The following is a 240947-nucleotide window of genomic DNA, read 5'->3' as shown; positions in this document are numbered from 1 at the left end:
TTTTGTCTGTTCAGTGAGTTTCTGTTGGATAGATGTTTTGGATAAATGTGTGTTTTAGCAATGTTCAGTTCAGTCAGTGGGAATTAAAAGTTGTACATTGAGTGAGTGAGTGAGTGCGAGCCCTTCCTGTTCAGAAACAGAGCTGCTTGATGATGGGGAGCACACGGGGCCATGTGCATGCAGTCAGTGATGCCATGCACCTGCAGGAATCCAGCAATGCTGTTTCTAACTGCTTGTCAGCCTCGGTGGGGAAGCTACTGAAATGTTGACGCCTCGTAAACCGTGCACCAGTGACCTGCCGGATCGCCCTGTGCACAGAAGACTGACTGATGTTGCTGACGTCCCCAGACCAGTTTGGGAGGCACCAGAGGCATAAAGATTTAGAGCCACGGTGGCCTTCACTGCCACACCAGTGCAGTGCATGCCCTGGTTTTGGGCTCTAATTCTCGCTGTGACCGGTGGCACAAGTAAGTGACTGTCTGCCTGTTGAAACACTGCTCTACTGTGAGGTCCAGCCATGAAGACCGCATGCTGTAAGGCCTCCTGCACCCTGACCTCCTTTGGCCCTCTTCTTGCAACCTGTCCAGGTCTTTGCTGCCTTCCTTACTGCTCCTCCTCCTCATTTGGGAGCATTAAGGGCAAGGTCCAGCAGTATTCCCAGGTTCAGCAATTGTGAACCAGGAAATTCTGGGAAATAGTGTGGACCTCCACAAACTCTCTGCCAAAGTATTTAACAGTCAAACAGTATCCCAAACAGCCAAAAACTTGGCCCAAATGCACCCTGGCAACCTGAAATGACTAACCAGAGACTTGCCTTAAAGGAGGTGAGGATACCTTTAAATACCGCTTCTGCAAGCTGCTTCCCGACTGCTCCCGCCATGGTGTGCTGGGCAGGATAAGGAAGTGATGTTTGAGCCACGCACAGGCACCAAATTCTGGAAAGGGCCCTGATTCGGGTGCAGGATCCTGATTATAATTTAAATGATGCCTGTGTTTGCTGCAGGCGACCGCCAGGGAGTCCTATCGAGCACCCAGACCAATATGGCGTTGTGTGTACCTGGTGCTTTTCGTTGCGCTCCTGACTTGGATTCTCATGATCAAAGGCATAATTCAAGGATGATAATGTGATTGACAGCACTGTCATAAAAAGTATTAAAAATGTAGACTTCAGTAGTTTTGAGTATGGTATAAATGCACCAGATGCTGTGGGCTTTGGAACTTATATCTCGAAGAACTACAAAATAGAAAATCCGACTCTTTTTCCCCCAAAGGAGCTGTTGCTTACCAAGAGATTGTAAGAGGCGGCTTTCTGAAAAAAGCTATATTAACCCTTGTGGGCTGGTAATTTACTGAATGCATTATTGCCATTTTTTCTGCAGCTGTACATTCGATCTATAAATCAATCTGTAAGTTTTAGAAACATAGAAACATAGAAGATAGGAGCAGGAGTAGGCCATTCGGCCCCTCAAGCCTGCTCCGCCATTCAATGCGATCATAGCTGATCATCCAAATTCAGTACCCGGTCCCTGCTTTTTCCCCATACCCCTTGATCCCTTTAGCCTTAAGAAATATATCCAACTCCTTCTTGAATATATTTAATGAACTGGCCTCCACCACCTTCTGTGGTAGAGAGTTCCACAGGTTCACCACTCTCGGGATGAAGAAATTCCTCCTCATTTCTGTCCTAAATGGCCTACCCCTTATCCTTAGACTGTGACCCCTGGTTCTGGACTCCCCGACCATCGGGAACATCCTTCCTGCATCTAGTCTGTCCAATCCTGTCAGAATTTTATAAGTTTCAATGAGATCCCCTCTCATTCTTCTAAACTCCAGCGAGTACAAGCCCAATCGACCCAATCTCTCCCCATACGTCATTCCTGCCATCCCAGGTATCAGCCTGGTGAATTTTCACTGAACTCCTTCCATGGCAAGAACATCCTTCCTCAGATAAGGCGACCAAAACTGCACACAATACTCAAGATGTGGTCTCTGTTGCGTTTGCAAAGATAATCCAGAGGCCATATGTAGAACTCAAGTCATGTCACTTTTAATGGCTGATGCAACCACCCTCTTACAGGCAAAAGCAATCCAATACCTATATCCAATGTCAGACATGATATAACGATAACAGCACTATCAAACTTCATGTGCTCAGGCCAAGGCAATCGAGTACCTATCCCCAATGTCAGACATAACATTTCCTCCCCCCTCACAGAATTTCAAGCATGAAATGTAGTGACAAAGTCCTGTAGGTGGCCAGGGTGAGAACGTGTACGAACAGGCCGAGGTGCGGACTGGTGAAGAGCAGGCCGAGGTGGGGACTGGTGAGGTTGTGGCTGAGGCACAATATCTGCTTGAGGGTTGGCTGGCTGAGCCACATATGCATCCCACCACTCTGGGGGTAAGGCCTGGGGATTAGATCTGTGTAATCCCGCATCAGGGGGTGCTGGCATCTTCCAAAGGTGGCTGGCATGCCACTGAGAGCCGTCAGTGAGGCAGAAAGTGGCTGGTCCAAGTTGGCAGCTGATTTGGAGAAGGGAGGACCAGAATGAGGCCATCTTATTGTTGCAGTGAGGCCTGTGGACTCTGACCCAATCGGAGACTGAGATGTTGGGCGCCTTGGCCCTCTTCGACTGGTCGAAGTGGAGTTTCATCATCTCCTGCTGTCTAGCGACTGTGGCTTGAGCCCGTGGAGCAGGGCTCTGAGCTAGCGAGGGGCGGAGCCTGCCAAGGGGCAGCATAAGCTCACGGCCTAGCATGAGGGATGCGGGTGAGACCCCTGTAGTGGAATGCTGGGAGGCTCTGTAGTGCAGCAGTGTGTGGAGGTGGGCCTTGTCAAACGCACACCCCTGGGATAGGTGTGCTCTGAGGCCATTTTTCAGTTTCTGGTTAAAATGCTCCACTCCTCCCATTTGACTTGGGGTGGTAGTACGTATGTGATGGATGCCCTTGCTCTCAAGGTAAGAAGAGAGTTCCAAAGAGACCATTTGGGGGCCATTGTCTGTGGTGATGTCCTTTGGATGCCCCCAGCGGGAGAAGAGGGACTCAAGGATATCGATGATGACCCGAGAGGTGATGGAGCCCACGGCAGTGACCTCTGGCCATTTTGAGTGCAAGTCATAGGTCACCACTAGGAACCGTTGATGGTGGGGGACACCATGGATCTCCCCGCAGATGTCCAGCTGCAGGTGCTCCCAGGGCTGAGAGGGCCAGGCAAGGGGATGCAGGGGTGGAGGAGCTTGTTGGTCAGTCTTGCCACTTACAAGGCAGGCTACACAGTCCTTGACCAGGGCCTCGATTTCCCTGTCGATACCCGACCACCACACTAGGTCTCTGCATCGTTGTTTGAGCTTCACTATGCCCAAGTGGCCCTCGTGCGCCATGGATAAAACACGTGCACGAAGGGCACTTGGGACCACAGTGCATAGCCCACGTGCAACACAGGAGTCATTCCAGCAGGAGAGCTCCTCTTTAACTCTGGAGTAGGCAGACAGTTCCTCAGGCACCTTGTGAGGCCAGCCATCTCTGATGAAGGTGCACAACTGGGAGAGGGCCGGATCCTGTTCTTTGAGCTCCTGGAGAGAGACTGTGGCTTGGAGAGGCGTGTGCAGCATCTGGATGATATCCTGTTCCACATGTTCAAACCTGACGAGTGGGGCTGGGGCAGAGACAGTGTGGGAGAGCAGATCTGCAACAACATTGTCAAGTCCTGGTGTGAACTGGAGACTGAAATTGTATTGGTGGAGGCGGTCAGACCAGCGGTGTAGACGCAGTGGTCTGTGGCCCGTGCCGGATGTCGACGGCAGGGCAGTGAGAGCCTGGTGATCGGTTCGCAGGGTGAAGGCACGGTCATACGTGTACAGGTGCCACCACTCATGCCCAGATGCACGCCAACGCCTCACGCTCGCCTACTGAGTACTTCTGTTCAGTGGGGCTAAGGGCTCGGGAGGCAAAGGCGATTGGTTTCTCCACTCCATTCTGTATCTGCGATAACATTGCCCCCACAGCTGCAGCGGACGCGTCACAGGTGACGAGGGTGGGGCTGGCGACGTCAAAGTGAGCCAACACTGGAGGCGACGTGAGCTGCGATTTGAGGAGGCGAACAGCTTCCGTACAGGCTTGTGACCACACCCAGGGCTCATCCTTTCGCTGGAGCTGTGGGGCTGTGGTGGCTGAGTACTGGGGCAAAAACTTCAGGTAGTACCCAGTCATGCCAAGGAAGGAGGCAACCTGTGCTGCAGAGCTGGGTTCTAGGATGCTGTGAATGGCAGCCACGTTTGACTGGAGTGGGGATATACCATCAGCCGACAACCGAAACCCCACAAATTCGATCTCTGAAACAGCAAAGACACACTTTTCGCCATTCAGTGTGAGCTTGTGTTTTGCTAGAGCCGTGAAAACTCTGTGAAGGCGTTCATCGTGAGTGGAGGTCGAGGGCCAATGCACGACGATGTCATCCAGGTAGATGGCCACCCCAGGAATGCCCGCGAGCACAGAGGACATCACCTTTTGGAAGCAGCTGGGTGCAGAGCTAAGTCCAAATGGCATCCTGGTGTACTGAAAGACACCAGCATGTGTCACAAAAGCAGTGAGGTCCCTGCTGCTGGGGTGGAGGGGAACCTGTAGATAGCCCTGTCGAAGGTCCAATTTCGAGAACAGGATGGAACCATAGAACTGCGCTGTGAGTTCCTCTGACGTGGGCAGTGGATATTTGTCGGGGATTGCGGCCTTATTCACTGCTCGAAGATCGACACAGACGCGAAGACCACCTGACTTTTTCGTTGCGACCTCCAGGTTGGTGACCCATGGGGAGGCATCAACTGGTTTGATGATGCCAGCTTCCAGTAGCTGCTTTAGTTCAGCTGTGACCCCGTCACGGAGAGCAAGCGGGATGCGGCGCAGTGGCTGAATGACAGGGGTAACGGTGGAGTCAACCATGGGCTGGTGGGTGAAGGCAGTCAGGCAGCCCAGACCCTCAAAGAGTGCTGGCCATGTTTGGTGCCACAGTGGGGCGACGTGCAGAATCGCAGACCCGCCGGTGTCCAAGAGAGAAAAACCCAGGTCAGTGAAAAGGTCTAGTCCCATCAGGTTAGCTCCTTGGCGTGCCACATGAAAACAAAAATCTGGCAAAACTTTTGTTCCATAGCGTACAGTGAGGCTGACTGAGCCCACTAGTCCAATTTTCGAATTACCGTACCCGCAAAGGGCAGTGGAGGGCGCAGAGAGTGGCAGGGACCTGAAAAAACGTTTGAATGTGTCCACATTCAGCAGTGAGACGCTGGCACCGGTATCCAACAACAGAGGGATGCACACATCATTCAGGTTAATTGTGCATAACTTGAAAGCTACTACTGGCCCAGAGCTCACGACATGAATTATAGGCCAACTGCTTGAGGACTGAGAGTGTTCATTTGTAGCAAAAGGGGCAGAGTGGCAGACATTGACAAAGTGATTTTGTTTTCCACAATTGCGAGAGGCTTGGCTGCGCGCGGGGCAATTCTGCGCTCTGGTAGCATGTGAACGAGATCTGCAGTTTCCACACTGTTGCCGCGGTAGCGCGCATTTCTGCCGTCGCGCGAGCATTACAGTGTCAGAGCTGTTGGGGCCGAGGGCACTGTCACTGGGTGTGTGTGCTAGTTTCGCTGCACATTCGGCTGCAGACTCCACTTGGAAGGCAATGTTGACTGCCTGTGACAACGACAGATCATCGGACTCGAGTAACAGTCTTTCACGCACTCTCATGTTGTTGGTGTGCTCTATTAGTTGATCACGCACCATCTCGTCTTGTAGTGCACTGAACTTGTACGAGCTAGCTAACCTCAAATTAGCCACGTATTGATGCACAGACTCGCCGGGGAGTTGGTGACGCTGTCTAAAAATGAATCGCCGCAGGAGGGCACTTTGTGTGGCAGAGAAGTGTGCGCTTAAGAGCCACAGCCACATCATACGTTTGAATTGAGTTTGCTGTGCATAATGTCCCAAGAACACGCTGGCCCTCCGCTCCCAAGCAATGGGATAACAGTGCCTTTTTCCGTGCTGTACTCACATTTTCTAGTCCGAGAGCGATGAGGTAGGTTTCAAAGGACTGTAACCAGCGAACCCATGGGATCGGGGGCTCACTGGGTAGTGCAAGGAAGGGAGGAGGTAGTGGAAGAGAGATTTCAGCCATCCTCGTCGCCAAATGTTGCGTTTGCAAAAATAATCCAGAGGCCGCATGTCGCTTTTAATGGCTGATGCAACCACACTCTTACAGGCAAAAGCAATCAAATACTGATATCCAATGTCAGACATGATACAACGATAACAGCACCATCAAACGTCATGTGCTCAGGCCAAGGCAATCGAGTACCTATCCCCAATGTCAGACATAACAGTCTCACCAAGGCCCTGTATAACTGCAGCAAGACGTCCTTGTTCCTGTACTCAAACCCTCTCGCTACGAAGGCCAACGTGCCATTTGCCGCCTTAACCGCCTGCTGCACCTGCATGTTTACCTTCAGCGACTGGTGTACAAGGACACCCAGGTCTCGTTGCACTTCCCCCTTCTCCCAATCTATTGCTATTCAGATAATAATCTGCCTTCCTGTTTTTGCCACCAAAGTGGATAACCTCGCATTTATCCACGTTATATTGCATCTGCCATGCTTCTGCCCAATCACCTAACCTGTCCAAATCATCCTGGAGTTTCTCGGCATCCTCCTCACAGCACACACGCCCACCCAGCTTTGTGTCCAGTTCTCTATCCAAGTCAATACCTTGCCCCCAATCCCATGTGCCTTAACTTTACACGCTAATCTCTTATGCGGGACCTTATCGAAAGCCTTCTGAAAGTCCAAATACACCACATCCACTGGATGTACTAGTTTAATGGTGTGCTAGTTCTCCATCTGCTGAGATAACTATTATGAATGAGGACCAAACAAAAGGCATTAATTTCTAATTGAAAGACATGATGTTGTAACACCCCTGGTCACATTGCTTCCCTCTTGCACTAATTTGACATTTAATCTCAGTATTAGGTTCAGAGATGCACCACTGCTGTCCCAACGTAGAACTTCCTTTCAGTGTACTTTTACACCTGTACCTCATAAGCAGTGTAGAACCTGGCATTGTTTTTGAAGTAGAGCTCGCACTGAGCTGGGATAAGTTGGGATGCAGAGCTCGCACTGAGCTGGGATAAGTTGGGATGCAGAGCTCACACTGAGCTGGGATAAGTTGGGATCTAGAGCTCGTACTGAGCTGGGATAAGTTGGGATGCAGAGGTCGCACTGAGCTGGGATAAGTTGGGATGCAGAGCTCGCACTGAGCTGGGATAAGTTGGGATCTAGAGCTCGCACTGAGCTGGGATAAGGTGGGAGGTAGAGCTCGCACTGAGCTGGGATAAGTTGGGATGCAGAGCTCGCACTGAGCTGGGATAAGTTGGGATGCAGAGGTCGCACTGAGCTGGGATAAGTTGGGATGCAGAGGTCGCACTGAGCTGGGATAAGTTGGGATGCAGAGCTCGCACTGAGCTGGGATAAGTTGGGATGCAGAGCTCGCACTGAGCTGGGATAAGGTGGGAGGTAGAGCTCGCACTGAGCTGGGATAAGTTGGGATGCAGAGCTCGCACTGAGCTGGGATAAGTTGGGATGCAGAGGTCGCACTGAGCTGGGATAAGTTGGGATGCAGAGGTCGCACTGAGCTGGGATAAGATGGGATGTATAGCTCTCACTGAGCTAGGTATCAGTGTTCAGTTTTCTTGTGACTTTAAATCTTTAAACAGATGAAAATGCAGAACAAGAAAAGACCATTTTGCCCACCAAGCCTGGTCCATCCACAGTCCATATACAATAGTTCAAACATCTATTGATTCAGATTCCGCTTAAAGTTGTTAGTTGACCCAGAAACAACTGCCTTCACAAATAGCAAGATACTGCGGATGCTGGAAATCTGAAATAAAAATAAAAAATATACTGGAAATACTCAGCAGTCAGACAGCATCTGTGGAAAAAAAAAAAGTTAACATTTCAGATTGATGACCTTTTGTCAGAACTGGAAAAGATTAGAGATGTAACAGGTATTAAGCAAGTACAGAGGCAGGGAAAGGGGATGGGGAGGAAAGAACAAAAGGGAAGGTCTGTGATAGGGTGGAAGGGCAGGAGAGGATTAAATGACGAAAGGGATGATGGTGCAAGTCGAAAGGAGATGGTAGTAGGACAAGTAAAGATGGGTCTGGAGGTGTAAATGGGAATATCATAATCATCAGCAACAGCTGCCGTCCGAAAAATTGGGGGCAGAGGTTATGATGTAAAATTGTTGAACTCAATGTTTAGTCCAGAAGGCTGTAAAGTGCCTAATAGAAAGGTGAGATGCTGTTCCTCGAGCTTCCATTGAGCTTCACTGGAACAGCGTAGGAGGCTGAGGTCAGAGTGTTAGTGGTCTGGAGAATTAAAATAACAGGCGACCAGAAGCTTGGGGTCACGCTTGCGGACTGAATGGAAGTGTTCTGCAAAGCAGTCAACCAATCTGCGTTTGATCTCCCCAGTGTAGAGGAGACCACATTGTGAGCAGCAAATACAGTATACTAAATTGAAAAAAGTTCAAGTAAATTGCTGTTTCACCTGGAAGGAGTGTTTGGGGCCCTGGACGGTGGGAAGGGAGGAGGTAAAAGGGCAGGTGTTGCAACTCCTGCACTTGCACGGGAAGGTGCCATGGGAAGGGGAGTGGGTGTGGACCAGGGTGTCACAGAGGGAACAGTCCCTTTGGAATACTGAAAGGAGAGGGGAAGATTTGTTTAATGGTGGGATCATGCTGGAAATGGAGGATGATCTGTTGAATGTGGAGGCTGGTCGGGTGGAAGGTGAGGACAAGGGGAACCCTATCATGGTTCTGGGAGGGAGAGGAAGGGGGTGAGAGCAGCAGTGCAGGAAATGGAACGGACACCGCCGAGGGCCCAGTCAACCACAGTTGAAGGAAATCCTCGGTTGAGGAAAAAGGAAGATATATCAGAAGCACTAGTAATGGAAGGTGGCATCGTCGGAACAGATGCAATGGAGAAACTGGGAGGATGGAATAGAATCCTCACAGGAAGTGGGGTGGGAGGAAGCGTGGTCAAGGTAGCTGTGGGTCTCAATGGGCTTATAGTGGATATTGGTCAATAGCCTATCCCCAGAAACGGAGACAGAGAAAAGAGTCGGAGATGGACCATGTGAAGGTGAGGGGTGGAAATTGGAAGCAAAGTTGATGAAATTTTGCAGTTTGGGGTGAGAGCAGGAAACGGCACCGATACAGTCAGCAATGTACTGGAAAAATAGGTGAAGGAGGGGACCTGAGTAGGACTGGAATGTTCCATATATTCCACGAAATGGCAGGCATAGCTCAGACCCATGCGGGTTCCCATAATAACACCTTTTATTTGGAGGAAGTGAGTGGATTCAAAGGAGAAGTTGTTTAATGTGAGAACAAGTTCAGCCAGGCGGAGGAGGGGTGTGGTGGACTGGTTGGGCCTCTGTTCAAGGAAGAAGCGGAGGGCCCTCAGGCCATCTGATTGAGGTGTAGAGGGACTGGACGTCCATAGTGAAAAGGAGATCGATAGTGCCAGGAAACTGGAAACTGTTAAAAGTGGTGGAGGATGGCGGAAGATTCATGGATGTAGGTAGGAAGAGACTTGACAAGGACAATCTATAGAGTTGAGATAAAAAGAAATCAGTTCCGTGGGGCAAGAACAGGCTGAAATGATGGGTCTACCAGGGAAGTCCTGTTTGTGGATCTTGGGAAGGAGATAGAAGCGGGCTGTGTGGGGTTGGGGGACTATGAGGTTGGAGGCCGCAGAGGGAAGATCTCCAGAGGCGATTAGGTCAGTGACAGTCTTGGAAACGATGCCTTGATGTTCGGTGGTGGGGTTGTGGTCCAAGGGGAGGTAGGAGGAGATGTCAGAGAGTTGGGGAATCAGCCTCCACAAGGTAGAGGTTGGTTCGCCAAACAACAACTGTGCCACCCTTGTCAGCACGTTTAATGACAAGGTTAGGTTTGGATCTGAGAGAACGGAGTGTTGCAAGTTCAGAGGGAGGTAGTTTAGAGTGAGTGAGGGGAGCAGAGAAATTGAGACCGCTGATGTCACGCTGGCAGTTCCCAATGAAAAGATCTAAAGAAGGTAAGAGGCCAAGGGGACGGGTCCAGGTGGAATGAGAATTCTGAAGATGAGAGATGGGGTCTGCTGTCGAAGGGAAGACTCCTGGCCAAAGAAGTGAGTGCGAAGGCGATGGAATTAGAGCTCAGCATCTTGCTGAGCTCGAAATTCATTGAGGTGGGGGCATAAGGGGATGAAGCTGAAGCCTTTGCTGAGGACTGATTGTTCTGGGTCAAAGAGGGGAAGGTCAGAGGGGATAGTGGAAATGCGGCAAGGGTTGAGATTGGAAGGAGTGATGGGATTAGAGGAAAGTGAAGGGGAAGAATGATCCAGAGAGGTGTTGGTATGCAAGAATTGTTGAAGCTTGCGATCCTTGACACCTGAAAGGAAGAAAAAAAGTTTTTTGTTAAAGCGCCGGATGAGTCGAAGGATGAAATGGAACTGCAGACCAGGACAGTTTTGAGGTGGAGCGAGTCGGTGCTGTTGAAGAGAGAGGTCAAGAGCATGGCGTTGAGCGTGAATCTCCGGATGTGGCGAGAGCAGTGGTTCGAGGAACGCTGAATATCTTGGAGATATCTGTAATCATGGGTGTATCTGAAACATGGAAGGGTGGAATTTCAGTTGGAATCCACATGGAATAAGTCGGAGCCAGAGGCAGTTGCTGAGGAAAGAGCTGTAGCTATGAAAGCGAGTTTTCACAGATACCTGATCAAACACGAGAAGGGAAAGAAAGCAATGAAGATGAACAAGATAAAAGAGGCAAACGGAAATCCAGTCAGAGAGAAGGGCAGAACTTCTTCCAGCTGGGCATTTCTGGAAGAGAAGTGGCAGTGAATTAAATCTTAATACAAAAGCAAGGTAGTAAGGTACTGCGGATGCTAGAAATCTGAAATAAAAACAGAAAATGCTGGAAAAACTCCGCAGGTTAGGCAGCATCTGTGGAGAGAGAAACAGTTAACATTTCAGGTCAATGACCTTTCGTCAGAACTAGAAAAGCTTCAAGATGTAACAGGTTTTAAGCAAGTACCGAGGCAGGGAAAGTGGGAGGGAGAAAAGAACAAAAGGGAAGGTCTGTGATAGGATGGAAGGCAGGAGAGATTACAGGAAACTCGTTTAAACGGCACCTAAATATCCGGTTTTTCTCTATTAACCGGCAAAATTCATACTCCGAAAACAACACCTCAATAACTGGAAATGTTGCCGAGTCCGAGTCTTCCGCGGTGGCCGAGTTAGTCAGTGGGGGTAGTTCTCCAAACTGCCACTACTCGGCTTCTTGGCGCTGTTGGAAGTCCGAACACCTCAATAACAGGAGTCAGACTCTCCCGTGCTGCCGGTAGTCTCTTCCAATCCGCCATTTTTCTGTTTACTGTATAAGTTTTATTTTACTGTTAAGTAATTAAAGAGTTATGGATTACCCTCAACTGGCAGTACTGTACTTAATCAAGCATCTTCCACCATCCATTTAACACAACATTCTGTAGGTGAGTACCCAATTACTGTATACTGCACATTTCTTGATTTTTAAAATTTTTGTTTGTTAAAAATAGCCTCGGTAGATAACCCTCTCCCTCATCCGGAATTTTTAATCAACCGGCACCATCCCAGTCCTGTCGATGCCAGATACCAAAGAGTTTCCTGTAAGTGACGAAAGCAAGGTGAAAGGAGATGGTAATGGGACAATTAAGGAAACAAAAGATGTGAATGGGAATATCATAATCATCAGCAACAGCTGTTATCTGAAGAAATGGGGGCAGAGATTATGATGTGAAATTGTTGAACTCAATATTGAGTCCGGAAGGCTGTAAAATGCATAATCAAAAGATGAGGTGCTGTTCCTCGAGCTTCATTGGAACAGTGTAGGAGACCAAGGTCAGAGTGGGAGTAGTCACGAGAATTTTAATGACAGGCGATCAGAAGTTCGGGGTTACACTTGCGGACTGAACAGACGTATTCTGCAAAGTGGTCACCCAATCTGCATTTGGTCTCCCCAATGTAGAGGAGACTGCATTGTGAGCATCGAATACAGTATACTAAATTGAAAGAGGTACAAGTAAATCGCTGTTTCACCTGGAAGGTGTGGGGCCCTGGACGGTGGGAATGGAGGAGGTAAAAGGGCAGGTGTTGCATCTCCTGCGCTTGCATGGGAAGGTGCCGTGGGAAGGAGAGGGGGTGTTGGGGGATGATAGATGAGTGAACCAGGGTGTCACGGAGGGAATGGTCCCTTCAGAATGCTGAAAGGAGAGGGGAGGGGAAGATGTGTTTGGAAATGGTGGAGGATGATCTGTTGAATGTCGAGGCTGGTGGAGTAGAAGGTGAAGACAAGGGGAACCCTATTGTGGTTCTGGGAGGGAGGGGAAGGGGTGAGCCAGAAGTGCGGGATATGGAACGGACACGGTCGTGGGCCCTGTCAACCACGGTGGAGGGGAGTCCTCGGTTGAGGAAAAAGGAAAACATATCAGAAGCTCTGGTATGGAAGGTGGCATCGTCTGAAAGCAACTGCCTTCTGTGAATTCATTCCATACTTCAACTGTCCTGGTGGGGCAAAAAAAGCTTCCTTAGATCTGTGAATTTTGTACTTGTGTCTATGTTCATTGTTCAAAGTAAAATTTATCAATGAATTTCATTCAAAGGACCAGTATCCTCCCAGTCTTTTGTTTTCTCCAATATACATAAGTTTCGTCATTAAACTCTTTGGGGGAGAAATTCGGTATCGCCCCGTTTGGGGCGCAATTATCGGCCGGGTGCTAATTATCTCCTCCGACTGCAAACTTGGCTTCTATCGCCCCTGGAGGTGATTGGAGCGCTAAATCAGGCACTACACCTCTCTTAAGGCGCTAACGCCGAGGAGCGAGGCGCTACCTCAGAGCGCTGGCGAAGCTCATCTGATGTCTGTCAGCAATGGAACACAGACACACTGGCGCCGGCCAGTTCTTAAAGGGGAGGGTCAATCTTGCTCTCCATCCACACCCTGCTCATTGCAGCCTTGAATCTCGGCCTGGAGAGACCTGTACATCAAATCTGCTGGAAAGAACAATGGAGAGGCCCAGGGAAAGAGCTCAGAGTGCAGCCCCCATAGTTTCTTCTAAATCGATGTAAGGAAGATCAAATCAAAATGAACCTGCAAAGTGCTGCTCAGTACCCAAAACTCAACACAGCATTGAATCTCTCCAGAAGTCTCTCTCTCTCAGAATGCGTGGTGCAAAATAGTCGCCGACACAAAAAGGCAGGAAGCGGTAGCCCTTAAATAGCACTCCCCCAGTCAATTCCCGACTGCAAAACGCTCCCCTCAACCTGTCGTTGCTAGCAGCAGGCGGTAAGGCAGGGGGCGCCACTCAATATCTGGTCCGGGGCGCTACGGGGGCGTTGCACGTTTGACTGACCTCACGATCTGCGGGCGCAGGAGATCCTGGCGGTAGTGTTTAGTGCCGCCGCAAAATGTCTGGTCAATTTCGCGAGTGACGCAAACATCGCCTCGCCAGGGCACTAGTTGCTTTGCGCCCCATTAGCGCCCTCTTAAGGCGCTAATGGGAGGCGCAAACCAAACAAATTTTTCCCCCTTTCTTTATAACTTAGTCTCTTAAGGCCTGGAATCATCCTGGTTACTGTAGTCTGAACCCATGTTAATGCATCGATCTTCTTTTTCATGTGGAATGACTGAACTTCCGTGCCATGTTCCAGAACTATCCTCAACGTTGGAACGACGTCAGTACAATATATGGCCCAGATTTTGCGGGGTCGATGACGGTGTACGCACAACATACGCCATCATAAGCCCTCAGAATGGCCCCGTAAGTTCCTGGTTACCGCGTGCGCTGCGCATGCACGAAAACCCAGAACTCGCGATCTGTCAAGTTCCTGCTTGACGGATCGTCCGCATGCACCCCAGAAGCAGTTTAGCTGGCGCAATGTTGGGCTATTTGCCCAACTACTGCCCAGCGAATGCCCATTAATCCCTTACACCTGGAAAAAGCAAGAGTAGGGCCTGCTCTTACCAGCGTAAGGGTTAAAATAAATGCTAAATTAATATTTTAAAAATGACTAAAAAATACAAAATCATTTAAAATTAGCTCATGTAAATTTTGGGCTGGATTAAAATATTATTTTTCAAAAAATTAATTTTTTATTTTAAATGCTTACTCAAAGGGACTTTTAATTAATTTTGAGCATGGGAATATTTATTTTTATTATAATTGTGTTAATTATTTATTTATTTGCGGATTTCTCATAAGCTTATGGGGATTCTGTTCGTAAATGAAATCCCCATAAGCTTGTGAGGAATCCCCCTTTCTAATTGGTTGGCCTGGCCCACTTGACCCCAGGGACGCTTCCGAACCGCCAGCGTCCCTGGGATCTGTGGCCCTTTCCGCAGGCGTACGCCTGGAGGCCCAGGATCCGAAGTTCGGGAGCCACCAGGTACAGGTACTTTCGTATTTTGTTTCAGGTCAGAGGCGTACTCTGGAGGTACGCCTCCGACCGCAAATTTCGGCCCATAATGTTCCAACTTGTGGCCCAGTGCATTCCAAATGCTTCCCAGTATCTGATTTGCCTTATTACCAACTGACCCGATGCTTTCAAGGAATGATCAATGTTCTCTCCCAAATCTTTCCTTTTAATAATAATAATAATAATAATCAACTTTATTGTCATTGTTAGTGCACAAGTGCAGTACAACGAAATGTAGGCTTGCGGCTCCCGAGAGTGTACATTTAGATTAAGACATTTAAACATTCAACATTCATTTGACTTGTAATACATTAGCATAAACATAATAAAGTGCATTGGCAGATGCGCAGGCTTTAGAGTTTATTTGTGGAGTTCAGTAGGATGACAGCCCTGGGAAAGAAGCTGTTCCTAAATCTGGTCGTTCGGGTGCGAATGCATCTGTAGCATCTCCCAGATGGCAGGGGGGCGAACAGACTGTGGCTGGGGTGGGTAGGGTCTTTGATGATGGTCAGTGAACTCCGTAAACAGCGTTTCTGGTAGATGTTCTCTATGGTCAGTAGCCGGGTGCCGGTAATGCGTTGGGCAGTTTTGACTACCCGCTGCAGGGCTTTCCGGCCATAGGAGCTACAGCTGCCATACCATACTGTGATACAGTTCGTCAGGATGCTCTCTATTGTGCAGCGGTAAAAGTTAGAGAGGATCAGGGGTGACAGGTTACATCCCTTCAGCCTCCTTAGGAAATATAGGCGCTGCTGGGCCTTCTTCACCAAAGAGGAGGTATTGAGGGACCAGGAGAGGTCTTCCGTGATGTGGACTCTGAGGAACCTAAAGCTGTCCACCCTTTCCACCACAGCCCCATGGATGTGGATGGGGGTGTGACTTCCGCCTTTAGACTTCCTGAAGTCCACAATGATTTCCTTGGTTTTCTTGATGTTAAGGGCCAGGTTGTTATCGGCACACCACTTCACGAGATGCTGGACCTCCTCCCTGTAGGCTGACTCATCATTGTTGGTGATCTGGCCTACCACCGTGGTATCATCCGCAAACTTGATGATGGTGTTGGAACCATGAACAGCCACACAGTCGTGGGTGAAGAGGGAGTAGAGGAGGGGGCTCAGCACACATCCTTGTGGGGCCCCTGTGTTCAGGGTCAGGGGGGGGGGAGGTGTGGTTACCTAATTTGACAGACTGGGGTCTGTTTGTTAGGAAGTCCAGGGTCCAGTTGCAAAGGGAAGTGTTCAGGCCAAGAGTGTGGAGTTTGGTGGCCAGCTTGTTGGGGACGATAGTGTTGAATGCTGAGCTGTAGTCTATGAACAGCATTCTGATGTAGGTCTCTTTACCGTCTAAGTGATTCAATGCAGAGTGTAGAGCAGTTGTGATTGCATCCTCCGTTGATCTGTTTGCACGATAGGCAAACTGGTGTTGGTCAAGAGAGGTGGGAACACTGGCTTTGATGTGAGCCAGGACCAGTCTCTCGAAACACTTCATTATGATGGGTGTGAGTGCGACAGGTCGATAGTCGTTCAGACACGTCACAGCCATTTGCTTTGGCACAGGAATAATGGTAGCGGATTTTGCCAGTGGATTAACAAAATAGGACGTGCACTGGCGTTCACTGTGAAATACATGACCCGGAATTTATCCATGTTATATCTCCGTCATTGTGGAGGTTTTTAAGCCAGATATTTTCTCATGTTCAGTGTCACGGACTACTCCCCGAAGAATGCATTTTTCCTGCCCAATGCTTAAGTAAATGGTATTGAGACCTAGGGATCATAACAGAGAACCATTACTCAGTACGCCAGCTACTAAAATGTATCATGTGCCACTACATGGTTCTCTTTTCTTCAAAAAGTGGACTGAATGTACATTCTCTTAGACCAAGGGGATAGTTTTTGTCTTCAATATTTGGGTGGTAAATAGCAAGGTGGATTGCCTGCCCATTACAGAAAACCACTCGGTTTCCATTTCTATTGAAATCAATGGAATGAAAATCCGGCGGCTTGTATAATGGGTGGACAATCGGCTGACTTGTTTACTGTCCCAGTGATCAAGATGAAAATGACCCCCAAGACTTGAGCTCTGACCCAACAAGTGACTTTATTTGTAGAAGACAAGTGAATGAAGAGTAAACAGTACAAACAGAATCGTACAGTTCTCTTTCTCATCACTGGCTTTTTTTCTAAATGTTGACTTTAAAACATAAACACACTTGTTGCGCTGTGGAAGATATCACAATCTCAGAACTGATGCAGCTTTTCTGCTGATTGGCACAAAACTGGAAAGCTGAAGTCTGACTCTTGAACTCGACACGTGAAGTCCAATATACAGTAATCCTGTAGCAAGAGGCCCCTGGCCACTGAGCTGTCCAAACAATCAGAGACCCTACCTCCTTCTCAAAGGTCTGAGACACCGCTATCAGTCAAACCCATTATTCCAGATTGAGCCTGATTCATTCATCCACCGCTGAAGACATGCTCAGCCACAGAAATATGATCCAAACACCACAGAAGTTACATGAAATAATGGACAACTGCATCTGCCATAATTACATTAGATCAACAACCATGCACAAAATGCTGAATTTCTCATTTGACAAAGGCAAGGATATTTGTGATTAAATGCAATAGCTTCTGGTCAATTAAAATAGTAACACCTTAGACATCCCATTGTGTTTTTTTCTTCGTAAGGTTAAGCCAGCTTGTCTGATGGCTTTTCTGCTGAGAAATACTTTGTGTGCCTGTGGGTTGTTAACTCCTTACAGGTTGATTGTAAACCTCAAGGCCTAGAAATTCAGTTGCCTTAGCGCCGCTTTTGAGGCGCTAGAGGGACTAGCGCCAGAGTTATGGCCAGTTTAAAAATTCCCTGGGGCCCTAAATCGGCGTTGCACCGGTAGCGCTGCGCCGGCACCAATGACGTCATCGGTGTGCGCAGCGTCCCGGTTGCCGTGGTAACCCGCCCGAACTCCGAAATTGAGTTGCGGCCGCCTCGCCCGTGGCAGCCGCAAGCAACGTTCTGTCAGAGGTGCCTTACTCCAGTTTGCGCCGGCGCATTAAAGGCCCCGCGGCGGCCGGCCACTTTCCCGCCGGCCGCCTGCCCGCAGCTCCCTCCCCGGACTTCTCCCCGCCCCCCCCCCGGAACAGATGCAAGCCCGGCACTTGTCCGAGGTGCCGGGCTCATTTTTAAGCTGATTTGCGCGGGCCGCGGCCGGGTGCAGGCAGCTCCTCCTTAACGGGAGGAGGAGGCCTGCACGTCCCCAGCCTGCCGCACCGCATCGGGTGCCGCAGCGCCGGAACAGCGCCGCAATGGGGCAGTGAGCGCCCTTTGGGAGGCGCTGAAACCCTCCAGTAGCGCCGGCAGCCGTTTGGGCGCGGCGCTACTGAATTTTTGGCGCGCGCAGGGGGACTTAGCGCCGGCACTAACTTCCAGCGCTAAAGCCCTGGCTGCGCCAAAACTCAATTTCTAGGCCCAAGAATTCAAATTGAAAATTGAGTACAGGGTTTGCATCTTTAGGCACAGTTTTGTCACACTCAGATATATTCCTATTAAATCTGTCATATTTTAGCTCATGTACAAATGTTTCTCGGGATAATCACTTTGCTTTCTACTCATTACCTAGGCACATAGCTTTGTGTCATCAGCAAATTTAATAATACTACAAGCGCGATGATCCACATCATTTACCAACATTGCGAACAGCGGGGGTCCCTTCGGAACATCCCTGATCAGATTGTTTTCCCAGGCAGAACATTTTCTATTTATCATCACCCTCTGTTTTCTGTTGCTAAGCCAACTCTCAATCCACCTAGACAATTTGGCAACTATTCTGTGAGCCTTAACATTCTCTAATTGTCTCACATGAGGAGCTTTGCTGAATGCTGTTAGTAAATTCAAGTGAACTACAGCTACTGGAGTACCTTCAGCCACTAGCTTGGTTAACCCCTCAAAAAATTCCAGTAGATTTATAAGGCATGACCTATTACTTCGAAAACCATTCCATACCATACTTGTGCTCTTTAAATCTTTATTTATAGCATCCTGTAAAATGCTTTCAGGCATTTATCGCACTATGGATGTTAAGCTAACCAGCCAGTAATTACCAGGGTCGTGCCTTATTCCTTGTTTGAATATTGGAGCTACATTTGCTGTGCTGTAGCCCTTGGGTGCCTATCCAGTTATTTATGGAGCTCTGAAAAATGTTAACCGATGTATCACTAATTTCCTCCTTTAATTCTTTGAGGATTCTGGGATATGTCCCATCTGGTCCAAGAACCTGGTGAATAGTTATAATGTTTCTGATTTCTGCATTACATATTTGTACTAACTTCTATATGTGTTTTAGATCACTTAGCCCCAGTTACTATGACTACAATTTACCTAGTCTCCTTTTTGAAAACTGATGTAAAGAATCCAGAATATAAGAATATATATCTGCCAATTCCTGATCATCTGTAATAATTTTACCCAATTTGTCCTTTAATGTACTCGCCTATTTCAACTTGTAAAACTTTCTTTGAATCTCTGTGATTTCTTTCAGTATTTCTCTTCCTTCTGTGCTTTTGTGTGAATTTGAATTCTTCCTCCCTATTGCCTAAAAATGACTGCTGGTAATATTCTCAGGAGCATGCTAAATGTGTTTGTCTTTTTAGTGGTGGTATTAGTTAACACCTGTGTTAAAATAGTGGACAGAGGAATGTCATACAGATGTGTAAAGCATTTGCCTGTTGATATCACCAACAGTAATCTCTAGGCTTCCAATTCACGCCAACACTAAACTTGCAGTGTAAATCCGCAGCTACCGAGTGCAGAGTGCAGTGGAGTGAGACTGCCTACAACTCTCTTCTTCGCACTATCTAAACATTTACATTTCGAACTTTTCAAAGGAAGCTCTGCATTTGTATATGTCTGTGCAAGTGCACAGCCCCAACATGTGCAGGACGATTCGAGATCCAGGCAGGCAGGAGCCAGACAATGTAAACACCTGTCAGGAACCCAAACATCATCTATTGCTCGGAGTGTAATGTAAATGCATCCTAATATACCTTCCATTTTTCTTCTGCTGTTCTATTTTTAAGCATGATTTCCCATTAGTTCAAAATGTATTCTCCCAGAGTCTTGTACCACTACATTGCTGACTTTGACCACATCAAATTTAACAATGTCATGATCGCTAGATCTCTGACCTCACCACCTCCATGTTACAAACCAGCTCTGATGCTTTGTTGAATGCCAAGCCTAACACAGTCTCTCTTTAGGTACATGCCTCACATGTTGTGAGAGGAAGCCATCCATTTGTTTGGATTTGACTCTTCCCTTTACTTTGTCCTAATCTGTCCATTCAGTATCCAGGATGTTGAAATGCCCCATGATTATTACATTACCTTGTCAGACAATACTTCTTATTTGCCCAAACAGCTCCTCATTCACCTGCTCACCTTGTGCACAATGTCTGTAACAGTTACCAATTAATAATTTGTCACATTATCATTACTCAGTTCTATCCATGTTGTTTCAATCTTATCCCCTTCTGTCGCTCTATCTACCCTTTCTATCATTGCCATGTCGTTCCTTCACCGAGTCAGCCTCAGCTCAGTGGGTAGCACTCTTGCCTCTGAGTTAGAGGTTTGTGGATTCAAGTCCCAATCCAGAGACTTGAGCACAAATTCCAGTCTGACACTCCAGTGAGGGAGTGCTGCACTGTCGGAGGTGCCGTCTTTCAGATGAGATGTTAAACCAAGGCCCCGTCTCCCCTCTCAGGTGAACGTAAAAGATCTCATGGCACTATTTCAAAGAAGAGCAGGGGAGTTCTCCCCGGTGTCCTGACCAATATTTATCCCACAACCAACATCAATAAAACAGATTATCTGGTCATTATCTAATTGCTGCTTGTGGAACCTCGCTGTGTGCAAATTGGCTGCCACGTTTCCTACATTACAACAGTGACTACATTTCAAAGTACTTAATTGGATGTAAAGCGCTTTGGAATGTCCTGAAGTTGTGAACGGCACTATATAAATACAAATGCTTTCTTTTGCTGCTATCCCCTCCCTTTCTGTCACTACTATATCATTCCTTGTTCCCTTCTGTCCCTATATTTACTCTTTTTATTGCTGCTATATCATTCCTTATCAGTAAAGCAACTCCTCCACCACTTTTTGTAGGGTACTGTTGTGAAACATTTCTGACCCTCTCAACTCCAGCTCATGGCCATCCTCTGCCAGCAGCCATGTTTCTGAGATACCAGTAATATTAATATTATCATAGTTGCATCTTCCTTAACCCTATTACCTTATTCCTGATTTTCCTTGTGTTTGTATAAATGAACAAGCTTATCCCTCAAATGATTCCTGCTACTGTCATTACATTTTGGTCAGTTTTGTTCATCCCTCCCCCACCTTACTAGTTACACCCCTACCCCACCCTCCAGTGACCTATTTATCCTTTTTGCACATACAATGGTATCAGCCTTGGTGAAGTGAAGCCCATCCCATCTGAACAGTTCCTCCTGCCCCAACGTTCTAAGAAGCTGAAAGCCTCCCTTCTACACCATCTCTCTAACCATGTGCTTGCATATCTAATCTGTCTTTCCCTAACTGGTCTATCATATGCATTGGAGTAATCCATTGAAGTGTTCTCAGTATAGCATCGAAATTTGACAAAAGTGAAATTATGTTTTAAGTTGGCTCCTGTTGATTTAATTTTATAATGGCAATTTGTGTGACGAATAGACCTGTATCTTGAAGCCAGGACCAGCACCAGGCGTACCTAAAAATGAGGTGCCAACCTGGGGAAGCTGCATCACAGGACTACATGCATGCTAAACAGCAGAAGCAGCATGCTATAGACAGAGCTAAGTGATCCCATAATCAACGGATCAGATCAAAGCTCTGCAGTCCTGCCACATCCAGTCATGAATGGTGGTGGACAATTAAACAACTAATGGGAGGAGGAGTCTCCATGAATATCCCCATCCTCAATGATGGCGGAGTCCTGAACACGAGTGCAAAAGACAAGGCTGAAGCATTTGCAACCATCTTCAGCCAGAAGTGCCAAGTGGATGATCCATATCGGCCTCCTCCTGAGGTCCCCACCATCACAGAAGCCAATCTTCAGCCAATTCGATTCACTCCACATGATATCAAGAAACAGCTGAGCGCACTGGATACAGCAAAGGCTATGGGCCCTGACAATATACCGGCTGTCGTGCTGAAGACTTGTGCTTCTGAACTAGATGCGCCTCTAGCCAAGTTGTTCCAGTACAGCTACAACACTGGCATCTACCCCACAATGTGGAAAACTGCCCAGGTATGTCTTGTCCACAAAAAAAAGCAGGACAAATCCAATCCGGCCAATTACCGCCCCGTAAGTCTACTCTCAATTATCAGCAAAATAATGGAAGGTGTCATTGATAGTGCTATCAAGCAGCACTTACTCACCAATAACCTGCTCACTGATGCCCAGTTTGGGTTACGCCAGGTCCACTCGGCTCCAGACCTCATTACAGCCTTGGTCCAAACATGGACAAAGGAGCTGAATTCCAGAGGTGAGGTGAGAGTGACAGCCCTTAACATCAAGGAGCCCTAGTAAAATTGAAGTCAATGGGAATTAGGGGGAAAACTCTCCACTGGCTGAAGTCATACCTAGCACAAAGGAAGATGGTTGTCGTGGTTGAAGGTCAAGCATCACAGTTCCAGGACATCGCTGCAGGAATTCCTCAGGGCAGTGTCCTGGACCCAACCATCTTCAGCTGCTTCATCAATGACCTTCCCCCCATCATAAGGGCAGAAGTGGGGATGTTTGCTGATGATTGCACAGTGTTCAGTTCCATTTGCAACTCCTCAGTGTAATGTTATCTTAATAACGTAATTACGAGTCTCACAAGCAGTTGTAGCGGAGTGCCATTTATTCAGTCCTGACTCTGTGTCTCTAGTACAGTATATCAAGCATGGCCAAGATGGCATCGGATCCCGCCCCCGGATATGACATCAGCCATCAACCAGCTGTCAATCAAACCCTACTGTCTTTACGACAGCTACGGTTATCCGTACATCTTCCCCCTTCAATGAAGACATAACACAATAACAACATAACATAACACATAGAACACTTGTTAACATCATATAGAACACTTGTTAACATCATATAGAACCAATCAGTGTAACTACACCATTGAACTAATGGCAGGTAGGTATAAACCTTACCCACACCCAGGAGTCCATTAACTGTTTACAGTCTTATCAATCCCTGTCTACAGGTCAAGTTTAACTACAGGCTTTCTGGTGCGCTGTGACCTGCGTGGCTGAACGGGTGTTTGCTGAACCACCCCAGTTGTATCCCTTAAGTTCATGTCTGTACCACACAGGTCCCTTGTCACATTATCACTATTGTGTCCTTCATCACTTTGTGGCATTTCCCTCATCTTGTCTCTTTGTGGCATTTCCCTCATCTCGTCATCCTCTCTGTCCTCCTGAGGCTGAGAGGTCACTGTGGTTTTCAGTAGGTGCCTCCTGTTTCTGCAAAACACATTGCCGTTCTCTGTCATGACACTGTATGACCTGGAGGCAACCTGTTGTAGAACGGTGGCTCTTGTAGGCCATGACTCAGGCCCTTCAATGCAAACTATATCCTTCTCCTGTAGAGGCACTAGTGTAGTGGCTGTGCAGTCATGAAGTGTTTTTTGTTTCTGTTGTAGTTTCCGAGCCTTGCCTGCCCACACCTCATCTCTGTGGTCAGGTGTGACATAACTGGGAAGTCGTGTACGGATTTTCCAACCCAGTAAGAGCTCAGCTGGAGACTTGCCACTTGCTTGGGCCCGCCCTGTACGACATCAGGGCCAGATATGGGTCAGTGTTGCTGTGTGCTGCTTTCTTTAATAGTCCTTTCACAATCTGTACCCCCATTCTCCGCTTTTCCATTAGCCTGAGGATAGAGCAGACTGGAGGTTACATGATTAAACTCATACTCAGAAGCAAATGATTGAAACTCATGACTGGCATAGGGAGGGCCATTATCAGAGACCAGGGTTAGAGGGATGCCCTGCCTGGCAAAGATTGACTTCAGGTGAGTTATCACAGCTCTTGATGTGGTACTGGACAAGAGAGCCATCTCCGGATAATTGGAATAATAATCAATAACTAACAAATAGTCTTTTCCTTCATAGTGAAATATATCCGTTCCGACCTTTTCCCAAGGTTGTGATGGGAGCTCTGTGGTAATGAGGGGCTCTTTAGTTTGCTTGTAGTGATACTCCTGACATGTAGCACACTCGCTGATCAACTGGTCAATATCAGAGTTCATGTTTGGCCAGTAGAGTGCCTCACGTGCTCTCCTTTTTGACTTTTCTGCACCCAGGTGCCCTTCATGTAACCTGTTGAGCATTTCTCATCGCATAGAGGTTGGCACAACTATCCTGTCACACTTAAGCAGTAGTCCATTGACCACAGAGAGCTCAGACTGAATTTGATAATATTGTTTACATGACCCTTTCTTCCAGCCCTCTTGAAGATTTCTCATTACTTTACTCAGGACTGGGTCCTTTGATGTCTCTGTGACTATCACTCTGATAGTTGTTCCTGTGTGGCGGGCAATGCTGCGTAGACCATATCCACATGAAGAGCCACATCCTCTTCTGATTCACTGTTTTGTGTGGCGTAAGGCGCAGCCCTGGATAGTTTGTCTGCAATGAACATTTGTGTCCCTGGCACATATGTTAGCTCAAAATCGTAACGTTGAAGTCTCATCATTAGGCGTTGTATCCGTGGTGACATGTCACACAGATTCTTCTTTGCGATCCCTAGCAGTGGCTTATGGTCCGTTTCTAGGATAACCTTGGGAAGACCATAGATGTAGGTATGAAATTTTTCACACCCAAATGCCAAGCCAAGGCACTCCTTCTCGATTTGCGTGTACCGGCACTCTGTAGCCGTCATGGAGCGTGACGCATACGCCACTGGTTGCCATTCTCCTTCATCTTCCTGTAGAAGGACAGCCCCTAATCCATTCTTAGAGGTATCTGTGGACACTTTTGTCCTCTTTTTAGGGCAGAAGAACTTCAGTAGGGGTTCACTTGCTAGAATGTGTAGCCGCCCCTTCCATTCTCTCTCATGTTCATGTCCCCATTGGAACTCTGTCTCTTGGTGCAGCAGTTTTCTCAGATGAACAGTTTTCACTGCTAGATTTGGAATGAATTTTCCTCGGTAGTTAACCATGCCAAGGGCCCGCTGAACCCCTTTCTTGTCCTTTGGTTTCTCCATGTCATGTATAGCCTTTACCTTTGACTTGTCTGGCTGAATCCCCTCTGAAGAGATCTTGTCTCCGAGGAATGTGATTTCATTGACACTGAACTGACATTTGTCTTTATTTAGTTTGAGTCCATACTGCTGTATTCACAGAATCACAGAAACCCCACAGTGCAGATAGAGGCCATTTCGGCCACCCGATGCCCGTAACCCCTACACCAACACATATCCCACCCTATCCCCATAACCCCACGTATTTAATCCCCCTAACACTAAGGGTCAATTTATCATAGCCGATCAACCTAACCCGCACATCTTTGGACTGTGGGAGGAAACCGGAGCACCCGGAGGAAACCCACGCAAACACGGGGAGAATGTGCAAACTCCACACAGACAGTCACCCAAGGCCGGATTCGAACCCGGGTCCCTGGCGCTGTGAGGCAACAGTGCTAACCACTATGCCACCGTGCTCTGAAGTGTTTTCTCCAGTCTGGTGTCGTGCTCCCCGAGTGGAGCCCCATACTACCAGATCATCCACATACACCCGCACTCCCTCCAGGCCCTCGATAATTTGCTCCATTGCTCTGTGAAAGATTTCTGGGGCGGAGCTAATACCAAAGGGCAGACGCTGGTAGGAGTATCGACCAAACGGGGTGTTAAAAGTGCACAGCTTAGCACTTTCTTCATCAAGTTTCAACTGCCAGAAACCATGCGAGGCGTCCATCTTGGAGAAGACTTTCGCTTCTGTCGTTTCGCTGACTATTTCCTCTCTCTTTGGAATTTGGTAGTGCTCTCTTTTGATATTGGCATTAAGGTCCTTGGGATCCATGCAGACACGCAATTTATCAGTTTTCTTTGAATTGACGCAGACCATGGAATTTACCCAGTCGGTTCCTCAATCTTCTTTATGACAGCTAGTCCCTCCATGTGGTCTAGCTCTTTCCTCAGTTTTTCACGGAGAGCCACTGGAACTCTCCTGGGTGCGTGAATCACAGGTTGTGCATCCTCTCTCAGTTTGATGGAGTATGTAAAGGGCAGTGCTCTGAAACCCTGAAAGACATCTGCATATTTGTGTGCTATAGTCTCATGAGTCAGATTTGTACTATCTTGGGGGGCACTCTGCACACAGTTCTGTTCATTGATAGTATAGATTTGTTTTACCAAGCCCAAATCCACACAGGCCTTATCCCCCAACAGTGACTCATATCCTTCAGGCACTATAACAAAGGTCAAAGGGTGAATGTGATTTTTTACCTTAACATTCAGCCTACATGTTCCTTTTGTTTCAATGCTTTGTCCATTGTATGCCTTCAAAGACACTGTCTTGTTCAGTATTTTAGGTCGCACTTTGAGATTCCGTGCATCACTCCAACTTATGAGGTTTGCCTTAGCACCTGTATCTAGCTTAAAGGTAACAATGGTGCCATTTACCAGCAAGGGAGCTATCCAAACTTCAGTCTTTGGTCCTACAGTGTGCACTTCATTAGCATTTTTGCCCTGTTTTGACTCATTTTGCACCATTCCAACAAACAAAGTCTCTGCTCCTGTCTCTTCAGTCTCAATAGCATGCACTGTCTTTTTACCTTCAGTTTTCTCTTCCAAAAAACACATCTTGGCAAAGTGATTCCTGCCTTTACATTTTGCACAGTTCTTCCCATAAGCAGGGCACTGTCTGGCTACGTGTTTATTACCGTACCATCTGCATTCGTAAGGCGTCATCGTCTTGAACTCCGTGGGCCCTCTTGTGTCCCTTTTGTGTACCACATCCACCGGCAGGTTTTTCAGCCCCAGGGCGCTCCCTTCTGCTGTGCTGCTCCCTTCGAAAGTTTTCGTGTGCATGGCTAAGGGTTCACTAGTATGACATATTTTCACTGCTGCATCCAAATTTAGGTCATTGTCTCTAAGCATTCTCTCCCTCACCTTCTTGTCGAGTATTCCAAAAATGACTTGATCGCGTATCATCGATTCCTTCAGGTCCCTAAAGTTGCATGTTTGTGCTTTTATTTTCAAGTCCGTCAAAAAAAATCAAAGGATTCTCCTTGCTTTTGCACACGGGAGCGAAACACGAATCTCTCATACGTTTCATTCTTTTTTGGAGTGCAGTATTCGTCGAACCGTTCTATCACCTTGTCCAGATCATTTTTATCATCTTCGGCTGCAAACGTAAATGTATTAAACAGCTCAATTGCCTGCGAGCCAGCCACTGTTAGCAACAAAGCTACTTTACATGTTCCAGAGCTAGTCGAAGCGTCAATCGCTGTGAGGTAGAGAAGAAAGCGTTGCTTGAAGACACGCCAATTTTCATCCACATTTCCTTCTAGTTGCAGGCTAGCCGGAGGTTTTATTCCTTCCATTGTTGTAGTATGTCCTTATCGTGAGTTCTATAAATCCTGGTACCATGTAATGTTATCTTAATAACGTAATTACGAGTCTCACAAGCAGTTGTAGAGGAGTGCCATTTATTCAGTCCTGACTCTGTGTCTCTAGTACAGTATATCAAGCATGGCCAAGATGGCATCGGATCCCGCCCCCGATATGACATCAGCCGGCAACCAGCTTTCAATCAAACCCTGCTGTCTTTACAACAGCTACGGTTATCCGTACACTCAGATAATGAAGCAATCCATGCCTGCACGCAGCAACACCTAGACGACATTCAGGATTGGGCTGATAAGTAGCAAATAACATTCACGCCACACAAGTGCCAGGCAATGACTATCTCCAACAAGCGAGAGTCTAACCATCATCCCTTGACATTCAACAGCATTACCATTGCTGAATCCCCCACCACCAACATCCTGGGGGTCACCATTGACCAGAAACTTAACTGGACCAGCCACATAAGTACTGTGGCTAAAAGAGCAGGTCAGAGGCTAGGTATTCTGCGGCGAGTATTTCACCTCCTGACTCCCCAAAGCCTTTCCACCATCTACAAGGCACAAGTCAGGAGTGTGATGGAATACTCTCCACTTGCCTGGATGAGTGCAACTCCAACAACACTCAAGAAACTCGCTTGATTGGCACCCCATCCACCACCCTATACATTCACTCCCTCCACCACTGGCACAATGTGTCTGCAGTGTGCACCATCTACAAGATGCACTGTAGCAACTCGCCAAGGCTTCTTCGGCTGCACCTCCCAAACCCGCGACCTCTACCACCTAGAAGGACAAGGGCAGCAGTCGCATGGGAACACCACCCTCTCCAAGTTACATACCATCCTGACTTGGAAATATATTATCATTCCTTCATCGTCGCTGGGTCAAAATCCTGGAACTCCCTCCCTAACAGCACTGTGTGATTACCTTCACCACAAGGACTGCAGCGGTTCAAGAAGGAGGCTCACCACCACCTTCTCGAGGGCAATTAGGGATGGGCAATAAATGCTGGCCTTGCCATCGACACCCACATCCCAGGAATGAGTAAACAAACATTTTACTTAACCCCCAATGCCTCAGTCGGTAAATGTACCACTCTAGGTTACAAAACCATACAGACCAGGAGGATTCCAGATAATTCCCAGTTTACACTAAGTTAGTTGATCACAGTCAAGATGACAGTAGGGGCATTGTAATTGGTCTCAGTAACTCGGGGATAGGGAGGGAATAAGATGATCCGGGTTTGCACTGCTGATTGCTATCTTGTTGGACACTGTGCATGTCTGAATATCAGGTGAGGACAGGATTGAGTTCCTCTGTGTTACCCACAGTCTAGCCTCCCAACAGTTACTGTTTGGGCTCACAGCTTGATTAGTCAGCTAGTGTCTGTGGAGCTGTACTCCAACATAAGTTAGTTGAGGGAAAAATTGTGGCCAAGCTCACATATATCTTAAACCCCTTTTACTTTGGACCCATATCTTTCATCTTGAAACTTAAAATCCTTCACGAAGGGCTTATTTCTTTGTGGTTTTTTCTGCTCAACGAATCAGACAACAGATTTTCTTGATCGAATGAGAAAAGTTGCACTATTTAGATAATTCTGTTATACCATTGGAATAGAAGTTTCAACTGCCCAGTTACATAGGAACATAGTAACAGGAATAGGCCATTAAACCATTTGAGCCTTTTACACCAATCAATCATTTAGATCATGGCTGATCTGTATTTTACCTCCATTTATCTGCCTTAGTTCCGTAACTCTTAATACCCTTCCCTAACAAAACTCTATCAATCTCAGTTTTGAAATTTTCAACTGACCCCAGCATCATCAGGCTTTTGGGGGAGAGAGTTCCAGATTTCCACTACCCTTTGTGTGAAGAAGTGCTTCCTAACATCACCCCTGAACGGCCTGGCTCTAATTTTAATGTTATGCCCCCTTGTTCTGGACTCCCCCACTAGAGGAAATCATTTCTCACTATCTACCCTATCAAATCATTTAAGCACCTTAAACACCTCAATTAGATCACACCTTAATCAGCTCTGAGGAAGGACCTAATAGAGGTCTTTAAAATTATGAAAGGTTTTGAAAAAGTAGACACAGAGAGAATGTTTCCACTTGTGGGGAAGAGTGTAACTAGAGGCCATCAATATAAGATAGTTACCAAGAAATCAAATAGGGAATTCAGAAGAAACTTCTTTACCCAAAGAGTGGTGAGAATATGGAACGTTTTACCACATGGAGTGGTTGATGCATTTAAGGGGAAGCTAGATAAGTATAAGAGGGAGAAGGGAGAAGAGAATAGAGGGTTATGCTGATAGAGTTAGATGAGGAAGGGTGGGAGGAGGCTTGAGTGGAGCATAATCGCCGGCATGGACTGGTTGGGCTGAATGGCCCGTTCTGTACTGTATATGTATCTCTGGTACTTTATCCTCCTCCACTACTGTGAAGACTGATACAAAGTAATTATTTAGAAAGTCTGCAATTTCCTTACTTAAATTACAATATCACCTGTGTTTGTCTTTAAGGGTCCAAATTACCCTTAGCCACCCTCTTTCTCATAATATATTTGTAACAACCTTTAGCGTTGTCCTTGACTCTGTATCCTAACTTGTATTCCAAATATATTGACTTGCAGCCTAACTTGCGCCCTTTCACCCATCACCCCTTGTAGTGTATGTATCCGTCTACCTTTAAGAAAACCATTGTATGTAACCGTTCACCTTTAAGAGAACTATTTTAGGTGTGGCACTACTTTGTTGGCTTCTGTATACTGTAATACCGACGGTGACCACACCGGTATATAAGTGCTGTGTCAGGATTTATTTGGCAGATTCGCTCTGACCTTCGAATAGTAAAGTCCTGTTTTAAGTTACTCTGGTAGTCTGTGTATTAATTAACTAAACAACTCACAGACTTTACAGTGGCGACGAGTCCGATCGTACCCTGCGGCAACAATACTTCCGAAGCAGTTAACGAGCGTCGAGAAGAGGCAACCGCCCTCATCGTTCTGCTGGGAGAAAACTCGAGGCTGCAGAACTAGAAAGGAAGAAGAAGTTAGAGACAAAGACTTCCATCAGCAACAGGCACTGACTGTCCCTTCTGCCACGGTGAGGAGTGAGCCGATCAGCATGAGAAGCAAGGCGGCCACGGTGACTGTGAGTAAGGGAAAGTAAAAAGAATAACCGGAGGATAAGGGCGGTGCACTCGACCACGGTCGAGGGGGAAAGGAGCCGGACAGAAGTCGGGTCCAGAGGCGCTGAGACTGGGGCAGCGTGGAGCAAGGAAGCCGCGGTACAGACAGGCTGGGGGATGCAACGGCGTCGTGAGACAGCTAGACCGCGACCGGCGAAAAAGGCCAGGCAGCGACCGAAGCCACGAAGCGCTGCGACCGGGAGCGTAGGCGCGGGAAGAGATAAACTCAGCCGCAGCCGGGGAGGGAAGCACCGGACTGCGAGAAGGCTGGGAGGCGCGATTGGGAGCCGAGTGAGCGGGAGAGGCAGAGCCGACCAAGGGGGAACTGAGCGAGAGCCAGTCCAGCGGCTGAAACTGTTCTCCGTCAACGGGGTGTACCCAGCGCCGGTAGAGCCGAGCGAGCGGGAGAGAGACAGAGCCCAAGCAAGGGGAACCGAGCGAGAGCCAGCCCAGCGGCTGAAACTGTTCGCCGTCAACGGGGTGTACCCAGCGCCGGTTGCCCTGCCGAGAAAAGGGAAAGCCCTGAAGCCGACGCGCAGGCTGTGAACCTGAAAGCCAGCGGCCGTCGCCCGTGGGGAAAGTGTACCCCTCCCGCTAGGGAAGAAACACGGGAAGCCGCCATTAGGCGGGGAAGAAGACAGAAGCGGGAAACCACCATTGAAGTGGGCGGGGAGAGAAGATAAGCGCGGGAAACCGCCATTTTCGCGGGAACCGCCATCTTGGAAAAAAAAAAAGAAAATTTAAAGAAATAATTCGTGGTGTTATCAGGAAGAGAGGAAGATGCCTAAGCGTGGTAACATCAACGATTTTAATTCTGAGGTAGAAGACTGGGCCACGTATGTGGAACGCATTGAGATCTATTGTGAGGCCAATAAAATAGAAGAAGATGACAAAGCTATAACCTTGCTAAACTCGATGGGCGCGAAGACATACGGGCTCTTGAAGCATCTACTAGCACCAGCTAAACCGGCGGATCAGACTTTCGATGATATTGTGACTGTTCTGAAGGATCACTTGAACCCCACACCGTTGATGTTGGCGGAACGATTCAAATTCTATGCGAGAACGCAAAGGAAAGACAAAAGCAACGCAGAATACTTGGTCGAACTGCGTAGACTAGCGAAACACTGCCAGTTTGGAGGGAATCTGACAGAGGCATTGCGAGACAAGTTCGTGTGCGGGTTGTCAAAGGAAGGAACGCAAAAGCGACTACTCGAAGAGAACGACCTTACACTTGACAGGGCTGTCCTTATTGCAGCATCGCACGAAGCCGCAGCGAAGGGAACTGCGGAAATGCAGCTAAAGGCAGCGGCACTCAGTGTGGATCAAATTACCTCGAGTACAACAAAATGCTATCGTTGTGAGAAGACAACACACAACCAGAACCAATGCTGGTTTAAGAACCAGGAATGTAGGAAATGTGGCAAACTGGGTCACATAGCTAAGGTATGCCGGTCAGGGAAGAAGACCAACAACCAAAGGAAGCCATCACAGGAAAAGTACAACAAGGTACACAAGGTGGCTGAGAAGAGTTCAGACGAACAGAATTCGGACTCAGACCCAAACGGCCAGGAGCTGGGCAGTCTGAGAATTCACAATGTGAGTAAGGAAGCTGACCTACAAACTATCTGGGTCATGCTAAAAATAGCTGGAGTCCAAGTGAAAATGGAGTTGGACACTGGATCAGCTCTATCAGTCATAAATCGAAGGGATTACCACTGGCTATTCTCACATATACCCTTAAGAGATACCAAGTTCGTATTGCAGACATACACGGGGCATAAAGTATACCCCATGGGGAAGATAAGAGTCAAGGTGAGAGATGGGGGTAAAGAACACCCAAGAATGAACTTATACGTACTACCTGAGGAAGGACCACCACTTCTGGGATGGGAGTGGATCAAGAAAATAGACATGGAATGGCACTATCTAAAAGCCATAACGAGTGAGGACTCGGTGCAGACAATCAGCTCAGATTCTGAAACGGATGACGATAAGACCAACCCAAATATGAAAGACAAGGCTAAAATGGACTTGCCGACTAAGGTTGGAAGAACGAAGGCATGCATAAAGACTTATGCTCCAGAGAAGAACAAAGTTTCAGAACAGAACTCCACCGAACAGCGACAACATAGTTTGACAGAGAATTCTGAGTCTGTTCAGTTTACGGACATATCCATGACTGACGAACACCGAGCTCGGACTCAACTTTATTTCAAATTACGACAGCAAGTAGAACAAGTGAGTTACCGTCTCGAACAAGAGATGAAAACAATGAAAAAGTTCTATGACACCGAATGGGAGAATCTGGAAAGACAACAGAAGCAGCTAGCTCAAGCAGAGAGCGACCATAGAGCCATTGTGACCAATTACCGATCACATCTCCCTTATGCTGTTCAGGAGTTAGAATATTTGCAGGAAGGAGCAAATGAAGAGGGATCTTCAGGAAGCCAGGATTTTATTCCCGTTCTTCTCTACGACTCCGTACAAGCAGAGTTTGAGAAGTTGAAGGAACAGTATGAACAGGCCCAGGCTACAATCCTGGAGGGGATTAACTCGGCAACCTCCGAAAAGCTAGTTTCAGTAGAAGCATATGAGCAACTAAAGGTTGAACATGAGCAAGAAGTCCAAAGGCTGCAGGAAATTCTTGATGAGCTCAAGGCCAAGACAGACTCATCGGTAGAAGTTCCATCCATAGATGAGAAATTAGAGGTGAAAGACATGGCAGAACATGAAAGACAAGATGTCCAAGAACTTATAAAAATATTGAAGGAAACCCAAGACAAATATGAGGCGGCAATGACCGAGGTTCAACAACTTGAAGAACAGATTCAACTGGGAATCCTTTCAGTGGAAGAAAAGGAAACTGTAAGAAACACAGAGACTGTAAGAATGGCCCCTGAACATGAGCTAGAGAGCATCAAGGCGCAACTTCTCCGAGCGCTGAAAGCCAAAGTACAAGAGGAAAAGAAGGTGAAAGCATTGGAGGAAAAGGTGGATGAAATGGAGAAGACGCTGATCCACAGTGTTCCCGTGGAGGAGTTAACGGTCAGCCAACTCCTTCATATGCTGAGGGACAAGACTCTGCAATGGGAACAATCTGAACACGAGCTTCAATCTTCAAAGGGAAGGAGTTCGGAGCTCTCAAAAGTTATGGAAATAGCTGAGGTTGCAACACAGATTTTACTGGGATGCCAAAAGTACGCTGAATCACATCTATGGCAACAACAGAATGTTGAAACAGCTGCTCCAGTAGAAGGATTGAATAGCCCAATCAATCAATCCCCGATGGAAGGGGAAGTATTGAAATCACAAATGAGGTCATTAGTGAAGGATTTGCAGGAAACCCAGGAAGAGCGGGATGAATATGAACGCATGAAGAAGTCTCTTCAGGAAAGATGTCTAGGGAGGGAACAACAGTCGGCTAACGTCCAGTTGGGTAAGGAAGAAGTAGCAGGCCCTCTCGCTAGACTAGTTCAGGACGACACCGAATATTACCATGACCTGTTGAGTGACACGGAATATTACGAGGACTTGGTCTGCCCAGCTTGTGATGAAAACTCCCAAAGTGCAGAAATCAGGATGAAGCACTTAAAGTCTAAGGAACATAGGGAGATGGTGGCGCTACAGCTGGCAGCTGATAAGGGAGCCCCGAGAGTCTCCAAGAAGCAGAAAAGAAAAAGACGAAGCAGAAGGTGATAACCATCTAAATCATTATCACTTCTACCAGATCATGTACGTGGGCCCTACGAAGGGAGCTAAATCAGTTGGCAAGTAGGAAAAATTACCAAGGCAGTCCAGCTGTTTGTAAAAGTCAGCACTGCTGGTTCAGCAGGACGGAAGTTCAAGCTGTTAAGTCAAGGGAAAGACTATTGGATGAGTCACGCTAGCAATGTGAACCGGCTACACCACAGAGATGTTGTTCGGACCGAGTCAAGACCAGAGACTGAATCTGTGAACTGTTCCCGCAGAGACTGAATCTGTAAACTGTTTCCCGCATAGATTATACCTGTGAATTGTTTTACATGAAGTTGAATATATGTTATGTTTAATGGGGGACTAAGTATGTTGTAAGCTAAAAAGGGAGGATTGTAGTGTATGTATCCATCTACCTTTAAGAAAACCATTGTATGTAACCGTTCACCTTTAAGAGAACTATTTTAGGTGTGGCACTACTTTGTTGGCTTCTGTATACTGTAATACCGACGGTGACCACACCGGTATATAAGTGCTGTGTCAGGATTTATTTGGCAGATTCGCCCTGACCTTCGAATAGTAATGTCCTGTTTTAAGTTACTCTGGTAGTCTGTGTATTAATTAACTAAACAACTCACAGACTTTACACCCCTGTGCTCACTGACCTATATTAGCAATGCCTCGATTTTAAAATACTCATCCTTGTTTTCAAATCCCTCCATGGCCTCGCCCCTCCCTATCTCTGTAACCTCCTCCAGCCCTACAACCCTCCGAGATATCTGTTTCCCTCCAATTACGTCCTTTTGCACATTCCCGATTTTCACCGCCCCACCATTGGTGGCCGTGCCTTCAGCTGCCTCGGCCCTAAGCTCTGGAATTCTCTCCCTAAACCTCTCCGCCTCTCTACCTTACTCCTCCTTTAAGTTGCTTTTTAAAACCGAACTCTTTGACCAAGCTTTAGGTCATCTGCCCTAATAGCGCTTTATGTGGCTCGGTGTCAAATTTTGTCTTCTAACACTCCTGTGAAGCGCCTTGGGACATTTTTACTATGTTAAAGGCACTATATAAATACAAGTAGTTGTTGTTGACATCCCATGCAATTTTTTTCTCGTCTTCCCTTTTTGCAGCTCTTACTAGTTTCTTTTTATCCCTTTGCTGTTCTTTATATCTCTCCTTGTACCCGGTAGCCCCACTATTCTTTGCATTTGTATAAGTCCTTTTAGTTTTATACTATCTCTCACCTCATCTGTTGACCAAGGTGGTTTAATTACACAAGTAGAGCTTTTGCCCTTTAGGGTATGAACAGGTCTTGTACCAAATACTTCTCTGAACAACTCAGTTATCAAGAGGGAACGTTACTTATCAACATCTCCATATGGAAGGTGTTCACCTTATAATTTCTCATCAAATTCCTGTAATTCATTTAAAAAAGAAAGATTTGACAGCTTGTTTCCTTTTGGCTTAGTTTCAGCTCTCTAATAATATTTTTCACACAAAGCTAGCCAGCTCAGTGAAGGCAGAGAATGTGGGGAGGGATTTTAATTTTAGTGATAACAGTGTCTAATTATAAACTGCAAAAGAATGTAAAAACTTCCAAATCCTGCACAAGACTTGACCAGATTCTGACTCTGCTCAAATTTGAGAAAAATAATGTCACTGTTAGATCTTTACAAAGTCTACTGCAGATACATCCAGTGGAGTGGAAAGATGTTAGCGCAACTAAAATGTACCAGATGGCTACATTGGCAGCAAATCAACTATATCTAGATATACGCATGCAACAAACTCAATGCACTTTATTATAAGTTAGGAAACAATTCATCCAACTGTTCTAGACATCAGTGGTAAGGATCCCACATTGGGCTTCAATGACTGTTTTACCAGCTATGGAAGAAATAATTAGCCTGGAATTTCCTTGGAGTTGCTCCCATTCCGCCGTTGTAACTTAGAATCGTAGAATGATATAGCACAGAAGGAGGCCATTCATCCCATTGGGCCTGTGCCGGAAGTTTGGTACAGCTATCCAATTAGTCTCATTCCCCTGCTCTTTCCCCATAGCCCTGCAAATCTCTCCTTTTCAAATATATATCCAATTCCCTTTTGTAAGTTACTATTGAATCTGCTTCGACCAGCCTTTCAGCCAGTGCATTCCAGATCACAACAACTCACTGCGAAAAAAAATTCTCCTCATCTCCCCCCTGGATTTTTTGCCAATTATCTTAAATCTGTGTTCTCTGGTTAAGAACATAAGAACATAAGAAATAGGAGGTGGAGTAGGCCATATGGGACTTCAAGCCTACTCCGCCATTCAGTAAGATCATGGCTGATTTTTGACCTCAACTCTACTTTCCCGCCCGATCCCCATATCCCTTGATTCCATTTGAGTCCAAGAATCCATCGATCTTAGCCTTGAATATGCTCAACAACTGAGCATCCACAGCCCTCTGGGGTAGAGAATTCCAAAGATTCACAACCCTCAGAGTGAAGACATTTCTCCACATCTCAGTCCTAAATGGCCCCTTATCATGAGACTATGTCCCTATCCTGAGACTATGCCCCCTAGTTCTAGACACTCCAGCCAAGGGAAACAACATCTCAGCATGTACCCTGTCAAGCCCTCTCAAAATCGTATATGTTTCAATGAGATCACCTCTCATTCTTCTAAACTCCAGACAGTATAGGCTCATTCTACTCAATCTCTCCTCAAAGGACAACCGTCTCATCCCAGGGATCAATCTAGTGAACCTTTGTTGCACTGCCTCCAAGGCAAGCATATTCTTCTTTAGATAAGGAGACCAAAACTGTGCACAGTACTCCAGGTGTGGTCTCACCAAAGCCCTGTACAATTGCAGCAAGACTTCCTTACTCTTATACTCCAACCCCCTTGCAATAATGTCCGACATACCATTTGCCTTCCTAATTGCTTGCTGTACCTGCATGCTAACTTTCTATGTTTTGTGTACAAGGACACCCAAAGCTCTCTGAACACCAACATTTAATAGTTTCTACCATTTAAAAAATATTCTGTCTTTCTATTCTTCCTATCAAAGTGAATAACCTCATATTTCTTCACATTATATGCCATCTGCCACTTTCTTGCACACTCACTTAACTTGTCTATATCTCTTTGCAGCCTCTTTGTGTCCACCTCACAGGTTACTTTCCCACCTAGCTTTGTATTGTCATTAGACTCGGTCCCTTCATCTAAGTCATTAATATAAATTGTAAATAGCTGAGGCCCAAGCACTGATCCTTGCGGCACCCCGCTAGTTACAGCCTGCCAACCGCAAAATGACCCGTTTGTTCCTACTTTCTGTTTTCTGTCCTTTAACCAATCCTCTATCCATGCTAGTATATTACCCCCAACCCCATGAGCACATATCTTGTGTAACACTCTTTCGTGTGGCACCTCATCGAATGCCTTTTGAAAATCCAAACATACTACATCCACTGGTTCCCCTTTATTTACCCTGTTAATTACGTCCTCAAAAAACTCTAATAGGTTTATCAAACACGATTTCCTTTTCATAAAACCAGGTTGACTCTGCTTAATCATATTATGATTTTCTAAATGCCCTGTTACCACTTCCTTAATAATGGATTCCAGTATTTTCCTGACGACTGATGTCAGGCTAACTGGCCTGTAGCTCCGTGTTTTCTTTCCCCCTCCTTTCTTGAATAGCGGTGTTACATTTGTTATATTCCAATCTGCTGGGACTGTTCCAGAATCTAGGGAATTTTGGAAGATCACAACCAATGCATCCACTATCTCTGCAGCCATCTCTTTTAGAACCCTAGGATGTAGGCCATCAGGTTCAGGGGATTTGTCAGCTTTTAGTCCCATAAGTTTCTCGTTCTTTTTCTTTACGAATATTAATTACCTTAAGTTCTTCACTCTTATTAGCCCCTTGTTTCCCCACTATTCCTGTTATATTTTTTGTGTCTTCTACTAAACAAAATATTTGTTTAACGTCTCTGCCATTTCCTTATTCCCCATTATAATTTCACCTGTCTCAGCCTCTAAGGGAACCACGTTACATACTTGTAGAAGCTCTTAAAATCTGTTTTTATATTTCTTGCTAGTTAACTCTGATATTCTATTTTCTCCCCCTTTACCAATTTTTGGTCATTCTGCTGGTTTCTAATGCTCTCCCTTAGGCTTACTTCTATTCTTGGCAACATTATAAGCCTCTTCTTTTAATCTAATACTATCTCAACTTCTTTAGTTAGCCATGGATGGATCACTTTTTCCGTGGAGATTTTATTTCTCAATGGAATGCATATTCATTGAGATTTATGAAATATTTCTTTAAATGTTCACCAATGCTTATCTACCATCATACCTTTTAACCTAATTTCCCAATGTACCTTAGCCAACTCGCCCCTCGAACCTATATAATTGGCTTTATTTAAATTTAAGTACGTCACTCTCAAACTCAATGTGAAACTCTATCATATTATGATCACTCTTCAGCCAGAGGATCCCTTACTATGAGATTACTAATTATCCCTGTCTCATTACACAAGACAAGATCTAAAAAACCTCATCCCTGGTTGGTTCCACTGTAGGTATTCGGGTTCACCTATGTAGGTATTGGACGAATTCCTACTTAATAATTGAGTTCGACTTTAGGAGAAACAATCAAATAGTTCTTTAATGCAGGAACAGATGAATACAAGCAGGTTGCCGAGATCAGTACAGGAGAGCCATGCAGAAGGTCTTATCCGGACGGAGACGCCACGAGGACTGAGTAGACAGTCCCGTGGATTGCGTGATGACATCATCGCGTTCTTCCCACGCTTGGGTTGTCACGTGACTTGCGTGATGACGTCATCGCGTTTGCCTGCGCTTGGGACGGTCACGTGATGTGCAACGTGACGTCATCGCGTTAACCCACGTCATCGCGTTCGCCCGTGCTCCCAAAGGAGGAAAGCCCCGCACCGGCTACATCGTTACGTTAAAGGGAATTATGTATGGTAAGTAAGGGACACTCGGTGGTACAGCTACATGCGCCCCCCCAGAATTCACTTCAATGGACGTCGAACGGTGAGGTGGTCTGACGAGCCTGTCCGAACGACTCCTGTAGTCTCAAGACGGAGACTGCTGGGTGGCTGACGGTCTGGCAGGCGGTCATACTTGGGTTGGCGTAACGACAATGGGTGGTCGGTGATCTCGGCGGTCATGCTGTCTCGACTTGGCGGGCGAGGTCCAAATATGTGCTGGTCGTGAGCGGATCCTTGCGTGCGTCATGGCGGATAAAACGTATCCAGCCTTGCGAAGGACCGTGGCGTCATGGCAAATAAAACGTATTCAGCCATGCGAAGGACCGTGGAAGCGTGTGACCTCTGTAGCCCGTGATTCGAAGCGGGTGCCGGGGCGAAACAGCTGGCCGCGTCATAGTGACTGGCAGGTTGGGCAGACGCAGACCATGGCTCTGTCATTGTTGGGAAAAGGTCCTCAGTCTGATGAAATCTGCAGGAACGCCGAACGGGTGATCCAGGAGGAAACAAACGTGGGTCTGGGCAGGTCGGTGAACTCGCCGACAGGCGAGCGAACTCTCCGGCAGTCGGGAACGCATGGGACAGTGCGTGCCGTAGTGCTACTACGGTAACACAGAAGAGAGTGAACCGTTGCTGCGTTGATCAGTGATCGGTGATCGGTGATGACAGCAATTTTCGCGTGGCCGATCGTGGCCGCAGGATGCCCGTTGGACCCGTCCTCGATGGTCACAGCATCAGTAGATGTTTGCTTTTGTTGAGGGGAAAACTGTAGAGAGGGCGGCACGCTTCTAGTTGTTGTTGATTGCGGTAAGGGGAAAAACTGCCGGGAGGGCGGCAACGCTTCTAGTTGTTGTTGATTTCGGTAGGGGGAAAAACTGCCGGGAGGGCGGCAACGCTTTGCCGTCGCGCCGAAAAGTGTGGTAGAAAAGACAGACCAGCAGGCTGACGGGCTGGTGCGGCGTCGGCGGGGGATGGGTCCTCGTGGTTTGCGAGGGGCGAGTCCTCGTGGTTCGCGAGGGGTGAGTCCTCGTGGGTTGCGAGAGGCGAATCCTCGTGGATTGCGAGGGGCGAGTCCTCGTGGGTTGCGAGGGGTGGTTTGCGAGGACTGAGTCCTCGTGGCCTCTCCGCCGGGGCGCACTTCGATCCCGTAAACGTGCTGTACCCGCGCTGTGAGGGTGTTATACTTACGGTTCTGCCGTGGGGTTGTTGAAGAGGCTGACGCTCCGAAAGTCGGTAGAGCTGTCGAAAACGGAGACCGTATCCAGATACGTGGTCTGCGCCGTATCGATGTTGCACAAGGCGAACGGGGCTTCTACCAGGATAAAGCACGAGGGCTGTTGTTGCTCCCAGTGTTGCGGTAGCTGAGCGAAACGGCTGTAGCTTCCAGGCGTGCTTCTTTCGTGAAGGACGTTCACGAAAAATCGGGGTCCGGCTGCGCAGCTTTCGTGAAAAATGTTCACGAAAAATGGGGTCACCAATGTAGGTATTGATGAGCTCACGTCGTTGGTCACCAGTTGCAGGAATTGGTGTTCGTCGGTTGTTGTTTGTCGGTTGTTGTTCGTCGTGCCGTTCTTCTGTGAAAACGTTCACAGAGACAGGGTTCAGGCTGTGCGCTTCCTCCGTGAAAAACGTTCACGGAGACGGGGTCACCAATTGTAGGTATTCGGGTTCACCTATGTAGGTATTGGACGAATTCCTACCTAATAATTGAGTTCGACTTCAGGAGAAACAATCAAATAGTTCTTTAATGCAGGAACAGATGAATACAAGCAGGTTGCAGAGATCGGTACAGGAGAGCCATGCAGAAGGTCTTATCCAGACGGAGACGCCACGAGGACTGAGTAGGCAGTCCCGTGGATTGCGTGATAACGTCATCACGTTCTTCCCGCGCTTGGGTAGTCACGTGACTTGCGCGATGACATCATCGCGTTTGCCCGCGCTTGGGACGGTCACGTGATGTGCAACGTGACGTCATCGCGTTCACCCGCGCTCCCAAAGGAGGAAAGCCCCGCACCGGCTACATCGTTACGTTAAAGGGAATTATGTACGGTAAGTAAGGGACACTCGGGGGTACCACTACACCACAATGTATTGTTCTCGAAAACTGTCTCGAATGTATTCCTTGAACTCGTCCTCCAAACTACTTCTGCCAATTTGATTTGTCCAATCTATATGAAGCCTGAAGTACCCCACAATTATTGCATTACCCTTGTTACAAGCTCCTCTTACTTCTTGAATTCCCTTTTGAAAGTTACTAACACTACTGCCTACAGTGGACACAATTTCTTCCTTCCTACTCTATCAAAACCCTTCATAATTTTAAACACCTCTATTAAATCTCCCATTAACCTTTTCTGCTCTAAGGAGAATACCCCCAGTTTCTTTATTCTCTCCACATTACTGAAGTCTTTCATCCCTGGTATCATTCCAGTAAATCTCCTCTGTACCCTCTCCAATGCCTTGGCATCCTTCCTAAAGTGTGGTGCCCAGAATTGGTTCTGAGGCCGAACCAGTTGTTTATAAAGGTTTAGCATAACTTCCTTGCTTTTGTACTCTGTGCCACTATTTATAAAGCCCAGGATCCCATCTACTTTTTCAACAGCCTTCTTAACTTGTCCTGCCACCTTCAAAGATTTGTGTACGTGAACTCCCAGGTCTCTCTATACCTGCAACCCCTTTAAAATTGTACCACTGGACATACAACGGATATCCCACTTATGTGCATAAGTAAATAGAGGTTTCTGCTGCTCTTCCAGCAAAGTTAAAGTGGTGGCGCAGCAACAGCTCTGAGGAAATTCCAGGCCATAGTGTACATTTTATGAATGTTCGCTGACCTCTGCACCTGAACTCCTGATATGAATCCCCAGCATGCAAGCACCCATGCAGGAAACACAAATACATGCAGTCTACTCTTATGTTAACTACAGATTGCAGTATCAGAAACGGCAAGCTTCAGTGAGGATCAGCCAGAAAATGCCTTTCTTCTTCAATCCACATTGGTAACGCCTTTAGGGACAGTGTAACTGAGGTTTGCATATTTAGGCACAGTTTCAAGGGTTGCCAATCCTCCCAGATTGTCCTGGAGTCTCCTGGAATGTGGCATGAATCTCCCAGACACTGCTGCTAGCAGCCCAGGAGAACTCTGTGCTTTAACTTTCCCGCCGCAGCAGTGCCCTCCCCCACTCCCGTTCCGTTAAGTCACCGGCTGCCGCCATAAAGAAGCCTCTGGCTCGGTGATGAGTGCTGGCCCCCGCTTAGGGGTGACCAGAAACAGGACCGTCTGGTTGCCTAGAGTCTGAGAGAGAGATGGAGTGGGGAGAGGTGCGTGGCTAGGGTGAACAGGAGCTAGAGGACAAGGGACTGGGGCTTGGGGCAGGGCAAGAGAGTGAGAGACTAGGGGTTGGAGGAGAGGGAGATGGGTGAGTGGGAGTGGTACTGAGAGAGGAGCAGCCAGTAAAGGGGTGAGTGAAACATGGGGAACTTACTGTGGGTAAACAGTGAAACATTATTCCCACTGGTGGGCGAATGGGGAACAAGGGGATGGACACTGAGGATTCTCACTGGAAGAATAAAGGGGGAAGGCAGAAGGAAGGTTTTTAAACTGAGGGCTATTAGACCTTGGGATGCTTCAGCACAAGTGGCTATTGAGGTAGGCCGGAATTTTCTGGGGTCCCTGCGGGCGCGATTGGAGGCGGGTCGGGTGGGAAATTAAAAAAATCTTGCAGCAGGTTGGGAGCGCGCCGTCATCCTGCCCCCACGCGCCTTTCCCTCGGGCACATTTGCCAGCACAGCAGTGACCCGAACGGCAGAGGTGGGCCAGCTAATTTAAATCATTATTACGTACTTGTCAGACCTGTAAGAGTCTTTTTAACCCTAACTTTCAAATTTCACTGGATGACCACGGGAATCACGCAGCTCTGGAACCACGTCTGTCAACCTGAGGCGGAAGCCGACTAGTCATTGCTCCAGCTGATTAGTTGACAGCATTAAATGTGCTATAAAAGCTCTGACCTCACAGCTGATCACTTTCCTCAGGCAGAAGCTATTGCTGACTGCATTGCCAGCACAGATTTAGCTTTCTAGAGGCTGCAAGTGTTTCCAGCAAAGTTGACATCCAGTCTCACCTCATTGTTACAACCTATCACACCATTGACAGCTTGCATCTGTCATCTCTACTTGAACTTCCATCTATTCCATCAGCATGGGTGCCGTCTATACTGCCTCACCTTGGTCCTCAGAATCGGACCACGATGAGCCCAACACCAGCAGCACCAGGCACACCAACAGCACCAACAACAACACCATCAACCTTTTCCTCAACCACCTGATGCTGCACAGGACAGAGGGCATCAGCGCAGGACTGCACTGCGCCGGAGGCAATACCCCCAACACAGGGTATACAAGCAGAGGATGAGCTTCCTCAACATGATTGAGCAGCAGTGCCAAAGGAGGCTCAGGCTATCGTGCAAAGTTGTCGCAGACATTTGCACATTGCTCGAGCTGTTAATAAGGGATGAGATCTGTACGGTAGAGATAAAAGATCTTGGCTTGGCAGATTGTGATGTAGAACTGGAATCAGTTTGGGTGGAGCTAAGAAACAGCAAAGGGCGGAAAACATTGGTGGGAGTTGCGTATAGGCCACCAAACAGTAGTGGTAATGTAGGGCACCGTATCAATCAAGAGATTAGAAGTGCATGTAACAAGGGCAATACGGTAATCATGGGGGACTTTAATCTACATATTGACTGGGCAAATCAAATTACCACTAATGGTGTGGAGGACGAATTCTTGGAATGTATGCGAGATGGTTTCCTGGATCAGTATGTGGAGGAACCAACCAGGGAACAGGCTATTCTGGATCTGGTACTGTGTAATGAGAGAGGGCTAATCAATAATCTTGTGGTAAAGGGGCCTTTAGGAACAGGTGACCATAATATGATTGAATTTTATATTAAGTTTGAGAGTGATGTAGTAAAATCTGAAACTAAGGTCTTCAATCTAAACAGAAGAAACTACAAGGGTATGAGCGAAAAGTTGGTCATGGTAGATTGGGAGACTACACTAAAAGGTATGAAAGTGGACATACAATGGCTAACATTCAAGGAAATAATGCATAATTTGCAACAAACATATATTCCTCTACGGCATAAAAACCCAAAAGGAAAAGTGATCCAACAAAAGAACAAAAGAAATTAAATCTAGTACCTTTTCCTCAACCACCTGATGCTGCACAGGACAGAGGGCATCAGCGCAGGGCTGCACTGCGCCGGAGGCAATACCCCCAACATAGAGTATACAAGCAGAGGATGAGCTTCCTCAGCATGATTGAGCAGCAGTGCCAAAGGAGGCTCAGGCTATCGTGCCAGGTTGTCACAGACATTTGCACATTGCTCGAGCAATGTGCCAGAAAAAGTGGTCAGCCTGAGGATTGGGATCTTTTTAGAAATCAGCAAAGGGGGACCAAGAAGTTGATAAAGAAAGGGAAAATGGAATATGAGCACAAACTAGCGAAAAATATAAAAACGGATTGTAAAAGCTTCTATAGGTATGTGAAAATAAAAAGACTGGCAAAGGTGAATGTAGGTCCTTTACAGTCAGAGATGGGAGAATTTATAATGGGGAATGAGGAAATGGCAGAGAAATTAAATAAATACTTTGTTTCTGTCCTCACGGGGGAAGACACAAAAAACCTCCCAGAAATACGAGAAAACCAAGGGTGTAATGAGAATGAGGAACTTAAAGAAATTATTATTAGTAAAAAAACAGTACTAGCAAAATTAATGGGACTAAAACTCGATAACTCTCAAGGACCGGATGACCTACATCCTAGGGTTTTGAAAGAGGTGACCATTGGGATAGTGGACGCATTGGTTGACATCTTCCAAAATTCTGGAACGGTTCCTGCAGATTGGAGGATAGCAAATGTAACCCCGCTATTTAAGAAAGGAGGGAGAGAGAAAACAGGGAACTACAGACCTGTTAGCCTCACATCAGTAGTTGGGAAAATGCTGGAATCTATTATAAAGGATGCAATAACTGGGCACTTAGAAACTAATAGTAAGATTGGGCGGAGTCAACATGGATTTATGAAAGGGAAGTCCTGTTTGACAAACCTATTGGAGTTCTTTGAGGATGTAACTAGTGGAGTAGACAAAGGGGAACCGGTAGATGTGGTGTATTTGGATTTTCAGGAGGCCTTTATAAGGTCCCACACAAGAGGTTGGTGAACAAAATTAGGGCACATAGAATTGGGGGTAATATACTAGCATGGATTGAGAATTGGTTAACAGACAGAAAACAAAAGAGTAGGGATAAACGGGTCTTTTTCAGAATGGCAGGCTGTGACTAGTGGGATACCACAAGGATTGATGCTTGGGCCCCAGCTATTCACAATCTATATCAATGATTTGGATGAGGGGACTAAATGTAACATTTCTAAATTTGCTGATGACATAAAACTAGGTGGCAGTGTCAGTTGCGAAGAGGATGTGAAGAGGCTTCAAGGGGATCTCGGCAGGCTCAGTGAGTGGGCAAGAACATGGCAGATGGATTATAATGTGGATAAATGTGAAGTTATCCACTTTGGTAGAAAAAACAGAAAGGCAGAGTATTTCCTAAATGGTGAAAGATTGGGGAATGCAGATGCTCAAAGGGACCTGGGTGTCCTTGTACATGAGTCACTGAAAGTGAATGTGCAGGTGCAGCAAGCCATTAGGAAGGCAAATGGTATGCTGGCCTTCATTACAAGAGGATTTGAGTACAGGAGTAAATAAGTCTTACTCCAATTATATAGGGCCTTGGTGAGACCACACCTGGAGTACTGTGTACAATTTTGGTCTCCTTATCTAAGGAAGGATACACTTGCCATAGAGGGAGTGCAACGAAGGTTCACGAGATTGATTCCTGGGATGGCGGGACTATCGTATGAGAAGAGATTGAGTAAACTAGGCCTGTCTTCTCTTGAATTCAGAAGAATGAGAGGGAGCTCATTGAAGCATACAAAATTATTACAGGGCTTGATAGGGTGGATGCTGGGAGAATGTTTTCCTTGGCTGGGGAGTCTAGAACCAGGGGCCACAGCCTCAGGATAAAGGGTAGGCCATTCAGGACTGAGATGAGAAGAAATTTCTTCACACAGAGGGTGGTGAATCTTTGGAATTCTCTACCCCAGAGGGCGGTGGAGGCTCAGTCATTGGGTATATTCAAAACAGAAGTCGATAGATTTCTGACTGGTAAGGGCATCAAGGGATATGACGATAAGGCTGGTGAATGGAATTGAGGCAGAAGATCAGCCATGATCTCAATGAATGGCGGAGCAGGCTCGAAGGGCCGAATGGCCTACTCCTGCTCCTAATGCTTATGTTCTTATGCAAGACCTGCAGCCCAGAGAAGCGAGTGGACACTCCTTACCAGTGGCTGTCAAAGTCACCAGCGCCCTCAACTTCTTCCTTCAAAAGATCTGCAGCAGACATTTGTGGTAACTCAGTCGGCCACCCACAGATGCATCATACAGGTCACCTATGCTCTGTTTGACAAGTCAGCCAATTATATCAACTTTGCCACTGATGAAGCCAGTGTTACTGAGCGGGCGCTCGGTTTTGCCGCTCTGGCTAGCTTCCCACAAGTGCAGGGCATCATCGACTGCACACAGGTGACCATCAGGGCACCCCATCATCACCCAGGAGTCTTTGACACCCGCAAGGGCTTGCACTCCCTCAATGCGCAACTCGTCTGCAACCATAGGAAGATCATCATGCATGTGTGCGCCAAATTCCTTGGCAGCTGCCAAGACCCTTTTGCCCTGTGCCAGTCCACCCTCCCTCAGCTCTTCGCTCCTCCAAACAGACTTTCCGGCTGGCTTCTTAGAGACAAGGGCTATCCACTGAAGACGTGGGTCATGACACCCTTGAGGAGGGCAAGTACTGAGTTCCAGGAGAGATATAATGAAAGCTATATTTCCACCAGATGTGTCATAGAGCAAACAATAGGCATGCTGAAAATGCGCTTCAGATGCCTTTTACGGATCTGGAGGAGTCCTTCAGTACACACCAGCCAGGGTCTCCAGAATCGTCGTGGTCTGCTGCACCTGCAGAACATAATGCAGCAGTGAGGATTAGCACTGCATAAGGAGCAAGGCACTGAGTGCACAACCTCTTCAGAGGAGGAGGAGGAAGCTGCGGTCCAGATCCCACCAGCAGCCAAGCACATTGCTACCTGGGAGGCCAGGGATGGGCTCATCATGGCCAGATTTACTTAAATTCAGGCATTACACCCATGTGGCTGCCACATGCTGCGCCAGGTTGGCACCACCCCACAGCACCTGGAGAGCACCTTGCTAACAGCAGTCAGGCCATGAGGACCCATGTCTATGTTGACATCCCTCCTAGAGAGGAGGTCTATGAGCCTCTGCCATCAATTCTCCATGGATAGCCATCTATTCTCCATAGAGACCATGTGCTCCTGTGAGTGGCACATTAGCTGCTCCATGCAGATGGCCATCCTATCCATGGAAGAGCCTACAGTCACCATCACCTGCAACACAGTGGTGCTCATGTTGGAGATGGACTCCTCCATTCTCAGCACATTTGCAGACATCATGGTGGTAAAACCTGCCAAAGCCTCCTGCACTTCTTGCTGCACCTCCAGGATCGCCCTCTTTCTGGGTGGCCTCCGAGGCTCAGCGTCTGCATGCAGCTGAGCAGAGCTGGGAGCGTCCTGTGCCCTCCAGCGAGGATTCTCCACTGCTGTCCCTGTCTCCACCATCTGCTCTTGCTCATTTGTGAGTTATGAGACACCAGGTGACAACACTACTCTATCTCGCGTGGGACCCGCCCAGGTGTGCGTATCTGCGCTGGTACTGGGTGCGCTTATGTCTGGTGACGGTGCATCCTCAGAGGCTGGAGGTTCCTCTGAGGAGTTGTCTTCCTCTTCCTCCTGGACAGTGGCTGGGGTGGGGGGGGGAATACTCATGGGATTGTGGGTATTATACTAGCATGGAGTGAGGATTGGTTAACGGACAGAAAACAGAGAGTAGGAATAAACGGGTCATTTTAGGGTTGGCAGGCTGTAACTAGTGGGGTACCGGAGGATCAGTGCTTGGGCCTCAGCTATTCACAATCTACATCAATGATTTGGATGAGGGGACCAAATGTAATATATCCAAGTTTGCTGATGATATAAAGCTGGGTGGGAATGTAAGTTGTGAGGAGGATGCAAGGAGGCTTCAAGGAGATATAGACAGGCTAAGTGAGTAGGCAAGAATATGGCAAATGGAATATAATGTGGAGAAATGTGAAGTTATCCACTTTGGTAGGAAAAATAGAAAAGCAGAGTAATTTTTAAATGGTGAGAGATTGAGAAATGGTGGTGTTCAGAGGGACCTGGGTGTCCTTGTACACGAATCACTGAAAGTTAAAATGCAGGTACAGCAAGCAATTAGGAAAGCAAATGCTATGTTGGCCTTTATTACAAGAGGATTTGAGTATAAGAGTAAAGACGTCTTACTGCAATTATATAGGGCCCTGGTGAGACCACACCTGGAGTATTGTGTACAGCTTTGGTCTCCTTACCTAAGGAAGGATATACTTGCCACAGAGGGAGTGCAACGAAGGTTCACCAGACTGGTTCCTGGGCTTGACAGGGTAGATGCAGGGAGGATGTTTCCCCTGGCTGGGGAGTCTAGAACCAGGGGTCACAGTCTCTGAATAAGGGATTGGTCATTTAGGACTGAGATGAGAAGAAATGTCTTCACTCAGAGGGTGGTGAACCTTCGGAATTCTCTACCCCAGAGGGCTGTGGAGGCTCAGTCGTTGAGTATATTCAAGACAGATATTGATAGATTTTTGAATATTAAGGGAATCAAGGGATATGGGGATAATGCAGGAAAGTGGAGATGAGGTAGAAGGCCAGCCATGATCTTATTGAATGACAGAGGAGGCTCGAAGGGCCAAATGGCCAACTCCTGCTCCTATTTCTTATGGCATCAGACCCGCACCATTCAATTGGGCCGGGTAGCATGCAGGACGGCCCTAATAGGGCCCAATAATGCAAAGTCGCTCTGAGGAGCAGCATGGAATCAGGAATGGGGTCGCAACCCACCACACCGACTGCCCGCACCCAACTCACCCAGGTATGAAAAATTCCGGCCATAGAGTCTGGAACATAATTTTAAAAGGATTGGAATACATATTTGAAAAGGAAGAATATAAAAGGATCTTGGGGAATGAGGTTACAAGAGAGAGCGCCAGCTCCAGCTCCAGCACCAGCTCCAGCACCAGCTCCAGCTCCAGCACCAGCTCCAGCACCAGCTCCAGCTCCGTCTCCAGCTCCAGCTCCAGCTCCGTCTCCAGCTCCGTCTCCAGCTCCGTCTCCAGCTCCAGCTCCAGCTCCAGCTCCGTCTCCAGCTCCGTCTCCAGCTCCGTCTCCAGCTCCGTCTCCAGCTCCGTCTCCAGCTCCAGCTCCAGCTCCAGCTCCGTCTCCAGCTCCGTCTCCAGCTCCGTCTCCAGCTCCGTCTCCAGCTCCGTCTCCAGCTCCGTCTCAAGCTCCAGCTCCAGCTCCAGCTCCAACACCAGCTCCAACACCAGCTCCAGCACCAGCTCCATCTCCAGCTCCAGCACCAGCTCCAGCACCAGCTCCAGCACCAGCTCCAGCTCCAGCTCCGTCTCCGTCTCCAGCTCCAGCTCCAGCTCCGTCTCCAGCTCCGTCTCCAGCTCCGTCTCCAGCTCCAGCTCCGTCTCCAGCTCCAGCTCCAGCTCCGTCTCCAGCTCCGTCTCCAGCTCCGTCTCCAGCTCCAGCTCCAGCTCCGTCTCCAGCTCCGTCTCCAGCTCCGTCTCCAGCTCCGTCTCCAGCTCCAGCTCCAGCTCCGTCTCCAGCTCCAGCTCCAGCACCAGCTCCAGCTCCGGCTCCAGCTCCGTCTCCAGCTCCAGCTCCGTCTCCAGCTCCAGCTCCAGCACCAGCTCCAGCACCAGCTCCAGCACCAGCTCCAGCACCAGCTCCAGCTCCAGCACAGGCTCCAGCTCTGTCTCCAGCTCCGTCTCCAGCTCCGTCTCCAGCACCAGCTCCAGCTCCATCTCCAGCTCCATCTCCAGCACCAGCTCCAGCTCCGTCTCCAGCTCCGTCTCCAGCTCCAGCTCCAGCTCCGTCTCCGTCTCCAGCACCAGCTCCATCTCCAGCACCAGCTCCAGCTCTGTCTCCAGCTCCATCTCCAGCACCAGCTCCAGCTCCGTCTCCAGCTCCGTCTCCAGCTCCGTCTCCAGCTCCAGCTCCAGCTCCGTCTCCGTCTCCAGCTCCAGCTCCGTCTCCAGCTCCAGCTCCGTCTCCAGCTCCAGCTCCGTCTCCGTCTCCGTCTCCAGCTCCATCTCCAGCTCCAGCTCCAGCTCCAGCACCAGCTGTAGCACCAACTCCAGCACCAGCTCCAGCTCCAGCACCAGCACCAGCTCCAGCACCATCTCTATCTCCAGCTCCAGCACAGGCACCAGCACCAGCTCCAGCACCATCTCCAGCTCCAGCTCCATCTCCGGCACCAGCTCCAGCACCAGCTCCAGCTCCAGCACCAGCTCCAGCACCATCTCCAGCTCCAGCTCCAGCACCAGCACCAGCTCCAGCTCCATCTCCGGCACCAGCTCCAGCACCATCTCCATCTCCAGCTCCAGCTCCAGCACCAGCTCCAGCACCAGCTCCATTTCTGGCACCAGCTCCAGCATCAGCACCAGCTCCATCTCTGGCACCAGCACCAGCACCAGCACCAGCTCCATCTCTGGCACCAGCTCCAGCACCAGCACCAGCTCCATCTCTGGCACCAGCACCAGCACCAGCTCCAGCTCCATCTCCGGCACCAGCTCCAGCACCAGCTCCAGCTCCAGTATCAGCACCCGCACCGGCACCGGCTCCGGCACCAGCTCCATCTCCAGCTCCAGCACCAGCATCCGCACCGGCTCTGGCTCCGGCACCAGCTCCATCTCCAGCTCCAGCACCGGGGGCCGAATGGCCTCCTCCTGTGCTGTAATTTCTGTTATTCTATGAAACATCTCCTTTATTGTGTCCAAGCACAGGGAGTGGTTTAGAAATGTTGGTGCTGAGCTGAGGTTAGGACGACGTGCTATGTGAGACATGCCTCAGTGATAGTCTTTTTAGTGAGGTGAAGGCACCTCATACATTGCTCCTCAGTCAAGTTCATGTAGGAGAAGTGCTCCCTGAATACTTGCTGTGTGTATGGCCTCCTGCACAGTGCCCTCCTCCTCCTCTTATCACAACTGCTCCTGCTCTCTGCTGTCTTCCTTGATGCTCCCCTCCTCCTCCAGCCCCAAAGTCAGCCCTACCAGACCACTCATCACTGCAGTACTATTGTTTATAGGGCCAACAGTGCAACACCAACAAAATATAATTCTAAGCAGACAAACCAAACATTCCAGACACAGAAAACAGACCAACAGACACCCAGAGATTAACCAACAGCCTGACAGGACAAACCAACTCCAAGTACTGTATGATTCAATTAAATAGCGCTGGTGAGGGGTCCTTCCTGCCTGTTAGTGCCATGAGTTGCTGTGCGAGTTTAACACGTGGCAAGTCAGGTGCTTGGACAGAATAAATTTGGAAAAGGGTCCTCCAGGAAGTGCAGGACGCTAATTTGAATACGTTATTCATTAGGTTAAATAGTTCTGGCGTCCACTCTGCTTATGGAGAAGTCTGATCCAATATGTGGGGTGGGACCGAATAGGGACCAAAAAGGAGACCTATGCATGGAGGCAGAGGGTATGGCTGAGGTACTAAATGAGTACTTTGCATCTGTCTTAACCAAGGAAGAGGATGCTGCCATAGACACAGTGAAGGAGGAGGTAGTGGAGATACTTGATAAGACAAAAATTGATAAAGAAGAGGTATTAGAAAGGCTGGCTGTACTTAAAGTAGATAAATCACCAGGAGCGGAGGCAGTGGCAGTGCGGACCTGCGAGGAACGAGGGTTGAGAGGCGGGATAAAAGCACCAGAGTCCAGGTAGGCGCCACAGCAACAGCGGAGGCGGCGGCAGTGCGAACCTGCGAGGAACGAGGGTTGCGAGGCGGGATAAAAGCGCCAGAGTCCAGGTAGGCGCCACAGCAACAGCGGAGGCGGCGGCAGTGCGGACCTGCGAGGAACGAGGGTCGAGAGGCGGGATAAAAGCGCCAGAATCCAGGTAGGCCCCACAGCAGCAGCGGAGGAGGCGGCAGTGCGGACCTGCGAGGAACGAGGGTCGAGAGGTGGGATAAAAGCGCCAGAGTCCAGGTGAGGCTTACTAATCTCCAATCTCCGAGCTCAGAGGGAGGGAGAGAAGTAAAAAGTAATCGAAGTGTGATGTCACCAGAAAGCAGGTAAGTGATTGGTTGGTGAGTATTTCTCTCTTTTTAAACTTTAACTCTGTGGTTTATAGTTGCTAAGGTCTCTCTGGTGTAGCGGGGGCTGTTGGTAAACCATTTAACTGCAGTGTAATTGCTGGGATTGATTTGATTTAAATTAATTTCAATAATTAATTAAAGGGTAAGTCATGGCAAGACAGCCCGGCCACGTGGTATGCTCCTCCTGCGCTATGTGGGAACTCAGGGACACTTCCTGTGTCCCTGACAACTATGTGTGCAGGAAGTGTATCCAGCTGCAGCTACTGACAGACCGCATTGCGGCGCTGGAGCTGTGATTGAATGCATACTGGAGCGTTCACGATGCTGAGGACGTCGTGAATAGCACGTTTACGGAGTTGGACACACCGCAGGTAGAGGTTGGACAGGCAGAAAGGGAAGGGGTGACCAACAGGCAGAGTACTAGGCACAGGCAGGTAGTGCAGGGCTCCCCTGTGGACATCCCCCTCTCAAACAGATACACCAATTTGAGTACTGTTGGGGGGGATGGCTTATCAGAGGAAGGTAGCAGCAGCCAACTTCCTGGCACCAGGGGTGGCTCTGCTGCACAGGACGGGAGGAAAAAGAGGGGTAGAGCTATAGTAATAGGGGATTCTACTGTAAGGGGAATAGATAGGCATTACTGCGGCCGCAAACGAGACTCCAGGACGGTGTGTTGCCTCCCTGGTGCAAGGGTCAAGAATGTCTCAGAGCGGCTGCAGAACATTTTGGAAGGGGAGGGTGAACAGCCAGTTGTCGGGGTGCATATAGGTACCAACGATATAGGTAAAAATGGGATGAGGTCCTAAAAACTGAATATAGGGAGTTAGGAGGTAAATTAAAAAATAGGACCTCAAAGGTAGTAATCTCAGGATTGTTACCAGTGCCACGTGCTAGTCAGAGTAGAAATAGAAGGATATTTCAGATGAATACGTGGCTAGAGGAATGGTGCAACGGGGAGGGATTCAAGTTCCTGGGACATTGGAACCGGTTCTGGGGGAGGTAGGACCAGTTCAAACCGGACGGTTTGCACCTGGGCAGGGCTGGAACCGATGTCCTAGGGGGAGTGTTTGCTAATGCTCTGGGGGAGGGTTTAAACTAAGATGGCAGGGGGTTGGGAACCTGAGCAGGGGGACAGAGGAAAGGGAAACAAGGATAAAAGCAAAAGAAAGGAAGAAGAAAAACAAAAGTGGCAGTCAGAGAAATCAATGGTTTAAATCAAACATGGCTACAGTAAATAATAATTCTAATAGGTCTAAGAACGTTAAAAAAATAAGCCTGAAGGCTTTGTGTCTTAATGCGAGGAGCATTCGTAATAAGGTGGATGAATTGGCTGCGCAAATAGAGGTAAACGAATATGATTTGGTTGGGATTACGGAAACATGGCTCAAGGATGGCCAAGGCTGGGAACTCAACATCCAGGGGTATTCGATATTCAGGAAAGATAGGCAAAAAGGAAAGGGAGGTGGGGTAGCAATACTGGTTAAAGAAGGGATTAACACAATTGTAAGGAAGGATATTAGCTCTGATGATGTGGAATCTGTATGGGTAGAATTGAGAAATACCAAGGGGCAGAAAACGTTAGTGGGAGTGGTATATAGACCTCCAAACAGTAAGGGGGACATTGGGGATGGCATTAAAAGGGAAATTAAAGAAGCGTGCAATAAGGGCACAGCAGTCATCTTAAAGCAGACTTTAATCTACATATAGATTGGGCTAACCAAATTAGTAACAATACTGTGGAGGAGGAATTCCTGGTGTGTTTACGGGATGGTTTCCTGGACCAATATGTCAAGGATCCAACCAGAGATCAGGCCATCTTAGACTGGGTATTATGTAACGAGAAAGGATTAATTAGCAATCTTATTGTACGAGGTCCCTTGGGTCGGAGCGATCATAATATGATCGAATTCTTCATTAAGATGGAGAATGAAGTAGTTGACTCAGAGACTAGGGTCCTAAATTTAAATAAAGGAAACTACGATGGTCTGAGGTGCGAGTTGGGTAGGATTGATTGGGGAATGTCACTCAAAGGGTTGACGGTGGATAGGCAATGGCAAACATTCAAAGACTGCATGGATGAACTACAGAATTTGTTCATCCCAGTTTGGCATAAAAATAAAACAAAAAAAGTGACTCAACCGTGGCTAACAAGGGAAATTAGGGATAGCATAAGATCCAAGGAGAGGACATATAAATTGGCCAGAAAAGGCAATAATCCTGAGGGTTGGGAGCAGTTTAGGATTCAACAAAGGAGGACAAAGGGATTAATTAAGAAGGGGAAAATAGAATATGAGAGCAAGCTCACAGGGAACATAAAAACTGACTGTAAAAGCTTTTATAGATATGTGAAGAGAAAAAGATTGGTGAAGTCAAGCGTAGGTCCCTTGCAGTCAGAATCAGGGGAATTTATAATGGGGAGCAAAGAAATGGCAGACCAATTAAATACATATTTTGGTTCTGTCTTCACAAAGGAGGACACAAATAACCTCCCAGAGATGCCGGGGAACATAGCATCTGATGAAAGGGAGGAATTGAAAGAAATCAGTATTTGTAGGGAAATTGATGGGATTGAAGGCCGATAAATCCCCAGGGCCTGATAATCTACATCCTATGCTACTTAAGGAAGTGGCCCTAGAAATAGTAGATGCATTGCTGATCATCTTCCAACATTCGATGGAATCTGGAACAGTACCCATGGATTGGAGGGTAGCTAATGTTACCCCACTATTCAAAAAAGGTGGTAGAGAGAAAACGGGGAATTACAGACCAGTAAGCCTGACATCGGTAGTGGGGAAAATGCTAGAGTCCATTATAAAAGATGTAATAGCAGAGCACTTGCAAAACAGTGACAGGATCGGAGAAAATCAACATGGATTCACAAAAGGTAAATCGTGCTTGACTAATCTACTGGAATTTTTTGAGGATGTAACTGGTAAAATAGATAAGGGAGAACCAGTGGATGTGGTGTATCTGGACTTTCAGAAGGCCTTCGATAAGGTCCCGCATAAGAGTTTAGCGTGTAAAGTTAAGGCACACGGGATTGGGGGCAAGGTATTCACTTGGATAGAGAATTGGTTGGCAGACAGAAAGCAAAGAGTTGGAATAAACGGGTCTTTTTCCAAGTGGCAGGCCGTGACTAGTGGGGTACCGCAGGGATCGGTCCTTGTACCCCAGCTATTCACAATATATATTAATGATCTAGACAAGGGAACTAGATTTAATATCTCCAAATTTGCAGACGACACAAAGCTGGGTGGGCGTGTGTGCTGTGAGGAGGATGTCGAGAAACTCCAGGATGATTTGGACATGTTGGGTGATTGGGCAGAAACATGGCAGATGCAATATAACGTGGATAAATGTGAGGTTATCCACTTTGGTGGCAAAAACAGGAAGGCAGATTATTATCTAAATGGCAATAGATTGGGAGAAGGGGAAGTGCAATGAGACCTGGGTGTCCTTGTGCACCAGTCGCTGAAGGTAAGCATGCAGGTGCAGCAGGCGGTTAAGAAGGCAAATGGTATGTTGGCCTTCGTAGCGAGAGGGTTTGAGTACAGGAACAAGGATGTCTTGCTGCAGTTGTACAGGGCCTTGGTGAGACCACATCTTGAGTATTGTGTGCAGTTTTGGTCGCCTTATCTGAGGAAGGATTTTCTTGCCATGTGTAATGTATACAACATTGAAGGGACTACTTTGTCTTGCGGATGTACATCCTTAGTTGCGAGCGTATATAACAGACGCATATCGATTTGTATAGTCAGTGCCGAAGTTCCAGTTACCCAGTAAAGATCACTTGAAGTTACTCTCAGTCACTGCTGCTTTATTATTTTATGTAGTTGTGTATAGCGGTACAAACACAACAAATTGGCGACGAGAATTATGAACCTACGTCTTCCTATTCTGGCATCGCATCCAGGGGACACCGAAATTTGGAAGAAAGGAGCGAGAAGGTAGAGAAAATGGAGCACGCTTGCTAAGCTAGGCAGGGGATACGTAAGTCAAGTGAAAAGTGCACAGGACTTGCATGACACTAGCTAACTAGTAAAGAAAGAAAAACGGGTTTGGAAAAAAAAAATGGTGATGATTGGCACTATTACAGCATTTGATAGCAGCATTGAAGACTGGGCAACTTACATTGAAAGAGTGGAGTTGTACTGTGAGGCTAACGGAGTGGAGGTAGAAAAGAAAGCTCCTGTTTTGCTGAGTGTTATGGGCGCAAAGACATATGGGCTGCTACGTAGTTTATTAACCCCTGAAAAGCCAGCAAACAAAACATTCAAACAAATAGTGGACACACTCCAAGACCATTTAAGCCCCAAACCACTGCTCATAGCCGAAAGATTTAAATTCCATAAACGGATCCAGAGCAAAAATGAAAGCATTTCTGAATATTTGGCAAAGTTGCGCAAATTATCAGAACATTGCCAATTTGGGCTTATCAGACGCATTGAGGGACAGATTTGTGTGTGGCATGCAAAGTGAAAGCACACAAAAGAAGCTCCTGTCTGAAAAAGACCTCACATTGGAGAAGGCTCTAAGTATTGCAATATCAATGGAAGCAGCAGCACGTGGCGCTTTAGAAATTCAACAAAAATCCCTGGAATATTCAACTAATAAAATGTCACTGAAACAAGAAAAGAAGTGCTATCGCTGTGGCAAAATGTCACATGACCACAATGACTGTTGGTTTAAAGATAAAGGCCTATAAATTCGGTGACGCCCTGCCAGCACATTTGCGCCGGAAATTTAGCGCCCGCCGCCGAGCCAGTTGTGCCCGCCCCAAATTCACTTTCAGCGCCCCAAAGCGGAAGCGGGCGCTGGTACAGGGTGTGCCCGCCCCGCTTGGGGCGCTGAAAGTGAATTTCAGCGCTGCCAGTCCCGCTGCGCCACCCGATGCGGAGCGGCAGGCTGCTGTACTGCAGGCCTCCCCCTTCTCTTAAGGGGGAGGTGCCTGCAACGGCCGGAGCCCCGTTGAAAGTGCCGGCAAAAGAGCCCGGCACAACGGCGAAGTGCCGGGCTCCACGGAAACCAGCCAGCAATGCCGCGGGGGGTGGGGTGGAGGAGGCCGGGGAAGGAGGTGTGGGCAGGCGGCCGCCGAAAAAGCGGCCGGCCGCACCTCCGCTTTAAATAGCGCCTCTAAGGCTGCAGCACGGCCAGGTTTTCAAAACGTTGTTAGCGGCCGCCAGGGAAGAGGCGGCTGCTACTGAAGATGGGGATCGGCGTGGTTTCGGGCGGTACCGGGGCGCTGCGCACACCGATGACGTCATCGGTGCCGGCGCAGCGCTACCGGCTTACGCCGATTTAAAGGCCCACCTAATTTCAGCGGCGACGCAACTTCCGGCGCAACCCACTCTTGCGCCCCCAAATGGGCGCAAACCCAAGGGAATTTCTAGGCCAAAGACTGCAGACAATGTGGCAGACGAGGGCACATTGAAAGAGTCTGCAAAGCAAATAAGAAGCCGAAAACTGATACAAGACAGAGTAACAAAAAGGTACATCAAGTGACTGAAAACAAGAAACCTTTCAAAGATAGATACAAGAAGGTACACTACGTGACTGGAGACAGTTCAGATAAAGAAAAAAGTAACACAGACTCAGAGGAAGAGGATCTGGCTTGTCTAAAACGACACAGTGTGAAAGAGACAGGGGATCACAGAATAATATGGGTTACTCCAGAAGTGGCAGGAGTTAGGCTGAAAATGGAGTTGGACACAGGCTCAGCTTTAACAGTGATCTCTGTACATGACTACAAACGACTGTTTTCACACATACCGCTAAGGCCAACTAAAGTACTGTTAAAGACATACACAGGACAAAGAGTGTGCCCCAAAGGTAAAATAAAAGTGACAGTGACATACAAAGAAAAAAAATACTGCAATTGAACCTCTATGTAGTGGAAAATGGAGGACGCGAATGGCTCAGGAAAATACAGTTGGATTGGCACACCATCCAAGCACTGTTTGTGTCAGCAAAGGAGGACAGCAACGCCACTCCTGAGAGACTGTCACAAATACTCTCTGACTCTCAGGAAGTGTTCAAGAAGGGAATAGGAACACTTAAGGGCATGAAAGCAAAAATTAAGATTGAGGAGAACGCAAATCCAAAGTTCCACAAGGCCAGACCAGTGCCTTATGCAATTCGCCCTTCAGTAGAAGCAGAGCTGGAGAACTTGGAGCAGTTAGGGGTCCTGTCCAAGGTGGATTGGAGTGAATGGGCCACACCTATAGTTCCAGTGATGAAGAAAACCTCCAGCACAAAACCAGGAAAGCCAAGAAAAGTGCGCATCAGCGGAGACTTTAAAGTGACTGTTAACCCAGTCCTCCACACAGTACAGTACCCATTGCCTCGCATTGAGGACATCTTTGCTTCCCTATCAAGAGGGGAACGCTTCACAAAGATTGACTTGGCCCAGGCCTACCTCCAAATGGAAATTGATGATGCATCAAAGAAGTACCTGACAATAAATATGCACAAAGGCCTTTACCAGTACAATCGGCTGGTATTCGGAATAGCATCAGCTCCTGCAATCTGGCAAAGGGCAATGGACCAAGTCCTGCAGGGGATCCCAGGTACTCAGTGTTATCTTGATGACATCATCATTACTGGCAAGAATGACAACGACCACCTTTCCAACCTCAAACAGGTGCTCATCAGGTTACGGGAGTATGGGCTCCGAGCGAACCGAGACAAGTGTGAGTTTTTCAAAAAGGAAATCTCATACTGTGGACATGTGATTGACAAGGACGGTTTATACAAGTCTCCAGACAAGATTGAAGCTGTGATTAATGCACCAACACCTGAAAATGTGTCTCAGTTGAGATCATATCTTGGACTGGTGAACTACTATCACAAGTTCTTGCCCAACCTATCCACAGTGTTACATCCACTAAATGCACTGCTACAGACAGGGTCACAATGGAAGTGGAGTGACAGCGGTGAACAAGCTTTTCAAGAGAGTAAAAGACTCATTACTTCAGAAGAGGTGCTAGCTCACTTTGACCCATCCTTACCTATTCGACTGGCATGTGATGCTTCACCCCATGGCATTGGTGCCGTGTTGTCACATAAGTTCCCAGACGGCTCAGAAAGACCAATAGCCTTTGCCTCAAGATCACTGACTACAGCTGAACGCAATTATGCACAGATTGACCGAGAGGCCCTCAGCCTTGTGTGGGGAGTCAAGAAATTCAACCACTACTTGTATGGTCAACAGTTTACACTGTTAACTGACCACCAGCCTCTCGTTTCAATCTACAACCCAAGGAAGGGCGTTCCAGTGATGACGGCACAACGGCTACAGCGATGGTCACTCTTCCTAGGGGCTCACCTGTATGACATTGAATACAAGGGGACCAAGCAACATGGCAATGCCGATGGTTTGTCACGTTTACCACTGCCGACCTCAGAGAGAACTACAACAGTTGACTCAGCAGAGGTATTTCACACAACAATAGTTGAGCAGCTACCAGTGACAAACTCCCTCATTGAAAGAGAAACACGCAATGACCCTACATTGTCAAAAGTTTATGACATCACTGTGAAAGGATGGCCAGCGCATGGTGACTCATTGTTTTCAGCATTCTCAGCTAGGAGGGAGCAGTTATCAGTGTGTCGGGGAACACTGATGTGCGGCTCACGAGTTGTGATTCCTCCCAAGCTTCATAACCGAGTGCTAGATGAACTGCATGAAGGCTACTTAGGTATGGTAAAGATGAAAAGCCTTGCCCGTGGTTACGTGTGGTGGCCGGGAATTGACAAACAGATCGAGGACCTGACAAAGAGCTGCTCAGGATGTCAAAAGGTCCAGAACGCACCACCACAAGCCCCTCTCCACCAATGGGAATGGCCCTCATCACCATGGCAACGTGTGCACATCGACTTTGCTGGACCGTTCATGGACTCCATGTTCTTGATTGCAGTCGATGCACATTCCAAATGGCCCGAGGTCATTAAAATGAAATTAACCACATCTGAAAAGACCATTTCAGTTCTGAGGACCATGTTCGCTAGAAATGGCCGACCAGAACAAATCTGCACAGACAATGGATGACAATTTGTCTCTGACGAATTCCAAGGTTTCATGAGGAAAAATGGAATCAAGCACTACACATCTGCCCCGTACCATCCAGCTACAAATGGCTTGGCAGAAAGATTCGTACAGACTTTCAAGAAGGCCATCAAAGCAATGTACAGCGAGAATCTACCACTGCAACACAAGATAGACAATTTCCTCTTTGCTTATCGGAACGCAGTACACGCAGCCACTAATCAGACTCCAGCGATGATGTTTCTGAACAGGAACCTGAGAACTCGCATGGACCTTCATAAACTGAATGTACGTTGTGATGTAGAGAACAAACAGTTCAAACATTTGAATGCTAAGCCAACAAGAAGCTTCAGTGTGGGACAGTCAGTTCTTGCTCGTGATTTCCGGACGGAAAAGTGGCAACCAGGGACAATATCCACAAGAGAGGGACCACTGATGTATACTGTGGATGTGGGAGAGAACGTTTTGAGATGTCATGTGGACCAAATTCTGGATGTTCAGGTGGAAAACACCCCTATACCTCGCCCAGACTCATCTGACATGGAAACAGACACTCCTGATTCATCAGCATCAGCACCAGCCTCATCCGCAGCTGAGAGCTCTACCTGTGCTGATAGCTCATCTGATGCACCTGTACCTGTACAGTCTCATTCCCCAAAGCAAAAAAGAGTCTGGAGAGACGTTACCCAGAGAGGCAGAGGAGGCCTCCCCAGAGATTTGACTTGTAAAAGGGCTGTTGACAAAATAAAATGTTATGTTGGAATTTGAATTTTGTTACTTTTAAGAAAACAAAAAGGTTACTGTAAAGACAGGCTCTGTATGTTAATTATAGAAATTTTGCGTTAATATACTATTAAACTAAAGGGGGAGGAAGTGTAATGTATACAACATTAAAGGGACTACTTTGTCTTGCGGATGTACATCCTTAGTTGCGAGCATATATAACAGACGCGTATCGATTTGTATAGTCAGTGCCAAAGTTCCAGTTACCCAGTAAAGATCACTTGAAGTTACTCTCAGTCACTGCTGCTTTATTATTTTATGTAGTTGTGTATAGCGGTACAAACACAACACCATGGAAGGAGTTCAGCGAAGATTCACCAGGCTGATACCTGGGATGGCAGGAATGACGTATGAGGAGAGATTGGGTCGATTGGGCTTGTACTCGCTGGAGTTTAGAAGAATGAGAGGTGATCTCATTGAAACTTATAAAATTCTAACAGGACTGGACAGACTAGATGCAGGAAGAATGTTCCCGATGGTTGGGGAGTCCAGAACCAGGGGACATAGTCTAAGGATAAAGGGTAGGCCATTTAGGACAGAAATTAGGAGGAATTTCTTCACCCAGAGAGTGGTGAACCTGTGGAACTCTCTACCACAGAAGGCGGTGGAGGCCAGTTCATTAAATATATTCAAAAAGGAGTTGGATATATTTCTTAAGGCTAAAGGGATCAAGGGGTATGGGGAGAAAGCAGGGACCGGGTACTGAATTTGGATGATCAGCCATGATCACATTGAATGGCAGAGCAGGCTCGAGGGGCCGAATGGCCTACTCCTGCTCCTATCTTCTATGTTTCTATGTTTCTATAAGCGGTTGGGATGCATCCTAGGATGCTGAGGGAATTGAAGGAGAAAATCGCAGAGGTACTGGCTATAATATTCCAATCCTCCATAGATATGGGGGTGGTGCCAGAGGACTGGAGAATTACAAATATTACACCATTGTTCAAAAAAGGGTGTAAAGATAAACCCAGCAACTACAGGCCAATTAGTTTAACCTCGGTAGTGGGGAAGCTTTTAGGAACAGTAATCAGGGACAAAATTAACAGTCACTTGGATAGGTATGGATTAATTAAGGAAAGCCAGCACGGATTTGTTAAAGGCAAATCGTGTTTAACAAACTTGATCAAGTTTTTTGATGAGGTAACAGAGAGGGTTGATGAGGGTAATGCGTTGACGTAGTGTACATGGATTTCCAAAAGGCGTTCGACAAAACGCCACATAATAGGCTTGCCAGCAAAGTTGAAGCCCATGGAATAAAAGGGACAGTGTCAGCATGGATACGAAATTGGCTAAGTGACAGGAAACAGAGAGTAGTGGTGAACGGTTGTTTTTCAGACTGGAGGAAGGTATACAGTGGTGTTCCCCAGGGGTCGGTACTAGGACCACTGCTTTGCTTGATATATATTAATGACTTGGACATGGGTGTACAGGGCACAATATCAAAATTTGCAGATGACACAAAACTTGGAAGTATAGTGAACAGTGAGGAGGATAGTGATAGATTTCAAGAAGACATAGGCAGGCTGGTGAGATGGGCGGGCACGTGGCAGATGAAATTTAACGCAGAAAAGTGCGAAGTGATACGTTTTGGAAGAAAGGAGAGGGAATATACACTAAATGGTACAATCCTAAAGCGGGTACATGAACAGAGAGACCGAGGGGTATGTGTGCACAAATCGTTGAAGGTGGCAGGGCAGGTTGAGAAAGCAGTTAAAAAGGCTTACAGGATCCTGGGCTTCATAAATAGAGGTACAGAGTACAAAAGTGTGGAAATTATGATGAACCTGTATAAAACATTGGTTCGACCCCAACTGGAGTACTGTGTCCAATTCTGGGCACCACAATTTAGGAAGGGTGTGAAGGCCTTAGAGAAGGTGCAGGAGAGATTTTACGAGAATGATTCCATGAATGAGGGACTTCAGTTACGTTGATAGACTGGAGAAGCTGGGGTTGTTCTCCTTGGAGCAGAGAAGATTGAGAGGAGATTTGATCAAGGTGTTCAAAGTCATGAAATCATGGGTCTGGGCAGAGTAGATAGAGAGAAACTGTTCCCATTGGCAGAAGGGTCGAGAACCAGAGGACACAGATTTAAGGTAATTGGCAAAAGAACCAAAAGCGACGTAAGAAAAAACTTTCTTACGCAGTGATTGGTTAAGATCTGGAATGCACTGCCTGAAAGAGTGGTGGAGGCAGACTCAATCTTATCTTTCAAAAGGGAATTGGAGAAGTATCTGAAGGAAAAAAATTTGCTGGGCTACAGGGAAAGGGCAGGGGTGCGGGATTAGCTGAGAGTCAGCACGGGCTCGACGGGCCGAATGGCCTTCTTCTGTGCTGTAACCATTCTATGATTCTATGAATATGGAAATCGGCGCTCTTCCAGCTCGAAATGAGCCTGTGCTTTCTGCCCGCCACATTGGAGGCTTAGCCGGATTGTTCTCCTAGGCCAGTGTCTTCAAAAAACATATTTCTTAGAGTAAGAAAACGTAAGAAACCCATTTAGCATTTTTACAGCTTCCCTGCCTTGTTTCTGTGGCCACCTCAAGCCTGATTGCTGGCTGTGCTGTATCTGCAACTAGTAGCACGGGCACCCACAAGTGGTAGGCTAATTAAGGACCCCATCCCCACCTCAAACCTTGGAAAGTACACTGAGGTCAGCGGCTAAGGTTCCCACAGGACACAATTGTGGTACAATTACCCAGAATGCAGGCCAACAGATTTTTGGGAGTCAATGTGTTGAGCACTTTGGCTTTTTCACAACTAACCTCCCTCAGTATTCTGGGGAATCAAAGAATTAGAACTGATGACTTACTACCTTTAAGTTCTATTAACTCTTTTAATATTGTTTTCTTTTAATATATATATTGGGATAAATTTTCCCAGTTCTTTTTTTCATATTCATTCTCGGGATGTGGGCATCACTGGCAAGGCTAGCATTTATTGCCCATCCCTAATTGCCCTCGAGAAGGTGGTGGTGAGATGCCTTCTTGAACCACTGCAGTCCGTGTGGTGAAGGTACTCCCACAGTGCTGTGAGGAAGGGAGTTCCAAGATTTTGAACCAGTGACGATAAAGGAACAGCGATATATTTCCAAGTCAGGATGGTGTGTGACTAGGAGGGGAACTTGGGGGTGGTGGTGTTTCCATGCATCTGCTGCCCTTGTCCTTCTAGGTGGTGGTGGTCGCGAGTTTAGAAGGTGCTGCCGAAGAAGCCTTGGCGAGTTGTTGCAGTGAATCTTGTAGATGGTACACACTGCAGCAACAGTAAACGGTGGAGGGAGTGAATGTTTAGGATAGTCGAGGGGATGCCGATCAAGCAGACTGCTCTGTCTTGGATGATGTTGAGTTTCCTGAGGGTTGTTGCAGTTGCACTCATCCAAGCAAGTGGAGAGTGTTCTGTCACACTCCGATTTGTTCCTTGTAGCTGGTGGAGAGGCTTTGGGGAGTCAGAAGGTGAGACACTCGCCGCAGAATACCCAGCCTTTGACCTGCTCCAGCAGCCATGGCATTTTTGTGGCTGGTCCATTGGAGTTTTTGGTCAATGGTGATCCCAGGATGTTGATCGTGGGGGATTTGGTGATGGTAATACCATTGAATGGCAAGGTGAGTTGGTTAGTCTCTCTCTTGTTGGAGATAATCATTGCCAGGTACTTGTGTGGTGTGAATGTTACTTGCCAGTTATCACCCTAAGCCTCGATGTTGTCCATGTCTTGTTGCATGTGGGCACGGACTGCTTCATTATCTGAGGAGTTGCGATTGGAATTGAACACTGTGCAATCATCAGCGAACATCCCCACTTCTGCTCTTATGATGGAGGGAAGCTCATTGATGAATCAGCTGAAGATGGTTGGGCCTAGGACACTGCCCTGAGGAACTCCCACAGCGATGTCCTGGGGCTGTGATGCTTGACCTTCAACCACCACACCCATCTTCCTTTGTGCCAGGTGTGACTCCAGCCAGTGGAGACTTTTCCCCCTGATTCCCATTGACTTCAATTTTACTAGGGCTCTTTAGTGCCACACTTGGTCGAAAGCTGCCTTGATGTCACTCTCACTTCATCTCCGGAATTCGGCTCTTTTGTCCATGTTTGGACCAAGGTGGGAGGTCGGGAGCCGAGTGGTCTTGGCGGAACCCAAACTGAGCATCGATGAGCAGGTTATTGGTGAGTAATTGAACTTGATAGCACTGTTGACAACTCCCGCCATTACTTTGCTGATGATTGAGAGTAGGCTGATAACATGGTAATTGGCCGGATTGGATTTGTCCTGCTTTTTGTGGACAGGGCATACCTGGGTAATTTTTCACATTGTCGGATAGATGCCAGTGTTGTAGCTGTACTGGAACAGTTTTGCTAGATCTGGAGCACAGGTCTTCTGTACTACAGCCAGGATGTTGTTGGGACACATAACTTTTGCTGTGTTCAGTGCACTCAGCTGATTCTTGATATCATGTGGAGTAAATCGAATTGGCTGAAGACTGGCATCTGTGATTGTGGGGACCTCAGAAGGCGGCCGAGATGGATCATCCATTGTCTGAAGATGGCTGCGAATGCTTCAGCCTTGTCTTTTGCACTCACATTGCTGGGCTCCACTATCATTGAAGATGGGAATGTTCATGGACCCTCTTCTTCCCATTAGTTGCTTAATTATCCACCACCATTCGCAACTGGATGTGGCAGGACTGCAGAGCTTTGACCTAATCTGTTGGTTGTGGGATCGATAAGCTCTATCTGTAGCATGCTGCTTCTGATTTTTAGCATGCATGTAGTGCTGTGTTGTAGCTTCACCCAGTTAGCACCTCATTTTCAGGTATGCCTGGTGCTGCTCCTTGCCTGCTCTCTACACTTCCCATTGAATAAGGGTTGGTCACCTGGCTTGAAGGTGATGGAGGAGTTAGGGATATGCCGGGCTGTGAGGTTACAGATTGTGGTGGAATACAATTTTGCTGCTGATGGTGGCCCACAGCGCCGCATGGAAGCCCAGTTTTGTGCTGCTAGATCTGTTTTTCATTTATCCCACTTAGCACAGCGCCATATGACACAATAGAGGGTATCCTCAGTGGGAAGATGGAACTTCGTCTACACGAGGACTGTGCGGTAGTCACTGTTACCAATATCGTCATGGACAGACGCATCTGCGACAGGTAGATTGGTGAGGACGAGGTCAAGTAGGTTATTTCCTTGTATTGGTCCTCTCAGCTCTTGCCGCAAGGCCAGTCTGGAAGTTATGCCCCTTAGGGCATGGCCAGCTTGGTCAGTGGTGGTACTACTGAGCCACTCTTGGTGATGGACATTGAAGTATATTCTGTGCACTTGCTACCCTTAATGCTTCCTCCAAGTGGTGTTCGACAAGCAGGAGTACCGATTCACCAGCTGAGGGAGGGCAGTAGGTGGTAATCAGCAGAAAGTTTCCTTGTCCATGTTTGACCTGAAGACGTAAGACTTCATGGGGTCCAGAGTCAATGTTGAGGACTCCCAGCCGATTGTATATGACTGGTGAGTATGGCCTGTCCCATTGGGACAGGGATGATGATGGAGGAGTCTGGGACATTGGCTGAAAGGTATGATTCTGTGAGTATGACTATATCAGGCTATTGTTTGACTGTGGGACAGCTTTCCCAATTTTGGCACAAGACCCCAAATATTGGTGAGTAAAGCTTCATGCAGTGGTCAATGTGTCCAATTCATAGCCCACACAGTTCTATGGATATAGAAGCACTGGGGAAAGTGCACAAAAGATTTATAAGGATGATACCACAACAGAACCAGAGGGTACAACTATCGGGAAAGACTGAGCAGGCTAGGGCTCTTTTCTCTAGAAAAGAGAAGGCTGAGGGGTGACCCGATAGAGGTCTTTAAAATCATGAAGGGGTTCGAAAGGGTAGACGTAGAGAAAATATTTCCACTTGTGGGAGAGTCCAAAACTAGAGGTCATAAATAAAGAATTCAGCAGAAACTTCTTTACTCAGAGAGTGATGAGAATGCGGAACTCGCTATCACACGGAGTGGTTGAGGCGATTAGGATAGATGCATTTAAGGGGAAGCTAGATAAGTACATGAGGGAGAAAGGAATAGAAGGATATGTTGATGGGGTTAGATGAAGAGGGCTGGGAGGAGGCTCATGTGGAGCATAAACACCGGCATAGACCAGCTGGGCCAAATGGCCTGTTTCTGTGCTGTAGATTCTGTGTAATTCTATGTCATTTTCTATCCATTAATCTCATAGAATCTGCCACTTTTGTTAGTTGTTTTCAATGTTCCCCATAATTTTTTTTGTTGGGTGGGGGCCCCTTTAACAGGCTGCGCAGCCCATTCAAAGTTTCATGCATGCGCAAAATTTCACATTTGAAAAGCTAGTCCCAGGATGTGTGAGACAGGCAGCTTAGAGGGAATGTTGATTGTTTTTCTATGTCCTCATTCCTACAGGCCTCCTTCCACCCTCTCCTGTAAAGTATTCGTTAAACATTTTGTTTATGGTGGGATATTTGATTGACTTTCTTTGCAAGTCCCATAGATTGAAACTAAAGACAGTTAGTACAGTGTATGAGTGAATGTACACAGTATAGAAAACACCACTACACAGAATACACAGAATTCCCACAGTGCAGATAGAGGCCATTTCGGCCCATCGAGCCTGCACCGACACATATCCCACCCTATCCCTGTAACCCCACGTATTTAATCCCCTAACACTAAGGGTCAATTTAACATAGCCAAATCAACCTAACCCGCACATCTTTGGACTGTGGGAGGAAACCGGAGCACCCGGAGGAAACCCACGCAGACACAGGGAGAATGTGCAAACTCCACACAGACAGTCGCCCGAGGCCGGATTTGAACCCGGGTCCCTGGCGCTGTGAGGCAACAGTGCTAACCACTATGCCACCGTGCCCCCCTACAGTCTAAAGAGTTTTCCATCAATTGATGTAATGCTGGAGTGGAGCTAAGTACTAATCTATAACATATTAGAAGTCTTAAATTTAACACAGTTCTTGTAACACATTCCCTGTCACAATTTATTGACGTCAGGTTTCATATGTGTTGTGTATGTACCTTTAAGGGAATAACTGGTCTTAGACTGCAGTACCGGCAGTGACCACCCCTGTATAAAAGGCCCTAGCAGGCTTCTGTAGTTTCAGTTTCAAGCTGCCTCTTGTTCAGTAAAGTACCTGTTAAACTGTTCTCCCGAACTCTGTATTATTGAGGCGCGGACTTTACAGTGGCGACGAGTAAGTTCGAACTCACCTGCAGTGTGGCATCATCTCACGGGGATCTCGCCTGAAAGGAAGGTCCTGGAAGGTCATAGTCTGAGCAACGGGCGTCGACCGAGGGCAACCGCCCAAAGAATCCATCGGTGTTTGGAGAATTGCGGGAGAGACTGTGGTTCCAGCGAATCGTGCTGGTAGCAGGTAGCGCGCTGACCCTTCCGGACTGCGGCGGGCTCAAGCTCGATCGAGCGGCTCTACGAAACGGGCCGCGCAGCGTCGCCGGGATAAGAAAACAAGAGAGAGAGGGTGGAGCGCAAAGGGCGCGGTCGGTGCTCGAGAACAGGACAGCGGAGAGAAACCAAATGGGGGGGGAGAAGGAAAGCAAGACGTGCCGAAGCTGCGGGTCGCCGCCATTACCCCGTAGAACGCTAGGAGCAGCGTGGCAGTAAGGGGAAGAAGCAAAAGCACGGGAGGCGCCATTTTATCCCGTTGGGGAAGAAGGAAAAGCGTGGGAGGCGCCATTTTATTCCATTGGGGAAGAAGCAAATGCGCGGGAGGCGCCATTTTAAATCGCCCAAGATGCCGAAAAGTGGCAGTATCACTGCTTTCGACAACGAGGTAGAAGACTGGATCACGTATGTAGAAAGAATCGAAGTGTACTGCAAGGCAAATGAGGTGGCTGATGGAAAGAGGGCGTCGGTATTATTAAATCTGATGGGTGCGAGCACGTACGGCCTATTGCGGAATTTAATTACCCCAGCTAAACCAATGGAGAAAAGTTTTGAGGATATTGTTCATATCTTACATGAACACCTAAGCCCTACACCACTGCTGATAGCAGAAAGATTCAAGTTCCATAAAAGAAACCAACACAAAGATGAGAGCAATGCTGACTATCTTACAGAACTACGCAAGTTATCGAAGCACTGCCAGTTCGGAGCAGGACTGGCAGACACCTTACGGGATAAGTTTGTCTGCGGGCTCCAGAGTGAAGGAACCCAGAAACGACTACTTTCAAAAAAGGACCTGACGCTAGAACAGGCTTTCAGCGTGGCAGTATCCGACGAAGCAGCAGCACAGGGAGCTGTGGAAATACAACAGAAAGCACAAGAATACAGCGCTAACGAAATGGCGTATGGAGCCGAAAAGTGCTATCGCTGCGGCAGAATAACCCATGAGCAGAAGGACTGCTGGTTTAAAGACAAAATATGCAGGCAATGCGGGAAAATGGGACATATAGCAAGAGTCTGCAGGTCGGGAAAGAAGACCAACATGACAAGAACTAAGGAACAGTACAGGAAAGTAAAGAAACTGACAGATAGTAGTTCCGAAGATCAGGAGAGTGATAAGGACTCCGGGAGCAGGCGACTAAGTTGTTTAAAATTACACAACGTGATCGCAAAAGAAGATCACCGAACCATTTGGGTCACCCTCATGATAGCAGGGTCCCCAGTGAAGATGGAATTGGACACAGGATCAGCCCTAACTGTCATGAATCGACAAGACTATGAGCGGCTATTCTCACACATACCCTTAAAGGACACGTCCATTGTATTGAAGACATACATGGGGCAAAAGGTCTACCCCGAGGAAAAATAAGGGTGCCAGTTGAATATAACGGAAAGGAAACACAGAAACTATACATGTATATACTACGAGATGGAGGACCACCATTATTGGGACGTGAATGGATCCGAAGACTACAATTGGATTGGCATTCCATTCTGGCACTAACTGTGACTGACAAAAAAGATGATGACGTCGCACCTGGACGTCTGTCACAAATTCTATCTGACGCGGAAGAGGTGTTCCAACAAGGACTTGGGACTCTAAAAGGAGTAAAGGCAACCATAAAGATTGAGGATAACGCAACCCCAAAATTTTTCAAGGCCAGACCGGTGCCATACACGATACGCCCAGCTGTGGAAGCTGAACTGGAGAGTCTGGAGCGTTCGGGGGTGCTGTCTAAGGTGGACTGGAGCGAGTGGGCCACACCCATCGTTCCTGTAATGAAGAAAGCAGTGAGCAGCATGCCTGGGGAGCCAAGGAAGGTTCGCATCTGTGGGGACTTCAAGGTGACTGTGAACCCAGTCCTGCACACAGTACAGTATCCGCTTCCGCGGATAGAAGATATTTTCGCCTCACTATCTGGAGGGAAACGTTTTACAAAGATTGACCTGGCTCAAGCGTATCTACAAATGGAGGTGGAAGAAGCATCTAGGAAATACCTCACGATAAACACTCACAAAGGCCTTTACCAGTACAATCGACTGTTATTTGGGGTAGCATCGGCCCCGGCTATGTGGCAGAGGGCAATGGAACAAGTCCTACAAGGGATCCCGGGGACCCAGTGTTATTTGGACGACATCCTGGTCACGGGCGAAAATGACAATGAACACCTTGCCAACCTGGAACAGGTGCTCACATGATTGCAGGAATATGGGATACGAGCCAACTGTCCCAAATGCGAGTTCTTCAGGAGACAAATCTCGTATTGTGGCCACATGATTGATGAGGAAGGGTTGCATAAGTCGCCGGACAAGATTGAGGCTGTAGTCAAGGCTCCAGCACCAGAAAATGTGTCGCAACTGAGGTCGTTCCTTGGGTTGGTGAACTACTACCATAAGTTCTTGCCGAATTTATCTACAATTCTGCACCCACGGAACGCCCTCCTTCAAACTGGTGTAACATGGAAATGGAGTGATGAGTGTAAGCGTGCCTTTCAGGAATGTAAATGCCAAATCACTTCAAAAGAAGTACTGGCCCACTACAACCCAACACTACTGATTCGGTTGGCATGTGAGGCGTCACCTTACGGCATTGGAGCGGTGCTGTCACACAAATTCCGTGACGGTTCAGAGAGGCCAATAGCCTTTGCATCGCGCTCACTAACCTCAGCCGAGCGTAACTATGCCCAGATTGACAGGGAGACCCTCAGCCTGGTGTGGGGGGTGAAGAAGTTCAATCACTATCTGCACGGGCAGAAATTCACCCTACTGACTGATCATCAACCCCTGGTCTCAATTTTTAACCCAAAGAAGGGCGTTCCGGTGATGACGGCACAACGGCTGCAAAGATGGTCACTTTTTCTAGGGGCACATCAGTATGACATAGAGTACAAAGGTACGAAACAACATGGAAACGCTGATGGGCTGTCGCGCCTACCGTTGCCTACGGCGGAAGAAGCACCTGCAGTGGACCCAGTGGAGATATTCCATGCGACCATAGTCGAACGTTTGCCTGTTACAAACGCAAGTATTGAGAAGGAAACCCGAAATGACCCGACACTCTCTCAGGTCTATGATTTGACGGTGAAGGGATGGCCAGCATATGGCGACTCACTGTTGCCAGCATTCTCGCCAAGGAGGGAACAGCTGTCAGTGTGCCGGGGAACCTTGATGTGTGGATCCCGAGTGGTAATTCCACCCAAGTTGAGAGATAGAGTACTCAATGAGCTTCACGAGGGTCATCTGGGAGGGGTAAAAATGAAGAGCCTAGCCAGGGCATTTGTGTGGTGGCCGGGAATCGATAAAGAAATCTAGGATATGACCAAGAGATGCACAGGATGCCAGAAGGTCCAAAGCGCTCCACCACAGGCCCCGCTACATCCATGGGAGTGGCCCTCATCTCCATGGCAACGGGTACACATTGATTTTGCTGGTCCATTTATGGACTCAATGTTTCTAATCACTGTGGACGCCCATTCGAAATGGCCAGAGGTCATTAAAATGTCCTCCACCACCACGGAGAAAACTATTGCAGTCCTAAGGACCATCTTCGCCAGGAATGGTTTGCCAGAACAGATCTGTTCCGACAATGGCCCACAGTTTGTGTCTGAGGATTTCCGGAGGTGCCTGAAGAATAATGGGGTGAAACATTACACATCTGCCCCATATCATCCAGCCACAAATGGATTGGCTGAGAGGTTTGTTCAGACCTTTAAAAAGGCCATCAAGGCAATGTATAATGACGACATACCACTGCAACACAAGGTGGATAACTTCCTGTTTGCTTACCGGAATGCGACACATGCAGTAACCAACCAAACTCCAGCTGTACTGTTTTTCAACCGGAGACTAAGATGTCGCTTGGATTTGCTCAAACCAAACATAAGACAAGATGTTGAGGATAAGCAGTTCCAGCACATAAATGAGAAGCCAACCAGGAGCTTCAAGATAGGGCAACCAGTCTTGGCCCGCGATTACCGCACAGAAAAATGGCAGCCAGGCACGATATGCACACAGCAGGGACCACTAATGTACACAGTGGACGTTGGAGAGAGCATCGTGAGGCGCCATGCTGACCAGATTCTAGAGTCACAGGAACAAGCCAAACCTGTACCACAAGCATGTGCACCTGGTAATGAGCCCGAAGTACAGATTGCGTCTACCTCAGAAGCAGGGGTATTGGAAGCTGACGAACCAACCAATGACAATGAGCCAGAATTGACTCCACCGCCAGAACAGGATACTCGAGAAAGGCGCTATCCAGTTTGGATCAGGAAGCCTCCTCAAAGACTGAACTTATAAATGACTATTTCAGTTGATGTATATATTATTGAGAAAATTGTAATTGTAGTTATTATTTAGTTGTTAAATGAATGTTATGTACTGTTTATCTAAAAGGGGAGGAATTGTTGTGTATGTACCTTTAAGGGAATAACTGGTCTTAGACTGCAGTACCGGCAGTGACCACCCCTGTATAAAAGGCCCTAGCAGGCTTCTGTAGTTTCAGTTTCAAGCTGCCTCTTGTTCAGTAAAGTACCTGTTAAACTGTTCTCCCGAAGTCTGTGTATTATTGAGGCACGGACTTTACAATATGTACGCAGATGACACCCAGCTCTACCTCACCACCACCTCTCTCGACTCCTCCACTGTCTCTCAATTATCAGACTGCTTGTCCATCATCCAGTACTGGATGAGCAGAAATTTCCTCCAACTAAATATTGGGAAGACCAAAGCCATTGTCTTCTGTCCCCGCCACAAACTCCGTTCACTAGCCACTGACGCCATCCATCTCCCTGGCAACTGTCTGAGGCCGAACCAGACTGTTTGCAACCTTGGTGTCATAATTGACCAGAGATGAGCTTCCGACCACGTATCTGCACCATCACAAAGACCGCCTACTTCCACCTCCGTAACATAGCCCGACTCCGCCCCTGTCTCAGCTCATCTGTTGCTGAAACTCTCATCCATGCCTTTGTTACCTCTAGACTTGACTATTCCAATGCTCTCCTGGACGGTCTCCCATCTTCCACCCTCCATAAACTTAAGCTCATCCAAAACTATGCTGCCCGTTTCCTAACATGCACCAAGTCCCGTTCACCCATTACCCCTGTGCTCGCTGACCTACATTGTCTCTCAGTTAAGCAACGCCTCAATTTAAAAATTCCCTCTCTTGTTTTCAAATCCCTCCATGGCCTCGCCCCTCCCTATCTCTGTAATGTCCTCCAGCCCCACAACCCTCTGAGATTTCTGCGCTCCTTCAATTCAGGCCTTTTGCACATCCTCGATTTTAATCGCTCCACCATTGACAGCTGTGCCTTCAGCTGCCGAGTACCTAAACTCTGGAATTCCCTCCCTGAACCTCTCTACCTCTCTTTCCTCCTTTAAGACGCTCTGTAAAACCTACCTTTTTGACCAAGCTTTTGGTCACCTGCCCTAATATCTCATTATGCGGCTCGGTGTCAAATTTTGTTTGATAACGCTCCTGTGAAGCACCTTGGGACTTTTTACTATGTTAAAGGTGCTACATAAATGCAAGCTATTGTTGTTGTTGTTGACATCTCTATTGTTATATTACACCCTGACTAACTGCGAGCAACACCCTGGGTTATCTGCTGGTATTATAAATCCACGTTCTGTACAATGGCTCCATAAGCTAAAAAGCATTGCGAGCAAGAACGCAAATGTCAAAGAATGACCTTCATAGAATACTCCTTATTAACGTTGCTGTATCATATATTTTTTAACTGAGCTCTTCCAAAGAAACTGCTGATTTCAGTATTATTCTGCAAAGAAAGGATCTTATTGCTCAACAGACTGAAGTGCGATAACACTGCCACTGAGTCTGTGCTGGAGTGCCCTATCTTCGAAGGCAAGTTGCAATAATTCTTTAGGCAACTCTAAAGGTTCAATGAGAGGAATCACATCTGAGGGCTCACTTGAAACTATATGAAGAATGTGACCTCTGCAAGAATCAGTGGCCCAGAGTCCCTCGATTGGTGGTGGGGAAATTGGCTGTGTTTCCTGCTCCTTAATGCTATCCTAATACCTCTGCTGGAAGTGTGTATTTCGGGTGAGTAGAGATTTGGACCCAGTTGCGATATCTCCATGATCAAACAACTTACTAAAACTCACTTTCAAGGCTCACACCTGAGGAATGGCCTCTTGGGCGATGACCACCATCTCTGGAGCTATATCTCAGTAAGGAGCCAATCTCTTCAGGAAGCAAAAACAAAGGTAGAAAAATTGGCAGACAAAATTATCAAGGGAAAAAGAGGAGCTGCCAAAGTCTTAAAAATCTCTGGGAGCTTTGCTAATTATTTCTCGTGAATTTTTGTGCTCATCACATCAGTAGTGCCGGGAAATGAAACACGTTTCTATTTCAGGCACTTACTGTCAGCATTAAGTCCTTCCAGGTTAGTTATATCACAGTTGAGTGCAGAGTAAGCTTGCTCTATTCTGCCCAGCAATGAGTCTCAACTACAGCTACTACCCTATGCCCAGTGAGGGGCAGAGCCTACTTTAAATGCACAGTCGGAAACTGGACATTTGCTGTTGGTTTTCATCTCTCAAAATTACTGGTCAAACATTCAGAGAATCATAGAATGGTTACAGCGCAGAAGGAGGCCATTCGGCCCGTCGAGGCCGTGCCAGCTCTCTGCAAGAGCACTTCAGCTAGCCCCACTCCCCTGCCCTTTCCCCATACCCTGCAAATTATTTTCCTTCAGGTACTTCTCCAATTCCCTTTTGAAAGCCACGATTGAGCTGCCTCCACCACCCTTTCAGGCAGTACATTCCAGATCCTAACCACTCGCTGCGTAAAAAAGTTTTTCCTCATGTCGCCTGTGGTTCTTTTGCAAATCACCTTAAATCTGTGTCCTCTGGCTCTCGACCCTTCCGCCAATGGGAACAGTTTCTCTCTATGTACTCTGTCTAGACCCATCATGATTTTGAACACCTCTATCAGATCTCCTCTCAACCTTCTCTCTTCCAAGGAGAACAACCCCAGCTTCTTCAGTCTATCCACATAACTGAGGTTCCTCATCCCTGGAACCATTCTTGTAAATCTTTTCTGCACCCTCTCTAAGGCCTTCACATCCTTCCTAAAGTGCGGTGCCCAGAATTGGCCACAATACTCTAGTTGAGGCCAAACCAGTGTTTTATAAAGGTTTATCATAATTTCCTTGCTTTTGTACTCTAGGGGCTAGAATTTCCCAGGGCCATGGAGGCGTGTGGGGTGTTAAAATCGCAAAATTGGGGGGCATGAACCCATCCCGCCCCCAACCCACCTCCATGCCCGTTTCCCAGGAGGCGGGTACCTGACCTGTGCTGGGAGCCACCTCCCCGAGGCAGGAAGGGGATTAGTGCCAATTAACTGCCTGTTAACAGGTCGTTAACAGGCAGTTTTTAGCCTAATCCCTATTTTTATCCCTGAAGTGTGGGCTGCCCGATGGTTCCAAACCACGGCAAGTTAGTGAGGCGGACCGTCGGGCTGAAGGACTTGGAGGGTTCGAGATGTCCGGTGTTCAGGTGAGTGATGGGTGCATGAGTGCAGAGGTAAGTGTGTTTGGTGTGTGTAAAGTGTTTAAATAAGTTTTACTTACCTTTACTTACTAATGCAGGCTTCCTTCCTTCAGGTCTCAGGAGTCCCTCATCTCACCGGCACAGAAAGCAGAATGGCCGTGAGCTGTCAAAAGTTGCAGCCCCTGCTTTCTGTTCTGGAGAGATCTCTAAATCAGCCTGAGAGGAAGGAATTAACTTAGAGTACAGATTGTCAGTGTTTGACAGCTTCAAAGAGCTGTCAAACGCTGATATTTCATCTGTCAAAAGCTCTTGACAGATGAAATGTCAATCTGTGACATCACCTGTTGCCGGGTGGCCCTTAATTGGCCTGCTGAGCCCACTGGGCGGGCTCATCAAGGTAAATCAAGGGAAAATCTAGTGGGTTGGCCACAACTCGATGGAGGCAGGACTACAACCCCAAAAGTGGAAGTCCCGCCTCCTACTCGCCTCCATTGATAAAATCCAGCCCCATGTCTCTATATATGAAGCCCAGGATCCCGTATGCTATTTTAACCGCTTTCTCAACCTGTCCTGCCACCTTCAACGATTTGTGCACATGTACCCTAGGTCTCTCTGTTCATGCACCCACTTTAGAATTGTACCCTTTAGTTTATATTGCCTCTCCTCGTTCTTCCTACTAAAATGTATCATTTTGCACTTTTCGTGATGCTAGACTATCTCATTCCAAACCAGATGAAGTAGCTTCTCCCTCCATGCAGTTTCCGAGCCTGAATAATATACGGTTGGTGGTCTGTGGGTGGAAAATAAGCATCTCGTAACAGCCGTGGGCTCTAGGCCATCGTAATATTCAACGGCCCGGCCAGTCTCTGGACCTAGAAAAATGTAGTTCCAGGGGGGCGGGTGGTATTCTTTCTCGGTGTGGGGCGTTGGAGGGTGGGGGGAGGCCAGTGCAGCAGCGGCCCAGGTTTTTTTGTGCATGCAGGAGAGCCCCAGAAAAATAAAAACTTACCGGCTTGGAGGTTCCGCTCGGTTGCGCTGGTTTTATCAGCACAATTCACCTGAAAGCGGACAAACCAGAGCGAAAGATCGTGGAATTTCAAACGCAAATTATGTCCAGCGCAAATCGAGTTTCCGTGATCTTTTGCGCTGGTTTAAAAAACATCGCGCTGAGAGTCGGCCCTGTCCACAAATCTGGCCGCACCCCCAGAAAGAATTAATCACCATGGCAAGTTTCTGCTAATTGTGCCTGCTTACGGGCCTTTGAGGAGGCTCTTAAAATTAAGGGTTTTTTTTTTAGGTGCAAGGGCACTAATAGGTACTTTTTCAAAGCTTTTAAATATTAAAAAATATTTAATTTACTAAGTTCTTCTTAGAGCAGAGAAGGCTAAGAGAAGATTTGATAGAGCTGTTCAAAATCATGAACGGTTTTGATACAGTAAATAAGGAGAAACTGTTTCCAGTGGCATTTTCAGATGTATTAATACAACTGCACCAGGTTACCACTCTTTAACATATCAAGGAATGCTGTTTAATGCAAGAAAAAAAAGCTACATTCTTAAAGGCTGCCTGATTGGGCTAGTTCATGGACAATTTTACATATGTGATTATGCAAATTAGTTTGAGCAGAAACTTGAACCATAAAATCAATTTGGAAAACTAGTGCAAGTTTGAGCGCAACTTGCGCCCGGATTGCTGATTGCGCCCAAAGAGAAAACTCTACCTCACCTCTTGTGCTCCTCATTGGCTGGACCACCAGCTAAAACGTGTGCACAGCGCACACCCCACACAGTTGAGTCCTAAAATGGCAATCAGGGTCCTAAGTACGTCATAGGACCCCAATTGACATATTAAAAGGGCCTACCCCCTGACCTGGGCATGCTTCAGCCGCCCAGTGGTGGGCCCTTGGGGACTAAGTCAATCCCACCATATTCGGGGCATTACCACTCATTTCTGCCAGGCAAGAGATCTCAAAATCTCCCCCAATGGATGGACCCTCATTTCCAAAGAAGAGCACCCCATTCTCCACCAACGTGTTCTTTTTTCATTTCTAACTCTAGCCAATCAATGGACTCTTTGAATAATGTTACCAAATTAGGGACAGTTCTCTCCTGTAGGCCAAAGCTCATTGGAAATTGTTATGACACTGCTCAAAACTGTACGGTGGGGCCCTTGCAATCAGTAGGGTTGAATCTTTCATTCTATTGGTTTGGGGCTGATTGGACCATGTCTTGTGATCAGAAATTTCCACTGCAATGCTTGCCTAGGGGCAAGAACAGCTAAACATGTCTGGCTCATTAGTTTAAGGAAGTACTAAAGAGAACTAAATGCAAATTCATCACCATTCCCTTATAGTAGAATTGGCTGAAAATCCTTGTGACCAACAGCCTGGCAGACTAGTCTTACCCAAGGTTATGGGAACCAGTGTTGTATAACGATCTCTGCTGTGCAGATTTTCAGTCTGGTTGATGCTGGTTGAGTTAATGCTCCCACAGAAGTCTCTCAAGTACAATGTAAGAGGCTTCTCTGTTTGCCAAATGTTCTCATGTCAGCTGTGGCTCAGTGGGTAGCACCCTCGCTTCGGAGTCAGAAGTTTGTGGGTTCAAGTCGCACTCCAGAGACTTGAGCAAAAAATCTAGGCTGACATTCCCGTGCAGTACTGAGGGAGTGCTGCTCTATCAGATGTGCCGTCTTTCAGATGAGATGTTAAACTGAGGCCCCGTCTACTCGCTCAGGTGGACGTAAAAGATCCCATGGCACTATTTTGAAGAAGAGCAGGGGAGTTATCCCCGGTGTCCTGGCCAATATTTATCCCTCAATCAACATCACTAAAAACAGATTATCTGGTCATTATCACATTGCTGTTAGTGGGAGCTTGCTGTGCACAAATTGGCTGCTGCATTTCCTACATTACAACAATGACTACACTTCAAACAGTACTTCATTGGCTTTAAAATGCTTTGAGACGTCCGGTGGTCGTGAAAGGTGCTATATAAATGCAGGTCTTTCTTTCTTTTGTCCACTCCTCTCCTGAAAATGCTGCCTCTTGTAAGTGTACTGTTCCATGAATACTGGCAGCCCCCTCCTTCTGTCTTTCATCCAAGAGGGCATTTGCGACACAGGCAATGTGTTGGTGGGCTATCCCATTGTGGAAGCCATCACAACCAAGCCCAACCATCTCCTCACCTGATGTCCACACATACACACTTTCCAGCAGGGGTCACTTAATCAGTGATCAGGAATGGAGATCCCAGCTGATTTGTCCCCCGCCCCCAGCCCAGGGCACTGAGACCACTATAAACCTATCACTTCATGAGAAGGAGTGACTGGAAGGATTGATGAGATTGATGCTATTTCTAACACTGACATTGCCACTGAAGAAGGCAAATAAGGGATAACTTTCTGATTTCTGGCAGGAAGACTCGCCAGCCAGCTGTGCACACATCTGCGTTTGGAGCAATTGCAGGTGCACTTCTTGCAATGTGCATGGCCAGCAGCTGGGCCTTCCAGCAGTGGGCACTCGGGAAACTAGCCCTATAGCATCGAAAAGATGTACAATGGGAATAGAGGAACACTGTCAATAAAAGTAAAGTATTATTTATAACTTTTTTAGGCATCTGTGCCTGGAAATTCATAGACTGATACAGCACAGAAGGAGGCCATTCAACCCATCAGCCGGAATTTTCCGGGGCATCAGCAGCTGGGATTGGTGGCGAGTCGGGTGGGAAAGTGTTTTTTTTTGACAGCGGGTCAGGAACCTGCTGTCAACCCGCCACAACGCGCCTTTCCCAATGTCGGGTCTGTCAACGCTGAGTAGACCCGACAGGCAGTGGCAAGCAACCCAATTCAACTCATTATAATGTACTTACCAGACCCTTAACAGGCTCTTTTACTTTCCTTTTTAACTTCATGGCCACGGGAACCACGCTGATTGGGGACCACTTCTGAGGTGGGAGTTCAGTGGCCATTGCTCCAGCTGATTACTTGACAGCTTCAAATGTACAGTAAAAGGTCCCACCTGACAGAGATCACTTTCCTCAGCCACAAGCTGTTCCTCACTGCATTTCCACAACAGATTCACCATGCTGCAAGTCTTTCCACAAGTTTCCATCCAGTCTCACGTCATTACCTCTCTCACCATTGACAGATCACTTTAGTCATCTCTACTTCACCTGCCATCTATTCCATCAGCATGGGGACCATTTATACTGTCTCACCTTGGTCCTCAGAATCGGACCACGATGAGCCCCGACACCAGCAGCACCAACAACAACACCAACCTTCTCCGCAATCACCTGATGCTGCACAGGACGGAGGGCATCAGCACCCAAGCACATTACTGCCTGGGAGGCCAGGGATGGCCTCATCATGGCCAGATTTAGTTAACTTTACGCTGTACACTCAGGCTGCAACATGATGCACCAGGTTGGCACCACCCCACACCAACACCATAAAGTAACCCTACAATGACCAAGCCATTCCTTTCACACTCATCACCATAGCGGGGCTACTTTTATGTCTCACCATTCACTGCAACTCACTAAGCCACTTCCAAAGGTGCACACAAATCTGTCCAAGACCGGAAAGTGACGAAAATAAAGATTTTATGTTTGACACCACATTAATAGAAACTTTACATAAACATTGGATAAAACACCCAAGTGGCTACCCTTGTGTGTTGTTAGTTGGTATGATTGCACTAAGATGAGGGTGAGTATGAGGGGTGGCTAGAGAGATGGGGATCTGATAATGTAGATAGTGAGAGATGGGTGGAGGTGCAAAGTAAGTTGGTGTGAGTAAGGATGTGCAGGAGTAGGGTAGGGAAGGCAGAGTGATGGGGATGTGATGAGAGACACAGAAGAATGAGGTTGAGTGTGGCTTTGTACTAATGTTTCCTGATCTAATGAGATCATTGAAATGTTTGCGCCACTGCACGCCGGTCCTCCTGACCACATCCCTGCTTGTGCCCTCCTCTGCAATCTCCAACCAGGCTGTGTTGATCTCCCGGGGAGGTCTCTTCCGCCCATTTGAAGGGAAGAGAACCTCCCTGCATGCGTTGGCTCCCTCCATAAGCATATGGAGGGAGTCATGGGAGAACCTGGGTGCAGCTCTCTGCCTCTGTGCAGTCATTACCAGTGTTTGCAGCACTCCAATACTGTAGAACACTGACAGCGCAAACGTCAAAAGAAATGTGGCCATGGTCCTTTAAGGAAACCGGCTGATGACGCATCATGAATGATGTCACCAGACCCGCTTCCTTTAATTGGGCTGGGAAGTGCAGTGGGCGGGCTTAACAAGCCCTATTAACGTAAGTTCATTTTGGACAGCGGGATGGTGTCTTGTTTTGCACACTTTGTACAAAAATAATAAATTGCAGGACAATGGAGTATTACAGTTTAAACTCTTTTATGAAGCATTAGGTCTGTGATCTCAATCATACAGCACAGTGGGGAAAAGATGGAGTTAGGACCCCTAGCCTGGGTCTTCAAAACAGTAGTAGTCCTTACAGATGCCTGCAGGCCAATGACAACTCAGCATGTGATCACGTGAATATAATAGGTATTCCTTACAGATGCCTGCGGGCCAATGATAATTCAATATGCAAATATTACATCCCCTTTCTTTTAAAAGAAAAATGTTATGCATTACTTTTAAACCTTTCTTCTACATAATGTTCTCGGTAGCATAATCATATAAGTAAACTCAGCATTTAACTAGCACTGAAAACATCTCAACGTTTCAATAACGATGTACAGTGTTTTTTTTAGGGCAACGATCCGCCTACACCCTTTGACAGTTCACAAGTCAAGGATAACTCTAGGCTTGACCTCTCATCCCGACCTTATGTGGTATGGAACTGAGCATGCTCCTGAATCGGTCAACAAATCAGGTTCAGGTTTAGGTTCAGGTAAGTATGATGTGTTTTGTGTATTGCTGTTCATCACACTCTGTTGAACTGATCCTCTCATCGGAATGATGGTGTTGTTCCTTGGTGTTCAGGAGGTGCCTGCGATTGCGGCGGTACACCTGTCCTTCTGGGGTGCGGACGTGATACGATCGCTCAGTGTCAGCTGGCTGGATGACGACTGCTGGCTTCCAGTAGTCATGCTGCTGGATTCTGACGGATTCTCCATTGTGCAGCGGCGGCAGTAGTCTAGCTGACCTGTCATAATATCTCTTTTGGTGTTACTGTCTCTGTACACGTTTTGCATGCACTTGCTTGCAGCTGATGACCTCTGGCTGCAGCTGCTGGTTGGTGCTTGGAAGGATTGAGCGAAGTCTGCGGCTCATCAACAGCTGTGCTGGTGACTTGAAATTGTCAACCGGGGTGTTGCGGTACTCAAGGAGACTGATGTAGGGGTCTCTTTTGTCCGCTTTGGCTTTGTCCATGAGTGTTTTTCAATCGGGACAGTTTTTTCAGCAAGGCCATTACTTTGAGGGTAATGTGGGCTTGATGTGACATATGTGAAATCCCATGCCTTGGCAAACAACTCGAACTCTTTTGATTTGTATTGGGGGCCATTGTCTGAGACTAAAGTCTCTACAATGCCATGCCTGGCAAAGGCTGCCTTTAGCTTGTGGATCACAGCTGCAGATGTGGTGCTGTGAAGCTTGTCCAGTTCAAAAAATCTGCTGTCGTAATCAACAGTCACTATGTAGTCCTCGTTGTTCCATGTGAACAGATCCGTTGCCGCGACCTGCCAGGGCCTGTCTGGGATACGGTGAGGTATCATGGGCTCTTTGACATTTGATGGGCAGCGTTCTAGACAAATGGAACATTTTCCGACAATGTTCTCAATGTGTTTGCATATTCCAGGCCAAAACATAATGTCACGTGCTCTTTGTTCACATTTTTCCACGCCCATATGTCCAGCATGAATTTTTGTCAACATCTCTTCTCTGAGACTGGTAGGAATGATGATTTTCTCCCCTTTGAAGACGATTCCGTTGATTTGTGACAGTTCGTATCTGTGGTTCCAGAATTCAGATATGCTCTGAGGCAATTTCCTCCTTTCCTCAGGCCATCCTTCATGTATGACTTTGCTCAGCAGTGTGAGTTGTGCATCTTTCTCTGTTCCTGCTCGGATCTCCTTCAGTTTTGAGTCACTCACAGGTAAGCTGTTGTACACCATGTGCACCTGCACATCCATGCCTTCACTGAGGTTGCTGTCCTGGTAGCCAAGAGACTTTCTGGAGAGCGTGTCTGCGACAGGAATGTCTTTGCCTGGACGGTGAATGATTGTGAAGTCGTACTTCTGTAGCTGAAGGATCATTCTCTGTAGCCTTGGTGGGGCTGCGGCTAGTGGTTTCCTCATGATTGACTCGAGGGGCTTGTGGTCGGATTCAACAATGACTTGTCGGCCATAGATGTACTGGTGGAAACGCTTACATCCAAACAGAATTGCATATAGCTCTTTCTCGATTTGAGCATAGTTGATTTCACTGTCTGCGAGAGATCTGGAAGCGTAGCCGATGGGCTTTCCTTCTTGCAGTAATACTGCGCCTAGTCCGTATTTTGACACGTTCACTTGTAGTCTGAGCTCTTTGTTGGGGTCGAAGTAGGCAAGAACTGGTCCTGGTTCTCTGGTGATTAGGTCTTTCATTTTCTGAAATGCTGTGTCATGTTGTTTGTCCCACAGGAACTCATTGGATTGTTTGAGCAACTGACGCATGGGTGCGTTGATTTCGGAGAGGCTCGGGGCAAACTTGGCTAAATAGTTAACCATACCTAGTACTGTCTCTAGCTCTGCGCGGTTCTTCGGCGGCTCCATCTTCTTGATGGCGGAGATTTTCTCTGGATCTGGCTTAATGCCATCAGTTGAGAGGCGATGCCTGAAATAACTGATCTCGGTGGATCCGATTATGCTTTTCTCGGGGTTGAGCTGGATACCTTTCTCCCGTGATCTTTGTAGCATCGCACGGAGGTTCCTGTCATGTTCCTCTCTATTCCTGCCATAGATGAGGATGTCGTCTACGATTGCGACTACTCCGTCGAGGCCTTCATAGGTTTCGTCAATCTTCCACTGGAATTCATCCTGAGCAGAGATAAGACCAAATGGTAAACGCAGAAATCGGTAGCGTCCAAATGGTGTGTTGAACGTTGTTAGCTTAGATGACTCTTCCGTGAGCTTGATAGTCCAGTATCCTGATCGTGCGTCCATTACACTGAAGTAACGTGCTCCCACTAGCTTGGGTGTGATGTCATCTAGCGTTGGTAGAGGGTAGTGAGGGTGTTTGATAGCCTTGTTCAAACCTCTGGGGTCGAGACAGACTCTGAACTTGCCTGTACGTGGTTTCTCAACCACTACTAACGCGTTGACCCACTCTGTCGGTTCTGTTTCTCGGACGATGATTTCTGTATTCTCCATGCTCTGCAGCTCCTCCAGGTGACTCCATAGAGCAAGGGGTATCCTTCTCGGTGGGCAAACCACAGGGGTTGCTGCTGGGTCAAGGTGAATAGTGCATTCACCTGGAAATAGTCCGATTCCTTTGAAAACGTCAGCAAACTCCTCCATGACTGTCTGCTTCTCAACGGGAGCTGTCAATGATAGCACTAGCTTGATGAGGTCCATGTCTAAACATGCCTTTAGACCTAGCACTGGAGGTGCTTGAGTGTCAACAATGTAAAAACCCAACATCATGTCGCACTCTTTGTACTTGCATTTCATCACGCATGTGCCTTTTACAATGAGCTGCTCACCCCCATAGCTGGTCAGTCTGTGTGAGGTGGGCTGTAGCTCACACTCATCCTTCAAGCTGTGATACTCACTCAGAGGAATTACATTAACCTGAGCTCCAGTGTCTAGTTTAAACTTAAGCTCTTTGCCCTGTTTTCCTATCACAATATCGGCAAAGGCTTGCTCAGTCTCTGAAATCTGTTTTTTCTGTGACACAGAATCAATAAACAGCTCCTCTGCACTTGGCTCTCTATCTGGCATTTGGCTGTCACTCACTGTGTGTACTTTTTTTCCCGAAAACAGTCCTGCAAACTTTAGCAAAGTGGTTCCGTTTACCACATTGCCTTCCTTTGGCAGGGCAATGCTCCTTTTCCCCATGCACCTTATTTCCACAATATCCACAGTTTTTGAAGCGTTTTATGTCTGTGTCGCTCATTTTTAGAACTCTCTCTGTTCTGAAACATGCTCTCTGGGTGGTGTTCTTTGGTGTGTGTCTATTAACTGCATGCACTGTCTGTTCACACGAGCTGCGTGTGGCGCCGGTTATGGTTTTCAACTGTGCTTGGGCTATCTCGTGTGATCTAGCTATGTCCATAGCTTTGTCCAGCATTAGCCCGGACCCAACATTCAAAAGTTTCTTTCCCACTTTAGCTGAATGTATTCCAAACACGATGCGGTCTCTGACCATCTCATCTTTATCTGAATATTCACAGTCTTTTACCAGCAGTTTTAACTCAATCACGAACTGTTCAAACGACTCACTAGCTCCTTGTACTTTCTCCTGAAACTTGTACCTTGCGAATATCGTATTTGTCTTGGGCAGCACATATGATTCAAAACGGTCAAAATAAGTTTTCAGTACCTTTGCTTCATCTGCGGTGAGAGACCATGTGTTAAAAATGTCTCTCCCTTTTTCTCCGATCCACAGGAGTAGGTAGCTGCATCTTTCTTCCTCCCCTTTGCTTTTCAGCGGACCCGAAAACATCAACTGCACGTGTTGCTTGAACTTGCGCCATTCTCTATGTAAGTTCAAAGATTCCCAATTCATTCGAGGTAAGGGAGCTCCAACGATGTCCATTTCAAATCCCACTTCTGACACCATGTCTTGTTTTGCCCACTTTGTACAAAAATAATGGCCCAGTAATTCCGGGCACATCGCGTGAGTAAGAACGAGGTACTCACGCGTGTGCCCGGAGGAATTGCCGGTTTTCAGCATGCACAGTGCATGTGCTGAAAACCGGCATTTCCTGTCCTCTGACCCAAGGGGTTAAGAGGCTGAACGCGTGCGCGGTATCGGGCAGCGCGTGCGACTTGGATTTCCTCTATTTTTAGAGAGTTGCGCGTGTGTAAAGGCCTCCGGTATTTACGCATTGAAAAAACACACGTAAGTACTTAGTTTTACAGGTAAGTGGTCTATTATACAATTGAGAATTTTTTTTTCCACAGATTTGTTATTTTTAAAGAATTTACAGTAAGGTAAGTTTAGTTTTAGCCCCGATTTTTTATATAAATTTTTTTTTCAAATTTTAAAATTATTGTTTAAAATCGTTTTTCAGAGTTCTTTATGGTTCATTTAAGTAGTGCAGTGTTTTTTTAAATTTTCTTTCAGGTTTAAGTAGTGTTTTGGGGCCAGGAGTTTTCATGAGTTTGACAGCTCTTACTGTCAAACTCATGAATGAGCTTTTGCAACATCCCATTGGTTGCCCTGTGCTCACGTGATCCCAGCCGGCTCATCGCACTAAGTACGTCGCTGGGTCACGCACGCACAGCGCGGCAGGACCTCAAGCGGGCCAGTGAGAGGAAATGCAATGTGGGCCAGAATTAAAATGTCAGCGCGCCGGGTAAGTGAACATCGGGGCTTGCACGCGTGGCAAGCCCCCGATCCTAATTTCTGGCCCAACAAATTGCAGGACAACGGAGTATTACAGTTTAAACTCTTTTATGAAGCATTAGGTCTGTGATCTCAATCATACAGCACAGTGGGGAAAAGATGGAGTTAGGACCCCTAGCCTGGGTCTTCAAAACAATAGTAGTCCTTACAGATGCCTGCAGGCCAATGATAATTCAATATGCAAATGTTGCAGATGGAGCCAGCAGTGGGGCCACGACCCGCCACGGACACCGCCCGCACCTGACCCACCCAGGTAAGTAAAATCTCGGTCATCGTGTCTGTGGCGGCTCTTTGAAAGAGCTACCAGTTAGTGCCACTCTCCTGCTCTTTCCCCAAAGCCCTGCAAATTTTTCTTTTTCAGGTATATATCAATTCTCTTTTGAAAGTTACTATTGACTCTGCTTTGACCACCTTTTCAGGCAGTGCATTCCATAGAAACATAGAAGATAGGAGCAGGAGTAGGCCATTTGGCCCTCGAACCTGCTCCACCATTTAATGAGATCATGGCTGATCATCCAAATTCAGTACCCTGGCCCTGCTTTCTCCCCATATCCCTTGATCCCTTTAGCCTTAAGAAATATATCTAACTCCTTCTTGAATATATTTAATGAATTGGCCTCAACTGCCTTTTGTGGTAGAGAATTCCACAGGTTCACCACTCTCTGGGTGAAGAAATTCCTCCTCATCTCTGTCCTAAATGGCTTATCCCTTATCCTTAGACTGTGACCCCTGGTTCTGGACTACCCCGCCATTGGGAACATCCTTCCTGCATCTAGTCTGTCTAGTCCTGTTAGAAATCGTAACAACTTGCTGGGTAAAGAAAGTTCTCCTAATTTCCCTGCTGGAATTTTGGCCAATTACCTTAAATCTGTGTCATCTGGTTACTGACCCTCCTGCCACTGGAAACAATTTCTCCCCACCTACTCTATCAAAACCCCATATAATTTTGAACGCCTCAATCAAATCTCCCCTCAACCTTTTCAAGAGTTTTTCCCAATCTTCCACTGTAATTTCGACAGAAGATTGTAGAACCCTTGGTGAAATGTTGTAAATGGCCTTTTACACAGTTTCTCCAGGGGTTCTGCTGATCTATCACCGAAGTTAGCGCAGAAATCGCCCCCGAATCTTATACACACAAGGGGTTATTTCTGACTTTGTGCAATGTAAAACAGGTGACAGCAAATCGGCAGCCCGTTTTACATCTCTCCCGGTTTTTATTTCCATTGAAATCAATGATACTTCTGAGAAACCCTTAGAAACATAGAAACATAGAAGATAGGAGCAGGAGTAGGCCATTCGGCCCTTCGAGCCTGCTCCGCCATTCAATGAGATCATGGCTGATCATCCAAATTCAGTACCCTGTCCCTGCCTTCTCCCCATATCCCTTGATCCCTTTAGCCTTAAGAAATATATCCAACTCTTTCTTGAATATATTTAATGAACTGTCCTCTACTGCCTTCTGTGGCAGAGAATTCCACAGGTTCACCACTCTCTGGGTGAAGAAATTCCTCCTCATTTCAGTCCTAAATGGCTTACCCCTTATCCTTAGACTGTGACCCCTGGTTCTGGACTCCCCGGCCATCAAAAACATCCTTCCTGCATCTAGTCTGTCCAGGCCTGACAGAATTTTATAGGTTTCGATGAGATCCCCTCTCAATCTTCTGAACTCCAGTGAGTATAAGCCCAATCGACACAGTCTCTCCTCATACGTCATTCCTGCCATCCCAGGTATCAGCCTGGTGAATCTTCGCTGCACTCCCTCCATGGGAAGAACGTCCTTCCTCAGGTAAGGCGACCAAAACTGCACACAATACTCAAGGTGTGGTCTCACCAAGGCCCTGTACAACTGTAGCAAGACATCCTTGTTCCTGTACTCGAACCCTCTTGCTACGAAGGCCAACATACCATTTGCCTTCTTAACCGCCTGCTGCACCTGCATGCTTACCTTCAGCGACTTGTGCACAAGAACACCCAGGTCTCTTTGCACTTCCCCTTCTCCCAATCTATTGCCATTCAAATAATAATCTGCCTTCCTGTTTTTGCCACCAAAGTGGATAACCTCACATTTATCCACATTATAGTGCATTTGCCATGTTTCTGCCCAATCACCCAACCTGTCCAAATTGTACTGGAGTTTCACGACATCCTCCTCACAGCTTACCCCCCCACCCAGCTTTGTGTCGTCTGCAAATTTGGAGGTATTACATCCAATTCCCTCGTCTAGATCATTAATATATATTGTGAATAGCTGGGGTCCTAGGACCGATCCTTGCGGTACCCCACTAGTCACTGCCTGCCACTCGGAAAACGACCCGTTTATTCCAACTCTTTGCTTTCTGTCCGCCAACCAGTTCTCTATCCAAGTCAATACCTTGCCCCCAATCCCATGTGCCTTAATTTTGCACGCTAATCTCTTATGCGGGACCTTATCGAAAGCCTTCTGAAAGTCCAAATACACCACATCCACTGGTTCTCCCTTATCTATTTTACCAGTTACATCCTCAAAAAATTCCAGTAGATTAGTCAAGCACGATTTACTTTTCGTAAATCCATGTTGACTTTGTCCGATCCTGTCACTGCTTTCCAAGTGCTCTGCTATTACATCTTTTATAATGGACTCTAGCATTTTCCCCACTACCGATGTCTTGCATCTACCTCAGATTTTTGTACACGGTACAAAAGAGATACAAAAGACAATTTGTCATTTGGTAACAAGTCCTTCACTCACCTCTAGCCTCCAACCTCTCTCCTCTTTGTCTCTTCCTGTTTGGTTGATCATGCTGTAGTTAGTGCTCCTCTGAACTTTTCTATCTTATTCTTCATCTGCAAGTACACCATCCTATGTTGCTATATATTTGCCCTCCTCCATCCTCGCTGTATTGAGATCAAGAGGTAGCACACTATTTGCTTAACTCATTCTTTCTCAGGACCTCTAATGCATGGAACTGCTTAACTCCCTCAGTCTTTCTTTCTACAATGTACGAGTCTCTAAAACCCAAAGTTGACATCTAATTCACTGTGTCTTTTCTTCTATGGATTTTGGCCTTGGTGATGTGCTGTAATATGACCTTGGGTTTTCACCTGCATTTCTCACTAATAATAAAAAACACATAAAATGTACTTCTGGAAATTATTTAAAGCACATTATTTCTAAGTGGCTGCAAAACAGATGTTAAACAACCACTCATTAAAGAGCTATTAGCTTCTTGCCTTTCTGAAAAAGTGTTTGGTAAACATTCCTGTTTTGTTTCTTTTGTTTGTTTGGAAGGGAAAAGATCCAAAGATCCACATACACTTTTTTATTAGAATGCTTGCTCGATACCACGACGTTTTGCTGTGATTTATGCCATTCCGTTATATATTTGTAAAGATTTTTTTAATGTTTTGTCAAAAGTCTCTTTACCAAAAATATCAAAGGACTGAGACTGAATGGCAGCCTTGGCTGAGAGCTAGCACTCTGGGTCAGAAGGTTGTGGGTTCAAGCCTCGCTGACACTTCAGCACAGTACTGTAAGAAATAGCTGTTAGATTCATTAATGGGGTTTTAATTCTTAGAACAGAGACTGACAACAGACTGAAGGCCGGGAATAGATGGCAGGAATGTCAGCAAGGTCAAATAACAAGCACAAAAAGAAAAATGGCCAAGACCAGGGCATGAAAGTGATAAGGGAGTCATAAAATTCAAAACAACACAGGATGGTGGAATGAAAGTTAGACAATATGGAGCTAGAAAGTCATAAAATGTCCTTAAAGAAATATAACAAGACATTCCTCAGAAAGATAAGAGGAAGGCCTTGTCAGCCATGATTGACACCAGGTATCCACCAGCCCACAGAAATAACATTTAAAAATAAGGCACTGAGAAAGAAATGGTCAGACAGCTAGGAGTGAAGGCCTCCTCGAGGTGGAAATCAATGCTGGCTTACGCCTAACACCTTGATCAAGTTTAGCCTCTGAGGTGTAAATCAATACTGGCTTATGCCTAACACTTCCAACAGCTTGAGGGACGAACTAACAGAAGTGACTGTTGCTGTAGACTGCAGAAATCCGCCGACCCTAGACCTCCACGCTGTCTCATCGGGCATCTAACCGTCTATCCAATCGTGGCATTCCGCTTCAGGGGTCGTAGATCGCTCTCTACTATCACAGGTTGTATGTCTATTATACTTATCTTAACCACATGTAATATCTGATTATGCTTTAAAGTGTAGCTCTTTAATAAAAAGCCTTACAACTCCTAAGACCCTTTGGGTAATCTGTGTGTGACCTGTGATCCAAATCTTACAGTACTGAGAAGAGTGCTACACTGTTGGAGGTAATGGTCGCGATTTTACTAATGGAGGCGGGTTGGGTGCGGGCCAGGTGGTCGGCGGGTCCTGCTCCCGCCTCCGCTGTCAGATGGGATAAATTTGCGATTTTGCCCTAATTGGGCAATTGATTCCCTGCGTGTGCGCTCCCCTGGCCCAATTAGTCTTTTGGGTCTGAAACTCACCTCTGCTGACGTCATTTATCCAGCTGCTTTTAAGGGCTCCAAGCAGCCTTGGTTCATTTTCTACCTCTGTACTTCCAGAGTGAATACTTTGCTAATTGTTTGATACTCCTGAAATGTCTAGCTCAAGGCCCAAGGCTTCACCTCGCTTCGATGATGATTGCCTCCATGCTCTGCTGGAGGGAGCCAGAGCTCAAAAGGAGGTGCTCTTTCCTTCCTCTGGGAGGAAAAAATCTCCCCAGCAGACCAAAGCTGTGTGGCTGCAACTGGCACAGGAGGTAAGCTCCAGATCGTTGTGCAGCAGAACCTGACTGCAGTGCTGAAAGAGGTTCAATGACCTTGTCCGCACAGGAAAAGTGAGTATACCATCACCGTTACCCTCATTCTGCTCCCCATCTCCTCTCAGCATCAGCACTCTGCATTGTCAACCTACTCCTACATGTCCCACTTTACCCTTACATCCCTTGCACCCTTAACCATCCCTCTATCTCTATGTACACAATCACTTCACTATTCGACTATGCTGCCTTCACACTCCCTATCATTGTTATGCAATGACAACAACTAACAACACACAGGGAGGGCCCTTGGTATTGGGACCTCACTCCATCTTTGTCTCCTTCTAAGCATCTATTCTATGGATTCACGACACTCACTCCATCATTCTCATCAAACTCCACTTGTGTCCCTCATTGCAGGAAAAGAGAGCCCACAATAAGAGGAAAAGGGCGAAGACAGGAGGAGGGCCACCCTCAATAGCCCATCTCACCAGCGTGGAGGAGACGGCCCTAGAGATTGTTGGAGCCGAGGAGGATGTTGAAATGGGGTACGGACAGACGGGCACATCAGAGCAAGCTGGTGACAGAATAGTTTTGCATCTCTCTCATTTACATTGCATGAGTGACTGATATAGCTTCTGATGCTCATACCTATCGACTTATGATCATCTGCACAAGTCCATGTGCATGCTACGTTAATATCACGTCTAACTCATGGCTTTACTCCCCCACAGGACCATCAACAGCCCCCCTCTCCAATGTCCAGGAGGAAGATCCGGAGCCAGAAGACTCCTCAGAGGAAGCTGCAACCTCTGAGGGTGCAGCGTCAGCAGAATTAAACGCACCCAGCACCAGCGCAGAAACGCACACCTTGGTGGGACCTTCGGGAGATAGAGTAGTGTTGTCACCTGGTGTATCACAGCTCACAAGTAAGCATCTGGTGGCGGCAGGGACAGCAGTGGAGAGTCCTCATCGGAGGCCGCAGGGCGCTCCCAGCTCTGCTCAGCTGCATGTGGACCTTGTGCCTCCGGGTCCATCCAGAAAGAGAGCGGTGCTGGAACTCCTGGAACAAGTGCAGGAGTCTCTGGCAGGTTTTGTCTCCAGGGTTACTGTGAGAGTGGAGAGGATGGAGGAGTCCATCTCTAACATGAGCAGTGCCTTTGTGGAGGCGATGGCACATGAACGCACCACCACAGAAAGGATGGCAACCTCCGTGGAAAGGCTGGCTATGGCCATGGAGGAAAAAAGTCGCCAGAGTCAGGGAAACATGGTGAATGTTCAGAATAGACTGACATCTCTGGAGGAGTGATGGGCAGCTATTGAGTAGAGAAACCAGAGCTTCATGGAAGTCATTTTGAGTAGGACTGCCAGGTCCTTATGGCCCCGTTGATGTGCAGCAAGGTGCTGTCCAGCCACTTGCTGGCACTGAAACTGAAATGGGGCCGAACCATGAGAGGGATGTTGGTGGCAGCCAACAAGTGGGGGCTCCTTTCCAAGTGCTCACACTTCCATGTCACTGAGTAGCTCTCGGTCAGAGTCCCACCAGAGTCCTCACCCAACTGAGATGGGCGTCTCAGCCCCTGCACAGATGCAGGAGGAGCAGACTGTTGCCGAGCCCTCACAGGCTCGCAAACCCAGAGGATGCCTGCCAAAGATGTCGAAGCAGGAGCAGCATGAAAGTGAGCAAGGTGCCTCCACATCTGCTGAAGCCACAGGGGAGGCACCACGTAGAAGCACGCGTAAGAGGAAGATAAAGCACAATTAGTTACAAGGGTAATCACTTGGGTGTTCTGTTCTGTTGTCTTTTGTTTTTTTTTATATTTGACATTGTCATCCTTTTGTGAATGGATTAAACAGAAGTTCTGGCCTATGTGATCTCGGAAATGGAAGTTCCACATTGAGGGCTCAGGGTGACTTGCATTTGTAATGATGATGGTCAGAGTGATAGGAACCTACAGGTTCTTTACATTGTGTATGGTGTGTTAAGAAGGTGCCAGCCACATTTGTTTGATTCGTCTACTTAAGTGATTCTGGCAAAGATTAGTGCATCCCTTGCATCACGGGCAGCAATATGCTCGCGTGCTGCTGGAACTGGCGCATCTGCCTCCGCAAGGCCCTCCTCCTCATCTGAGGAGGCTATGCGTTGAGCCACTTGTTCCTCAGGCAGCTGCAAGCCACGATGCTGTGCGCTGTTGTGCAGTGCACAGCAGACCACAATGATTCTGGAGACCCTGGCTGCTGAATACTGTAGGGCTCTACCTGATCTATCAAGGCATCTGAATCGCATCTTCAGCAAGCCGATGGTTTGCTCGATAATGGATCTGGTGGAAATGTGGCTGGCATTGTAGCACTCCTCAGCTTCGTTGGATGGCCTCCTCAATGGCGTCATCAGCCACGTCTTCAGGGTATAGCCCTTGTTTCCAAGTAGCCACCCGGAAAGTTTATTTGGCGGATTGAAGAGCAGAGGCACACTAGACTGGTGCAGGATGAACGAGTCATGACAACTGCCAGGGTACTTCGCGTAAACATGCAAAATGTCCTTCCTGTGGTTACACACCAGCTGCACATTGAGGGAGTGGAAGCCCTTGCGGTTGACAAAAACAGCTGGGTTGTGATGGGATGCCCTAAGGGCCATACGTGTGCAGTCTACGACGACCTGCACCCTTGGCTAGCCTGCCATATTTGCAAAGTCAACTGCACGCGTGGTTACACTTGCTTGATCCGTGGATCTGTGCGCCCTGGTAAAGAGGGCATCAGTTACCTGTGTGATCCAAGTGTGTGTGGCCGACTGGGAGATGCCGCTGATGTCTACTGATGATCCCTGGAAGGACCCTGAAGCAAAAAAATTGAGGGCGGTGGTGACTTTGACAGTCACTGGTAAGGGGTGTCCACCCACTCCTCTGAGCTCCAGGTGTTGGTGCAGCATTGCGCAGATGTCACCGATTACCTCTCGCGAAAGACTCAGCCTCCTTTGGCACTGCTGCTCAGTCATGTTGAGGAAGGTCATCCTCGGCCTGTAAACCCTGTGTTGGGGGTATCTCCTGCGGCGAGGTGCAGCCCTGTGCTGATGCCTTCTGCCCTGTGCACCATCAGGTGGCTGAGCAGGAGGTTGGCGCTCCTGCTGTTGGTGCTGCTGTTGTTCCTGATTTTGCTGCAGCCGCGGCTGCTTGTCCTCCGAAACTGAGGACCAGGATGAAAGGAAATAAATGGTTCCCATGCTGCTAGTAGATATCTCCGCTGAAGAAGTGCTCAGTCAATGTGGGGAGAGGGTTTTCCCAGGAGGTAACAGTGGAGATGGATCTCAGCTTCACCACTTCCAAGATCAGTAGACCTGCAAAAAGTTTTCCAAGACCTGAAAAAACAAAATTCTGCCACCTGCAACTAATCCTTGTTGAGACTCCGTTTTTATGCTGGAGCTGCAGCTGTCAAGAAGGCAGTCACTTGTGAACCCGACACAATTAGCTGGCGTGGTTTGGGAACGATGTGGAATACGCTGAAAATGTGGTAAAATGTAAAAGGGCAGGCAAAATAGGATTACACAGGTAGTTAACAACCAGTTAAGTACCTTAAGGGCCTATGCCGCCGCTTGGTGGCGGGACCGAACGGGAGTCTGCAAGCTCGCCTTTGGAAAAGTTGCACAGAGGCGGATTGATGGTGGGATCGGAACCCGCCGCCATTTTTAGCCATTTTACCACCTGACCCGCCTCTAAACCCGCCTTCTCAGGGCTGGTAAAATCGAGCCCAATGTCTCTAGGATGCAATATTAACCTGTGGCCCTATCTCTCTGTTCAGGTGGATGTAAAATATCCCACTATTTGAAGAAGAACCAGAGGACACGGCCTGCGCTTGAAGGGAGTAAATTCAAAACTAATCCGCGAAAACAATATTTCAATGAGCGTGTAGTAAATCTATGGAACAGACTCCCTAGGGAGACAGTGGAAGCAGTTAGTGTTGATTCATTCAGATGCAAATTAGATCATTTATTTGCAGAAAATATTTTGGGATACAGTATATAAGTAGTGTGAGACATGACATGGGGTAAGTGTAGTGTGCTTGGGAGCAACAGGTGACTTTGGGTCGATGGTTCCCAAAGCTCTCCACCAATGGAGTTGTCCTTGCGTCATGTCTGGATCTGCTGTAGACTGATTGATAGTGATTGATTTCTATGATTAGTCAACAACCCTGTTATTCTATCATGCGACTACCAGGATGGTAGAAGGCCAACTAGATGGACCTTGGTCATTTTTGTCTAGCAATTCCTAGGTTCCTATGAAGAGTAGCAGAGGTATCTCGGCCAACATTTATCCCTCAACCAAGACAAACAAACACCAAAACATTTGAACTAGTCTTTATCTCATTGCTGTTAGTGGGAAAAGGGGCAGAGACTCAGCAATTCTCTGCCCCATTTGTACTGTTCTGTGATTATTTTTAGGGTTTTCACTGAGGAGTTGCAAAGTGCCAGCACTTAGAGCAGGAGCAAGCATTCAAATCATTTTTAAATAAGACAGAAGTAGAATAATGACGCCTCCCAACTCATTTGCTTCCCCTAATGTCCAGTGGGTATCTATCAGAATAAATAGGCGTTAGGCTCTGCACTCAGTCCTCTTCAGATCAGAGGGACTGGCAGCAAGGAGAAAAACAAAAGGTAAGAGGTCTATTTTTCAGGTTCCACCATTGGTCTTCAGAGCTTGAGACTTTCTGACTGCTCTTTAGACAGTAGTCGGAAGGCCATGTAGCCTACGGGCATTACTGCTGCTGCAGGTTGGAGTGACTTGCAGCAGCAGCTGGGTTTCTGCCCCTTTTTCCAGGCTGCTAAGAGCACAGTCCTGCATGCATGTGCGCTAGGGTGGCCACCTCAGGTTGGACATATACCTGAAGGTTTCATCACATAACCTCCCACCTCCAATCGTCATTCCCAGTCAAACAGCCTCCGCCCCCCCCCCCATTTCCAATATTATTAAACTAATAAACAAGTGTTAAAATAATTTTTTTTTAAAGCCCATTTTTTCACTCGGACTGCTCACAGTAGTGTCTGGAGATTAATCTTTAATCCAGGACAATCCTGGGAGAGTTGGTAGCCCCAATATGCGCTAGGCCTAGGAACATAACCTGAACCTGCCAATACGGGCAGGTTCAGGTGGAACATACTTTAGATGCACTCCACCTGACTAGCGCACAGGCATTGGACGGGGGAAGAACTGTGTTTAAAGTGGCCTGTTCTTTTATAGATCGCAAAGCCTAATTGCCTGACAGGCTGCCTATCATTTTATTACTGGGACCCTGCCAATTATTGAAGAAAGAAACGAAAACAGAAAATGCCGGAAGCACTTTTGCTTGGTCAGGCAGCACCTGTGGAAGGAACAGATGAGTTAAAGTCAAGGGTGTGGTCCTTTCATCAAAACTAGAGGATATTACAGATGAACGGTATTTAAAAAGGAACTGAACAAAGGAAATGGGGGGGAATAACACACTCACAAAAAGAAATAGAATGGCCTGTAAGGTGCTTGAGTGGAAAACGAGAGATGGTTCAATGGCAGCAGTAATATTAGCATGAGACAACATTGCTCCAGAATGTGTGGTGCTATTTGGCAGGCTTTTACTACCCATATGGGCCAATTCAAGAAATGGTATTCTTCAACTACTGCCAACAACACAAACCCTGCTGTCAGGTTCAACAGTTGATTGGTCAATTGGAAGAGGGGCGGGGTTTGTCAAATCCGTTATCTGATATGTTGACTGTTCTGCAAAGCTGCCATTCTGATTGGCCGATTAAACTAAGAGGGCTTGGAAAATTAGAACCAATGGGGAAAGCGGCTGAGGGTAGAGACGCTGATGATTGGCTGTGGGGCGGATCGTATTATAGTGGCACTGCTGATTGGCTGAGACTCGGTCCTCTCAGAATAATTACACTTTCTGATTGGCGGAGCGGCGGGTCGCAAGTAGATGTTTGTTGCTCCCGGACTAAGAGGCGAGATTGTGTTTTGTTTGCAGCCCAACGGGGAGGGGCGTGTTAATGACCAACTATCAGAGGAGTAGAGCAACAGTGTTCGTGCTTTACCTCTGTCTTACTCGTATCTCCAGATATATATATATTTATTATTATTTCTGTACATTTCCCCTCTCACTGTTTAAGTACTCTGGCTCTAGCAAAGTTTCATAACTTTCTCAGTTTTCACCTTGTTTCCTCATCCCTTTCCCTCTTTAAAATCTCTACACTTTATCTTAATTCATTGGTTGATTTGTAGCATCTGATTCTTTCTCCACTTACTCAAATGTTCTTTTGCACCCAATCTGTAGCGGATATTTTGTGCACACATCAATACTTCACATTTCTCCTGTAAGATGCCATCTCTGATTAGCTTTCTCCGCCACGCTTTCCTTCTCTCCTTTGGTCTGGTTTCCTCTCCTGCACTCTATCTCTCTTTTCCCCTCTTACTCTCAAACTTTCTCCCTCCTCTGAAGGAAGCTCCCCCCCACCTCCCCTTAGTGCGCAGAGCTGAAGAAGTTGAGTCAAGTGGAAAGTTTTTTTTTTAAGACAAAGAAAATGGCGAGAGATGGAAATAAACTCCGTTTCATACTTCATTCCAGCGAGCGCAGGCAAAGCAGCTTGAGGAGAGCGGCCGAGATGTCCAGCCCAGCCCGGTTCCAGTCTCCGTGGCCGAAGAGTGCGAGGCGGTTGCAGAGACCGTGCCTGGCCTCTCCTCCTGTCTTGCCGTCCAGACATCTCGGGGTAAGTCCTCACTCTCCTCCCTGTGCTGTTGGCGGGACCCGCCTGCTGCTAAAAAGGGGGCAATCTGACCACTGCAGAAAAAGTTTTCCCCACAGGGTTGCCGAGGAGTTATTTTTGTTGCCAGTGTGAGATTTATTTCTCCTTCTCCTCACCCGAAGGGTCCGAATGCACCTTAAACAACCCTCCTTTCACAAATCGACCATACTGGCCTCTCGTTATCTCTGGCCAATCGCAACTTCAGTGGGGAAACAACTGGATTTTTAATGTGATTTCCTTCCAAGTCGAGGAGAATTGTTGAAGTGAAACCAGTCGTTCAGGTTGTCGAGTTTTAGGATTTTAATTAGTTTTGTTTTGGACCGTGCCACTTTATTTTTAATATAATGTACATTTCTTTTAATTCTTCGAGGCAAAGTGCGATTTTAAAATGGGAGTTGAGCGCTTCAAGTCCGCTCCCAGTGTCGAAGCCGATGGCTTTTCCCTGGGAGGCGTCTGTCACATTGACGTGAAGGACGAGTTTTCCCCTTAAAAAAAAGGAGCGGACCCTCTAGGACACAGAGAGCTCGTACTGGGGAGGGGATGGTGCAATGCATGAAGAATAGCCTTCCACCAGACTTGCAATGGTTTAAATGATTTTTTTGAATTTTAAGTTTGTTTGTGTGTGTGGTTTTTTTTTGAAGTTCGCCAGAATCTGGAGAGGTGACCTTGACAGAGACCCCAAGTCCAGGGAGGAGGGGCATCTCTACAGGTGGCGGAGGAATAGGTGAGTGAGGAGCAGACTTTGCCTAGAACTTTCTCTGTATCCATTTCTTTAAATAAAAGTGTGTAGTTTTTAAAAAAATGAATTGATTCGCCTCGTTTTTATTCTATTCTCTGCGAGTCTCAAAATATGAAATTTTACTTTTTTGAAAAAAGTGTCACATAAATCATAAAGTGCATTAATACACTTGTATGACCATTGGCCCAAACCGTGAAGTGTATTAATATATGCTTACCATCATTGGTTTAAATCATGAAGTGTATTAATATATTCATCTGGTGATGGGTTCAAATCGCCAAGTGTCTTGCTATCTTCTGATCATGGGGTCACTCTGATTCTGCTTAATGACTGGTCGTCTTTAATGAAGGATTGCCAAATGAAGTATTACGTCTCAATAAAATTTTGGAAGATTTATCTAAAGTTAGCCTTTCAACTATGGGAGGTGAGGTGTTAAATTGGCCATCGATTTTACTTGCACTTTTCATTGAATTGCTGGCACTACTTGCCTAGTTATTGTGAAATATTGAAAATCCTTGGCTATAGGGGAAAAATGGAGCAGGAAGCAAGATAAACATAAGTATTTCCATTAAAAAAAAATATATGTATTTTAAAATTTGTAGTGAAGCCCTAGCTGAAACTAATAAACTTTCTCCTTCAGAGAAGTGCATGTGTTGGTTTTAAATTAAGATTTTTAATGTTTTCTCATCAATTTTGTTCTCTCCTCTCCTAAGATCAGTTCAGGGATTGGAGTTGGCCCTGAAATCTCAGGTATATTTTTAAGCAGTAGGTTCTAGTAAATATACCATCTGTTGAAATTGTACCTTTTTTTATAGACGGTTAAGGGGAGAGGTGTTCAAGATTATATGGGGTTTTGATAGAGTAGGTGGGGAGAAACTTCCCACTGGCAGGAGGGTGGGTAACTAGAGAACTCTGATTAAAATAATTGGCAAAAAAGCTAGGGGGATGATGAGTTGACTTTTTACTCAGCAAGTTATGATCTTGAATGCATTGCCTGACAGGTTGGTGGAAGCAGATTCAGTAGCAACTTTCAAAACTTTTTAGAATTGGATCTCTACTTAAAAAGGAAAAATTTGCTGGGCTATGGGGATAAAGCAGGGACTGATTGGTAGCTCTTTCAAAGAGGCAATGCTCTTGTCTATTTATTGTAAAATGTTGAACATCCTTGGCTAAGGAAAAAATAATGACACTGGCACGATGGGCCAAATGTGCTGTATGACGCTATGATTCTGTAGAAGCTGAACTAGCATAAGAAATAGGAGCCAGGAGTAGGCCATTTGGCTCCTCGAGCCTGCTCCGACATTCAGTAAGATCATGGCTGATCTGATCTTGGCCTCAACTCCACTTTCCCACCTGCTCCCCATAACTCTTGACTCCCCTGTAGCTCAGATATCTGTCCATCTCTGCCTTGAATATATTCACTGACTCTGCCTCCACAGCTCTCTGGGGTAGATAAGAAATTCTTCCTCATTCCCATTTTAAATGGGCGACCACTTATTCTGAAACTATGCCCACTAGTTCTAGATTCCCCCACGAGGGGCAACGTCCTCCCTGCATCTACCCTGTCAAGCCCCCTCAGAATCTTATGTTTCAATAAGAACACCTCTCATTCTTCTTAACTCCATTAAGTATAGGCCCAACCTGTTCAACCTTTCTTCATAAGATGATCCCTTCAACTCAGGAATCAACCTAGTGAACCTTCTCTGAACTGCCTCCAATGCAAGTATATCCCTCCTTAAATAAGGAGACCAAAACTGCACGCAGTACTCCAGGTGTGGTCTCACCAGCACCCTGTACAGTTGTAGCAAGACTTCCCTACTTTTATACTCCATTCCCCCTTGCACTCGGGCCAACATTCCATTTGCCTTCCTAATTACTTACTGTACTTGCATGCTAACTTTGTGTTTCCTGTACAAGGACCCCCAGATCCCTCTGTATACTGAGGGACCTACAGAAACATCAGACAGGACCTGCTTTTTAAATTTCAACGTCCAACTGTTGTGTACCGAGGTACTGTTAAATCTTAATGATCAATGCTGCAATGACACTTGCATGGAAACATGTACAAATTGCTGAAGTCTGCTGAGTGAACCTTTACATTTCAAAATATTTCATCTCTTTCCTGGATTTCTCATATCAAATAGGAAATATCTCAAGTTACTTTGGTGTGCCAACTAGCCTTCCCTGACCTGGTTTAATACTGGAGTAATATTTCCTTTTTTATTTCCTCCTCAAATTCCGTCCTCCTTTCCTGAAAGCCCAGGTTGATGTTGGGGTATGGTACTTTGCATATTATATGCTATATATTGTCCCATATCTTGCTGAAGTGAGCACTTTTCATGCCTAAGCCTAGACGGTGAGAGTTGATGGGCTATAATAACAGAAAACGCTGGAAAAGAACTCGGCAGGCCAGGCAACATCCGTGGAGAGAGAAACAGAGTTAATGTTTCAGGTCGAAACCCTTCTTCAGAACAACTTCTGAAGAAGGGTTTTGGCCTGAAACGTTAGCTCTGTTTCTTTCTCCACGGATGTTGCCTGGCCTGCTGAGTTTTTCCAGCGTTTTCTGTTGTTGTTGTTTCGGATTTCCAGCATCCGCAGTATTTTGCTATCGAGAGTTGATGGGCTGTTCAATTATGGGACACCATACCTAGTCTGGTACAGTCCACACTTTGATATCCAGTGACCTCTGCTGGAAAAAATCAGCTGCAAATATTCTGGTTCATTTTCCCCTTCCCTAGTTTGGAGGTGGACTGGTAAAGCCAATAATTTTCTCCAACTGCTTGTTATCTTGGCTCAGTTGGTAGCACCTTTTAAGTCAGAAAGGAAACAGATAGGGAGACACTTTCTGCTGGCTGGGGAGTCTAGGACTAGGGGGCATAGTCTAAAAATTAGAGCCAGACCTTTTCAGGAGTGAAATTAAGAAACACTTCTACACACACACGGTGGTAGAAGTTTGGAACTCTCTTCCACAAACAGCAATTGATGCTGGGTCAATTGTTAATTTTAAATCTGAGATTGATAGATTTTTGTTAACCAAAGGTATTAAGGGATATGGGGCAAAGGTAGGCATATGGAGTTAGGTCACAGATCAGCCATGATCTCATTGAATGGCGGAACAGGCTCGAGGAGCTAAATGGCCTACTCCTGTTTCTAAGTCTTGGGTTCGAGCCCATCTCCAGGACTTGTGCAATCTTGCATGACCTTTCAAGTACTGAGGGAGTCTTGGTTTGTTTCGTGTACTGTCTTTTGATTCAGATGTTAAACCGAGGCCCCTTCTGCCTGTTGAGGTGGGCATTAAAGATCCCATTGCATTATTCAAAAGAAAAACAGGAAATGACCTGGTCAAAAGCACTATTCAGAAAATTATCCATTAAAAGCCAACTTCATCTCACTGTTGCTAAATCATTAATGTTTCTGTTTTGTAGCTGGCACATGTGAATGAACTTGTAGTTTTGTATTCTAGTTACTGGGATAGTGGATAATGCATATACTAAGTGCATTTTGTAACTATAATAGCATGTTCTATGCAATCTTGCAGTAAACCCACATATCATTGCTGTCTGGTTCCTTGCCTTGTTATCTATAGGAGCAGTCTTCACGGGCACAGTAGAAAGTTTTTTAAAACCCAATACTAGATTAAAATTACTGGGGCGGGTCATATTTCTTTCCACTGGGGAAGAGGGTGTGGCATGACGTGACTTGCATGAGGATGAATAATGGATGGTCTACTGGAAAGAACTATTTCAAATTTCGCGAAGGCAACCATGCTACACTTAATCTTTGTGTTGCAATTTGTAGCCCCGAAGACAATTTTACCGTATTTGCAGCCATTTTTAAATGAATCTTTTTGCTGAGGTTGTAGCAACAAATCCCCAAAACTATAATCTGTGGTGCAGCCTGTAAAAGTCCAGCATTGATCTTTGGAGGGATGTCCAAACCATGGCTCATGGACCATACGTGGTCTTGTGAACCTGGGAATCTGACCCACTAGGCCCAAGCAACTCGCTTCTTTATGTGCTGATATTTCTTGCTTGCTGGTTTGTCCTTTTTTTTTTTTGCAAGCTTCCAGTCCCATGCAATTCAAAGGGCTGGCCTTAGCATTGCTGCCTCATTAGTGGATCGACCTTCAATCAGAACAGCTGCTGATGTAAATGGCAATTTACGGAACGTTTTTATTCGCAGTTTAGGTGTGAGCCGGAACGTTCCATGGTATGTATCTGATCTACACTCCCAACCTGCAGCTACACAGCTATTCCAGTGTGGATTTTCTGTGGTAGTAACGTGCTTTTTAATATTTAAAGCCTGGCTTTTAACTCTGCAACTTCCAGGCAGGTTCACACAAGGTGCTTTCTGAGATGGGAGATACTACAGGGTTGAGGTAGAACAGACGTTCTATGCATGGTTTGTAGGCTGTAACTAGAGTTTAACATGTCAGAAATTTGTGCAAACTTACTTATATTCATATAAACTGAGTTGATTGATCAAACAACTAAATGTTGCATATGCAAACTCGCAAAAGTTAGTCTGGTCAATGCTCATCAATGAACAAATACAGACTGTTTGGTTTTGAATGAGCAATTCGTTGCACAGTAATGATTGCTTAAAGCCCATTCAGTAATGGCATTTTTTTTCTCCATTTAAGAAAACTAGGAGAAGGGCCAACGCCCACTAGTGTAGGGCACCAGCAAGGTTGCAAACAGTAGAAAGGTAGGCAGAGTAAATCAAAAGGTAGTGATGAAGTGAAGGCTGGAAGTTTAAAAGCCTGTAGATTGTCAGAGGGAAGGAAGGTTGAAGGAGGAACACAGTCCTACAGTTTTGAGGTCCTGGGAAAGAATAAGTTGGCATTAGGAGACAGCGTGTTGGTTTTTACTGCAACATAGTGAGGATGTAGGACGATGTATTTATGGCTTAGAAAGAACAAGACAGGGAAGTTCAGAGGAACAATGGCTGTCGCCTTGGGCAGATATCTGTCAGGATTCCATGCGATAGTGAAGAATTCAAAGTGTCAATAATTAGATCTTGCAAGTTGAGTGGGAAGTGTGAACTTCAGGATCATACAAGTTGGGCAGCTCAGGATTTTGATGGTTAAAGGTGTAGATTATTTTGCAGATCAGACAGATGACAGTTAATTTAGCTCTTCGTACTACAGCTACAGAGTTACATTTGTGGGAAAGTTGTAGGTGAATTTCAGTAAACCATCGGTAAATGGCACTGATTTTTATATAATAGTCGTACTTTGGAGTACCTATCTCCTGGCCTCCCAAGTTATCCTGGGCTGTGGAGCTGACGCAAATATGTGATACAAAACATTTTAAAACTATATTTCTGCAAGAAAGAAAGAAATAATACTGTTGGTCATTTTGTGCTGTTTGGTGCATGAGTGGACTCTGGGCATCTCGCTTGTATGTGTGTTAGGCTGCTGGTTTCAGATTGATACATTCCACTGAGTTGAGTTCTTTAAATGCAGTGTTCCCTCTTCTCTCTTTGTTCCCTGCCTGAAATAAATGCCAAAATCGCTCCTGATAAGTACAACAGTAAAACTGTTGCTTATTTTGACATTCAAATATATACTTTTAATTAAAGAAGGAACTAGCATTTATATAAGCACATTTCACATGCTCAAGACATCCCAAAGCGCTTCACAGCCAATGATTATTTTTGAAGTGTAGTTGCTATTGCTATGTAGGCAAATGTGGCGGCCAATTTGCACGCAGCATGGTCCCACAGCAGCAAATGTGATAATTCACCAATTAATTGTGATATTGGTGGAGGGACAAATGTTTGTCAGGACACCGGGGGAACTCCCTGCTCCTTCTCGAATAGTGCCATGGATCTTTTATGTCCACCTGAGAGGGCAGATGGGGCCTCGGGTTTAATGTCTCATCCGAAAAATGGCACCTCTGATGATGTCGCCTCAGCACTGCATTTAAAGTGTCAGCCTAGATTTTTTTTTTTGTGCTCCAGTCCTGGAGTGGGGTTTGAATCCACAACCTTCAGACTCCGAGGCCAGAGTGCTGCCAACTGAGCCAAGCTAGCAATGAAGTTCGTACATTATTGTTGGAATCAAGTTTTCAGTTTAAAAATAAATCCACGATCCTAACCTCGCGAAAAGATGTCTGAAAGTAACAGGATTATGAAGTGGATTTGCTGGATTTAAAAAAAAAAAAAAAGACTCCGACATTGACGTGCAGTTCTTCAAAGTTTTGAGAGGAAGGAGATGGGGGAGAAAATAACCTTAAGTATGTTGACATTTCATTGACCTTTGAAAGTCTATTCTGTTAATCATACTCCAAAGTGGTGAAGATATGGTTGGCTGCCTCACTGTTTTTACACGCAGTCGTGCTCAGCATTTAAGTTCTTCAAAATAATTGCTGCCTACCTGTGTATAGTTTTATATTCACCCCCCCCATTGCAAAGTTAGGGAAGCCCCTTAGGCTGGTCATAGGCTGGAATTTGTTTTTTTTTCTCTGTTGAACAGAAATGAGTTCCTGTCATTAGAGGACCACAGGGTGTGGTTATTAACTGATTGGAGTGGAAAAACTTTCGACTCTGGTGCTCATGCTGCCTTTTTCCTTTGCAGATGACCTCTAATGAGCAAGGACTAATTTGTGCCAGCGGAAGGTTATTTGTGAAGGAGCTGATGACTGGTAACTACCCAGTTTGGTGAGACAACTTCTAACACCTGTACTAACAAGACCAGAATGCCCAGATGTGAATGGGGTTTTAAAACCGTAATTACATTTATTTTAATTCTCTCTCAATTTATCCTGCTTAACTTAGTTTGTGTAGAATGGCTGTTGTTTTGCATAAAACTGTTGGTACACCAGTATTTGATTATCTGTGTGATACTGAATACTACCTTCTAACCTAATCGGGGTCATCATTACAAACAGCAACATCGTAACTTAAGCAGTTTATCGATACGGAGTGATCGATTGTTTTTACTATAATCACGTATTCAAAAGAATACAGTGTGACATTATTTTGTGTTTTTGCATGCATTTTCAGGAGTGTCCCATAAGGATGCTCAAACAAAGGGTGTTGTGCCACTTTATGTTGCTATCATTGAATATCACCGTGAAGCTGTAGAGTGCCAGTAGGTATGACGTACATACTTGACCTTGTAATGCAGAAGTGTCATAACCTTCCTGTAATACTTCATTAACCAGTTGCAACATATGCTGTTTAGTACGTTCCAGCAATTGTCAGCTGATTGTTTCTTGATAAACTTATGGTTGTAATGTTGTGGATCTTCAGCTTGCACCTTGCGCATTCTTGATTTGAAATGATCTGTTGGGCACAAATAGATCCCAAACTTTGGGGGGGGGGGGGTGGGGAAATCCCAACAAATTTAAACTTAGTGTTAAAAGAAACTGGATAATTTAATGGCTGTTATTGTAATCTAGGATCTCAAATAATTGTGGTGTAGATTTCAGTCCTTTTAATGTGCAGTTCCTGGTGTTACTTGAAATAAAAATAGAAAAAACTGGAACGCTCATGATTGGTCTTTCCAGCATTTTCTGTTTTTATTTCCGATTTCCATTATCTACAGTATTTTTCTCGTATAAACTATTCTGCTCCTCCTTTACCTGCATTAGTAATGGCTTGGTATCTGAATTCTTGACTGAAGGCTCTGAACTTTTCTGCTTGTAATCTATCTTGCTTTCTGACAATTCTGTGCATTTGGCCCTTTTAAGCCTGATTTTCATGGGCCCAGAATTCCGACTGCAATTGTGTGTTCCCAGTTCTGGTGCAAGGGTCGGCATTTTTAAGACCAGTTTGGTTTTGTCCTTGTCATCCTATCGTTTGTATAACTAGAATTACACAAGTTACAACATGGAAACATGCTTTTTAGTCCAAGCTGTAGGTGTTGGTGTTAATTTTCTCCATGAACAGGGGTCTGACTCCCATGTGCCTGCCCTGTTGCCATATCCCTTTATCCCCCTTTCCTTTAACCATCCATGTAACCTATTCTTAAATAGGTTCTGTACTTCAAGCACTAACTCTGGTAGTACATGCCACAGCCTTGCAACTCTGCGTAAAACAAGAAGAAAAGTTTTCCTGCTGCACTCTGTCCTAAATCTCTTGTATTTAACCTTCTGAAAAGAAAGAACTTATGTAACACCTTTCCATGACCACAGAATGTCCCAAAGCACTTTACAGCCAATGAAGTACTTTTTGAAGTGTAGTCACTGTTGTAATGTAGGGAACTGCTTTGGCCAATTTGTGCACAGCAAGCTGTAACACAGCAATAAGATGATGACCAGATTATCTTTTTTTTAAAGTGATGTTGGTTGAGGATAAGTATTAGCCAGGATACGGGGGAGAAATCCCCTTCTCTTCTAATAGTGCCAATGGGATCCTTTGCACCCACCTGAGAGGGCAGATGGGGTTTAACGGCACTTCTGACAGTGCAACACTCCATCAGTACTGCACTGAAGTGCCAGCCTAGATTATGGGCTCAAGGCTCTGGCTTGGGACTACTTGTTTCTATGTTTGCAGGTCCAGATGGCAGCCGTGCAAACTCTGAACGGAAACATGTCTACTGCCTTAAACAGGATGACGGACAGATCAAATGTGGGCTTCCAAGGTGCCACTGATCTCCTCCAAGCTGCTCTCCCGCAGAGAAGCAGGAGTGATCTCACCTCATCGCATTTAAAAAGTATTTGGAAATGCACTTGAAGTGCTGTAATCTACAAGGCTCCGGACCAAGAGCTGGAAAGTGGGATTAGGCTGGACAGCTCTTTTTCAACCAGCACAGACATGATGGGCTGAATGGCCTCCTTCTGTGCTGTAAATTTCTATGATTCTTTCTATGACTCTACTGACTGAGGTGAGAGTGCTACCACTGAGACAAGACTGACGCCTAATATCCATCTGATATCTGTCTTGTCAATTTAGACCCTTCAATTAGTAGCAACAATCTGTTTCTATCTACCTTGTCCCATCCCTTAATATTTTTAAAAGACCTCTAAGATCATCTCACAATCTCCTCTGTCCTGATGAAAACAACTCCACTTTTTCAATCTTTCATCCTTTTTGTATTTTCTCATTCCAGACACATCCTAGTGAATCTACGCTATACCCTTTTGCCTCAACAGCCTTTCTATAGCGTGGAACCCAAAACTGTGGCCTTATTAAGATTTTATATAGGTTCACCATCTTCACTTCAATGTTCTTTCCCGCTTTCCTTAAAACCCAGTATTCCATTAGCTCTTTTTTGATATCCACTTGAGGTGCTGCTTTTAATATCGTGTGAACCTAAACTCCTAAATTCCTCTGTTCTCCCAAATCACCCAGCCTTCCCCCTCCCATTCAAAGTATAATTATTAATTTTTCATTAGCCACTTTCGAGGCAAGTGAATCTTCTGCCAGCAACCAACTCTATCAGAATCGAACGTGTATTTTTGAACAGGTGTAACTCTGGCATTTCTGGTCCCCTGTGCAAGAACTTTTGCCCCACAATATGTCAGTATTTTGGGCTCCATTTGTTTGCTGAATCCAGTGCACTGATTTAAGGGTTACTGCTTTGTACAGACTAGAGGACGCAGATTTAAGGTAATTGGCAAAAAAGCCGGAGGTAGATGACCGTTTTTTACGCAGCGAGTTGTGATCTGGAATCCACTGCCTGAAAGGGTGGTGGAAGCAGATTCAATAGTAACTTTCAAAAAGGAATTGGATCTTTAAGAAGGAAAAATTTGCAAGGCAATAGGGAAAGAGCGGGGCTAATTCTATAAGTCTTTCAGAGAGCCAGCACAGGCACGATTGGTCAAATGGCCTCCTTCTGTGCTGTATCATTCTACGATAAAGTAGAGCCTAATATAAAAAATTTGGTTGAATTCTGATTTTCCAGTGTTTTCATTTATGGGTCTCTGCCCTGTAGGATCTAATCAGAATTTTAAAATAAGATTTATTCGCAATCGTGTTTGTGAACTTGTCTAAAGCTGCTCTGTTGTAGCAGAAAATATTTTAAGTTGGGGAAATGCTTTAATTGTGAGCTGAATATTGAATTTAAATCTATTTTGATCATAGTACTTGACCTTCTACCAACAGTGAAGGGTTAAAGGCAAGGAGCTACCCATTAAATGACAAATAGAGGTAGTAGGACTGATATCTGATTAGGCAGGGTGGAGATTGCCCCTGGTATAAATCAATCAAAGCTAAGATTTTTTAAAATTCATTTATGGGATGTGGGTGTCGCTGGCAAGACCAGCATTTATTGCCCATCCTAATTGACCTTGAGAAGGTGGTGGTGAGCTGCTGCTTTGAACCTCTGCAGTCCGTGTGGTGAAGGTGCTCCCATAGTGCTGTTTGGGAGGGAGTTCCAGGATTTTGACCCAGCGACGATGAAGGAACAGCGAGATATTTCCAAGTCCGGATGGTGTTTGACATGGAGGGGAACTTGGAGGTGGTGGTGTTCCCATGCGCCTGCTGCCCTTGTCCTTCTAGGTGGAAGAGGTCGTGGGTTTGGGAGGTGCTGTCCAAGAAGCCTTGACGAGTTGCTGCAGTGCATCTTGTAGATGGTACACACTGCAGCCACGGTGTGCCAGTGGTGGAGGGAGTGCCAGTTAAGCGGGCTGCTTTGTCCTGGATGCTGTCGAACTTCTTGAGCTAAGTAGATAAATCATTCAATAGACTATAAATAATCAAAGATATTTGCTTAATGTTTCCTGTCTACAAATCTTACTTATCACCTTTCTGTAAGCATTTGTAAATCGCTGTGTCAACATTTCCCATTCAATTTTGCGCTCCACTGTAATAGTGTAATTGCAGATTTTGGCTATGTGGAGCAAGTTTCTGAAGTCTCCCAGCTTTGTCTCCATCTTGTATATTTAAAAAAAACTATGTTCATCAACTCTCTGTGGGCAATGCTACAGGCAATTTATCAGCACCATAAAGAAGGTGTCAGCTGTGGCTCACTCTCGCCTGAGTCAGAAGGTTGTGGGTTCAGTTCCCACTCCAGGGATTTGAACACACAATCCAGCTCGACACCCCTAGTGCAGTACCGGGGGAGTGCATCTTTCGGATGAGGTGTTAAACCGAGGCCCCCCTCTCCCCTCTCGGGTGGATGTAAAAAATCACATGGCATTATTTGAAGAAGAGCAGGGGAGTTTACCCCAGTGTCCTGGCCAATATTTATCCCTCAACAAGCATCACTGGAGAAAAAAAACTTATCTGGTCATTATCACATTGCTGTTTGTGGGATCTTGCTGTGTGCAAATTGGCTGCTGCGTTTCTTGCATTACTCAGATACTTCATTGGCTGTAGAGGGCTTTGGGATGTCCTGAGGTGGTGAAAGGCAATGCAAGTCTTTTTTAAGTTTGCATTTCTAATAATAGAACAGATCTCACGGGTAACCTCGAACTCCCAACTACCATCAATGAACTGAAAACACAAACTACAAACAGTGATGTTTCTCCAAACTGGAACGAACAAATACATGTTGTAATTAGAAATCTAGCATAGGAGTATCCCCTTATTCATCACCTCTAAACACTCTTTCTCCAACGCTCTCCCTCCTGACTTGGTTAATGGGTAGGGTAGACTAGTGGTTATGGCACTCGACAAGGTCATTTCAAATCGCACCATGGTAAGTTGTGACACTAAATTCAATAAATCTGGTAATTGTGGGCTGCCAGAAAAAAAAAACTGACCTCCAAGGTATCAATCAGATTTTTGTAAAAATCCAGCTGATTCACTGATGCCTGTCAGGGATGAGAACCTATCTGGTCTTGTGACTATGTGGTTGATTCTTGATTCCCTCTGGGGCAACTAGGGATGGGCAATAAATAGTCACCCACATCCCCAAAACAAATAATTTTTTTTAAAATCGCTTTCCTCCAAATCATCCCAAATTGAGCCCCACTTGCTCATCGCCTCCATCCTTGTTGCCCTATAGTAGCACCCTATCCCCAAAAGGGTTGTCCTTGTCCTCATCTACAAATTTCTCAATGGCTCTTCCAACCTTCCCATGCCTTACATGGCCTCCCATGTCCCCCAGTCCTCTGATTCCAGACTCTTCTGCTCCATCTTCAATGGCAGAACCTTCAATTGTCTCACTTCTTCCTTCCCAAGTCTCTCTGTCTCATTACCAGTCACCCCTACTTTTTAAAAGCTTTTGTAATACTGTGCCCATCTTTTTGAACAAGCTTTCAATCACCTCCCCCAAGACCTCCCAGATAGGTTCAGCAACTGCTCCTTTCCTCCAGTGTAAAGCGCACCATGACATTTTATTGCATTTAAGTCACTAAATAATTGCACATTGTAAGATTCGGTTCTTCTTGGGCACATTATTTGGTGACATTGAGCATCATGCACCTCCATAGTGTCTTCTCCAAGACCTGTCGAGGTCACCTTTTCATACATCTTGAAGGTGGACCTGAAGTGATGATCAAGGTACCATCAGAAACTACAACTGAGCCAGCATCCACCTCACCTGAAGACCTCCAAGGAGGCAACTGCAACTTCAGTAAGGTGAAGGAAAATTCTTCAGATGAGAAGACATCTGACTGGTAGTTGTGCCAGAGATGTCCGCTACGTGGATTGGTCTGCATCACAGACTGGCAGAAAGACTTTTGAAACAAAAACACAAAATACTGGAAATTCACAGAAGATTGATAGCAATTGAAAGAGAAAGAAAAGTTAATGCTTTGATTTGATCTTTTTTGTCAGAAAAGCAGAGATTGATCACTTTAGTTAAATACGTTGTGTTTTAAATTGATCACAGCTACATCTGTGCCACTATCAATCAGGAAGTTGGGCTTGGGCTGTGCTCATTACAGCGACTGTTGCATCACTGCAGTATGCTACAGATATAGTAAAAATAACTTACTGGCACAAAGTTTGTTGTGTTACTAAGATGAGATAAACAGTTCATTAATCACTCTTATCTCTGCAACAGTGCAATGATGAGAGATACTGGGTGATTTTGTTCGAGGTATTTAGTTGTTTTCGTGCAGGGCCATCATAACTGAAGAACCAGGACATTACTGAAGGTGATTTCCTCCAAGTGCAATTTTTAAGCCTACATTCTGACATGTACATAGAACATTTACAAATGTGATTCTGCAGTATTGTTTTTCAGATTGTAAATCGGCAAACTAGTAAGTGAAAATAAGTCTCTCTGCGTTGTGTAAAATCCATGTATTGTTGTAACATATGCTGAAAGCAGATCAGCAATAGGACTTTTGGCAAGTAAAGTTTGTGTTATCTCTCCAGTCTTTAACATCAAGAAGTCAGCTGCTGCATATTCCAAACAGGAAGATTTTATTTGCAACATCACTGCTTGCTATCTCTCAATGGCTGGTGGTATTGTATTTGTTCTCTTGTTGTGAGAGACGGCCTCCAGGCCACATTTATTGTCCACCTGAGTTAACACAAAAACATAAGAAATAGGAACAGGAGTAGACTATTCGACCCTGCTCTGCCATTCAATAAGATCATGGCTGACCTTCAACTTTAAACTCCACTTTCCTGCCCTATCCCCATAGGTCAAGAGCACAGGGGTGATGGGTGAACGGGACTTGGGGAAGCCAAGTTTTGGATGACCTCAAGTTTATGTAGGGTAGAATGTGGGAGTCCAGCCAGGAGTCCCTTGGAATAGTCAAGTCCAGAGGTAACAAAGGCATGGATGAGGGGAGGTAAGGGCGGAGACCGGCGATGTTACGGAGGTGGAAATAGTTATGGCGCAGAAATGTGGTGGAAAGCACCTTTCAGGGTCATATATAATGCCCAAGTTTGTGAACAATCTGGTTCAGCCTCAGATAGATGCTTGGGAGAGGGATGGAGTCGGTGGCTAGGGAACAGAGTTTGTGGTGGGGACTGAAGACAATGGCGCCGGTCTTCCCAATATTTAGTTGGAGGAAATTTATGCTCATCCAGTACTGGATGTTGGACAAGCAGTGTGGAAAATTTAGAGACAGTGGAGGGGTTGAGAGACGTGGTGGTGAGGTAGAGTTGGGTGTCGTCAGCGTACATGTGAAAACTGATCCTGTGTTTTCGGATGATGTTGCCAATACAACAGCTTTATTTATATAGTGCCTTTAACGTAGTAAAACGTCCCAAGGCGCATCACTGGAGTATTATAAAACACAAAATTTAACACCGAGCCACATGAGAGAAATTGGGACAGGTGACCAAAAGCTTGGTCAAAGTTAAAGGAGGAAAGAGTTAGAGAGACCGAGGTTTAGGCAGGGAATTCCAGAGCTTCGGGCCTAGGCAACAGAAGGTCATGATAGTGGGGAATTTGAAGGTGATGGCGTTCCCTCAGCATTTTTGCTTTTGTCCTTCTGGGTAGTAGAAGTTGCAGGGGTGGGAGATGCTGTCGAAGTACGTTTGGTAAGAAACTGCAGTGCCTCCTGTAGATAGTTCATACTGTGGCCACAGTGTGCATGTGTGGGGGATATTGAGTCTTGTGACAGGGGCAGTGATCAAGCAAATTGTCCTGTCCTGGATGGTGCTGTGCTTCTTGAGTACTGTGCGACTGCACCCATCCAGTAGAGCATTGAGCATCACTGACGAGCTTGTAGATGGTGGTAGGGGGGCTTTTGGAGGTCAGGAGGTGAGCATTGTAAGTACCTGTTGTAGTTGTCATGTTGTTTTGGCTGGTCCAGTTAAGTTTCTGGTTGATGGTGACCCCCAAGATGTGAAGGTGAAGGATCATTGGCTGTGCTTTCTCTTGTTTGATGTGGTAGTTACTTGGCAATTGTGTTGCATGAATGTTACTTGATACTTGTCATCCTAAACTATGTTATCAAAGTCCTGCTGTAGGCTGACATAGTCTGCTTCATTATCAGAGATAAAGTAATTGCTCTGACTGTAAACTACATAGTGTTGTTTTAGGAATATAGATCTAACTAGTTTAGTTATTAGCTGCTTCAGCATAGTAATTCATTTTGCTACATCCTTTTATATTAACCATTGTCCTTCAGAATGTCAGCATGGCTAAATAAAATCCCTTTGAGTTTTCTTATGTTTTTAAAGAATTATACGGCACAAAAGGAGGCCGTCGGGCCTGTGCCGGCTCCTTGAAAGAGCTGCCAATTACTCCCTTTCCCCATTGTAACATTTGCATACTGAATTATCATTGGCTTGCAGGCATCTGTAAGGACTGCTATTGTTTAGAAGACCCAGGGGGTCCTGACTCCATCTTGTCCATACGGTGCTGTATGTATGTTTGAGTTCACAGACCTGATGCTTCATTAAAAGAGTTTAAACTGTAATACTCTGTTGTCCTGCAATTTATTATTTTTGTACAAAGTGTGCAGAACAAGACATGGTGTCAGAACAGGGATTTGAAATGGACATCGTTGGAGCTCCCTTACCCTGAATGAATTGGGAATCTTTGAACTTACATAGAGAATGGTGTAAGTTCAAGCAACACATGGAGTTAATGTTTTAGGGTCCATTGGAAAGAAAAGGAGAGGAAGAAAAATGCAGCTACCTACTCCTGTGGATCGAAGAAAAAGGGAGAGACATTTTTAATACATGGTCTCACCGCGGATGAAGCAAAGGTACTGAAAAGTTATTTTGACCGTTTTGAAGCATATATGATGCCCAAGACAAATACGATATTCGCTAGGTACAAGTTTCAGGAGAAAGTACAAGGAGCTAGTGAGTCGTTTGAACAGTTCGTGACTGAGTTAAAACTGCTGGTAAAAGACTGAATATTCAGATAAAGATGAAGATGGTCAGAGACCGCATCGTGTTTGGAATACATTCAGCTAAAGTGAGAGAAACTTTTGAATGTTGGGTCCGGGCTAACGCTGGACAAAGCTATGGACATAGCTAGATCGCACGAGATAGCCCAAGCACAGTTGAAAACCATAACCGGCGCCACGAGCAGCTCAAGTGAACAGACAGTACACGCAGTTAATAGATACACACCAAAGAACACTGCCCAGAGAGCGTGTTTCAGAACAGAGAGTGTTCTGAAAATGGGCGACAGACATAAAACACTTCAAAAACTGTGGATATTGTGGAAACAACTGGCATGGAGAAAAGGAGTACTGCCTTGCCAAAGGAAGACGATGTACTAAATGTGGTAAACGGAACCACTTTGCTAAAGTTTGCAGGACTGTTTTCGGGGAAAAAAAGTACACAGTGAGTGAGAGCCAAATGCAGAGGAGCTGTTTATTGATTGTGTCACAGAAAAAACAGATTTCAGAGACCGAGCAAGCCTTTGCCGATTTTGAGATAGGAAAACAGGGCAAAGAGCTTAAGTTTAAACTAGACACTGGAGCTCGGGTTAATGTAATTCCTCTGAGTGAGTATCACAGCTTGAAGGATGAGTGTGAGCTACAGCCCACCTCACACAGACTGACCAGCTATGGGGGTGAGCAGCTCATTGTAAAAGGCACATGCGTGATGAAATGCAAGTACAAAGAAAGCGACATGATGTTGGATTTTTACATTGTTGACACTCAAGCACCTCCAGTGCTAGGTCTAAAGGCATGTTTAGACATGGACCTCATCAAGCTAGTGCTATCATTGACAGCACCAGTTGAGAAGCAGACAGTCATGTAAGAGTTTGCTGACGTTTTCAAAGGAATCGGACTATTCCCAGGTGAATGCACTATTCACCTTGACCCAGCAGCAACCCCTGTGGTTTGCCCACCGAGAAGGATACCCCTTGCTCTATGTAGTCGGCTGAAGGAGGAGCTGCAGAGCATGGAGAATACAGAAATCATCGTCTGGGAAACAGAACCGACAGAGTGGGTCAATGCATTAGTAGTGGTTGAGAAACCACGTACAGGCAAGCTCAGAGTCTGTCTCGACCCCAGAGATTTGAACAAGGCTATCAAACACCCTCACTACCCTCTACCAACGCTAGATGACATCACACCCAAGCTAGTGGGAGCACATTACTTCAGTGTAATGGACGCACGATCAGGATACTGGGCTATCAAGCTCACGGAAGAGTCATCTAAGCTAACAACATTCAACACACCATTTGGACGCTACCGATTTCTGCGTTTACCATTTGGTCTTCGCTCGGGATGAATTCCAGCGGAAGATCGACGAAACCTATGAAGGCCTCGACAGAGTAGTCGCAATCGTAGATGACATCCTCATCTATGGCAGGAATAGAGAGGAACATGACAGGAACCTCTGTGCGATGCTACAAAGATCACTGGAGAAAGGTATCCGGCTCAACCCCGAGAAAAGCATAATCGGATCCACCGAGATCAGTTATTTCGGGCATCGCCCCTCAACTGATGGCATTAAGCTGGATCCAGAGAAAATCTCCGCCATCAAGAAGATGGAGCCGCCGAAGAACCGCGCAGAGCTAGAGACAGTACTAGGCATGGTTAACTACTTAGCCAAGTTTGCCCCGAGCCCCTCCGAAATCAACACACCCATGCGTCAGTTGCTCAAACAATCCAATGAGTTCCTGTGGGACAAACATGACACAGCATTTCAGAAAATGAAAGACCGAATCACCAGAGAACCAGGACTAGTTCTTGCCTACTTCAACCCTAACAAAGCTCAGACTACAAGTGGACGTGTCAAAGTATGGACTAGGTGCAGTATTACTGCCAGAAGGAAAGCCCATTGGCTACGCTTCCAGATCTTCCTCAGACAGTGAAATCAACTATGCTCAAATCAAGAAAGCGCTATATGCAATTCTGTTTGGATGCAAGTGTTTCCACCAGTACGTCTATGGCTGACAAGTCATTGTGGAATCCGACCACAAGCCCCTCGAGTCAATCATAAGGAAACCACTAGCCGCAGCCCCACCAAGGCTACAGAGAATGATCCTTCAGCTACAGAAGTACGACTTCACAATCATTCACCGTCCAGGCAAAGACATTCCTGTCGCAGACACGCTCTCCAGAAAGTCTCTTAGCTACCAGGACAGCAGCTTCAGTGAAGGCATGGATGTGCAGGTGCACATGGTGTACAACAGCTTACCTGTGAGTGACTCAAAACTGAAGGAGATCCGAGCAGGAACAGAGAAAGATGTACAACTCGCACTGCTGAGCAAAGTCATACATAAAGGATGGCCTGAGGAAAGGAGGAAATGCCCTCGGAGCATATCTGAATTCTGGAACCACAGACGAACTGTCACGTAAACGGAATCGTCTTCAAAGGGGAGAAAATCATAATTCCTACCAATCTCGGAAGAGATGTTGACAAAAATTCATGCTGGACATATGGGCATGGAAAAATGCAAACAAAGAGCACGTGACATTATGTTTTGGCCCGAAATGTGCAAACACATTGAGGACATTGTCGGAAAATGTTCCATTTGGCTAGAACGCTGCCCATCAAATGTCAAAGAGCCCATGATACCTCACCGTATCCCTGGCAGGTCATCAGCTGCAAGCAAGTGCATGCAAAACGTGTACAGAGACAGCAACACCAAAAGAGATCCTATGACAGGTCAGCTAGACATAGAAACATAGAAGATAGGAGTAGGCCAGTCGGCCCTTCAAGCCTGCTCTGCCATTCAATGAGATCATGGCTGATCATCCAAATTCAGTACCCTGTCCCTGCCTTCTCCCCATATCCCTTGATCCCCTTTGCCTCAAGAAATATATCCAACTCTTTCTTGAATATATTTAATGAACTGGCCTGCACCGCCCTCTGTGGCAGAGAATTCCACAGGTTCACCACTCTCTGGGTGAAGAAATTCCTCCTCATTTCAGTCCTAAATGGCTTACCCCTTATCCTTAGACTATGACCCCTGGTTCTGGACTCCCCGGCCATCAGAAACATCCTTTCTGCATCTAGTCTGTCCAGACCTGACACAATTTTATAGGTTTCGATGAGATCCCCTCTCAATCTTCTAAACTCCAGCGAGTATAAGCCCAATCGACACAATCTCTCCTCATACGTCATTCCTGCCATCCCAGGTATCAGCCTGGTGAATCTTCGCTGCACTCCTTCCATGGCAAGAACGTCCTTCCTCAGGTAAGGCGACCAAAACTGCACACAATACTCAAGGTGCGGTCTCACCAAGGCCCTGTACAACTGTAGCAAGACATCCTTGTTCTTGTACTCGAACCCTCTTGCTACGAAGGCCAACATACCATTTGCCTTCTTAACCGCTTGCTGCACCTGCATGCTTACCTTCAGCGACTGGTGTACAAGAACACCCAGGTCTCTTTGCACTTCCCCTTCTCCCAATCTATTGCCATTCAAATAATAATCTGCCTTCCTGTTTTTGCCACCAAAGTGGATAACCTCACATTTATCCACATTATAGTGCATTTGCCATGTTTCTGCCCAATCACCCAACCTGTCCAAATCGTACTGGAGTTTCACGACATCCTCCTCACAAGCATGATTTACCTTTTGTAAATCCATGTTGACTTTGTCCGATCCTGTCACAGCTTTCCAAGTGCTCTGCTATTAACATCTTTTATAATGGACTCTAGCATTTTCCCCACTACCGATGTCAGGCTTACCGGTCTATAATTCCCTGCTTTTTCTCTGCCACCTTTTTTGAATAGTGGGGTAACATTAGCTACCCTCCAATCCATGGGTACTGTTCCAGAGTCTATCGAGTTCTGGAAGATGACCAGCAATGCATCTACTATTTCTCGGGCCACTTCCTTAAGTACCCTGGAATGTAGATTATCAGGCCCTGGGGATTTATTGGCCTTCAGTCCCATCAATTTTCCTAACACCATTTCCCTACAAATACTGATTTCTTTCAGTTCCACCCTTTCATCTGACCCTATGTTACGTGGTATTTCTGGGAGGTTATTTATGTCCTCCTTTGTGAAGACAGAACCAAAATATGTATTTAGTTGGTCTGCCATTTCTTTGCTCCCCATTATAAATTCCCCCGATTCTGACTGCAAGGGACCTACGCTTGACTTCACCAATCTTTTTCTCTTTACATATCTATAAAAGCTTTTACAGTCAGTTTTTATGCTCCCAGCAAGCTTACTCTCATTCTATTTTCCCTTTCTTAATTAATCCCTTTGTCCTCCTTTTGAATCCTAAACTGCTCCCAATCCTCAGGATTATTGCTTTTTCTGGCCAATTTGTATGTCCTCTCCTTGGATTTTATGCTATCCCTAATTTCCCTTGTTAGCCACGGTTGAGTCACCTTTTTTTGTTTTATTTTTATGCCAAACTGGGATGAACAACTTCTGTAGTTCATCCATTCGGTCTTTGAATGTTTGCCATAGCCTATCCACCGTCAACCCTTTGAGTGCCATTCCCCAATCAATCCTACCCAACTCACTCCTCAGGCCATCGTAGTTTCCTTTATTTAAATTGAGGACCCTAGTTTCTGAGTCAACTACTTCATTCTCCATCTTAATGAAGAAGTCGATCATATTATGATCGCTCCGACCCAAGGGGCCTCGTACAACAAGATTGCTAATTAATCCTTTCTCGTTACATAATACCCAGTCTAAGATGGCCTGATCTCTGGTTGGTTCCTCGACATATTGGTCCAGGAAACCATCCCGTAAACACTCCAGGAATTCCTCCTTCACAGTATTGTTACTAATTTGGTTAGCCCAATCTATATGTAGATTAAAGTCACCCATGATGACTGCTGTGCCCTTATTGCGCGCTTCTTTAATTTCCCTTTTAATGCCATCCCCAACCTCCGCCTTACTGTTTGGAGGTCTATATACCACTCCCACTAATGTTTTTTTCCCCTTAGTATTTCTCAATTCTACCCATACAGATTCCACATCATCATCAGAGCTAATATCCTTCCTTACAATTGTGTTAATCCCTTCTTTAACCAGTAATGCTACCCCTCCTCCCTTTCCTTTTTGCCTATCTTTCCTGAATATTGAATACCCCTGAATGTTGAGTTCCCAGTCTTGGCCGTCCTTGAGCCACGTTTCCGTAATCCCAACCAAATCATATTCGTTTACCTCTTTGTGCAGCCAATTCATCCACCTTATTACAAATGCTCCTCTCATTAAGACACACAGCCTTCAGGCTTGTTTTTTAACGCTCTTTGACCTATTAGAATTATTATTTACTGTGGCCATGTTTGATTTAAACCGTTGATTTCTCTGACTGCCACTTTTGTTTTTCTCCTTCCTATCTTTTGCTTTTATCCTTGTTTCCCTTTCCTCTGTCTCCCTGCTCAGGTTCCCAACCCCCTGCCATTTTAGTTTAAACCCTCCCCCACAGCACTAGCAAACACTCCCCCTAGGACATCGGTTCCAGCCCTGCCCAGGTGCAGACCGTCCGGTTTGAACTGGTCCCACCTCCCCCAGAACCGGTTCCAATGTCCCAGGAACTTGAATCCCTCCTCCTGGCACCATTCCTCTAGCCACGTATTCATCTGAAGTATCCTTCTATTTCTACTCTGACTAGCACGTGGCACTGGTAGCAATCCTGAGATTACTACCTTTTTGAGGTCCTGTTTTTTAATTTACCTCCTAACTCCCTATATTCCGCTTTTCGGACCTCATCCCGCTTTTTACCTGTATCGTTGGTGCCTATATGCACCACGACAACTGGCTGTTCGCCCTCCCCTTCCAAGATGTTCTGCAGCCACTCGGAGACATCCCTGACCCTTGCACCAGGGAGGCAACACACCATCCTGGAGTCTCGTTTGCGGCTGCAGAAACGCCTATCTATTCCCCTTCCAATTGAATCCCCTATTACTATAGCTCTACCACTCTTTTCCTTCCATTCTGTGCAGCAGAGCCACCCCTGGTGCCAGGAAGTTGGCGGCAGCGGCTGCTGCTGCCTTCCTCTGATAAGCCACCCCCCCCCCCCCCCCCACAGTACCCGGTGGTATATCTGTTGGAGAGGGGATGGCCACAGGGGACCCCTGCGCTACCTGCCTGCGCCTAGTTCTCTGCCTGTTGGTCACCCGTTCCCTTTCTTCCTGTCCAACCTCTACCTGCGGTGTGTCCAACTTCGTAAACGGATGGCCCGAGCATCGTGAACGCTCCAGTATGCATCCAATCGCAGCTCCAGCGCTGCAATGTGGTCTGTCAGTAGCTGCAGCTGGGTGCACTTCCTGCACACGTAGTTGTCAGGGACACAGGAAGTGTACCTGAGTTCCCACATCTCGCAGGAGGAGCAGATCACAGGGCTGGGCGGTCCTGCCATGACTTACGCTTTAATTAGTTGAGTTTAAATTAATCAATCCCACTAATTGCACTACAGTTAAATAGTTTACCAACAGTCCCCGCTACACCAGAGAGACCTTAGAAACTATAAAACAGTTAAAAAAATTTAAAAAGAGAGAAATACTCAATCACTTAACTGCTTCCTGCTGACGTCACACTTGGATTACTTTTTACCTCTTCCGGAACCTGGATTGGTATGCCTCTGGTGCTCCCTCGCAGGTCCGCTGCCACTCTGGGCTCTGCCGCTGCTGCACAATGGAGAATCCGTCAGAATCCAGGAGCATGACTACTGGAAGCCAGCAGTCGTCATCCAGCCAGCTGACACTGAGCGATCGTATCACGTACCCCAGAGGGCTGTGGAAGCTGCAACATTAAATAGATTTAAAACGGAGATAGACAGTTTGCTAGCAGATAAGGGAATTGGGGGTTACGGGGAGGAGGGCAGGGAAGTGGACGTGAGTCTAAGTTCGGATCAGCCATGATCCTATTGAATGGCGGAGCAGGCCAGAGGGGCCGTATGGTCTACTGCTGCTCCTACTACTTATGTCCGCACCCCAGAAGGACAGGTGTACCGCCGCATTCGCAGGCACCTCCTGAACACCAAGGAACAACACTGTCATTCCGACGCGAGGATCAGTTCCATACCACACAAGGTCGGGACGCGAGGTCAAGCCTAGAGTTATCCTTGACTTGTGAACTGCCAAAGGGTGTAGGCGGATCACTGCCCAAAAAAAACTGTACATCGTTATTGAAACGTTGAGATGTTTTCAGTGCTAGTTAAATGTTGAGTTTTTACTTATATGTTGATGCTACTGAGAACATTATGTAGAAAGGTTCAAAAGTAATGCGTAACATTTTTCTTTTATACTGAATTATCATTGGCCCGCAGGCATCTGTAAGGAATACCTATTATGTTCACGTGATCACATGCTGAGTTGTCATTGGCCTGCAGGCATTTGTAAGGACTGCTATTGTTTAGAAGACCCAGGGGGTCCTGACTCCATCTTGTCCACACGGTGCTGTATGTATGTTTGAGTTCACAGACATGATGCTTCATTAAAAGAGTTTAAACTGTAATACTCTTGTCCTGCAATTTATTATTTTTGTACAAAGTGTGCAAAACAAGACACCTATAGTCCTGCAAATTGTTCCTTTTCATGTCAATCGCAGATAAGGCCATCTCTGACCACTTCCTCATCGCTTTCCACCTACATCCTTATTCCCCCACCCCCACCCCACCATCTCTATTTCCTTCTGTGTCCGACCTGGAAAAAACTGTCTCCCAACTCTCTTACAACTGCACTTATGAAATCCCAACTGTCCAGCCTTTGGCCTTCCATTCACCATGACATTTCTGCAGCTACCGATCTGCTCCACCACACCCTCACCACCACCTTTGATGCCCTAGTCCCTATTAAAAGAATTGCTCTCTCTCTCTCTCTCTCACCCTGGCCATTCCCCCTGGTACGCCCCTCATCTTCGCTCCCTTAAGTCCAAGGGACGCAGACATGAACGGATATGGCGGACAACTGGTTTAGCCATTCACCGCCAGATCTGGCTGGACCACATAAATCACTATCGAGTCCTGCTCACTATTCCAGAATCATTCTGGAATGCAAAGATAAACCTCGGCTCCTATTCTCTACTGCTAACCATCTTCTTAAACCCCTATTCTCTGTCTCCTCCACCCTCACCTCCGACACCAAGTGTGAAGAACTCCTGGACTTCTTTCACTCTAAGATTGAGAACATCTGTTCATCTGCCTCTGCCACTTCCCTTCCTTCCCCTAGCCCACCGGGCCAAACTTCCTCTAAGGCTCCTCCAACTCTAGCTCTGTCCTAACTCTCACCAAGCCCCGTTCGCCCATTACCCCTGTGCTCGCTGACCTACATTGGCTCCCAGTTAAGCAACGCCTCGATTTCAGAATCCCTTCATGGTCCTGCCCCTCCCTATCACAGTAATCTCCTTCAGCCCCCCCCCCCTTCCCGGATATCTGCACTCCTCAAATCCTGCCCTCTTGAGAATCCCTGATTATAATCCCTCAGCCATCGGTTGCCGTGCCTTCAGCTGACTAGGCCCTAAGCTCTGGAATGTCTTCTCTAAATCTCTCTGCCTCTCTACCTCTCTTTCCTCCTTTAAGATGCTCCTGAAAACCTACCTCTTTGACCATCTGCCCTAATTTCTTATGTGGCTCGGTGTCAAATTTTATTTGATAATGTTCCTGCGAAGCGCCTTGGGGATGATTTACTACATTAAGGTGCTGTATGAATGCAAGTTTTTGTTGACGCCCTAAGTGTTCCCTTTGGGGGGATTATACATTTACAATTAGGTGAAGTAAAGAGAGGAAAAACAGCCGAGGTTGGAAACTGAGCCTTAATGCTGCTGAGTAGTGGAATCAGACCTTAAAAAGACATTGCAATGCAGCTTTTGTCAAAAATTTAAATGCAATCCTTAAATAGTGACTGACTTTTTTGCTTGATTCCAATTAATTTCCGATTTGGTGCAATGAGTTTAAATTGGGTTTCTGAATTATGCAATGAAAGATCCTGTTACTCAAACAATAAATTCACCCAGAAAAAAACCTGTCCTGAATAAGATCTATTTGATTACAATTTTGTTGGTGGTTTTGCACATTTCATCAAATGAGGTGTGAAAGACTTGTAGGTAATGCATGGTTTCAGATATTTGGTAAAATGGGCACGAATCATTGGTAGAGTAGAGCCAGGAAAGGAACAGCATGGCATAGGAAAATCAGATCTTCTCGCTGTAGCCCTATCCGTCTCTTCCCCGAGTGCCTGTACAGTGCCACACACTCCTGATCCCCGAGTGCCTGTACAGTGCCACATACTCCTGATCCCCGCGAGACTATACCGTGCAACATACGCCTGATTCCCCGAGTGCCTGTACAGTGCCACATACTCCTGATCCCCGCGAGACTATACAGTGCCACATACTCCTGATCCCCGCGAGACTATACCGTGCAACATACGCCTGATTCCCCGAGTGCCTGTACAGTGCCACATACTCCTGATCCCCGCGAGACTATACAGTGCCACACACTCCTGATCCCCGAGTGCCTGTACAGTGCCACATACTCCTGATCCCCGCGAGACTATACCGTGCAACATACGCCTGATTCCCCGAGTGCCTGTACAGTGCCACGTACTCCTGATCCCCGAGAGACTATACAGTGCCACATACTCCTGATCCCCGCGAGACTATACAGTGCCACATACTCCTGATCCCCGCGAGACTATAGTGCAACATACTCCTGATCCCCGAGTGCCTGTACAGTGCCACACACTCCTGATCCCCGAGTGCCTGTACAGTGCCACGTACTCCTGATCCCCGAGAGACTATACAGTGCCACATACTCCTGATCCCCCCGAGAGACTATACAGCGCCACATACTCCTGATCCCCGCGAGACTATACAGTGCCACACACTCCTGATCCCCGAGTGCCTGTATAGTGCCACATACTCCTGATCCCTGAGAGACTATACAGTGCCACACACTCCTGATCCCCGAGTGCCTGTATAGTGCCACATACTCCTGATCCCCGCGAGACTATACCGTGCAACATACGCCTGATCCCCGAGAGACTATAGTGCAACATACTCCTGATCCCCGAGAGACTATACAGCGCCACATACTCCTGATCCCTGAGACTATAGTGCAACATACTCCTGATCCCCGCGAGAGACTATACAGCGCCACGTACTCCTGATCCCCAAGAGACTATACAGCGCCACATACTCCTGATCCCCGAGAGACTATATAGTGCCACATACTCCTGATCCCCGAGAGACTATATAGTGCCACATACTCCTGATCCCCGAGAGACTATACAGCGCCACATACTCCTGATCCCTGAGACTATACAGTGCTACACACTCCTGATCCCCGAGTGCCTGTACAGTGCCACATACTCCTGATCCCCGCGAGACTATACCGTGCAACGTACGCCTGATCCCCGCGAGACTATACCGTGCCACACACTCCTGATCCCCGAGAGACTATACAGCGCCACATACTCCTGATCCCTGAGAGACTATACAGTGCCACACACTCCTGATCCCCGAGTGCCTGTACAGTGCCACATACTCCTGATCCCCGCGAGACTATACCGTGCAACATACGCCTGATCCCCGCGAGACTATACCGTGCCACACACTCCTGATCCCCGAGAGACTATACAGCGCCACATACTCCTGATCCCTGAGAGACTATACAGCGCCACATACTCCTGATCCCTGAGAGACTATACAGTGCCACATACTCCTGATCCCCGAGAGACTATACAGTACCACATACTCCTGATCCCCGAGAGACTATACAGTGCAACATACTCCTGATCCCCGAGTGCTTGTTATGTACTAAAATATTGTCATCTGTTTCATCTTTCATTGCCAGTTCCATATATAATGAATTCTTTTCAGGCCTGTGTGCAGTCCCCTGCCTTGATTTTCTCTAAGTCCTCTGATAGTTTTACCTGCTCCAAAGATGCAGGCTTCCGTTTCCTTGTTAGATTATTATCGTATGCTGCCTTTTTTTCTTTTAATTGCCACTGTTATTTGCTGCTTAAAGCTGTTATTTAAATCTCTTTACTGCAGCTGAGTGTCGGCAGTGATCAGCTTTCAATCTTTTAGCACAGCCTAACTTTTTTTTGCATTTGCCTCAGTTTGCTCCCAGTTCCATACAAGTTTAGTCCCTTTTTTCTATTCCTGACTTCACATAGCATCTCTCTGCCTCTGGCACCATGGTTGAATTCTTGCGCTCCTTTTATCATTAAGAAGCAGTCAGAAGCTGCAGTGAGAGACTTTTAGTTTACAGTATCGCCACTTTCTGCCTCACTGCTTCCAGCTCTCGCAATGAATGGGGGCACGCTACACATAAACATATCTACACAGCCTGTCCAGCAGATTGTTCTGTTCGTACTTGAACTCACTGCTGGCTGTTTCACCTTGCTGCAAAGTCCAGTATTAACTGAAAATCCTTGCATGAATAGGTGAGGCATTGCAGTGTCATTCTGCCCCAGGATTTGCATAGTGTTGTCATTTATGTTTTAGCTGTAAACGCGAGACACTGCTCCGAGCTAAATATCGTACAGCATTGTGCAGCAAGCGCAAACGGTTTTAAACTTGGTTTCTTTTTCCCTTTTTATTGATATTTTTATTCATTTATACATAAGAATTTGTGTAAAAGAAACCATCACTAGGCATTTAGGTCCAACCCAGACTAATACATCTTTGAAAGATTTGGTTCAGTTTTTGTCGTGACAAGAAAGAAAGACTTGCATTTATATAGCGCCTTTCACGACCTCCGGACATCCCAAAGTGCTTTACAGCCAATGAAGTACTTTTGAAGTGTAGTCACTGTTGTAATGTGGGAAATGTAACCCACACATTCATGCCTCCAAAACTTCTATCTACTTTGCGTGGGTTTTTCTCTAGTTTCCGCCGATATTACAACAGGAGATCGGGAGAACCCGTTATTGATTTCCGTGAAAATATAAAATGGGTGGGTGATCACTCTGCTCCCCCACTTTACCACCCAAGTGGTGAAGGTGAAAATTACCCGTAATGTCTAGGTTCCGGGTTGCGCCACTCTTGGGTTTGGTTGAGGTCCTGACCCATTGTGCGAAGTCCGCTCTTGGGAATGGTGCAATCATACCACCGTGGGAGGCTGCCAACTGGTGATGAGGCCAATAGTTTGATTTGGATAGGGCACTTTTGCTTGCTGGGCGAAGGTACTGTAGCCCAGGTCAATTGACATCCCATGGAGTTGGAAGTTGGTGAATGGAGGCCTGCGGTCAGAGGGAGCAGTGAATCTGCACAGGTGAAGGGGATCTGGACCACGTAAGAGTCAGTAGATTGTAAGCGCACAAGAAGTTGTATTAACATGATTGCTTTTAATGTGAAGTATACTGAATACTGGTAATAGCTTGTGATTTTTACAAATGGTCTGTCTAATTAAAGATGACATTTAGTGTGGGACTGTTGCATTTTCCTTGAATTGGCATACACTTGTACAAAAATGGAGGTCTATATTTGGATTATTCACACAGCTAATTTTAGGTGTTCTGTGGTACTGGAAAACTTTCCTTTTTCTGAAAGAACATGTTGGTCCTGCCAAACAGCAAATGTACAAGTATTACTCGTCACTAGACACGGTTCTGCTGTGCAGTGGTCATGGCTTTAAATGTAGCCAGAGACACGATGGCCAACGATTCTTTAAAATTTATACAAAACAGCTAATGTGATCTGGATGAAACATAGAAGATAAGAGCAGGAGTAGGCCCTTCGAGCCTGCTCCGCCATTCAATGAGATCATGGCTGATCATCCAAATTCAGTACCCGGTCCCTGCTTTCTCCCCATATCCCTTGATCCCTTTAGCCTTAACAAATATATCCAACTCTTTCTTGAATATATTTAATGAACTGGCCTCCACCGCCCTCTGTGGCAGAGAATTCCAAAGGTTCACCACTCTCTGGGTGAAGAAATTCCTCCTCATCTCTGTCCTAAATGGCTTACCCCTTATCCTTAAACTATGACCCCTGGTTCTGGACTCCCCGGCCATCAGAAACATCCTTCCTGCATCTAGTCTGTTCAGGCCTGACAGAATTTTATAGGCTTCGATGAGATCCCCTCTCAATCTTCTAAACTCCAGTGAGTATAAGCCCAATCGACACAATCTCTCCTCATACGTCATTCCTGCCATCCCAGGTATCAGTCTGGTGAATCTTCGCTGCACTCCCTCCATGGCAAGAACATCCTTCCTCAGATAAGGCGACCAAAACTGCACACAATACTCAAGGTGCGGTCTCACCAAGGCCCTGTACAACTGTAGCAAGACATCCTTGTTCCTGTACTCGAACCCTCTTCCTACGAAGGCCAACATACCATTTGCCTTCTTAACCGCCTGCTGCACCTGCATGCTTACCTTCAGCGACTGGTGCACAAGAACACCCAGGTCTCTCTGCACTTCCCCTTCTCCCAATCTATTGCCATTCAAATAATAATCTGCCTTCCTGTTTTTGCCACCAAAGTGGATAACCTCACATTTATCCACATTATAGTGCATTTGCCATGTTTCTGCCCAATCACCCAACCTGTCCAAATCGTACTGGAGTTTCACGACATCCTCCTCACAGCATACCCTCCCACCCAGCTTTGTGTCGTCTGCAAATTTGGAGATATTACATCCAATTCCCTCGTCCAGATCATTAATATATATTGTGAACAGCTGGGGTCCTAGGACCGATCCTTGCGGTACCCCACTAGTCACTGCCTGCCACTCGGAAAACGACCCGTTTATTCCAACTCTTGGCTTTCTGTCCGCCAACCAGTTCTCTATCCAAGTCAATACCTTGCCCCCAATCCCATGTGCCTTAATTTTGCACGCTAATCTCTTATGTGGGACTTTATCGAAAGCCTTCTGAAAGTCCAAATACACCACATCCGCTGGTTCTCCCTTATCTATTTTACCAGTTACATCCTCAAAAAAATTCCAGTAGATTAGTCAAGCACAATTTACCTTTTGTGAATCCATGTTGACTTTGTCCGATCCTGTCACTGCTTTCCAAGTGCTCTGCTATTACATCTTTTATAATGGACTCTAGCATTTTCCCCACTACCGATGTCAGGCTTACCGGTCTATAATTCCCCACTTTTTCTCTACCTCCTTTTTTGAATAGTGGGGTAACATTAGCTACCCTCCAATCCATAGGTACTGTTCCAGAGTGTATCGAGTTCTGGAAGATGACCAGCAATGCATCTACTATTTCTAGGGCCACTTCCTTAAGTACCCTGTGATGTAGATTATCAGGCCCTGGGGATTTATCGGCCTTCAGTCCTATCAATTTTCCTAACACCATTTTCCTACAAATACTGATTTCTTTCAGTGCCACCCTTTCATCAGACCCTATGTTCCCTGGCATCTCTGGGAGGTTATTTGTGTTCTCCTTTGTGAAGACAGAACCAAAATATGTATTTAGTTGGTCTGCCATTTCTTTGTTCCCCATTATAAATTCCCCTGATTCTGACCGCAAGGGACCTAACACTTGACTTCACCAATCTTTTTCTTTTCACATATCTATAAAAGCTTTCGCAGTCAGTGTTTATGTTCCCTGCAAGCTTACTCTCATATTCTATTTTCCCTTTCTTAATTAATCCCTTTGTCCTCCTTTGTTGAATCCTAAACTGCTCCCAATCCTCAGGATTATTGCTTTTTCTGGCCAATTTATATGTCCTCTCCTTGGATCTTGTTATCCCTAATTTCCATTGTTAGCTAAAGTTGAGTCACCTTTTTTGTTTTATTTTTATGCCAAACTGGGATGAACAAATTCTGTAGCTCATCCATTCAGTCTTTGAATGTTTGCCATTGCCTATCCACCGTCAACCCTTTGAGTGCCATTCCCCAATCAATCCTACCCAACTCACTCCTCAGGCCATCGTAGTTTCCTTTATTTAAATTGAGGACCCTAGTCTCTGAGTCAACTACTTCATTCTCCATCTTAATGAAGAATACGATCATGTTATTGCTCCGACCCAAGGGGCCTCGTACAACAAGATTGCTAATTAATCCTTTCTCGTTACATAATACCCAGTCTAAGATGGCCTGATCTCTGGTTGGTTCCTCGACATATTGGTCCAGGAAACCATCCCGTAAACACTCCAGGAATTCCTCCTTCACAGTATTGTTACTAATTTGGTTGGCCCAATCTATATGTAGATTAAAGTCACCCATGATGACTGCTGTGCCCTTATTGCGCGCTTCTTTAATTTCCCTTTTAATGCCGTTGATTTCTCTGACTGCCACTTTTGTTTTTCTCCTTCCTATCTTTTGCTTTTATCCTTGTTTCCCTTTCCTCTGTCTCCCTGCTCAGGTTCCCAACCCCCTGCCATTTTAGTTTAAACCCTCCCCCACAGCACTAGCAAACACTCCCCCTAGGACATCGGTTCCAGCCCTGCCCAGGTGCAAACCGTCCGGTTTGAACAGGCCCCACCTCCCCCAGAACCGGTTCCAATGTCCCAGAAACTTGAATCTCTCCCCCTGGCACCATTCCTCTAGCCACGTATTCATCTGAAGTATCCTTCTATTTCTACTCTGACTAGCACATGGCACTGGTAGCAATCCTGAGATTACTACCTTTTGAGGTCCTGTTTTTTAATTTATCTCCTAACTCCCTATATTCCGCTTTTAGGACCTCATCCCGTTTTTTACCTATATCGTTGGTGCCTATATGCACCACGACAACTGGCTGTTCACCCTCCCCTTCCAAGATGTTCTGTAGCCGCCTTGACTGGAGACATCCTTGACCCTTGCACCAGGGAGGCAACACACCATCCTGGAGTCTCGTTTGCGGCCGCAGAAACCCCCATCTATTCCCCTTACAATTGAATCCCCTATTACTATAGCTCTACCCCTCTTTTTCCTCCCATTCTGTGCAGCAGAGCCACACCTGGTGCCAGGAAGTTGGCGGCTGCTGCTGCCTTCCTCTGATAAGCCATCCCCCCCACAACAGTACTCAAAGTGGTGTATCTGTTGGAGAGGGGGATGGCCACAGGGGACCCCTGCACTACCTGCCTGCGCCTAGTACTCTGCCTGTTGGTCACCTGTTCCCTTTCTTCCTGTCCAACCTCTACCTGCAGTGTGTCCAACCCCGTAAACGTGCTATTCATGATGTCCTGAGCATCGTGAATGCTCCAGTATGCATCCAATCGCAGCTCCAGTGCCGCAATGCGGTCTGTCAGTAGCTGCAGCTGGATGCACTTCCTGCACATGTAGTTGCCAGGGACACAGGAAATGTCCCTGAGTTCCCACATATCGCAGGAGGAGCATATCACGTGGCCGGGCTGTCCTGCCATGACTTAACCTTTGTTTTAATTTAAATTCAATTAATTAATCAAGCCCACTAATTACACTACAGTTAACTGGTTTACCAACAGTCCCCGCTACACCAGAGAGACCTTATAGAAACTATAAACCAGAGTTAAAGTTTAAAAAGAGAGAAATACTCACCAACCAATCACTTAACCTGCTTCCTGGTGACGTCACACTTTGATTACTTTTTACCTCTCTTCCCCCGCTGTTGAATTGGTCGGGCCTCGCTGCTCGCACACAGGCCCGATGCTCTGGTCGGGCCTCGCTGCTCCTTTTATAGCTGCGCTCCTCGCTCCCCACACAGGTCAGCTCTGGTCGGGCCTCGCTGCTCCTTTTATCCTCCACCTCGCCTCGCTCCCCACACAGGTCCGATGCTCTGGTCGGGCCTCGCTGCTCCTTTTATCCTCCGCCTCGCCTCGCTGCTTCCACACATGTCTGATGCTCTGGCCGGGCCTCGCTGCTCCTTTTTATCCTCCGCCTCGCCTTGCTGCTCCCACACAGATCCGATGCTCTGGTCGGGCCTCGCTGCTCCTTTTATCCTCCACCTCGCTGCTCACACACAGGTCCGATGCTCTGGTCGGGCCTCGCTGCTCCTTTTATCCTCCGCCTCGCCTCGCTGCTCACACACGGGTCCGATGCTCTGGTCGGGCCTCGCTGCTCCTTTTATCCTCGCCTCGCTGCTCACGCACAGATCCGATGCTCTGGTCGGGCCTCGCTGCTCCTTTTATCCTCGCCTCGCTGCTCACACACTGGTCCGATGCTCTGGTCGGGCCTCGCTGCTCCTTTTATCCTCGCCTCGCTGCTCACACACTGGTCCGATGCTCTGGTCGGGCCTCGCTGCTCCTTTTATCCTCCACCTCGCTGCTCACACACAGGTCCGATGCTCTGGTCGGGCCTCGCTGCTCCTTTTATCCTCCACCTCGCTGCTCACACACAGGTCCGATGCTCTGGTCGGGCCTCGCTGCTCCTTTTATCCTCTGCCTCGCCTCGCTGCTCACACACAGGTCCGATGCTCTGGTCGGGCCTCGCTGCTCCTTTTATCCTCCGCCTCGCCTCGCTGCTCACACACAGGTCCAATGAGACTTAGTCAGATCTTACCTCAGAATCCCTTGCTTGCAGAAAGTGATAACTCTATTGTACCATTGCACAACCCCTTAAAATTGTATGGAAATTGTCGGAGGTGTCTCGCCAGTGGCCATTCTTCATGTGCAAGCCCAGAAAATGACACTCGCCAGGATATCCGTTCAGGGGAGCATTACAGCCAGTCCAGAACTTTTTTTGACTTGGCGTCAATATGATCTCAGTAGTGGGTCACTGGACTGCAAACAGTAATGGGGACGTAGCTGAATTTCTTTCCACCCTGGGATGCTGAGGTCAGTTGTAGAACAACTGTTTAGCACAGTTCAGGGATCAAGTCTGGAACCTTCCTGTTTTGGAAGACTTTGTTCTATTCTAGGTTCTTACCAATTCAGTCAGCAAGACCTTTAATTAATCTGTCGTTTTGGCAGCTGCCTTTTCAAGATCCAGTCACACTCAGTTCAGATGATCTCCTTCCTCTGGTCTTTTGTTTATGACCTGAACGTCCACACATTTTGCTACTTTACTGGCCAAGGGTCACATGACAACTTTAGTGTTTGTGTGAGGGAGTTTTGGCCTTGAATTGACATCAAACCTGCAACGTGTAAATAAGCTGTCCAGGCCCGAACTCTCCAAATCAAAGTGGAGAGAAACTTTCTCCACCAGTCGACTATCCGGCAGGTCTCTGTTGGTCTCTGTTTTACATCTCAGCAATCAGATGTAAGTAATTGCAAAAAGAGAGAACACCAGTTACAAGAAGGAAGGAAATTTTTAAATGATTAGCACCTTTTTCATACATACAATTAGATGATGAAAAAAGCAAACAGCATTGTTACTATTCATTATTGGAACACTTCACCTGTAATCTTAAACTGTCACCTTAGCACTAAGAGTTAAACATAAGAAAAATTACTTGTATTGATGATCCACTCTCCCGTCAACGATAGATGATCCTCTCTCCCCGCAGGGATAGATGATCCTCTCTCCCGTCAACGATAGATGATCCTCTCTCCCGTCAACGATAGATGATCCTCTCTCCCGTCAACGATAGATGATCCTCTCTCCCCTCAGTGATCGATGATCCACCCTCCCGTCAGTGATCGATGATCCACCCTCCCGTCAGTGATCGATGATCCACCCTCCCGTCAGTGATCGATGATCCACCCTCCCGTCAGTGATCGATGATCCACCCTCCCGTCAGTGATCGATGATCCACCCTCCCGTCAGTGATCGATGATCCACCCTCCCGTCAGTGATCGATGATCCACCCTCCCGTCAGTGATCGATGATCCACCCTCCCGGCAGTGATCGATGATCCACCCTCCCGTCAGTGATCGATGATCCACCCTCCCGTCAGTGATCGATGATCCACCCTCCCGTCAGTGATCGATGATCCACCCTCCCGTCAGTGATCGATGATCCACCCTCCCGGCAGCGATCGATGATCCACCCTCCCGTCAGTGATCGATGATCCACCCTCCCGTCAGTGATCGATGATCCACCCTCCCGTCAGTGATCGATGATCCACCCTCCCGTCAGTGATCGATGATCCACTCTCCCGGCAGCGATCGATGATCCACCCTCCCGGCAGCGATCGATGATCCACCCTCCCGGCAGCGATCGATGATCCACCCTCCCGGCAGCGATCGATGATCCACCCTCCCGGCAGCGATCGATGATCCACCCTCCCGGCAGCGATCGATGATCCACCCTCCCGGCAGCGATCGATGATCCACCCTCCCGGCAGCGATCGATGATCCACCCTCCCGGCAGCGATCGATGATCCACCCTCCCGGCAGCGATCGATGATCCACCCTCCCGGCAGCGATCGATGATCCACCCTCCCGGCAGCGATCGATGATCCACCCTCCCGGCAGCGATCGATGATCCACCCTCCCGGCAGCGATCGATGATCCACCCTCCCGGCAGCGATCGATGATCCACCCTCCCGGCAGCGATCGATGACCCACCCTCCCGGCAGCGATCGATGACCCACCCTCCCGGCAGCGATCGATGACCCACCCTCCCGGCAGCGATCGATGACCCACCCTCCCGGCAGCGATCGATGACCCACCCTCCCGGCAGCGATCGATGACCCACCCTCCCGGCAGCGATCGATGACCCACCCTCCCGGCAGCGATCGATGAGCCACCCTCCCGGCAGCGATCGATGAGCCACCCTCCCGGCAGCGATCGATGAGCCACCCTCCCGGCAGCGATAGATGAGCCACCCTCCCGGCAGCGATCGATGAGCCACCCTCCCGGCAGCGATCGATGAGCCACCCTCCCGGCAGCGATCGATGAGCCACCCTCCCGGCAGCGATCGATGAGCCACCCTCCCGGCAGCGATCGATGAGCCACCCTCCCGGCAGCGATCGATGAGCCACCCTCCCGGCAGCGATCGATGATCCACCCTCCCGGCAGCGATCGATGATCCACCCTCCCGGCAGCGATCGATGATCCACCCTCCCGGCAGCGATCGATGATCCACTTTTCCTGCAGTGACCGATGAGCCACTCTGCCCACAATGATAGGTCATAATATGATTGAATTTTACATTAAGTTTGAGAGTGATTGAGTCCAATCTGAAACTAAGGTCTTCAATCTAATCAGAGGAAACTACAAGGGTATGAAGAAGTTGGCCATGCCAGATTGGGAAACTACACTAAAAGGTATGAAGGTGGGCATACAATGGCTAACATTCCTGGTAATAATGCATTATTTGCAACAAACATATATTCCTCTAGGGCATAAAAACCCAAAAGGAAAGTTGATCCAACCATGGCGAACAAAAGAAATTAAAGCTAGTATTAAGGCATGGGAGCAAGCTTATAAAGTTGCCAGAAAAAGCGGTCAACCTGAGGATTGGGGTCTTTTTAGAAATCAGCAAAGGGGGACCAATAAATTGATAAAGGGAAAATGGAATATGAGCACAAACTAGCGAAAAATATAAAAACGGATTGTAGAAGCTTCTATAGGTATGTGAAAAGGAAAAGACTGGCAAAGGTAAATGTAGGTCCTTTACAGTCAGAGACAGGAGAATTTATAATGGAGAATGAGGAAATGACAGAGAAATTAAATAAGTACTTTGTTTCTGTCTTCACAGAGGAAGATACAAAAAACCTCCCAGAAATACGAGAAAACCAAGGGTGTGGCGCGAATGAGGAACTTGAAGAAATTATTATTAGTAAAAAAACAGTACTAGCAAAATTAATGGGACTAAAAGTTGATTAAATCCCAAGGACCGGATGACCTACATCCTAGGGTTTTGAAAGAGGTGGCCATTGGGATAGCGGACGCATTGGTTGTCATCTTCCAAAATTCTATAGATTCTGGAATGGTTCCTGCAGATTGGAGGTTAGCAAATGTAACCCCGCTATTTAAGAAAGGAGGGAGTGAGAAAATGGGGAACTACAGACATGTTATCCTCACATTAGTAATTGGGTAAATGCTGGAATCTATTATAAAGGATGCAATAACTGGGCACTTAGAAACTAATAGTAAGATTGGGCAGAGTCAACATGGATTTATGAAAGGGAAATACTGTTGGAGTTCTTTGAGGATGTAACTAGTGGCGTAGATAAAGGGGAACCCGTAAATGTGGTGTATCTGGATTTTCAGAAGGCCTTCGATAAGGTTCCACACAAGAGGTTGGTGAACAAAATTAGGGCACATGGAATTGGGGGTAATATACTAGCATGGATTGAGAATTGGTTAACAGACAGAAAACAAAGAGTAGGGGTAAACGGGTCTTTTTCAGGATGGCAGGCTGTGACTAGTGGGGTACCGTAAGATAAATCACAAATAACCTCCCAGAGATGTCGGGGAACATAGGGTTTGATGAAAGGGAGGAACTGTGACAAATCAGTATTTGTAGGGAAATGGTGTTAGGGAAATTGATGGGATTGAAGGTGGATAAATCCCCAGGGCCTGATAATCTACATCCTAGGGTACTTAAGGAAGTGGCCCTAGAAATAGTAGATGCATTGCTGATCATCTTCCAACATTCGATGGAATCTGGAACAGTACCCATGGATTGGAGGGTAGCTAATGTTAACCCCACTATTCACAAAAGGTGGTAGAGAGAAAACGGGGAATTGCAGACCGGTAAGCCTGACATCGGTAGTGGGGAAAATGCTAGAGTTCATTATAAAAGATGTAATAGCAGAGCACTTGGAAAACCGTGACAGGATCGGACAAAGTCAACATGGATTTACAAAAGGTAAATCGTGCTTGACCAATCTACTGGAATTTTTTGAGGATGTAACTGGTAAAATAGATAAGGGAGAACCAGTGGATGTGGTGTATTTGGACTTTCAGAAGGCTTTCGATAATGTCCCGCATAAGAGATTAGCATGTAAAGTTAAGGCACATGGGATTGGGGGCAAGGTATTGACTTGGATAGAGAACTGGTTGGCAGACAGAAAGCAAAGAGTTGGAATAAACTGGTCTTTTTCCGAGTGGCAGGCAGTGACTAGTGGGGTACTGCAGGAATCGGTCCTTGGACCCCAGCTATTCACAATATATATTAATGATCTAGACAAGGGAACTAGATGTAATATCTCCAAATTTGCAGACAACACAAAGCTGGGTGGGTGGGTGTGTGTGCTGTGAGGAGGATGCCGAGAAACTACAGGATGATTTGGACAGGTTGGGTGATTGGGCAAAAGTATGGCAGATGCACTATAATGTGGATAAATGTGAGGTTATCCACTTTGGTGTCAAAAACAGGAAGGCAGATTATTATCTGAATGGCAATAGATTGGGAGAAGGAGAAGTGCAACGAGACCTTGGTGTCCTTGTGCACCAGTTGCTGAAGGTAAGCATGCAGGTGCAGCAGGTGGTTAAGAAGGCAAATGGTATGTTGGCCTTCGTAGTGAGAGGGTTTGAGTACAGGAACAAGGATGTCTTGCTGCAGTTGTACAGGGCCTTGGTGAGACCACATCTTGAGTATTGTGTGCAGTTTTGGTCGCCTTATCTGAGGAAGGATGTTCTTGCCATGGAAGGAATTCAGCGAAGATTCACCAGGCTGATACCTGGGATGGCAGGAATGATGTATGAGGAGAGATTGGGACGATTGGGCTTGTACTCGCTGGAGTTTAGAAGAATGAGAGGAGATCTTATTGAAACTTATAAAATTCTGACAGGACTGGACAGACTAGATGCAGGAAGGATGTTCCCGATGGTCGGGGAGTCCAGTACCAGGGGTCACAGTCTAAGGATAAGGGGTAGGCCATTTAGGACAGAAATGAGAAGGAATTTCTTCACCCAGAGAGTGGTGAACCTGTGGAATTCTCTACCACAGAAGGCAGTAGAAGCCAATTCATATATTGAAGAAGGAGTTGGATATATTTCTTAAGGCTAAAGGGATCCAGGGGTATGGGGAGAAAGCAGGGACCAGGTACTGAAATTGGATGATCAGCCATGATCGCATTGAATGGCGGAGCAGGCTCGAGGGGCCGAATGGCATACTCCTGCTCCTATCTTCTATGTTTCTATGTAAGGATCGGTGCTTGAGTCCCAGCTATTCACAATCTATATCAATGATTTGGATGAGGGGACTAAATGTAACATTTCCAAATTTGTTGGTGATACAAAGCTAGGTGGCAGTGTTCGTTGCGAAGAGGATGTGAAGAGGCTTCAAGGGGATCTCGACAGGCCCAGTGAGTGGGCGAGAACATGGCAGATGGAATATAATGTGGATAAATGTGACGTTATCCACTTTGGTAGAAAAAACAGAAAGGCAGAGTATTTCCTAAATGGTGAAAGATTGGGGAATGCAGATGCTCAAAAGGGACTTGGGTGTCCTTGTACATGAGCAAGCCCTTAGGAAGGCAAATGGTATGCTGGCCTTCATTACAAGAGGATTTGAGTACAGGAGTAAATAAGTCTTACTCCAATTATATAGGGCCCTGGTGAGACCACACCTGGAGTACTGTCTACAATTTTGGTCTCCTTACCTAAGGAAGGATATACTTGTCATAGAGGGAGTGCAACGAAGGTTTACGAGATTGATTCCTGGGATGGCAGGACTGTCGTATGAGAAGAGACTGAGTAAACTAGGTCTGTATTCTCTTGATTTCAGAAGAATGAGAGGGGATCTCATTTGAAGCATACAAAATTATTACAGGGCTTGATAGGGTAGATGCTGGGAGAATATTTCCCTTGGCTGGGGAGTCTAGAACCAGGGGCCACAACCTCAAGGTAAAGGGTACGCCATTCAGGACTGAGATGAGAAGAAATTTCTTCACACAGAGGGTGGTGAATCTTTGGAATTCTCTACCCCAGAGGGCTGTGGAGGCTCAGTCATTGGGTATATACAAAACAGAAGTCGATAGATTTCTGACCAGTAAGGGCATCAAGGGATATGACGATATGGCCGGTGAATGGCGTTGAGGCAGAAAATCAGCCATGATCTCATTGAATGGCAGAGCAGGCTCGAAGGGCCGAGTGGCCTACTCCTATTCTTATTTCTTATATGTCCTTATGTAAGCATTGGGATGTCCTGAGGTCGTGCAAGGCGCTATATAAATGCAAGTCTTTTTACTGCTTTGTGACTTGGCATATTGGCACATTGGCACATTAAAATATTGTACCATCTGTGAAATTGCATCACCTATAAAATAAAAATGTCTAAATATCAACGAACTTGGTATAGATCCTGATGAATGAGGGTGGAGAATTGTTAGTCTTGTTATTTGAAGTAATTTTTAGCCCTCTATACTCAGTGAAACATTAGTCCTGGAATGTCAATTATAGAACAGAACAAAAGCACCAAAGATGTAAAATGCACCAAGATTAAATTGTTTACAGTGGAAAGGCGTGGATATGTGCCTTTAGGTGGTCACTGTACTTGCTGATAGAAACAATGGATGGGTCAGATGTTAAGATGGAGTTGCCATCAGGATGCCTATTAAAAATTCAGCTATTACAAAAAGTTGCATCTCTGCATTTTTACTGTTTGTCTTTTTTTTATAAAGTAATCTTGCTTAAATGACATCAGTAGGATAATGGAATGGGTGATTTTCCATTCTGGCAGTGTAAGGGAGCTGAAATAATACCAGTTTAAATGAACACAGCTGTATGAATGTTAATTGGTTTCTGCTGCATGGTTGGGCTCTGTCACTCCTTCAACCCAAAGATGATGTCATCAGCACATGCAACACAGAGTATTTTTTTTAATTGAGTAAAGATAATCAAAGCAATGTTAAAGTTAATCCCAATTCTTCTCGGCTGGCTGATTTTCTAGATTCAGTGAAAAAGCCACCTGAAGAGCGACTCCCTCTCTATCTTTGTCTTTAAAAAGGGGAATTTAGTCTGTTGAAGCATTCCTCGGATTTTAATTTTGGGCCCAAGAGCACATACTTTAGGGAGCAGGTGAGGCCAAAGTACCCATATTCAGAAGATATGGGAGGAAGTAAAACTGGGAGGGGAGGTGACCATCATATTGTCCAACAGTCTACGAAGTGTCTTGTTCCTGTTCTTGACTCACTCGTTCCAGGAAGCCCCCCACCAGTCTATGGAACACTTTACTTGGTGTTCCCTTCCTCCTCCCTTCTGCAATCTATAGACTTTGTGTCAGCCGACTACCACCATTCGTTTTATTTTACTGCATCTCCTGTTCGTTGCAACCTTCGTAGTCTCCTTCACCTTCCGTGGTCCAGGTCCATCATTCTTGGTTTCTCGATTAATAAAAATTAACAGCTCGGGCCATCGGAACACCATGAATGGCACTGTTGTCAGCCAGAAATAATAAGGAGTTTAACAATTTTGAAGATGTCTTTCTTGTTGGAAATGGACTGCAGTGTGGAAGGTGTGTGGTGGCAGTAGGTGTCTCACCTTAGTCAGCTCTTCCATAATTTAAGTACCAGAAAGAGAGGTGAAATGGTAGAAGACCTAGCTGGCAATTTTGAATGACTTTTATAAAAAAAAATGAAACCTACAATTCTGTTACCTAACTGTGTGCCTTTGAACTCTCTTTTAGGTTGCTGCCAGGTGTAGCGTTAGACATTAAATAATATGATCTTGCCTTTCTGATCAGAGATTGCCTTGATTTGTCTTTCGTAATGCTTGATCTATTTGATATGTTCCTCGTAATGAACTGGAGACTGAGTAAAGAAGGTAAGAAATCATGTGATATTCCAGCTACATTGTGCCAAATTTTCCTAAAATTTAGCGCTTCAACTAATTTGAGTCTTTTATGTCTTGTTGACCTGATGACTATTAATGAGAGAAACATTAATTTCTAATGTTTCTCAGTTGGGCACTGTCAGACATACTTGACAGAATAAAATCATCCTGGTGGGAAATTTGTAGTTTTATATATGTAGCTTAGAAAATATATTACCCTCCCCCACCCCCCCCCAACCTTGGATTAACGTGCCAAGTGTTAAGAATTCCTGGAATGCAGGGTTTCTTTGCTGCGATAAAGCTCTGCTTTGTTCTGCTACTGACTGGACCCAGTGAGACTATGCGGGTTGCCAGGAAGTTTTAATAGCACAAAGTCAATGGCGGTGAAGCCGACTGCTCCAGAATTATACATCTGTTTCACCTGTTGACTGTGAAATTAGTCTTTTACTCCCAGTGCTTAAGAAATACTGGTTGAGTGATGTGTAGGAAGGTCTTTAAAGGCTGGGAAGTTGATTCTCTTAGAATGGAACTGTTGCTAAACACCCTTGTTTGTGATTTGGGTGTCCAGAGTTTCTATGTCACACACTGGACAGCCAAGAGTTTGTTTATTTTACAAAATATCAACAACAAAAAATTCCAATTAGTTCTGTGTCTCCTGATGTTGGGGGCGGTGTTGATTTTTTTTCTATCGTTTGAGTTTTCATCGGCAAAAAAGCAAAACTCTCCACTCGAGCCTTCTGTCCGTCTTTGAACTTAGTAAAAGGTCATCTGAAAATGTCTGAGAAAGAAATCTTAAAATCTGGTCCTCAAACCAAAATATGTACACGGCTAAAGGGTTTATTTCATAAATGAAAAAAACATGATGCTTACCTACCAATACAATGTGAGGATACCAGTGCCTGCAAACAGCACTGCGGGCTGTGTCATTTGTACAGTACACTCTGTGATTTTGCTTTTCTGCCATTGGCCACATATATACTGTGTACCAAACATGAATATGTTAACAGAGCTGTCTCTAGTTAGGAGAGTAACTGGTCTGGAGTCGTGCCTAAAGAAGCTTTTCCTATGGTTTGTTGGGATGTCGATCATGTCAGTGGTCAGGTGGAACACACAGCTGCTGCTTGACACAAGTTTCCCTTCATTATTTGTTGGGCAGTTTTGGGGCTTTCCGAAGTTCCATTTAGTGTGCTGGGAGGGGCTCGGGAATCAACCATATTGGTTAATTTTTAGTAGAGCCAAGTTAATGTAAACATTTTTAACTGGGATCTTTGGAGGCGCAAGCTTTCAGTTGGGTGTTTTGTACAAACTTGCTAGATTCATTCTGTATGGTGAGTGAATTATCTTTCTATCTTTGGCATCTGATGAACCTTTTAAGGCTCTGTATCTGTTAAGAAAGCCAATAAATATTTTTGTTTCCACCTTGTAATATATGTAGCTGGTGACGTGCGGCTGTGGGTCGCTGTTCAGTCTTCTGTAACTTTTTTGCATGTTTGTCCAAGGATCTAATTGTGGCCCCAACAGTCTATACCCAATTGAACGATTTACTTTTGTAATTGTTTTTTCTTCTTCTGCTGTGATCAGGCCATGTTGGACTTCATGGACCTGCCCAGTTATTCCTGCTAACTAGTGTTAGATGGTACATTGGGACAGAGCAGCAGCTGTTCTAGTAGGTTGACAGTATGTGCTACTGTAAACATCCTCGACTGGAAGCTGTGACGCAGCAAATTGGGCTTTCAGTCGGATGTTTGCAGCTGCCAGCTGCCACACACCACAAAAAGAAAGTCAACTTTAGTCCCGTTCATGAACTGCTGAGTGCCCAAAGATGACTCGTGTGGTTCAAGCATCCATTGACCTCATGAATATTTATCATGTAACAACACTTAAAGGGAATCTTGCTTGGTTTCCTAGCAGCAGCAGCAACAAAAACAACTTGCACTTGTATAGCGCCTTTAACATGTCCCAAGGCGCTTCACAGGAGTGTTATCGAACAAAATTTGACACCGAGCCACATGAGATATTGGGACAGGTGGCGGTAGGTTTTAAGGAGCGTTTTAAAAGAGGAGAGAGGGGTGGAGGGGTTTAGGGAAATAATTCCAGAGCCCAGGGCCCAGGCCGCTGAAGGCATGGCCGCCACTGATGGAGCGATGAATATCGGGGATGCGCAGAGATCTCTGGGGGTTGTGGGGCTGGAGGAGTTTACAGAAATGGGGAGGGATTTGAAAACTAAAATGAGATAAAATACAAGGTGGTTTGAATAGCCTCCTAATTACATGGTTGGATCCAACTTTAGAAAACAATGAGTTACATTAGGTACGAGATTGCATTTAAATAAGCAAATTTAAGTTTTTAAGATTATGTAGGTGACCTAGGAAAAATTGCTTACTATGACAATGAGCTCAACTACAAGGGGACACAAATTAAAGTCAAGGTAGAAGATCAAAAAAACACAATGTAATAGGTCTGTGAATTGTGACTAGGGAAGGCCACTGAAATGAAATGTATAAATGGGTTCATTGAAAATTGTTTCTGGAGAACAGATTGAGGAACTTGGTGTGTTTATATCTTCTGTGAAAAATCAATTGGCTTGTTGGACCTAATGACATTTTCCAGTTCCTGATGGAGCATAACAGAGAGGCTCATTTCATTTGGACTGACCCTGTTACTGCATTATTTTTTTTAAAGCACTGGATGCCAAGATAATCTAGCTCCATGTTGAATTGTTTGTATATAACCATAGATCTGGATAATAAACAGAATTTTACAGGGGCTGTGTAAAACGGGCTGCCAATTCACTTTGAACCCGTTTCGCACTACTCGCATAGACCAATTTTACCCCCATCTGCTTTTCAGTAATACTGGTTTAAGTGTCAATATTGGCCAGGACGCTAGGGGAACTCCCATAATCCTTTGTGAACAGTGTCATAAGAGCATAAGCAATAGGAGCGGGAGTAGGCCCTTCGAGCCTGCTCTGCCATTCAATAAGGTCATGGCTAATCTTCTACCTCAACTCCACTCTCCTGTCCTATCCCCTTTACTATTCAAAATAAAAGAAAGCGTCTAACCTGCCAAAAGAACTCACAATGAGGGGAAAGAGAATGATAAATAGATATCAGGAAGGGGCAGGAAGATCAAATAATGTTTGAACCATAGAAGTTTACAGCAGAATCTATTTCCTTAGGAGAACAAGGGGGACATAATCCTCAAATTAGAACTAGGCGATTTAGGAGTAAGATCAGGAAGCACTTCTTCACACAAAATGTCATTAAAAAATCTGGCATGCACTCTCTCAAAATGCTGTGGATGCTGGATCAGTTGAAGCTTTAAAGACTAAGGTCAATAGGTTTTTGTTGGTTAAGGATATCAAGGGATATGAAGCAAAGGTGGATAAATGGAGTTGAGGTACAGGCCAGCCATGATCTAATTGAATGACTCGAGGCTGGCTCGCCTATCCTGCTCCTTGATTCATAGAGGAGGAAAGCTATTTGGTCTGTTGACTTTTTGTTAAAGCAATGCAAAACTAATCCCACAGCTTCACTCCATCCCCATATCTTGCTCTGCTTCAAATATTTATCCAATTTTCCCTTAAAAGATGCACTGGTGTCTCTGTCAACCATTCCCTGTGGCAGAACATTCCATGCACCCAGCAACCCACAGCATAAATGCATTTCTCCTAACCTCTCTCCTCACTCTCTTGGTGTCAATTATAAGTTGAGAACCCCTCATAACTGGATGCCTAACAAGAGGAAATAATCTCTTCGTATTTACTCTTATCCAAACCCCTCAAAATTTTGAAAGACTTTAATTTCCTCTTTGCCTTCTCTGTTCCAGTGGAAATAGTCCCAGTATCTCAAGTCTCTCATAAGAATCATTTCCCATTCCTGGCATCATCTTGGTGAATCAACACTGTACGTCCTCTCTCTAGCTTTAATGCCCTGTCCATAATGGGGCACCCAAAAACTGCACACAGTATGCTAACTATGGCCCAGGCAGTGATTTGTATAAATTTACCATTACTTCTTTACTCTTGTACTCTATGGCTTTACCTACCTGCACTTGCACTTGTGTAGTATGTACTTGAATCTATAGGTCTCTGTTCATTCACACCCTTCTGTGTCTTTTACATTTCATTGTGAATCCATGGGCAGAAATATTGCATAGAATTACATTGAATGTACAGAACAGAAGCAGGCCATTCAGCCCAAGTGGTCCAGGCCGGTGTTTATGCTCCACACAAGCCCCCTCCCACCCCTCTTCATCTAACACGATCAGCATATCCTTCTATTCCTTTCTCCCTCATGTGTTTATCTGGCTTCCCCTTAAATGCATAGTATTTCTCAACTACTCCCTTGTGGTAGCAAGTTTCACATTCTCGCCACTCTCTGGGTAAAGAAGTTTCTCCCGAATTCCCTATTGGATTTATTAGTGACGATCTTACATTTATGCTTCCAAAAAGGGAGCAACTGAGAAACTTGGACAGATAGCTGACTGCAACACCCAGATTAACTGGAAAGCTGCTATATGACTTGGCTGTGTTTATTCAACTCCCCAAAAGAATGTTTCTGGAACTTAAAACTTTGTAAGACTGTCTGAATCGAAGAATGAGAAGAGACACAATCCAGGGCTTGCTGATCCAAAGGGTTGCATAATGTAATGTAAGCAGGTTGCTTCATATAAGCTCCATAATGGGCGGGCATGAGTACAAAATTAATGAGCCTTCAGTAAAACAAGACATCAGAAAAAATACCTTCACCCTTTGCCCATCCCACGAAGTAGTGGATCATTGAAATAGACTTCATTCAAAAGCTTATAATGCTGCCATTTAGCCCCTTTACTTCTACAAGCAGCAGGATAAATATCTAGTTAGGAATGGAATCGAAGGTTAAGTACAGAAATAGATGATCAAATGTTCCCTAGCCTTTAGGGATGTGGTCGGTGGAATGCATCTGGGCAGGAATGAATGAAGTGAGTTCTATTGTTAGATTAATATTTTTGAATTTCAGCCAATTGCTTTCAGGGAGGCAAAATAAAAGCATTAGAGTTTCACATTGACATTTTTTCTTTCAATTCCCCCCCCCCCCCCGCCTCCAACTGCAGTTGCAGTCTCTTGCTAGGGTACAGTTTTGTGGGTTCCAACAACTCTCTGGTTTCTTAGCTGAGTGGCCATTCTTCAGATGGCACGGGGTTCAAAGTGGTAATATATCATGTCGGCTATTCACAACTACAAGGCCTTTGCTTTCCAGCTGCATTGTTTGAGGTCACTTGAGAAACGTCATATCACTGGCTCGCTATCATCATCAAGGAGGCTGCTCGTGGTGGTTTAGGTGAGATGCTGGCTTTGCAACAGTGGATGCCTGCCAAGTCGCAGTGGCAAATGGCTTCTCTGATTGGGTCAGGGCATTCAAAAGTATATTGCCAACTGTGAAGCCTGGGATCTGGTCTGTGAATTGCTCATAGTGTGGACTCACTGACTGAAGTTAGAGCTTGTTAGATAGAAGCAGATGATACTTGGAGCAATTGTATACTGGTGCAAAGGTAGCTCATGATGCAACATGAGTGCAAGATCAAGACTGACATTCGGCAGATGAAGTGGGATCTGTGAGTTTTGATTATACAAAAATACAAGCGCATGCAATTAGGTTGTGGTTGAATAGGTACCAATGATTGATGAGGCTAACAACTGCGTGATGGCATCCTTGGGTATGGAGAAAGCATTATTCCAGGTGCCAGCAGCCAATCGCCAGACTAAGGATATGACTGCAGCGAGATTGGAAAAGCCAATGGGTCTTTCCTGCACAGATGCCTTAAAGAACCTTTGTGCTAGGGGAAAGTGACTTCATGCTGTTGCTTTCTAATGCTAAGGTTCGGGCATGGACAGTATTCAGGCTGAATTGCTAAAAGCTCTTGGTGGTAATGATGGGGGAGGGGGGTGCGGGGCGAGAGAGGATGGAGAGCAGAAACAGCAATGGTCTTGGAGATGAGTGCTTGGTATTGTTAACTTGCCTGCGACCTGTCCTTCTGAGGCTAAGGATTTCCTTTGAGGCACGTATGCCTTTGGTGTTCCAAAGCACAGCTGTGGTTTCTATCCATAAGAAGGGGCTAATCCTTTTCAGCAAGAGAGAAGTCACGCAGATATTAGTGGCTGTTGTGGCGGATCCTCCTGTTGTGGCATGTGTATTGGACGCTTTGGGGACCCACTAAAGAATCAGAAATAAATGGTGTGGATTTCCCTCTCATAAGGGGGAATTGGATATATATTTGCCAAGGAGAAATTTGCAGGGCTATGGGGAAAGAGCAGGGGAATGGGCCGAATTGGATAGCTCTGTCCAAGAGCCGGCACAGACACGATGGGCTGAATGGTCTCCTATGCTGTATGATTCTATAATAAGGAATTTATAGGGCAGCTTGTGGTTCATGTATTTTCTTAAGACTGAAAGCAATGAGCGTGGATTTCCCAAGCTTTACGATGATTTTTGTTCAAGAAGCTGATGGCTATGTGAGTACTTGGATTTCATCTGGTGTGTCTCTTCTCATTCCATGGCCCCTGTAAGAGTAGATGGGAGCCCTCTTGAACATAAGAACATAAGAAATAGGAGCAGGAGTAGGCCAATCGGCCCCTCGAGCCTGCTCCGCCATTCAATAAGATCATGGCTGATCTGATCCTAACCTCAAATCTTCTATCACTCTGCATCCACCCGAACCCATGTGATCTCCCGGGAGAGGCGAAAAACCAGATAAAGACCCAATGGCCAATTTGGGAGAAAAAAATCTGGGAAATTCCTCTCCGACCCATCTAGGCGATCGAAATTCTTCCAGGAGATCACTCTGTCCCTATATTTTCTACAGTACTTACCTTCTGTAAAGGCGATCTCCACCCCAGCCAGGAACAGGAATAAAACCATCTCCTGAAATCTAACAGAATTAGAACACAGTAGGAGCAGAACAAGGCTACACGGCCCCTGGGCCCGCTCCACTACCCACAGGGCCATGACCATTCCGAACCCAGACTCATGTCCAATTTCCTGCCCGCTCCCCGTAACCCTTTATTCCCTTTACTTCTAGGAAACTATCTATTTCTGTTCTCAAAAGAAGAATATGAGGCAAGATTGTCCACAGTCACTAATCCCATTCAATATCTTCTTCAGTGATGTGTTGGATGACATCAAAAGGTTCAGTCTCGATGTCTGTACCATGTATTTCTAAAATAATTGTGGTCCTGCTTTATTTTTTTTTAGAGATTGTGTTGATGGTCTGCTCACCCAGTGCTCTAGTATGCTCTACTCACTATCTTAAACAAGGGTCGAACCAGTGGGACATCTGGTGGGTACTCCCAGTACAGGCTCAAATGACTGTCTTAAGGGAAATAATTAGAAAATGCAAAGATTTTCTGTCCCAATTGTTAATTCATATCATTACCTAGCGGTTCTGATGGATACTAATTTTAGTCTGGACTGTCGCTTGGACTGCGCTGAGAAGGCAGCTTGGCCTTTCTTTCTTCAATGACCGCAAAGTCCCAATGCAGATTAATCTTGCGAGGTATGTGTGTTAAAACATGGATCATAGCCTCTGAGGACGTACCAGAGGGGGTTTATGTATGAAAGTCAGGCCCAAGCTCTGATGTGAATTGGTGGCAAAAAGGGGAAAAGATTTTAGAGATGAGAGCTACTGCCTATCCCTTAACACACTGAAAGGGAAGACCACCTTAAACCAAGCACGTCTTTGTCAAAGCCCTACGTAGCAGGACCTAGATTAAGCAGCTGGTAATGAGAAGCCTGGCATGTGGCCTTGGACTTGGATTCTGGCAAGGTACTGGCAAATTACATATTACCCCATGTATATCCCTCCATCGTGCTAAAAGCCGATGTTATCGTATAGTTAATGAGGAAACTCGGACTCTTGAGAGCGCAGCTGTTGGAAGATGCTAGCTGGAGGTTGGGCTAGAGAACATGTGCTAATATCTAAATTGGGGGAAGGCTGATTTTAATATGATAAGGCAGGATCTGGCCAAAGTGGACTGGGATCAGCTACTTGTAGGAAAATCCACATCAGAGCTGTAGGAGTCTTTCAGAAAGGAAATAGAGAGAGTGCAACGCCAACATGTTCCCGTAAAGGTCAAGGGTGGGACCAACAAGCCCAGGGAACCCTGGATGTCAAGGGATATACAAGAATGGATTAGGGGAAAAAAAGGGAGGCTTTTGGCAGATACAAAGGACTAAACAGTGGAAGCCCTAGAGGAGTATAGAAAGTGCAGGGGGGTACTTAAAGAAATTAGGAGAGCGAACAGGGGACATGAAAAAACACTGGCGGGCAAAATAAAGGAAAATCCCAAGGTGTTTTATAAGTATATTAAGGGCAAGAGGATAACCAGGGAAAGAGTAGGGCCCATTAGGGACCAAAGTGGCAATCTGTATGTAGAGCCAGAAGATGTAGGTGAGGTTTTAAATGAATATTTTGCATCTGTGTTCACTGTGGAGAAGGACGATGTAGGCATAGAAATCAGGCAGGGGGATTGTGATATACTTGAACAAATTAGTATTGAGAGGGAAGAGGTACTAGCGGTTTTAGTGGGCTTAAAAGTGGATAAATCCCCAGGCCCAGACGAGATGTATCCTGGGCTGCTGTGTGAGGCAAGGGAGGAGATTGCAGAGGCTCTGACACAAATTTTCAGAACCTCTCTGGCCACAGGGGAAGTGCCAGAGGACTGGAGGACAGCTAATGTAGTACCATTGTTCAAGAAGGGTAGTAGGGATAAACCAGGGAATTATAGGCTAGTGAGCCTAACATCAGTGGTAGGGAAATTATTGGAAAAAATTCTGAGGGACAGAATTAGTCTCCACTTGGAGAGGCAAGGATTAATCAAGGATAGTCAGCATGGCTTTGACAGGGGGAGATCATGTCTAACCAATTTGATTGACTTTTTCGATGGGGTGACTAGGTGCGTGGATGCAAGTAGTGCAGTTGATGTAGTCTACATGGACTTCAGTAAGGCTTTTGACAAAGTCCCGCATGGGAGACTGGTCAAGAAGGTAAGAGCCCATGGGATCCAGCGCAATTTGGCACATTGGATCCAAAATTGGCTTAGTGGCAGGAGGCAGAGGGTGATGGTCGAAGGTTGTTTTAGTGACTGGAAGCCTGTGTCCAGTAGTGTACCGCAGGGATCGGTGCTGGGTCCCTTGCTGTTTTTAGTGCACATTAATGATTTAGATATGAATGTAGGAGGTATGATCAGTAAGTTCGCAGATGACACGAAAATTGGTGGAGTGGTAAATAGCGAGGAGGGAAGCCTCAGGCTACAGGATGATATAGACGGGTTGGTCAGATGGGCAGAACAGTGGCAAATGGAATTTAACCCTGAAAAGTGTGAGGTGATGTATTTTGGGAGGACTAACAAGGCAAGGGAATACACAATGAATGTTAGGACCCTAGGAAGGACAGAGGATCAGAGGGACCTTGGTGTGCATGTACATAGATCCCTGAAGGCAGCAGGACAGGTAGATAAGGTGGTTAAAAAGGCATATGGGATACTTGCCTTCATTAGCCGAGGCATAGCATATAAGAGCAGGGAGGTTATGATGGAGCTGTATAAAACGCTAGTTAGGCCACAGCTGGAATACTGTGTGCAGTTCTGGTCGCCACACTATAGGAAGGATGTGATTGCATTGGAGAGGGTGCAGAGGAGGTTCACCAGGATGTTACCTGGGCTGGAGTGCTTCAGCTATGAAGAGAGACTGGACAGGCTGGGGTTGCTTTCCTTAGAGCAGAGAAGGCTGAGGGGAGACCTGATTGAGGTGTGCAAAATTATGAGGGGCATAGATAGGGTAGATAGAAAGGAACATTTCCCCTTAGTAGAGGGGCCAATAACCAGGGAGCATAGTTTCAAGGTAAGGGGCAGGAGGTTTAGAGGGGATTTGAGGAAAAACTTTTTCACCCAGAGGGTGGTTGGAATCTTGAACTCACTGCCTGAAAGGGTGGTAGAGGCAGGAACCCTCACAACATTCAAGAAGCATTTAGATGAGCACTTGAAACGCCATAGCATACAAGGCTAGGGACCAAGTGCTGGAAAATGGGATTAGAATAGATAGGGCTTGTTGGCCGGCGTGGACACGATGGGCCGAAGGGCCTCTTTCTGTGCTGTATGATTCTATCTAGGGTTTGGTATCTACCATGGTTGGGTTTCAGATGGGCAATAAATGCCGGCCTTGCCAAGCGACACCAACCTCCCGACAATGAGTGAAAAAACAAATACAAAGACTGGCCGTCGCTGCTCTACACCTCCAGCTGGCATTCGCTGCATAGGCTCCTACATGTAGAATGGTCACCTGGCTGAGGCACTGAACAGCGGGCACTGCCTGTGGAACTATACACCAGGATAACTCATTGCCTCAGGGAAAGGAGAGGCACTGGTTTTTCTTCAAAAAAAATGTACAAGACAGTTACTTTGCTTCATAGGAGCTGGTTGCTCACTTGGTGTTGTGCAGGAGCTTCAGTGCAGCGGTTCTTACTCGAAGTATTTGATCATTGTCAGGCAGAGAGTGTATAAGATAATAAATTACTCTCCTGAATAAATGTTGAGATGACGGTACAGAATCTGCAGCAGTGTGTGGTTTGATTTTCCTGCCATTGCAGATGTTTATTGCCATTTATAGCCCAGATTTCATATCAGAACTAATTTTAACATACTAGTTAAGGAAAAAAGTTCCGGATGCTAGATTCCCATACTTGATGAATTCTTGATACCCCTCTCCCTTCCCCATTCCCATACTGCAATTTTGTTTTTAGAAGATGTGAATCAAAAACCAATCCTGAAAATACAAAATCTGTTCAAGCCAAGGCCCCTCTGTTGTGTCCCAATCATCTCCAGTACTTAACTCGTGTGTAAAATTGTGATGCGCCTGCACTTGACTGGGCTCTGTGTGCGGTTTGCAATATTTTCCTATTTCCTAAGCGGAAGTGTGAGGTCATCCACTTTGGATCCAAGAAAGACAAATTGGAATACAGGTAGACTATCCTTTATCCGAACTTCCGAAAACCTCTAAATACCGAAAGTTTTTTCATTCAGCGTAAGTCATGCGCACGACATGACCAGAGTGGCGCACGACTTACGCTGAGCAGGGCAGAGGGTCACAGGGTTCCCTCCTGGGTAGGAGATTGCAGGCCGAGCCGGGCAGTGTGAAGGAGGTACCGGGAGAGTGAACCCAACAATACAGCGGCCTGTCCGATAGCTGCAGCAGCCCGTCCGATATTCTTTTCTCCCCCCCCCCCCCCCCCGACCTGTCCGATATTCTTTTCTCCCCCACCCCCCCCCCACCCGACCCGAACCGCGGCCTGTCCGATATTCTTTTCTCCCCCGACCTGATTTGCGGGCCAGCTTAGTAGAAGTCAGCCGATATCCGGCTTTCCAGAGAAGTAGGAAGGGGAATGAGACACGGAACAGTCGCAAGAGGTAGCCTGAACTTTTAAAATTTATATTAAATACAAATTTCCCAGTCTTATAATAATACCTTCTGAAATCCGAAAAATTCCGAAAACCGAAACTCAGCTGGTCCCAAGGCTTTCGGATAAGGGATAGTGTACCTGTATTTTCTAAATGGTGAGAAACTAGAAACTGTGGAAGAGCAGAGATTTTGGGTGTCCATGTACACAAATCACTAAAAGCTAGTAGACACGTACAAAAAGCAATCAAAAAGGCTGATGGAATGTTGGTCTTTATCGCAAGAGGGCTGGAATACAATGGGGAGGAAGCGATGTTTCAGTTATATAGTGCCATGGTCTGTCTCCATCTGGAGTATTGTGTTCAGTCCTGGGCACCGCACCTCATGAAGGATAGACTGACCTTGGAGGGGGTGTAGCACAGATTCACCAGAGTGATAGTGTTAAAGGGTTAAATTCTGAGGCCAGGTTGCATAAACTTGACTTGTATTCCCTTGAATATAGAAGATTGAGGGCTGATCTAATCGAGGTCTTTAAAATGATGAAAGGATTTGATAGAGTAGATGAAGAGAATCTATTTCGTCTGGTGGGGGAATCCAGAACAAGGAGGCATAATCTTTAAATTGGGGCTAGGCCAATCAGGAGTGCAATTAGGAAGCACTTCTTCACACAAAGGGGAGTAGAAATTTGGAACTCTCTCCCCCAAAAGGCTGTGGCTGCTGGGTCAGTTGGAGCTTTCAAGACTGAAATCAACAGATTATTGTTAGGTAAGGGTATCAAGGGATATGGGTCAAAGGTGATTAAATGGGGTTAAGGTACAGTTCAATCATGATCTAATTGAATGGTAGAACAGGCTCGAGGGACTGAATGGCCCACTCCTGTCACTATTTCTATTTAAATTACAAAATTCTGTGTGAAATATGATCTATGAAGCAAAAAAGTTGCAACTAGCAGCCACGGAATCGTATCTCATCAAGGAGTTAATGCATTAGAATGACTTGTTGGTTCTATGAAGACATCCACCACTTCTGAAATGTGGGCAAACACTGGTGCCATTTTTTTTGATGAAATGCTAAATCTAAACAGAAGTAATTTGTCCCTAAAACCAGTGCTGATAATGTGTCTCGAGATATTTTACTGATTGGACACTACCATGGTGATTATTGCCACAGCATTGACCACTGGCTAGTTTCAATTTGCTAACTTGTAGTCCAGTGACACTTCCTAGCCAAGATGTCACTTGGGTGTCTTTTCTAAGATGGACAGAAAGGACGTTAAAAGTTTTTGTAACCAAAGTTTCAACTTGCAAGAATAGGCCTGTGAGTTGAACCATGCTGCTCAGGAATGTCCCAGATTCAATCTCCAATTGTTGCTGAGGTTGGTTACCCCAGCTAATAAAGAGGTCTCATGGTCAGGAAAATCAGCAGGATTTTTTGGGCCGTGGCCCTTCAAAATTCCGCACATGCGCAGTTTTTCCATTTAAAAGCTGTTGAGCCGGCTGCGCAGAACCTCCAGAGTGCTGCGCGACCACGCAGCTTAAAGGGAACATTGGTACCAGCTCCTGATCACTATCCTTGCTGGAAGTGAATTCATGTGGACATTGCATGAGGCAGGATCAGGCACAGATATGGTTGCCCTTCATTGGAACAGTCTACCCACATGCAGTACTGAGGCTCGTACATGAATAATGGGCTGTTAGGACAAGGTACAGAAGGGCACCTAGCAGCCACGGAATTCTATCTCATCAAGGAGTCAGTGTCTTCAAGGTGGAGTCAATGCATTAGAAGAATAATGACTTATTGCAGGGTATTCTGCACATGGCAGATAAGAGACATTGGTCAGAAATCTCTGCAGTGAGGGAACAGTTTTTCTTTAAGATCAAGTTGGATCTGAGCAAGAGCTGCATTAGAATGGTTTAATTACCATTAAATGGATAGTTTACAAATAGACAGGTTTTTTTTAAAGCTTTTAATTGGTTACAATTTTTTTTTAAGCCCAATAATATTTGCATTAACATGTACTGTGCAACACCACTTTGATACTTGCCTTCATAACGTGGTCCTTGGGAACCAGGTATAGCTAGGCGCATGCCGTAAGAGAGTCCTGTTTTTTTTAAAAACAACCTGGAATATTTGAGAGTAAGGAGGAGCCAATAAGATGTGATTTAAAGTCTCATCATTTACATCTGTAGAATAAGAGGATTGGCCTGAAGTAATTAATCCACCATTATTTGGGTCACATTTTGAACAATCCATCACTGAAAATAACTTAGCTCAAACTACTACAGTTATGAGAGGGGAGGGGCAAGAAAGTTTAGAAGGGCCTTGAAATGGGTAGAAGGCATGCTTCCAAGCAACCATTTCTGTGAAGGATCAGTCTGCCTAAAGCCTTTGATCAGTTGGTGGGAATGAGACCAACGCCTGCTGTATAGAGAATCCAATACTTCTTCTCTTGAAAGCCTTTGTTTCTAGAGTTGGAAAATGCCCAGCTAATACTGAAGTGGGTTGTAGACCTGAATTTGTGTAGACGTTGTAGTTTGCGTGAATTACTGCACGAATGCCTGCTTGGTTTTGGCACACTCGATAGCAACTATGTATTTGAGTTTTTAAAGAACAGAACTGTAACATCTAACATTTCCCTCATTGTGAATAACCATCTAATGGTGTCTATAGAGGCTAAAAGGGTTAAATTATGAGGACAGGTTGAATAGACTAGGCTTGTATAGAAAATTAAGGATCTAATTAAGGTGCTTGAGATGATTAATGGCGTTTTAGGGCAGATAGAGCTAAACTATTTCCTCTGGTGGGGGAGTCCAGAACAAGGGCGCTTAGCCTTAAATTTTGAGCTAGGCCGCTCGGGGGTGATGTCAGGGAGCACTTCATCACACAAAGGGTAGTGGAAATCTGGAACGCTCCCCTCCGCCCCTCAAAAAAGCGGTTGAGGCTGGTGGTCAATTGGAAATTTCAAAATAAATTGATAGATTTTTGTTAGGCAGGAGTATTAAGGGTTAAGAAACCAAGGTGGGTGGAGTTGAGATACAGATCAGCTATGATCTAATTGGATGGCTGAATGGTCTACCCATGTAGTGTATGTACCCTTAAGAGGAACTATGTTTTTGAAGCCCCTGTATACTGTAGTACCAGTAGTGACCACTCGGGTATATAAGCCCGTGTAGCGTCTTGTGTTGTTAGTTCACCTCCAGACTTTGTTCAGTAAACACTTGTTAAATCAACTCCTGCATTCCGTGTCTCCATTAACACACGGATCTAACAGTGGCGACGAGTTAGAAACGAACTTACCTGCAATTCGGCAGCACCTCAAGGGGATCGATTCCTCAGACGAAGGTCGAAGCCAGAAGCAAGAAAAAAAAACTCGAAGAAACTCGAAAACGAGGGCCAGGCTTGGTCTCCAGTCTGTGGTTTCCCCAGCTAAACGGGCTGGTTGCAGGTAGTGCACTGATCCTTCCTGGGCTGCGGCGGGCTAGAGCTCGATTGGGTGGCTCTGCAACGGGGCCGGGCAGCGAGTCGGGAAGCAGAAGCAAAGAGAGAGAGAGGGTGGAGCACTCAGGGCGTGGCCAGTGCTGCAAAGCAGGTCGGCGTTTGGACCGAGCAGCGGGAGGGGAAAGTCCCAGAGGGTCCGCTCCACGACGGGAACGGTTCTCCAAGTAACGGAGAAACTATTGAAGCGATATATAAAAAAAATAGAAATACCGCGAAAAGCTGCAGGTCGCAACGGGAACCGCGGAGAACAGCGTTGGCAGCAGCGACAGCCACAGGAAAGCGCGGGAGGCGCCATCTTAACTCGGCGGGGAAGAAAGAAAAGCGCGGGAAGCGCCATTTTAGATTTTCAAGATGCCGAAGACTGGCAATATTACTGCTTTCGATAGTGATATAGAAGATTGGACCACATATGTGGAAAGAGTGGAGGTATATTGCAAGGCGAATGAAGTAGCGGATGATAAAAAGGCATCGGTACTTCTAAATCTGATGGGCGCAAGGACATATGGGCTGTTATGAAACTTGATCACTCCAGCCAAACTGATGGACAAGAATTTTAAGGAGATTGTTGATACCTTACAGGAGCACTTAAACCCAACACTGCTGCTGATAGCGGAACGATTCAAATTCTTCAGGAGGAATCAGCACAAGAATGAAAGTAACGCTGATTACCTCACCGAATTACGAAAGCTGTCAAAGCACTGCCAATTCGGGGCAGGACTGGCAGATTCTCTACGAGACAAATTCGTCTGCAGTCTCCTAAGCGAAGGAACACAGAAAAGACTACTTTCTGAGAAAGATTTGACACTGGACAAGGCTTTCAGTGTGGCTGTATCATACGAAGCAGCAGCAAGAGGAGCTGCAGAGATACAGCAAAAGCCACAGGACTTCGGCACCCATGAAATGACACGGGGTTTCGAGAGATGTTATCGCTGCGGCAGATCCACCCATGACCAGAAGGACTGCTGGATCAAGGACAAAGCATGCAGGCAATGCGGAAAGATGGGACACATTGCACGTGTATGCAGATCTGGAAAGAAATCCGCTGACAGTAAAAAGGTCAATAAGGAAAAGTACAGAAAGGTACAAATGATGACGGACAGTAGCTCCGAAGACCAGAAGAGCGATAGCGACTCCGGAAACAAGAGACTAAGCTGTCTCAAATTACATAATGTAATTGCCAAAGAAGATTACCAGACCATTTGGGTTACCCTCACAATAGCGGGGTCCCCAGTCAAAATGGAGCTAGATACAGGATCAGCTCTGACCATCATGAGTCGACGGGATTACGAGCGGCTATTCCCGCATATACCTTTGAAAGACACATCCATTGTCTTGAAGACATATACGGGGCAGAAAGTATACCCCAGAGGGAAAATAAGGGTGCCTGTTGTATACAACGGCAAGGAAATACAGAAGTTGTATTTATACGTTCTGCAAGATGGTGGTCCACCGTTGTTGGGACGTGAATGGATCAGAAAGATACGTTTAGACTGGCACTCCATTCAGGCACTGACGGTGACCAGTAAGAAAAAAAACGATGATGACGTCATACCTGGACGATTAAAAGAAATCTTGGCTAACGCCAAAGAAGTGTTTCAACAGGAACTAGGAACCCTGAAAGGCGCCACCGCCTCAATAAAAGTGGAAGATGCGGCAATTCCCAAGTTTTTTAAGGCAAGGCCGGTGCCGTACGCAATTCGTCCAGCCGTCGAGGCAGAGCTGGAGAATTTGGAAAAAGCAGGCGTGTTATCCAAGGTAGATTGGAGCGAGTGGGCAACACCCATCGTCCCGGTCATGAAGAAAACGTTGAATAATGATAAATCTGAAGAACAGAGAAAAGTTCGCATCTGTGGGGACTTCAAGGTGACTGTAAACTCGGTTCTTCACATGGTACAGTATCCTCTTCCGAGGATAGAAGATATTTTCGCCTCACTATCCGGAGGGAAACATTTCACCAAAATTGACTTAGCACAGGCATATCTACAGATGAAGGTTGAGGAGGCCTCTAAAAAGTATCTCACGATAAACACACACAAAGGCCTGTACCAGTACAATCGACTGGTTTTCGGAGTGGCATCAGCTCCGGCTATCTGGCAAAGAGCTATGGAGCAAGTCCTGCAAGGGATTCCGGGGACTCAATGCTACCTAGACGACATCCTTGTAACAGGAGAAAACGACAACGAGCACCTTGCCAACTTGGAGCAGGTGCTCACGAGGCTGAGAGAACGGGGCCTACGAGCAAATCGCCCCAAATGCGAATTTTTCCAGAAACAAATATCATATTGTGGCCATGTCATTAACGAAGAAGGGTTGCATAAGTCACCTGAAAAAATTGAAGTGGTCGTAAAGGCCCCAGCGCCTGAAAATGTCTCACAATTAAGGTCGTTCCTGGAATTAGTAAATTACTATCATAAATTTTTACCAAACTTGTCGACGGTTCTGCACCCGTTTAACGCACTGCTACAAACGGGAGTAGTTTGGAAATGGAGCGAAGACTGTAAACGTGCCTTCCATAAATGCAAAGGCTTGATCACGTCCAGGGAAGTGTTGGCTCATTACAACCCATCACTGCCAATCAGACTGGCGTGCGATGCATCCCCTTACGGCGTGGGAGCGGTATTATCGCATAGATTCCCTGATGGCTCGGAGCAGCCGATAGCTTTTGCGTCACGCTCATTGAACTCAGCTGAGCGTAACTATGCCCAGATCGACAGGGAGGCATTCAGCCTGGTGTGGGGGGTGAAGAAATTCAACTATTACCTACACGGACAAAAGTTTACCTTGTTGACTGACCATCAACCCCTCGTCTCCATATTCAACCCTAAAAAGGGTGTTCCCATTATGACAGCGCAAAGGTTACAGAGGTGGTCCCTTTTCCTAGGGGCACACCAATATGACATAGAGTACAAAGGAACAAAACAGCATGGGAATGCTGACAGGTTATCGCGCCTACCGTTGCCAACGGTGGAAGAGGCGCCTACAGTGGACCCGGTGGAGATATTCCACTTGACCATCGTGGAATGTCTACCGGTGACAAATTCTACCATTGAAAAGGAAACGCGAAATGACCCGACTCTCTCTCTCTCTCTCGAGTCTACGATTTAACGGTGAAGGGATGGCCAGCACATGGCGAACCACTGTTGCCAGCATTCTCGCAAAGAAGAAAACAGCTGTCAGTGTGCCGAGGAACCTTGATGAATGGACCCAGAGTGGTGATTCCACCCAAACTCAAGGATAAAGTGCTAAAGGAGCTTCACGAGGGGCATCTGGGTGGAGTGAAAATGAAGAACTTAGCCAGAGCGTTTGTGTGGTGGCCAGGTATCGATGGAGACATCGAAGAAATGACCAAGAGCTGTCTAGGATGCCAGAAGGTCCAAAACGCCCCACCACAAGCCCCTCTACATCCATGGGAGTGGCCCTCATCTCCATGGCAAAGGGTACATATCGACTTTGCTGGTCCATTTATGGACTCAATGTTCTTAATCGCGGTGAATGCACACTCCAAGTGGCCGGAGGTAATAAAGATGTCCTCCACCACCACGGAAAAAACCATCACAGTATTAAGGACCATATTCGCCAGGAATGGGCTGCCTGAACAGATCTGTTCTGATAATGGACTGCAATTTGTATCCGAAGAATTCAGGAAGTTCTTAAAAAAACAATGGGGTTAAGCACTACACGTCCGCCCCATACCATCCCGCCACTAATGGATTGGCTGAAAGGTTTGTCCAGACCTTCAAGAAGGCCATAAAGGCCATGGGTAATGAAGACATAAATCTACAACATAAGGTAGATAACTTCTTGTTTGCGTACAGGAATGCAACACGTGGTTACAAACCAAACCCCCGCCATGATGTTTTTCAATAGAAGACTAAGATGCCGGCTGGATTTGGTCAAGCCAAACGTCAGAAGGGATGTAGAGAACCGGCAATTTCAAAGCATGAATGAAAGGCCAACTAGAACTTTCCAGATAGGTCAACCAGTTTTGGCCTGGGACTACCGTACCGAGAAATGGTAGCCTGGAACTATTTGCACACGACTAGGACCGCTGATGTATACCGTGGACATTGGAGAAAGCATAATAAGGCGCCATGCTGACCAGATCATAGAGTCATCCGAAAAAGGACAACCTACACCACAACTCTATACGCCTAGTGATGAAGCAGAGATACCCATAGTATCTACCTCCGATCTGGTGATACTGGAACCAGATGAACCCGATACTAGCATTGAAGCCGAATCGACCTTGCCAAAAGAACCTACTACACCACCGAGGCGTTATCCAGACCGAGTTAGGAAGCCTCCAGAGAGACTGAATTTGTAATTGATTAACTTCAGCAAATGTGTATATTATTGTTCTTGTAAAAATGTTATTTAATGATTACTTAAAATGTTACGTACTATTTATCTAAAAGGGGAGGAATTGTAGTGTATGTACCTTTAAGAGGAACTATGTTTTTGAAGCCCTTGTATACTGTAGTACCAGTAGTGACCACTCGGGTATATAAGCCTGTGTAGCGTCTTGTGTTGTTAGTTCACCTCCAGACTTTGTTCAGTAAACACTTGTTAAATCAACTCCTGCATTCCGTGTCTCCATTAACACACGGATCTAACAACCCATGTTCCTATCAGTGCAGGTTTTTGCATTGCATAACTGGATTTCTACAAGTTCAGCTTTAAACTCGGTACTAAACCCTTCTAATTTTTCCCTCCCACTTCGGTGTCCTACCCTGAAGACTGGCTCATGCTGGGGTACAGTTCCATGAATTCCAGCAGCATTCTGGTACCTCGTGCAACTAGCTCTTCATCGTATGCGAGCGTAGACAGCGATTGTTCAGCAGGTTTTACAATAATGGGGATGCACACCCAAACCCAATCCTCAATCCATGTAGATACACACATCTGTTATCAGGAACAGGAGCGCAGGGAGGATGATTCTCCTCTCTAGCCCTGGAGAATATATAAACACCCCACCTGAGATCGGCCAACACCGCTCCGACCAGGGATTGGATGTGGGACTTGTCTGGTCTATATCGCTCACTGCCGCATCAGGAGGTGCACTCAGCCAACAGTAGAGGTTCTCAAAAGCTAGTTCAAATACAGTGGAATTAAAGTCAGAACTTTATAAATTTTGGATTCCAGAGCTAAACCAGCACAGTCTTCTGCAATGGAAATTGTGCCAATCTTGTCACTATCGCAGAAGTGATTATTGGAGCCTGCTTTGATCGGTGCTATTTGTTTCTAGGCAACGGAAATAACAGTGTAGTGATGTGATGTATATTTATGGCTCACTCTTGACATTATTACAAAATCGCACTACTCTTCTAGGTATCGGGAGCTAGCACATAGTTTCTACAGTTATAACTGTTACTGTACTAATAGCATTAACATGGCATTAACCGTTTTCATTATGCTGAACGTATCTCCAGCCAGACTGTTATTAAATGTGTGTGTCTTTTTTTAATTAATGGAGCTGTTTAATTTTTTTTTTTACACAGACTGGCCTGCGACTTGGCTGTAGGTTTCAGTTTTCTGTTGAAATTATCCAGCTTGAAGGCTTTTTTTTTAGAAAACAGAGCCCTACTGAAACCATTGAGTGAGTTTTGCCCATTACAAAAATCACATGGTAATAGAAAAGCTTACATTTATAATCCAGCTACTAATGACTGAACAAGGTCCATGAGCAGTTCTGATATCCTCAGGGAGTCACGTAGTTAAGCTAGACTTTCATGCCAATATTTTGCTTAACACCAGAAAGTAACCATTTTCCTGTCCACATCACAGACTGCCATCTAATATAACAGTGTAATGATGACAAAGCTTTCACAGTAAAAACTATTCTGCTGTCGTTGGCCCTTGACCAAGTAGGGCCGACCTATATATTACAGCAAAAATTGTTTCTCCAGTATCTTTGGTCCTAAATGTGATTGAATGGAGCTAGGAAAAACAAGCATAGTTTTGTGTTTCTAAATTGTGGAAATATGAAAATATACCAAGTTAAATGATTTAAAAAATAATTATTGTGCTGATTTTAGCCAAATCACTATGAATAGGTGCTTTTTGGTTCAGGGTAATTGCACAGTTAATAAAACAGTTAAGTGCAGATGAGGAAGGTCCCAGGTTTGTGCTGGGTTAACTGATCTCAGCTGGGGTGACCGTAAGGGCACGATAACGGGCCTCATTGCCAAGGGAGTAGAGGGTAGGGGAAGGAAATCAGTTGGACTTCCTGCTCCTGATTTCTGTCTGGTAACTCCCCCAGCAAAGTGTGCACGTGTGGGTGTTGGGCGAGGATAGGATCTGCGTGGCTGTGGTAGCAGGAGGGCGATTAGAAGAGCTAAGAGCTAAAAAAGACCAACGGGTAATTTAAAAGGGAATAATAAGTACTTTTATAAGCATGTAAAAAGTAAACGATACCTAAAAAGAGAGGGCAGGACCACTCCGATTGAGGAGGATGGTATTGTGGAGATATTAAATAAATATTTTGCATTGGTTTTTACAAACTATGGTAGAAGTGACGATATGGAGGAGGATATGGAACAATTGATGGGGATAATTGTAGAAGAGGAATTGGTTATGAAAAGATTTGCAGAACTCAAGGTGAATAAGTCACCCAGCCCTGATGGCATGTACCGTAGGCTGTGGAAAGAAGCCAGAATAGCGATAGAGGCTCTGGTCACAACTTTTCTAAATCCTCCTCGAGTTGGCTCCACTTTTCTTCTTGGTACCATATGGGTGATTTGAACTACAATGCAGGGAACACAATCTTCAAATTTTCTGAATACACAAAAGTAGGAGATTTTTTCACACAGCCAGGAGAACAGTAAAAGAGTTCATGAAGATGTCAACAGGTAGGTGGAATGGGAAGGCAGGTGACAGATGGAATTTACTGTGGATTGGTGTGAGGTAATCTATTTAGGAGAAAAAATAAGGAATAGGAACATATACTTAATAGAAAGACGCAAGTGTGTGGAAGAATCGAGAGATATGGGGATTTAAACTCCTAATTCCCCTGAAAGAGGCTGATGAAACCATAAAAATGGCCAGGAGAATTTTAGGATTGATGATTAGGAGCATAGAATACAAGAGCAAAGAAGAAATGATAAATCAGTACAAAATATTGGTTAGATCCCATTTAGAGTACTATGCAGCTTTGGGTGCCCCATTATAGAAAATATTAAAGCCATAGAGAGCATACAGTATAGATTGGTCAGGATGATGCTAGGGATGGAGACCTGGAGCTATGAGGAGAAACACTGGGACCATTTCCACTGGAGCAGAGAAGGCTAAGAGGAGATTGAGCGGGGGGGGAAAGAGGAGTGGAGGGCTGGCGCAGTTCCATTCTGTTGCCTTGATTGATGCAGGGAGGAATTCTTTTAAAATTTCATTTTTAAATTAAAATTTCTCCTTTTCGGAGGGAGTGCTGATTGACGCTTGTTATTACTGCAGAATCCATGGTAACAGCACATGAACTTTCAAAAATGCTGATCATCTCTTTTTTCCTCTCCCTCAGTCCTGACCTGTAATACCAGCTTTCCATGTTGGTACATCAGCATGTCAAGGTTCCTGTGATCTTATTTAACATAATCCTTTCAAGCAATCGTGTGACTAAAGCAATCAAATTATCTACAGGTTTGACCTTTGACCCATGTATAGGGCCTACATTGTTGAAAGGCTTACAGTAGTTTCAACATAATTTATGCAACAACTATACTGCTGAAATCGGGTCAGTGATTTTGCATAAATGAAGAAGGAACTCGTAAACTTCCCGTGAGGTTTAAAAGCTGGTTAGAAATGACAAATCCTAGTTATTCCACTACATATATACATTTATATATACGTAGAGGCCCCAACTCTCCTGCCTGTCTCAGCACAGGCTAGGGGTTAAACCTGGCACCTACATGGTTTGTGTAGCTCAGCCACATTTGGCAGTGCTTTTACCCATTAAGCCACCAGTTTCAAGATCTACAGTGCAGACACCAAGTTTAGGCCAGGCACTTTCTCAGCAGAAGAAAACAATGCCAGCAGTCAAGTTGCCGTGGTCACTTTTGTGGCCCCTGAGAATGGCCCATTAGACAGTGGCATTGGGAGGGATGGAAGAGGGGTGTCTGTTTAGCTGCCTGGTTTAGGTGTCTTTGCTACGGCATGGCGTGTGACCGCTGAAACTTTTTCTTTTTGATTTTGTTTGGTTTCAGTTTTATTAAATTGAGAGGTTACAAAGCTAGTGATAAATTTACTGATTAAAAATAAAGTCAAACGGTGACAGTTGCCACTGTTATGGGACAGAGTTCTCTGGGTGTGGTGAAAAATTTAACTGCACTCCTGGAGCTCGAACTCCTGGGTATAGTTAGTGAGAAGGGCCCTTGGTGATAAATAAACTGTCCACTATAAATGAACGATTTGCAAATCTGCCAGTTCTTGGAATTTGCAGCTGCAGGTTTCTACTACCCCCACCGCCCGCCCCTGTTTCTGCCACCCTCCCCTGCTGCCAGGTCTGTGGAACTGCCTCACTGTTTCTGTCATTGCATCTAATCGAGGCACTAACTAGTCAGATTGAAAGCTACTAGTTTTTCTTGGAGTGGTTGGTATGCCTTGGGAATTGAGTCATTGAAATGCTCTCCATTGGAATGACCCTGCCCTTGGGATTTGAGAATAGATCAAGGGTCCTGAGCGCTCGGAAGCTGGAAGTCGTGCTCCGCTGTATGTCTAGCAGTGGAGCAGCGTCCCAGCAGGATTGGGGGCGTCAACCATGAAAATAAAACCCCACAAACCGGCACAGACATAATGGGCCAAATGGCCGCCTCCTGTGCCGTAAATTTCTATGATTCAAATATTAGCAAATCCAAAACAAAACCAGCAAGTGTTGGAAATCGGTCAGCATCTGAAACGGAAAGACAGGCTAACGTTTCCATTTAAAAAAAAAATAAAAGATCCCACTGAAAACAATGATTCAGATACTGACTCAGCTGTTTATCTAGCCTTTGCTGTTTTTATTTCCTAAATTGTTTTTTTTAATTTCAATATTGTCTCAAGATCCTAATGAAGACATTCTAAATTTGTGTTGACAGCACACTTCCCTCTCCTCCCTTTTTCCTGTTAATGTTGTCACTGTCCTCGAGTCTCCTGGTAACTGGTTCTTGTGATTTTTTTTTTCCTCTCTCTGTAAAGACACGGACGAGTTAGTTAGCTGACATCATCCATTTGTGTTGCTGGTTCATCCACCAGGAGACATCGTTCATGTGATATTCCCATATATTTTGTTCCACTGACCTTTTTTGGAGTCTGAATTCTAGGGATAAAGAATTGAAATAAAGATGTTTGGAGTTTTAATAGCTGTGTTTTTACATTCTATTGATTCATGGAACTTGGCACCTTATTACAGGGTTACACTTCTGACTCAGCATGAGCTAACAAAACGAAACCCTTCAAAATGAAAAAGATGGGCTTAAACTCAGAATATGTAAAAAGTATTGAATAATTCCACTTCAAGCTCTAGAAGTGTGCAATTCGACATAAGTATTTCTCAGTAGATCAAACGTTCGGTGATTTGTGTCACCATTAATTCTTCAGTGTGAACATCCTCCTATCAAAAACATGGTTAAGAGTGTTCAAATTAACGGCCACTGCATGAAAAATAACAGAACAAAGCCCACCCCCCGAAGTTAGTAATGTATATTGTGATACTAATGAACTGCAGCCTTATTCTTATCTCAAGGTCCAGGGAACTAGGTGTACACAGCTTGAGATTTTCTTCAGTGTGTTTTGACATTCTCTGATCTCGTCCCCTGCTCCTCTGAAATTACTGCCTTGCTATCAGTCAGAGGTTACTATATCTCCTAATATCTGCTCCCACTGTTGCCCATAGGCTACTGCTGATGCTTGTACCTTCCATGTCTGTTGTACATCTTGGACAGCGTGTTTGTTACTATGCAAATAACAGTGAGTGTGAGGACAACACATTAGTTCTGAGCTGTAAGAGTGTTAACACTCAGCTGAAGGAGTAAGGGACAAACATAGGTTCAATTTCCCAATTAGGGATGAAAGAGGACTTGACCTGGATAAAGTGGAAGGAAAAGTTAGCTGATAAAACAAAAAAACGGAGAGGAAAAACCAGCTGGCCCATCGAGTGAAACCGTGGGGAATATATAGAGAGTACAGCAGTCTAGGGACATCCTAATGAGGAAGAAAGATGCTGGCCTAGAAATTGGGTTTTGGTCTTGCCAGGGCTGTAGCGCCAGAAAGTTTGCGGCAGCGCGCGCCGAAAATTCGGGTGCGCCGGGCCCAGATGGCGGCAGGCGCTAAAACCCTCCTTTAGCGCCTCAAAACGGGTGTGAACTTGGGTTTCCCGGCGCTAATCCCCCGCTGCGGCACCCGATGCGGTGCGGCAGGCGGGGGAACTGCAGGCCTCCTCCTCCTGTTAAGGAGGAGCTGCCTGCAGCCGACAACTGTCCGGCGGATTGACCCGACATCTGAGCCCGGCACCTCGGGGAAGTGCCGGGCTCGCATCAGACACTGATCAGGGCCGCGGGGGGGGAATGCAGGAGTCCGGGAAGGGAGGTGCGGGCAGGCGGCCGCCGGGAACGCGGCCGGCCGCCGCTCCACCTTTATGCGCCGGCGCACACTGGGGGAAGACTCTGTTGCCAGAGTCTTAGTTGCGCCTGCCACGGGCGAGGCGGGCGCAACTGAATTTCGGCTTGGGGCCGGGTTACCACGGCAACCGGGACGCTGCGCACACCGATGACGTCATCGGTGCCGGCGCAGCGCTACCGGTGCAACGCCGATTTAGGGCCCCAGGGAATTTCTCAACTGGCCATAACTCCGGCGCTAGGCCCTCTAGCGCCTCAAATGCGGCGCTAAGCCTACCGAATTTCTAGGCCGCTGTGTCTATGCTCATGGTTCTGATTGAACTGTCAAATTCAGCTGCAAATATAACCCAGGATGAAGCATGTGACAAAGCTGAAACTAGTGACACAGAAGAGAGTTGAGAAATGTACTAGAATCTCCCAACATAAACGAAACAAAAAGTGTGGAGAGTTGAGAGCGCGTATTGGGGGGGGGACGGGACAAAGTGCCACATAAGAAATTGGTTGAGAAAATGAGGGGCATTACATAAACATCATTACCCAAAGAGTGGTGAGAATGTGTAACTTGTTACCACAGGGAGTGGTTGAAGAGAATAGTATAGATGCATTTAAAAGGAGGCTAGACAAGCATATGAGGGAGAAAGGAATAGAGGGTTATGCTGATAGATTTAGATGAGGAAAGACTGGAGGAGGCTCATGTGGAGCATATAAATGTTGGCATGGACTAGTTGGGCCGAATGGCCTGTTTCTGTGCCGTATATCCTATGTAATCCTAAAAGGGAAAGTGGCAGTATGGGTAGAGATGCCTGAAAGGTTGCACTGAGTGGATGATTTTCAGACTGACGGGCAGTAGCTAATGCAGTTCCCCAGGGATTGGTGTGGGAACCAATTGTGAGGTTGGATTTTTAACTTGGGCTACTTGGGTGTAACTGGGGCAGTAGCAGCCCGAACGAGGCTTTCCTCCCTGCCTACATCAGCACTCCAATTGCTACCATCTTTCAAGAGGCCTACTGCATTTAATGAGACTCAACAGCTGTAAATAGGATTAGGTGGTACAGTACTGGATTAAGGTCGCTTTCTGTAAGCCTGGATCAGCCCTTGCGGCTTTCTATAGGAGTTCGGATTTTGTTATGTCAGTACCTACTTAAATGCTAAAAACACTGATTTGCGGAGTGTACGGAAAGCTGTGGCTTTTTTAGATTAGTGTTCCTTGATTTCAGATCACTGAACTACTGTACAATACATGAAGTCTTTGAACATGAGCTGTGTAACATAAGATCTGCATTACCCGGGGGAGGGTAGGGGTTGACAGATTACATCATGATTCAAGTTAAGCCTGTGATGAGCTGCATATCCTGAAAGGTGCTATGTGCCAATATTAATCTCGCAGAGCCCGATTCACTGCTTGAGTTCACTACAGTATTGCATGTGGCATTGGGGAGAGGTGGGGAACAGGTTACCAGAGACAACCAGATTTTTTGTTCTTGATTTTCCTAAAACTTGTTCTCTTGGTATGCAAAATACTTTTTTTAGATGTGTTACTGATAACAAATCAAATGAAAACTTGCCTAGAGGAATGAAACATGTAAACCTTCGGTTTGTCCTGAGATATGGAGAACCGGTTTCTGTAACAAAGCCGTACCAGACAAAAGCTTCCTCAACACAAGTGCACACATTGATCATGGATCGTGGACCAAGAATTTTCTGAGCTGCTCCCAGTCTCCAGCTGTAACTTCGCCGGAGTTTTTGCTGCACTTCCGCAAAAGATACATCAGCGGAACGGGAGTGGCAACAAGGAAATTCCCGGCCGTAAATTAAATATATAATTAAAAAGATTAAATTTACCCATAATACGTTAGAATTGCCTGTCGCGAAGATGTCCCATCTCTGAGGCTTGGGGTCTGTTCCATTCCCAGAGCTAAAGGTCTTTACCTATTTGTACTTTCCTGGTACTTCCCAGGAGTTCCACATGTGTGAGCTTAATAGCTCTCTTGGGACTGATATTAGAAGCACCAGCCCTTTCCTAAAACCTGAGGATTTTGGCCCACTGTGTAAAGAATTGAGGATTAATGCAAAGCTTGGAGAAACTTCTTTACTCAAAGTGGTGAGAATGTGGACCTCACAAGGAGTAGTTGAGGCAAATAGTATAGATGCATTTAAGAACATAAGAAATAGGAGCAGGAGTGTGGACTATTTGGCCCCTCGAGCCTGCTCCGCCATTCAACAAGATCATGGCTGATCTTCTACCTCGACTCCTTTCCTGCACTATCCCCATATCCCTTGATTCGCTTAATATCCAAAAATCTATCAATCTCTAACGACTGAGCCTCCACAGTCCTCTGGGGTAGAGAATTCCAAAGATTCACCACCCTCTGAGTGAAGAAATTGCTCCTCATCTCAATCCTAAATGGCCGACCCCATATTCTGAGACAGACCCCTGGTTCTAGACTCCACAGCCAGGGGAAACATCCTCACTGCATCTACCCTGTCGAGCCCTGTAAGAATTTTGTATGTTTCAATGAGATCACCTCTCATTCTTCTAAACTCCAGTGAATATAAGCCTAGTCTACTCACTCTCTCCTCATGGGACAATCACCTCATCCCAGGAACCAGTCTAGTGAACCTTTTTTTGTTCTTCTTGAACTTCTTTTGTTCTGTCCCAGCCCTGCCTTTCGATCTATTTCATTTCCTTTCCAGTTTTGAAAAAGGGTTAGACCCGAAACGTCGACTCTAATTTCTCTCCACGGATGTTGCCTGGCTTGCTGAGTTTTTCCAGCATTTTCTGTTATTTCAGATTTCCAGCATCTGCAGTATTTTGCTATCTTTATAGTGAACCTTTGTTGCACTCCCTCTGTCAAGTATATGCTTCCTTAGATAAGGAGACCAAAACTGTACACAATACTCCAGGTGTGGTCTCACCAGGGCCCTATATAATTGTAGTAAGACATCCTTACTCTTATATTCAAATCCTCTTGCAATAAAGGCCAACATACCATTTGCTTTCCTAATTGCTTGCTGTACCTGCATGTTAACTTTCAGTGATTCGTGTACAAGAACACCCCGTTCCACTGAACACCAACATTTCGCAATCTTTCACCATTTAAAAAATACATTTAAGGGGAAGCTAGATAAGTGCATGAGGGCGAAAGGAATAGAAGGATATGCTGATAGGGTTAGACAAAGCTCCGTGTGGAGCATAAATACTGGCATACACCAGTTGGGCCGAATGGCCTGTTTCTGTGCTGTACATTAGAACACAGAGCGAGATTATAACGGAGTGTACTTAAAGAGAGTGTTTTATTTCGGAATTTGGAAAGAGTGGAAATTCGGAGAAGAGGGGAAGGAGTTGCTGCTTTTTGCCTTCACTACTTGTAGTGCTTTGTGTTCCAGGTAGATATTTAATTTCAGTACCCATAACTTAATCTAGATCAAGTAAGTAGTCAAGAAACTACACTGTAAACTAAGTTACCTAATTACAAATTTAATATTTAATTAAATAAAACAAGGTCATATAGGGATGGCAGTGCAGGCGGTGTGCCGCAACTGCAGCATGTGGGAGTTTGTGGAGAGCATTGTGATCCCGGACAACCATGTTTGCAGTAAGTGCCTGCATCTAGAGGAACTTCAGCTCAGAGTTTTTGAGCTAGAGTCTGAGGTGCAAACATTGTGGGGCATCAGGGATGGGGAGCGTTACGTGGACACTTTGATCCAGGAGGCAGTCACACCCCTTAGGTTAGGTACTGGTACAAGTCTGGTTAGTGGTCAGGGACAGGTAAGGGGACCCCAGGTGCAGTGCTGGAGGAGTCTCAGCCTTTGCCCTTATCCAACAGGCATGAGGTTCTTGCTGCCTGTGTGGATGAGGGAAAAGCCTGCAGGATGGATGAGCAAGCTGACCATGGTGCAAGAGGCCATTCAAGTGGGGGGAGTGAAAGGGAATGTAGTTGTGGTAGGGGACAGTATAGTCAGGGGGACAGTTACTGTTCTCTGCAGCCTCGACCAAGAGTTCTGAAGGTTGTGTGAAGGGGAGATGAGAGGATTCAGGAAAGAGTAAATTGAAAAGCAGCAAGAGAAATGTCAAGGCTCTAGAGCAGAGTAGAGTTTTGGGTAAAAATAAGAGTGGGTCAGGAAGGGAGAGAGAGAGAGTAACAAAGATAATAAGGCATCAGTGACTTAAGGTGACATCAGGGAAAAATAGAAATAAATCAAAGCTATATCTGAATGTACGAAGCATTCGCAACAAAAAATAGATTACTTATTGGCGCAGGTAGAAATTAATAGGTTTGATCTAATAGCCATTATGGCGACGTGGTTGCAATGTGGCCAAGGTTGGTAACTAAATATTCCAGGATACTTAACTTTTAGAAGAGATAGGCAAAATGGAAAAGGAGGGAGGGATAGCCCTGATAAAAAAGGATGGGATAAAGACAATAGCAAGAAAGGATCTTGGCTCCGAAAATCAAGAAGTAGAACCAGTTTGGTGGAGCTAAGAAACAACAAGTGGCAGAAAACATTAGTGGGAGTTGTTTACAGGCCCCCAAACAGTAATTGTAATGTAGGGCAGAGTATAAATCAGGAAATTAGAGGCGCATGTAATAAGGGTAATACAGTAATCATGGGAGACTTTAATCTACATATAGACTGGTTAAACCAAATTTGCAGTATGTGTGGAGGACGAATTCATGAGGAACCAACTAGGGAACAGGCTATTTTAGATCTAGTATTGTGCAACGAGAAAGGTTTAATTAATAACCTTTTAGTAAACGGGCCTTTAGGGAAGAGTGACCATAATATGATAGAATTTGATACTGAGTTTGAAAGTGATTTAGCTAAATCCGAAAATAGGGTCTTAAATCTAAACAATGCAAACTACGTAGGTATGAGGGGCGAATTGGCTACAGTAGATTGGGAAACTACATTAAAAGGTATAATGGTAGAGAAGCAATGGCTAGCATTTAATGAATTAATATATAATTTACAACAAATATACATTCCTTTTAAGGCACAAAAACAGGAAAAGTGGTCAAACCGTGGCTAACAAGAGAAGCTAAAGATCGTATTAGATCAAAGGAAGAGGCTTATAATGTTGCCAAAAGGAGTAGTAAGCCTGAGGATTTTAGAATTCAGCAAAGGAGGGCCAAGAAATTGATAAAGGGAAAATAGAATATGAGAGTAAACTAGCGAGAGACATAAAAACAGACTGTAGATGCTTCGATAGGTATGTAAAAAGGAAAAGATTGGCAAAAGTAAATGTAGGTCCCTTACAGGCGGAGACAGGAGAAATTATAATGGGGAATAAGGAAATGGCAGAGAAATTAAACCAATACTTTGTGTCTGTCTTCATGGAAGAAGATGCAAAAAAAATTCCTGGAGAACCAAGGGTCCAGTGAGAATGAGGAACTGAAAGAAATTAGTATTAGTAAAAAAAAAAATAGTACTGGAGAAATTAATGGGACTGAAAGCTGATAAATCCCCTGGACCTGATGGCCTACATCCTAGGGTTTTGAAAGAGGTGGCTATAGAGATAGGGATGCATTGGTTGTCATTTTCCAAAATTCCATAGATTCTGGAACAGTTTGCGCAGATTGGAAGGTAGCAAATGTAACGCCATTATTTAAGAAAGGAGGGAGAGAGAAAACGGGGAACTGCAGACCAGTTATCTTGACATCAGTAGTAGGGAAAATGCTAGAATCTATTATTAAGGACGTGCTAACAGGGCACTTTGACTCTGCCAAATCCTATTATTATTTTCTATCATGAATTTATGAAAGGGAAATCATGTTTGACAAATCTGTTAGGGCTTTTTGAGGTTGTAAGTAACAGAATAGATAAGGGGGAACCAGTGGATGTGGTGTATTTGGATTTTAAGAAGGCATTCGATAAGGTGCCACATGAGGTTACTAAACAAAATTAGGGCTCATGGGATTGGGGGTAATATACTAGCATGGATTGAGGATTGGTTAATGGACAGAAAACAGAGAAGGAATAAACGGGTCATTTTCAGGTTGGCAGGCTGTAACTAGTGGGGTATCGCAAGGATTTCATCAAGGGGATATAAACAAGCTTGAGAGTGGGCAAGAACATGGCAAATGGAATATAATGTGGAGAAATGTGAAGTTATCCACTTTAGTAGGAAAAATAGAAAAGCAGTGTAATGTTTAAATGGTGAGGGATTGGGAAATGTTGGTGTTCAGAGGGACATGGGTGTCCTTGTACACACATAACTGAATTTTAACATGCAGACCCTGGTGAGACCACACCTGGAGTACTGTGTACAGTTTTGGTCTCCTTACCTAAGGAAGGGTATACTTGCCATAGAGGGAGTGTAACGAAGGTTCACCAGACTGATTCCTGGGATGGGGAGATTGTCCTATGAGGAGAGATTGGGTAGACTAAGCCTATATTCTCTGGAGTTTAGAAGATTGAGTGGTGAGCTCACTGAAACATACAAAATTCTTACAGGGCTTGACAGGGTCGATGGAAGGAGGATGTTTCCCGTGGCTGGGGAGTCTAGAACCCGGGGTCACAGTCTCAGAATAAGGGGTCAGCCATTTAGGACTGAGATGAGGAGAAATTTCTTCACTCAGAGGGTGGTGAATCTTTGGAATTCTCTACCCCAGAGGGCTGTGGAGGCTCAGTCGTTGAGTATATTGAAGACACAGATCTATAGATTTTTGGATATTAAGGGAATCAAGGGATATAGGGATAGTGCAAGAAAGTAGAGTTGAGGTAAAAGATCAGCCATGATCATATTGAATGGTGGTGCAGGCTCGAGGGGCTCCTATTTCTTAAATTGTTATGTAAGCTTCAGGCTTTTCCCAACATATTTTTCTCATTCAAATGGGCTGATGCCAGTTTCCATAAGCAGACCGCTTCTCTTACTAGCTGAGACCTGCTTCCTTTTCTTTCTGCCACACTGGGTAACCGTAGACTGGTCCAACAGTTAACTCCAACAATGGTAAATTGTTTGCTGGAGAGGATGTAGGGTACAGGTTGAGCGTCCCAAATCCGGAGTTCCGTAATGTTCCGAAATCTGGACTCCAGGACGATTGGTGGCAGGGGTCCGGAATCTGTAAAATGTTCCAGAATCTGGACACCCTGAGGGAGGCTTACCAAAAACTGGAACCCGGGCCCAGGCAGTTCTAGACTCTGCACGTGTTTCTGATGTCCGAAGTCCGGAAATATCGCAACCTGGGCTCGGGCGTTTCCGGACTTCGGACATCAAACACATTCTGAAGTCCGGGAAAACCGGCTTGGCCTCGGTCCCGAGGTTGCCGGATTTGGGTCGTTCTACCTGTACCTATTGCATCTCCTTCAATCCAGAAGGCAGAAAATATCGGTGCTTGAGCTAATGAGGTGACCTGATCAGAGTTCTTCAGGATTATGAAGGGTTATGGTAAGATAAATAGTGATGGACTGTTTCCATGAGTCAGTGAGATGGTAACAAGAGAGCACAAATTTAAGATAAACACACAAGCAATTAAAGGAGAGGTTAGAAAAATTGTTTTTACATAAGAGGTTGGTTGGAATGTGGAATTTTCTACCACAGCCTGTAATTGAAGCAGAGCAGATCAATACTTTCAAAAGGGAATTCGATAATTGCTTGAAAATGAGGAATGCTAACAGGTATGGGAAGTGAGCAGGAGAGTAGGATTAGGTTAATGTAGAGAGAAACACTGGCATAGATCCGATGGTTCGAAGGGGCTGTTTCTGTGCTGTATGAATCTGTACAGGCTAAAACTACCGATCAGAATTAATTTATAATTAGATTCACAGAAACGGAGATAAAATAACACTGCACAGGTGGTAATTTACAATACCTACAACTGGGGTCACTGTTTAAAATAGTCTATTGTTCTTCTAGCTACCCCGGCAAACTCTTGAAATCACGGTCTCTTGCTGTAATACAAAAAGCATCTGCTAATGCTCAGTGGGTAGCACTCCCCTCTGAGTCAGAAGGTTGTGGGTTCAAGCCCCACTCCAGGGACTTGAGCTCAAAAATCTAGGCTCACACTCCAGTACAGTGCCGAGGGAATGCTGCACTGTCGGAGGTGCCGTCTTTCGGATGAGACGAGGCCCCGTCTGCTCTCAGGTGGACGTAAAAGATCCCACAGCACTGTTTTGAAGAAGAGCAGGGGTGTTCTCCCCAGTGTCTTGGCCAATATTTATCCCTCAATCTACAGCACCGAAAAACAGATTATCTGGTCATTAGCACATTGCTGTTGGTGGGAGCTTGCTGTGCGCAAATTGGCTGCCGCATTTCCTACATTACAACAGTGACTACACTTCAAAAGGTACTTGGCTGTAAAGCACTTTGGAATGTCATGAAAGGCGCTATGCAAATGTAAGTCTTTCTTTTCTGCTTTCTTTCAGTCCTGAAGATGCTGACTGAAGCTCGGGTACAGTTCTAGGGCCTTTGATTGTTCAAGGTGACAGTTTTTCAATGCTCAAGTTGAAATAGGGATTTGATGATGGCTGCATCACAACCGTGCCTGATTCTGTCCTCATCCAACAGTTACACATCCTCAGCATCCAGCTGGAGACACTGGATAGGGATCAGGAGAAGGACACTTGGCTAATTTCTCCCTTAACCGGCCCAGGGGCACATAGAAAGAACAAACACGCATTTATAGATTGTCTTTCACGACCTCAGGACGTCCCAAAGCGCTTCACAGTTGATTAAGTAGTTCTGAAGTGTAGTCACTTGTAATGTTGCCAAATATAGCAGCCAATTTGCACATGGCAAGCTCCCACAAACAGCAATGAACAAATAGTCGCTTAATCTGTTTTAGCGATGTTGGTTGAGGGATAAATAATTGCCAGGACACCAGGAAGAAGAGGAGCAGGGGTGTTCTTCCCGGTGTCTTCGAATAGTACCATGGGATCTTTTATGCTCACCTGATGGGGGCAGATAGTGCTTTGGCTTAAAGTCTCATCTGAAAGATGGCACCTCCGACAAAGCAGTACTACCTCAGTACCGCCCTGAAGTGTCAGCCTAAACTTAGTCCTAAAGTATCTAGTGGGACTGGAACCCACGACTTTCTGACCCAGAGACAAAAGTGCTATGAACCGAGCCAAGACTTGCATTTATATAGCGCCTTTCACAACCACCAGACGTCTCAAAGCACTTTACAGCCAATGGAGTACTTTTGGAGTGTAGTCACTTGTAATGTGGGATACACGGCAGCCAATTTGTGCACAGCAAGCTCCCACAAATAGCAATGTGATAACGACCAGATAATCTGTTTTTGTTATGTTGATTGAGGGATAAATATTGGCCAGGACACTGGGGATAACTCCCCTGCTCTTGTTCAAAATAGTGCCACGAGATCTTTTACGTCCACCTGAGAGAGTAGACAGGGCCTCGGTTTAATATCTCATCCAAAAGACAGCACCTCCAACAGTGCAGCACTCCCTCAGCACTGCACTGGAGTGTCAGCCTAGATTTTTGTGCTAAAGTCCCTAGAGTGGGACTTGAACCCACAACCTATAGATGACACCTTCCTTGGGTTTCAGCTTGGTGCCTCATTGGGTGGCACCACTACCCTAAACCACCAGGAAGCCAAGATTAAAGAGCAGCTTATCTAAGTGCATAAGTTAAAAAAGCCTAGAGTATACTGGCAAAGAGGCCGATTGCTACAAAGTTTGTACTTGTGCCAATTCAGAATTACAGGCCAGTGAGCTCCACGGTGTTCTTCCCAAAGCCAAGCCCATTATAGAAAGGAAGCCCCGGCATTAAACTGACAGCTAGTAGCCGGGGGGAGAGAAAACTTCATAGCAAGTAATTGACTTCCCTTGGAAGGGCCAGTACCCCCTTTATATTACTGTTCATAAACAATTTCTCAGACTCATCTTCCCTCCAAACTGTAAACACGCTATTCAGCTCCAGTTCAAGAGGGCGAGCGTATTCCTCCCAAAAGACTTCCAGCTATTGCCTTAAAAACCACTCTGGGGATTTGAACACATGCCACCCACCGTGTTTTGAAGTGTACAGCCGCTTTAACTATTATCTCGCACTGTTCGCAAGACTTTATGTAAGTGATGTTAAAAAAAAAAAATCAGGGATGCCCCTTTGCTTCTCGCTGTTTAAAATTGCATTAGACAAAGCTGCTTTGTTTTAAATTAAGTAGGGAAAAATGCAAGGTACAGCTTAGAATGCAAGACTCATTTCTCGACTCCATCTCAAGACTGTAGAAAAAGGGAAGGAGAGGGGAAACAATGCCTTTTATCTGTCTAAGAGCAAGATAAAATGAAAAGATTAAATGGATTTCCCTTGTGGGATTTCCACTGAATGCAAGTTATTTAAATCACAACCGAAGACAAAAGCTTCTTTTTACAGCCGCCGATTTTATCAAGCGTGCCGCAACAGTAAAGCCTTGTTCATATGTTGCATGCACTAGGTTTCAGTCTCCAGCCAGTTTCAAATGGGTTGGGGATTTGAAAAAACTGGCACAAAATTGTGGAGTGTCTTTACACCACCTCCCGCCGATTAGCGTCACGGTTCCACTGCAGCAACTGCCTTCTCTGAAGGATGCAGCTCTTTCTGTGCAGATATCAATGAGCTGGTACTGAGTGCACTTCACATTCATCAGGCCATTTCCTCTATTGGAAGGGAGGCTCCTGTGTAATCTCTTGAGCAAACAGAAATATGGAGACCATCCACATTTTGTGTTTACACAGCGCCTACACTGCTAATGCGATAGTGTCGCCCGATTCCAGTACAATGCTTAAAATAAAACCACCTAAAACAAGATATCCTGAATTAAGTGGAGGCTTATTTCGCACACAATCCCTTTTCAAGTACTGCTTGTACCACAGTTTGCTACCAGAGATCTCCAGCATACTAATTAGTGCGCAAAAGCATTTATACCCAACAGCAAACTGCTCTTCGGTAGCACGTCCATTTCGGTCTACACCACAATTCATTTCTAAAGCCACAGTTCTTTTTTAAATTCAATCTGAAATTGGTACATTAAAGCTGTGCTGCTCCATTGCAGCTGACCAAAAAAAGGTTTCTTTCAATGTACAGTAAGGAAATTTAGAAAACAATACTTTATAAATAAAATCTCCATCAATCATCTGCTGAGTCCATGTTCCCTCTAGTACCACACCCAAGAGGTCATTCTTCAGTCGGGTTGCCAACTCTGGTTGGATGTATTCTTGGAGGTTTCATCACATGACCTCCTGCCTCCAACTGCCCCGCCCCCACCCTCCCACCATTCGTGGCCCCATGTGTCCATTCTTGCGGAAAGTGAAAAGACGCTTCATTACCCAATTCTTGACTGTCGAACAGCCTTTGTTCCATCTCCAATATTTTTTATAACTAAGTGTTTAAAGAAAATGAAAAGAAAAGCTTCTTTTTATTGCCCCTATGATATTTCTCCAGGGTTGCTCGCAGCAGTGTTCTCGTGATTAATCTTCAATTCCTGGAGACTTCAGGACAATCCTTGAGGATTGGCAAACCTATTCTTTAAGTGTGAGTCTAGACAACATTAGCAGGCTGTTCAACCCCAGGAGGCATTGGAGTCAAACAGGGCACATTCTTACACTCCTAGCAAGTTATCAGGAGCCATAATCCGTTACACTGCCTCGGGTGTGGCGCCTAATTGTTGCATTCTTACTGCCACCTTGGCAGAGACTGTCAATTGAACTTGGGGCCTTCCTAGTTTATATGGCTTGATCCCACATCAGACAGTGCACTCACTAACTGAGCCATCAAGGTAGCTAAACTTAAAATTTTCACCCTGTTTTTATGCAGCAGAGGCAATTTTCAGAAAAAGCACAGTCGAATTGCACAACTGGAACTTGAGCGGCAGGAGTTAACAATAGGAATGCATAGGGAGCTAGAGGGCACTCCTGAATCTGCTGGATTTGCTGCAGTAATTTGATCAAACTTGGGATGTCTTCATAATGCAGCAGGGAGTGGCTGCATACAACATTTTGTAAATGCTGCAATATGTGTAATTAAAACTCTTGCAAGTTGTTTGTTAAATTGGACAATTCCTGAAAGAAAATCAAATGTTATGCTTTACTGACTCATTGAAATATGGAGGAGGAAAGCAGCTAGAAAAGAAGTCAATACAAATGCTGCAATTTGAACCAATCACATCGCCAAATTTATTTATTCCAAGTGGTTACAGCTGCCATTTTGAATTTTGAGCTGTATCAATAATATTTATATCAAATGCGTGAAAATAATTTATATTAAAATCGTAAACTTTTCCCACAACTCCCTGCTTCGTACTGCCTCAACCACGGGAGAGGGCTAACAGAGGCTCCCTGTGAGGTCAATCTGCTATGTAACATCCAGAGAATCAGTCAAGAGCCACTGGAAAAATACTGTGTGTTTTGAAACTGTTTATATATTGTGCAAGTCATTGTGGTGCAATTCTGTTTTTGTATCTTTCTGCTTCTGTGTAATTACGTGCCTTATAAATAAATGCGTCTGACCGTTTTAGCCTTAATGGAATCTTCTGAAATTGTGGTTGGTACGATCTTTTGCAGTTTCCAGAATAATATAGTGGGCACCCCATATGATGTGCTATACCGTAATTAAGGCTCATTTGTTAGCCCTGGGTGAGTCATTCTAATTAAGGCATGTACGAAAGGTACGTTTTGTTTTGTACGAGACTTAGTCTACTAATGGAACCACCTTTTTTCTGCGAGTAGTAGTTGTAGAAGTTTACCCCAAGAAGGGCACCATTTGGCCCGTTATGTCTGTTAGCTCTTTCTAGAGCAATACAAAACTACTCCCATTGCCCCGCTCTCTCTCTATAGTGCTGTACCTTCCTCTACTTCAAATTATTACCCCCTAGATTAGTTCACTCTGCATAGATCAGGGATCAAACCCAGGACATTGCTAGGCTGTATAGGTCCATTATACACAAAGAAAAAGGAAGGCTTGCATTTATATAGTGCCTTTTACAACCTCGGGACCTCCCAAAGCACTTTACAACCAATGAAGTACTTTTTGAAGTGTAGTTGCTGTTGTAATGTAGGAAACGCGACAGCCAATTTGCGCACAGCAAGCTCCCATAAACAGCAATGTGAGAGTGACCAATTAATCTGTTTTTGTGATGTTGATTGAGGGATAAATATTGGCCAGGACACCGGGGAGAAACTCCCCTGTTGGTCTTCGAAATAGTGGCACGGGATCTTTTACGTCCACCTGAGAGAGCAGACGGGGCCTCGGTTTTAACATCTCATCTGAAAGACGGCACCTCTGACAGTGCAGCGTTCCCTCAGTATGGCACTGGTGCGTCAGCCTGGATTTTGTGCTCAAGTCTCTGGGGTACGACTTGAACCCATAACCTTCTGACTCAGAGGCGAGAGTGCTAGTGTATTTATTAACTAAGCTATTGGGAAGCCCCTACTATTTTTTTTTAAATGAAGACACTGGTTATTATGGGTACAAAGGTAAACATTTCGGGATTCTACACGCTGACTGGGATGAACTCCCTTTCTCCCATGTTCTCCTGCTTTATTTATTCAACTTTTACCTCTTCAAGCTTATTCTGTTATTTGAAGCCCCTCCCTCTTGTGACCTTTTAGATTCTTCAATACACACCTTGACATTGCACTCTGTTCCTTTTTAGATGATTTATTTTTAAGACCAATTATTTATTGATTTGAAGTTTTGGGAACTACAATAAAGAATTACCCAATAAAGTAACCTCTTACTCTGGAAGTCTTGCTGATTGAAATACTTCATCTTTCCACATTTCTATTACGTAACCGGCATGAAAGAATTGCAGAATTTTTAGAAAGCTCCATGAAACAGTGTATTTTAGAAGGCTTTTGATGTGCTATAACGAGACTTTTTTGTTGTTATGGAGGGGTTTACTGAAATTGAAATACTTAAAGTATATATTCTGTAGCTCAGTGTCAAAAATATTTTTTTATTGATCTCGCTCCTGTTAAGTGCCTTGGGACGTTGTTACTACGTTAAATGCGCTATATAAATGCAAGTTGTTAATGAATGAATTGGCCGAATCTCAAACTTTCAATAAAACTGACCAATTGAATTCTGTCTCGTTGTAAGATATCACTCTAACTATGGTCATTGATCCACTCACGCTCTCCTTTAAGGGGTTGAGGCCTGTATAAATCAACATTTACCACAATAATTTAACCCTCGTGTCTCTGTGAAGGACTTTAGGTTGTTTTTCTACAATGTAGTGGTTTATACATTCAAGATGTTGATGAAGATCAGCATTACATAGAAGTTACAAGATGGAAACGGTCTGTTCAGCCCCAACAGTTGTATTTGTGTTTATCCTCTGCATGAGCAGGAGTCCTAATCCCAAGTGCCCGCCCTATTCCCATATCCCTTTATTCTCTTTTCCTTCAACCACCTGTCTCTTAGGCAGTCCCTCGGAACCGAGGGTGACTGAGTCCAATGCGGGACCTACAGTCTCTGTCACAGGTGGGGCAGACGGTGGTTGAGGGGGCGGGTGGGTGGGGTGCTTGGGTTGATGTGCACTCCTTCCGCTGTTTGCGCTTGGCTTCCGTTTGCTGCTGGTGAAGAGACTCGGTGTTCGGTGCCTTCCCGGATGCTTTTCCTCCACTTTGTGCGGGCTTGGGCCAGGGATTCCCAGGTGTCGATGGGGATGTTACACTTTTTCAAGGAGGCTTTGAGGGTGTCTTTGAAGCGTTTCCTCTGCCCACCTGGGGCTCTCTTGGCGTGCCGGAGCTCAGAGTAGAGCGCTTGTTTTGGGAGTCTCGTATCGGGCATGCGGACAATGTGACCAGCCCATCGGAGCTGATTGAGCGTGGTCAAAGCTTCGATGCTGGGGATGTTGGCCTGAGCAAGAACACTGACGTTGGTGCGCCTATCCTGCCAATGGATTTGCAGGATCTTGCGGAGGCAGCGTTGGTGGTACATCTCCAGTGCTTTGAGGTGCCTGCTGTACATGGTCCATGTCTCTGAGGCATACAGCAGGGCGGGTATCACTACTGCTCTGTAGACCATGAGCATAGTGCCGGGTTTGAGGTCCTGGTCTTCAAACACTTTCTTCTTCAGGTGACCGAAGGCTGCACTGGCACACTGAAGGCTGTGTTGGACTTCGTCGTCGATGTCTGCCCTTGTTGACCGTAAGCTCCCGAGGTATGGAAAGTGGTCTACGTTGTCCAAGGTCTTGTCGTGGATTTTGATAATCTGGGGGCAGTACTGTGGTGGGGGCAGGTTGGCAGAGGACCTTTGTCTTACGGATGTTTAGTGTAAGGCCCATGCTCTCGTATGCTTCGGTGAAGGTGTTGACGATGGTTTGGAGTTCGACCTCCGAGTGAGCGCAGACGCAAGCATCGTCTGCATAATGTAATTTGACGACAGAGGATGGGACGACCTTGGATCTGGACTGGAGGCGATGGAGGTTGAATAGTTTACTGTTTGTTCTGTAAATTAGCTCCACTCCAGTGGGGAGCTTACTGAGGGCGAGATGGAGCATTGCAGCAAGGAAGATCGAGAAGAGCATTGGTGTGATGACACAGCCTTGCTTGACCCCAGTTCGTACATGAATTGGGTCTGTAGTGGAACGGTTGGTCAGGATCACGGCTTGCATGTCGTCATGAAGCAGGCGGAGGATGGTGACAAACTTTTGAGGGCAGCCGAATTTGAGGAGGACACTCCATAATCCCTCACTGTTGACGGTGTCGAAGGCCTTTGTGAGATCAAAGAAGGCCATGTACAGCGGTTGGTGCTGTTCCCTGCATTTCTCTTGTAATTGACGTGCGGTGAAAGATCATGTCCATTGTGCCCCTTAGTGGGCGGAATCCGCATTGCGACTCTGGGAAGAGCCCTTCGGCCACTGGGAGGAGACGATTGAGGAGGATTCTTGCGATGACTTTCCCTGTGGCAGACAGCAGGGAAACTCCTCTGTAATTACCGCAATCGGACTTGTCACCTTTCTTGAAGATGGGTCACAATTACGGCATCTCTGAGATCCGCTGGCATGCTCGCCTTCTAGATAAGCAAAATTAGTTCTTGAATTCACGCCAGTAGTGCCTCTCCACCATGCTTTAGTGCCTCGGCAGGGATTCCATCTGCTCCTGAGGCCTTGTTGTTGTTCAGTTGTCGGATGGCCTTTTCAACCTCATGCCGGGCTGGAGTTGTGCTGAGATGGTGGCGGATATCATGCTGTGGGATGGAGTTGAGGACACTCGCGTCGAAGACAGTCGCGGTTAAGGAGATCTTCGAAGTGCTCCTTCCAGCGGGCACTGACTGCCTCTCTCTGTCCTTGATGAGTACCTCTCTGTTCTTGGCCCGCAGTGGGGTAGGGTCTTGGGTGCTTGGGCCGTAGATGGTCTTGACTGCGCTAAAGAATCCACGCACGTCGTGGTTGTCGGCTAGCTGCTGGATCTCCTGCGCTTTCTCCACCCACCATCTGTTCTTTAGGTCGCATATCCCTTTATTCTCTTTTCCTTCAACCACCTGTCTAACCTGTTGAATGTTGACATGCTCTGCTTCAGATACTAACTCTGGTAGGGCATTCCACAAACTCTCAACCCTCGGTGTAAAAAATACTTTCTCCTGCTCTCTGTCCTACAGCTCATGCATTTAATCTTATATCTATGCCCTCATGTTGTACACCCCTCAATCACTGGAAAAGGTCTGTTTCTATCTACTCTGTCCCATCCGTTCAGAGTTTTAAACACCTCTATCAAATCACCTGTAATCTCCTCTGTTCTAATGAAACAGCCCTCATTCTTCAAGTCTGTCTTCATAATTGATTTTGTTTGTGTGATCTAGTTCTCCTTGTTCCCACACTATTGGAGCCGTTGTTGATGCTGCCCTGATGTCTGGACCCATTCGGCAATTAAATGGCGAAAATTTAAATTCAGCAACCAGGTCTCCTTGGGTCTTGAAAGGCACAATGTCGTGCAGATTTAATCAACATTGCCTGTGGATAAGAGTGAATTCATACTTTAATCCTGACCAGCATTTTACTTCTTACAAAGTATGCTAAAACATCCAGAACTATTAATTTTGTGGAGATGTTGCCCTCTATTTACCCCTTCGTCCCAGTTTCCCCCCCCCCCCCCCCCCCCAATTGCTCCAGAGTCAGGCCTGCCCTGTTAGTGCTGGTTAGAGTGATTTGACTTTGCTTTAGCAGGATCAGCTGGTATGGAGATCAGTCAAACGATCCTCTTCAGCACATGAAACTGTGTATGCGTGTACGAGTGTATGTGTATACGCGTGTGTCTATGTGCGTGTGTGTATATATAGTGTGTGTATTGCTATTAGTTCTTTACTCAGATAAGTTTGTAGTGCCTTAGGATAGAGTACTTTGACAAAATTTCTATTCACACACACACCTTCGATATATGATCATCTTCTTTCCCATGGAAAATATATATCTAATGGTGCACTCGCACACTATTCTCAGTGGCACTAAAGATGGGTCGATAGCAGATCGAATCAATCTCCAGACCATTCTGTAGAGCCCCCTCCTCCCCCCCAAACACCTGATGGACTGTAGATCATAGAATGATGCAGCACAGAAGGAGGCTTTTCAGCCCATCATGCCTGTGCTGGAAAAAACTTTGAGCCAGGTTGAGGTCTTCTGATCTGTGGTCAGATGTGTTATTCATTGTGCCACTGTCCGAAGCTGTAGATCTGATCGCAAACGCAAATGTGGCCTTCTACAATTCAGGTTCCAAAGGGCAAGATTCAGCAGACCTAGAGGTGAAAAGCTATGAAAATACGTCAAATCATTCAGCAATCAGTTGTCCGTCCTGAGGATAATGCAGCAAATATTTCTAAATACAGCAAAAGCAGTTTCGTGCACATGCTTTATGACATCACCACGCAAATATCATGATGTCACCAGCCTAACAAATCACTGGGGACTCTGTTCAGGTTTTGGAAGTGCCAGTATGAGCCAGTCCTCCAAACTTTGGAGCAAATTGCTCGAAAGACAGACAGACTTGCATTTATATAGCGCCTTTTATGACTTCAGGACGCCCTAAAGCACTTCGCAGCCAATGATGTACTTTAGAAGTGCAGACGCTGTTGTAATGTAGGAAACGCGGCAGCCAATTTGCACACTAAGATTCCACAAACAGCAATGAGATAATGACCAGATAATATACTTTAGCGATGTTGGTTATGGGATAAATATTGGTCAGGACACCTGGGAGAACTCCCCTGCTCTTCTTTGAAATAGTGCAATGGGATCTTTTACGTCCACCTGAGAGGGCAGACGGGGCCTCTGTTTAATTTCTCATCCAAAACACAGCACCTCCGACAGTGCAGCACTCCCTCAGTACTGCACTGGAGTGCTAGCTTAGATTTTCGTACTCCAGTCTCTGGCGGGGGAGTCGCAACCTTCTGACTCTGAGACGAGAGTGCTACCACTGAGCCACAGCTGACACCGTCAATGGAGTGTGAATGTGCTGTTACACACTCGAGAACCCAGATCTCTGGTCAGAACACTTTAGCTCAATACTTGAACAAACTTTACAAAAGCATTGAACTTTTGAGATGCTTTATGAGCTGCCCTCTCTGGTTGAATGCTTGCCTTTTGCCAGGTTGTGAGGGGAGTGGGGACAGGGTTGTCCCTTCCCAAACCAGTTATCCACAGGTGTGTATATATAAATGAATAGTATGGAGTTTGCTAATGGAAATGTTCAGAGGTTGCACACAAAGTGTAATGGAAATCTGGAACTCGCTCCCCTAACAGGCTGTAGATGTTGGATCAATTGAAATTTTCAAGAATGAGTTCAATAGCTTTTTGTTAGGTAAGCTTATCAAGGAATATCCAACAAAGGCTGGTAAATGCAGTTAAGATACAGATCAGCCATAATCTAAGACTGCAATTATTTTTTCTTTTCGAAGTGAATATTGACACCACTGTGTCAGCCAATGAGTTGGAGGCAGGGCAGGACTTGAGAGTCACCAACTTTGTGACTGAAACTACAGCAAACAGAGACTGCTGAGTACAGCGGGGTTATTTCTCCAGCAAATTGCAGCGAGTGGAGGATAGTTACATAATACAAATTGTGTGCGTAAAATCAGTCCCAGCCACGTCCAGCGGTGCACACTCCAGGTGCGATTGACGGGGAATTATCCAATCATCTCCATTCTGACCGGGAATAGGGGTACCACTAAATGCTTCCTTTTCTTTTTACTAAATGTCAGTCCCTGGAATATGTAATGGCTCTGTGAAAGTAGAAATGTTCAGTGCTATTTTATAGTCAACATCAGACAATGGGGTGGGAAGAAGTGAAGACTTTGGTGGGGGGAAATGGGTCTTGAAGCAGTCAACTGCAGAAGTCCAAGGTGAACCAATAGAATTGTTAACATGGATTACTTTTTAATAAGATGTACAGTAAAAATATGGTTACAAAATAAAAATTCTTTAGTTTGCATGTCTGTTTTGAAATATTGCTTCCAGATAGATATTGCTTCCACCTAGCGCTGATGTGGATGTACTTCTGAGCTCATGCCCATTGCTGGGTCCGTTACCACCTTAAGAAACCCAAGTTTCAGTTAGTGTAAACATCCTACACTCTCAGTTGTGACAACTGGAAAAGCTGGGAGAAGGGTGTTTACTCTCACTGGCTTGGATATGCAGCTGTCCTGCAGTAGACTGAGCACCAATTGATCTTGGGGAATTCCAGGGTTTTTTCCCCCTTGATGCACAGGTACCCTTGTGCTAATGCAAAACATACTGCTTTAAACATTTTCTATCGGTGGATCTGTTGCTGCAAAAGATTACTTTTTTTCCAAGTATATCATTGTACTCAGATGGTTGCTAGTTTCAATTTACGGTATAATGCATCTAACCGTTATCTGGAGAGACTAGAGAAGCAGGATTGTTCTCCTTAGATTAGAGAAGGTTAAGGGGAGATTTAATAGAGGTGTTCAAAATTTTATGGTGTGGAGATGCTTGTGTTGGACTGGGGTGGACAAATGTAAGAAGTCACACAACACCAGGTTATAGCCCAACAGTTTTATTTGAAATCACAAGCTTTCGGAGCGCTGCTCCTTCGTCAGGTGAAGTGGAGAGATGCATAAAGACACAGCTTATATAGTCAGAGAATAATGCCAGATGATTACAGGTAATCTTTCTAACTGCCATTTATCACACCTCGGCAGAGAGATAATCACAGCAATCAAAGGTGTGAATGGTGTCCAAACAGGTCAGTCAGGAAAACATTACATCAAAGAACAATGAGGTGGGGTCACAAGGGGTCAAATGTTGCAGATGCTGGGGTCTGTATGAAAAACAAAAAACAGACAAAAAAACATAATTTTTTTGCTGGAAATCACAGCAGGTCCGGCCGCATCTGTGTAGAGAGAATAAGCCAACGATGACTCGAGTCTGGATGACCCTACATCAGGTGGGGTTACATGTAGCGTGACATGAACCCAAGATCCCGGTTGAGGCCGTCCTCATGAGTGCGGAACTTGGCTATCAGTTTCTGCTCTACGATTTTGCGTTGTCGTGTGTCTCGAAGGCCGCCTTGGAGAATGCTTACCCGAAGATCGGAGGCTGAATGTCCTTGACTGCTGAAGTGTTCCCCGACTGGGAGGGAACACGCCTGCCTGGCGATTGTTGCGCGGTGTCCGTTCATCAGTTGTCGCAGTGTCTGCATGGTCTTGCCGATGTACCATGCTCCGGGGCATCCTTTCCTGCAACGTATGAGGTAGATAACGTTGGCCAAGTCACATGAGTATGTACCATGTACCTGGTGGGTGGTGTCCTCACGTGTGATGATGGTATCTGTGTTGATGATCTGGCATGTCTTGCAGAGGTTGCCGTGGCAGGGTTGTGTGGTGTCGTGGTCGCTGTTCTCCTGAAAGCTGGGTAATTTGCTGCGAACGATGGTCTGTTTGAGGTTAGGCGGCTGTTTGGAGGCGTGGGGATGGCCTTAGCGAGGTGTTCGTCATCATCGATGACATGTTGAAGGCTGCGAAGAACATGGCGTAGTTTCTCCGCTCCGGGGAAGTACTGGACGACGAAGGGTACTCTGTTGGTTGTGTCCCGTGTTTGTCTTCTGAGGAGGTCTATGCGATTTCTTGCTGTGGCCCGCTGGAACTGTCGATCGACGAGTCGAGCATCCTATCCCGTTCTTACGAGAGCGTCTTTCAGCGTCTGTAGGTGTCCATTGTGTTCCTCCTCGTCTGAGCAGATCCTGTGTATTCGCAGGGCTTGTCCATAGGGGATGGCTTCTTTAACGCGGTTAGGGTGGAAGCTGGAGAAGTGGAGCATCCTGAGGTTGTCTGTGGGCTTGCGGTAGAGTGAAGTGCTGAGGTGTCCGTCTTTGATGGAGATTCGTGTGTCCAAGAAGGAAACCGATTCTGGGAGTAGTCCATGGTGAGTTTGATGGTGGGATGGAACTTGTTGATGTTATCGTGTAGTCTTTTCAGTGATTCTTCGCCGTGGGTCCATAGGAAGAAAATGTCATCGATGTATCTGGTGTATAGCGTTGGTTGGAGGTCCTGTGCAGCGAAGAAGTCTTGCTCGAACTTGTGCATGAAGATGTTGGCGTATTGGGGTGCGAATTTGGTCCCCATGGCTGTTCCGTGTGTTTGGGTAAAGAACTGGTTGTCGAAGGTGAAGACATTGTGGTCAAGGATGAAGCGGATGAGTTGTAGGATGGCGTCTGGAGATTGGCTGTTGTTGGTGTTGAGTACTGAGGCTGTCGCAGCGATGCAGTCATCATGGGGGATACTGGTGTAGCGTGCCGAGACGTCCATCGTGGCGAGGAGTGTTCCTGGTTCAACTGGTCCGTGGGTGCTGAGTTTCTGTAAGAAGTCTGTAGTGTCGCGACAGAAGCTGGGGGTTCCCTGTACGATGGGTTTCAGGATGCCCTTGACGTATCCAGAGAGGTTCTCACACAGGGTTCCGTTGCCTGATACGATAGGACGTCCGGGTGTGTTGGCTTTGTGTATCTTTGGGAGGCAGAAGTCTCCCACGCAGGGAGTACATGGGATGAGAGCGCGTAGGATGCTTTGAAGGTCTGGATCGAAGGTCTTGATCAGTCTGTTGAGTTGGCGGGTGTGTTCTTTGGTCGGATCTGCGGGTAACTGTCTGTAGTGTTCCTGGTTGTCCAGTTGTCGGTATGCTTCTTTGCAATAGTCCGTTCTGTTCTGTATGACGATGGCTCCTCCTTTGCTGGTTTGATGACGATGTTGCGGTTGGTCTTGAGAGCGTGGATGGCGTTGCGTTGTGCTCGGGTGACATTCTGGACTGTCTTGTGAGTGCGGCTGATGAATCTGGCGTTGATGCATCTCCTGACAGCTTGAGCATACATGTCAAGCTTAGGGCAGCGACCCTCCGGAGGGGTCCAATTTGACTCTTCTTCGGTTGCTGCACTGCGGATCCCTCTGTCTGCTGTTCCGGATCATTGGTTGTCTCATTGGGTTCGCTGCTGACATCTTGGGATTTGTGGAAGAATTCCCGGAGCCTCATTCTCCTGATGAATTTCTCTGTGTCTGCCGCGAGACCGATGGTGTTATAAATGGCAGTTAGAAAGATTACCTGTAATCATCTGGCATTATTCTCTGACTATATAAGCTGTGTCTTTATGCATCTCTCCACTTCACCTGACGAAGGAGCAGCGCTCCGAAAGCTTGTGATTTCAAATAAAACTGTTGGACTATAACCTGGTGTTGTGTGACTTCTAAAATTATATGGGGTTTTGATGGAGTAGATAGGGAGAAACTGTTTCCACTGGCAGGAAGGGTCGGTAACCAGAGGACACAGATTTAAGATCATTGGCAAAATAGCCAGGGGGAGATTAGGAGAATTTTTTTTACACAGCGAGTTATGATGATCTGGAATGCACTGCCTGAAAGGGCGGTGGAAGCAGATTCAATAATAACTTTCAAAAGGAAATTGTATCTCTGCTTAAAAAGGAAACATTTGTTGGGCAATGGGGAAGGAGTGGGACTAATTAGTAGCTCTTTCAGAGAGCAGGCACGATAGGCCAAACGGCCTCCTCCTGTGCTGTATGATTCTATACCTTCCTTGCATTGATGTGGCCACCTATAGTGTCTGTTCTATAACTATATGTCACCTTTTTTGCAAACTGGCTCCATTTAGTCTCTGGTGATCAGTGCATGGTAGACTTTTATTTGGTCTGAATGGGACTTGAATGACAACAGCATTATTAGCTAACAAGAACTAGTGATTGAATGGCACCAAATTACTCCTGATCATGACCAGAGCAGTCATTATCTTATTACTTTAGTATCTGATCTAATTAAGATAAATTGTTCATAAATCTGGCAGCATCAGTAAGAGGGGAACTCGGGTGGAACATTTCTGCACAAAGAGTAAAAGTTGTGAAATAAATTAGCAGGGTAAGCGAATATAAATGTTTCCCAAAAGGCAACTAGATGTATTTCGTGAGGCGGGTAGGCAGGGCTGAGATTAATCAAGAAGGGACCTTCTTTGGTGTTCTTTCATTCTCTAAATTTCTTGTTTTCTTCCCATGGCCTGGGAAGTGAAGGCACTGTCTAGAGCAGCACTAGACTAGAAATTCCAGGTTTGATCCCGGGCTGGGGGAAGGGGGAATCTCAATCGTAATGGTTATCCTGTCACTCCTGTTGGTAAGATGCAGGTGTGAGGTGTCTGGTAAGGATCGAATGTCCTACTTTTAAAGGCAATGTTGGTATCCTTAACCTAAACCATTCATTGGCTTTTTAGGTTTTGATCATTTGTTCCTTATGGGTTTACTCAGTTTTCTACCTTTTGTTTATTTCTTCACAGAAGGAATGCCTTTCGTGGCTTAATTTAACTCCAGCCACCTTGTCCCTGTTGGATTTAATTGAAACTGACAACTTTATACTGTTACAGTGCTTGTATGTTGGGATTCCCTTGCATGCGACAATAGAATGGTGAGTTCATTAGTCATTTTTCACAAGTTTTCTAATCCTTAGGGCCTACTACCTTTCACTGTAAAGGTGTCTTGTTGCGGGAAACATCTCATTTATTATTCCATAACCATATTACTCAGAGTGTTGCAAGGTAGATCTGAACTCTGTTTTAAACTTCAACTTGGCACCAATACTGATGAATCTTTGCATGATGAAAATTACATTTCTGTGCCATGGTAGAATGCCTGTCTAAGGCTGTATCTATCTGATGTCTGCAAATGAAGACTGAAGGACGTCAACATCTGAGCAAACACGCTCAAACGCTACAGTTTTATATTATAGCTCGGGCCGTGAGAGAGCAGCCCCAAAAGTGTCACTATCGGCTAGGGGGTGCCAACCCTCCAGGATTGGCCTGGAGTCTCCAGGAATTGAAGATTAATCTCCAGGACACTGCTGCAGGCAACCCTGGAGAAAATCATCGAAAAGGATTGTTTTTTTCTTCATTTTCTTTGAACACTTCTGTTTATTATAAGAATATTGTGTGGGTGTGGGGGAAGAAAGGCTCATCCAGTTGGGCAACAAAGAGTCTATTGACTTTCCAATTGGTGTGGGAAGGCGGTCCGCCACAAGGGAGGGTCTGTTGGACCACCAATTGTGGAAACGGGGGGATGGGTTGTGATGGAACCTTCAGGAATACATTCAACCAGAGCTGGCAGCCTTCCATATCCCAAAGTTAGGCTGCACTCAGGCCCTGAACTGGTAGCAAAGTGCAAAGCTCAAATGGACCTGAGAAAAGAAGGCAGCCATAGAAAAGTGCCGTCACTTAGTGGGGAAGTCCTCATGCGTTCTTCTGTGCAGCTCCTGAACTCCACACTCGTTAATTATTATGTCACGCCAGGAACTTATGGTCACAAGTTTAAATTGCTAATCGTACCTAAAAAGGTCTAGCTTTCAAAATGAAGGGTACATGGAAACTGTGCTTGGATAATGGGGATTTAAATGACTTAATGTGAAAATCATTTTTTTTTAGAAATTGTATCAACTTAATTTGCATATGTGGGTGGATGAGAAGACCTCTGTGCACCATACGTGACAGTCATTAACCTGTTTATAAAGAACTAGCTGAAGTGCCCGGCGGTGCCGAGGCTTTTTCGAGGGCATGTTGTTGTTGGAAGAGAGAGAGAGAGAGCGACTGGGGGGAAGAGAGAGAGCGACTGGGGGAAGAGAGAGAGCGACTGGGGGGGAAGAGAGGGAGGGGAGGGGGTGGGGGGAAGAGAGGGAGGGAGGGGGAGGGGAGGGGGGAGGGCGGGGAAGGGAGGGAGGGGGAGGGCGGGGAAGGGAGGGCGGGGGGGAGGGGAGGGGGGGAAGGAAGGGGAGGGAGGGCAGGGGAGGGGAAGGGAGGGGCGGGGAAGGGAGGGGGAGGGGGGGGAAGGGAGGGCAGGGGGGGTGGAGGCGGGAGGGGAGGGCGGGGAGTGGAGGGAGGGCAGGGGGGGGGAGGGAGGGCGGTGGGGGGAGGGGGAGGGGGGGATGGAGGGCAGGGGGGGAGGGAGGGGAGGGAGGGAGGGCGCGGGGCGCCCCCCCCCGAGGGTCGCGGCCCCCCCCCCCCCCCCGGAGGTGAAGACCGCCGATTGCGCGCAGCAGGAGCTGAGACGCGGCGTCTCTCTCGGCCGGCGGGCCCGGTTGCCAGGGCAACCGTGACGCTGACCAAGCCAGAGAGAGAGACGCCGTGTCTCAGCTGCTCCTGCTGCTGCGCGCGGCCCCCTCCCCCCCCCCGAGGGTCGCGGCCCCCCCCCCCCAAGGGTCGCGGGCCCCCCTCCCCCCCCCCCGAGGGTCGCGGCCGCCCCCCCCCCCTCCCCCCCGAGGTGAAGACCGCCGATTGCGCCCGTTGCCAGGGTAACGCTGGACGCTCAGCAAGCCCCGGCAGAGAGAGACGTCTCAGCTCCTGCTGCGCGCGCACCCTTGGTCGAGCTCGAGGTCACTCTGTCGCTAATGAGCGGATAATGAGATGCTAATGAGCGGAATGTTGAAGGGTTTTTGGGATACCGCGGGCACAATTTTAGCCCGGCCGAAACGTAAATACGCTTAAAACCGTCTCGGAAGCGTAAGCTTTCTTTGGAGGTAACGCGCGCGTAGGTACGCCCTGTAACTTTCGAGTGCATACCCGCAACGCACACGCGATGACAGACAGATAGACAGAAAGACAGAATGACAGAAGTACCGATTTATATATATATATAGATGAGTTTCCAATCATGCAGAGACAAAGTCTCCCCCCACCCACCCTAAGTGAAGATTGCTGAGAAAACAGAACGTCGCACTATCTCATGAGCGTCCGGGAACTGGGAAGCTGGTGAATAATCCACCCAGCTGGGGCAATCAGCGACATCATCATCACGAGCCAGGAACCATGACACATAGGTCAAAGGGGTGACTTTGGGAATGTAAAGTGTTCCAGTTGTAACAGGGTGATGAGATCCTCCGTTCAATAACCTGTACTATAATAGCTGACATTTTCCAGCAAAAAGAGGCGGAGGGGGGAATGGGTGGTTGAGGCTGGTCTAGATTCACATTCCAAAGTCAGCTAATTTACACAATAGTGAGTAGGCTCCCATCCAAGTAATGCCTGTGACCGGCGTGGTGAGGTGGAGGCAGGGTAGCAAGTAACAGTCTGAAAAAGGCAGACATGGTTAAATTGAGGCGGAAAATCATAATGACAGCAAGGGCATCTTCAGCACAAATATCAGTCACACTGACATGGAGGTCCTACTGCAGGAGATCACTGAGAGCTGGCTAGTTCCATTACACCCGAGACAGCTGTCTGATACAAGGAAAAGTTCAATTACCTCAGTAGGCTAGGCAGGGTAAAAGAAATTACTCACATACTGCACCCGCTTGCCAACCTACATTGTCCCGTGATGTGTGTCATCTCATTTCTAACTCTCTGTGATCAAAGGCTTTAAAACAGCACTCTACTGTGTGCCAATGTAAGCAAACACCTTTGCCCTCCTACCGGTCAGCTGCAAATGAACCTTCCCTCATAATCTTAGCTCCATTCTAGCCCTTCAAAGCCACATTTGCCATATCTCCATTTGTTTGAAGCATTTGTCGTCATATTTGTCGTCATCCATTCATTCTGTGTCTGGTCACACCTGCATTTCCTACACAGGCTTTTCAGACTGTCAGTATTGTTCTTCCAGGAGTAGATGGCCCACAACATAAGAGAAGGAAAAGAAAGAAAGACTTGTATTTATATAGCGCCTTTCATGATCAACAGATGTCCCAAAGCGCTTTCCAGCCAATTAAGTATTTTTTTGAAGTGTAGTCACTATTGTAATGTGGAAAACGCAGCAGCCAATTTACGCACAGCGAGATCCCACAAACAACAATGTGATAATGACCAGATAATCTATTTTAGATGTTGATTAAGGGATAAATATTGTCTAGGACTCTGGGAATAACTACCATGCTCTTCTTCGAAATAGTGCCATAGGATCTTTTACCTCCACCCAAGGTTTAGCAAAAGATGGCACCTCTGACAGTGCAGCACTCCCTCAGTATTGCACTGGAACTTCAGCCTGGATTTTTGTGCTTAAGCCTCTGGAGTGGGATTTGAACTTATGACCTCGACGAGAGTTCTACCAACTGAGCCACAGCTGGCCCTGAGAGCAGGAATCACTTCCTCACTGGCAGCTCTGATTGCTGCCCATAGAGCCTTGGCCGACTGGGTCAAGAAGACTGTGTCCTCTGGCTTGGTGGTGATCAATGGCCTGTCGGATCCAGTGTGGAGTGCCAGTGCACTGCCCAGAAAGTGCTCAAATAATCCTGCTGTCTCTCAGGATATCAGGACAACTGAGCCCCCCAGCCAGTCCCCACAGGTCCCTGCAGATGTGTTTGTAGAACAGCAAATTGCAATCTATGGCAGGTCCTTCTTAAGACATTGGCAAAGAGTAAAGGCACCACAGCCCCAAGAGGCTGGTACAGATAGAGGTGTGAGGGAAACGGATGCCGAGCCAAAGCAAGAGAGGGATCACCATAAGCTTGGTCAAAGAGATGGGTTTTAAGGAGGGACTTGAAGAAGGAGAGGGAGGTAGAGAGGAGGGAATTCCAAAAAGAGGGACTTAGGCAGCTCAAAACACAGTTGCCAATGGTTGGGGTGAGAGACGGGGGCGTGGGGAGAGGGAAGCACAAGACGCCTGAATCAAAGAAATGGATAGTTTGAGAAGATAGTCTGGGGGTTGAGGCCATGGAGAGAATTAAAACAAGGAGAAGAATTTAAAATTTTAGGTATGGCAGGGGACAGGAACCAGACTAGGAATGGGAGTTTGTTTTTCCAAGGCGATTACAGGAGTGAGTGCTTATGCAGCGTTCTGAGGGAGAGGAGGTGGGCAATATATGGCTGTAGGGGATGCAGAGGATTCTCGTGTGAAGGTGTCCCTAATTAAGTTGTTTCTGCTGTTGTGTGATACAAGCACAGGGTTCTCATCAGTCGCATCTCTCTCCCAGCTGTGGATCTGCTCCCCCTCCTTGTTGCCTTCCCATTTTTTCCCCACCTGGTTTCTGCAGGTTGGATATCTCGCAAGGGTCAAACATAGACCATGCAGCAAAAGGCTACAATCCTGGACACTTGTGCTGGAATTTCTTACAATGCATCTCTGGACCTATCCAGGCATCTGCACTGTGACTTCTGCCAATGGTGTGTTCAGTAAGAATCCTTATGGCAGAATGCAGCTCCTTGTGTCTTTTCTCTACTGGTTCTGAGGAACAGCGCCAGTGTCAAAAGCCAAGATCCATCTAGACTTGTGCTGATCTCTCAGAAGAGGAATGCCTCAAGATGAAGGAGTCACAAGATTACAAAATAGTTGTGGTCGAGGATGACAATTTGGCCCATATTTGTTCAGCCACCCAGAAAGATCCTAAGGAGATGTGATAGATCCCTGGAAAATGCACACTCACGTGCATAATTCAATGGTAATGGCCACATATGAGCTACACATTGTCAGTGGAAGCCTCTTCTGTTCATAAGGAATTCAGGAGAAACTTCTTTTACCCAGCGCGTGGTTAGATTCTGGAACAAGGTGTAGTTGAGGCGAATATCATAGATGAATTTAAGGGGAAGCTAGATAAGTACATGAGGGAGAAAGAATAGATGGTTATGCTGATAGGGTTAGATGAAGTAGAGTGGGGTGCATCCGCCTTCTGCGCAGCCCAACATACCCGTGTCTCTCTGCTTTCCTTCCTCTTCTTGTAACATAGCTGTCAAATATAAAGGAATTTCCAAGGAGAATGATCCAAAGGGTGCCAGTGGTCAGGGGAGGGGGGGGGGGTCCCAGAATTTGGATGTCAGGCAGTTGTTGAGGTATATGCCATGGAAAACAAAACAAACAAAAGTGACCTTAAACAGTTCAGTAGAACAGTTTTGGCAACTCTTAGTGAAGGAATACACTGTGACGATATGGAGCTACTTCTGCTTTTGCCAGTGTTGCCTTGATAACGAGGGGCACCGGCTTTATACAGGCATCCCGTAATTCAGGTGCACATTCATATGCAACGAGGGAAAATGTAACATATAATATCACTCATTGAAATGCATTCATTTCAATTTTTACACCTGAATTTTTTTTAGCAAAATTGAAGCCCATGGGATTAAAGGTAGTGTGCATCCAAAATTGGCTAAGGGACAGAAAGCAGAGAGTAGTGGTGAATGGTTGTTTTTCAGACTGGAGGGAAGTATACAGTAGTTCCCAAAGGTCGGTATTAGGACCACTGCTCTTTTTGATGTATATAATGACCTGGGTATACAGGGCAGAGATGACACAAATGTAACAAACAGTGAGGAGGATAGTAACAGACTTCAGGAGGGCATAGACAGACTGGTGAAATAGGCAGACACGTGACAGATGAAATTTAACATAATGAAGTGTGCGATGATGCATTTTGGTCGGAAGAGTGAAGCGAGGCAATATAACCTAAATGGTACAATTTTAAAGGGGGAGTAGGAACCGAGCGACCCAGGAGGGGGTAAGCACACAAGTCTTTGAAGGTGGCAGGGCAAGTTGAGAAGGCTGTTTTTAAAAATAAAAAGCATACCTGGCTTTATAAACAGAGGAATAGAGTACAAAAGCAAGGAAGTTAGCCTAAACCTTTATAAACCACTTGTTCGGCCCTAGCTGGAGTATTATGTTCAATTCTGGGCGCCGCACTTTCGGAAGGATGTCGAGGCCTTGGAGAGGTGCAGAGGAGATTTACTGGAATGGTGCCAGGGATGAGGGACTTCAGTTATCTGGAGAAACTAGGATTGTTCTTAGAGCAGAGATAAGTTATGGGGAGATTTAATAGAGATCATGAAGGTTTTTGATGGGGTAATTAAGGAGAAACTGTTTCCAGTGCCAGAAGGGATGGTAACCAGAGGACACAGATTTTTCATAATTGACACAAGAACCAGAGGTGACATGAGAATTTTTTCACGCGGCGCGTTGTTGTGATCTGGAATGCACTGTGGTTGATGCAGATTGAATAATAATTTTCAAAAGGGAATTGGATAAATACTTCAAAGGTGAAAAACTTGCAAGGCTATGGGGAAAGGAAAGGGGAGTGGGGTTAATTGGATAGCTCTTGTCAAAGAGCCGGCACAGGCACGATGGGCCAAACGGCCTCCTGTGCTGTATCATTCTATGAATGTGGGTGGGCACTTTTAGCATGCAACTTCACTTCTGATAGAAAGTTGAAATGACACAAAGCTATTTCCTGCCCTACCCATCCGAATGTTACCGATAAATTGGCAGAGGGCAAGAAAAGTATCCCAACCAGTATCTTCTAATCAGGCTGCACTGTTGGACTAAGAGGTGTATTCCATGATGAGCAATAATCATTTGTTTTTAAAACTGGGGGACGAAGTAAACTATTTGCATGGCTATAGACTTATAGTTCTACTCCAGCGGGTAGAAATTGGTATGCGTCTGCCTGTGTTCCAGGCATAAAACGGGTGCAAAGCATACCAATTTAGCAATGGAATGGTCTGCACCTAATCTGGGCAGATGCTGCTCCTACTGCTAAATTGGTAGGAACATTTTTGTTAGGCACCTCACGCAGATACCCAAAACAATCGCTGAGCCCTTTAAATATGTAAATTAGGGGCTTAACGTCTGTTGAAGGACCCCATTGAGCAATGAGTGGCTGATGAGCGGTGCATACGTCAGCCCTCAGGATTCCAGCCCCTCTGTGGCTGCCAACTCCAGGTGAGTTTAAAAAAAGTTATTTTTGTTTTTTCCATGGAGCCAGGAGGAGCGAGCCTGCTCCCTTGATTCCACGGGAGTTGGTGATCACCCCCTCCCCGTAGCCCAGTCAAATACTCTCTCCCCCAGACTTTCCTGACGGCTGCTGTCGATGGCCCGAAATCAGTCTCTTCACTCGGCCAAGCTGCCTGTAGAGGCACGACCAGCATCGGCAGCTCGCCCGAGTATGTTGATGAGGCTGGAGGACCAAATTCCATTGCTTCTCAGGCTTCTCTGTTCGGGGGCATGCTGGCCCCAAAATAGGCCCAGGCTAATTTCTAGCCCCACAATTTTTTATTTTTTTTTAAAGGGGTTTCTGAAATATGTCTATTTTTGTAAAGAAACTCAGAATTGGACTGGATCCAACCTGCATGATGTTGCAATTTTTTTGGCTTCATGGCTTACAGGTGCATTCATATCTTGATGAACGACCCACTGATATTTTACCTGTAGACTGTCCTCAAAGTGCTGAATATTAATTGCCAACTGAGCCAGAACAGGCCAGTGATACCGGGTTTGGGACAAGAGAAGCACATGGGGGATGTGAGAAGACCTGGAGAAAGTCTGCAATTCCTAGATTAGATTCTCGATCCAGTTTCTGGTGGGCATGGACCTCCAGGACAGAGCTAGCCATAATTTGACATTAATTGCCAATCTCACTCAAAGAGGACTAAGGATAGGAAATGGGAATAATGTTACATTGGAACAGTAGGGAATGTTCTTCTGAGGCTGGTGCTGAGGCACATCAGCAGAGTAGAGAGAAGGTAAGAAAGAACTTTTATTTATAGCGGACCTTTCAAACACTCAAGGCTCCACAAACACTTTGCAGCCAGTTAATTATTTTGAAGTGTAGACACTGTTGCATAGAAAAACACAGCAATCAATTTGTACAGAGCAAGATCTCACAAGCAGCATTGAGATAAAGGATCAGTTAATCTGTTTTTGGTGGTGTTGGTTGAGGAACAAATGTTGGCCAGGACACTGGGAAAAGTCCCCTATTCAAGTAGTTACATGGAATGTTTTACTTCCACCTGAACAGGCAGACTTGGTTCACTGCTACTTGGTGCCTGGTCCAAGTACATAGGAGCCAAAAGTGAGTGTTCACCATAGAGCACATTATAACTGAGCCTGTACTAGCCCAACATCCACACATGCACTTGCTAGTATGGAGTCACTCGTTAATGATCAGCAGAAGGGATCCTGGCTAACTTAGGCCACCCCCCCTTTTTAGGTTAGCTCCCCAGTCGTCACCTTAGACTGAGATTAGCTAAGCCAACCCAAACTAGGGGTCGAACTTGGTTCATGTCTGAACCAAAGGGTAGTGGAAACCTGAAAAACTCTCCTCCAAAAAGCTGTTGAAGCTGGGGGTCAGTTGAACATTTCAAAACTGAGATGGATCGATTTTTGTGAGGCAAAGGGACTAAGGGTTACAGAAGCAAGGTGGGTAGGGAGTGCGGGCAGCGACAGAGTGCTTATCTAGAGTTTGGTAAGTGTGAGTTTTAGAGTTGTGGCATAAGATTAATTAATTAGATTATTAAGATAAGTTAAGCAATTTAAGTTAAGGGAAAATTTATTATTTTAAAAAGTCAAACAGCAGGGGTTAATTGGGCAGGAAGAAAAACCGGTTAAAAAACCAGAAGTGTAATTAAATGAATAGGGGACACTGATTGGCTGCTGAAAGTTTAAAAGGCCAGTGCGAGTGCGGGCAGCAAAAGAGTGCTTATCTAGAGTTTGGTAAGTGAGAGAGTTCGGGCAAGCGGAGAGTGAGGGGCTGTTTTTGTCTTTCTTTTTAAAACCTTTATAAGTTGGTAAGTTCTTTTAAATAATGGTGTGATCTTCACCTAAAATAGGGGCAGAGGGTCTTCTTAAATAATAAATTTAGTTAATTACATAGAATGGGAGAGCAGGTGATGTGTTACTAATGCGAAATGTGGGAGCTGGTGGACACCATTGATGCTCACGGTGATTACATTTGCGATAAGTGTTTGCTGCTAGAGGAACTCCGGCTCCGTGTTGATGAGCTTGAGACCAAGCTTCAGACACTGCGACACATCAGGGAGGGGGAGTGTTACCTGGACTCTGAGTTTCAGGAGGTAGTCACACCAATTAGATTAATTAATTCAGATGTAGTCCGTGGTCAGGGACAGGATGGTGTGACTAGAAGTGAGGCAGGTAAGGGGATCTAGGAGGTAGTGTTGGAGGAGCCGCAGCCCTTGCTCTTGTCCAACAGGTTTGAGGCTCTTACTCCCTGTGAGGATGGGAACGGGGACTGCAGGGAGGATGAGCAACCTGGCCACAGCACCGTGGAGCGGGGGGCCATTCAAGTGGGGGGAGTTAAAAGAAATGTTGTAGTGGTAGGGGATAGTATCGTTAGGGGGATAGATAGGGTTCTTTGCAGCCGAGAGCGAGAGCCCCGAAGGCTGTGTTGCCTGCCCGGTGCCAGGGGTAAGGACATCTCCTCTGGGCTGGAGAGAAACTTGGAGTGGGAGGGGGAGGATCCAGTTGTCGTGGTCCATGTTGGTACCAATGACATAGCTAGGACAAGGAAAGAGGTTCTGCTGAGGGAGTTTGAGCAGCTAGGGGCCAAATTAAAAAGCAGAACCACAAGGGTAATAATCTCTGGATTACTACCTGAGCCACGTGCAAATTTGGCTAGGGTAAATAAAATTAGAGAGTTAAATGCATGGCTCAAAGACTGGTGTGGGAGAAATGGGTTTTGCTTCTTGGGACACTGGCATCAGTACTGGGACAGGAGAGAGCTGTTCTGTTGGGATGGACTTCACTTGGCCAGTGCTGGGACTAGAATCCTGGCGAATCGCATAACTAGGGCTGTAGAGAGAACTTTAAACTAATTAGTGGGGGGGGAGGTTTTAAGAGAGCGAAAAATAAAAATGACAGCGGAGAAGGCAATAGAGCAAGGTAGCAGTGGGGGAATTAAAAACCAGAGCGTGTCAGGAAGGGACAAAATGTATGATGATAAAGGTAAAGTAGTAAAAGGGGTAAAAACAGGAATAAATTGTCAGAAAACATATTTGAAAGTTCTTTATCTGAATGCACGCAGCATTCGTAACAAAATAGACGAGTTGACAGTACAAATAACTACACATGGTTATGATCTGGTGGCCATTACGGAAACATGGCTGCAAGATAATCATGACTGGGAACTAAACATACAAGGGTATTTGACAATTAGGAAGGACAGACAGGAAGGAACGGGAGGTGGGGTTGCTATGTTAATCAAGGATGGAATCACTGCAATAGTCAGAAATGATATTTGGCCAAAGGATCAGGATAGTGAAACAGTTTGGGTGGAGATAAGGAATAATAAGGGGAAAAAGTCACTAGTGGGCGTAGTCTATAGGCCTCCTAACAGTTGCAACTCTGTTGGTCGGCACATAAATCAAGAAATAGTTGGGGCCTGTAATAAGGGAACAGCTATAATCATGGGGGATTTGAACTTTCATATTGACTGGACTAATCAAATTGGGCATGGCAGCCTTGAGGAAGAGTTCATAGAATGTATTAGGGATGGGTTCCTTGAGCAGTATGTAACTGAACCAACCAGGGGGCAGGCAATCTTCGATCTGGTCCTGTGTAATGAGACAGGATTAATAAAAAATGTCCTAGTAAAGGATCCCCTTGGAATGAGTGACCATAATATGGTTGAATTCCAAATTCAGTTTGCGGGTGAGAGAGTTGGATCTCAAACCAGCGTACTGAGCTTAAGTAAAGGAGACTATGAAGGTATGAGAGTAGAATTGACTAAAGTGGACTAGGAAAACAGATTAAAGTGTAAGACGGTACAAGAGCAGTGGTCTATATTAAAGGAGATATTTCACATCTTTCAAGATAAATATATTCCACTGAGGAAAAAGGGGAGTAAAAGAAAAGACAGCCATCCGTGGCTTAGTAAAGTAATAAAGGATAGTATCAGACTGAAAACAAGGGCATATAAAGTAGCCAAATTGAGTGGGAGGATAGAAGATTGGGAAGCATTTAAAAGCCAGCAAACAATAACTAAAAGATTAATTAAGAAAGGGAAGATAGATTATGAAAGTAAACTAGCAAAAAATATAAAAACAGATAGCAAGAGTTTCTACAGCTATATAAAAAGAAAAAGGGTGGCTTGCTATCGTATCTGGCTAAAGTGAACGTTGGTCCCTTAGAGGATGAGACCGGGAAACTACTGGTGGGGAACATAGAGATGGCAAAGATGCTGAACAAATATTTTGTATCAGTCTTTACAGTAGAGGACACTAAAAATATCCCAACACTGGACAAACAGGGGGCAATGGGGGTGGGGGGGGGGAGGAGCTAAACACGATTAAAATCACTAAGGAGGTGGTACTCGGTAAAATAATGGGACTAAAGGCGGATAAATCCCCCGGACCTGATGGCCTACATCCTAGGGTCTTGAGCGAAGTAGCGGTAGGGATTGTGGATGCATTGGTGATTATTTTCCAAAACTCCCTGGACTCAGGAAAGGTCCTGGCAGATTGGAAAACTGCTAATGTAACACCCTTATTTAAGAAGGGAAGTAGACAAAAAGCTGGAAACTATAGACCAGTTAGCCTAACATCTGTGGTTGGTAAAATGTTGGAGTCCATTATTAAGGAAACAGTAACAGAGCATTTGGATAAACATAATTTAATAGGACAGAGTCAGCATGGTTTTATGAAGGGGAAGTCATGTTTGACAAATTTGCTCAAATTCTTTGAGGATGTAACATACAGGGTGGATAAAGGGGAACCAGTGGATGTAGTGTATTTGGACTTCCAAAAGGCATTTGACAAGGTGCCACACAAAAGATTACTGCTCAAGATAAAAAATCACAGGATTGGGGGTAATATACTGGCATGGGTGGAAGATTGGCTATCTAACAGAAAACAAAGAGTTGGGATAAATGGTTCGTTCTCGGGCTGGCAATCAGTAACTAGTGGTGTTCCGCAGGGGTCAGTGCTGGGACCCCAACTCTTTACAATCTATATTAATGATTTGGAGGAAGGGACCGAGTGCAGCGTATCCAAGTTTGCCGACGATACAAAGATGGGAGGGAAAGCAGTGAGTGAAGAGGACATAAAAAACCTGCAAAAGGACATAGACAGGCTAAGTGAGTGGGCAGAGATTTGGCAGATGGAATATAATATTGGAAAGTGTGAGGTTATGCACTTTGGCAGAAAAAATCAAAGAGCAAGTTATTATCTAAATGGAGAGAAACTGCAAAGTGCTACAGTACAAAGGGATCTGGGGGTCCTGGTGCATGAAACACAAAAAGTTAGTATGCAGGTGCAGCAGGTGATCAGGAAGGCCAATGGAATCTTGGCTTTTATTGCAAGGGGGATGGAGTATAAAAACAGGGAAGTCTTGCTGCAGTTATACAGGGTATTGGTGAGGCCACACCTGGAATACTGCGTGCAGTTTTGGTTTCCATATTTAAGAAAAGATATACTTGCTCTCGAGGCGGTTCAGAGAAGGTTCACTCGGTTGATTCCGGAGATGAGGGGGTTGACGTATGAGGAAAGGTTGAGTAGGTTGGGACTCTACTCATTAGAGTTCAGAAGAATGAGAGGCGATCTTATCGAAACATATAAGATTGTGAGGGGGATTGATCGAGTGGATGCGGTGAGGATGTTTCCACTGATGGGTGAGACTAGAACTAGGGGGCATAATCTTAGAATAAGGGGCTGCCCTTTCAAAACTGAGATGAGGAGAAACTTCTTTACTCAGAGGGTAGTAAATCTATGGAATTTGCTACCCCAGAGAGCTGTGGAAGCTGCAACATTAAAGAGATTTAAAACGGAGATAGACAGTTTCCTAGCAGATAAGGGAATTAGGGGTTACGGGGAGAGGGCAGGGAAGTGGACATGAGTCTAGGTTCGGATCAGCCATGATCCTATTGAATGGCGGAGCAGGCCCGAGGGGCCGTATGGCCTACTCCTGCTCCTACTTCTTATGTTCCTATGTAGATGGAGTTAAGATACAGATCAGCCATAATCTAATTGAATGGCAAAACATGCTCGAGGGGCTGAATGGCCTCCTCCTGTTCCGATGTCTGTGTGTCTGGTTGACATTGAGCATCACATTTACCAACTGAACCATTGGGGAGCAGCCATTATCTAATGGTAGGTGAAATTTGTTTACTTGGGGAGGGGACGGGGCGGTTGCGGGAAGAGCGGAACATTGAAGCAAAAAGAACCAGGGCACTCACAATGGCAACTAATAAGTTGATCATACAGACTAGGAAGATCCCAGATCTGAGTCTTGGCTTGTGCTCTCTGATGTCAGCCAGGGTCTGGCCTCAGCACCCATGGGTTAAGGAGGAGAAAGTCGTCCAAGATTTCATCACTGTCCAACCAGCCAGTGATGCCCCTCCGGTGGAATTGCATGTGGATGGGATTGAACTCCGTTATGAATGTGCCCCCACTCCCCAGGTTTAATAGGCTGTCGGCATGCAAGGTTAAGACTGGCATGAATAAAACTTGGACAAGGTACCAAAGAGCTGGCAGCAAGAGGAGGGAGGAAGGCGAACAAATTGTATTATATCACAAAGCTTTGTAGGTTTAAAGCCCTTCTGTTATCAATGTATGACTTGCAATCATGATTTTATCAACCTGATGTTATGGTAACCATTTCAACTGCTGGCCCACATCTCACTACCTCTGCACTCTATCTATGGATAATGCCTGAAACTTTTTACCAAAGAAGTGGCTGTTTAGCTGGTAGAAACTTTTGGCCAATGGTTTTTGGTCTGTTGCCCACAAACACAACTTACAGGAGGGGGGAAAATAAAAGAAACTTGCAAATGTTGAAATTTCCAAATAAAACCTGCGAGGTCTGTTAACATCTTTAAGTAACGACTAATGTTTCTACATTTTCTCCTTTGACGTGGGTCTTTTTCTTCCCTTCTAAGCTGAAGGTGCTAGAACTCATGTTGGAGTCTGGTTCCATGGGTGCCAGCAGCCCTCTACTACCTCACCCAAGTGGCCATTCTTCATGAATAAGCCTAGTTACTGTCGCGGATGGAGGGCATCAAAGCAAGTCCTGGTCTGATCTTGCCCAACACCCGTTCTTTCAAGTACGTGTTACTGGATTGTGATGAGGGCTGCTCCGGCCAAATACAGCACCGCAGCTGAGATCCACTAACTCAACACGGAGACGAAGTGGACCTGGGACCATCTTGTGTAAGTTGGTAGCCTGAATCATTGGAGAAATTCGAATCATTTTGTGGCACACCACTAGTGGGAGATTCTGAAGTGTATTTTTGTTTGAAAAATGTTTCAATTTTCATTTAGAATTTTGCAAAAAAAAATCAACCTCAATAGTTATTAAGTAGACCTTAGTACCACTCCTCATTCTCCCTTCGTACCTAAACATTCTGCCTAGTAAATAATGGGTGCCTCTTGTAAAAATTAAACATGCATCATATCACTAAATGCTTCAAATCAGTATGTTCCCAATATTGCAGAGAATATTTTATCTCTAATGTTTGACTGCCTATCGGCAAGATTTTGACCATGGTGGAGGATCAAGAGTTGGCATTGGGGATTGCTTGGTGCACATTAGCGTTGCTAAACCATGAGCAAAAACAATTTTATTTTTTGAGAATCTATGTGAATTTAAATTAAGCAAAAGGCTCCACTGAAGGTTTACAGGACTAAAGTATTGAGCCAGGTATTAAGGATGTCCATAGCATTAAATCTTTGTGTATTCTTACTGTTTTACAACAGAACTTTCCACATGGCATCTGAACAATGCCAAAATAACAATTTGATGAATGTTGTAAATGGAAAGACTATCGATGCAATTTCTCGAGGATGAAGTACTGAGTGCTCAGCGATTGTTTCCTTGATCGAGGAACCTTACACACGGAAGGAGGGGGCGCGGAGAAATGCCCCTTCTATTGGTGTAAATGTGCTGCTTGAAGACGACACCGGACTGTTACCATTAGAACCAGATTTCAAATAGACTATTCTGTCTAGCTGAATTCGATGGGAGTTGTAATGATGCTGAGAAATGATTTTGCCACAAACAATGTGTTTGCATATTGTTTACTGTCATTTTGATACTTATTGGGGGCAAACCACCCCACAGTGCAGGTATATTTGGGGCGATTTCCCCCCTGGGCTTGCTTTATAAATAAAATTACCCATCAGTCTTCACGTGATCGTTATTTACTGTTTTTTTCTAAATTGGTTGATCTCTGGCTGAGACACTGGGGCTATTGGGAAGATAGTGGCACAAGGATTTGAATGGCTTTTCTTTCTAACAACCTCTGAGATTAAAGATTATTTTGTTTTGGGTGTGTAGCTGAAGCTGGTCTAGTGTACAAGCTGCATTCTACCTAATGTCAGAATTAACTAATTGTTGGATTTTCGATATTTACCAATAAGCTGCGTTCCATTTTTTCTGAAGGAGGAAGAATTGCATGACTAGTGTTTTTTATTCATTCCTGTGGGTGTCTCTGGCAAGGCCAGCATTTATTGCCCATCCCTAATTGCTGTTGAGTAGGTGGTGGTGAGCCGTCTTCTTGAACTGCTGCAGTCCGTGTGGTGAAGGTACTCCCACAGTGCTGTTAGGGAGGGAGTTCCAGGATTTTGACCCAGCGACGATGAAGGAACGGCGATATATTTACAAGTCAGGATGGTGTGTAACTTGGAGGGGAACTTGGAGGTGGTGGTGTTCCCATGTGCCTGCTGCCCTTGTCCTTCTAGGTAGCAGAGGTCACGGGTTTGGCAGGTGCTGTCGAAGAATTACAGGTTTGGCAAATTGCTGAAGTGAATCTTGTAGATGGTATACACTGTAGCCACAGTGCACCGGTGGTGGATGGTGTGAATGCTTAAGGTGGTAGATGAGATGCCAATCAAGCGGGCTGCTTTGTCCTGGATGATGTCGAGCTTCTTGACTGTTGGAGCTGCACTCATCCAGGCAAGTGGAAAGTATTCCTCTTCTTCTTAGGCAGTCCCTCGGAACCAAGGATGATTGCTTCCACATTAAAAATGAGTTCGCAGGTGACTGATTAGTCCAATGCGAGACCTACAGTCTCTGTCACAGGTGGGGCAGACGGTGGTTGAAGGGGCTGGTGGGTGGGGTGCTTGGGTTGATATGCGCTCTTGCGCTGCCTGCGCTTGGTCCCGGCCAAGAGACTCGAGGTGTTCGGCGCCTTCCCGGATGCTTCTCCTCCACTTTGTGCGGTTTTGGGCCAGGGATTCCCAGGTGTCGGTGGGGCTGTTACATGTTACACTTTTTCAAGGAGGCTTTGAGGATGTCCTTGAGGCGTTTCCTCTGCCAACCTGGGGCTCTCTTGCCGTGTCGGAGCTCCAAGTAGAGCGCTTGTTTTGGGAGTCTCGTATCGGGCATGCGGACGATGTGACCCGTCCATCGGAGCTGATCGAGCGTGGTCAAAGCTTCGATGCTGGGGATGTTGCCTGAGCATGAACACTGACGTCGGTGCACCTATCCTGCCGATGGATTTGCAGGATCTTGTGGAGGCAGCATTGGTGGTACCTCTCCAGTGCTTTGAGGTGCCTGCTGTACATGGTCCATGTCTCTGAGGCATACAGCAGGGCGGGTATTACTGCTGCTCTGTAGACCATGAGCTTAGTGCCAGGTTTGAGGTCCTGGTCTTCAAACACTCTCTTCCTCAGGTGACCGAAGGCTGCACTGGCATACTGAAGGCGGTGTTGAACTTCGTTGTCGACTTCTGCTCTTGTTGACAGTAGGCTCACGAGGTATGGAAAGTGGTCCACGTTGTCCAAGATCTTGTCATGGATTTTGATAATCGAGGGGCAGTACTGTGTGGCGGGGGCAGGTTGGTAGAGGACCTTTGTCTTACAGATGTTTAGTGTAAGGCCATGCTCTCGTATGCTTCGGTGAAGGTGTTGACGATGGTTTGGAGTTCGACCTCTGAGTGAGCGTAGACGCAAGCGTCGTCTGCATACTTTAATTCGATGACAGAAGATGGGACGACCTTGGATCTGGACTGGAGGCGACGGAGGTTGAACAGTTTCCCGTTTGTTCTGTAAATTAGCTCCACTCCAGTGGGGAGCTTTTGAGGGCAGCTGAATTTGAGGAGGACACGCCATAATCCCTCACGGTTGACAGTGTCAAAGGCCTTTGTGAGATCAAAGAAGGCCATGTACAGCAGTTGGTGCTGTTCCCTGCATTTCTCTTGTAATTGACGTGCGGTGAAGATCATGTCCATTGTGCCCCTTAGTGGGCGGAATCTGCATTGCGACTCTGGGAGGAGCTCTTCGGCCACTGGGAGAAGGCGATTGAGGAGGATTCTTGCGATGACTTTCCCTGTGGCAGACAGCACGGAAACTCCTCTGTAATTACCGCAATCGGACTTGTCACCTTTCTTGAAGATGGTCACAATTACGGCGTCTCAGATCCCCTGGCATGCTCTCCTCCTTCCAGATAAGAGAAATGAGTTCATGAATTCGTGCCAGTAGTGCTTCTCCGCCATGCTTTAGTGCCTCGGCGGGGATTCCATCTGCTCCTGAGGCCTTGTTGTTCTTCAGTTTTCAGATGGCCTTTTCAACCTCATGCCGGTCTGGGGTTGTGCTGAGATGGTGTCGGGTAGCATGCTACGGGATGGAGTTGAGGACACTCGTGTCGAAGACAGGGTCGTGGTTAAGGAGATCTTCGACGTGCTCCTTCCAGCGGGCACTGACTGCCTCTCTGTCCTTGATGAGTACCTCTCCGTTCTTGGCCTGCAGTGGGGAAGGGCCTTGGGTGCTTGGGCCGTAGATGGTCTTGACTGTGCTAATGAATCCCCACCCGTCGTGGTTGTGGGCTAGCTGCTGGATCTCCTGCGCTTTCTCCACCCACCATTTTTCTTTAGGTCGCGAGTTTTTTGTTGGACCTCAGCCTTCAGGCTTCTGTAGAGCTGCTTTCTTGCTCTCGAGTTCTGTTGCTGTTTCCAGATCAGGAATGCCTTGCGTTTGCGGCTTATTAGCTTCTGCATCTCCTGGTCATTCTCATCAAACTAGTCTTGGTGTTTCCTGGTCGAGTGATCGAGCGTCTCTTCACAGGTGCTGATTATGGAGGCCTTGAGTGCAGACCAGACGCTGTGGGCACTCTGTGTCTCTGCATCACTGGGAGTCGTCAGGTTGTTTGTGAGGCGCAGGCTGAATAAGACTTTCTTAGCTGGGTCTTTAAGTGCTCCAGCGTTAATTTTCCTGGGGCATTGTTTCTATTGCCGCCACTGTTTTGGGGCTACATTGATGGAGATGACAACGGATTAGGCGGTGGTCTGTCCAGCAGTAATCCGCTCCCGTCATGGCGCGGGTGATGCGGACGTCCTTGCGGTCCTTCGCTCAGACGATGACGTAGTCCAGCAGATGCCAGTGCTTGGAACGAGGGTGTTGCCATGAAGCCTTGTACTTGTCTCTCTGACGGAACAAGGTGTTGGTTATCACAAGGCCATGTTCTAAGCATTTTGACAGGAGCAGGGTACCGTTGGAGTTGGTTTTCCCTACCCCCTGTCTGCCGATCACACCTCCCCAGTGGTCGATGTCTTTTCCAACTTTGCCGTTAAAGTCGCCATGCTGTTAGTCGCCAAGGAGGATCATCTTGTTGCCCGTTGGGACTCGGGCCAGGGATTGTTCGAGGCTGGAGTAGAATTCTTCTTTGGTCTCGTCTGTGGCTTCCAGTGTTGGGGCGTACGCACTGATGACCGTAGCGCACTGGGTCCGGGCTAGGGTGAGTCGAAGAGTCATGAGGCGCTCGGTTTATGAGACGCCCAACCAGTTCATTTTTTGTGGCGAAGCCTACCCCATGGAGGCGGCGTTCTTCAGGTTTGCCTTTCCAGAAGAAGGTGTAACCACCGCCTTGCTCCTTGCTGGCCTTCCCCTGCCCGCCGGCTCTCACTGAGGGCAGTGATGTCAATGTCAAAGCGTCTGAGCTCCCGGGCAACGATAGCAATATGGAGTTCCGGTCTGTTAAGGTTGTGGTTGTCCATGAGGGTCCTGACATTCCAGGTCCCGCACTTCAGTTTAAAGGTTGGAAGATGCCTGTGCGTGAATTCTTTTAACGTGGGGTAGCCGTTACACACCAGCTACCACATGGGCTTGACAGAGCAAGGTCTTGGTCCAATGGCAAGGGGATCCAAGACGATTGGAGACCAGGCTCTACTACAACGGCCTAGTACACACACAAACATACTGCTACTGTCCTCCCTCCTTCCCGCAGGTCCTCTCTGCTTGGGTTTCGGAGGATGCAGTGTGGTCCTCCCGACCTCCCTGTTGGCCCAAGCTGCACCTTCCCTGGGCCCCGACCCCGCTCTTGGACCACGCTGCGCCATTCCTGGGCCTTGACCTCACTGCTGGGCTCGTCCTCCTTCCTGGGACCCGGCCTCGGCCATGAATGATGTTGTCTCTCACAGGATCAAATTAGCACTGACATTCTCGTGATCCCTGGTCCCGAGCTCCGCTCCCGATCCACTAGATCACTAGTCTAGTGGAGAAGCATAGTCTTGACGGCAGAGGTGTCTGGGAATTTGGGAGCTAAGTTTAAGTGAAGAGCCAGTGCTTACTGAGAACAAAAAACAGGCATGGTCGGGGGATGGGCAGTGGGCTCAGGTAGCTTTAACCTTGCAGCTTGAGCTTGCAGTTAGGGATAAAAATGCACCCACTATTAGAGCCAGGGCAACTTAAACAGAAGAGAGGAGACTGGGGAGAAAGAGGGCAAAGGAGCTCCCAAGGGAGCTGCCGGCACAGGAGCCATCTTGGAGGACTAACCCGGAGAGTATTCCATCACACTCCTGATTAGTGCTTTGTAGATGGTGGAAAGGCTTTGGGGAGTCAGGGCGTGAGAAACTCGCCGCAGAATACTCAGCTGCAACAACCCCACCACCTCCAAATTCCCCTCCAAGTCACACGCCATCCTGCCTTAGAAGTATACCGCCGATCTTTCATCGTCGCTGGGTCAAAATCCTGGAACTCCCTAACAGCACTGTGGCAGCACCTTCACCACACGGACTGCAGCAGTTCAAGAAAGAGGCTGCTCACCACCTGCTTGAGGGCAATTTGTGATGGGCAATAAACGCTGGCCTTGCCAGCAACGCCCAGGTCCGAAAAGCGAATAAAAGAAAACATGGTGGGCATCTTGGATGATGGACAATGGGGAGCACTTGGTGGGAATCTCGGATGATGGACAATGGGGAGCACATGGTGGGAATCTGGGATGATTACAATGGAGAGCACATTATGGGAATCTGGGATGATGGACAATGGAGAGCACATGGTGGGAATCTGGGATGATTACAATGGGGAGCACATGGTGGGAATCTGGGATGATTACAATGGAGAGAACATGGTGGGAATCTGGGATGATTACAATGGGGAGCACATGGTGGGAATCTGGGATGATTACAATGGAGAGCACATGGTGGGAATCTGGGATGATTACAATGGAGAGCACATGGGAATCTGGGATGATTACAATGGAGAGCACATGGTGGGAATCTGGGATGATTACAATGGGGAGCACATGGTGGGAATCTGGGATGATTACAATGGAGAGCACATGGTGGGAATCTGGGATGATTACAATGGAGTGCACATTATGGGAATCTGGGATGATGGACAATGGAGAGCACATGGTGGGAATCTGGGATGATTACAATGGAGCACATTATGGGAATCTGGGATGATGGACAATGGAGAGCACATGGGAATCTGGGATGATTATAATGGAGTGCACATGGTGGGAATCTGGGAAGATTACAATAGAGTGCACATGTTGGGAATCTGGGATGATTACAATGGGGAGCACATGGGATTCGGGGATGATTACAATTGAGTGCACATGGTGGGAATCTGGGATGATTACAATGGAGAGCACATGGTGGGAATCTGGGATGATTACAGTGGAGAGCACATTGTGGGAATCTGGGATGATTACAATGGGGAGCACATGGTGGGAATCTGGGATGATTACAATGGGGAGCACATGGTGGGAATCTGGGATGATTACAATGGGGAGCACATGGTGGGAATCTGGGATGATTACAATGGGGAGCACATGGTGGGAATCTGGGATGATTACAATGGAGAGCACATTGTGGGAATCTGGGATGATTACAATGGGGAGCACATGGGAATCTGGGATGATTACAGTGGGGAGCACATTGTGGGAATCTGGGATGATTACAATGGAGAGCACATGGTGGGAATCTGGGATGATTACAATGGGGAGCACATGGGAATCTGGGATGATTACAATGGGGAGCACATGGTGGGAATCTGGGATGATTACAATGGAGTGCACATGGGAATCTGGGATGATTACAATGGAGAGCTCATGGTGGGAATCTGGGATGATTACAATGGGGAGCACATGGTGGGAATCTGGGATGATTACAATGGAGAGCACATGGTGGGAATCTGGGATGATTACAATGGAGTGCACATGGTGGGAATCTGGGATGATTACAATGGAGTGCACATGGTGGGAATCTGGGATGATTACAATGGGGAGCACATGGGATTCGGGGATGATTACAATTGAGTGCACATGGTGGGAATCTGGGATGATTACAATGGAGAGCACATGGTGGGAATCTGGGATGATTACAGTGGAGAGCACATTGTGGGAATCTGGGATGATTACAATGGGGAGCACGTGGTGGGAATCTGGGATGATTACAATGGGGAATATATGGTGGGAATCTGGGATGATTACAATGGGGAGCACATGGTGGGAATCTGGGATGATTACAATGGGGAGCACATGGTGGGAATCTGGGATGATTACAATGGAGAGCACATTGTGGGAATCTGGGATGATTACAATGGGGAGCACATGGTGGGAATCTGGGATGATTACAGTGGGGAGCACATTGTGGGAATCTGGGATGATTACAATGGAGAGCACATGGTGGGAATCTGGGATGATTACAAAGGAGTGCACATGGTGGGAATCTGGGATGATTACAATGGAGCGCTCATGGTGGGAATCTGGGATGATTACAATGGGGAGCTCATGGTGGGAATCTGGGATGATTACAATGGAGTGCACATGGTGGGAATCTGGGATGATTACAATGGAGAGCTCATGGTGGGAATCTGGGATGATTACAATGGAGTGCACATGGTGGGAATCTGGGATGATTACAATGGGGAGCACATGGTGGGAATCTGGGATGATTACAATGGAGAGCACATGGTGGGAATCTGGGATGATTACAATGGAGAGCACATGGTGGGAATCTGGGATGATTACAATGGAGTGCACATGGTGGGAATCTGGGATGATTACAATGGGGAGCACATGGTGGGAATCTGGGATGATTACAATGGTGAGCACATGGTGGGAATCTGGGATGATTACAATGGAGAGCACATGCTGGGAATCTGGGATGATTACAATGGAGAGCACATGGTGGGAATCTGGGATGATTACAATGGGGAGCACATGGTGGGAATCTGGGATGATTACAATGGAGAGCACATGGTGGGAATCTGGGATGATTACAATGGGGAGCACATTGTGGGAATCTGGGATGATTACAATGGGGAGCACATGGTGGGAATCTGGGATAATTACAATGGAGAGCACATGGTGGGAATCTGGGATGATTACAATGGGGAGCACATGGTGGGAATCTGGGATGATTACAATGGAGAGCACATGGTGGGAATCTGGGATGATTACAATGGGGAGCACATTGTGGGAATCTGGGATGATTACAATGGGGAGCACATGGTGGGAATCTGGGATGATTACAATGGAGAGCACATGGTGGGAATCTGGGATGATTACAATGGGGAGCATATGGTGGGAATCTGGGATGATTACAATGGGGAGCACATGGTGGGAATCTGGGATGATTACAATGGGGAGCACATGGTGGGAATCTGGGATGATTACAATGGAGAGCACATGGTGGGAATCTGGGATGATTACAATGGGGAGCACATAGTGGGAATCTGGGATGATTACAATGGAGAGCACATGGTGGGAATCTGGGATGATTACAATGGGGAGCACATGGTGGGAATCTGGGATGATTACAATGGGGAGCACATGGTGGGAATCTGGGATGATTACAATGGAGAGCACATGGTGGGAATCTGGGATGATTACAATGGGGAGCACATGGTGGGAATCTGGGATGATTACAATGGAGAGCACATGGTGGGAATCTGGGATGATTACAATGGAGTGCACATTATGGGAATCTGGGATGATGGACAATGGAGAGCACATGGTGGGAATCTGGGATGATTACAATGGAGCACATTATGGGAATCTGGGATGATGGACAATGGAGAGCACATGGGAATCTGGGATGATTATAATGGAGTGCACATGGTGGGAATCTGGGAAGATTACAATAGAGTGCACATGTTGGGAATCTGGGATGATTACAATGGGGAGCACATGGGATTCGGGGATGATTACAATTGAGTGCACATGGTGGGAATCTGGGATGATTACAATGGAGAGCACATGGTGGGAATCTGGGATGATTACAGTGGAGAGCACATTGTGGGAATCTGGGATGATTACAATGGGGAGCACATGGTGGGAATCTGGGATGATTACAATGGGGAGCACATGGTGGGAATCTGGGATGATTACAATGGGGAGCACATGGTGGGAATCTGGGATGATTACAATGGGGAGCACATGGTGGGAATCTGGGATGATTACAATGGAGAGCACATTGTGGGAATCTGGGATGATTACAATGGGGAGCACATGGTGGGAATCTGGGATGATTACAGTGGGGAGCACATTGTGGGAATCTGGGATGATTACAATGGAGAGCACATGGTGGGAATCTGGGATGATTACAATGGGGAGCACATGGGAATCTGGGATGATTACAATGGGGAGCACATGGTGGGAATCTGGGATGATTACAATGGAGTGCACATGGTGGGAATCTGGGATGATTACAATGGAGAGCTCATGGTGGGAATCTGGGATGATTACAATGGGGAGCACATGGTGGGAATCTGGGATGATTACAATGGAGTGCACATGGGAATCTGGGATGATTACAATGGAGAGCTCATGGTGGGAATCTGGGATGATTACAATGGGGAGCACATGGTGGGAATCTGGGATGATTACAATGGAGAGCACATTATGGGAATCTGGGATGATGGACAATGGAGAGCACATGGTGGGAATCTGGGATGATTACAATGGAGTGCACATGGTGGGAATCTGGGATGATTACAATGGAGTGCACATGGTGGGAATCTGGGATGATTACAATGGGGAGCACATGGGATTCGGGGATGATTACAATTGAGTGCACATGGTGGGAATCTGGGATGATTACAATGGAGAGCACATGGTGGGAATCTGGGATGATTACAGTGGAGAGCACATTGTGGGAATCTGGGATGATTACAATGGGGAGCACGTGGTGGGAATCTGGGATGATTACAATGGGGAATATATGGTGGGAATCTGGGATGATTACAATGGGGAGCACATGGTGGGAATCTGGGATGATTACAATGGGGAGCACATGGTGGGAATCTGGGATGATTACAATGGAGAGCACATTGTGGGAATCTGGGATGATTACAATGGGGAGCACATGGTGGGAATCTGGGATGATTACAGTGGGGAGCACATTGTGGGAATCTGGGATGATTACAATGGAGAGCACATGGTGGGAATCTGGGATGATTACAAAGGAGTGCACATGGTGGGAATCTGGGATGATTACAATGGAGCGCTCATGGTGGGAATCTGGGATGATTACAATGGGGAGCTCATGGTGGGAATCTGGGATGATTACAATGGAGTGCACATGGTGGGAATCTGGGATGATTACAATGGAGAGCTCATGGTGGGAATCTGGGATGATTACAATGGGGAGCACATGGTGGGAATCTGGGATGATTACAATGGAGAGCACATGGTGGGAATCTGGGATGATTACAATGGAGAGCACATGGTGGGAATCTGGGATGATTACAATGGAGTGCACATGGTGGGAATCTGGGATGATTACAATGGGGAGCACATGGTGGGAATCTGGGATGATTACAATGGGGAGCACATGGTGGGAATCTGGGATGATTACAATGGAGAGCACATGGTGGGAATCTGGGATGATTACAATGGGGAGCACATGGTGGGAATCTGGGATGATTACAATGGGGAGCACATGGTGGGAATCTGGGATGATTACAATGGGGAGCACATGGTGGGAATCTGGGATGATTACAATGGGGAGCACATGGTGGGAATCTGGGATGATTACAATGGGGAGCACATGGTGGGAATCTGGGATGATTACAATGGGGAGCACATGGTGGGAATCTGGGATGATTACAATGGAGAGCACATGGTGGGAATCTGGGATGATTACAATGGGGAGCACATGGTGGGAATCTGGGATGATTACAATGGGGAGCACATGGTGGGAATCTGGGATGATTACAATGGGGAGCTCATGGTGGGAATCTGGGATGATTACAATGGAGAGCACATGGTGGGAATCTGGGATGATTACAATGGGGAGCACATGGTGGGAATCTGGGATGATTACAATGGAGAGCACATGGTGGGAATCTGGGATGATTACAATGGGGAGTACATTGTGGGAATCTGGGATGATTACAATGGGGAGCACATGGTGTGAATCTGGGATGATTACAATGGAGAGCACATGGTGGGAATCTGGGATGATTACAATGGAGAGCACATGGTGGGAATCTGGGATGATTACAATGGGGAGCACATGGTGGGAATCTGGGATGATTACAGTGGGGAGCACATTGTGGGAATCTGGGATGATTACAATGGGGAGCACATGGTGGGAAGCTGGGATGATTACAATGGAGAGCACATGGTGGGAATCTGGGATGATTACAATGGAGAGCACATGGTGGGAATCTGGGATGATTACAGTGGGGAGCACATTGTGGGAAGCTGGGATGATTACAATGGGGAGCACATGGTGGGAATCTGGGATGATTACAATGGGGAGTACATTGTGGGAATCTGGGATGATTACAATGGGGAGCACATGGTGTGAATCTGGGATGATTACAATGGAGAGCACATGGTGGGAATCTGGGATGATTACAATGGAGAGCACATGGTGGGAATCTGGGATGATTACAATGGGGAGCACATGGTGGGAATCTGGGATGATTACAGTGGGGAGCACATTGTGGGAATCTGGGATGATTACAATGTGGAGCACATGGTGGGAAGCTGGGATGATTACAATGGAGAGCACATGGTGGGAATCTGGGATGATTACAATGGAGAGCACATGGTGGGAATCTGGGATGATTACAGTGGGGAGCACATTGTGGGAATCTGGGATGATTACAATGGGGAGCACATGGTGGGAATCTGGGATGATTACAATGGGGAGCACATGGTGGGAATCTGGGATGATTACAATGGAGAGCACATGCTGGGAATCTGGGATGATTACAATGGGGAGCACATGGCGGGAATCTGGGATGATTACAATGGGGAGCACATGGTGGGAATCTGGGATGATTACAATGGAGAGCACATGGTGGGAAGCTGGGATGATTACAATGGAGAGAACATGGTGGGAATCTGGGATGATTACAGTGGGGAGCACATGGCGGGAATCTGGGATGATTACAATGGGGAGCACATGGTGGGAATCTGGGATGATTACAATGGAGAGCACATGGTGGGAATCTGGGATGATTACAATGGAGAGAACATGGTGGGAATCTGGGATGATTACAATGGGGAGCACATTGTGGGAATCTGGGATGATTACAATGGGGAGCACATGGCGGGAATCTGGGATGATTACAATGGAGAGCACTTCGTGAAAATCTGGGATGATTACAATGGGGAGCACATTGTGGGAATCTGGGATGATTACAATGGGGAGCACATGGCGGGAATCTGGGATGATTACAATGGAGAGCACATGGTGGGAATCTGGGATGATTACAATGGGGAGCACATGGTGGGAATCTGGGATGATTACAATGGGGAGCACATGGTGGGAATCTGGGATGATTACAATGGAGAGCACATTGTGGGAATCTGGGATGATTACAATGGGGAGCACATGGTGGGAATCTGGGATGATTACAATGGGGAGCACATGGTGGGAATCTGGGATGATTACAATGGAGAGCACATGGTGGGAATCTGGGATGATTACAATGGGGAGCACATGGTGGGAATCTGGGATGATTACAGTGGAGAGCACATGGTGGGAATCTGGGATGATTACAATGGAGAGCACATGGTGGGAATCTGGGATGATTACAATGGAGAGCACATGGTGGGAATCTGGGATGATTACAGTGGAGAGCACATGGTCGGAATCTGGGATGATTACAATGGGGAGCACATGGTGGGAATCTGGGATGATTACAGTGGAGAGCACAGGGTGGGAATCTGGGATGATTACAATGGAGAGCACATGGTGGGAATCTGGGATGATTACAATGGGGAGCACATGGTGGGAATCTGGGATGATTACAATGGAGAGCACATGGTGGGAATCTGGGATGATTACAGTGGAGAGCACATGGTGGGAATCTGGGATGATTACAATGGAGAGCACATGGTGGGAATCTGGGATGATTACAATGGAGAGCACATGGTGGGAATCTGGAATGATTACAATGGGGAGCACATGCTGGGAATCTGGGATGATTACAATGGGGAGCACATGGTGGGAATCTGGGATGATTACAATGGAGAGCACATGGTGGGAATCTGGGATGATTACAATGGGGAGCACATGGTGGGAATTTGGGATGATTACAATGGGGAGCACATGGTGGGAATCTGGGATGATTACAATGGGGAGCACATGGGAATCTGGGATGATTACAATGGGGAGCACATGGTGGGAATCTGGGATGATTACAATGGAGAGCACATGCTGGGAATCTGGGATGATTACAATGGGGAGCACATGGTGGGAATCTGGGATGATTACAATGGGGAGCACATGGTGGGAATCTGGGATGATTACAATGGGGAGCAAATGGTGGGAATCTGGAATGATTACAATGGGGAGCACATGGTGGGAATCTGGGATGATTACAATGGGGAGCACATGGTGGGAATCTGGGATGATTACAATGGAGAGCACATGGTGGGAATCTGGGATGATTTCAATGGGGTGCACATGGTGGGAATCTGGGATGACTACAATGGGGAGCACATGGTGGGAATCTGGGATGATTACAATGGGGTGCACATGGTGGGAATCTGGGATGATTACAATGGGGAGCACATGGTGGGAATCTGGGATGATTACAATGGGGAGCACATGGTGGGAATCTGGGATGATTACAATGGGGAGCACATTGTGGGAATCTGGGATGATTACAATGGGGAGCACATGGTGGGAATCTGGGATGATTACAATGGAGAGCACATGGTGGGAATCTGGGATGATTACAATGGGGAGCACATTGTGGGAATCTGGGATGATTACAATGGGGAGCACATGGTGGGAATCTGAGATGATTACAATGGGGAGCACATGGTGGGAATCTGGGATGATTACAATGGACAGCACATGGTGGGAATCTGGGATGATTACAATGGGGAGCACATGCTGGGAATCTGGGATGATTACAATGGGGAGCACATGGTGGGAATCTGGGATGATTACAATGGGGAGCACATGGAGGGAATCTGGGATGATTACAATGGGGAGCTCATGGTGGGAATCTGGGATGATTACAATGGAGAGCACATGGTGGGAATCTGGGATGATTACAATGGAGAGCACATGGTGGGAATCTGGGATGATTACAATGGGGAGCACATGGTGGGAATCTCGGATGATTACAATGGAGAGCACATGGTGGGAATCTGGGATGATTACAATGGGGAGCTCATGGTGGGAATCTGGGATGATTACAATGGAGAGCACATGGTGGGAATCTGGGATGATTACAATGGGGAGCACATGGTGGGAATCTGGGATGATTACAATGGGGAGCTCATGGTGGGAATCCGGGATGATTACAATGGGGAGCACATGGTGGGAATCTGGGATGATTACAATGGGGAGCACATGGTGGGAATCTGGGATGATTACAATGGAGAGCACATGGTGGGAATCTGGGATGATTACAATGGAGAGCTCATGGTGGGAATCTGGGATGATTACAATGGGGAGCACATGCTGGGAATCTGGGATGATTACAATGGGGAGCACATGCTGGGAATCTGGGATGATTACAATGGGGAGCACATGGTGGGAATCTGGGATGATTACAATGGGGAGCACATGGTGGGAATCTGGGATGATTACAATGGGGAGCACATGGTGGGAATCTGGGATGATTACAATGGAGAGCACATGGTGGGAATATGGGATGATTACAATGGGGAGCACATGGTGGGAATCTGGGATGATTACAATGGGGAGCACATGGTGGGAATCTGGGATGATTACAATGGGGAGCACATGGTGGGAATCTGGGATGATTACAATGGAGAGCTCATGGTGGGAATCTGGGATGATTACAATGGGGAGCACATGGTGGGAATCTGGGATGATTACAGTGGGGAGCACATGGTGGGAATCTGGGATGATTACAATGGGGAGCACATGGTGGGAATCTGGGATGATTACAATGGAGAGCACATGGTGGGAATCTGGGATGATTACAATGGAGTGCACATGGTGGGAATCTGGGATGATTACAATGGGGAGCACATGGTGGGAATCTGGGATGATTACAATGGGGAGCACATGGTGGGAGTCTGGGATGATTACAGTGGGGAGCACATGGTGGGAATCTGGGATGATTACAATGGGGAGCACATGGTGGGAATCTGGGATGATTACAATGGAGAGCACATGGTCGGAATCTGGGATGATTACAATGGGGAGCACATGGTGGGAATCTGGGATGATTACAATGGAGAGCACATGGTGGGAATCTGGGATGATTACAATGGAGAGCACATGGTGGGAATCTGGGATGATTACAATGGGGAGCACATGGTGGGAATCTGGGATGATTACAATGGAGAGCACATGGTGGGAATCTGGGATGATTACAATGGGGAGCACATTGTGGGAATCTGGGATGATTACAATGGAGTGCACATGGTGGGAATCTGGGATGATTACAATGGGGAGCACATTGTGGGAATCTGGGATGATTACAATGGGGAGCACATGGTGGGAATCTGGGATGATTACAATGGGGAGCACATGGTGGGAATCTGGGATGATTACAATGGGGAGCACATTGTGGGAATCTGGGATGATTACAATGGAGAGCACATGGTGGGAATCTGGGATGATTACAATGGGGAGCACATGCTGGGAATCTGGGATGATTACAATGGGGAGCACATGGTGGGAATCTGGGATGATTACAATGGGGAGCACATGGTGGGAATCTGGGATGATTACAGTGGGGAGCACATTGTGGGAATCTGGGATGATTACAATGGGGAGCACATGTTGGGAATCTGGGATGATTACAATGGGGAGCACATGGTGGGAATCTGGGATGATTACAATGGAGAGCACATGGTGGGAATCTGGGATGATTACAATGGGGAGCACATTGTGGGAATCTGGGATGATTACAATGGAGTGCACATGGTGGGAATCTCGGATGATTACAATGGGGAGCACATGGTGGGAATCTGGGATGATTACAGTGGGGAGCACATTGTGGGAATCTGGGATGATTACAATGGAGAGCACACGGTGGGAATCTGGGATGATTACAGTGGGGAGCACATTGTGGGAATCTGGGATGATTACAATGGGGAGCACATGGTGGGAATCTGGGATGATTACATTGGAGAGCACATGGTGGGAATCTGGGATGATTACAATGGGGAGCACATTGTGGGAATCTGGGATGATTACAATGGAGTGCACATGGTGGGAATCTGGGATGATTACAATGGGGAGCACATTGTGGGAATCTGGGATGATTACAATGGAGTGCACATGGTGGGAATCTGTGATGATTACAATGGAGAGCACATGGTGGGAATCTGGGATGATTACAATGGGGAGCACATGGTGGGAATCTGGGATGATTACAATGGAGAGCTCATGGTGGGAATCTGGGATTACAATGGAGAGCACATGGTGGGAATCTGGGATGATTACAATGGGGAGCACATGGTGGGAATCTGGGATGATTACAATGGAGAGCACATGGTGGGAATCTGGGATGATTACAATGGGGAGCACATGGTGGGAATCTGGGATGATTACAATGGGGAGCACATGCTGGGAATCTGGGATGATTACAATGGGGAGCACATGGTGGGAATCTGGGATGATTACAATGGAGAGCACATGGTGGGAATCTGGGATGATTACAATGGGGAGCACATTGTGGGAATCTGGGATGATTACAATGGGGAGCACATAGTGGGAATCTGGGATGATTACAATGGGGAGCACATGGTGGGAATCTGGGATGATTACAATGGAGAGCTCATGGTGGGAATCTGGGATGATTACAATGGGGAGCACATTGTGGGAATCTGGGATGATTACAATGGGGGGCACATGGTGGGAATCTGGGATGATTACAGTGGGGAGCACATTGTGGGAATCTGGGATGATTACAATGGAGAGCACATTGTGGGAATCTGGGATGATTACAATGGAGAGCACATGGTGGGAATCTGGGATGATTACAATGGAGAGCACATGGTGGGAATCTGGGATGATTACAGTGGGGAGCACATGGTGGGAATCTGGGATGATTACAATGGAGAGCACATGGTGGGAATCTGGGATGATTACAATGGAGAGCACATGGTGTGAATCTGGGATGATTACAATGGGGAGCACATGGTGGGAATCTGGGATGATTACAATGGAGAGCACATTGTGGGAATCTGGGATGATTACAATGGGGAGCACATGGTGGGAATCTGGGATGATTACAGTGGGGAGCACATTGTGGGAATCTGGGATGATTACAATGGAGAGCACATTGTGGGAATCTGGGATGATTACAATGGAGAGCACATGGTGGGAATCTGGGATGATTACAGTGGGGAGCACATGGTGGGAATCTGGGATGATTACAATGGAGAGCACATGGTGGGAATCTGGGATGATTACAATGGAGAGCACATGGTGGGAATCTGGGATGATTACAATGGGGAGCACATGGTGGGAATCTGGGATGATTACAATGGAGAGCACATTGTGGGAATCTGGGATGATTACAATGGAGAGCACATGGTGGGAATCTGGGATGATTACAATGGGGAGCACATGGTGGGAATCTGGGATGATTACAATGGGGAGCACATTGTGGGAATCTGGGATGATTACAATGGGGAGCACATGGTGGGAATCTGGGATGATTACAATGGGGAGCACATGATGGGAATCTGGGATGATTACAATGGGGAGCACATTGTGGGAATCTGGGATGATTACAATGGAGAGCACATGGTGGGAATCTGGGATGATTACAAAGGGGAGCACATGGTGGGAACCTGGGATGATTACAATGGGGAGCACATGGTGGGAATCTGGGATGATTACAATGGGGAGCACATGGTGGGAATCTGGGATGATTACAGTGGAGAGCTCATGGTGGGAATCTGGGATGATTACAATGGGGAGCACATGGTGGGAATCTGGGATGATTACAATGGGGAGCACATGGTGGGAATCTGGGATGATTACAATGGGGAGCACATGGTGGGAATCTGGGATGATTACAATGGAGTGCACATGGTGGGAATCTGGGATGATTACAATGGAGAGCACATGGTGGGAATCTGGGATGATTACAATGGGGAGCACATGGTGGGAATCTGGGATGATTACAGTGGGGAGCACATGGTGGGAATCTGGGATGATTACAGTGGGGAGCAAATGGTGGGAATCTGGGATGATGACATTGGGGAGCACATGGTGGGAATCTGGGATGATTACAATGGAGAGCACATGGTGGGAATCTGGGATGATTACAATGGAGTGCACATGGTGGGAATCTGGGATGATTACAATGGGGAGCACATGGTGGGAATCTGGGATGATTACAATGGGGAGCACATGGTGGGAATCTGGGATGATTACAATGGGGAGCACATGGTGGGAATCTGGGATGATTACAATGGGGTGCACATGGTGGGAATTTGGGATGATTACAATGAAGAGCACATGGTGGGAATCTGGGATGATTACAATGGAGAGCACATTGTGGGAATCTGGGATGATTACAATGGAGAGCTCATGGTGGGAATCTGGGATGATTACAATGGGGAGCACATGGTGGGAATCTGGGATGATTACAATGGAGAGCACATGGTGGGAATCTGGGATGATTACAATGGAGTGCACATGGTGGGAATCTGGGATGATTACAATGGGGAGCACATGGTGGGAATCTGGGATGATTACAATGGGGAGCACATGGTGGGAATCTGGGATGATTACAATGGAGAGCACATGGTGGGAATCTGGGATGATTACAATGGAGAGCTCATGGTGGGAATCTGGGATGATTACAATGGGGTGCACATGGTGGGAATCTGGGATGATTACAATGGGGAGCACATGGCGGGAATCTGGGATGATTACAATGGGGTGCGCATGGTGGGAATCTGGGATGATTACAATGGGGAGCACATGGTGGGAATCTGGGATGATTACAATGGAGTGCACATGGTGGGAATCTGGGATGATTACAATGGGGAGCACATGGTGGGAATCTGGGATGATTACAATGGGGAGCACATGGTGGGAATCTGGGATGATTACAATGGAGTGCACATGGTGGGAATCTGGGATGATTACAATGGAGTGCACATGGTGGGAATCTGGGATGATTACAATGGAGTGCACATGGTGGGAATCTGGGATGATTACAATGGGGAGCACATGGTGGGAATCTGGGATGATTACAATGGGGAGCACATGGTGGGAATCAGGGATGATTACAATGGAGTGCACATGGTGGGAATCTGGGATGATTACAATGGAGTGCACATGGTGGGAATCTGGGATGATTACAATGGAGTGCACATGGTGGGAATCTGGGATGATTACAATGGGGAGCACATGGTGGGAATCTGGGATGATTACAATGGGGAGCACATGGTGGGAATCTGGGATGATTACAATGGGGAGCACATGTTGGGAATCTGGGATGATTACAATGGAGTGCACATGGTGGGAATCTGGGATGATTACAATGGAGTGCACATGGTGGGAATCTGGGATGATTACAATGGAGTGCACATGGTGGGAATCTGGGATGATTACAATGGGGAGCACATGGTGGGAATCTGGGATGATTACAATGGGGAGCACATGGTGGGAATCTGGGATGATTACAATGGGGAGCACATGGTGGGAATCTGGGATGATTACAATGGAGTGCACATGGTGGGAATCTGGGATGATTACAATGGAGTGCACATGGTGGGAATCTGGGATGATTACAATGGAGAGCACATGGTGGGAATCTGGGATGATTACAATGGGGAGCACATGGTGGGAATCTGGGATGATTACAATGGGGAGCACATGGTGGGAATCTGGGATGATTACAATGGAGAGCTCATGGTGGGAATCTGGGATGATTACAGTGGAGAGCACATGGTGGGAATCTGGGATGATTACAATGGGGAGCACATGGTGGGAATCTGGGATGATTACAATGGAGAGCACATGGTGGGAATCTGGGATGATTACAATGGGGAGCACATGGTGGGAATCTGGGATGATTACAATGGGGAGCACATGGTGGCAATCTGGGATGATTACAATGGGGAGCACATGGTGGGAATCTGGGATGATTACAATGGGGAGCACATGGTGGGAATCTGGGATGATTACAATGGAGAGCACATGGTGGGAAATTGGGATGATTACAATGGGGAGCACATGGTGGGAATCTGGGATGATTACAATGGGGAGCACATGGTGGGAATCTGGGATGATTACAATGGGGAGCACATTGTGGGAATCTGGGATGATTACAATGGAGAGCACATGGTGGGAATCTGGGATGATTACAATGGGGAGCACATGGTGGGAATCTGGGATGATTACAATGGGGAGCACATGGTGGGAATCTGGGATGATTACAATGGGGAGCACATGGTGGGAATCTGGGATGATTACAATGGAGAGCACATGGTGGGAATCTGGGATGATTACAATGGAGAGCACATTGTGGGAATCTGGGATGATTACAATGGGGAGCACATGGTGGGAATCTGGGATGATTACAATGGAGAGCACATGCTGGGAATCTGGGATGATTACAATGGGGAGCACATGGTGGGAATCTGGGATGATTACAATGGGGAGCACATGGTGGGAATCTGGGATGATTACAATGGAGAGCACATGGTGGGAATCTGGGATGATTACAATGGAGTGAACATGGTGGGAATCTGGGATGATTACAATGGAGAGCACATGGTGGGAATCTGGGATGATTACAATGGGGAGCACATGGTGGGAATCTGGGATGATTACAGTGGGGAGCACATGGTGGGAATCTGGGATGATTACAATGGAGTGCTCATGGTGGGAATCTGGGATGATTACAATGGGGAGCACATGGTGGGAATCTGGGATGATTACAATGGAGTGAACATGGTGGGAATCTGGGATGATTACAATGGAGAGCACATGGTGGGAATCTGGGATGATTACAATGGGGAGCACATGGTGGGAATCTGGGATGATTACAATGGAGAGCACATGGTGGGAATCTGGGATGATTACAATGGAGTGCACATGGTGGGAATCTGGGATGATTACAATGGAGAGCACATGCTGGGAATCTGGGATGATTACAATGGGGAGCACATGATGGGAATCTGGGATGATTACAATGGAGAGCACATGGTGGGAATCTGGGATGATTACAATGGGGAGCACATGGTGGGAATCTGGGATGATTACAATGGAGTGAACATGGGAATCTGGGATGATTACAATGGAGAGCACATGGTGGGAATCTGGGATGATTACAATGGAGTGCACATTGTGGGAATCTGGGATGATTACAATGGGGAGCACATGGTGGGAATCTGGGATGATTTCAATGGGGAGAACATGCGCCTCACCAAATGTGCTGCAGTTGTACGAACACCAGACAAAATGCGCAGGGAGGAACACATAGAGAAAAGCACAACAAACAAAATACACCAGCAGTTTCGCATGGAGCAAACCAAATGAACACAATATGCACCGTACAGCGTTTGTTTTTGAACTACTAATTTTATTGTAATTTCACCTGAGCCCCCATCCCCCCTCCTCATTTATTAGTTTAAAGCCCTTGTGACCACCCTATTTATCCTTTCTGCTAGGACCTTGGTCCCAGACCAGTTCAGGTGGAGCCCGTCCCAATGGTACAGTTCCTTCCTGTCCCAATACTGGTGCCAGTGCCCCATGAAATGGAACCCCTCTTTCCCACACCATTCCTTTAGCCACATGTTTACTTCCCTGATCAGCTTATCTCTACGCCAATTTGCACGTGGCTCAAGTAATAATCCAGAGATTATAACTCTTGAGGTCTTGTTCTTTAATTTAGTTCCTAGTTCCTGGTACTCCCCAAACAGGACCTCTTGCCTACTCTTCCCTATGTTGTTGGTCCCAACATGGACCACACAGACTGGATCCTCCCCCACCCTCTCCAATATCCTTTCAAGCCAGCTCAAGATGTCCCTTACCCTGGCAGCAGGTAGGCAACATATCATGTGGGACTCTTGATTTTGCTTACAAAAATGTTACCTGTCCCCCTAATTATAGAATCCCCTACATCTACCACATTACACTTCCTCTCCTCCCCCCCCCTCCCCTTAGGACAGCCTCCTGCTCCAAAGTGCCGTGCTCTGCATTCCGGCTGTCCTTCCGACAGTCTTTATCCTTATCCTCACAAGTAGCAATTACATTGTACCTGTTGGATAGGATCAGTTTCTGTGGATCCTCGTTCCCTTTATTACCTGGGTTCCCTTTACTCTGCACACTATCGGTCACACCAATCCCATTCTGATCCTGCACCTCTCTACTAGGTGTGACTGAAGTCTGGATCAAACTGTCAAGATACTCTTCCCGCTCCCTTAAGTGTCGGAGTGTCTCCAACTCATACTCCAGCTCAATGACTCTGAGCCGGAGAGATTCGAGACGAAGACATCTCCTGTAGACGTGTTCACTCAGGACAGTCTCGCTGTCCACAAACTCCCACATACTGCAGTCCAGAAACACAACCTGCCCTGCCATATCTTAGACTAGCCTTATTTTATTTATTTAATTAGTTAAAATCTTTATTCAATGACTACAGTTATATTAATTAGTTTAACTAGTTAAGTTATAAATTTACTAAAGTACGTTATAGTTTCCCACTCCTAGTTTATACCACTGTCCTAGCTTAGAGAGAGAAAATGTTAATACTCACCAACCAATCACCTAACTGCTGTCCTGTGAAATCACTCCTTGTTTCTTGTTGTTGTTGAAATCATCGGAGATATCGCCTCCTCCAATGCTGCCATCGCTCAGGTCCGCGCTGTTCCCAGCCTCCTGCTCAATATAAGTACTGCCGTCTCCTCCAATGCTGCCATCATTCAGGTCCGCGCTGATCCCAGCCTCCCACTCAGTATAAGTACTGCCATGTCCTCTGATACTGCCATCACTCAGGTCCGCGCTGTTCTCAGCCTCCCGCTCAGTTTAAGTACTGCCGCGTCCTCCAATGCTGCCATTGCTCAGGTCCATGCTGTTCTCAGCCTCCCGCTCAGTTTAAGTACAGCCGCGTCCTCCAATGCTGCCATCGCTCAGGTCCACGCTGTTCGCAGCCTCTGAAGGGATATTTACTAGTCCTAGCCCCTATGCGGCTATCCCGGATCTAGCTTATTTCTCAGATGTTCACTTTCAACTAAAGTTGGAGGTAGCTGAATCCTAAACACCCTTAATTGGGTCTAAAGGTCCGGGCTATCTCTCCCTAAAGGAACAACCCGAGAATGTTACCGTCCCCCAGATAATGCTTTTAATAAGTTTAGCTAGACTGTAACGTCCCGGATATTATGAGGGTTCGGGGAACTCCTTCAGAATTCTGTAACTCTTCACCAAAGAGTTATTGATACAGCAGACTTATGTGAGACAATTCTAAAAATATATAGAGATTTATTAAAAGAATCGACATGCAATTTACAGTTGGTGAATCTGTCAATTGCAACGTTAACAGTTCTAAAAAGAGAAAAAATACTAATTATTAACAGAATCTTACTTTTAAATCTTAACTTCATTACAATATTACAGTTCTTAAAGTTTTCTATACAGGATATCCATCAATATCAAATACCTTTGATCCCTGAGGTACAAAGAGTTGGAGACCACAGAGCCGCCTCTACCCGAGAATCGCTTTGCCTGATTAAAGCGACTCTGATATCCCATTTGAGACTTCAATATTTATACCCCTTTTCAGCTGTATTTCCTTTAAGGTTTTCTGCTGATGCAAGTTAATTATCCCTATTCCTCTTTCTGCCGACCTCTGCAATTCTTACTGCTACATCAGCTTGTAATATTCCAGCATCTTGCCTCATCTCCAGGTGTTCTGGGTTGACCATATAAAAACGGTGTGACGGGCAGGTGTTCCTTATTTTATGTCATCTTTACAAAGTTTAAATTAAAACACCTTATCCAGGGTGGAACATTGTTTTGTTCCCAAAAGGTCAGCTTGTCGGATCCGTGCACCTTCTGTTTCAATAAGGTTATTTATTCAGGGTCATCAACTATCTTATCTCAATAGCCAGAATTCTTTCACAGCTATTTCATCGTTCGGTTTCTAGATTTCCAAACCCAGTTTGTTATGTTTTAATAAGGCCAGAATTCTTTCATAGGATAGTGTCTTTTTCTAAATAGGTGATATGGCTTATTCCTTCACACCTCCGCTCAGTATAAGTACTGCCGCCTCCTCCGATACTGCCATCGCTCAGGTCCATGCTATTCCCAGCCTCCCGCTCAGTATAAGTACTGCCGCCTCCTCCGATACTGCCATCGCTCAGGTCGCTATTCCTTCACACCTGCACTCAGTTTAAGTACTGCCGCCTCCTCCGATACTGCCATCGCTCAGGTCGCTATTCCCAGCCTCCCGCTCAGTTTAAGTACTGCCGCCTCCTCCGATACTGCCATCGCTCAGGCCGCTGTTCTCAGCCTCCCGCTCAGTTTAAGTACTGCCACCTCCTCCAATGCTGCCATCACTCAGGCTGCTGTTCTCAGCCTCCCGCTCAGTTTAAGTACTGCCGCCTCCTCCAATGCTGCCATCGCTCAGGTCGCTATTCCCAGCCTCCCGCTCAGTATAAGTACTGCCGCCTCCTCCAATGCTGCCATCACTCAGGTCCATGCTATTCCCAGCCTCCCGCTCAGTTTAAGTACTGCCGCCTCCTCCCATGCTGCCATCGCTCAGGTCGCTATTCCCAGCCTCCCGCTCAGTTTAAGTACTGCCGCCTCCTCCGATACTGCCATCGCTCAGGTCCACGCTATTCCCAGCCTCCCGCTCAGTTTAAGTACTGCCGCCTCCTCCGATACTGCCATCGCTCAGGTCCACGCTATTCCCAGCCTCCCGCTCAGTTTAAGTACTGCCGCCTCCTCCGATACTGCCATCGCTCAGGTCCACGCTATTCCCAGCCTCCCGCTCAGTTTAAGTACTGCCGCCTCCTCCCATGCTGCCATCACTCAGGCCGCTGTTCTCAGCCTCCCGCTCAGTTTAAGTACTGCCACGTCCTCTAATGCTACCACCGATTAGATGTAGGGGGCATGATTAAGAAGTTTGCATTTGATACAAAAATTGGCCGTGTGGTTGATAGTGAGGAAGAAAGCTGTAGACTGCAGGAAGGCATCAATGGACTGGTCTGGTGGGCATAAAAGTGGCAAATGGAATTCAATCTGGAGAAATGTGAGGTAATGCATTTGTGGAGGGCTAACAAGGCAAGGGAATACACAATAAAAGGTAGGATACTGTGACATGTAGAGGAACAGAGGGACCTTGGAGTGCATGTCCACAGATCCCTGAAGGTAGCAGGACAGGTAGATAAGTTGGTTAAGAAGGCATACTTGATACTTTCCTTTATTAGCTGAGACATAGAATACAAGATCAGGGAGGTTATGCTAGAACTGTATAAAACACTAGTTGGGCCACAGCTAGAATACTGCATGCACTTCTGGTCACCACATTACAGGAAGGATGTGATTGCACTAGAGAGGGTACAGAGGAGATTTACGAGGATGTTGCCAGGACTGGAGAATTTTAGCTATGAGGAAAGATTGGATAGGCTGGGGTTGATTTCCTTGGTACAGAGGAGGCTGAGGGGAGATTTGATTGAGGTGTATAAAATTATGAGGGGCCTAGATAGAGTGGATAGGAAGGACCTATTTCCCCTAGCAGAGAGATCAAGATCCAGGGGGCACAGATTTAAAGTAATTGGTAGGATTAGAGGGAAGTTGAGGAGAACTTTTTTCACCCAGAGGGTGGCGGGGTTCTGGAATTCACGGCCTGAAAGGGTGGTAGAGGCAGAAACGCTCATCACATTTAAAAAGTACTTGGCTATGCACTTGAAGTGCCGTAACCTACAAGGCTGTGGACAAGAGCTGGTAAGTGGGATTCGGCTGGATAGCTCTTTTTCGGCCGGCAACGACACAGTGAGTCGAATGGTTCCTTCTGTGCCCTAAATTTCTATGATTTTATAATTGTATGATTCTTCAGGCCAGGCTCCACACGCTTCAAGCTCCAGGCAAGGCAAGCAGTTCCAGGCTCCAGGCAAGGCAGGTAGCTCGAAGCAGCTCCAGGCTCAGCAAGGCAGTGTGTTTCGGCAGGCCCCACTTCCGGTTTCCGGGTCGGCTCTCCGGAGTCTGGGCACATGCGCAACCGATCGAGTGTGCAAGCACAGTCCCAATACAGTCTTCAGGCTCCCTCATGCACAGTGTGCATGTGCAGAAGGACTGATAGGCCTTGCAAGCAATCACTCCAATAAAGCATATGGGATAGCAAAATACGGCGGATGCTGGAAATCTGAAATAACAACAGAAAATGCTGCAAACAATCAGCAGGTCAAGCAGCATCGAGGAGAGAGAAACAGAGTCAATGTTTTGGGTTGAACCCTTCGTCAGAGCTGGAAAAGGTTTGGGAAGAGAGATTTTTAAGCAGGGGCAGGGAGGAGGGGAGGAAAGAACAAAGGGAAGGTCTGTGATAGGATGGAAGGCAGAAGAGATTGACTGACAAAAGGGATGATGGTGCAAGGCAAAAGGAGGTAATGGGACAAGTTAAGAAACAAAAGATGGCTCTAGATGATGTGTGAATAATGATGGCATCAACATTAACAGCGACCATGTGAGGAAATAAGAGAAAAAATATATAAAGAAATACAGGGGCCAATTTATAGTCTGAAATTGTTGAACTCGATGTTAAGTCCAGAAGGCTGTAAAGTGCCTAATAGAAAGGTGAGATGCTGTTCCTCGAGCTTACGTTGAGCTTTGTTGGAACAATGTAAGAGGTCGAGGATGGAGACGGAGAGATCAGAGTGGGAGTGGAGTGGAGAATTAAATTGACATGCGACTGGAAGCTCAGGGTCACGCTTGCGGTCTGAAGGGAGGTGTTCCGCAAAGCGGTCACCCAATCTGCATTTGATCTCCCCAATGTAGAGGAGACCACATCGTGAGCAGCGAATACAGTATACTAAATTGTAAGAAGTACAAGTAAATCGCTATTTCACCTGGAAGGAGTGTTTGGGGCCCTGGACGATGGGAAGGGAGGAGGTAAAATAGCAGGTGTTGCATCGCCTGTGCTTGCATGGGAAGGTGCCGGGCGAAGGGGAAGGGGTGTTGGGGATGATAGAGGAGTGGACCAGGGTGTCACGGAGGGAGTGGTCCCTTCGGAATGCTGAAAGGGGGGGGCAGGTGAAGATGTGTTTGGTGGTGGGATCACGCTGAAGGTGGCGGAAATGGGGGAGGATGATCCATTGAATGTGGAGGCTGGTGGGGTGAAAGGTGAGGACAAGGGGAGCCCTATCGTGGTTCTGGGAGGGAGGGGAATGGGTGAGAGCAGAAGTGCGGGAAATGGAACAGACACGGTCGAGGGCCATGTCAACTGCGGTAGAGGGGAATGGTTGGTTGAGGAAAAAGGAAGACATGCCTAAAGCACTGGTATGGAAGCTGGCATCGTCAGAACAGATGCGGCGGAGATGGAGAAACTGGGAGAATGGAATAGAGTCCTTACAGGAAGTAGGGTGGGAGGAAGTGTAGTCCAGGTCGCTGTGGGAGTCAGTGGGCTTGTAGTGAATGTTGGTCGAAAGCCTATCCCCAGAAATGGAGACAGAGAAGTCGAGAAAGAGAAGGGAAGAGTCAGAGATGTACCATGTGAAGGTGAGGGAAGGGTGGAAATTGTAAGCTCAAGGAACAGCACCTCATCTTTCTATTAGGCATTTTACAGCCTTCTGCTCTTAACATTGAGTTCAACAATTTCAGACTATAAATTAGCCACTGTATTTCTTTATGTTTTTTCACATGGTAGCTGTTAATGTTGCTGCCATCATCATTCACACATCATCTAGAGCCATCTTTTGTTTAACTTGTTCCATTACCTCTCCTTTTGCCTTGCATGATCATCCCTTTTGTCAGTCAATCTCTCCTGCCTTCCATAGAAACAGAAAAATAGGAGCAGGAGTAGGCCATTCAGCCCATCGAGCCTGCTCCGCCATTCAATATGATCATGGCCGATCCTCTATCTCAATACCATATTCCCGCTCTCTCCCCATACCCCTTGATGCCTTGTTCTTTCCTTCCCTCCTCCCTGCCCCTGCTTAAAAATCTCTCTTCCCTAACCTTTTCCAGTTCTGACGAAGGGTTTGACCCAAAACGTTGACTCTGTTTTTCTCTCCTTGATGCTGCCTGACCTGCTGAGTGTTTCCAGCACTTTCTGTTGTTAAAGCAAATGGGATCCTGAGCTTTATAAATAGAGGCAGAGTACAAAAGCCAGGAAGTTATACTAAACCTATATAAAACACTAGTTCGGCCCCAGCTGGAGTATTGTGTCCAATTCTGAAGGCTTTGGAGAGGGTACAGAAGAGATTTACTCGAATAGTTCCAGGGATGAGGGATTACAGTTACGTGGTTAGACTGGAGAAGCTGGGGTTGTTCTCCTTGGAGCAGAGAAGGCCAAGAGGAGATTTGATAGAGGGGTTTAAAATCATGAAGGGTATAGATAGAGTAAATAAAGAGAAACTGTTTCCAATGGCTGAAGGGTCGATAACCAGAGCGCTCAGTTTAAGGTAATTGGTAATAGAACCAGAGGTGACAGGAGGAAAAGCTTTTTTACGCAACGAGTGGTTAGGATTTGGAATGCATTGCCTGATAGGGTGGTGGAAACAGATTCAATAGCAACCTTCTAAAGGGAATTGGATAAAAACATGAAGGAGAAAAAATTGCAGGGATGTGGGGAAAGAGCGAGGGAATGGGACCAGCAGGATTGTTCTTCGAAAGAGGCAGCGCAGACTCAATGGGCCGAATGGTCTCCTTCTGTGCTGTACTATTCTATGATTCTATGATTCTATATCCTGCAGTGAAAATATTTATAGTCATTTGGATGGATTTTAGTTTGTACGAGTGCATACTGTGAGTGTTCAGAAAGATATGCGTTATGTAGAGGAGCTAACTTAAAAGACTAGTTCAGATAATCGCACTATTAATCTGCATGATTACATTGCACGAGGAACCGAATTATACCACAAATGCAAATTGATTCTTTAGTCCTCAGATAGTAACTTTTTTTTTCTCGCTACATGAAGGCTGCTGCAATAGTAAAATGTTTGAATCTGCGAATGCTCTGTGTATTTATAGAGTACAAGGCCAATTGTTAGCTGGTGAATGACTAATCACTGGAGCCCAGACTATGTTACAATTTACAATGCAGCAAACCTGTCGCAAAATTGATGTCTTTTGCATCACTCATGATAATTGCAGAATGAAAGCTGTGGAAATGGCTCAACTCTGCTTTATGTCTCCAATTCAAAAGGCTCTGGGGAATGACATTAGAAATCTTAACTAAAATGATGAAAGGCCAAATTCTCAGGCGGGAACTTGATTTTCTGCTATGGTTGAACCTAAAGATGCTGAGTTAAGGTATGGAATGGCAGCAATGCCATTCCGCTCACCAAGTCAGTTCAAAGAAAATGCATAACTTGCTTTACTATTGACTCAACACGACTGTTTTGATCTTTTGAGAGAGGCAAGTGCAGATCTGTTCAATTTTTCTCAACTCTTACAGTAAGCAACAAGATTACAGAATGTTAATCCAGATAACCCACGTTATTCAGTTGCACATACCATAACTGATTCATCCATGGTCCCACAATTAATCACCTATGTAGTTATCCTTATTACATTATATCCTGTTCTTAACCATTTCCTTTTTTAAAGGACTTAATCAACATAGAATTAACAGCTTTGGGTAAGAGTCTGTTCTTCTTCCCCACTGCTCTGGAAAAAGGAATCTTCTAATCCCCGGCCTTGACAAGTTTGTACTTGTGTCCTCAAATTCCATGATCTCTCCAAATTTTCAGAAGCCTGTTGGTCTCCACATAACCCCTACAGTGATTGTGTTTACAGATCTGGATCATATGTCTTAAATTACGTTTTCACTTTTATAAGTCAAATAATTTGCAGCCCTAAATTCCAGAATAATTTTTGCCACTCTGTTCTATCAGGTCACTTTGCAAGTAGGTTTGACACTATAGTTTAGTAGGTTATGTAGGCAACACATATAGTACCCATATAAGCACCGTGGGACATTTTACTAGGTTAAAGGCATTATGTTGTTGAAGTAACCCCTTTTGAATTATTACCAAATGCCTTTCAGATTGTCATGCCTAAGTCTGATAATTATACCTGAAAAGAAACAGTGGGCTGCATGGCCTGTAAATGGATAAGGTTTCTGACTTCAGCTCATTACCAATGAGATTATGAGTTTGAGTATTGTTCTGGTCTTTTCCAAAATAAAAGCAACTTGTTGACATTGGCCCAGTAATTCCGGGCACAACGCGTGAGTAAGGATGGGGTACTCACGCGTGTGCCCGGAGGAATTGCCGGTTTTCAGCATGCACAGCGCATGCGCTGAAAACCGGCATTTCCTGTCCTCTGACCCAAGGGGTTAAGAGGCTGAACGCGTGCGCGGTATCGGGCAGCGTGTGCGACTTGGATTTCCTCTATTTTTAGAGAGTTGCGCGTGTGTAAAGGCCTCCGGTATTTACGCATTGAAAAACCACACGTAAGTACTTAGTTTTTCAGGTAAGTGGTCTATTATACAATTGAGAATTTTTTTTTCCAGAGGTTTGTTATTTTTAAAGAATTTACAGTAAGGTAAGTTTAGTTTTAGCCCCGATTTTTTATATTAAAATTTTTATCAAATTTTAAAATTATTGTTTAAAATAGTTTTTCAGAGTTCTTTATGGTTCATTTAAGTAGTGCAATGTTTTTTTAAATTTTCTTTCAGGTTTAAGTAGTGTTTTGGGGCCAGGAGTTTTCATGAGTTTGACAGCTCTTACTGTCAAACTCATGAATGAACTTTTGCAACCTCCCATTGGTTGCCCTGTGCTCACGTGATCCCAGCCGGCTCATCGCACTAAGTACGCCGCTGGGTCATGCGCGCACAGCGCGGCAGGACCTCAAGCGGGCCAGTCAGAGGAAATGCAATGCGGGCCAGAATTAAAATGTCAGCACGCCGGGTAAGTGAACATGGGGGCTTGCCGCGCGGCAAGCTCCCGATCCTAATTTCAGGGCCACGTGAGCTGAAGTTTTTGGATCCCATTTGTTGCTATCTACAATCTGCAGTTTTATTATTCACTTCAGTTATCTCCAACTGACTTTTATATTACATCTTCATAACTTCCTTGTGTCTTTTCAAGTATTTCTGCTTAGCCTTGAGCTTACGTTCACTAATATCCTTCTGGGACAGGAACCTGCCACCATTACCTACATGTGACTCTAGTCCAACATTATGTGATTGATTCTAGGTGCCCTCTGGGCAACTAGGGATGGGCAATAAATACAAATGCTGGAGTCCTTCATTAAGAAAGCAGTAGCAGGGCATTTGGAAAATCATAATGCAGTCAAGCAGAGTCAGCATGGTTTTATGAAAGGGCAATCATGTTTAACAAGCTTGCTGGAGTTCTTTGAGGAGGTAATGAGCAGGGTGGACAAAGGTGAACCAGTGGATGTGGTGTATTTGGATTTCCAGAAGGCACATAAAGGATTACTGCATAAGATAAGAGCTCACAGAATTGGGGGTAATATAATAGCATGGATAGAGAATTGGCTAACTAACAGAAAGCAGAGAGTTGGGATTAATGGGTCATTTTCCGGTTGGCAAACGGTAACCAGTGGGGTGCTACAGAGATTGGTGCTGGGGCCTCAACTATTTACAATCTACATTAATGACTTGGATGAAGGGACCGAGTGTAATGTAGCCAAGTTTGCGGATGATACAAAGATGGGTGGGAAAGCAAGTTGTGCAGAGGACTCAAAGAACCTGCAAAGGGACATAGACAGGCTAAGTGAGTGGGCAAACATTTGGCAGATGGAGTATAATGTGGGAAAGTGCAAGGTTATACACTTTGGCAGGAAAAATAAAAAAGCAAATTATTATTTAAATGGAGAGAGATTACAAAATGCTACAGTTCAGAGGGACCTGGGGGTCCTTGTGCATGAAACACAAAAAGTTAGCATGCAGGTACAGCAAGTAATCAAAAAGGCAAATGGAATGTTGGCCTTTATTTCAAAGGGGTTGGAGTATAAAAGCAGGGAAGTCCTGCTACAACTGTACAGGGTATTGGTGAGACCACACCTTGAGTACTGCGTACAGTTTTGGTCTCCTTATTTAAGGAAGGACATACTTGCATTGGAGGCAGTTCAGAGACGATTCACTAGGTTAATTCTAGAGATGAGGGGGTTGACTTATGAGGAAAGGTTTGAGCAGGCTGGGTCTATACTCATTGGAATTTAGAAGAATGAGAGGTGATCTTATTGAAACATATAAGATACTGAGGGGGCTCGACAGGGTAGATGCAGAGAGGATGTTTCCCCTCATGGGGAAATCTAGAACGTGGGGGCACAGATTTAGAATAAATAGTCGCCCTTTTAGAACTGAGATGAAGAGGAATTTCTTCTCTCAGAGGGTCGTAAATCTGTGGAATTCTCTGCCCCAGAGAGCTGTGGAGGCTGGGTCATTAAATACATTTAAGGTGGAGATAGACAAATTTTTGCAAGCCATGATCTTATTGAATGGCGGAGCACGCTCGAGGGGCCAAGTGGCCTATTCCTCCTCCTATTTCTTATGTTCTTATGTTCTTAAACTTGACAGTGTCACCCACATCCAGAAAATATATTTTTTTAAATTCACATTTATTTAACCACTGTGATCTTCATATATTTTTGTCCTTATTGGAACAACTTCCTTTTTACATCCATTAAAAGTCTCAAAAATCTAGGCTGACACTCCAATGCAGTACTGAGGGAGTGCTGCGCTGTCAGAGGGTCAGTACTGAAGCAGTGCTGCACTGTCGGAGGGGCAGTACTAAGGGAGTGCTGCACTGTTGGAGGGGCAGTACTGAAGGAGTGCTGCACTTTTGGAGGGGCAGTACTGAAGGAGTGCTACACTGTAGGAGGAGCAGTACTGAAGGAGTGCTGCACTGTCGGAGGGGCAGCACTGAGGGACTGCTGCACTGTCAGAGGGTCAATACTGAGGAAGCACTGCACTATCGGGGAGCCAGTACTGAGGGAGCGCTACACTGTCGGAGGGGCAGCACTGCAGGACTGCTGCAGTGTCGGAGGGGCAGTACTGAGGGAGCGCTACGCAGTTTGAGGGACAGTACTGAGGGAATGCTGCAGAGTCGGAGGGTCAGTACAGGGGGAGTGCTGCACTGTCAGAGAAGCAGTACTGAGGGAGTGCTGTACTGTCGGGGGGCAGTACTGAGGGGGCGCTGCATTGTCGGGGAGCAGTACTGAGGGAGTGCTGCACTGTCAGAGGGGCAGTACTGAGAGAGCGCTGCGCAGTTCGAGGGACAGCACTGAGGGAGTGCTGCACTGTCGGAGGGGCAGTACTGAGGGATGCTGCACTGTCGGAGGGGCAGTACTGAGGGAGTGCTGCCCTATCGGAGGGGCAGTACTGAGGTAGCGCTGCGCAGTTGGAGGGGCAGGACTGACGGAATGCTGCACTGTCGGAGGGACAGAACTGAGGGAGTGCTACACTGTTGGAGAGGAAGTACTGAGGGAGTGCTGCCCTGTCGGAGGGGCATACTGAGGGAGAACTGCACCGTTGGAGGGTCAGTACTGAGGGGGAATTGCAAAGTCGGAGGAGCAGTACTGAGGGAGCGCCGCATTGTCAGAGTGGCAGTACTGAGGGAGTGCTGCAGAGTCGGAGGGTCAGTACCGCGGGAGAGCTGCACTATCAGAGGAGCAGTACTGAGAGAGCGCTGCTCTGTCAGGGGGCAGTGCTGAGGGAGTGCTGCACTGCTGGAGCTGCAGTACTGAGGGAGCGTTGCATAGTCGGAGGGGCAGTACTGAGGGAGTGCTGCACTTTCAGAGGGTCAGTACTGCACTGTCAGAGGGTCAGTAGTGAGTGGGTGTTGCACAGTCAGAGGAGCAGTACTGAGGGAGGGCTGCACTGTCAGTGGGGCAGTACTGAGTGAGTGCTGCACTGTCGGATGCACAGTACTGATGGAGTGCTGCACAGTCGGAGGGGCATTACTGTGGGAATGCTGCACTGTCGGAGAGGCAGTACTGAGGGAGTACTGCACAGTCAGAGGAGCAGTACTGATGGAGTACTGCACCGTCGGAGGGGCAGTACTGAGGGAGCGCTTTCCTGTCGGAGGGGCAGTACTGAGGGAGTGCTGCACAGTTGGAGGGGCAGTAGTGAGGGAGTGCTGCACTGTCATAGGGGCAGTACTGAGGGAGTGCTGTAGTGTTGGAGGGGCAGTACTGACGTAGCACTGCACTGTCGGGGGGCAGTACTGAGGGAGTGCTGCACTGTCGGTAGGGCAGTACTGAGGGAGTGCTGCACTGTCAGAGAGGCAGTACTGAGGGAATGCTGCCCTGTTGGAGGAGCAGTACTGAGTGGGCGTTGCATTATTGGAGGGGCAGTACTGAGGGAGCGCTGCACTGTCAGGGGCAGTACTGATGGAGTGCTGTACTGTCAGGGCGCAGTACTGATGGAGTGCTGCACTGTCGGAAGGAAAGTACTGAGGGAGTGCTGCACTGTCGGAGGGGTAGTACTGAGGGAGCACTGCACCGTCGGAGTGTCAGTACTGAGGGGGTGTTGCACAGTCAGAGGGGCAGTACTGAGGGAGTGCTGCACTGTCAGAGGGGCAGTACTGAGGGAGTGCTGCACTATCGGGGGGCAGTACTGAGGGAGAGCTGCACTGTCAGAGGGGCAGTACTCAGGGAGCACTGCACTGTCGGAGGGGCATTGCTGAGGGAGAACTGCACTGTCGGAGGGGCAGTATTGAGGGATTGCTACACTGTTGGAGGGGCAGTACTGAGGGAGTGCTGCACTGTCAGAGGGACAGTACTGAGGGAGTGCTGCACTGTCGGGGTCAGTACTGAGGGAGCGCTGCACGGTTGGAGGGGCATTGCTGTGGGAGCACTGCACCGTCGGAGGGACAGTACTGAGGGAGTGCTACACTGTTGGAGGGGCAGTACTGAAGGAGTGCTGCGCAGTTGGAGGGACAGTACTGAGGGAGTGCTGCACTGTGAGGTGGCAGTACTGAGGGAGCACTGCACCGTCCGAGGGTCAGTACTGAGGGAGCACTGCACCGTCGGAGGGTCAGTACTGAGGGGGTGTTGCACAGTCGGAGGAGCAGTACCGAGGGAGTGCTGCACTGTCAGAGGGGCAGTACTGAGGGAGTGCTGCACTGTCGCAGTGGCAGTAGTGATGGAGTGCTGCACTGTCAGAGGGGCAGTACTGAGGGAGCACTGCACTGTCGGAGGGGGATTGCTGAGGGAGCACTGCACCATCGGAGGGGCAGTACTGAGGGAGTGCTGCACTGTCAGAGGGGCAGTACTGAGGGAGTGCTGCACTGCTGGAGCTGCAGTACTGAGGGAGCGCTGCACTGTCAAGGGACAGTACTGAGGGAGAGCTGCACTGTTGGAGGGGCAGTACTCAGGGAGCACTGCACTGTTGGAGGGGCATTGCTGAGGGAGCACTGCACCATTGGAGGGGCAGTACTGAGGGAGTGCTGCACTGTCAGAGGGGCAGTACTGAGGGAGTGCTGCACTGTCAGGGTCAGTAGTGAGGGAGCGCTGCACTGTCAGAGGGTCAGTAGTGAGCAAGCACTGCACTATTGGGGGGCCAGTACTGAGGGAGAGTTGCACTGTTGGAAGGGCACTACTGAGAGAGCACTGCACGGTCAGAGGGGCATTGCTGTGGGAGCACTGCACTGTTGGAAGGACAGTACTGAGGGAGTGCTGCACTGTCGGGGGGCCAGTAGTGAGGGAGTGCTGCACTGTCGGAGGGGCAGTACCGAGGGAGCGCTGCACTGTCCGAGGGGCATACTGAGGGAGAACTGCACCGTCGGAGGGGCAGTACTGAAGGAGTGCTGCACTATCGGAGGGGCAGTAATGAGGGAGTGCTGCACTGTCGGAGGGTCAGTGTTGAAGGAGCGCTGCACTGTCAGAGGGTCAATAGTGAGGACGCACTGCACTATCGGTGGGCCAGTATTGAGGGAGCGCTGTACTGTCGGAGGGTCAGTACTGAGTGAGCGCTGCACTGTCGGAGGGGCAATACTGAGGGAGTGCTGCACTGTCGCAGGGGCAGTACTGAGGGGGTATTGCACAGTCGGAGGTGCAGTACTGATGGAGTGCTGCACCGTTGGAGGAGCAGTACTGAGGGAGCACTGCACTGTTGGGGGGACAGTACTGAGGGAGTGCTGCGCTATTGGAGGGGCAGTACTGAGGGAGTGCTGCACTGTTGGAGGATCAGTACTAAGGGAGCGTTGCACTGTCAGAGGGTCAGTAGTGAGGAAGCACCGCACTATCGGGGTGCCAGTACTGAGGGAGCGCTGCATTATCGGAGGGACTGGACTGAGGGAGTGCTGCACTATCGGAGGGACTGGACTGAGGGAGTGCTGCACTGTCGGAGGGGCAGTACTCAGGGAATGCTGCACTGTTGGAGCTGCAGTACTG

The 240947-nt window shown here is 46.5% G+C and overlaps 1 protein-coding gene across 22 annotated transcripts; it reads left to right on the top strand.

Moving 5' to 3' along the window:
* The first annotated feature begins 97421 nt into the window (after positions 1-97421).
* LOC147112391 (uncharacterized) lies at positions 97422-204963 on the top strand. 22 transcript variants are annotated; one of them, XM_085996589.1, is made up of 10 exons: positions 97440-98267; positions 98945-99027; positions 99756-99792; positions 100960-101052; positions 105623-105773; positions 135179-135429; positions 140057-140193; positions 189427-189554; positions 203715-203985; positions 204532-204963. In XM_085996589.1, the coding sequence occupies exons 1-5, from the start codon at positions 98082-98084 to the stop codon at positions 105707-105709; spliced, it is 486 nt and encodes a 161-aa protein (XP_085852715.1). In that variant the 5' UTR covers positions 97440-98081; the 3' UTR covers positions 105710-105773; positions 135179-135429; positions 140057-140193; positions 189427-189554; positions 203715-203985; positions 204532-204963. The 22 variants fall into 22 exon arrangements, 17 of the variants coding, with proteins under 17 accessions (XP_085852722.1, XP_085852723.1, XP_085852710.1 ...); XR_015079494.1 differs by having other exon boundaries at positions 97527-98267; positions 99761-99792; XM_085996596.1 differs by lacking the exon at positions 135179-135429 and having other exon boundaries at positions 97422-98267; positions 105623-105689.
* Positions 204964-240947: the final 35984 nt, after the last annotated feature.

The sequence above is a fragment of the Somniosus microcephalus genome, chromosome 9 (assembly GCF_052327205.1).
Source record: "Somniosus microcephalus isolate GS21.2 chromosome 9, FLI_Smic_1.0, whole genome shotgun sequence".
In the NCBI taxonomy this organism is placed as follows: Eukaryota; Metazoa; Chordata; class Chondrichthyes; order Squaliformes; family Somniosidae; genus Somniosus; species Somniosus microcephalus.
Note: the sequence above shows the minus strand (reverse complement) of the source record. Positions and strands in the feature narration are given on the sequence as shown.

Bases quoted from the DNA above. Each gene is read 5' to 3' on its own strand.
- LOC147112391 (XM_085996582.1), top strand. From the start codon at position 98,082: ATGGCGAGAGATGGAAATAAACTCCGTTTCATACTTCATTCCAGCGAG. The intron at 99,028-99,755 runs GTGAGTGAGGAG...TCCTCTCCTAAG, and splicing joins TACAGGTGGCGGAGGAATAG to ATCAGTTCAGGGATTGGAGT. The intron at 105,690-203,714 runs GTAACTACCCAG...TTCCCTTCTAAG, and splicing joins TGTGAAGGAGCTGATGACTG to CTGAAGGTGCTAGAACTCAT.